Here is a 246,243-nt window from a genome sequence, read left to right on the forward strand (position 1 = left end):
CAATATCCTGCAAATCTTGTGCAGCCAGAACTCCTATTGATTCCAGAACAGGTTTATAAACTCAAGCTTCCAGGCTATTGATTGAATGAAATCTGAATTTATATGATGTAATTGTCAGGAATCTACCTTTCAAAATGTTTTTAGCCTCCTGTACATTTTAATTATACCCTCTGGCCTTGGACACCAGCAGTAGAGCATCCCTCACAGGTGATTCTTCTCCTACACCCTGTTTGCAGCCAGCTCCTTGGGGAGTTGTTGCCCCTGTCCTGTGCTGCATACAGTTCTAGTCTTCCTTAAAATGAAGCCTCAGCTTTGTTACTGTTTAATTTCTAGCTCTTTTCCTTGAATTTTTATGGAGGAGGCAATATCAGCTAGGTAAATTGCAGAGGTGTGCAGTAACATCCCTTTAACTCTTTGCAAGCTGGAACTAAACTCGCCTGAGTGTTGGGCACCTAAGATGCCCACTCAACTGAGTAAATGAGGCTTGAGTCAGCTTGATGAATGGGAAGGCTATGACTTGAAGAAGGCTAGAAAATTGGTAAAGGAGGGGTTGTTTTTACTGTTGTGAAGTTCCTCCATCTTAAGAGCAGCAAAAGCCTGCAGCTGTCATGCAAAAAGGACCTGCATAGCTACTCCTTGTGAAGGTAAGTGGAGTTACAGCTAAATGCTTTCCCCCTGTGATATACAGGACTGGGGAGATTGAAACGCAGTTGAAGGTAGGCCTGGGAAGCCAGCTGTACTTGCAGATGCAAACTTCGACTACCTGTGTAAAGTCGATATGATTCTTCACTTCTGTGACATGAGAATATACTGTCTTTGCTCCCAGTATAAGCATATAACCATCCTAGGAAGCAGAGCTAAAGTGAGTATCTACCATAGCTGTATTTGCAAGCTTTATTTTGCAACAAGTATAGTGAAGTTACTTTTGGTCTTTCTGCTCTGCATGTCTATTTCTATAAGTAGCATCATTATGAAATAAGAATGTTCTGGTAAAGTCAACAAATATTGCACCCACAAATACATTTGTGATGGCTAAAGCATTTTGCTTGAGAAGTCTTCTGATTGTGGCTTTCAAGCTACTATCAACAGCACTGAACTCTAAAGTCTTGAGGTAATTGGTCTGCTGAGGAGACATCATGTAGCATTAGTACTTTTTTGGTGGTTATTCCAGTCATTAACAAATTTCTGCTGGTGATAAAACAGATATAGATAATAGCCAGGGGCTGAAGTTACTGAAGAGTAAAAAGGACAGAGCCTCATTGGCCTGTGCAAAAAGCAAAGTGGATTGTGTTTTCTCTGGTTTATATACACCTATACAGTGTTCTTGTAACAATGAGAGTGTCATGCTTGTGTCAGTCTCCTTTAATTCTCAGGTTTGCACAGATTTCCTAGCAATCTCTCAAGTAGCTAACTCAGCTAACAGCAATGTTATAGTTATATTATGAAAGTGTTTGTGGAGTAATGCACCTGCTTCTCAGCAGGTTTAGACTGCTGTACTGTCTGCCTGTGCTGCTTGTTACCAATGCTAATTCTCTTCACTGGCACTATTATATTGTTATACTCCATCATGGATCTGTGGTGCTAATGTCATGACTGAGGCGTAAGAGCTAAAAAGTATAAGAAGCCCTAGTGGATAACTGGTGACCTGCAACCTCTAACTCTACAATGTGTTATTTACCAACAGCTACAGAAAATTAATGGAGAACAAAATAGCTAGTTGAAATAGCTTTAAAGTAATCAGAATAGATGATTTTTACTACAGAGTCATCCAAAGCGTAGTTGTGCAAAATATGTGTTTGACCTAGTGTTGCCCCTTCACTCACTTAAATGTTTATTCTCTTGACTATTTATTATTCTAAGATCAGAGTGTAAATTTGTTCAGGGTGGAATCTACTATGATTTTTCTGAGCATTTCCAAGGAGATAAGGAAGACTCAAACCCTGTTGATCTACTTAAAATGTATCAGATTCCATTTTGTTTCCAGTATTTTTCCTCACTCTTTCTTCATCTTGCACAACAATGCAATACTAAGATAATTTTTTTTAACATATATTAAACTCTCCATTTAAAGTGTATGGGGATATTCCAGGAACTAGATTGATAATGGGCATATTTATCAACAAAATTACCAGCAAATGTGGGAGAGCTAAGTATCCAATCTGTTTCTTTAGTCAACAATTCATAGCCCATTGCTTTCTAGCAGACATTTCAGCTTGGGTTTTTTGTTTTACTTTGTCATCAAAAGTATAGATAAAGAGTTTAATAGTCTTTACAGCATATGATGGTGGAAAAAAAGAAAAATTACCTACTAAAAATCTGTTGAAGACTTTGTTTTCTAAGTTTTTAGAAGGGTAGATGGAAACTAGATGAAATCTGAGGAAGAAATAAAAGATCTCCTAGACCCATATAAACTCCTACCTGATAACTAAATAGGCAGTCAGGCTATATTTTTCAAAGAATAGCTTGAATTTTTGCAAGAGTATTTTTTGAAAACGGACTGTATTTTTGCTAGATGTGGCAATTTCTATTGGTTCTCCAGCTACATGATTAAGACATCCTCAAATTTCTTCCTTCCTCTAGGGATGAGGTGTCACTGGTTCTCCTCTACCCCTGGTGGATTTTATCCATAGGCCTTTTGAATTCTCAGAGACAAGATTTCTAGTTTTAGTAGCTGTATTTCCTGAAGGAGGTACCTGATCTGATTAACCTTGCCAGTTAGCAAGGAAAGTGGAAGCAGAAGGCTGATGTTCTCCAACAGGGTAGAACCAGTTTGAGGGTATCTAGCACTGCATCAAAAATGCTGCTGCTGTTTAACTTTTTGAAATTTTACCATTGTCTGTATCCCTACTGCTCTTTGTTTGGACCTTTCACAGATGACACCTCCTTGGATACATATATAATGGTTTAGCTTAGTTCAGAGTCTTAGTGCACTTTTGCAGTGAATCCCTCACCTCCCCTTACTTATAGTGTGGGGTTTGGATCCAAAGAAGTTTTAGTACACAAGAATGAAACCAGAGATACTGATACATGTGATAAGAAGCAAAGGCTTAGAAAGTGAATATGTGATATCCCAAAGTAAGCAACCATCCTGTTTAAGACAACCACACACCCCAGCAGCTATCTGAGTGGGGTTAGCAACAGGTGCTTATGATGTCCCTCCATTTCATGTCTCTCCATGTTCCATGCATCCAGTCTTGAAGCCCATCTTCAGTCCACCTCTGCTACTGAAGACCACACTGGACAGTGCACCACTTCTGAAGCACCTCCTTGTGGAGTAATGGCAGAGCCCATGGGCATAAGATGGATGCTGATGGGAAATATAGTACATAAGTCAGCCCACTTTGGTACGCCTAACCTCCTGTTCTTCTGTTGGTTGCATTTGAAGGGAGGTCTGTATTTTACACAGTTTTTAACAAATTCTTTTTCATTTGTTTAGTAAGTTGCAATTATTGTTTCTGGAGTTCTTGGAATAAAACAGAAGCATCTGGATTGTCTGTGGCTGTAAGCCTATGCTCTGAGAGGAAGCAAGCTGCAACAGACAGTAAGAAATGCAGCTAACAGTACTTTATTGCTTTCAGTCTAACACAAGCCCTATTTTACACTACAACAAGTGGCCATTAGTGGCTATCATAAAGCAATCTGACAGGACTCACAATTTGACTCTTCTGTCTCTTGTGGATGTGTGAACAAGCCACAGCAACCACGGGTAGTAAATGAGGTTTTCTTTGGACTTCCCAAGCTCTTACCATCTGTACTGCTGCTCCTGTAAGTGTTATACAGTGCACTGTACCTAAGCAACATCCTGGAAAACAGAAAATCCAAGTCTGGGCTCTTCCTTACCTTGACAGAGAGGTGAACCCATGTTTCACGACTTAGATGCAGCTGGTCAAACAGCAGCTGAAAATTTTTTCTTGTCAGTTAAGGTTTCAGTTCAACAGATTCCTAAATCAGGAGTGTGAAATCAATGCAGTGAAGTGAAATCAGTGTAGAGGTGGCACAGGGACTCGGATTTGACATTGGCTAGGATAGCTTGCTTGCATGGCAGAGATGGAGCAAGTCTTGTGCAAGACGTGTCTCACATCTTTGCCAGGTTAGTCAAGATGATAGTATCAAAATGTCTGCAGCCTAGCGTAAAAATCCATGACTCCACTGAGAGACACCCTTGAGTGCTGAGAGCAATCTGTGTCTGGCCAAGACAGAGGCAACAGTGATTAAGGCTTAGGAGGTCCACCAGTGGAGCTAACACAAATAAGGAGGGCCACAACAGAAAAGCCCTCTGTGAGCTCTTAAGGCTCAAAACTTGTTAGAGAATAGAGGTTACTGCCAGGACGGATTGCCTTACTGAACTGCTAGTTCAGCTTTCTGAACATGAATTGCTTTCCAGAGAAAAAGAGAACGGAGAAGCACCTGTAAACACTGGCACCAACGTTTGGCTTAAATCTTGGGTTCAGGAGCACTCTCCTGTTCTGCACTTTTCTGTTGATCATCTTCTCAGTCAGTTTTGTGTTGGGTTCGCCTGTGAATGCTTTCCCTGCCCTGAAGTTCTTCCTGTATTATCAGTCCTGCCATGTTCACAGCATGACCCTCTGCCACTATTCAATGGTCTATTCACAATCTCAGATACTGTGTACAACAGCCATTTATCTTCATCAGCGCTGAGAATTTCTAAGAATATAGTCATTTTTCATCTGCTACAGCACTTTCTCCTTGTTTACTTTTCTTGCTTATGGGAGAGCTCTGTGCAAGGTGTTTTGACAATGCATGAGAGATGTACCTCCTACACAACAGTGGCCAAGCTTGGATCCATACAGCTGCTGTTACTGCCCTGAGGAAGGTGAGAGTGGTGTGTTGCCCCTGCATGCTGGGATAAAAGTACAGGAACATGATGCTTCTCAGAAGGCTTTTTCCCAGGTTGGTAGCTGACCCCATTAATAAAAGATCAAGCATAGACATCTCCTCCCTAAACACTCCCTACAGCGCAATTGCAGGTAAACAAAGTGCTGCATACAGAGCAATTTAATATAGAAGATGACACACCCGGGGTTCATGTTACCTAAAAAATACAATCTTGCACTAAATTTTCCAGTGAAAAGGCAGTAACATACCTCAACCTGCCTCCATTCTACTCTGCCAGGTGACGAGGGTGGGCACAGCATTAATGACCACAGGCTGGGCTTCTGTGGAAGTGTAAGGGTCTTTACAGAATAAATTGTCACCCCTAAACCTCACAAAATCCCTTGAGGGATAGCCAGCATTGCTTTCTCACTCTGCAGTCCCTGAGCACTCTATTTAAAACAACCTATTCATTAGCAACTGGCTACCCTCTGAGTCTGTCTGGTTTGGGTACTTGCAATAAGAGCTGATATCATTCATGGTGGACTTGCTGGGCTCGATGTGCAGCAAAGGAATACTAGTAGGAAAATAGTTCCTGCAGTAGTGCCAAACCCTGCAAATCTCAATCCCTAAGCAGGCATCAGCAAGATTCAAAATTTGTTTCACTTGGTGAAATACTCAGTGTGAAATCAGTTTAAAGGCTGTGTGTATTATTTATTCTGCCTGGGAATTGGAACAAGATCCCTAAACTAACAGCAGGACTAATCCTAATGTGAGATTGCATGATTGAAAAGTGGCCACACATGTCTGAAATGTGGAATAAGCTCCCTTTCCTTCAACTAGATCTATGCTTTGGAATCTGTATCAAAACCAAAGTGGGAGTTGGCTCAGTTTTTCCAGCCATACTTATTTTGGAAAATAAACACATGGATTTGACTGTCAAGCAAACTTGCTTATTTTGTTGTATTTATTTAGAACCATGGAAAATTACATATTCCCACTTAAATTAATGCACTGTCATCAGGGTAAAATATATCAGAATAAAGAATGTTTTGGATCCTGTGCTTCAGGGTTCATCCAGGCTTTGAATTTCTTTCATGGTTTCTTCAACTCCTATGGCAATCTTTTAATAACTCATTATATCTCTTTCTTAGCTTTTTCCACAAGTCCAATGTAGAAAACAAGAGACAATACAAATGAATCTTAGTGATTCTTACCTACTGGGATACGCAGGGTGCACATTTAAAAACTATTTAATACAACTCAGAATAAAATCTGGGTCAGCCCTGAATCCCATCAAGGCTGACAGTTCCTCTAAGAGAAGATAAGGGGAGCATTTTGTCACTCCTAGGCTCTGTCCTATACACAAGTGGGTCAGACACAAGAAATTCATTTCTTTCCAGTTCCAAGCGTGTCATGGTATCTTGTGCCATAGCATCTTAGTCAATACCTGCTGCTTATGACAAATAGATTAACATTCTCAAAAAATTTCTGTTATAACTTTCTGTTCATTGATATGAGTTCTAAAACTATTCTTTGGAGTTAATTAATTTTCTAATTCTGTATGTAATGGATGCAAATCAAAAGAATTCCATACTCAGCTGCATGTATTTTATATTTTGTCATACCTTTATCTCTGCTTTAGTGTACTTGAATTGAAAGTAGCTTTAGTCACTCTCAGAACAGTTTTTTTTGCTATCTGTGAGACCGTGCTTATAAAACAAACTTGGCTGGACTTTTAAAAATGGAGTGGTGGGTCATTATGTAGGCATGATGCTTGTTGAAAATAAAAAAATTATTGTAAGAATTGTGCAGAGATAAATGTGGGAAGTAATTATTTTTTTTTTTTAAAGTGCTTCTTTTTTGATCCGTGTATTTGAGAGGCCTCTGGGGACAAAAGTGGAAGATCTTCACTGAGGATCATTACTTTGTCGTCCATTTTGGCAAAAAAAGTAAATGATATTGAGAAAAGTAGGTACTCACGAAAATTACACACTGAGAATTTTGCCTGTTCCTTCTACGTACGATTCCACTGCTTTTTAGAGCATTCAGAGGTACCTCCCTGTTGAAAAGAGAACAGAAGCACAGGACAGTTAGAGTTCTCTCTGAATACAGATGCTCCATGACCAGCCTTGTCATTCATTCTTCCATTTTATTTTACAGCAGGGTTTTATGAACATTTGATCATTATTTTGCATTACAAAGTGATAAATTTTTATTTCTGGGTTTGCATTTTACCAACAGCAATAAAAATTTTTACTCACTTGTAATAGGCAGGTGAGAAGAAAAAGAAAAAAAAAAAGGAAAAGGAAAAGGAAAAAAGGAAAAGAAAGAAAAAAGAAAAAAAGAAAAAAAGTCCCACATTCAGCCTTTGAAGAAGCAGTCCTGACAGGACACCTGGACTACAGAAAACAGTGAAAGGTGTGTCACAAAGCTTATCATAAACTATAATGGGCCATGTTGCACTGCCCATTGCGTTATATTTTCATAGAATTATAGAATCATTTATGTTGGAAAAAACCCTAGAGATCATAAAAAAAAGATCATAGAATCCAACCATTAACCCAGCACTGCCAAGTCCACCACTAAACCATGTTCCTAAGCATCACATCTACACATCTTTTAAATACCTCCAGGATGGGGACTCAACCACTTCCCTGGGCAGCCTGTTCCAGTGCTTGGCAACCCTTTCGGTGAAGGAATTTTTCCTAATATCCAATCTAAACCTCCCCTGGCGCAACCTGAGGCCATTTCCTCTTGTCCTATCGCTTGTTACTTGGGAGAAGAGACCGACACCCAGCCCACTACAAGTACCTGAAAGGTAGTTCATCCAGATCATTGATAAAGATATTAAACAAACACACATTTTGCTATTTTAAATAATTGCATTGTACTGAGCAAAACCAAAATCAATGGGTAACAGTGGCAAAGATCTTTTTAAAAATATTTTTTTTCTAAATTCGTTACTTTTAAACACAGTATGGTTAAGGATCTTCACTAACCTAAGTGGATAAAGTCTAGTGTTTTCAGAGAGACTAGCCAGTAGATAGTTTGCAAGAAAATATGTGTGGTTAAGAAGGTGCTGCCATAGCTTTTCTTAGATGAAGTGAGATTTCAGAGTTGACAGAAATAATTTTTTTTTTTCTGGACTAAAGCAAAGAAGAGACTGGCAGTATATTAGCTCTTATGTTACATTTTAACAACTGTATAATGACTAATTGGGGGAGAGGTAGAAGGTGGTAGAGGGTATTTCTCCCTCCCCTTCAAAGTGAAAAAATAATGCAAACACTTCTTTGCTAAAAGTATTTTTGCCTGATTTAGATTATGTATGTTGCACTTTCTCATGTGTTTTTGTGGAGTAGCAAGGCTTATGGAATTGAGAGTAGTGTGAGATAAATTTTCATGGGCCTTTGCAAATACTTTCATTTAAAAGACAATCAAATAAAAAGAACTATAATGGGACTAGTTCTGTTGCCTTGCCTTTTGTATATACTTCTCCAGAATAACAGCCCTTTATGATGATATTTTAAAAGCAGCTGTTATCACGAAAAATATGACTTAGTAAAACAAGTCACTGATTGATGAAGTTATGAATGTGTATACATGTGGGTGAAGTCATGCATGTATATAAATTTTATAAATGCTAATATAAGGATTATTTACGCTTATCTATCTCCGGGCTCGCTCCTACACTCCAAAGGAGAAGGTACTTTCTTACTCTTACTGTTAATGAAACAGTAAAAATGGACAAACCCCCTCCCTGCATAGCTTATGACTATTTGAACTTTTCATAGTGCTACTTGTGTAGTCACACAATGCATATTAAATTAGATTGATTTAATTCTTGAAAAACAGAAGGATAGTCTTTAGGGGTGATGCATCCATATTACAAGTAATTTATATGCAGCCTGCATTCTCCCCGTGAATTGCTGGCACAAATTGTAGCTAAGCAGAATTTGGATGTCCTCAGCGGAAGCAGATTGGACTTTGGTTTCCTTTATTTGAAGATTATTGATGTTTTCTTCTATTCTCTGCTGCTGTTAGAAATGTGGTCTTTTATGTTAATGATGACATAGTGTATTTCCAGAGGGAAAACTTGTTAATGCCTTTGACTTTAGCCCAAAGCTAAATGTTTCCAAGCAGAAGGGTATTTGAGAGGTTTCAATTTTAGACTAAATCAGTGTTTCATTTTTCACATGCTGGAGTTTTCAAGCTGTTTACTGATGAAAAGAACACTCTGTGCACTGAACCATTCAATCCATTTTAGTTAGATGTATGATATTTTCATTTCTGTCAAAAAGACCTCTAAAATCCAAGAGAAGCCTTATATTCTTTTACCTTTAATGCAAATTACTGCCATGAATTTGCCACTTAAAAGCAAAACCAGTGAATAGAGATTGTTCATTCTTTCCTTTCCTACAAAGTGGTTATTTCTTCAATGTAGATAATGAAAGAACCCCAAATATCTGCAAATAGGATTTTTAATGGATTAAAAAAAAAAGGTGATTTCCAACTAAAACCATGAAACTGAGAGGACTACTACTGATTCTTGGATTGGTCAGTCAACAGCACACAGTTGCACAACTTCAATTTTCAATAGAATCTGAATTCCCTGCTGATACCATTACAAGTTGACAGAGAAAAATGCTGGAGAATATTTTTGCCTTTAATGTTTCTTAGTAAGATGAATGACAAGCAACAGAAAGAAAGATAATATTCCATTTGCTCAAGTTGTTATCAGAACCGATGATAGTTTTAAAAACTTCTCTTTTTTAAGTAAAATTTAGTATTCTCTAGAGAGATAGTTCTTTTATTAGCTTCTTTTGGAAAAGGAGAGGTCAGTGTGAACTCGGTTTTTACAGAAGAACAGGAGCAAACATTAGGGTAATAAAATTGTTAAGTTTGTTTCCATCTCAGTAATAACAGCATTCTTTTCTGTTTCAGTAGATACTATGGTTTGCCTGTATTTTTAATACACCTCAAGTGTATGTATACCAATGCACGCATTCTGGGGAACAAACAGGAGGAACTGGAGCTTCGCACCCAGTCATAAAGTTATGATATCACAGGAATAACTGAAACATAGTGGGACAATTCACGTGACTGGAGGATCGTGATGGATGGCTATAGGCTGTTTCGTAAAGACAGGCAGGGAAAAAGAGGAGGAGGAATCATGCTGTATGTTAAGGAGAACCTTGAATGTATAGAAGTCAACTACAGTGATTGTGGAAGCCCTATCGAATGCCTCTGGGTCAAGATCAGAGGGATTGTCTCCAAGGGGGATCTTACAGTAGGCATCTGCTACTGACCTCAAAACCAAAATGATAAGACCAATGAAGCAATATTTGGGCCACTTAAGCAACCTTCAGGTCAACAGAACCTGGTTCTTATGGGTGACTTCAACTACCCAGACATTTGTTGGAAGAACAATACATCAGCTCACACGTTGTCCATCAAGTTCCTGGAATGCGTAGAGGACTGCTTCCTCATAGGAATGTTAGATGTGCCAGCCAGGAATGAGGTATTGCTAGACTTGCTACTCACAAACAAAGAAAACCTGCATTGTAACATCTCGGTTAGTGATAGCCTTAGCTGCAGTGATCACAACGTTGTGGAGTTTGGGATCCTGCTGAGCACGCTGAAGGCTGGTACTAAGACAAAGATTTTAGATTTTAGAAGAGCAAGCTTCAGCTCGCTGAGAGTTCAGTTGGGAGGGATTCCATGGGAAGGTTCCATGGAGGATAAAGGAGGTAGTGAGTGCTTGGAGTTTTTCAAGAACACTCTCCTGGAAGCACAAAAACAGTTAATCCCCTTTAAAGGTAAGGGAAGTAGGCGGAGCAAGAGACCCCCTTGGCTTAACTGCAAGCTTCTGAGTCTGCTCAAAACCAAAAGAGAAGCGTACCAGAGATGGAAAAGCGGACAAACACCCGTTGAGAACTACAAGGGCACTGCCAGGACGTGCAGAGATGCAGTTAGAAAAGCAAAAGCTCAGCTCGAATTGAAATTGGCCAGAGATGTCAAAAACTACAAGAAAGGGTTCTCCAGGTACGTAAACAACAAGCAGAAACAGAAGGAAAATATTGCCCCACTGTTAAACAGGAGAGGTGAATTAGTCATCAACAACACTGAAAAGGCAGAGGTTCTCAGCACTTCCTTCACCTCTGTCTTTACCAGCACTGTTGGGCCCCAGGCCTTGGCAACAAAAATCCAGCTTGATGCAAACACAGAGCCACCGTCAGTGAAGGAAGAGTTGGTATGTATAACCAGAAGACTGCAATAAAGCTAATTTCACCCCCATCTACAGGAAAGGCTTAAAAGAAGATCCAGGAAATTATAGGCCCATCAGTCTTACTTCGGTCCCTGGGAAAGTCATGGAATGAATCCTCCTGAGGGCTGTCACGAATCAAATGAAGCACGTGACTGGGAAAAGCCAGCATGGATTCACCAAGGCCAAATCATGCTTGACAAACCTGATCGCCTTCTACAACAAAGTAACCTGCTCCATTGATCTGGGGTGAGCAGTGGACATTGTCTACCTGGATTTCTCCAAGGCTTTCGATATGGTTTCCCACAGCCTCCTCCTAGAGAAACTGATGCGTTACGGTCTAGACAAGTGTTCTGTGCAATGAGCGGGGAACTGGCTGACAGGCTGCACCCAGAGGGTGGTGGAAAATAGCTCCTTTTCAAACTGGCCACCTGTCACAAGTGGGGTCACCCAGGGATTGATATGGGGCCCAACACTGTTTAATGTCTTCATATGTGATCTGGATGATGGGATCAAGTGTACCCTGATGAGGTGTGCCAATGATACCAAACTGGGTTAGCAGACACTTTGGAAGGTAGGGCCATCCTGCAGGCAGATCTGGATAGGCTGGAAGAGTGGGCTAACAAGATCCTTATGAAGTTCAACAAAGACAAATGTAAGGTCTGGGAAAACCTGGGAAAACATAATGCAGGAGTGCAGCACAGGCTGGGATCTACCCGGCTGGAGAGCAGCCCTGTGGAAAGGGGCCTGGGGGTCTGGGTGGACAGCAAGCTCAATATGAGTGAACAGTGTGCTGCTGTGGCAAAGAAAGCCAACAGGATGCTGGGTTGCATCAACAAAGGCATCACCAGCAGAGATACAGAAGTCATTATCCCACTCTACTCAGCACTTGTCAGGCCACACCTGGAATACTGTGTTCAGGTTTGGTCCTCATTATTAAAAAAAATGATGTGGACAGGGTGGAGAGAGCCCAGAGAAGGGCCACCAAGATGATCAAAGGACTGCCATATGAGGAAAGGCTGACAGAACTGTGTTTGTTCAGCCTTGAGAAAAGAAAGGTTAAGGGAGACCTCATCACCAGGTTCCAGTATTTAAAGGGTGGCTACAAAGAGGTGGATACTCCCTTTTTACAAGGAGTCACATGGAAAAGGTAATGGGTACAAGTTACTCCTGGGGAGATTCTGACTGGATACAAGAGGAAAATTTTTCACAATCAGCCATTGGAATAACCTCCCCAGGGAAGTGGTGGATTCCTCAACATTGGACACTTTTAAGATTCAGCTGGACAGGGTGCTGGGCCATCTTCTCTAGACCATGCTTTTGCCAAGAAAGGTTGGACCAGATGATCCTTGAGGTCCCTTCCAACCTGGTATTCTGTGATTCTATGATTCTGTGATATCTCTGGAGCATTTATGTCATTTTTCTCCTGCAATTTTCTCCCACATATTTCAGTCTCCTTCAGAGTGTACAAAAGAGGAGCTCTTTCATTGTCCTCTAGCCATCTTGATGACACAGAGAAGACATGGGATCAAGTGGCTCTTTCACTTCAGTTTGTCTCCTTTTCTAGTCTTTGTTCATTTGTTCATAGGTTCATTTTCATCTGAGGACTACCAGAGTTTCACACTTGGTCTTGAAAATTTTCTTGTACAGCCTTTCAGGATTCTGAGCATAATTTGGAACATGGCATTAATGTTCATAAAACTTCTTGGTGATTATTCTCCCAATGCAAGTGCTATTGCATCTGACAGGAGGTATCTTACATTTCAATCTAATTTTAGAAGATAAAGATTAATGGTTCCAGTCCAGTGATTAATTAATCATTGTTCCTTAGGAACCAGCAGTGACCTATTACATCTTCTGTAGGCAAATAAAGAACAATCTGAAATGGTGAGAAACTTCAGGTGTACATAATTTGCCAAAGCTGAGAGAAATTGAGTGAAGTTGATTTGAAGGACAAATTAAAATGAAATAATGTGAGTGAGAGAGATGCATTCTTTAGGGCATCATTAGAGGAACAGCTGGCATAAATTGCACACCCTAGATAAAAGCCCATGCAAGTTCAGTGGCAAAGAAAAGGAAGAAACTGGGAGGGGGGAAAGTAGCATGTAAGAGGGCAAAGGCAATTAGTAATTGACTGTAAACTGAAAATCACTAAGCAATTAATAAGAAACTGAAGGCATCTGTTGGACGAACAACTACAGTTGACATCAATAAGGAAAACTAATGTACCCATGTATGTACCTCAGAATTCCCTTTTTTTCCCAAGGTACATAATTTTTCCTATGAATGCCAGTTGTATCTATATAGGCAAGAGGTTATCCACTAAGAAATTCTCTAATAAGAAAAGACTGAAGCCAGATTAATACATACGAGCAATATCTAATCCTGAGGATCACTCCAATGAGAGGGTGAGTAACCATAGAACAAACTGTTAAGAAAAGCAACCAATTCTTCATTCTTTTATTTTTTCAAATCAAGATATACCTGAGGCACAAAGAGAGAGATGATGGTTGAGAGATAAATCTGAAGCAAATACTATCAGGGAGGCTGTTCATGAGCAACTAGTCTGCATATGAACAAGTGGGAGAAATAAGCCAGGTGCACAAATAGAGAGAGAAAAACATTTGAAAGCATAGGAAAATTGTTGTCTTTCATGGAAGACATCAAGAATTTTACCCTTCACCTCTGCTGTTCACTGACTATCCAGGACTTTCACATTTGCCTGTGAAAGCACTCTCTTCTAGCATGTTCCTTCTTTCACTCAGTATTCACATGTATGGGAAAGCTATGAATTTTTATTTTGTTAGGGCATGTACACCACAAGTCCGGGAGAACTGGTTGAAGAGAAGAGGTAGGCTGGCTTGCTGGCTGCAGAAAGAGAACACTCTTACACAACCCTTGGGATTATAGACTGGTTTGGCCACCAGCTGGCCAGTGATTCAGGGAACTACAAATAGTCGTATCTTCCTCCCTTGGGCCTGATGATAATTTGCACCTCATTTGCAATGAGCATAAGATGTATCACCCCTACCTGCTGTGTATAAACATCCATGCTTGTGTAACATGGGGGCAAATCTATACAGGTCAGATTCTGTTTTGTGGCAGCATATGCCTAGAATAACTTCACTGCAGTTAAAGGACAAGATCCTAATTTCCAGTTGATGTTTCTCATTCTTTTGATAAGGCAAATCAGTCCCAGCATAGGTAAGTAGCTGGCATTTGACTGACATAACACTGGCATGTCCCAGCAGGTACAGATATTGTGAGTGGACAGTTTGGATAGTTTTGAAGTTGTGCTTGGTTGGCAGAGCTGAGTAGGGAAACCAGAAATACGGTGGATGACTGTTTTTCCTCTTGTAGATTTATGTATCAAATAAAGTAGGGTTTGAATTCATAGTCTTGAACTCTGGCAAACAATTTTTTTCTTTACTTTTTTTTATTATTATTAGGCTTAAAAACATTTTGTATTCACTTTGTTTCAATATTAATGATTATGGAAGATGGTGGAGAATCACAGCTAATACACATTTTCAATTATTTTGTTATTTGCTTGCAGGTTTTTGTTGTCACCAGGTGACTTTCTTTGCTAATAGCTGATGTAGAAACTGGCAGCACTTACTGCTGTCTGCTCCCTGCTGGAACTCCTACTATTGCTGTAATGGCAAAGGCAACTTCCAGAGGAAGCAATCAGATTTAGACAAAGGATTTCTAGTTTGAGACACCTGCAAATTAAAAATTAACTTAAAGCTTAATTTTTCACAGTCCTTCTATCAGGAAGAAGTGCTTGCTAAGAACACTAATGTCAGCAAATGCAATAGATCAGAAATGTGGCCAATGTGTAGGTGAATAGAGTATCATGGAGTATCAGGATGTTTTCCTGATATTCAGCCATCTCTACAGCAGGCTCTGTATCACAAGATTCAGTGTACCTTCAGCAATGGGTAGGCTGGCAAAGGAGTGTTTATCAGCCTTCTGTGAGATTTCTGTTTCTATGGTCACTACAGTCACCTTTCTGGAGCCAATGGCAGACATTTTTCTGCCTCTTGAACTACCTTTTATGTTGGTGCCAGATGGAACCTTTTTAACAAATGATATTTGATTACCTCTGGGTTTGTCTTCTGATATAAGGACATGGGACTCAAGGGTAATAGATAAGATTTCAATTTAAGTGAGTATTACCTGGAGATTTTGACAGCCCCATTTTTCATAAGCCTTGACAGGCTTTTTATAAGCCTGCATTTTGCTAGAAAACCACAGGTTTGTAATAAAGCTTACCTAGTGCCATGTTTGTTGTCTACAAAAAGCCCACTGGTGGTGTCCATAAAATTTATTTTCCTGGTAATTCCCTTTTAAAATTTGTTTATTCATTAAATATCTCATCGTGTTCTATCTCTAAGGGTATTATAGTCTAGCTCTAATTTTTTTTTTTTTACTTTTTGCTTTGCTTATTTCTTTTTTTTTTTCTCTGTCAGAGTTTTTCAACCTTATCTGATTTTAAAGTTAGTGCATTTATTTGCGAAGGAACAAAAATTAACCAGGAAATGTGTATTGCCCTATGTCTACCTCATCTGCCCCTTCAGGATTGGATCTCACCAGATAATGAGGTACCAGCTGCAGAAAAGCTCTCCAGACAAAATTTTAGAGCTGAAGTCACTAACAACATGGTGTTGTAGATATTGCATCCCTGCACAACTGGAGTTTGAGTTCAGATGTTTAAAAAGTAATTAGCCAGGAAACAACAATAAGTCTCAGGTCTCTTTTGCTATGCAAGGCTATGTTCCTGTAAGTGAACACACAGATGGATTCCCTACAACAAAAAGTGAAGAATATATCAGAAAATGAAACTTACAGCAATTCTGAGATTCTCACAGACTTGTAGCTCCAGCCCTGTGGGATGCCAGAGGAACCTTGCATCTTCCTTTGATCTTGTCCTTCACCGTTTGTGAATCCCATCAACACCTGAAATCTCCACCTAATACATTTTCTTGAACGGGAGAGGAAGAAAGGAAGATGTCTGTTTATCTTCAGAGTGATCACTAATTCCTCAGTGATAAGTGTTGTTCCAAAAATTATGCTAACATTCCCATTAAACGGAAATTATTTTTGTTGAACAGAAGCTGAAATGCCATATGGGTTAGAGAAGGAAGGTTAATCAGGTACAGTGGCATACCAAGTTTTTCTTAACATTCTTAAGGTGTCAGGAAATAAAATGTTCATTTAATATGATACTGTGACCAGCCATTTTCATAGTAGACCGTTATTCCCAGGAACATAACTCCACAACATGAAAGGTCTCAGGAGAGCAAATCCGCATGCAGGAGATGAGAATTTGTCTTACAGGATTTGATCTTCTACAACTACTACAGTTCATTTGTCCAAAATTAAATGCACAATTACCTTTAGTATTTTGAATCACTAGTGACACCTGCAATGGACTCCTGTCTCTTCAGTCATGCTAATATCATGGAGTCCTTTTCCAAAATTGCAATAATCATTAAAAAAAAAAAAGTCACAGACAAGAAAGTAAAACAGTGGTAGCAATAGCTAGCTTTTGGTTTACTTCAAGTCTTTGTTTCCTCTGGTAAAATAGTTCAGAAGTTTTGGACTGTAGTTGAGTCCACAGGCACCTATGTTTCCATGGGAATGCTTTGCTGAGCTTTTCATCAAGAGGCTGCTAAAGGTAGAGATGTCTCTCAGGCCACAGAGTGCTCCTCAGTTATTGCCAGATTCCTGGAAAATTAGGGTGATGGTCTGCTCTTCCCCAGAAAAAGAGAGGGAAGGAGGAGAGGAGGAAGGGAAGGAAGGAAGGAGAGAGGGAGGAAAGGAAGGGCTGAGATAGAGAGTGGCAGCTCCTTGTGGAGGCTGGTCCTTTCCTGCAGAAGGGATTGCTATGATTTTTCTCTCTTCTCTTCTCCCGGCTTTCCCAAATAGTCACAAGCAAACACAACACTATTTCCCCCAGCTCCAGGTCCTTCCCTGTTCCAGGCTCTCTGGCCTCAATTTCACCTGCAGCTCTGCCTCAGCTTTCTACATTCCCCATGACCTTTCCCAGCATGATGACATGATTTGGATCAACCCTGACTGGTCATGTTGTTTGCTGTGCCCCTTGTCACCCTTCTCAGTGATGTCAGTGTGATCCAAAATCCTATGCAAGTAGAGAGTAGATTGGGCTTTCTTTGATTTTTCATGGATGATCCATTCAGCTCAAATGGTAAATAGTGAACAAGACTCATCAGGTTGTTTTTTGCTATACCCTAAGCATCTTTGACTCTGTCTTCTCCAAAATCTGTGGCAACACTTGGTGGTTCTGAGGAAGGACAAATGATGATAATATTTAATAATTTCCTGAAAAAAAAATTTTAAATACTTACATTTAAAAAGGAATGGACTCAGTGTAATCATGACATTCAAGAGTGTGCTGTAGGAGCAAGGAAAAACTTTAAACTTATCTAAATGTACATTCATTGCATGCTAGTTCTGTCTCCTCTTCTCTTTTGAAGTTTTTATGAAAATTAAAGTCAGAGTCCTACTGTCAATTCTGGTTTTCTTCCTGAGAATTTATATTACAAAACTAAAAACTCAGATAATTTTTTCTTTACCACTTGCTGAGGTTTTTGTTTCCATTCCAGCAACTGCTTGTGGTTTTTATGTTTAAAATTAACAAATTTTTGACTCATTAATCATTCTCCTAACATAATCTCTAAATTTGATCCTTTGTCCCTGGATTTTTTTTCTTGTCTCTGACTTTTATGGCAAACTGATAAAATCTATGTTGTAAATTACAACAGTTGAACAGCAGTATCATATGCAACGGTGCAATACACAAAAAGCCATTGAAGTCCTCAGTTCAACATTATTTACACTTTAAGGTCACATTGTCCAAGCTGATGAAACTACCTTAGAAAACCAGAGAGTTTGCTGTGTCTGGGAAATAAAAGAAATGACTAAAAATCCCATCTGGAGTCTTTTGGAAGTTAACACAAGTTTGGTTCTTTTTGTTGTTTTTTTTTTTTTCCCTTTTCAAGTTCCATTTAAGGAACAAAAATGCAATAATTTACTTCAGGTTGTTTACATCCTTTATGTTTCTGTCTTTCCCCTTTCCCCCCCCTTTTCTTCATTATGTTCTGGCTTAAGGTTTCAGATTTATTTGCCAAAGTATTAGGTGTAATGAATTAACATCCACTAGAGCTCTAAAAAGACCATCTGGATAACAGTAAATGTGAGTCAGTAGGTCCTAGCAACTGGTACGTATATGCAAAACTCCTGCCTCTCTCCATTTATTTTTACATTGTCTTTTTTCTTTCAAAATATGCTACTGTTCCCTTAAATTAGTTACTAGTTTTTAACTCTCAAAAATGTCTCAGAAATGTCTCATAAATATTTAAATCTTAGAAATGCTTGGTTTTCTTTGTTATTTAAAGAGATTCCTTTTTTCTTAGTGCCCACTTAGAGCATATTATATCTTTAATGGGGTTTCACCATATCAGAAATCATACTGATAAGTTATTTTGATTCGCTTGCATGCACCAGTGAAATGGGTGGACTGATACAGTAGGAAATGAATTGCACCTCACAGCAGTTCATATGGTCCTACTTGTCTGTGAGTGGTTCTGGGACCTTCCTCGGAGCAAGAGACTATTTTGCCTTCAACAGTAAAAAAGTAAAAATAGCTGAACCACCACTCCCCCAGCGAAAAACTATCAGAAATTATTGGCTTTGTATCCACATGTTGTTTTCCCATTCATCCTTCTCTGGTGTCTGTGGAAATTAATTTTCCAGACTGCTTTATCATAATTAGCATTGTCTAAATTTAGGATGCTAAGGTACCCAGAAGAGGCTGTGGAGCCCGTCCGGCCCCACGTTCAGATGGCCAGAGGATGCTGCAAAAGCATAACTCTGCCATGTGTCCGAGGCTGGACTTCTCACACTGTTCTGTTCACAAACCTCAGGTTGCAAAGTCCAACTACCACCCAGCTACTAGCAGTGTTTCTCAGGGGCTGATGCTATTTAACGGCTTCATTATTAGCCTAGGCAATGGGACAGAGTGCTCTCTTGGCACGCTTGCAGATGGTAGCAAACTGGAGGGAGAAGGTATTATGGTGAAGAGCAGGACTGCTACCCAGATAGACTTTGGCATTCTGGAGAACTGGGTTGACATGAACTTCTTGAAGCTTATTATAGGCAAATGACAAGTCTTGAGTCTGGGTTGGAATAATTCCATGCAGCAGTAAACTGTACCAACCAGCTAGAAAGCAGCTTTGCAAAAAAGCACTTAAGATGTCCTGGTAAACAAGCTGAATGGTTGTGAACAATTCAGGGTGTGTCCTGGCAGGTTTGAAGCTATCTGCATCCTGCACTATACTAGCAACAGTCTACTAAATAAGTGAAAGGAAGTGGGTTTTTTTACTATTCCACACTTCTGATATTGCACGTGGAGCAGGGTCTGGTTGTACACTCCCCAGTACAAGAAGATCATTAACATAGCACTGCAAGTTCAGTGGAAGGCTACTGAGATGTTTAGGAGACTGGAGCACAAAGCATGAGGAGAAGCTAAGACAATCAGGTTTGTTCTACCTTCAGACAAGAACACTGAGGGAGGACTGGAGCTGACTTCATTCCATGCCTGATGTTAGAAAAGACAAGCTCAGACTCTTCTTGGAGGTATATGGACAAGATGACAGGAAGGGAGACAAGAGACAAGTTGTATCAATGGAAATTCCAATTGGATATTAGGAATAATATTGTCACAAAGCAGGTGGTCACACACTGGAACAGGTTGGCCAGGTAGTCTCCTTCCTTGGAGACAAGGCATTGGGAAACCTTCTTTAATTCTAGCAGGGCTAGGAACAGCTGGTCTCCAGAGATCCTTGCCAACCTGCTATTCAATGATTCTGTAATCCAGAACCAGGGCTGAGCTATGGTAATGGCCTTTCAAAGTAACTTTAGAATAACCATTAAGAAAAGCTATTCCAACTTGGTCTTAGGTGGGCAATCAGTGTCTTCTACAAAGCAGTTAAGTACATTTACGTTCTTACAGTGTTTGCAGCTTCATACCCTTCATAGAGTAGCTCTTTCCCAGGCCTCATTTTATCTTGCCAGAATTAGTTCCTCTTCTCCATCGCTTTCATGACAGGGGAAGAGCAGATGACTCAGTACATCCAAGTGGCTTGTAAGTCTCCTTAAATATATCTATGACATATAAAATATACTTCCCTTGATACATTTTCAATGAGCTAACAATGTAGAAGTCCGTGATGATACTACCTAGTTAGAATAAGGGTAAGGTTATTCTTTTAATTGCTGCTTCACTTTTTCATGTCCAAATGGTTATGTGAGTAATTACAAATACTCATACAACAATGTGGTTGTCTATGCAAATGCTGCCTGACTTTTCAACTCTTTGAAAAACAATGGTAAGGAAAATTATCCATAGATTGATGGATAATGTTTTTGGAACAAGTTACTTGTAGCTCATCAGAGATCTTATCTTTGAGGGATCTTTTTACTCTCATGGGTCATAGCCACACTTGAAGAAGCCTGCATCTAATTCTTTTTAGAAAACAAACAAACAAACAAACAAACAAACAAACAAACAAAAGAAGAAACAAAAGTCTCTTCAGTTCTTGAAGTATGGAAGGTTGTTACTCCCAGTGGAAAGAGAAAAATCACTGGCATGGAAATATATACATACAATCCTTTATTCTTTATGTACATTTGTAAATACATAGTTATTGTACAGTATGAAAAAGTTGTGTTACTATTAAAAGGTCCATACATTTTCTTGTCTGCAAAAACAAATTTTATGTCAACACCTATTAACAAATTATATTTTTTAATAGCTTACTAACTTTGTATTTCCCACTTGACAGTCCTTTATTCTCTATTCACGTCATGGATATATCTTTTTCATGACATTTTAGCAATAAAACATCTACAAAGTCATATTGTCTTGGTATTTATCCTTAAGAAATGACTGTTTTTGGAGAGTGAAGAGAAACTGAACTGTTTATAGTTCACATCCTGGTCTCCCCACCATATCTTTTAACTTGAAGCACCTGCTCACTGGACAAGCACATGGAATATTTCACAATAGACTTACAAGCTCCAGGAGAGATTCATCTCTCTTTGATCCAGCTTGTTATTCTTTTGCCAGACAGATGTACAGTGCAGAGCCAATTGCAGGAGTGAACCAGTTGAGAACCCAAACAGTGCCTCTCTTATGTTGCAGACAGGCAATATGTAAATGTACTTTGTGTTAGGTAATGAACAGCTGAGGTAGTGAGCAAAGCCAGGTGCAGAAATGGCAAGGCTGCAGAAAGCTATTTGATTCGCCTAGGCTGCCTGAAAACTGTTTTGTGTTCAGACTGAAACCATGTCAATGATTCATCAAAACATGTAGAGTTGCATAATATAACAGCAATCCCAGCTTTTTGCTTTGAAATATTTGCTTGAGTGATACCTCCACAGCCACGTGCTGCAGGCACAAAACAAGTTACTGTAATCATCAATGCTGAGCTCTTCTCGGTTGTTAGGAATTCAAGACCATGGGTGATTTCAGAAAGCCATTCCCATGATTTGCAGTTATTTGGTTGCTGTCTTGGGTATTATGATAAAATTTCTGTAGGGGCACTTAAAGCAAACACAGATTTTCTAGGCAAGCTAGAACTGGAATGTTCTACAGGGGTGAGGCAAATAAGAGGTTATCAATTTTGCACTTCTAATGAATAAGGCACGAGTGATTCTCTCTGATTTTTTGTAACAAACTCCAATATCACTGGGCAGAGCTCTGGCCCCTGTACTAACCCCTGTAATAGTAATAAATTAAGCATATATTATGGCTCTAAATTAGCCACAAGGGACTGAGGAAGAATTGAGCATCTCAGCAGCATAGACGTGATATGGCTATTAAAGCAATTGGTCTCCATTTGTTGTGAATAAGGGGTTTGCTCAAGGTAGTTTACAGACTTAATTTTGAAGAACTTAGAAAGCACGTCAGATTACTAACTCCTGAGCTAACAAATGTGGAATCTCTTTCCAGAGAAAATGCATCGAACACATCTGAATTCACTCTGTGCAGGGATTCCCATCAGATGAGTTATTTCCAGAGGCACTGTTTTCTCCGGACTCTACTCAATCACCCGAATCCTCAGTTAATTTTCACTACATGGCATGAGTACTTCATCTGTGAGTGGCCTGACTGCAATCATTGCATTCTTTGGTTTGTTTCTAGATAAAGTTAGTTGCTTGTATTCATTTACCACTATTTTAAGTACTTACTAGAGATTAATTTACTTTAAAAAACATCAAAATAATGATGTTAACAGAAGCTCTATGTTTTACAAGTCTTAAATTCTTTTGTTCTGATATTTTTTCTGGTCCTGTTTCCTTGCTCTATCCACATATACAGCATCATGCTTATGGTTATTGCCGTGTACTAATGGTTCGCGAGTCATGGGCTGAGCACTCCAAATATCACACGGTATTTCTGAAGATCTATCCTAGGAGATGTTTATCTCCACTCTTCAAGCATTTTTAAATATAAACCTCAGGGTATCATCAAAATAATAGAATATCTTAAAGCAACTGCCTGTTTCTCAAATATCATCTGAGAATATAGCATGACTTAGAAATGTACGTTGATAAGGATGGAAAATAATATCAACTTCAACTACAGTTTCTTTCTTCAGGGAAAATGCTTTTCCTTTGTTAATCAAGGCCTCTTGATTAACATGCTTCAGTATGTCATCTTACAACCTGGTTTGCCATGGATTTATGGATTAAAGTCAGCCTTCATTTAGAGTAGTGTAAACGTGTCTAATAACTGCATGGAGAGGTGAAGGCTCCCTCTGAGAGGAGTCATCTTCATTCAAGCTCTTTCACAAATGCTGAATGGCTGCCCTCCTGGGCCAGTCACTTTTTAAAATTCTGATGTATGGGGGGGTAACCCCCATAATTTAATCTTCAGGGAGCTTTTCTGCAGGTGAATGGAGACGTGGTCCACCCCAAAGGCAATGTCCAGATGGTGGTACTCAGTAGATGGAGTCATATGAAACTGCATAAAATATCACAAGCCTAATGCTTTGCATATCCCTGCCCTATCTACATACTCATCTTTGCCTGTGAACTGGCATGAGTTAGGTTAATGGGGATATAGGGCAAATGCTTTCCAAGCTAACTGTAATTAAGGAAGCAACTCAGTCTTGGACATCCTTGGGACTAATTTACAGCGAAGGTACTAATGGAGTCAGGTCAACAGGAGAGCAGGTGCTGTAATGGGGACACCCTTCTCATCCCCTGGCAAGATTAATTCGGTCTACAGTGACTTCTTACTGCAAAGTTAAAGTGTGAATAATGCGTGAAATAATATGTAAGTGTCTTCCTGTCTTGCACTGGGTAAAATTTCAGACAGAAGTATTAGCCTACTTCTAACAGCAGACCCTCTAAGGGGATAAAAGTTCCTAACACTAGAAGCTTGAAAAGAAATCTGTACTGTGAAGCAGAGGAAATGTGACTCTCTACTTCACTGTTGATCGTAAGGTCAAATGTGGCCATGCTGGGGTAAAACAGCAGATGAGTGTATTATTTTGTGAGTCACTTATTTCTTCAAGAAGGAGGAATGCTTAAAGATCCTAGCTGGGTATTAATTGACTTCAAGATTGGTGCACATACTTAGAAACTTCTAAGAATGAGAAAATGTTAATGTCAGGAGTTGGGTGTCAGTAAGACTAGTAAACTAGTACAGTTTGGTTTAGTGATCAAGAAATGTTTATGCAGTTTAGATCTTTGTGAACTTTGTGCTGCCTTGGCCTTCTGATTCCCTCTAGTCTATTTTTATCCTAGAGATCATCTATTAGATATCTTATCTAAGACATCTTAGAGGAAAGAGATCCCAGCTGTCATTATATCAGTAAGTTAAGAAGAGGTACAAGACTTGCATAGTACTGAGATGATTTAAAAGGCACAGCTTGTATTATAAGGCATGAAAAATTGTCAGTAGCTACTGATAAAATAAAATGATTGCTAGACTACCTCCAGGTTTTAAACACAGCTGGTTCTGTGATGCCAGTTATTCAGGATGTAACTGACCAGGTATTTTCTCTGAGAAAAGGGATGATGGCTCAGTGAGTGTGGCACCTTGACCTTAGCAGGCCTTGGTACAGTTTATTTCTTTGTCCTTCACTTTCAAGAAGACGTGCAGGGTACAGCGCATTTTGTGTCTGCGCCTGTTCTAAGTTTCTAGGACATGAGCCTTTGCTGTGGCAGAGCCTTCAGGTGGGCTCTGGGGCATGGCAGAAGAGAAAGCACAAGCCCGAGTCTTCCTCTTGTCCTCTGGAAGATACTGCAGTATAAATGCAAGAGCAGGGGGTGCTTCTGCCACCTCTCTCACCTATTTTCTTAAAAAGTGACTTCAGGACAGATTGTGTCTCAGTTCCCAATCTGTAAAATGGGAATAAAGTATTCTTATGGGACATTTGGAATTATAAAGATGTCACTCAAGTTTGCAACTATTTAATTCAAAAGCAGCTGTGCTCAGACATTTGTGTGAGGCTTTTAGCAGTAAAAGTCATGGAGGTACAAAGAGGGAAAACAATTAGGCTTCTTAGTGACCAAGCTGAAATTCGGTTACCTTTCATAGCCTCCATAAAAGAGTTTGTTACAGTAGAACTTACTGTCATGTTCATAAGAGTGTAATGACCTATCTTCACATAAGATATATATCCTGTCAATGAAGGAATAAGACTTTGCAGTACATTCATGCATTAGTTTTACATGTTTATAAACTGAATAATAAGGATGTTCACAGCATCATAAAAGGCTGGTAAAGTCAGGCTATGTTTTTAAGATAGTTACAAAGTTGAAGTTTGGCAATGCTATGGATGCTAACATATGAAAATGGATGCCTGACACTAACCCGTGGAAATACCTGTGTGGTGAAGCATCCAATCAATGGATATGTTTGATGTCTGAAGGTTAACAGGATATATTTAATGTTAACTTTGAGAAAGGGTTATTTCCATAGGATGAAGTGACCGAAAGCATTTATTCATTTATTAGGCTGGAAGAGTGGGCTAACAAGAACCTTATGAAGTTTAACAAAGACAAGTGTAAGGTCTTGCACCTGGGAAAACATAATCCAGGAGTGCAGCTCAGACTGGGATCCACCTGGCTGGAGAGCAGCTCTGTGGAAAGGGACCTGGGGGTCCGGGTGGACAGGAAGCTCAATATGAGTGAACAGTGTGCTGCCGTGGCCAAGAAGGCCAATAGGATGCTGGGTTGCATCAACAAGGGCATCACCAGCAGAGATAAAGAAGTCATTAACCCACTCTGTTCAGCAATTGTCAGGCCACACCTGGAATACTGTGTTCAGTTCTGGTCCCCGTTATACAAAAAAGATGTGGACAGTCTGGAGGGGTCCAGAGAAGGGCCACCAAGATGATCAAGGGTCTGAGAAGCCTGCCGTATGAGGACAGGCTAAGAGAGCCGGGCTTGTTCAGACTTGAGAAAAGAAGACTTAGAGGTAATCTCATCACCATGTACCTGTACTTAAAGCGTAGTTTCAAAGAAGATGGAGACTCCCTTTTTACAAGGAGTCACATGGTGAGGACAAGCGGTAACGGGTACAAGTTACTCCCAGGGAGATTCCGGTTGGACACGGGAGGAAAATTTTTCACAATGACAACAGTCAATCATTGGAATAATCTCCCCAGGGAAGTGGTTGACTCTGCTATGCTGGACATGTTTAAGACTCAGCTGGAAATGGTGCTGGGCCATCTCGTCTAGATTGTGCTAGAAAGGTTGGACCAGATGATCCTTGAGGTCCCTTCCAAGCTGGTATTCTATGATGATTCTTCTTGATCTTGCCTTGCTAGAGAGGCTGTGAATATGGTAACAGTTGTTTAAGTTTTCCTTTGCTGGCATGATTGCTTGAGGCTCTTAATAGTGTCCAACATATAATTGATTAATAGAAATAGAAAGACCTAATACTTCCATTTATAATGTTCATATGAGTGTTTAGAAGGACAAACTTAAGTAAGGAACAAGTCATAAGGTGATGTATCTTTATTTAAGAGTCACCAGTGTGAAACCTTCTTGGTGATGTTTGTGCAGCACTCAAAATTCAGACTTTGTGTAAGTATATATATAAATATACATAGGCATATATAGACACACACGCATACACACATAGATATTCCTAATATGTAGGTACAAGGAAAGTATTGAATACAAACCTTTTTCTCCTGTTCCTTAAAGCCCACAACTGTATAGAAGAAATAGAGCAGGGATCATGGCAAAGCTACAAAAAAGACTATTCTTCTAAGAAAGGATTGTAACAATGAGGTTCGTGTAAGACCAGTATACGTATTATTCTCTAAAAGTATTTTTAAAATAGTTTGCTTTTAATGTTTATTTTAAATGTCCATCAGGGGTGCAATGTATTCTGAACCAGGCAGGACAGGCTGAACTGGGAAGGTATTTTTCTCTGGAAGAAAGGATCTCAGACACCAGCTATTGCAGAACCTGCTGTGCATTGTCCCATGAAAACATGCTAGAAATAACTGAAAGCTGAGAAGCCCTTTTTTTGCAGTACTTCACAAATGTTTGACCGAAGTATAGCTATGCATATCCAGCTCTTGACTTCTAGCAGCTCTTAGCAGTACCTGGGAAGGTTGATCATTTATAAGCCATTTGACCTACAGCCAGAGGACCTTCATATGGAGGCAGGAACGTTTCTTTATCAGTGATATTCAGCAGTGAAGAGGTGTGTGATTATCTGCATATTTCTGGAGTAGGTTATAACAGAATCAGAACAAAAAGCTATTTTGTTTTACTCGCATGTTATAGGGAAGCTAAAGAACAGAAGTAGTTCTCTTTATTTGCTAAAGCTATGAAGCAGTATGGTGCAATCAAGTGTACTACAGAAAATGAGGATAATACTGCTGGAAAATCCAGGAACTATCTAAATTCTGTAACTGCTGTTTCAGAAGAGCAAGAAAAGCACTGAAAGACACCACAATCAGAATAAGTTTTTTGGAGAAAAGAATTTCATATAGCAAGGCAGATTGGAAACCTCCAGTTGAGGGAGAATTAGCTTACATTAACTTGATTTAACAGGGTGAAAGTACAATTCAGAGTACTGAAGGGAGGGAAATACTTGTAACTAAGCACAACAAGCCTGGGATGGCAATTGGGTATGAATGCATTAAAATTATTATTTATTCATAGCCAGCTGAGCTGTTGAAGAGCTAAATCTGAACTTTGACTTTGGAGAAACACAAAACACAATATTTCCTTGTTTGTGATCTTGATTTGAGAAAAAGTATTGGCTCACAAAAAACAGCTTCAGTGATAATGAATGATCTGTTTTTTGTGAAACCTGCTTTTTCATCCCGTTTTGGTATGATTACAGACTAACTCTGCTCTGTGATGACATGCTGCCATTAGCAGTGAGGTAGAGGAACAGAGTTAGGAAGTGGAATGTCTTTGGTAAGGAAATGAAGTTTAGTCTAAACAATTGGTCTACTGAAAGAGGAAAAGAGAAGCAGTACTTCCTCTCAGGAGAAATGGAGTCTCAGAAGATAATTTGCTAATAAATGAGATAAGGGAACTGGAGGCCAGCACTGATTAAATTAAAGGTTTGAAATCAGAAATTAACAGTAAAGCAAGCTGTCCAGGGAGAAAACTGCTACCAGTTAGGGTGTGTTGTGTAGGGGATCACTCAAACTGCCTTGAAAGGAACAGGCAGAGAGTAACCCTGTAGTAGAATTTGAATCCCAAAAGGAACTGCATTATTATGCAGGGAAATCACTAGAGAAGAAAGATGGCACTATCTAATTTAACAGAAGTGGCCTATATTTACCATTTAACCCCAAAGTAACACACTAGAATAGCTAATTTAGATTGATAAGAGTATAAAACAACAATGTTTTCCAAAAACTTTCAAGGACAGTGGAAAGCAGATGTGTGGTTTGAAGCCAGTGGGTGAAAGGAAATCCTGAGAGAGTCCCTTTAGAGCTTCTGAAAATAAAAGATACACTTGACCTTCAAACTATCAGACTCAAATCCCTAAAAAGGATGGATTGAAAATCAGTTTAAACAATAGCCAGGATGATGACATTTTGACTGCTCTTCTTCTGGAAAGTCTAGACAAATAGAAGACCTTAAGTATTAGTTGATATTTTATGTAGGTTTATTGCATACATAGAATATGCTTGGTTTTTAGCATTAGGACTTACTTTCATATACTATATAAAATATATTTCTTTGTGCTGGCCTGGAAAAAGTGGATGATCTTGTTAACTTTGTTAGACATAGTGGGTTAGACTTGTGCATTGTTGAAGACGGGTAATAGAAACTGCTTTTATAAGCTGATGAGAAATAAACGTCATGTACTTTCTGACCATATCAAACAGACTTCTTAGTACTATTCACTGAATTTTCATGTTACTCTTTGACAGCTGTTTCCCGTGTTATTTCTGCAGATCACAACATCGTACTTCAAATGTATTAATAAATAATTTCTCTACTTGCTGCCAATCAGGGCTTCACATTAGGTGGTCAACAGCTGTTTCAGAAAAGGAGCAGTAAAATAGTAGCCCCACTGGATTATGGATTTTTTGTCTTTGAATCACAATGTTGACACATCCAGAAAGCCTACATTTCAGTGAAAAGGTAGAAGAAAGGGAACTTTAGAAAAGCACCCATCTGTTTTTCAGGTAGTCTGAAATCTGTTCTGCTGAGTCCTGAAAATGAAAAAGAAAGCCCAAGGACTCTGGTAGGGAGAGGTCTCCAATATGTCCAGTAAGTGCAATATGAGAGACGATGTAGAGACTTTTCCATTAAACTAACTGGCTACACAGAATCATTAGGACTAAATGTTTCCGTTTTCCATGTTATGTTGATGTACTATTGAATCAGAAGGTTATTAAGTTGTTTGGTTCCCCCCCCCCCGCCTTGGTTTGCACTGTTTTTGCTTATCAAAACCACCAGGGTATTATAGGATGATACAGCTCATTTAAAATAACTCTGTCACTTGGTACAAATGCACTGGAAATATCACAGAGTAGAATTGTAATTTTGTGATTTGTGATGTACCCAGTAGAATAGACACCTTGAAATCAGCAGTTGCTTTCTTTCTCTTTATAATTATTTACAAGCATCAAAGCATGTTGTGACTGCCTTAAGAGTCTTATAAGGCCCTCCTTTTCTTTAGCAGTTACAGTCATGATTCTTTCTCCTTCTGTATGCTTGGGATTTTTTAGCAGTAAGTTGGCTAGCACCAACCAGTTATTACAGATATGGGCAAGTTACGCCCAGCGTGGTGATAGGTGTAATAACACCTGTATAACTCTGGTCCTTTCACCAAGTTGAGACTCTTGTTCATAATTCAATTGTTCACATAGTTACTTTCTTTCCCAATGAAAGACAGATGACAGTCTTCAGAAGTTGTTGTGTAATATAATCTAAGTTAAAGGAAGGTGAAGGAGGATTAAAGATGTATATGAAAAGAGGAAAAAGCATTTTAAGCCTTACCCTATGTATGCTCTGTTGTAGTGCCTCTTAAAAGCAGTTGCTGCAACAGCTAGACTAAGGTCCCATGGCTTGACCTAGCGGTTCCTCCCAGCCTCTGAGGTATAGCTAGCAGTTAGGACAGCAGAATTCAGTACAACAAAAATTATGCAGGAAAATAATTATTGAGAATTATTTTTTTTATACTGGGCAATAGCATTGCTTTGGAAGGACTTGCAGAATGAGAGTCCCATTTTATGTCATATCTTAAGTAGTAAAGGAATTAATTTGTTTTTGGAACTGAGTATTGGACTGGAATAATTTGTTTAGCTAATGAGGTATGGCTGCGTGATGTCATAGCTGCGTGGTGTTGTAGCATACTTAATACTGTGTGCTGTGTTCCCGGAATACAGACTTTGGGTAAAACAAAAAGACTAAACGCTCATTCTCGGATATTCAGCAAACAGGGAAATCACCACATCAAGGCTGTGTTGAAATAACTTACCTCATCAAAATGAACAAATATGTTGGCAGTTCTTCTCTAAAACTTGTTTCATTTCAGTATTGGTCCCTCTTCAGCTCCACCTAGACAAGTAAATAAAACAAAAATCATAAAACTCTCTTCCAGTTTCCTAAGGAAACAGAAAAAACAAGTATTTTATTAACATTGAGACCTTTCTTCACACTTTCCCATGGTCTAGTCTCTACACACCTGGTTTAAAAGATGGCAACACAAAAAATAGAAAAGAAAGAAAAGCTGAAGTTCTTCCACTGAAAAAAACTTACCAATGGGAAAAACCAACATCAGATTCTTCTTAGATGTCTGTCTTCTGAAGGTAATCAGTTCAGTTGTGGTTTCTGACTTTCTAAGATTTCTTTCATATTGTGCTCAGGAAAAAGAAGAAAGTTTACCCTTACTCCTTTTTGACTTCTGAGACTAAATAAACAGTGGAAGCAAATGCTTTCACAGTTATCAGTTAAAAAGATGCTATCGTGGTTTGTTGTGCTTTTTAAATCATTATTAAATTGAAAAATCTTTTTATAACACTTCTGGTTTTAATCATTTCCCTTAGGATCATGCCACTGAAAAATTATTCGTAACTGAAGTCCTTCCCTTCTGAAATGCATAGAAACAGAAGAGATACTGTTCTACAACTGCCCAGTTATGACCACAATTCTGCTGGCATAGGCTTTGCCATTATAAAGGGTAGGGGGGAAAGCATCTTTCTCATGCTTTTCACAATATTGAAACTCTCCATCCAAGCCATCACGGTATATCACTGATCATAGCTGAGTTGTTTGACTTAGAGAGGAAGGTGGATTTAATGAAATTTAGTTGCGCAGAGAGTTTTCCAGATTGCAGATTTCTGATGAAGTGCATTATATAAATGCCATTGCATCATGAACTACACAAGCTATGCAACCTGAAATCAAACAAAAAGTTCATCACAGGTTTGATATGTATACATACTACCTCGTCTGAGCCACAAATACCAAGTGTTGTGATTCCACCTGGAAATTCCTCTTTGGTGTTTTACTTCTCCATTCCTCATTCTTCTTTTCAAATGATTATATTTTTGAACATGTGGCATAAAATCTAATTAAGGTTTCAAAAGGATGCACAACCAACACCAGGCACATTCATTACTGCACATGTTAGGACACAGGACCTCAGGAAGCCCCGCTAGACTGACCAGATTACTGGGTAGGTCCAGTTATAGCATTATTAGCAACAGAATTACAATCACATCTAGAGGCTTAAGAGAGATGAAGAGACTGTTGTGTGAGGCCCTCCATCAGCTCTGATGCCAAGGAATGTTGGTTTCTATTGACGTCAGGATTTTATCTCTGGTGATACTGAAAGAATAAGCCACTTTCTAAAGGTCACACAGCATTTCAGTAGCCAAAGCTTAGCTATAACCTGGATCTTCTGAACTCCTGCTTTACTGTCTTATCTGTTGTACCATATTGCATTTCCTGTTTTAATCTGTTAGTTCAAGAATTCCCAAAAGGCAAATAAAACAGGAGGACATTTCTGCTTCTTTCTGCATAATAGCTCCTTCTTTTTCAGTGTCTGCAAGTCTATAGTGTAATAACCCTCATAGCCTTTTCTTCTCAGCTGCAGTCAAATGGCTACAGGAAGGACAGAGTTTTCTCCCCTGCACAAGAAAAATCCAGTTTCCCCTTACCTCAACGTGCATTACACATGCATGACCCAGGAGAGAATGAGGCTAAGAAAGTCCTCAGGAAAAGAACAAAAGTTTTCCTAAAAGGTATTCGTATATCATCTTACAAGCCCTCACAATGTACTGAAATGTTTTCAGATTGTTTTGTCCATGCCCCTAGTGATCACTGGATATGAAAGTGCAGATGCACTGCAGAAGAGGATTTCAGCATTGCTGGGTGATTTCATATGAAATGACTGATGCATTTTTGTGTCTATTGGTATATTCTGTAAAGCTGTTCATAACATATCAAGCATTCACAATCTATGAAAATCTGACTTAAACTTGCTATCTTATCCCAGAACAATCCAATGTAGCAAATATTACTCAATAGTAAAATTCAAAAAGTATCGTAGATAACCCTTAGCAGGATTACTATTACATGAATTAGCAACCAGACATGGTAAAAACAGCAGTTCTCTTATTTCAGCAGTAAACCAGGTTGACTCATGTGAAGCATACAGGAGTAGAGCATAACATGAAATCTACAGCTGTAAGAGCCAAGTACATAGTAACAACATGGGCCTCTGATGTACACCCTCGTGTAATCACCCATCACATAATCCATGTAGCAATTTGCCCTCTAATAAAAGGAAGAGAATACAGCCTCATAAAAATGAATTAAATTTGAACATCAAACAAGCAAGCAATGATACAAAACGAGAGTAAACGTTACCCAGGATACAATTACTTCAGAATGTGATTTCTCAGATGTCTGTTATCTATATGTTTTCTCAGTTATAATAAGGCAGGGTTTGTATCATCACCTATCATTAAGATTGCCTAACATCTCCCATTATAAGACCTAGTTTTCAATTGCTTATAACTTCGCCGAAATATAACATTAGGCTGAAGTTTTATACTGGATGTCTGCCTTGTCTAATTTTTTAAAATGTTAACCAAATATGTTCAGCTGTGTCCAAGGTCAAGAGTAGAAAGAAATGCAGTTATGGGGAAAAAAAAAAAGGAGGGGGAGGGGCTGGGGGTGCAGAGCTGGATGCAGTACACTAGGTGGGGTCTCACGAGGGCAGAGTAGAGGGGGAGAATCACCTCCCTCGCCCTGCTGGCCACGCCTTCTGATGCAGCTCAGGATAGGGTTGGCTTTCTGGGCTGCTAGTGCACATTGCTGGCTCATATCCAGCTTTTCGTCCACCAGGACACCCAAGTCCTTCTCTGCATGGCTGTTCTCTCCCAGTCTGTACTCATGTCTGGGATTGCCTCGACCCAGGTGCAGAACCTTACACTTGGACCTGTTGAACCTCATTGTCATGGTTTAACCCCAGCCAGCATCTATGCACTACACAGCCGCTCACTCACTGCCCCCCCGCCCCGGTTGGGTAGGGGAGAAAATTGGAAGGGTGAAAGTCAGAAAACTCGTGGGTTGAGATAAGAACAGTTTAATAATTGAAGTAAAATGAAATAGAATAGTAGTAGTAATAATAATAATAATAATAATAATAATAATATACAATAATAATATACAAAGCAAGTGATACATGACACAATTCCTCACCACCCACTGACGATGCCCAGCCTGTTCCCGAGCAGCGATCGCTTCCCCCCTGGCCAGCTCGCCTCAGTTTATATACTGAGCATGATGTCATATGGTATGGAATAGCCCTTTGGCCAGTCTGGGTCAGCTGTCCTGGCTGTGCCCCCTCCCAGCTTCTTGTGCACCTGGCAGAGCATGGGAAGCTGAAAAGTCCTTGACTGGTGTGAGCACTACTTAGCAACAACTAAAACATCAGTGTGTTATCAACATTATTCTCATACTAAATCCAAAACACAGCACTATACCAGCTACTAAGAAGAAAATTAACTCTATCCCAGCTGAAACCAGGACACTCATTCAGTTCATACGGGCCCACTTCTCAAGCTTGTCCAGGTCCCCCTGGATGGCATCCCGTTCTTCAGGTCTGCCAACTGCACCACTCAGCTTTGTGTCATCTGCAAACTTGCTGAGGGTGCACTCTATCCTACTGTCTATGTCATTGATAAAGATATTGAAAAGCACCGATCCCAAGACAGAGCCCTGAGGGACACCACTCGTCACCGGTATCCACCTGGACATAGAGCCATTGACTGCAACTCTCTGGATGCGTCCATCCAGCCAATTTCTTATCCATCGAATAGTCCACCCTTCAAATCCATATCTCTCTAGTTTAGAAATAAGGATGTCGTGTGGGAGTGTGTCAAAGACTTTACAGAAGTCTAGGTAGATGACATCAATCGGTCTTCCCTTGTCTACTGTTGCAGTCACTATTTCTCTGTGTTGTCCTTCCTTTCATAGAATCATAGAATGCTTTGGGATGGAAGGGACTTTTAAAGGTGTCCTCATGTCTTCTCAGTATCTCCTCAGAAAGTTAGAGCCTATCTTCATTTATGTACCTATCCATTGCCTGTTGTCATGGGACTGTGATTTTCAGATTCTGCTCTGGTATTGTTAATTCTTTATTTCTGTATTTGTTAAGAGATATATTGCCAGTTCAGAAGGTTATAATTTAACATGAAATAGTTAATAATAAAAGCCTATGGTCTGGCAAGCAGAAAACCCTGTTTTTATTTCCCTTTGAAGTTGGACTGCATGAGGAACAAGGGTAGGGATGAGCTGTTACATTACTGTCAGAAGCAGTATTTCACTAATGCTGAAAGCAGCAGACTAGACAGTAGTCTGTCTAATGTTGCAGCATTAACCTTACAGTTCAATTCAGAAATAGAATTCACAGGCTGACTGTGATTGATCTAAAATTAAAAATCAGGTAAAAGGTTCCTTACTGCTGCAGTCAGGAAAGAGGACAGGGAACCTCTGTGTTGTGTTTGTCTTCGTAGTTGTTTTATATGGATTAAAAGAGGTACAGAACAGTGAAGACAAATGTAGTGTTAAAACCGTTCAACATAGAAAGTAAAACAAAGGATAGGAAGTCAGAAAAGCTATTATCTGCTTAGGTGAAGCATTATTTTATGATTCAGTAGAATAAAAGAGAAAACACTGTTCTTTTTGACTGCAGGAATTGATACCTAGAGTAATGAGCTAATCCTGGCTATGGCTATGCAGGGACAATGGACAAACTAGCCAAAATTATTGTGCTCTGGCCAGTAGCTTTTGCACAGCCTTAGAAATTAGACTTTGTTAGTGACTGTTGCCTGGATCTCACTGAAGATTGACAGGGGACTTTTTAATAATATGTTACAAATGCTAATAGATTTAGGGTTGTTCTGTTAACTGAAGATTATGTATTTATACAACAGGAAAAAATAAAAATTCCTAACAATACAAGGAAGCTTTAACAGAAAAGTAAAGTGAGCACACATCTTTTTTTTTAGACCAGTGCTCTTTAATGTTTTTATAAATGATCTGGACACTGGAATCAAATGCTCATTAAGTAAGTTTGCTGATGATACTAAACTAGGAGAAGCTGTGGACCTCCTCAAGGGTAGAGAGGCCTTGCAGAGAGATCTGTATAGACTAGAGAGTGGGCAATCACCAACCACATGAAATTTAACATGAGCAAGAGCCAGATTCTGCACCTGGGATGGGATAATCCTGGTTATACGTACAAATTGGGGGATGAGAAGCTGGAGAGCAGACGCACAGAAAGAGATCTGGGGGTTTGGGTTGGTGGCAAGTTGAATATGAGTCAACAGTGTGCCCTGGCAGCCAAAAGGGTCAACCCTGTCCTAGGGTGCATTAAGCACAGCATCGCTAGCCAGTTGAGGGAGGTGATTGTCCCACTCTACACTGCGCTGGTGCAGACCCACCTTGACTACTGTGTGCAGTTTTGAGTGCCTCAATATAAGAAGGACATCAAACTATTAGAGTGTGTCCAGAGGAAGGAGACCAAGATGGTGAAAGGCCTCGAAGGCAAGACTTATGAGGTGAGACTGAGGTCACTTGGTTTGTTCAGCTTGGAGAAGAGAAGGCTGAGGGGTGACCTCATCCCAGCCCACAACTTCCTTGGGGCAGGGGGAGCAGAGGGGGAGGTGCTGATCTCCTCTCTCTGGTGACCAGTGATAGGACAGGAGGAAATGGAATGAAGCTGCATCAGGGGAAGTTCAGACTGGACATTAGGAAAAGGTTCTTCACTGAGAAGGTGGTTGGTCACTGGAACACGTTCCTCAGGGAAGTGGTTGTGGCATCAAGCCTGTCAGAGTTCAAGGGGCCAAAATTTCCCAAACTGCTGAACAGCTCCATGTTGTTCAACAACTCCTAAAGTTGTAGTCCTGCCTTTAGATATGTTGCCATGCAGAAAGCCTATGAAAATCATAAGTCCAGTGGGAATTCTTCCCCTAGAATAATTCTCAGAGCCTATGGACATGCAGGAGGTAAATCCAAGCATGGTTTTGTGAAGTTGCAACTCTCCTGAGCCTGTGGTGACTGATTCTGTCTCACCTCCAGTCTGTATTGCTCAGAATGGAGACCCTTCATCCCATGCCCTTATCTCAGTGATAGCCAGCCTCAAACGATTGCTGTAACACACTAGGACAACTGACTTCAGATCTACATAAAATGTGCTGTAGCAGTCTCAAGGTAGAGAGTATCCCAAGGAGAATTAACTTGATTTAGTAAATGGGTTTTGAGAGAAAATAAGCTGGAAATAATTAAAGAAGTATTGTGTAAAGAACTAATTAGTGTTGGGTGGGGAAATGGAATCCCTTCCCCATCTCCAACCACTTTGTATGACATGCAGAGCCCTATCCCCTGCTCATGACAGTAATATCTAAGTGCCTTCCAGTACTGTAGTGAGCAACAGTTTGGCCTGTTACACATCTTCCTATTTAATTTCTCTCCCTGAGGACAAATGTGTTGTGGAATGTTTCTCATTTTGAGTTTCCTTCTGGGTAACATAATACATATGTTAAGGAAAGAAGTTCAAAGAAAAGAACTGTTTGTGTAAGCTATCATCTTCTTCATCCTCCCTCCCCCCAGAAATCGTATATCTAAAAGCTACTTTGAACATGAAAATTTGAACTTCACCATCTCAGATTCCCCAATTAGCTGTCATCCAATCATTTTGTTACCTGTAGCTGCTCAGGCAAGTTTCTAGGTGACACTTTTGGGAGATATTTCTTTCTCACCAACCAAGACAACTCATTCTCACCAGGCAGCTGGTTATTGATAGTGGTGGAATAATTCCCTATGTGTTTGACTATGTATGGGATAAATAACTATTTACTAGGAAAGAGAGACTGAGAGAGACAGACTGAGATTCTACCTGCCCATTGTTAATGTTTTCTCACCAGTCCAAATCGGAGGTAAGAGAAGGAGGCAAAAGACACAAGTCCTCTAACTTGAGATTAGAGGAAATTCCAACCTTTTTCTTGCGTTTCACGGTATTCTGAATAACAGGATATTGTTTGAGAAACACCGACCCCTGCTTCTAAGATTAGCTAAGGTTCACAGCTGCAAATCTTGGCTGGGAGAGGTGTCTCCCTGCAATGACAATAATTGTTAGCATTTCAGGGAGGCTGATGAAAAGGACTTTGGATTACTATCTTTCTTGTTATCAAGGGTGCCTCTGACCCAGAAACAAGAGGAAAGAATCATCTTCAAGTTGTCTATTTAGACAGGAAATGAAATGTATGTTTTCTGAAAAAGGCAGAAGGAATTAATAATAAGACCACAACAGTGTCTTATTAATAACTTTCCAGTCTGCCTTCTCTTCAAGGTCTGGGAAGTGTCCTCTTCTTAAACCATTGGTATTTACAGCTTAATGTTTCAGAGCTTTCTGGGTGCTTATGGCCTATCCTACTTCAATAAAATCAAAGAGACATCAAAGTTATTGTTGGTAGGACACAGGTGAATTATCGCTGGCAAGAGCTGACCAATTCTTGCAAAATACTGTACCACCTAGACTCCAGCAGAAATCAAGGAGATACAGCTTTGTTAGAACACCCTTGATTTTTCAACACTTTCATTGCCAGTTGCAGGTTTCTTGGAACCATAAGCTTTAATGTGTTTCATTTTGTGGGCTTGGTTTTGTTTTGTTGAACCTCTGTGCAAAAAAAAAGAGAGCTCAATATAGATCATGGCGGCATTCCCAGAAGACATAAGGCAGTATATAAAATACTATGTAGCAGGATGGCTTTGTTAATCATTTTTCACCCCTGAGTATGGTGATTTGGTTTAGTTACAAAAGTGTTATGCAGCCAGAGGGAGAATGAAGTCTTCTGTTTGCTGAAATGTTGTGCTTCTGTGGAAGATAACCACATTCAAAAGTCTTTTTTTTTCTTTCCCTGGCTGCTCTTCCTCAAGGATGTTCAGCCTGTGACCCCCCACGCCCATGCTTGGCACTGCATGTACTTTGCAAAGCTGCAAGGCAGGCAACCCTAAGACAGAGAGACCATTATGTTTCTTTAAAACAGGTATGGAAAATTCCTTTTTCTATTTTCCAAAAAAAATCCCAATGCCACACCTATATCTTTCACTTCAAACAACAACAAAAAATCGGATCAGCTTGTTCTTTCCCAAGGCTGCCTTATAAAGAGTTTTCACTGTTATGCATGAAGGATGACGAATTTAGCTAGGGCTTGAAGAAAGACAGCTCAGCTGACAGCAAGCAGACAAAACCAGTTCCCTTGGTTATGGATACATAAAGAAGTAGGGCAAAGGGAGAGAGAAAAAAAAAATTGTAAAAAGAGGATGCATGTTAACTGATGTACAGTAAGAGCTGGATCTCAAGTTCCTCTCCCCCATGACTGGTTTGCAGGAAACGCATCCCAGGTAGACATGAATCTTGCCTGACTCTACTGGAAAGAGTTCTTTTCCTATGAGACCCAGCCCTTAGCCTCTCTCTCCAACACAAAAAGACATCTTTGGAAAAATGGCTACAGAAGAGTAGATGCCTATATCAGGCAGCTCTTGAGAAACTGTTGAACTAAACCATTTAAAAAGGAATTTTGGCTGCTTAGCCCTTCAGAGGCCAGCTTGAGACATGCACCTGCTACTAAGGCCCACTGGAGTGGATGGTGTTCCTCTCTCAGCCAGTGGTGCTGAGCACCTGGCAGAAATAGGCACTTTTTGGAAGCACCACTGATTGCTTTCTTCATAGTTATTTAATCTTCATACCAAACTGAGTTCACTGAAATCAGCAAAATTTCAGGCGCATGGAAGCAGTGCAATAGAGTGGGAAATTGAGCATGAACCTCTGAATACATTCAAGCAAACCTGTTTTTCTTCTTCCTAGCTTTCTCTCTCTCTGCCCTTCTTCTGTACATTCAAATACTGATATGAATTGCTTCTGATAATTATGTCTTTTTCCTCTTGTACTTAATTAAAATCTTTAGTAACTTTTTTATTAGTGTTCCAATTTAATTAAACATACAAACAATTGTTACAGTTTGCTGTGCTGCGTTTATGGCAGATGGTGTGAAAACTCAATTTCAATTACAGCAGATTAACTTGAGGACAAAAAGAACCGATGTATTAACATGGTTGCAGGGAATTTTTTCAGTAAGGGTATTGCTGATTATGGGTGAAGTTCTGGACAATGGCTGGGATGCAGGAGTTAGTTACACTCACTTCACAGATTAATTGCTGCAGTTTACAATCAGCAAGCAAAATCACTGATTGGATTTAGGCTCCAAATGGTAGTCTCATCAGTGTAGAGCCAAGGCATGGGTTTACAAGGAGTGCCAAGTGACTTTAGCATCCTCGTTGCTACATTGTCCAGTGCTGTACTTTTACATATCTTGCAGTGTAGTTATATGACAGTATATTTCCTTTCCTCTATTTTAGCATCAGGAGTTCACCTGCCTCTAGCTTGCATGACATCACTATTAGTAATGTACAAAATTCCACAGAACTATAGCATTAGCCTATGCACAAATGTGCTACAAAGAACGTCAGAACAATAAATTGCGGTTTAGCTACTTATGAGTAATGCACAGAAATGCAAGAGCAGCAATTACATTTTTCTTTAAATTTACTTCAAATTTAAACATTAGTTATGACAAACTCTTAAATAAGTAATTCTAGAATATGTTCAGGTCATGTGTTAGAACAAACATCTTCTTTAATTTAAGAGCATTTTGAATGAATAGCCTTTTGTCTTCTCAGCTTGACCAGCTCAGTGACTTGTTTGCCAGGAATCTAAGTGTACACACTTTAGAGAGAAAGGAATATTAAGACAGTTCTATGAAATCTCCAGGAATGACCTAAAACCATTTCCAAAACATAAAAATACCACTCAGTTAAAGTCTGATATCTTTTAGCCCTGGAGAAATGCAATATTATAACTTTCACCAAAAGGCTAGGATCCTGTCTTTGCTGAGGTTCCCATAAAGACCCCAGCAGAACTATGACATCAGATTTTAAGGACCTGACAATGTTACATATAGGAAAAACTGCTGGTCACTCTTCTCAAACACTGGCCATCAGTGCTGTGGCTGAGGCAGATTATGTTTCAGAAGGATGTTTTTTTTGTCTGTGGAAGCAAGAAGACACACTCTGGCTGGTGATTTACATGCTCAGTTAGTTGCTCTTTGAAACTGTTGAGGGTTTGCAGTGGTACCGTGATTCTCCAGGACGCTGACTACCTGATGGCAGAGCCAGACCCTGGATTACAACCCTGCCTTCAACTGTGGCATGTTCCTGTGAAAGAGAGGCAAACCCTGAGTGCCGGCTGTCTTGCTGTGGGATTTGTTAGGGCTCTAGGACGAGATTTGGCACTGCCGTATGGAATGCCAGTTAAAGGTGTGTCCCATGGAACAGAGCACCTCCTTGTCCGGCTCTGTGCAAGTGAAATCAAACCTGTTACTTTCTCTGTTCCCACAGGTGGTGAGTTCAGTTCAGCTCTGTAAGTAAGGGTTCTCAGCCCAGTGCTTGCAGATCCCCCCACCCAAGACCACCACATGTATCAGGTGGATGTGCTGGCAAACAGCAGTCTCCTACTGGCTGAAACCCTGTCCCAGGATGTCACAGGTTTTTTTTTTTTATGCATTCTCTGCATACAGAGTATTTTACAGTAAGCGCATCTTTTTTTTCTTTAAAAGCAACAGCATTTTACTCCCAACAATTCATTGTGCAGTTATAAGGGGTTAAAGCTACAAGACCACCTGCTGTAGAGATGGGTGTAACATGTAAGGTTAGCCTTGCTTGATCCCAGTCCTCAAGTTCACTCACATAAAAGTGTCTCCTTTTAGGCAGTGCAAAGGAGATGAGGAGGACAGCATGGGTAGCTGAAAAGGTACAGCATCAAAGTAGGACACACCAGACTGCTTCCTTTTAGTGGGATGCAACAGACTTGCATGTGCCACAGTTCCCCACCTGTCAAATAGGAAAAACTTTGTCAGGTAGGCTAGTGTTGTTAGGATGACGTGTATTTCTCTCAAAGGTCACGGAATGCCCAGAGCGTATGAAGAACACCGGCAAGAAACAAATGATAGATTTGCAGAATTGTGGGCATCTTCAGTTAATCATACAATATGTATCCTCAATACACATACTACAAAACCGGTGGTTTATGCTCAGCTTTTGACCATCAACAGAAGAAACTACAATGTTTACCAACTGCAACCACAGTGCCTCCTCCAGGATATGCAGGATGTTTTACTGACCAGAATTCAGAGAATGAGAGTACTCATGAATGCCTGGCAGAATTTATCAGGCAAAAGAATCATTTTAATAAGGTGTATTTAGTATTTTATACCTAATTCAGCAGAGAAGAAAATACTTGGCAGGGGTCTACTTTACATGCTGTATCCACTTAAGGAAAAAGAAAAACATGACTCCTTGGAGGAATCTTCAAAATTATAAGCAGTTCAGTAAAGCATCCCAGGGACTGCATTTTCTGTGCATTGCACAGAGAGGTTGGCACACGACTCCTGCACTCCATAAAGTCTTCACTCTGAAGCTCTATACTGACTAATAAAAAATAAATAAAACAGTGTTAACAAGTTAGTAATGCTCCAGTATTCCCCTTTTACAACTGATTCTGAACCCACTGAGTCAAAACTACTTAAAATTGTCACAAACACCTGACAAACTATGGGAAAATGGTGAGCATTTTCAAATTCGAAGGAAGTGTTTTAATCTGGATTTGCAATTAGATGAGACTCACTGCACATGGGAGATTTAGACTGTAAGGAGGCAGGCTCTCATGCTCGTAGCAGATTGGGGACAAGGGATGGACACAAAGCAAGAAGCTGAGTTTACATTGCAGAGGAATGAATTTCCCTAGGGAGAAAACATTACTTCAGTTATGACTGGCAGTCAAAAAGGGCAAGCGTACACTGAACCCTCCTTATTTTGGTATGATTTTTCTTGTATTTCTGAAGATGTAGGCCACTGCATGAGGAGTACCTTTTTATGCAGGAAATTAATTTTCCTTCTTTGTTGCCTTCACATCTTATCCATGGAATGCTCGGGAGATAGCCATGTATTTGTGGTTTATCTAATATAGCTTTACCTTTACTCCTTGGTAATGTGCTTCTGCAGCCAATTGAAATTGTTAGTTATTGTCTAAGAAGTAAGCATAAATTATGAGCAAACTCTTGTTGTCATATATTTTTGCATGAGAAAAAAAATAGGAGAATATTTTAATTTTCACAATGGAGGTGTTCTGAAAAAGTCTCTAGTATTATGGTTCAAATTCTGTTTTCAAATCCCAAACTGCTTCAGTTAAGGAAAAAGCATGAGTATTTTAAATACTTTTTTCTGTGGGTTTTGACACATTTTCATGGTATCAAAGGGAAATTTTAATTATTTTTTAAGAACTATGTGTTCAGGGGAAAAAAGTCTCAGTGAAATATAAGTGCACCAGCTCTACATGTGAAATTTGAGTCCATCTTTTTTAAAGCAATTGCTGTGGCCTGCATATAATAGATGTTCAGGCAGTGTAATCAGCTGACAGTCTGCATATGGTAGAGCCCAGATATGGTTGGTAATGGGCTAATGACTCACCAGCTGCAACTAATCAGTTAGAAGAAGCTGGTAAAACAAGTTTCAAAGAGGGCTGGGTTTGAGATTAGTGTATTTATAGAGTGATTCCTGTGCTAGAGTGTGATGAACATGGAAGACTGAAGTAGCTGGGAGAAAGGAAAGGCAAAAGGAAAGGCTTGGCTCTGGGAAGGTTAGAAGTGGCAAAAATGCCAAGCTAAGCTAAGCTGAAAGTGTTCTCTTAGTGACTGAATTGCCTAACAATTTTATGGTTTTATCTTTTATATGAATAAGAACTATGCAAAAAAACCCCCCAAAACCAAAAAAACCCCAAAACAAAAAAACCCACCCAAACCTCACTTCAGTTATGAACTTAAAAATGGAATAACATGATGATTAGGAGTTGTTTATGGGTCAAAATTGAGGTTTTAATTTGTCTTTTCTCTTCTCTAATTTGAGAGTAATGAATCCAGTGTGTCAACCTTAAACAACACAGCCTGAAGAGTTCCTCCTTCTATGTGTAATGACATAGGCAAGTACTGCCTGATTGATTTCACATAAAATCATGATGTGTCATGATTTGCTGTGATATATTCCTTTTGTGGCATCTCCATTCAGTCCATGTAGATTTCTTGCACTGTTTATTTGTACTTTTCTTTTCTTCCAAATAAAGCACTAAATATTGTATTTCAGGCCAGCAAAAAATCTGCTCAGATTGATTCTGTGCCTCTTATAGAAAAAGTTACTACATGGTCTAACGTTGTTACTAATGCCTTTATTTTTATTATACTGCCTATAATTACTACTGAAAATTGTGGCAGTTTACAATCTGATGTTCATCTTGACCACATTTGATCATTAGTGTTTCCACCATGGATAGGGGTTAATCAGCAAGTAGGTCAGTGGCACACACAGAGTTAACACAGGAGGTGTGAGATGGATGCAAAGGAAGTCATAAATCCTCGCCACAGAGCGCTTTATTCTTTGGCATGGAGCCAGCGAGGAGCATTATCTCAGAATGATAATATGTTCCAGGTCATCTAAGGATGCCGTCAATGACAGTGATGTGTTGGCCAAGACATGGATTAGATGTCCTAATAAGACTCTTTGATGTCTAGATTTACTAAACTAACAGAAACGCTAATAATAACCTAACATGGTTTAAAAATACCTTCTGATAATGGAGTTTGGAAGAAGCCTTAGCAGGTCTTGGAACTGATTCTGACTTGGACCAGTCCAGGGCAACGTTGGCCCTGAGGATGGCTCAAGGCCAGACACCAAAGATGTGTGCCGGCTTATTTCCAGCTGTTCTTCGTGCTCAATAAGAGAGGTGAATGAGGGCAAAGGCTCTGCTGTGCAAGTGCTGTGAACGTGCCGCAAGGCTAAATGCTGCTTGTGTTTGTTTGAACTTAGAGAGCTTCAGGAGGCACAAAAAAGCAAAGAAACAACCTAGCACATGCTACCAAGACTCCTCATAGGCTTGGCCAATATTCAGTGTGTTATATCCAGATTCTCAACCTAAAAAGCAATCCTGACAAGGAAAAGGGGAGAGTTGTTGTTAACATTGTCATCTCTCTCTCTCTGTAGTGGTAATATTGAAAATTGATACCAAAGACCTCCCAGCTAGGAACTGCCCATTTTCCAGTCAGTATTGTTTAACTGTGACAATTTGCAGCAGTATAGCAGGAGTATTTCTACCTGTACCAAAGGGATTGTACCATAGCAAGTCTTTTTTTGCAGAGAACAACTCCTTTTATCACTGGGGTTAGTATACATTACATGCATTTAAAGTCTGTATGGTTTCGTGGATTAAACAACAATGTAAAAATTGATTCACAGCATTAGATTTTACTGTGGAAGACTCAGGTGTAAATCCTACTGACCACCAGTTCCTCCTTGTGTCAAGGGGGTATCTGAGCCACTCCCTTGGCCAAGCTTAAAGGTGAAGAAAAAGAAATACAAAATGATTACAATCCCTTCTCAGCCAGGCCTAAGCCATGAAATTGAGAAATGACATAAAAACTCTTTTGCTAGCTTAATAGCTATGTTAGAACACTGGGAACCTATTTGCTTGTTTTGTAATAGATGTGTTTCCAAATAAAGTAAAAAAGAAGAAGCTCACATGTGTAGGGGTTGAGGTCAGGGGATTTCTTTGTAGGGGTGCTGCTCCCTAGTGTGTAATTAAAACCGTAGAAGAAATCTACCTAAACAAACAATAGCTCTGTTATGACAAGAGTTGCCAGATGGTGCTTGGTCATGCAGATTTACAAGTTGTTTTTGTTTTTTAACATATAAGTGAACTTCCTTTGAAGTAAATTCCTGTTTCTCTAAGTGGACTTATGCAGGGGAAAACAGATAGCAGGGGACTTTGATTTCTGCTTTATCCTCCCTGTATTAATGCAGTTAGGGGGATAAGACAGCTACTTTGTATGTCAGTGGAGAGTGCCTGGAATCAAGTAGAGGCAGGAATTACTCCGATAGTGTTTGACCGCCCCTCTTCCAGGGATACAGCTGCCCACAGCCCAGTAGGCTCAGTGGTACCATGTGGTGTGATATGCCATGTCATCCACTTCCCTCTCGTTCCCAGGAAGCACTGCAGGTCTTTGACATCTCGTTCTGCTCAGGAAAGAGACCTGCCAAGAGCGTCTCATGACATGTTTTGTGTTTTAAAAGGGCCTTTTTTTCAAAAAGGAAATGTGATTTGAAAAAAAAAAACCTGGAAAGATCTTGAATTCCCACTTGGGACCTATCTGTTTTCTCACTGAAGTGGTTGATGGACTCCTGTGAAGAAACGCACTTCAAGGGGGGGAGAAGGCTGCAGCAGGCTGCCAGCACCCTCGGTGCTGGCTACCAGATCAGGGTGGTGGGGTTCCCGCTGTGTGGTGCCACTGCCCCAGCAGCCCCACCAGGGACAGGGATCCTGGAGCTGGAGCTCCTCCATTCCTGTTCCAAGGGGAGCTTCTTAATCCAGAAATTGTCTCCCTCTGCACGCCCTGCCCACCCCGCCCCCAGGTTCTCTTGTTTCAACACTTATCAGAACAGAAATTCTGCATTTTTGTTAACTCTCCTTAGAAAAGGGTGTGCACTTCATGCTTTCAATAAACAGATCAGTCTGTCCCTGCTTTGCAGATGAAGAAGGTAAACCACAGATAAAGTGGCTTCTTTGAGCTTGCACAGCATATAATGGCGAAACTGAGAAGAGTGGCTCAGTCCCTCAACTTTCCCTCTGTAGCTGCTGCTCCAGGGAAAATATCCTGGTTTTATTGCAGAGACCACATAACCAGAAACTATGTCAAAGTGTTTCCCAAATCAGGAATATTAGCTTAGTTCTGCTGTGCTAAATCCTGCTTCATCTCAAACCTTCTGCTTACAGAAAAAGTCGAAAGTGCATGCTGCACATTTGGGTTGTTTCAAGGAGTTTGAGGTATCCAGATATATGGAGAAGCAAGGGCTGGAGATATAACTGGGCTGCACCGCTTTAGTTGCTAACCCATTGATAAATAACATCCTTGAAGCTTGTCATTTATATTAGACCCGGAATTGTCGCTGATCATAACTGAACTATTGTATAAACACAGCAATGGCAAAACATTTGGGAGAAATGTTTGACACGATGGTGAAGTACATGGCGATCATGTGGTATCACCTCGTTAAACTACTGTTCTGTGATCAGCTCCATCTGCCTGTCACAAAGGTGTTTCCTATCACAAGCACTTCATTTTTAAGCTGTGTTTTTCTGATGTGGCTGTACAAATTTGACCTTGGAATGAATTTAAAAATTAACCCATATAAGGTTAATGTGCAAACCTCTTCTTCACTGACTTGTCATCTGCTATGTATGCCAAGATGGTGGGTAACTTTACGAAACACTAAAAAGGAGTTTGTCCATTTCATGAGCTTATGATTTGTTCTTATCTTGTCAGGGGTCCAGAGGAACGAAGGTGTCCGGTTGCTCATGAACTTCAAAGAAGGAGAATGCTTGCTTCCTATTGCCTTTTGGGTGTGACTAAGTCGCTAGATGCTGATACACTCAGAGGACAGCCCCACATGTACTGCTTTTTAAACAATGCTGTGTCATTACAATGATAAAACAGTCACTAGCATGGTTGTATGATTAAAGATTATAGAAATTGGAATTATCTATTTCCTTCACAACAATGGATGAAAAACATGGGAGGAAATAAGAATGAAACAAAAATGTGAAAATAACACAGAATGTAAAAATATTAAGTACAATGAGAGATACACAACAGAAGCAGGCTGACAAACTTCTGCTCCCTTGATATGGAAACAAACAATTCAGGCCTACATCTCCCACATGATTTGTCACTATACATCGCTTATCTGTGGTTTCACATACTGTTTCTTCTTGTGCTATCTGCAATGTGACTGATACATAACTGATAACTGGACACAAGCGTTGTGCAAGGTTCAGAAGTTGCAGAGGGACTTTGCAGGGAATTCAAGTTCAACAAGACAGAGAGATTATCCTGTAGACCAGGAAGTTTGGAGCAGGAGCTCTCCAGAAATCCTGCTGTGCTTTGCAACTGTCTACTTCTGTGAGGCACTCAGTGATGTGCAACAGGGTTTTCCAGATTTGGGTGGAAACAAGTTTGCAGCAGAACAGAGTTGCATTACCAGTGACATATATCAGAACAGTGGGAGCTTCACAGTCTCTGGAAGGAAGGTGGCACTGAGATGGCTTTACAGCATGGACTCATCAGAGCAGCCGGAAAAGCATTACTATCCCCCACTAGCAGGGCAAGCTGTGAAGCAGGAGGGGGCTGGTAGAGGAGAGCCAGGGACCCTGCCGGGGCTGCAGGTAGGGGTCTGAGGCAGAGGGGCTTACTGCATCTATAAACACCATCTCAAGTGAATTGCAGTTACTGCCCTTTAGCACCAACTGCCAAGAGCACAAAAGGAGTGAAATGCAATCAGCACAGGGTAATAGCCATGGCTGTAGTGGCTTATCTGGGAGGAGAAAAAGGGTAAGGTACAAGTGTTTCACTCCTCCCAAGGATCCTGAGGGCTTCTGAGTGGAGAGATCCAGCAGTAAGTGATGACAGTTTGGTTATGCAGAGCTAGAAACAGGAGTCATCTCTGAGCCAGGGCTTGAGCAATAGTCTTACTTGTTTCAGAGCAGGACCCTTCAGCAGACTGAGCCCAGCCCTTGTTGTGGCCATTGGCAGCAGCCAGTGTGTTACATGGAGCTATGCCAATATAAAAGAATTGTTATAACTTCACTTCTTCAATGTATTACACTTCCAAATTTTCACTTGCTGTATAAGAGTCAGCAGAAGATAGATACGTGAAAGGAGTAATGTGTGCATGGATGTGCCTGTCTACCATAGACACGTGTCTGTTTGCTGATCATGGTACTTACAATGCTGAAAAATATTCCGTGATATTCATGAAATAAAGAAAGATTAGGCCATGTCTTTTCTGAACGTGACATGTTACTTCACTGATTGTTGGTTTTGCTTATTGGTTTACCATCATCCTGCAATTTGTGTCCCGTAATCTCTAGGGGAAACCCATTGATTTATTTGAACTGTCTCCATGCTACTACTTTGATGCTAACCTGCAAGACTTTCCTCCTTTGAATCTGCTCTGTGTCTGCCTTTGTCATGGTGTCTTTTGACATTTAGACAACAAACGGCAGGCCCCAGGAGAAGTCCCAAGGAGTTCATGCTCTTTTCAAACCAACTTTACGTTCTCATCCACAAAAAAAATTAGAACACTTTTACATATCCTGCTTTAAAGGCAAGTTGCTGTTATTTGCTTCTGCCCCTCTTCTGCCTGTCTGAGTCTCTAAGCTCTTCAGTCCAAAGATAATGCCCAGGGTTATAAAAGCTTGTATAAAACCTAACAGGTATTATCCCTATCCCAGCCTCTGGTCCTTGTGCACCATAAACAAGCACAAATTCCAGTTATTGTAGTGGCAGTGTATTGGATATTAAGGCTTCAGTACTGTTGGGTTTACAAAAGTATGCATGTCTCTGCTCTGAAGGGGATGAGGCATTTTTTTAACACCAGCAACAGGGTATGTCTTTCCAAAGCTGTTTCTGAGCACTGCAGAAAGAGGATCCATGAGCAGATTTGGGCTGGCTGCTAAAAAACAGTCTCTGGCTTTGCTGCAGAGGCAGGCTGAAGTAGATGATGTGGTGGCATGGAATAGACAGTTTCTTAAATACCACCATTGGTTTTGTAGGCTAGTAATTTTTATACTTGCAAAACTTTCATGATGAAACCACATTGTTCTAGAACAACAATGGAATTTAACATATTGTTGGGGCCACTGCAGTGCTCAGGTGGATGGCACAGTCTTTCACATGCAGTTTTGCTACCCTCCTTGCCTGCACTGAACAAGAGGGAGGCATTTTTCCCTTCTCTAGTGGTTTGAGAGGTGAGCTTGTTCATTGTTTAAGTGACACTGGCTTAAAAAAATTACTTAAAGGCATCCCTTTATGCTCAGCTGTTGCTCACTTTTATCCTCAAATTTTGCTTAAACTGAGTACTTGGTAGGATGCCTTTTCTACTACTACTATTGTTGTTATTACTGTTCTTTCAGCATCTGTGGCTCCTTTTAGCCCAGGGCCACAGAGCCAATGAGAATCCATTTCCCCTGGCACAAAATTATTGAATGCCATTGTGTTAAATCTTACTCCAATCAAATAATAAGATCTATAATTAAGAAATTATGGCGTTGCTTAAGTGTCCCCAGTTATTTGATCAAAAGGTCTAATTTAATTTGAAAACATGTGGCTGTGGTGATGTCTGGGCCAATCAGTCTAGACTTGAGCAATGTGTGTGGGCCAGATGCAGAGTTTGGCTGTTCTCTTCACTGAAGTTGCAACCCTCCTTCTAAAATTCTTGAAGTGCTGGAATTTGGGGCAGGGGATGTTTTGTTTTCATTTATTTGTTTTAAACTGAAGACAGGAGCCAGCTTACCTCTGATCATGGGACTCGATCAGCCATTGCCTGCTTTATCTGGTAGGACAAGATGACCTCTGAAAAAAAGCTTCTCGTCCCCAAAAGCAGCGAAATTTCAAAAATGAAATGTGAAGAATTAAATGCTCCTGGAAGCTGAATCCTTGGACACTCGCCACTCTGATATTAGTGCTTGGCTTTGCAGAGCCTCTGTCCAGCTTAGTGCACTGCAGGATATGTTGGGAGCATGGGACAGCAGCTTGAGGAAGCCCCTGTGCATACTCACAGCTGCCCTGTCCTGCCACAGTGCTGGTCCTTCAGCCCCATGCCTCCTGTGTCAAACCACAGGGCAGGGATGGGAAAGGTGAAGCTGTCTTATGTCCTGTTTACTTACACATCTGCTTAGTTTGGCTTCCAGCCTCCAAGAATTAACCCTAGTGTCCTGTCCAGGCGATGGTTTAATAGAATCATAGAATCATAGAATGTCCTGAGTTGGAAGGGACCCACAAGGGTCCAAACACTTCTTGAATGTTGTCAGTCTTGATGCCGTGACTACCTCCCGGGGGAGCTTGTTCCAGTGCTCCACCACCCTTTGGGTGAAGAACGTTTTCCAACCTAAACCTCCCCTGGCATATCTTCCTGCCATTCCCTTGGGTTCTATCATTGGTCATCAGGGAGAAGAGATCAGCACCTCCACCTCTTCTTCCCCTTGTGAGGAAGCTGTAGACTGTTTGTGTATTGGCAGGTGGCACCAGACCTTCTGAGGACCACAGTGTTCAGGGTTTTTCTTCACTGTAATAGTTACTGATGCAGAGAAAAAGCACTAATTCTCTGGAGCAGAAGGCAGAGGGTGACTACATTCACATGCCAATAACTAAGGTTATATATATGCACCAATAACAGTGGTTCTACCCCAACTCCACCACATGCTCTGGCCCATCTTGCTCCTGGATGTCCCTTCTCATTTCAGCTTTCTTCTTCCTCTGGGGAGGGGAAAAAAAGTGTTATAAAGAAACTCACGTGGAGGAAAAAATGTGGAGTGCTTGTCTCTGGCTTATAATTAATAACAGTAAAATTGAGTGGTGGCTGTGTTCATATGAAATATCAGAATACCAGCTTGAAATCTGCTTTATTAAATAACTTGTGTGTGGGCAGAATATATGTAATTTTTAGTGTTTTTTAATAATTCTCCTTTTATTGAATTTCTCAAGTACAACAAGATGTGTTACGATGTTATCATTTTCAAATAATGATAGCCTGTTTCCCTTGGGCACTAGTGGTTTATAAAACCCTTGAGCTAAGACTTGTTACATTTTCATAATTAAGGCCCTATCCCATCTTGTATTACCTTTAGTGGGAGTTTTAGATATACAATCTGGTATGGTGCCCACAATAACAGTGAAAAAGGTGAGCTAACTCTTTTCTTAGCTATAGCTGTGTACACTAGAGAAACGAAGTCTGCAAGATGCAATTAATTTAGTCGTGGACCATATATTTAGTGAGTGTAGAAAAAGACTGTTCACTTAAATTGAAGACAAACCAAAAAACAAAGAAGAATAAAAATACTTCATGAGTAGTTCAACAGCCTTCCAACATTGCTATCACAAATGTCACTCAATTCAACTACTGCTCTAGCATCTCTCAGAGCCTATGTCATGGATTTGTGACAAAGAGATTTTCGTTCTTGACCCCAAGCCTACTTAAATCACTCCCAAAACTGAATCATGCTGTATCTTCTGCATATAGTGCTCTGTGTCTTTTGATTTAGAGGTGGATTTAAATCTCAGTGCTTTTGTTTAAGACCTTAGTCTTTTTGAGGGAAAACCTAAATCTGCTTTGAGCTCACCCACTCTGTCACGTTTGGACATAAGGCAGTAGCTATAGACAGGCAAAGCAGGACACATTGGCCAGACCCATGGAGAGCAACACCAGGAACTCCATCCTTGCACAATCCCTGCCAAGACAGAACAAAGCAACTACTTCATGGTTTTTCTGAAATCTCTCAAGCAACTGCTGGCTCTGGAAGACCACATCTTATCTAACTAGTCACTGAGTCTTTTCCTCTTTAATCATTCTTTACTTATTTGATTTCTTTGAAACTCATTTCTGAATCTGAATTCTCTCAGTGCCAGGAGGCACACAAGGCGCGAACATCGTTCTTCCACTTCGATCGGTCTGCGGCTGCGTGCTCTGGAGTCCACAGGGCCACAGTGCAGTCTTCTGTTGGTTTTTTCCTCAAGACATGACCGATCCAGTTCCATCTCCTCCTCCTCACTTCATTACTGATTTTCTCCATCTCCGAGTTGATGCTCATCGTTTCTGCAACTTTTTATTTTTTCCGGGAGGAGGTAGTTGGCCTCCTGCCCAACCCCCATGACTTGGAGGGCCAGTGGTTTTTCTCTCAGGGTGGCCTTCCCTTAGGCTGCGTTGGTTCGTAGCACCTTCTTCAATTTTATCCGGTGCACCCTCCAGAGAGGGATCCCCTATCCACCACCCAGGGGACGCGCCTTCTAGCCGTGCAGCCCCAGCTGAAGGGAAACTCATTTAGCAGGAGGTTTTACTCTTTTGAAGTTTCCTCAAAGAAAGCCCTCCTTGGTTGTTTTGGTTCTGAGGGACCAATTTACTCCAAGTCAGATAACAAGATGCAAACACCTGCAGACTTCTCACTCTGCCTATGACAAGGCTGTGGCCTATTCCTCTTCCTAGAAATTGCACACAGAGAAACCAAGCCACACAAAGTGAATTTATTTTCACGTTTGAAATTATTTCAAATATATTCTCATGTTTTCCACAAAATAGTAATATGAGAATTTAATTCTTAATAATGTAACTTTTTTAAAGCTAAGAGTGTTTTAGCCTAGAGAAATGCTATTCTTTGTGTTATTTTTAGCTAATTCTGTAGTAGACTTGTATATCATCTTGTCCCTTTCAAAGACCTATATTTGGACTTCAGGACAGTCCAAAAGACTCAGATACATAAAACTATTGTAGCTCACAACATTCATTCTGCAGTTGCAGATCTTGTGAGGCTGAAGAATTTTGCTTTCACAAATGTCAGTACATCAAATTCTCAGCAGAAAAAACAACAGCATGAATTGCAGTTCATCAGTCACTATTATTTCAGAAAGTTGCCACCACCTTAACATTACGATGTTGCTTCGAAAGCAAGCAAAAGATTTTCTTCTGAATAGTGCATGTTCAAGAATATAAAAAATTCAGCTGAAAATAATTCCTGAGATAATAAGACAAAGAACAAAAGAAAACTAAAACCACTGCAGCCTCATTAAACAGAGCTAGACAGAGGATTTCCCTTCTTCAAACAGGAACCCATCTCTGATGGGTGCAGTTGCCTGCACTATGCCAACAAGAGAGGCTGCTTTGGTGGTCCTGGGTTCTTCTGAAGAGTGGTGGTTTTGAACAGTATCCATTGTTGGACAAGCCCTAAGGACACAGGCTTATCTAGAAAGCAGAAGACACTGATTTTAAACCTTTGTACATACTGATGTTCTGCTTCCTTCAGTAAAACCTATCTTGCTGGAGTTCTTTGATGTAGCATCGAGCACAGTGGAGCACATGGAGGGAAAGATCTACCTTCTTTCTAACAGAGCCAACCGCACTGCCTGGGCTGGATGGAGATGATGTTTCTCTGGATACCAGATTCAAAGGCCCAGGAGCTCTGCCTTTACATCAGCATTTCTCCCTTGCTCATTTTGCTGTTGAATACAGCCTTTCCCCTGCAGCCCCTCTCGTTACCTCCGGCCGCTTCTAGCCACAGCCATTTTTCCTCACTGAACTGCCCTGAGCAGAAAAGGAGAGATGAAGGAGGATGAAGATGCTGTTCAGGTGAGAGTGAAGGCTGCCAAGGAAGCGACAAGATGAGAGGAAATGGCCTCAAGTTGCTCCAGGGCAGGTTTAGGTTGGATATTAGAAAAACTTCTTCACTGAAACAGTAATCAGTCACTGGAAGAGGCTGCCCAGGGAAGTGGTTGAGTGACCATCCCTGAAGATATTTAAAAGACGGGTAGATGTGGTGCTTAGGGACATGGTTTAGTGGTGGACTTGGCAGTGCTAGGTTAACAGTTGGACTTGATGGTTGTAAAGGTCTTTTCCAACCTAAACAATTCTATGATGATTCTATGATTCTATGATTCTATGAGTTAGCAGCACGCTGTGGTGCTGGGAGTGGTTCTTGCAGTTTTGCCTGTGCCCAGTGAACATGTCTGTACACCAGGGTTTCAGAGTTATCAAGACTGACTGAAATATCTTGGTCATTAAGGCATTCACTAAAGAGCTGGGAAGTGATCCAGAGTGAGTGCCAAACCCATGGGAAACCCGTTGTGCCTGTCCTGAAAACCTGGGCTTTCATTTTGAAAGGCACTCCCAAAACTGTCCCCAAAAGAAAGCTTTTTATTTGCAGCTAAATGGAACATCTGTTTCAACACAAAATATATTTCTCATTTTTCTTTTCATTTGTTCTAGTGAAAAAGATAGAGTCCATGTGAAACAGTGGGATTGAGTGCACCCTCAGCAAGTTTGCCAATGACACCAAGCTGTGTGGTATGGTCAACACACGGGAGGGAAGGGTTGCCATCCAGAGTGACCTTGACAGGCTGGAAAGGTGGGCCCATGTGAACCTCATGAAGTTCAACAAGGCCAAGTATAAGGTCCTGCACATGGGTCAGGGCAATCCCAAGCACAAATACAGGCTGGGTGGAGAATGGATTGAGAGCAGCTCTGAGGAGAAGAACTTGGGGGTGTTGGTTGATGAGAAGCTCAACACAACCCAGCAATTTGAGCCTGCAGCCCAGAAAGCCAACTGCATCCTGGGCTGCATCAAAAGAAGCATGACCAGCAGGTCAAGGCAGGTTATTCTCCCCCTCTACTCTGCTCTCGTGAGACCCCACCTGGAGTACTGCATTCAGCTCTGGGGCCCCCAACATAAAAAGGACATGGACCTGCTGGAACAAGTCCAGAGGAGGGCCATGAAGATGATCAGAGGGATGGAGCACCTCTCCTATGAGGACAGGCTGAGAGAGCTGGGGTTGTTCATCATGGAGAAGAGAAGGCTCCAGGGAGACCTTATAGCAGCCTTCCAGTACCTGAAGGGGGCCTACAAGAAAGCTGGAGAGGGACTTTTTACAAGGGCATGTAGTGATAGGACAAGGGGTAATGGCTTTAAACTGAAAGAGGGTAGATTTAGATTAGATATAAGGAAAAAATTCTTCAGTATGAGGATGGTGAGGCACTGGAACAGGTTGCCCAAAGAAGTTGTGGATGCCCCCTCCCTGGAAGTGTTCAAGGCCAGGTTTGACAGGGCTTTGAGCAACCTGGTCTAGTGGAAGGTGTCCCTGCCCATGGCAGGGGGGTTGGAACCAGATGATCTTTAAGGTCCCTTCCAACCCAAACCATTCTATGATTCTATTATAAATGTTGAGTTTTCCTTAGTTTTCTCCCTGACTTTCTGCTCCAGCTTTTGAACAAAATTGATAGTTTATTCACACACCCCTGGTCAAATGCAGGAGCTTTCCTATGCCATACAGTTCCTTGTGGAGAGGAGAATATTTTTTTTTAATTCCCCTTATTGTTTTATTTAACAGTAATGGTACTCAAGATGCATTTTTACAACCCAAGGAGCTCAGCAGAATCCTAAAAGATAACCCGTAATGGTAGGATAAACATAATGCTGATCAGTCCCAGGATTTCATTGCTGCTGATCTGAAATAAGCAATTGCTTCTGAGCAACAGAGAAAGACAAAAGTGCGAGCAGAGGACATGAGTCTAGGAATAATGATAAACAAAGCTGCAAAAATGAACCAGTATCTTCACTGACTTGGCATGGCTCACAGGGGTCTGGGAACTTGTTAACAAGGTTGCCAGTATTCCAAAGTTTGGAAACCACTCTTTTTAAATAAAAGTAGCTAGGGGTCTATCTCACAAAGTCAGAATAGTCTCTAATGTTTGAAAAACATCCCTGATAATGCATAGCTATTGGCTTACTACAAAAAGCTGTAATTCAACCCAGAAGCATAACTGGCAAATATTGTCAACTGTAAGAGCACATTCCAGGGGGCTACAAAAATTAAATTGCAAGAAACATTCCTGAGAGTGCATTTTAGTTCTTGCTTTTCAGTTGAGAGCAAAGATCATTATTACTACTGTATTGGCATTTGTGAGGAGCTCATGCGGCAAGGATAGATTATTGCATGGGGAGATAAAGGAGACAATGGCTTGAAAAGTGTAGTGATGACAAATCCAGATTACAAGGAATGAATCGAAATTTTGGAAAGTGGTGGAAAATGAAGGTACTACAAGCATTTTCTCTGCAATTAAACCTGTCACTCTTTAATTTATCGTTTTTAGATCATGGGTCAGATTTTCTTGTCATTTATGAGCAGGTAAATCTGGACAAACTTGAACAAGGTCACTTAATGGCAAGCATTTTGGCAGCTTTGTTGTTGAAGTTAGAATTTCATCAGTGGTGCAGCAAAAGGGACACTGATACCTGATGCATACTGGGAACATAATCTGAGTCACCTATGCTAATATAGAGCCTAATTGAATCATGGGTCAATTGATGCAAAAAGCTAAGGGAGCTGTAGCATGGCCCACAAACTGCCAATACTCCATCTACTATAAAGTTCAAAAGGAATAGACCCTCAAATATGTTATGAGACAGTAAAATGTTAGGAGACCCTGTGTCTCTGACCCAAGAGCTCATCCTTTCTCTAGCTAACCTTGAGTTGCAGCTCCAATTGTATGTGTCAACATGACAGAGGGATTTAAAGTAGGTGGAATTATCTCAGTTTTTTTGAAGTTGTAGTTGTCAAGTGAAATACAAATATTGGTTGAATTTGTCCTTATGTTTGCTAACACTGCAGTTTTCATTTTCTTTTTCTTTTTTTTTTTTTTTTTTCTTTCTGATATTAGGCATGCATTCTTCAGGTCCATATGCATGGATCTCTGTGCTTAGTCATATATTCATGATGTACAAGGCAGAGATGCTTGGCATAGTAGGCTTATTGCCTGCTACTATTTGGAGATACAGCCTTAGCTCCTGGAAGCAGCATAACCAATCATTAAAACATTCCCTTAAGACTTTATTACCTGTGTATTTTGGCATGGCTAGTTATTCGTAGTCCAATGATAAGGGCCAAGCTGCTGCCTGCTGGCTGCAGGACTGGCTTGTAGGGGTCACCTCTGTGCCCCTTATTGGGATGTAAATGTGTTCACTAGGGAACCCATCCAATAACACTATCAACATCAAAATGCAACAGCAAGTTAAATGCACAAAAAAAGACTAAGGATTGTAAAAACTGATCACTGTGCAGGTATTTAGCTAGGTAACTTATACTAACCTCAGAAGAGCCATGTGCCAAAATTCCTGGCACCATCTTCAAATTTCACCCCTGGAAATCTTATTTAGAGCAATAGTGAAGATATGTAGCTGATGTTGGCAGTTTTCCCTTGCCTGCTCTGCACATGTGTTCTGGGGTGCACAAACATGCATGCACATACACACAATCCACTATATCAATGCACAAGCATATTCTGTAGATCCTTGTTCATTCCTGCAGTATAGTTGGTGAACTGGAAAATTCAGCATTTATTATACTACAATATTTTCACTCTTCTGAAAAATGTTCTATACTTCAAAGTTACTTAGAGTTTTGCTGTTGTCAGTCTGAATCTGTTCACCAGAAGTCTTGCACAAAAAGTAGTTTCACCTGTGTTAACTGATTCACAAAAATGAGTGAAACAGATACACACCACACAATAATTGTGCTCAGTGATTGAGATACAGCCACACCCTGCTACTGAAATTGCATGTAGATCCTTCAGGAGCAGACTCCCCATCAGATGCTAAGGTCTGGCATATCTGATTTGTCTATGTTTAAAGGATTTGGTCTATTTGAAAGTGACACATCATTAGCAGTGAAAAGAAAATCATTCATGTTCTTAGTGCCAAATTTTCAATTACCAGATTACATACATCTTCTGACTCATTTATGATAGGATTAAAAGATCATTTCATTGATGTGCGTGCACTATATACAAAACCCTAGATGTTGTTCTGCTGTCATTTTTAGGGAGAGATGAAAGCAAATGCAAAGATGAACTACAGCAAGGCTGTCTCTTACATATATATCTAATTTGCAATGCCAGGAATTAGTGTACAAATCACCTTGTGGCAACGCTCTACCATCAGCTTCATGCTCTGCAGCCCTTTCAATGTCAGTAGAGTTGCACAGTGTAAGCCAAGAAACAATTAAGACACTCTGGGGAGGAGATATTCTCCATGTGGCCAGATATGACACTTTTGGTCCTGATATTTTAAGACTATTGTATGTAAATTTTCTCTTTGTGCATCAGAATTACAGTGTTTGTAAGTGTAGTGGATGATTAATTAGCCCACATTTATAGAAGAGGTTTCACTTCAAAACATATCATAAACTCTTCCCAATTGTCTAACATAGTAAACTGTCATTTTACTCTGATCTTTTTATGATAGGGAGTTTACGTGTGTGTGTCTCACTACTGATTTTAAGAGATTTTCTGATCTGAGTGCAAACCAAGAAGGGCTGGATGACCAAATAATTGAAACCCTCAAACCTGGATTGCCTTCTGAACTCTAGGCTGACAGGACAGCAATGGAAAATTATTGCTACTTGGTGCTTCACACAGTTTAATAGGAAACTCTTTTAATTCTGGCACACTGCCCAGTGGGCAGATGGAGTGGTGGGTAATTTGCACAGTGATGTGAGGAAATGGAGGAGAAAGTGCCACTCCTGCTGCTCAGCACTGAGACTCAAAATTGCATTTGCTGTGCCTGTACCTTGGCAATCCTGGATGGGAGATTTTTTTTTCCTTTGAGACTTTTTCACGTGATTCTTACTCTCCCTTCTACCCCTACACAGTTTTATCACATAGCTTCTTGTGGAGCCAGGAAGCGACCTGGGCCCTGAATTAAAAATAACCAAAGGGAATGACCTATGACATGAGATGTAACAGCCAAACAGCATCTCAGTAATTGAAGGGCTTTACCAAACGAGCTGAGGTGAGATTAAGAGCTTCCTGCTACCAGCACAATTAAGCAGGTGCTTTGATACTGCAGTTATAAGTCTACTTTATGCAACTTTAAAATACCCCAACATGGCAGATTATGATCACAGTGTGTGAGCTGGGATGGTGCTGGGTTAAATAGCTAAATATCAAGGCATCTAAGAAATATAAAACCAACTGCTTTATTGAACTAGTACTTTATAAGTGTGTCAACATTTCCACATCCTGCAGAGTGATGTTATAGGTTAAGATGACTGGAGGATGCTCTTGGCTAGCTCAAAGCCATGGAGGAAGGAGCTCAAGGAAACAGTTCAAAGGAAAAGACATAAGTTTTAACTGGAACGTTTTGAAGATCAGCCACGAAACAGCATTCCAGTGCTCTCCTAGCACCAGGCCTTCACTGAGTCCTTTGTCTGAGTATTAGTACTGCTCAATGCAAAACCATCTCTGATCTTCTTGGGGCCAAATCAAGCCCTTGCTGGAATGGGGGGAATGTTACAGATAGCTTCCTGTAGGAGCAGAACAAATGAGCCACTGAGTGAGTTAAGCACCCACCTAGGCCAACAGCTATACCTTGAATTTTTTGGCATCCACAAAAATATTTTTGATTATGGAAGCAAATCATAACTGCTTTTTTAAAGACATGGTGGATTAGGGTGGGATTTCTATCTTTTCACAAGCATTCCAGCTGAAGATTGGACTTTCTACGAGGCATGCTCTGAATAGTACTACCAGACCACCAACATGTCTTGTTAAACTGAAAGCATTTTTTTTTCAGCTGAATTATACCCAGTGGTTTCATCATCCCCACCTAGTACAATCTGACTACCTGAGAGGGACAGAAAGCCAAGGAATTCTTCATTTGTCCCATGCTCTGTTGGCCTTTGGACAGTTGTAGCTACTAATCTCATTCCATAGCATCAATTCAGCTACTACGACCTATTTCAGAACCGGAACCAGAACTGGAGGTGATCAACACTTTAAAGTCCTGTAGAAATGAAGGTGAAAATGATTTACATTGCTCTTACTGACTTTTTATTACAGAAACAGATGTTGGAGTTTTACTGGCTGAAATAATCAGCCACAGAACTAGTAGGTCATCAGCCCTGCTTTCCCCACCAAGTGTCACAACTGTAAAACAAAATGTACATTCCAGAAATTACAAGTTTTATTGGATATGCCAAAACCAGCATCTAGAGAATAAATGTATAGATGGCGGGAAGGGGAAAAATCATAATAGCTTTGCATGATGTTGCTTAGAATACTACATTTTGTAAATCCACTGTGTCTCCATCCAAAACACTGAAAGTGTTTCTCCTTTGGGAGGTAAAATTAGAAAGGAAGGGTGGCATTTTATAATAGAATAACTGGGATGGCACACTGCTTAACAATACTTGCTACCTTCAAAATGTTACAAATCTTGACTCCCACGAGGTATTAATTGAGTATTCCCCCTGGTATTGCAGAAACTGAAAAGCAGAAATATGAAAGAGATGTTGAAGATGAGCTGGGGAAATGGAAGTACAAATTAGGATTTGCTAGCACTTTTATCTGTGCTTGGATTCTGTATGTTTCTACAGGGGAAATTCTTGCTTGTGAGGTACAAACAAAAGAAATACAGCCCATTGGTTCAAACTGCATGAGATTTTTTGTTTCTACATTTTGGAAAAGTTATCCAGTTTTCATGTAGTTCATAGCAAGGGAGAGTGAGGGCACCTATTGAGACGGTAGGGGAGCAGTGAATGAAGGACAAACTGCAACTGAGAAATAGAAAGGCTAAGTGAATGCACTTGCAGCTGCCTTCTTTGAAGAAGGTGACAGTAATTAAAAATCATTTTACCTAAAACACATGTGGCTTATAAATGTTGTTGAAGATATGAAATAAGTCAAATAAAAATAAGGTCAGAGCAAATTTTCTAATGTGACTACAGGCCCGATGTCTTACTGACAATTAAGGGGATTTCAATTCATAAACGCTCAAAGATCTGGGGGGTGGAGGGAGGTAGGTGTGTGTTTGAGTGAAATAATGGGAGCTGAATGTCCTGAATTCCTCTGTATGTTCAGTTCTAAGCCATTCTGAAAATTTTACCTGGAGTCTGTATGGGTCTGCAACCGGCAGTTCAGATGAAGTTGCAATGTATACATAGCATTTACAATGCAAATTGGAATGAACAGGAGGATGTATGAAACTTACTCCTAATGACTGTCTTTACTTGGAGGAAATGAGTGGTTTTTTGCAAGGGGCACTGAGCCAGAAGAAATAGCTTGGTAATGAAAGGTTATGGGTCCTCTTCAGAAAGGAGAGAGGTCAAACTATTTCCCAGTTATTGTTCTGCTAATTTCCTGGTCATGCAAGAAACTGTGTTTGTTGAGACAAAGCAGTTTGTGTGCAGGTGTACAGTACAGTTCATAACCACATTTCTCCCCCTGTGGGCATGAGCTGTGGAAGCTTTTATGCCTGTCTTGGGTAAGAAAAATCTGCACGTACTCCCTTTGGGAGTTCAAAACTCAGACTGAATAGCATTTTCCAAATCATCCCTTACAAAAGCTTCTCAGATGAAACCTCAAGAGCTTCAGTTACTCTCTTGCAATTGAAACCTTGGCCCTGGTATGCTGAGACCACTTGTTGCATGTGTGAGCAGAACCACTTCTGGAGCTGGTGGGCTGCCCCTGCCAGAGCTGAGGCTGAATGACGGTTCACGGCTACCCTGCAGATTACAATAACAAACAGCTAAAATAATGCTTGTCTCAGAAGCTAAATGCTGGGTTACAAGTTCAAGTGGCTGATGAATCTTTTGGACTTAACCAGTAACCGTAGTATGTCATTGACAGAGCAGAAATAAAGCTTTACATCAGAACATAGCATTTTTGCTTCTTGGCAGAAGATACCAATTTAGGACACTTCTGACATCTAGATTTGTTTGACTATCCCTGCTGCATTGTCAACAGAAATGCAATGGAGAAGAAACAAAGAGCTAGTATGGAAGTTAACCTGCCTTAAGCAATCACCAAAGGACCTTTAATAAAAGATCCTACAGAGTAGTGTGGTACATTGTAGGGTTTCCCTACTGCTGTTCCTCCACTGTGGGCCATAATGGCATGAAACAGCTACAACTTATGCTCAGTCAGGCTCCCCACGGGATGGGACTATCATAAGGCATTGGTGTTGCTACCTGATCAGCAGAAATATGCTTCATCCATCACCACTAATAGATGTGGCATTTCCCATAGAAACATAATGTGAGAAAACCTTTAGGGAGAAGGACAAACACAGCATTGCCTAACATCGTAGAACTAATCCACCTCACACGCAAATTTCCCAGACAGGAACATAACTTATGACCACAGTGAATCTGAAGAGGATTGACAGGTTGTTTTTTTTGAAACAAACAGTTGTTGCACACTGGGCATGACTCTTCACTGCCTTCTTGCAACTGATGTGATGCTATGCAGACAGCAGGTGGCTGTACCCTATAAAGATGATAAATGAGGGGTTTGGGTTTCTGCAGACTTGTATTTTATCTGAAGTTTGGGTTATTTCAGGGAAAGATTTAGCACTTTTACTCAACAGTTTAAGAGGCTCCTGTACAGTGTTTTGTGTGACTCATTTGTCATTATGCTAATGACTGCTTAAGTAGGATCTGGTTGTCAGTCACAAACATAATGTTAAAGTTCTCTGTACCACACTAGCAACTATTCAATGTAATTTGGACTGACTTTCCCTATCCCCACTCTCCCCAAGAAACTTTGAGCTCATTTCCAGCAGATCCTGTAAAGGGTGAAAGGGTCATGGCAAAATGGTACATGCAGGTGAGGTGTCTGCTGTGATGGAGTTCCTTAGAGCCTACAGGGAGTGAAGGGGGCTGTCAAAGCTGAGTGGGAAACAGGGCTGGCTTGCCAAAGAGATCTGTAATAGAAGTTACACGTTAGTGGCAATTTGCAGTAACTCAGCAAAGCTTAGAAAAATCTACCAAGTAAATTGCCTCCTTTATTTGCTTTTCTGTGTTCTTAAAAAAATGCCTGTTGTGAGTACTCAGCTGTCACCATTTGGGAGCTGGAAGCCCAGACATGCTGACATGAAAGCAGACTCATGTGCAATGATGTGATTTCCACACACTCTGAAGACATCACCCTGTAAACAAAATGCACAGTGCACCATAGATTACGTAGCTTACATGGCTACATTGAAGGTATCACCAGATATTTCTGAAGGCAATATCACCTGAGGTGATACTACAAAGTCCTGTCTTGCTTCCTGAATTGCATCTTATGAAGGTTGTTGTTACAGGTCTAAAACTATAGATGTTAACATTACTAAAATTGCAGCCTACAGAAATGAGAATTTGCCCTGGCAACACTGTACAGCTATGAACACAACCTGAAAGCAATACAGCTGAAAACAACCTCAGGACCACCCTGGAAACCAATCTGGCACTTATCATGCTACCAGCTTGAATGTGTGGCCTCAGGAGTGGCTAGGTTGCATCCTTTGAAGAGGGGGAGGGTGATGCATGCCGTGGCGTACCTGGCATATCTAATGCTGCAAGTGTGCCCTCTTGGTCAGAGCAGTCAGGCAGCTAGCGAGGGGGAAGAAGGAGTGGAGAGGAGCTCATGGTGATTGCAGTTTCTCTTGCATGGTGTAAGGTCTGATAAACCTTGTATCAGTGGTAGGTCCATCGATGATGTTAGAATTAAGTTTATGTAATAAAATGGAGAAATTGATCTTTAAATATGTTTCTCTGTATACCATGGAATAACACCACTGTGTTTACCTTGTAGAACAGTGCATAATGTTATGTTGTAACTAGAGAATATTATTTTAAATTGAGACCTAACTTTTAGTTTTACAGGAATGTGCATTCTTGGACAGAATTGAGGATGCTTACTGTGTTATTTACAAGTGGTAATGGGATCTAAGTGTAGAACTAACCAGTAACTTTTAACAAACTATTTTCATTAGATTTCATTAGATTTCATTAGATTTCATAATTTCTAATGATTTTCATTAGAAAGTCAATATAACCAGACCTTTTCATGAAAATGTTTCTTAGATTCAGAGTTGCCCTAAGAAGGTTTTCTGGGACTGGGATGGAATCTGGGATGAGCAGCAACCAAAGATCTGAGATCAGGGCTTTCCAAATCCCGGCTGAGTACATTACCAACCAGATATTTTACTTGTCTGAGGAACAGTCTTCTGAAAAGTCTTGTTGTCAGTACAATTCAGAGCAAAATAAATGCCAAAGCCAATTCCTGTTTTTCATTCTTTTCAGGTGGATTTCTGATAAACTTCACCTAGAATCTGAAAGCACCTAGTGGTTCTCTTGTACTGATGCCTGACTGTTATTTTTGTTATGAATGTTTGACTGTGATTTTATCATTAAGAAATGTTGCAGTTAATACTGAATATTTATTGAATGCACATAGAAAAAACTAACCTGACAAGTCTTTAAAAGAAGGCTGACCTTGTGATGGAAATACTAAGATTAATGGCTTGGTCATTGCATTTTTTTTTAAGGATCTTGCTGTCCTTTAGTTTAGACTTTGATACAGCACCATAATTTTAATCAAATGAAAGTGCATGTAGTGGCCTGTGGTTAGAGAGGTAGGAAGTGTTCGAAGGGAGAGTTTTTTAACTTTTCTCACCTGTTTCCATATGAAGCTCATTTGCAAAGTCTTTGAGAAGCTCCATGGTGTGCATGCCCTGCAAAGATGGCACTCCTTTGCCTCTAATAATTTGCAGCCTAAAGAGATCACACTAGGCCAGCTATGATCTTTTGTCTTTTTAACATTTAATCCAAGGAATCAGAAGGGGAAAATAGCTGTAAAACGACATGGCCATCTACTGATAGAAAACTGCATAGCTTCTAAAAGTTGTGCAACTGGACGGAAGAGAGCATAGATTTCCGTACTTGGTTAATACGAGTTCTCTAAAGATGCCATCCTCCACAGGGTGGAATTGCATGAAGACCCAAGAAAATTTAACGCAGAGTGGGTGTAAACAATGGATCATGGGATTACTAGTCAGAGTTTGTTCACCTAGGAAAAAAAAACACTGGTAGAATTACAGCAGCATAAATCCTCCTGTAGATAATCTGTTCTTGATATGTGTGTGCATGCGTAAGTTTCACTGCTCTAACTTTATGCAGGTAGTTATACCTTCAAGTTCCCAGTGGAAACATGGCCCTGGAGGTAAGCGTGTTGCTGCAGGAGCTCAGATGCTTAAGGAACTCCAAGGTCTCTTCTTCCCTTTTTCCTAATTTTACACCATTGGAAATGAACAAAGATTGTAGAAATCTCCTGGCTATGAAGGCAGGTACACATCATGCAACGTAAAACTTCAATCAGTCTTCTACGTGGTGTACCACTGATACTCTGCGAGAAATAAAGAACTCTATCCAAATCTAGAGCATCTCTAGTTTACATTTTACTAAAAACAGCTGAGAAAGAGATTTGATATTTAGACACTGCCTTAGGAGAAGCAATATTGAAAACACCTAAGTGAATGGATACTGACAGAAATAAAGCCACGCCAGTATTTAAGGGGTTATCTATCAGACTTGTTTGTGACTCATCCTTCCTGGTCCTTCTGAGCCCCTTCAACACTGCTGTGATACAAATGTCAGCAAAGTAATTATCTTGGGGACTTTCAGGCCAATTCTTCTCTGACAGCTCTGTGAATACACTTTTCTCTACAAGGATATGTAGAAACCAATTAATAGTTCTTCTGTGAGCTGTTCTGCAAAACAATTCTTGCACATAAGGATCAAGTTTGATATTGGCTGCAGACATTTCAGACACAGTGAAGTACCACCTCGGGGAGATTATACCAGTTAGCCCAGGGGTTTAGAGATCAACATTTTTTGCCATTAAGGGGAGGAAGCAGGTCTTCCAGAAGGAAATCACCTCTTCATTCCATACTCTGCATGAATATCAAAATTATCTGAAGAGAAGGTGAGATCACAGAAGCAGGCAAAATTTAAATGCCAAGCAGAAAGTAGAAATAGCAACATTTGACAGAGGTGAGAATAAGTTGCTACAGATTGAGACAGAGATGCAGTATCTTTCAATAAGCATTAACATGCTGCCCTAAGACTAGAAAAAGAAAGTTTAACTTTCCCTCTGTGGAATGATATGATGAGCTGGGTTTGATCTTGCATATGAACTGTGCACTAACAGGTGAGTGCTTATATGGATATACATATACTTGTACTCTCTGTGTATGTATATGTGCTCCTTGTGAATATGATGGTGCAGATACTTTCTGATGTACTAGTATACAGCAAGAGTCACCTTCCCTGTTTCATCTGCTATGTCCAGACAAGTCCTTCAAGATATTCCAATTAATTTAGACACATAACTCATTTTAGGGAGAGTGTGGACATGAGTGACATATGCATATATGTATATATGTGTATGTAGAAAATGTACTGGCAGTTAAGTCACCCTCTGTGATTAGATGGATGAGGAATGGACGAGTGGAAAGGTTCACAGGCTGGCAGCTTCTTAATGTCTACGTCACTAGGAGCCCAAATCAAGCTGCATTCATCCTCAATGTCTGAGAGGAAGATAAGAGCAAAGTAAGTCCTTTCCTGTCCTAAAAGTGCTGTCTGTATTATTTCATTTTCTGACACGACTTCTCCACAGATAGAAATATACACTGATATATATTGTATCACAGTGGCTACCTGTCAGATGGAAGTTGGAAAACACATTGGCAAAAGAGGATAACAGCATTTGGTATCTATCTCTGAGTTATGCCAGTCCTATGCTATTTGTTAGGAAATGCATGTGGCAGAATGGTCAGACAAGGAAGGAGTATATGCGGTACAAGCAGATAAAGTAATGTGACACCAAAAGGATGAAGTTCACCTTATTCTGGTTTTGGTCCCATATTCTCTTTTCTCTTTTTCTGTGTCTGAAGCCTTCCTGTTAACCAAAATCTTCCCGCGTCATTCTTTGAGAAGCACTCAACAGTTGCGTAGCCAGAGGCTGTGTTTACTGAGTTGCTTCAATCCAATATAAATGCATGCTAATTCTAGGAGAAGCGGTGCTGCTTCACCACCACTCATTGCTCCTGCTGGCGCAGGCGCTTGTGAGGACATGTGTCAGGCAGGGTAAAGGAAGTGATTTGTCTGAAAATGGTTGGTGTGTGCCAGCAGGGGCATCCATTCATGCTGGATTAAAGTGAACCAGCCATGGCCTGGGAAAGGGTGGCTTGTGGCCTAGGTGTCCGTAAAAGGCTGGGTGGGGATGTGGGAGCCAGTGGACAATCAGAATAGGCACATGAAGTCGGCCGTCTAGAGACCCTAATCAGAAACTTAGGCGTAGGAGTCAGTAGCTGCACAGCAAAGGTATGTGAGGCTTTATACATTCCCTTTTTTTTTTTGCCTTTTCTAGAAAAGTTGCTCTGAACTATGCTGAAATAAATGTAGAGCCCCCGCCTTTAAATGTGCTGTGTTTTTGTAGAAGCTGGGGCTAATGCTTAGCTCAGACTGCTGTTCATGTAAAAAATGTTGACAGTATGGACATATGAGTGCCATTCTGTGTGTAAGGGCAGGAACCTAACCATTTAGATTTAGCTGTGGGTGCTAGGTGAAAGCAAAGTGCCTCGGCCTAGAGATTACATTTTGCAACAGGCAATAGGCATGCCTGATTGTAAGTCTTGGTGCTCTCTTGGCAGTCAGAGCCTTACAGCTGGGAAGCCTGTCTTAATTTTTACCTTAATTTGTGCAATGGGATTAATTATCACTTGTTTAGAAAATAGAAAAAAATTGAAACAACAGATTCTTTTTTAAAATGGCAATATGAGGATAGCAATAGTTGCTTATTTTTTGTCAATATTTTGTGAATCATAAAAATGCTTTCATGCTTTCTCTTTTTAAAAAAGGTTAGTAGGAAAATAATCTTTTGCATCTGTTTTTAGCCTTAAATTTGTACTTTCTTTGCTCTCCTGAGGGTTTTTTCACAGTTATGAAGACTAGAAATGTCTGAACTTTTAATAAAAATTGCACTGACATTCTTATAAAAGATTTCTATTTCTGGCAGCCCAGGCTTGAAAGGAAACAGGCCAAATATCACAGAACTTGCATTAAAATTAGGATAGCTGGCAATGTAATAACCTGTGTCATCTTTAAATCTTTCTTTCTGTTTTTCTATACTTTTACCTGCAATTTTTCACAGATCATTACCTCCCATCTGCAAACTTAACTCTTTTAAAGAAGTGTACTATGTTATTAAGGTGAAAGAAATAATGGGAATTAGCAAGAAAAAAATAGGAAAAAATATGAGATATGGGATCATGATTTAACAAAGGAGTTAGTTAACAAAAAGAAACCCCTGTCATAGAAAACAGTGATTCGCAACAAGCCAGAATACACCTTTAAATCCTCTCCTAGGTTTTGATTGTTTGCTTCTTTGTTTGTTGCCTTGTTGTTTTGGTTTTTTTTGGTTGTTTTTTTTTTTTTTTTTTTTTTTTTTGTAGGGAAAGTAAGTTCCACTGCAGCTTTTAAACTCCTGACCTCTGATCATTATCAGGTAAGGACCTTATCAATTACCATAAATGTAATCACACTGCTTTTAATATTATGCAGAAAATCATGCATGGCAAAACTTGTGCTTCTTATCTACTTCTATAAATGTGTTATGCTGAGAGGAGACTTTTTTCCTTTTCTTTTTCTTTTTTGTCTGAAAAGATGAAGAACACCTAAAAGATTTTTTTTAGAAAGGAGTTAGGAATACTCAGTATTTCTCCTGATAAAAAACTTTTATTGCCCTTTCCCATTTTCTCCCAGAAGAAATGACTGCTGATTCCTTTCCTTGAAGATTAACACTTTCATCTTCTTAAATGATTGATGTTATTTCACTTGAAATAGAAATTTTGGTTATGATTCAACTCAACCCTGTTGGTGTCATCACATCCCCTAACACAAGAAGATTTTGTTGGGCTCCCCGTTGTATCATGGGAAGGGAATTAAAACACTTAACGAAATTATACTTCTTAATTTTTCAAGATTTCTCCCTTCAGTCCTGCATGGTCCCCTTGTTATATCTAGACACTGCCTTCAACCTAAGCAGCTTTTCTATTGTCCTGAACTTTATCCAGGTTTCTGACCCAGGATCTGCTTTTCTGGTCAATTATTTATTGAAAACAATGACCTGGCTAGAAATAAGAATGTGATCTGTCCTTTATAAATGATCTAGGTGTTAACTAAATGTTGAATTCAGATCATAGTTAGCTGTCAGGTGCTCACTTTTCCAATGTTTTCCATTCTGCATTGCTAGTTTCTGGTGGTAAACTCTGGTCCAGGTAGCTCTGATAGGCCTTGTATGGTGTTGCTTTTTGTTTTACAGTTGAATGCATGATTGGTGTCACATGGCTTATAGGTAACGATTTAAATCCGGTTTTGGAAATATTAAAAAAATCTTAAATTAATTGACTTGGCTGTTCTGACTAAAACGGGGGTGGTTTCCTCTGGAATTAAAAAAGGAAGGCTTTACCTGAATCTGGCTGAGGCAGAACCACTGCTAGAAACTTTTGCACGAACAGTGCCCTGCACCCCTGCTGCCCTCATGTTAAACCTCCACAAATTTCAGATCTACAGAGAAAGTATAAGTCAGTTGTCTCATAACAGTTAAGAATAAAATGTTCCCACAAAACTAAAGCTGCTAAATCTCTCAGTGCTCACATTGCCTGGGCAGTTGGCTGGCTTCCAGCAAGAATAAACCAATGCTCAGCCCATGGGGATGTGAAAGATTTGAGGGCATCATCAACAGAGAATTAGGTGTCAGCTTTTTACTGACAGTTTTCTTGTGCAGAGGCAGTAACTGCCATGACACTTCTCAAAAAAGGTCTTTTGCAATATTAAAGTAAGGTTTGTTTTTTCCTTTTTCAGGAGAGAAAAAGCATTAGAAATAGTCTTGTATGTGAATCTTTGTTAACTTTGAAAAAATACCTTTGAACAGAAAGTTTTCTGTCACTGTATTATGAAATTAAACTGCTGAATATAAGGTGGTCAGCACAGCTGTTATGCTCCCAACTTGCCACAAGTCTGAACTCACGGATACTGCCGAAATTCCCCGATTGCAAAGATGGAGAAACTATTGTTTTATCTATCCAACAAGCAATAACAGCGGACCCTGGAAAATTCTTGGTTAGTCTTACCTAAGGAACCTTACAAATGCTTATAATAAAACCAATAAAAGTAATATTGCCATCTACCCCTGACTAATCATCAGCAGTGGGTTAAAATCCTCTACACCCACGACTAGCCTCCAAGGGCTGGCTCTTGGTTGTCCCATTCAAAGTGCCTCGTTGATAGCAAGATACTGTGATGCAAGAGTGGATCAAATCTGTAGCGAATACCTGGTATTGGCAAACCCATGTTTTAATGAAACAGAAAATGCATTACAGTCAATAGTTAATTCTGGCTATGTGTTAGGGAACGACTGATAGAGAGGAGTTTGTACAGTCACAAATTCAGCTTTTGGAGGACACCATGGATGTTTCAATTGCAATGCCTTTAACATTAAACCTAACATGTGTTATTATACTACTTTATAATTAGTAAGATTATTTTTGAGCATAAAACAAACTGATCATAGTTAAGGTTTGAAAGATAGTGTAGGTTGTGCTAGTATTTTTTAAAGAAAACATAGTTCTAACCCATTGGATTTCCTCCATGCCATCTCATATAAACTTCAAACTCTTGCGGTACCAAACTTTGGATCGCTAATGTTTCTGCATCTGAAGCACCTCCATAAATTTCAATATTGTATGTATCTGCAAGGGAAGGAGAGGCACTTTGTGATGTATGGTACAATTACTACACACAGATTGGAATAGGTCTTATTACACAACGGAAATTATCTGCCAGTTCCGTAACTTGCTATTTCTCAGAATTTAGGATATTAGATTTTTTCATATAAGTGAATATCACCACTTTAACTGAACACAAAAATATTTTCTCTCCCCAAAGACTGATGTTGAATTGGCTATATTTTAAGTCAGCTTTACAATAAAATAAGGATATCTCTCACGGATTTTGATTTATATTTTCAATATTGTATTTTAGAAAATGAATATGCTCAATGGTCTTATTATTTTGCCAGATGAGCTTTTCCAATAAAATTGTGGTTTATACATGTACAATAAATGTACATCCAGTCTGTGTTGTGTTATATGTTGGAGCACGTGGTGTTCCAGCTTTTAAAGAGGATGATTATATCATACAGAACAAGAGGTACCATTCAATAGATGTTTTTTCTTTTCTGTAGGGAAAATGAAATTGGCTATGATTTTTTTTATCAGATATGAGAGATATTTAGGTGTACCTTAAGGCTAAATCTGATGTGCTAAATGCATTTGAAGACTGAGCTGTGTGAAATATGTTAGAATTAGAATAGAAACAGCAGATCAAGAAATTTGGTCCCTCCAGCACACTATTGCCGTTTTGGCAGTGTCCGATACTCTGTTTTTCATAAAATGACAAACTGGTCGCTTACCAGAACCATTGGTGCTACATTTGGTCAGTTACACAGTGTCAGAGACTACAGCTTGTGAGGGAGACCAGATTCTTCCTAATCTCCAAAATAAAGGATGTATCCCCAGATAACTGGAGTTTACACTTTACCTGAAATTTTAGATTGCTTCATACCTGAGCATTCAAAACACCCTCCATGTGGGTTTTGTTTTATTTGGCTTTTGAATACACTTTCATGTATGGGGCTGTGTAAACTGAAAGAGCATTTGTATATTTGAGTGAACTGGTCCAAATCACACAGTGAAAAGGCAAAAAGGATGGAAAAACAAGGAACAGAAGATTAGCATCAAGAAGACCTTGGTGTTTTTTTATGGTGCTGCTATAGTTGAGGGGAAAATCTAAACATAGGTGGTACAAAAGTGAATCGCTAATCTGTACACGATAAACTTCAGGTAATTCCATAAAATAGGGGATTTCCTTGTACAAAATGAATCAGGATCATGTATTAATAACAGTTTTGTGGTTTCCCACGCCAAGAGTATTGGTAGCAATGCACATCATTTGGACTGAAGAGCATTTAGTGGAGGTATTCAAAAATTGTTTACATGATCAAGGCTAATTCTATTAGCAGAAAGCTCCTTTTAATCCATGCAGCTAATCCAGAAGTCCATAGAAAGTGAATTTGTGTTTCACTCAGGAATGTGAATTTGTATAATAGGTGCAGAAAAGCAATTTATAGTAGAAATAGTTTTATAATCGTGTTTTTCATCTGATGATTTTTATTCTAAGTGAGCAAACTTTCAACTATTAATTCTGATCAACTTTGCATCATTGTTGTGTACAGTTATTATGTTCTGTGCAAAATCCCTGACTTCGAGAGCTTGCTGCTCAGTGAAGACATGTTTCTGAGACAACTTGTGATGCTTCCATGTTAGGGAAAAAAGGAGCTGTGAGAAGAGGAGGAATGAAAGTAGAAAGAATTCCCCTTCATCTCAATTCTCTATAGCTTTCATAATAATTTCAAAGCATAGTTCTTCTACTTTGAAGAAACACTTCAGATGATTGTGTCTGTGGAGCAATGCTAGAAAGGGGCTGATAGAGCAGCACAATAATTCCAGAGCAGCAGAAGAATTCTAGGCACAGTAAAATGCATCCAAATGTGACTTACTTAGTAAGCATACCTAGAGGTAAATTGAGCTATGCTTCAGCTGTTGCATAACAACACAGCTGTTTATAATTTACAGAGCTCATCTCACAGTTCATACTTGCATTTTTAGATTTTGCCAGACTTATTTGCAAAGAAAACTTAAAAATGTGGTTAAGGATTACACAGTAGAGTCCTAGCCAAGCACAGGTGAAAAATAACACCTACATCTTGGCATTGTAAGAGGAATTTGTTCTAATGAGATTTCTTGAAGCTTACTTGGTGCCTTCAGGAGGTGGGTTTTCCTTCTGGCTTTTACACTGAAACAAATCAGGCAGTTGGCAAATATCTCTGCTGCTTTCTTTTACCAATCTTTGAACAGAGATAACAGCATTTCCCTGAAATAAAATTTCAATAACAGCACTTCCCTAGCAATAAAATTTCTGATGACTAGTGAACAGGAGCATGAGGAACAGGTAGGATTAGAAATTAGTCTGTACAAAATGTCAAATGTTCAAACAGTGCATCCTTAGATTCAAAAAACAGTGTAACGAAATTATTGTTGGACGAGGCGGGGAGGAGAGGATAATGCTCAGAAAATGGCCATCAAGACTGACTTGTGGTGAAACACACTCAGATAAAGCCAATTTAAAAACGAGAACATTCTAATGCACATGAAGAAACAGGAAGACTTTGTTTCAGAGACCCTTACAGAGCATTTCTACTCCACTTAGCGTACACTCTGGTTTTCCTTCTGAGCCTGGATTTCTACTGCCCTTCACCATGCAATCAGTTATCAAGGGTTTTTTTAAATTATTATCTTCTACACTAACTGATCATAGAATCATAGAATCATAAATCATAAAAAAGGTTAGAAAAGACCTCTGAGATCATCGAGTCCAATGATACTATAAAAGCTACTTACTACACTTAAATTTTTCCTTGCTTTCTTCTTAGACTCCATATGTGACTCCATGTTACCAACAGAGACTGACTTTTATTTTGAAGCTCAGCCTCACCATAATCAGTATCTGCAGGTCTCCATGCTCTGTTCATGTCTGATTTACAGAAGAGAAATATTATTTCCTCTTCTGCAGTAAGATAAGAATGACATGATAGTTTCCACACATTTTACCTTTAAATCTTGATTTTCTCAGATTTTTAAAACACTGGGCAGTTTCCTAACATGAGTCTTGTGAAGCATTTACACACTTTAGTGAATCTTTCATACTCTGTCCTCCATCAACTTTCAACATTTCAACTGTGTTCAGTTGAAAATTCAGTGAATTTTAGAAAATTCAGTGGCAATTCTCCTGTTACTCTTCAAAGCAGCCACCTTGTGCTTTGCTGTGTTTTCAAATTTCTTTAAAAAGAAGTTTCAGGAAAGATGGTCTCAGAGATCACAGTAGAACTGTGTGTCTTTGGCAGGCTGTTTTCCATCTCACATGTCATGACAGCTTTCTGAGGAATTTCTTTTGCATTAGCTACAGCAAACTCAATAACAACTACTGCCATGTTTGCTTGTTCAAATAAAATCATCATTTTAGGAGCGTGTTTTCTGTTTGGATGGCAAATTATCTCTACAGTCAGTGTCACGGTCCTTTCCCATGCGTGGGGATGGGAGCAAAGACAGCAGACAATTACGTTCGTAGAGTCCCAGTCTTTCTGCATCGCCTTTAGCTAGACTTGAACTGTTCTAGACTTGAAATGTACTTAGTCAGACTGGATTTTTTTTTCTTTATTTCTCCTTGGTAAGAAAAAATGTTCCTGTATCTTTAAAATTTATACCTTAACAGGTATATCCTTTTCAAGATAAAGGAGCAACATAAAAATAAACTGAAATGATGAGTGATTTGGGAAAACAAGAATATATTCAGGTAAGAGAGTGACCCAAGTCAAAACCAGTAAACAGCTTTCTGCTGGCTCTGTATTTTCTCTCCAGGGGATGGGGCAAGTACAGGAGGGGTAGCTAGGAAGAAGGAAGAACTGTGCAGCCAGGAGGAGCATGAAAGGACTTTTATTTGTCCAGGCCAAGTTCCAAAATTAACCTATTTCTTTTTCCAGTGTCTTCATGTCACTCCTTTGATCTTTCTGGCACTGAGGAGATACCAGCCACCTTAGAAGAATAAAGCTATCCAATGGCCAGATGTCTCCTGGGAGCAAGGATGGAAACTTGCTTGGGAATTTTAAACCCATGTTTCAAATCGGCACCTGACAAACAGTATTCAGCACATCTTTGCAATAAAACGATACCAGTGCGCATGTTGGACCAGTCTTTGCCACACCCAGAGGCGGTGGGGTAGCCTTGTACACGAGAGAATGTTTCGATTGTCTAAAATGTAACAATGGTGATGACAGAATTGAGCGTTTATGGGTACGAGTCAGGGGGAAGGCCAACAAGGCAGATATCGTGGTGGAAGTCTGTTATAGACCACCCAACCAAGATGAAGAGGTGGATGAAGTATTCTATAAGCAGCTGGGAGAAGTCTCACAGTCTCTAGCCCTTGTTCTTGTGGGGGACTTCAACTTACCAGATGTCTGCTGGAAGTGCAATACAGCAGAGAGGAAACAGTCTAGGAGGTTCCTGGATTGTGCGAAAGATAACTTCCTGACGCAGCTGGTGAGGGAGCCAACTAGGTAGAGTGCCCCACAAGGGACCTCTTGTTTGTCAACAGGGAAGGCCTGGTGGGTGACGTAACAGTTGGAAGCCATCTTGAGCCTAGTAATCATGAAATGATAGAGTTTTTAATTCTTGTAGAAGTAAGGAGGGGGTCAGCAAAACTGCTACCTTGGACTTTCGGAGGGCAGACTTTGGCCTGTTTAGAAGCCTTGACAAGAGTCCCTTGGGAGGCAGTCCTGAAGGGCAAAGGAGTCCAGGAAGGCTGGACGTTCTTCAAGAAGGAAATCTTACAGCTGCAGGAGTGGGCCATCCCCACATACCAAAAGACAAGCCAGCAGGGTAGAAGACCAGCCTGGCTGAACAGAGAGCTTTGGCTGGAACTCAGGAATAAAACGAGAGTTTATGACCTTTGGAAGAAGGGGCAGGCGACTCAGGAGGACTACAAGGCTGTCATGAGGTTATGCAGGGAGGGGATTAGAAGGGCGAAAGTCCAACTAGAACATAATCTGGCTACTGCTGTAAAAGACAATTAAAAATGTTCCTACAAATACACTAGCAACAAAAGGAGGGCTAAGGAGGAACTCCATCCTTTATTGGATGTGGGGGGAAACACAGTGACAGAGGACAAGGAAAAGGCTGAGGTACTTAATGCCTTCTTTGCCTCAGTCCTTAGTCGGACCAGTTGTTCTTGGGGTATCCAGCCCTGTGAGCTAGAAGACAGGGATGGGGAGCAGAATGAAGCCCCCATAATCCAAGGGGAAATGATTAGCAACCTGCTACACCACATAGACACACACAAGTCTATGGGGCTGGATGGGATCCACCCAAGGGTACTGAGGGAGCTGGCAGAAGTGCTCACCAAGCCACTTTCCATCATCTATCAGCAGTCCTGGCTAACTGGGGAGGTCCCAGTTGACTGGAAGTTAGCAACTGTGATGCCCATCTACAGGAAGAGATGGAATGAGGATCCAGGGAGCTACAGACCTGTCAGCCTGACCTCGGTGCCAGGCAAGGTTATGGAGCAGATCATCCTGAGTGCCATCACGTGGCATGTACGGGACAACCAGGTGATCAGGCCCAGCCAGCATGGGTTTATGAAAGGCAGGTCCTGCTTGACTAACCTGATCTCCTTCTGTGACAAGGTGACCCGCTTAGTGGGTGAGGGGAAGGCTGTGGATGTTGTCTACCGGCATTTTAGTAAAGCCTTTGACACGGTTTCCTACCACACTCTCCTGGAGAAACTGGCTGCTCATGGCTTGGATGTGCATATGCTTCACTGGGTAAAAAACTGGCTGGATGGCTGGGCCCAAAATGTTGTGGTAAGTGGAGCTAAACCTAGTTGGCAGCCAGTCACAAGTGGTGTTCCCCAGGGCTCAGCACTGGGGCCAGTCTTGTTTAATATCTTTATCAACGATCTGGATGAGGGGATTGAGTGCACCCTCAGTAAGTCTGCAGACAACACCAAGTTGGGTGGAAGTGTTGATCTGCTGGAGGGCAGGAAGGCCCTACAGAGGGACCTGGACAGGCTGGATCAATGGGCCAGGGCCAACTGTATGAGGTTCAACAAGGCTAAGTGCTGGATCCTGCACTTGGGTCATAATAACCCCATGCAACACTACAGGCTTGGGCAGCAGTGGCTGGAGAGCTGCCTGGCAGAAAAGGACCTGGGGGTGTTGGTTGACAGCCACCTGAACATGAGCCAGCAGTGTGCCCAGGTGGCCAAGAAGGCCAATGGTATCCTGGCTCATATCAGGAATAGTGTGGCCAGCAGGACTATGGAAGTGATCATCCCCCTGTGCTGGGCACTGGTGAGGCCGCAGCTCGAGTACTGGGTTCAGTTTTGGGCCCCTCACTACAAGAAGGACATTGAAGTGCTGGAGTGTGTCCAAAGAGGGGCAATGAAGCTAGCAAAGGACCTAGAGAACAAGTCTTATGAGGAGCAGCGGAGGGAACTGGGGTTGTTTAGTTTGGAGAAGAGGAGGCTGAGGGGAGACCTTATTGCTCTCTGCAACTACCTGAAAGGAGGTTGTAGCCAGGTGGGGGTCAGTCTCTTCTTCCAGGTAACAAGTGATAGGATGAGAGGAAATGGTCTCAAGTTGTGCCAGGGTAAGTTTAGGTTGGATATTAGGAAAAACTTCTTCACGGAGAGAGTAGTCAGGCACTGGAACAGGCTGCCCAGGGAAGTGCTTGAGAGGCCATCCCTGGAAGTATTTAAAAGATGTGTAGATGTGGTGCTTAGGGACATGTTTTCATAGAATCATAGAATATCCTGAGTTGGAAGGGACACACAAGGATCGTCAAGTCCAACTCTTGTCCCTGCATAGGACAACCCCAGAAATCATACCATATGTCTGAAGGTATTGTCCAAATGCTTCTTGAATGCTGTCAGGCTTGGCGCCATGATTACCTCCCGGGGAAGCTTGTTCCAATGCTCCACTACCCTTTGGGTGAAGAATCTTTTCCTAATGTCTAACCTAAACCTCCCCTGGCATATCTTCCTGTCTTTCCCTTGGGTCTTATCATTGGTTGTCAGGGAGAAGGGATCAGCGCCTGCCCCTCCTCCTTCCCTTGTGAGGAAGCTGTAGACCCCGAGGAGGTCTCCCTTCAGTCTCCTCTTCTCCAGGCTGAACAGACCAAGTGATTTCAGCCACTTCTCGTATGACTTCCCCTCTAAACCCTTCACTGTCTTTGTGGCTCTCCTCTGGACACTCTCTAGTAGCTTTGTGTCCTTTTTGTACTGTGGCGCCCAAAACTGCACACAGTACTCAAGATGAGGCCACACCAGTGCAGAGTAGAGCGGGAGAATCACCTCCCTCGACCGGCTAGCGATGCAGTGCTTGATGCACCCCAGGACACAGTTGGCCCTCTTGGCTGCCAGAGCACACTGTTGGCTCATGTTCAACTTGCCATCAACCAGAACTCCCAGATCCCTCTCCGTTCAGCTGCTGTCCAGCCTCTTTTTCCTCAGTCTGTATGTACATCCAGGGTTGCCATGTCCCAGGTTTAGTGGTGGACTTGGCAGTATTAGGTTTACGGTTGGACTTGATGATCTTAAAGGTCTTTTCCAATCTAAATGATTGTATGATTCTATAATTCTGTGATTTGCAGTAGTATTTAAGGAAAGTTTTCAGAAGGTCATTCCTTGTAATCCAACTTCTTTACCTCAGTTGCAAGGGTAAATAACAAAGTAATTTATCTGAACAGGTGAAATTTTAAACATAAAGATGCAGTCTTGATTTTCTGGAGGGTTTTTCATTTTTATTGCAATTCTCTGCCATTTTAGGACTATAAAAAAAGGCTGAAAAAAGCACTATTACTGCTTTGTGCATGGTATTTGTTAAAACATGGGGTTTTTTTCAGGCAGGTTTTTACACCAATAGCAAGACTTAATCAAAAGTTACATTGCTTAGTGTGGCTTTGCAAAGAGTTTTTTACTTCTGCTTTCTCACTCATGTGACCAGAAGAATGTAAGACAGATGTTCTTTAACATAAGGGATGAGCGGTCACAGTAACTTCATGTCAAGTTAAAATGTCATGCATCTTTCTTAGAGCGATTTTAAGAGGAGGTAGAAAATCTGCCACCATTAAAAATGTATGATGTCTGTGATCACAAAAGAATATCCTGTCTTGCGGTACTTAAGCACTACTGAGTGCTCTTCAAGTGTTCAGAAAATAATTCTGAAGCTACTTTAAGGTGCTACAGACAATGTGCTTTAATCTTATGGAGGTATCCACTAGGCTATGTAGCTCCAAAAGGAAACTTGCTTTGGATTCCAGATTGTTCACCTTTAAGTTATCAAGTTTTCAAAAGCACAGCAGCTGTTGCAGTAAGACATGAATTGATTCTTTTTTTCCTGTAGTGTCTTTGTTTCAAATTAGTTCCTCTAACTACTTGAATATTTAAACACCTCACTGTAATGCTGGGAAGTTTATGCTTTTTATTACTAAGGCATTTTTGTTGTTTATTTTAAAAATTACTACTTCTTAAATAGCATCTCATAGAAAATGAAAATTTTATAGATGTTTGGAATTACAATACTATGGCAACTAAAAAGTCATGTAAAAAAAGGCACTGTACCTTAGATTTCAAATAAAATATTGGTAAACGTATTTCAAGTATCTTCCTGAGCAGCTCTTCTTTTTAATCACCATTGATACTGTGTAAGTAGATTGAAAGGTTAGTATCACAATGATGGCTGCTATCAAATGAGTCATACTTTTTTGTCTGTCTGTAATATGATGGAAGAAAAAGTTAGGCCTGTTCCACCATTTTTTCTAAGGAATTTAGCAATACCTGGTCACGGGATAAATTCTAGAAAATTGAGGAGAGCCCTCATGGATGTCAGCAGTTCAAAGACCATAGGCATTAACTCTAGGAAAATGGCTAAAACTGAAGTATGTTACTCCTACTCCTTTATTGCTGCTGGAATTTTGCACAAGTCTTGCCAGAAAAAGTTACTTCTAGAAGTCTGGTTTTCTCTTAACTGACTATATTTGTAAGCGTTTTCTGACCTTGTAAGGATTAATTTCCTAACACTTGAGACAGCAGTTAGCATGGGAGCCTTGAAGCACACAAAGCAACAATAAAAAAGCAAACTTACTTTGAAAATTTGTGCTGTAACATTAAATGCTGGGAAGAGGGACAACTGAAACAATAACAACAAAGGTCAAAAGTGAAAGAATTAAAATCCTTCAGTGAAGGCAGGGAACTTCTTCATTTCTGAATTGAGAAAGACAGATGTTAAATGATGGTGAGTGAAAGACGGAGACAGGAAAGAAGCCTGCCCATCACAGTTATAATGAAAGAGGCTACTTGAGCCAAACAGATTTAAGCATATGAAAAGCAGGAAGCTTCTGAAATTAATATTGCCTTTGTTGCATTTCCAGCAGGTGAAGAGAACAGAAAGACTCATTAGGAAAACAGGAGAGAAATTGCCATTTCCTTCCTCACTACGAAGTGCAGTGAGGGTGCATGGGGCAGGTTTCTTTTCTCAGTAGGTAAAGCTCAGGTTCAGTTAGAAAAGGAGAGCAAAACTGGTCACTGGTGCAAAGTAAAATTAACAAATTCTGTATGCCAGAGGCTTGTCAAACGGGCAGATCATTTGCCTGTGTTTCTTGACAGAAATTTTTCAGCATGTTGGAGCCATGAAAACCAGAAGCTCTAACAAAAGTTTTGTTGCACCTTAAACTGCCTGTTTTCTAGGAGCACGACCAGGGACGTGCAAGGTCATACTTTCCTGAAAGTGTGTTAATAATAACTACAATATAGCAGCATCCAGGTGAGCCCTCACTTAGAAAGATGAATGTGCGGACATCACACTTGCAGCATATGCTCTTAGGCAGACCAGAGAATAAAGCAGGGAAAGGCTCCCTCCAGAGCACCTGATGGATGGGTCATTAACACATGCAGCTGTCAGAATAGCAGCAGCCAAATATGCCCTCTTTACCAGAGGAAAACATACTGTTGGGTGCCGTTAATGTGCCCTGACCTAACGGCTCTGAAATTCCCAGTTGTTGAGGACTGTTATGGAACCAGAATTGTCTCGACATTGCCGTTCTACCGCCATCTTCTGGGTTCGACATCCAGCCCCCGACGAAACCACCACAGGATGGATGCCCATGCAGTGACCAGGACACGAAAGGCGGGGCCATGAACTGCACGCACGCCTGCACAGAGACCAGGGCGCGAAAAGCAGAAGCGCAAACTGCGTGTACGCAGACCTGTTCTGCGCATGTGCATCGCCCTATAAAAGGACCGCGTGCGCCTTTTGAGGTCCTCTCTTTCTCTTCTCGTCCTACACCGTGCACCTCCTTGGAAGCTGCTCCTGCGGACACAGAGACTGGACCGACTGGACCTTTGATCGACGGGACAACGCCGGACTCGGAGTGGCGGTAGCTAGTTCCCCTACGTGGCTCTTTTCTCACCCGCCTGAGCACGCTCTTTCTATTTTTCTCTCTTTTTCTCTCTCTCTCTTTTTTTCTTTTTCTTCCCCCCCCCCGCCCCCATCTCCCTACCCAGTCCTCACCCCTTCGTTCGCCAAAATAAAGTCAAAAGGTTGTACAGCATTTGACCTCGTTTGCGTCTTAATCTTGTCCTTGGGATCGTATCGAAACCTCTCCTGACATTGGATTGGGACACCAGTTTTCTGACACACTTGGTGTTCCAGACAGCAGGGTTTTCCTTTTCTTTTTTATATGTCATTTAGCCAAGTGTGCACTGTCTTCAGTACCTCATAAAGAAAACAGTTTTGACAAGTCTTCCTTCCATGCCGCAGCAGCTAACAAGATGTTGCACATGAGAGTAAAACGTGGTAAATGGAAAAATTTTAAAGCGGGGTAAAAAACGTTACCCTAGCTACCCTAGCCTTGGCAATAAATGGCAAATGCTTGCTCAGTCAATTGATTGTGTATGGATTTATCATGAGGACAAATGGATTGACACTGTCCCTGCTGTCATTCATGGTGACTTCAATGTCAGGTCAAACCATGGGCCTTTGCCTCAGCTGGCACAACTGAACTTGAAGAGTTTTTGGTTCACCGTGTCTTCTGGCTTCAGGCAATAAAGCTCATACCCAAATTTACCAGCTGGGAAATGGTATTTGCCCTGTCTCAATGGGTTGTTTTGGTCAAAAAAAGCTTCCCACAGTGGCTGCCAAATTGTCTGAAAGGCAGCAGAACAGCCCTTTCCCCCCCACTCCTCTGCGCCCCTCTCAATCAGTTCAGGTGAAAATACTACATATTAACACAATTTATCGATCTTGTGTGAAAGGGATACAGTAGTGTAACTATAAATTCATTCAGCATAGTTGACTGTGGGTAAGGTGAATTGATTTTCCATATTCTGTCTCTCAGAGCTTATTTCCTTGAAAAGACACAAGTCTGGACACAACCTTGGCAAGCAATAAATCAGAAAGGTTTTTTTCCTTGTTGTATAGCTGGATAAGTTTCAGTGACCATTGCTCTCGCTTTTCTTTATATTTTTAATATTTTTTATAAAAGAATGTAGCCTAATGTCACCCCAGGGATGTTGGGAATAGTCAGCAAGATTAAGAGCTCTGATATTCATTGAATAAGCTCATGTACTGCAGCTTAGGCTTCATGTTTGAGCAAAAGTAGCTTTTTATTACTTATAATAGTCTATAAATTCTCCTGTTTCCAAAGCCTGGAATCTTTAAGGGGTTTTTTTCAGATTTATTTTTTTTCTGCTTTCTTAAGCTATGGGCCTTTAAATTTCCAAAGTGTTTAGACATTTTAGTCAGTGCAATAAAAGCTCAATTATCACTTCCTACATGCCATTGTAACTACCCAGTCATATAAGATCAATTTCTGACTCCAGCTGTTTATGGTCTAGTTCAGATAGGGCAAAGATGGTTTACAGGAAATTGTAGAATTAAAAGAACCAAGGATGTACTAAGATATATATCAAAACATCTTTAATTAATTTTTGAGTGGGAATAGGGTTGTCTGAGTAGAAGGGCATTGCTTCAGGCAAACAGTTGTAGTAGTAATAAAGCTGAGGGTAACAATGGAGAGGATGTGGGGTTACACAGGAGAGCCAGTAGATCAACATCTGATTTGCAGAAAACCTCTAACAGCTCTGCTGTTCATTCAAACAGCTCATAAAACTGAATGCAGGCAGACAGGGGACCTGATCTAGGAAATGCATGGGGACCTCAAGACATGTCTGCTGCCCAGGGCTGCTTCTGAGTGAAGCCTAAAGATGCGTGATTTCTCAAACACCGTGACATCTTGCTCGATTCAGCTGCCAAGCACTCAAAGTCCTGTCAAAGTAAGCGGTGCCTGTCCATGTAAATGAAAAGCTACATGGTAGGGAGCATCTTCAACTTTCTTAAAGCTTCTTTTAGTTTTATTCCTCTTGAACTTTGCTCCTGCACAATGAAACCCTGTCAGCCACCTGGCTGTACAGTCACGTGCAATACTGAGAGTGGCAGGGGAGACTGCTTACATCTCCTTGCTGCTACATGAGTGGTGCTTTTGCTTTGGAGCTGGGGCACATGGTTCTCATACATTTGGCAGTATAAAGCTAGAGAGTGAAATTAAGTTTGTTGATTTGATTTCTAGTTTTCTCTCTGTCTATATTTTTCCATCCAAAAAACTGTTTCATTTCCACATGCTTTTATTCCTAGCACTTTGTTGAAGCTTGACCTCTTTCCGGTCTCACAGCAAAATGTGATATGTTCTATGGGTGATTCGATAAGAGAAATGGCAAATCAAGGGCTATGTTAAAATCCCAGTGAACCAAATCAGTTCACCATAATCAGTTCACCATAATCTCATACCTAGGATACTTGTGAGTTTGTTTCTGTGACGGGTTAGTGATTGAATCATGGCAAATAAGTATTTTTACACAATAGTGTCTGAACAATCTGGCTTATTTGATAAGACGGGGGCACTCCTGCTGATATATTAATATAAATTGGAGCTTGTAAAAAGAAATGTCACCAGAATACAATGCTATATGCAAACCAGAATATTTCTTGGAGAAAAATCAGTTTTGGGAAGTTCTTGCAGAGGAGAGGGGACTTATAAGAGTGTGTATAGCAGTCTGTACTTGGCAAAATTTCATCAGGTCATGGGAGCAACATCAGGCAGAAAGGAGAACTGAACATGAACTTTTCATACCTTATATGTTAAGTACTTTGGGATTTAAAAAAAAGCCCCAAACAAACTTTTGTTCTTCCTTAGTTAAGGAGGAAGAGATGAGTCCTGGGCCAGAGTTTTCATGCTGCAGGTCACCCACAGGCATGCTGACATGGTCCTGTTTCCTGAAAACATGAGAGAGATTTTGTTTAGGTTGTAGTTCAAGGAGAGGAAAAAGTTGAAATGTCCAAAGCTTTAATAAAATAAAGCTTCTGTTTTCCAATTAGTTTCACTGAAATCTATATGACATCCTTGCACTGAGAAGATTTTGACCACGGCTGGGTGGGTGATTGCATTTTACAAATAAACAGCCCGTGCCTTCCTCCAGTCAGTTGAGGATTTGCAGGAAGGTTGCTCAGTACATGACTGCTGTGGACCTGTACATGGCTCGTTGCAAAGCTAATAGGTGCAGTTAGTTTCAGTTTATGCTGTAGGTGATACCTGGCTACTCGAAGCACAAGATATGAGAGGCAGAAGGAGAACACCGAGGCTGGGAAACCTGGGAGATGTTTTTAGCGCTGTTACCAGTGACCTCTTGTGGCTCAGATACTGCTGTGCCAGGAGAACATTTTGCTTGGGCCAGGATGGGAGATTGCCGAGAACAGTCTGCATTGCAGGTGTCTCATCTGTTGCTCTGCATATGTTGTTGCCCACTTCCCCCACCCTGTCCTCCAGCACCAACGTATGAATTGTCAACTTATATGTACATTGAATCTCTCCTGCTAAGCCTTGTCTAAGGAAAAGGATAAGTTACATGAGAGATGGCTTTATGTGCTGCTAAAATCTCGGGTTTTCATTCTCCCAGAAACTGTTTTTACAATGGGTTTCTACCTGCTCACTTCTCAGTCATTTCCTCCTGCACGCTGGTAGTTTTTGGCTACCTTCAATTCAAACCACAGATGTTAACAGGCTTTCTCCATGAAGACTGCTGCAGTTTCTGTACAAAATTTCTGGGAAACCACAAAGTTTTGTTGAGGGGAATATCACAAAATCCATGATTTCTTGGACATGTGCCTGGAATTTGCATTCATGTGAAGTTACTTCAAGAAGCTGGCAAAGGCAGGGGTCCATGTTGTAAGATATCTAGGGTAGGGAGTGTATCATCAAGTGCATGAAATGCCTGCATGACAAAATTAAGAACAGCATTGGCAAATACGACAAGTCTACCCTGCTTTGAGGAGTCTGGGCCTTGAAGTCATACCCACTGACCTACCCTAGTCAATCACTACCCAGTGAGCAGATAAGAAATGAGAAGATTGGAGGAGGAGGCAAGGGGTGCTCCAGAAAATATCTTGAGAGACGTCCTGGGAGCTGGTCTCAGTGTCAGATGCCCATGCACTGGTAGCAGCATGACTGAGTTTATTGACTGCATTTTCTGGTCAATCCAAGGAATAGTCTGAATAGAGTGTGAGCAGCAATTGCTGTATGTAGTATCAGGAAGCTCTCAGAAACTTCTGGTAGACTGTGAGCAAAGTGGTTGCCACAGAGCCGGGGGTCTAGGATCAAATGAGGAGAAGCTGGGAATAAAAAGGAAGAAACAGCTCTTTTTCCTTGCACATTGTCAGAGGAAAAGGATGAAAACACAGGATGGTTTTTTTTAACTTATCATTCCTCTTACCTTCTAAGCAGCCAACTGTTATAGTATTGGCCTTCATAATCCATGCTGCTGAGACTGCTGCTCTGCCTGCTGGTAGCATGCCTGCAAACGAAGAGTGTCCTGGGTCCCCTCTATTTCCTCTTACCCACAGGTGTCACACAGAACATGGCTTACTGCAGTAACACACAGAGTATGAGCCATTTATATTTGTGTGGTCCCACTTTCTGCCTGGCAAATGTATGTTCCACTGGCAACCTTTGGGTATCCCAAAGCTAGCTTTTTGCAAAAATTGTATGACTTTTTACAAAAGTTGTGTGGCTGTAATACAGCTAAACAAGCTAGAACGATAGAGGGTAGTGGGCACAGAACAAGCAGTACAGAATAGCTCTCCTTGTTCACACAGAAAGTGTCACATTCTCCTGCATTGTGAATCTCTGGTGTGTCCCATACAGTGATTTATGAATTATCATCCATGATCAGTTGCCATTGTCAGTAGACAGACGTGTGCATTAAACAAACGATAAGTATGTGAGTGCTTCTGCTGATCTCAGGATGTTTAGAAAAGCAGTCATCGTAGTCCTCCTATCACTTTTGGAGTACCAGTTATGTCTACAGCATTTTGGGGCAGTCATCTTCCAGATTATAGCTATCCAGTAGAAACTGCCCTCTCTATGTTCTCCTTAACAGAAGGAGTGCATCTCTTCACACTGCTTCATAGACACAGATTTCCTCTGTTTTCTTGTTCTGCTGCAGAGACCTTGGAACAGATCCCAAGGCTTTGGGGTGGTGTAAGGAGGCATGAACAAGATATGCAAAATCTGGGCAAACCAGCACATTAAAAAGGCTATATGAGCATAATGAAGCTGAAAAACAGGCAAAACAACTGACTGAGTCAGAGATTTTATTGCTGTAACTTCCAAGACATAGTTTGATGTACTTGGAGCTTTGTCCAGGGACAGGTCCCAGACCAGGGGTCTAGAGACTCCCATGCCTGTTACAGGTATGCGATTGTAAGGAGGGAAACCATCAGACTTCCAGAAGGGAGCTCAGAGGTAAGCATACAGTAGGTATCATCTCTGACACCTGACCTGCTTTCTGGGGGCAATTCTTTTACACATGTCACTGTCAAAAGAATCACAGAAGAACTGGTTGAACTCTTTAGTACTGTTTATATCCCAAAAGACAGAGCAGCAAATCACAAACTGATTTCCAAGTACCTATGTTAGAGGGTTTTTATCAAATTTGAAGAAATTGAGGTCATTCAAATGACCTTGCATCATCCTCAGACTAGTGTAGCAGATTAACTAGTCCAACCGAGGAATGCAACAGAAGTAGTTGCAGGTAGATCCCCAGCACATGGATAAGTTGTTGCTTTATCTTCTATTAGCATTTTCTAAATCCTCAAGACTTCATTGATATATCCTCCACTTGCATATATATACACAGTAGCTTCATGACACATTAGCTATGACTAAGAAAACTCAAGAGGACCAAACTTTAGATTCTTCCAGTATCATGGATTGGTCATAAAGAGGAGGGGAAAGCCTGCAGACGTTTCTCACCTCATCACAGATAATCTAGATATCAGGTAAATTAGGTGACTCAGAGGAGAAATGAGCCTGGCAACACATCGGACAAGGCAGCGTGGTTACTGTCACCTTTTACGAAACAGTAAGTAACATTTAAAGTGGCAGGTAATTCGGGTCAGCAAGTTGTGATATTGACCTTTCAGATAAATGGGAAAATATCTTTCATGTACGGTTGTTAAAAGGCCTATTGAAAGAAAAGATTGGTAGCTAGCATTGACTATATTCCCTGAATCAAACTCAGAAGAGGAAGCATCCACCAGATTAAAACGTGCACAATGCAGCAGACTCAAAGAAGGATGCAACTGGTGTCTGAACTTCATTGAAGTATCTTACTCTGGACATTTTTGCTAAGTGAGGAAGGGCTGGTATTACCCATCATATTACTGATGCTGAGTAGCATGTGCTTTCTGCAAAGTTGCAGACAGCTGAACCCCAAAGTGGAGCAACAGATAAAACCAAAGTCGATACTGGAATTCACTGAGCCATGTAATACTCTGTGGGGTAGCCATAGGTGTCATCCCAAAATGGAATGGGGAAATTTGGCTCAAGATTCTAGGAAATTCAGTCACTTCAGAGTGTACTGTCTAAAGTCCCAAGGAGGTGTGTCCCAAACACTTATTGAATGATACAAAATATAATTTTGTATTGCTGGGTTTCACAAAAGAGCTGTTGGGGGCATCTGTGCTCAAATCCAATTACTTCAGGGATCTCCTGCTCACGTCCAAAACAGCATGCTTGGGTGACGGTATTCCCCTAGAGGGTCACTGAAGGAGTTCCTCGAGTCATTTTTAAGTTTCTACATGATGAGATATAAAAAACTATCTATCTATCTCAACTATTAACCTCCACGTGTGTGCTAGCTTGCTTGAGGATGACAGCCCTGGTGTATCTGGTGAGGGAATAGAAAAGTCGATCTGAATTTTTCCAATAATATATAAGCTTTCATTCTCTTACAGAGGAATGAGATGATCAAGAAAAAATAAAAAAGACAAAGAAAACTCCTAAAGCATACTTAAATTGCCTTTTATGCCTTAAAGAAGGTTCTTAGCTTGGAACCAGCTTTAGCTTTAAAAAAATTACTACAGTGGAAATACACACCAGAGTAGAGCTGCAAGCTGTACTAATTTAGAAGAAAGGAGAAAAACATACCCTGTTACTTAAGTATCAAGTATGACTAAGAGATACTTGGTCTTGCAGCTGTACACACCAGGAAGTGGGATATAGAAAGTTTTGGGGTGTTTTTGTTTGGCTTTTTCTTTTTTTTTTTCCCCACCAAAGACACACACTCTTTTCTCATTTCAGTTCTGATTTCTTTTATGGCAGATCAGCCAAACTCTAGCACAAAATCTAATTGCTTGTGTTGGAACAGATTCTCTACCACTTGTGGAGAAGCACTGTATAAAGTGAGCTTGTAGTGCTGGCTCGGCCTTGATATTTTTTCTGTTACAAATCAATATAAAATTTAGTAAAAACAGAATAAAATCTCTTTCACACTTGCACCAAAAAAAACCCCAAACCCCAAAAAACCAAACAAACAAAAAACCAAACCCACAACAAATTTCCCACCTTCGGTTGCTGTGTGCCAAAAGATATCTGGGATGACTGACTCCCCCATTTGAATGTGGCAAGGACTGGTAAGAACAGGGAAAAGGGCAGAGAATATTTTACTAACTCCTCCTCAGAGGAGGAAATTGATTTTAGGGAGAGATTACAGCCTGAGCAAAATCACAGTTCCCTATTCTGTAACTATAGTAACTATATTCTCTTCATTCCTGCTTCTTAGGCGCATAACTTTGCATCTGGCTTTCTTAAAAACCACTTAATTCGAATAGATCCTCATAAATAATAAACTGCATCATTTACTGTTTCACAAGTTTGTTATTGCATCCACAGATCTGGCCAATGGTGATTGTAAATTTTGATATAATTGATAAGTGTTAACATAGTTTTCAGCATTTAACATGTCTTTGCCTAAACAGACCTTTTTCTGAGATGTGAGACAGTTAGTAGACATACCTTGCATTGTAACTGTTTTTGAATGAGAAGGTAGCATTAAGTTACATATTGTATGCAAACCTATGCTGTTTCTGAAAACTGGTACTCTTCACAAATAGCACCATCAGGTTTGATGAGACATTCAGGCTAATGCTCCATTGGTTTTACACTGCTACCCTTTATTGGTAAACTCCATCGTATCAAATTTCTGCAGGCTTACTGCAGCTGTGCTGCTTTTGCTTCCTGTGTATGGATACAACATCAGTTTTCTTCTGTCTGCCTGGAATTTTCTAGTATTCAGTGTTATGCTTCAGCTTTAAATACTCATCCTTAACAATGTTAATAATAGCCTTTCATACTAAGGGACTGGAAAATATTTCTTCGTGATATATATTAATGGCTGATAATATTAATGAATTATAATATCCATATTATCATTATTCCTTTATTAACTCTCCTGGTTTTCCTGCATCTTGTGCTGGGCTTACTCTAAGCCAGCCAACCTTGATATAGTTCCTTAGAACAATTCACATTTGCCATGGTCTACTCTCTTTCTTGAAAGACCTCTGGATGAGAATACAAATATTGACATGACCTTAAGAGAAGTACAGCAGATAGGAATGTTTTTTCTAGACCTGTGGTGGAGCATAGCTGTGTATTACATCATGTGAAGGGGATGTCTGTGTGCATCGTCCTGACGGTGGGTAAGCAGAAGAGCGCATGTAGAACCTATATGGCCTGCCCTTATCAGATTTTTGATGCCTGAAAAAGAAATCAGCCAAACTCTCCTTTTCACTTAGTCCTATTACAATGTCTATTTAGCCACGCTAGCGCAGAATTGAACATGATAACTGTCTGCTGCATTAGGTCTGTGGCAAACGGTTGCATTCGCAAAAGAAAATAAAATTAAGGTAACTGAGAATGCAGTGACTTGGCTTGCCTATAAATTATATTTGTTCTGCCTTTAAAAGTGAGAATTAAGCCATCTTCCCAAGTAATTGGTAGAAGGCTCGGAAATTAAATTAACAGAAAAAACATTATTAAGGAGACAGATGCAGCATATCTTGAAGCGCAGGGGAGCAGGAAATGACTAACCACAAACCTAAGCAAGTCTTGGCTGTTCCCTCTCCTTTCTCTTTCCTTCTTCATCCCCCAGGCTAAACAGAAAGGTATTTCTATATAACATTATATACTTTAAGAAAAAATAAAGAAAGAATCATGAATGAAACTGGAGGTCAAGTCCACCAGCTGAAAACTGGTGCAAATATGCTGCAGGAATGAGAATTTTACAGTAGAATTCACACATTAATACTTAAACAGGGAAAACATCCTGAAGCCAGAGTTGTCTGCATGTATATCCATGCATCCTGCCTCTTAAAAAAAATTGTATTTTATGCTGATTCAGCTAACTTTCCTTTGGATGATCCCTCACACTCCCAGATGGCCTAATCCCAGCTTCTGGATGTAGTTCCATGACAGCCTATTTCAAGAGTCTTCCTCACTGCAAAACAGCTGAAAATAGCTGTTTCAGAAGAGTAGTAGAAACACTACGATTGACTTCAGATCACGTCTAGACTTCTGTTTTGAGCCTGGAAGTCTTGTGATTCTTAATACACTTAGTTACACATCCTGCTCTGCACCCACTACAAGTTTAGTTCACAGGAATACTACTCAACTAGGCAAAAGAAATATTTGCCTATCTGGTGAAATGAAAGTAAACTACTGAAGGATTGGGGAACAGATTTTTGCAAAGCGCCAGGATTTTTTGATCAAAATCAACAAGCTTTACTGCAATCACAGGGTAAGCATTCATGTAAACTGAGATGATTATGTTTAATAAACTGCTCAATACAGGAAAATTTTCCATGTGTTTCTATCAGGAGAACCAATCAGAATGTTCTACAAATCAGGCTTTGTTCTCTAGTACATAAATATAGCTCTCATTTTTACATAAGAGAGTTATGAAAAATTCAAGTCAAGAAATTCACTCAGTTTATAGTAAGTAGTATTTTTGTGCTATCTTATGCTGCATCCATTAACCAGAAATCAAGAGACTGGGCACAGTTCTTTAGCTTCAGTTTGCTTGACTGCAAGTGCAGCTGCATTTTGCAGTCTGTCTGTGTAGTCACCTTGTGCAGACACTAAGTTTGTTTGTACAGCATAATGACTAGGATCTGGTCAACACAGAAAACAGAATTGCATAGAGGATGTAATGAGGTCTGCAGACTTTATACTTCTGATATGGAAAGCAAAAGAATTCAGCTTTGCTCTTTAAACCTAAATGGGAGAACCACTTAGCTCATTAGCAAAGTCCACTTGATAAAGTAATGAAAGTGATGTATTTGGGTCCACCAAGCCATGTATGTGATCAGTTTTCAGAGTGCAGTATGCAGGAAATCATTAGTTTACATAACATTATTTAAAGTAAAATCAAAATGATTGATTAAATAATAAAGCTCTGATATATAGAAGCAAAAATCAGTAATACATTAACATACCAGAGTCTGGGTCAAACTGTCTTTTAACGCAAGCGGCAAGTACTTCAGAATTAGTCAATGCTTAGTGGCTCTTAATTACTTTGTAAAAAGCAGAATTTTTCAACTTGTTTCTTAATACATGAAGTATTAAACAGATTTTTTCAACTCATGTCTCAAGGCTTTAAGTCATAGGTATATAAAACCACCAAATGTGTGAAAAATATTTTTGACTTCTTTCACGTGAGATTGAAATTCCCCCTTCTGAATTAAGGCCAAAGCAAATGCTTCCTGGAAGCCAGAAACTGAGTTTTGACAAATGATCATTTGATTTTAAGAAAGCCCCAAATCAAGCCATAGCTATGTGCACACTTTAATTACACAATCAGGTAACAGTAGTTTCAGACTGCCTGCATGGATTCACATAAAAATAATGCTATTATGTTGGTGTGCAGGTACTTAGGTAGCTGGTCTTTCTACCACGTATGCAAAGAGATGCTATACCGCACTAACTCTTACCTTTTCGCATCTGACAAGACGCAGGAGTTTTCACTAACCCATAGGTCAACAAAAATACAGATATAAAGTCCATGTGCTAGGTTTAGGTTTATTTTATTTTTTTCCTATTCTTTAACTTTCAAGATACATAAAACTGTTGAAGGAAATCCAGTTACTGAGGTAAAGCAAGGGCTACAGTGCACTTTAGTTGATCAACCTGTTTGAATAACTGGAAAACTAAGACTAGCACAAGAATATCAAACTTTACTTTTAAACAGTACCTAGGCTGCAGGCAACTGGTGTCACTAGGAAAAGTGCAAAGCCAGAGCTTAGCTAATAGCCCGTAAAATGGCAACGTAACACTAAACTGGAATTTTCCTAAAATAATATGAGTAAAACTGGAATCTTTTAAGTGGTGAGAAAACTGCTGAAGCTGTGTCTGATGTAGCCTGGCTTTGAGTAAAACTCAGTGGAAATGACTCCTTGTTAAATATAAGCATCACCAGACCCTTTCAACCTATTTTCTCCTATGTAATAATGGCTTTTCATTTCAAAGTCATTTAACTTGAACGACCTTGTCACACCTACTGAAGTAATTCAAGCATTTTCAGCACTAGTTAGAAGAAGCATATGTAACCCGTTTGTCTTCAGAGATCTTCCTACTGATGAGAACCTATTTGCAGTGGTGCAGCCCCTGCAGTGGTTCATGCTTCTGAATTATTCTTGTCTGACTAGAGAGCACTTTATAGTGTTTTAACAGGATGAAATTTGGATGCATTTTGAATACTCCATGACTTTCCACTGCTGTAACTCCATGTGGAAACTATTTTTTAGAAAAGTACTTACAGCATTATAACTGAATTGGCCACCTTCTCTGATTAGATTAAGTTGTTAAAACCAAAGTAAACACTAGCTCAGGGCTTTAATCAATCTATGTAAGTTTCTCTTAAGTACAACGCTTGCTACTCAACCTGCCTCTTGCACAACTTTTTCATTAACAAAATGCTTACTGCTCTTCCTTTCAGCATAACTGCATGTAGTCCAGACACATTTTTTCTTTGTTCCTCTTCTGTTTTAAACTCATAGCTAGGCAGTAGAACGTCAGATCTCCATGGGATTTTCTAGCAAAATAGCTTGAACAGAAATCTTAGGGAAAAGCATAAATTAGCTTTTGTAGAGAAGTAAAAATTGACAGACTGAGAAAGAAATGTACTACTCTTTTATGAATTTCAGATTATGTGAAATGTGTCATAACTTTACCTACATTAGGGAAATCATATTAAAGATAAAATTAAAACCTTCAGTTAAAAAAGCCTGAGGTAAATTACTAACACTCTGGAAATACTTGTGATAGAAGTCTGCTGAACAGAAAAGAAACATTAAAATTGGATGTAAATTTTGAGGATTTAATTCTAATTTTATGTTGAACATCTCTGAAAAGGGTTAAGGACTAATTTCAGTATGTCCTTGCAGACAACAAGTCAACTGGAGGTGTGACTGCAGTAAAGCTGTGAGCAAAAATATATTATATTAAGCAACACAAACCAAGAAAACAAAAATACGTTTGTGCTGAGCTTAAAGACAGAGGTCCTCCATTTCCCATGTATCTTCACTGGTTTCCAGACACTTGCTTCAGACCTTCAAATCAGAAATATTATTATAGTATACTTTTAAATGTCCAATTTGCTTGTGGTACTTTACATCTTCACACCTGTTTTATGTTAAATCTCACTAAAGTCCTTTAAGTTAACAGCCAACCTTCAGAGAGAAGAGGAAGCATGAATATGGATTTTCATGCCAAGAAATAGCACATATTCCAAATAACCCATCTCTGTAAGAAAAGGCAATGGTGGAAAAAAAATGATGGTGGAAAGCAGATAGAGGTTCTCTGATGTGTGCTTCAGGATTTCAGTGAAAATTTTAACTTTCAAGGGAACAAGGACCCTTATGGAGCCTTTCCTGGCTGCATTAGCTCAACGCACGTGGAACAGCCGAGCACTGGTACCCTGCCGGGATCTGTGCTGTTCCACGTGCACTAAAAAAAACCCCATCTCAATTACCGTTATCTTTGCAAGAGGCTCCCTCAGCGTCTGACCTCAGGAGTTGCTCACAAACATGGGAAACTGCCCCTGCTTCTGTAACTGGGAGGGTGAACGTTGGCTGGACCACACTGACTTTTCCAGGGATGTTATTTGTGGGCCAGTTGAAGATTGTCTCACAGAAATCTCTCCTCCAGCAGAGTTCTCTGGTGTACTACAGACCTGCTGTACGGAGCCCAAAGGAAGGCCGCTAAGCTTGGTAGAAGGATAAAGTAGTGATGCAGCTTTCTAGGAAAGGCTGCAGGCTGGACACATCACCTTCAGCACCAATTATCAGCTGGGAAACAGCAGGCATGAGGTAAATCAGTACCTGGTAGTTTTTTCCCTGCCACAGACAGGCACTACCACCAGTCCAAATTCTGCCCCAGAACTTGCAATGTAAAGTTACATTTTTCTGAACTGCTTTTGTACTGTTGTCTTATTTTTAGCTTCTCCGCCTTTTTTTAATTGTGTAGCTTTTAAAAATCCCAACTGTTGCCTTTTTATATGTTTAGTAAATGAGGATACTGATTTTGCATCAAATTAATTTGGTATAAATTTCTTTTGAAGAATCCGGTTTCTAGTTCTTCAAAACCACTTCTGCTTGCTTCTGTCTCCTGATATGATCAAAGTACAGTACAACTAACGTTATCCTGAAACACTTTTTGTAACTTCAGCTTATGTCCGTCTCAAGAAGCAGACTGATGGCCCGTTACTTTTTACTCTGCTCTGTGTTCCGTTTCAATGGCTTCATTAGACGGTGTCAACGGCTGAAAACAAATCTTTAATTCAGTGATGTATGCTGCATGCTCAAACACCCGACTTGGTAGCACCTAACTGAAATGATCACAAGCTCAGGCTAACTTACTTTCAGCAATCTTTGGTCCTTGATATAAAACTCAAACACAGGAAACACGATGCCATCTTCAGAAATTAGGATTCAGAGGGCAGGGAGGGTTCTAAACTGGAGAGTGTGTTAGAAAACAGGCCACCAAGTTTAAACATTTAATGTGATTTAACAGTTATAAGCAACTTACATTTCAGGTGATGGGACATGTAAGAGCTGAATTCAGTAAGGTGGGTTTTGTCTTAGTAAAACAGCATAATAACTTGAAGATTATCCACATGGACTGCCTAAGAGCTATACTAAAGACAGTTCAAGAAATGTCAACCAGAAGCACAAAAGACAGAATATCCTTCAATGTCCAGTTAGGAGACACCATGAGCTCGACAACTTTCATTTTGCCGCTCTTCTTAAAAACCTGTTTTTCTTATTGTTACAAACCTGAATGCAGCTGTCCTTGGAAAGTATTTTAAATTTAACAAAGAGCCTGTAGTGACACATACATTGTAGAAAAGTAAGGGGATAGGCAGGTTTGCATAACTAGTAAGGTATTGTATCATCTTACACCAGCTGTAATTCCTTCTAGCTATAAGACTTTTGCTCTGTTTTTTTTATTTTGTTTGTTGTTTTTTTGTTGTTGTTGTTTGGTTTTTTTTTTTTAAAATCAAAACTTAACTGCTAGAGTTAGGCAGAAAGTATTTATTGCCTGGAAGTTTTCACGGTGATTCGTATTTCACAAGATGAGTGGACAGTTGCATGAGGAAAAACAAAGCTATGGAAAAAAAAAAAACCCAGTAATTTTGGTCCTAGAAACAAATTACAGCACTAGCTAGCTGCCTCGCGATGTAAATGTGCCTCCTTCAGGACACTCCAGTAAGGACTTCGCAGGCAATCTCTGCGCCCAACTCGTACTGCCATCATCATTCTTCCCTTGCAGCACCTAGATCTGTCTGCAGAAGAACACAGGGTCTTCTGGCAGCAGCTAATACCACAGACATGGTCATATCATTAAATTTTTAAATTTAATGCTGCAATTAACTTGTAGGATGTTGAATCCATGGCAGCAGAAGACATCACATTAAGAGTTATTTATGAATACAAACTCTGCCTCCAAAGCTTGACAGAGAAAACAGTGACTTGGGAAGAGCCACTCTCTCCACATCCTGTGATGCTGAAGAATTTTAACCTTGTGAGCTTCATTTAAGCAGGAAAAAGACTCATGTAACAAATACATGAAACTTCTTGCTTCTCTAGCCTTTTACTACAGGTCCTTTGTTGCTTGCAGTGTGAAATTGCATCATGTTAATCAACAGCATGCAGCAAAACATGTGGTTTGACTGTGGTAAAAATCTGAGCTAGTAAAAATAGCTGGCTGATACAATGTGAAGCAGGACAGTCTCTGGCTATTATGATACATGTTCAACAATTGTTCTAATGAAAGCTAGAGAGAAAAATTTGGTGGCTTTGGTTTTTATTTCTTCCCCTCTAGGATCTTCCAGTTCACACAAAATAAAACATCACTGTTCAGTTGACCACAGTATTTCATAGGGCTAAAACATTTGTTCTATGATTTTAACACTTTAGAATTAACAGTTTAGAATTATATCTGCAGATGACTATTTGTGCAATGCCTCCATCTTACACAGTCCTGGTCAACCAAGCGCTGCCTTCTTTGGTAAGTGCTCATTTAACAAGCTTTACTTGTAGCTAGTTCTTTCCAGGATAATAAAAATACAAAAATCTGGTTCAATATATTTTTAAAAGTGGGATGTTAGAGTGCTCTAGACTTCTTTTTACCTGTAAAATACTTAGTGTGATTTTCATTTATCCCCAGTCTTTTGCAAGAGCTTTTCATTTATCCCCAATCTTTCACAAGAGCTTTTCATTTATCCCCAATCTTTCACACGAGCTTTTCATTTATCCCCAGTCTTTCACACGAGCTTTTTTTTTTTTGCCTTTTTTTTTTTGCCTTTTTTTTGCCTTTTTTTTTTTTTTTTTAAGTATCACAGGCTGCTGTGTTGGACTGAATCTGTCAAAGTTGCTAATATGGAAGTTAGCAACAAAAATTGAAAATGAGATTGTATCTCAAATACTTGTAAAATTTTCTTACCATCACAATAAGGAAGTATCCCTCAGTAGGGTATAATATTTGGCTGCAGCTACTTGAGCAATCTGAAGGAAGTACTTATTTTTTAACTCTGCAGGGAAGCTTGAAAGTGGCTCAATTTATTTTTTAGTTCTCTCATTCACATGAAGAAGCAACACACTTAAAAAATGTTTATTCAGCTTCGGATACCTCTTCTAAAGATAGCTGTGGTATATTCGATATACATCTTCCCTCATTTCTTCAAACACACTTAAGCTTTGAGGTAATTCAGGACAAAATATAAGAACACTTTTAAAAAATAAAAGCAAGAGATCAGTAAAAAAATTTTAGGCAGGATAAATAGAAAAATATGCTGTCTTCCTTTCACTACAAATAGTTTCAGCATAATGCACTTCAAAAAGCAAAATAATCAAGTCACTAAGTCCAAAATTAAGTGGATTTCTCAAGCAAAACTGACTTAAGCAAGCATTTCACCTGAGTTTACATTTCAGGGATTGGGCCCATAGCAATAGAGAAGACAGAGCATCCAGAGGCAGATTGTCCCATGTCATTCTACCCCTTACTTAGAGGGGGACAGGAAGGAATGGGATGAAAAAAAAATTTCTTAAAAAAAAAAATCAAACCTTGTCTTGCTGGCTCCATGTGGGCAAAAGATGGTTACTACTCTCTATAGCAGCATCTCCACTCATGCCTGTTGGCCGGTACTGACTCTGCCAATATTATCTTATCTGCACAATGGAACCTATATCCAGGGAGATTTTGGGAAATGTCAGCAATGGTGTCCTGCTGTCTCAGAGGGACCTTTCAGTTTCAGGAGTGTATTCCAGAGATGCAAGGCACTTGCTGGGAAGGCCTGAGATGAAACCTGTGAGTTTAGAAGATGGTCCTCTGCCCATTGAATGATAAGGGTATGCCACACTTTCTCTGTGAGATAATTCCAAAGGAATTCTGATTTAAAATGTGGCATCTTCTGGCACACATGAAGATTATTCCTTTGGAAAGCATGATTTTACCCTCTCATTTATATGCTACATTGGAAGACTGGAATACTCTAAGTAAGATATTTTTACAGTTGTAAAGATATGTTTTGGGAATGACATAGGTAACGCAAGTTATAGTTCTTTAGGCTGAATGAAAAAAGCTAATCGGAGTCTTCATCATCGAGGTATTCCTCTGCATTACTTAATGTTCGGACTGTACCTGGAAAGAAACAAAACTCTCTCTTAATCCAGGATAAAACCAGAAAAAGCCTCACATTTGCAATGCTTGCAAACCAGCATCTGAGAAACGTAATTCCTCTATCATTTAGAAATGTTAGGGCTACACAGATGGGGCTGTAGGTCTGGATCTCAAGGGTAGGGGCTAAGCCACTAATCACATCTCCTACATATGGCATTTAGTCTGTTCATGACCTTCAAGAGCCATCTTCTGGCTCCTTGGAACCTGTACAGCAGAGCTGGAACTCTTTAATTCTATTTTCTGTATATATTACCTTTAAATCGCAACGAAAAGGACAGGTGAGTTGGTGGAAGAGCCTCTATGGTCTGATTCTGAGTGCCTACCCAGCTGCCATTATCTGCTTAAAATCAAACGCATTCTACCTATTCTCCTCCCTCCCTCTTTTCTCACCTACGTTTTCTCCTGAATAAATATTTCTTAGATCTACTTATGAGCTTTTGCTTTTGAAGGACAGTAAGTGGAAAACAGAAGTATTAAAGCATATTCACCAGATGTGCAGCAGTGCCTGGAGAACTACATCTACCTCTGGGACTATACAAAGAAAAATAGCATGGGCTTTTTGTGATAGATGTTTATTTGCCTACAGATTTTCAAATATATGGGAATAGGAATATGGATTATATATGATGTATATTATATTGTACTAGTGAGAGCCAGGAACCACAAGATCCTAGTCAGTCACACCTTTGCAATAACGTATTAAAACAAAGTATTAAAAATACCAGGTGCAGACATAACAAGACTGATATATCACAGAAGTGATAACCATGTTATCCTATCCTAGAAGAAGAAAAATAAGTAAATTTAAAACTGGCCTGCTCAACTGTTTTGATAAAAGAAATCTAAGAGGAATTTTTTTTTTTTTTTTTTTTTTTTACTTTTTGAGGAGAAGAAGCAGCAAAGGAAGAAAGGAAAGAAAAGAAAGAAATTGTAGAGCCCTGTGCTCAAGGGGCCATACTTCAAGAAAGGACAAATCCAATTTCTTCAGTATAACAATTGTTCCCTTGTTCAGGAGCACAAATGACACAATCTTTTTGCATTTCTATGACAGGATTTTAATAACTTCCATTTCTTAGAATATAATTCAGCAATCATGACATTTGAATATGTGTGTACACACGTAAAACACAAAACTGAACATTTAAGTGGAGGCAAAGTAAGCTTCCTTGGATAAAACAAAGTATTTTATAGACCGACTATGAGAGAAGCCACATCTAAACAGGAACAGATTTGAAACTGGGTACAGGAAGACTACTGATATAGGACTGCATCTCTGAAAAAGAACAATTGTTTCACTCACAGACATTGGAAATACTGAAATGTAGAATCAATAGACACAGAAGAATGAAATGAATAAAAGTAACCAAGAAAACACAAAATACAAGAAAAGTATGCAGTTCAGTGGTGTCACAGAGATTATAAAAGGGCAAATTAAGACAGAAAAACAAACAAGTAAGCTAATACTGAAATTGCAGTTAGACTGAGAACATCAGCTCTTGTATCAAAGTAAACAAGACAATGTAGTGTGTGAGAGTACCAGAGACTGGTGACAGATGAAGTGACTAAGGACGAAAAACTAGTCAGCTATGAAACAAAATTAATTTAGAGGGTGTGAAGCAAATGTACCAGAAATAGAAGATAAGTTACCTAGTATCAGAAAATGAAACATTAATACAATTATTAGGGACATTAGAACAGAGAATACTCCTCTGCTAGGCACCTACAATTGACAGGATAAAGATGAAATAGGTGGTCCTAACAGGGATTAACTTACAACAGAAAAAACCAAGGAAATGGAAGAAATTCTGCCCTTTGTTACAACTCTTTTCTTCAGAGTCAAAACTGATGGAAATAATTTGTCAAGGTTTTCTGCGAAATCCTGATATTACATCTATCAAAAAGCTGGACAGAATTCTGCTGCAACTACTCCTCTTGGCCTTCTAAAGCTGCAGTCAGCTATTCCACCGTTTAATTCCCATAACCACTAACCACCCACAGGTTAGCATTCCCTCTATTCTCACTAGCCCCGTGACGATACAGTTGCTATACTGCATATACCACTGATACAAGCTGTAACTCTGCCTGTGTTTTTAAGTAATTTCTCATTTCACTTGTAATTCACCTAGGGTTTCCACCCTAACTTCAGCCTCCTGAAACCTGCAGGTAACATTCTTTATGCGATACTGAACAATTCAGCCTTTGTTCAGCTTTTTAAAATAGTCTTGTATCTTAACTATTTTGTACGTGGACATTGTGCTATTAGGAGAGATGAATGCAAGTGGGAGGCAGTGAGACTATTTTGATAAATACCTGAAAGCATTCTTTCTTTGTTTCTCTATTACAGAGTAACTCAGGGAGACATAGGAATAAGAAATTTTAATAAAACGAACATTAAGAAAATAAAAGAAGAGCGTCTGTTGGGGTTTGTTTGGCTTGGTTTGTTTGGAGGAACAGACAGGCGTAAGGGGGAACATACCACATCGTTTTACTCTCATACCCTGTCTCTTGTGGTATACTTCTTTTAAAGTAGTTTCCATCCTTGCTTTTTGTCTGTCTCTCCACTCTGAAGTGCCTGTCTTCCATTTCCTTCCCTTTCCTTACTACTTCCACATCTTCTGAACTCTTTTGCCTCTTGCTGACACAAGATGGCATTCTGTGTGGAGTCAGCAACAGTGAATGTGATAAACCACAGGTCTCTATCATAGGTCTGCAGAACTAACCCTCTCAAGTGAACCCTTCCAAACACAACTCCTAGACCATGCAGCTCCCAACTGTTTTTTATGTTTATAAACATATTGATATTTGGTCAAAATATTAAGTGTCCTCTAAAAAGGAAAAACGTATCAGAATAACAAAATCAGAAATACCTGCACTCTGTTTCTTCTTAAGCAGGGAAGCACAAGCTGCATTGGTTGCCATGTCTAAAGCCAGTTTCTTCTCATTGTTCTTCAGATCTGTTCTTGCCCCTTTATAATAGAAAATTTTCATCATGAATTACCATCCCAGCTATTTCTTGAGCAATGGTATTATGATACAAGTTTCAGTAGCATGGGTAGAACAGTAAGGGAATCTCATCTATGGACTGCTCTGAAGCAGACTAAAAAGCTATGGATGCTCTTCCATAAGCTACAGTTGGCTAGGGAACTCGCTGGCTGCTCTCCCTTTCCAGGAAGCAGATGCCATTGCTGTTCTGGGGTTAAGTGCCTAATTTTGTCGGCAAAGCAGGATGAAATTTATCTCGAGCAGGTGAGATGTCTACTTTCCAAACAGCTGCCAGAATTTTCTGCAAGGCTTATAAAGTCAGGCAGGTAAGCTGGCTAAGGACTGTACCTGGGTTATAGGAAAACAGTTAAAAAAATACAGATTAATAAATGTTCAGGAATCTAGTCTGCCACACAGATTGTTGAAACCTTGGTGAAGATCTTTACCCTTTGCCAGCAGCATCTCTACAATATCTGCATAACCTTTCCATGCAGCAGCATGCAAAGCTGTGTCTCCCAATTTGTTCTGTGGAGTTAGAGGGAAAAGCAACAGGATTAAAATACAGCAAAAAAACTTCCAGCTTGTACCAAGGATGAACAACATCACACCTCTACTGTAAGGGTCTGTTGGTTTAACCTACCTGTTGGTTTAACTCTAGGTTTGCCTGGGTAAACAGAACATCCACTATATCTGCAGAAAACAGGGAGGGGGTGGTGGTGGTGTGTAGAAATAAAGAGAATAATTTAGTGGAAACAAAATAGGCTTTTTTACATTCATAGTATAAATTTTGGTTAAGATTCAATGAAAGAGCGATCCAATCAGGTAATGAAAATCCATAACAGTCAGACTGCGTTGACCAAATAACCATTAGTCACAAAGAAATGCGACTGCTTAAAATACCCAAAACAATACAACACTTCTTTTTGGTCTGTCCTTCTTCCCACTCTGCTTCTAACAGTTACACTGATTAGAATGCGTGCTTCAACAGCAACAACAAAACACACAGCATTTGATGGAGCTGAACCTCCCTTCCAGCTTTAACTTTTCTTCTAAAAAAACTAGAATGACATTAAAAAAGTCCTGGCTTTATTATTTAGTACTGCAATTTTAGCAATCAGTCTAACAAGTAAATCAAGAAAACCAGAGAACAGTCATTTCAAATTAATTCTCTGATACCTTTGTGGCCTCCATGGCATGCCCAGTATAGAGCTGTGTTTCCAGCTTTGTCTAAGCCATTGACCCCAACTCGATTATCCAAACACTCTCTCAACCAGCTTAGGTTGCCTGAAAGACACATTCAGTTTTGATGATTTATTTTTTCTTTGAAGAATTAACAGAACCATTAAAGGCATGTAGTTCTCTCTGAAGGGTGTCAGTCCTCCTATGAACTTATAAGGAGAAAAAGCGATTAGCAGCAACACTTATAATTCATAAAACAACCAGTCCAAGTCATACCAAACATCTTCTCTTCCACTCCCAGAAGACCTTTAGATCCCTATGTAGTCAAATGGATGGTACCAAACTCTTTTTCTACGTATACAATCACAGAGTGGCAATTCTACCAGGCTGTAAAGCAGCTCAGCTTCTGAAAGCTGCAAAACTTACCAGATAACTTGTTCAAGATACCAGACAACCGAAACAGACAGGACGTCTTCATTCTAAATATATTATTATTTTGGCAGAAAACAAACAAATCATTCTTTAGCATTACACAACTAAAACCCAAATCACACTTACCACGTTTGGCAGCTTCATGCAGTGGGTTATCGATAGACTCAGCTTGCTCTGCCACTGAAATGGAACAGAGAGCAAATTCTAATTACATCTGAAACGGAACAGATATTTGACACCTGTGTGGAAATAAAACTTGTATTTATTCTAGAAGAACCAGTAATACATACTTGATTCTATTGTGAAAGGGGATTTGTGAGTGATGGACTAGTTGCTCAACTACGCACTTCAACTTCCTGTGTACAGGAATGCAATTCAGAGAAGAGCTTGTGAAAACTTCAAAGAACAGCATCAAATTGATCAGCGGTTGCAAGCCATTGGGAATCTGGCAATATTTCACCTCGGTTGTTTCTTCTCTTTCTACACTTGTAAGATTGTTTTGAACAATTGCATGAGGTGAGGCTTTCAACCTACAGTTTGCTACCTGTAGTTACAAGTGAATTATTTCCGTCTGTGAAGGGTAACTAAAAAAAATCCAGTGTCAATAGGCTTCCCATTTGTTTTACGGAGATTTTTTATTTTCCCTGGAACACTTGCAGGAGGTCTGCAAATCAAAACTGCTTAAACAATGAATGTAGTGACAGGCAGATTGAAGTTCAGGCTTCTGTAGACCTTTTCTTCATCTCACAAGCTTTAGGTTTTACTAGAGGGTAAACTATAGGGTAAACTAGAGGGTAAACTAACTGCAGCAGTCAGTTCCTGGTCACTGTGTTGTTGCAACAGCAAAAAGACACTGAACAGTTAGAAGTGGGACCACGGTCTGGAAACTCTTTTTTAAAAACTTATTTTTTAGGTGGAAAACTCTGTGACTACTAAGGGTACAGGCAAGCAGGACAGTGTACAATCTGAGATGAGTAGGTTCTCTAAGCCCTTGCACTACGGCTTGTTACAGGAGGCAGGGAGAACGTGAAAGGGCGTTCCTCAGATCAAGCTGTTACTGTAATTAGATGCAACGCAGGCAAATAGGACGTATGTCAGTTACCAGAAATAAAAGTCTCAAGACTGTTGTGGCCTATCCAAATCTTTTCTTACTTTGGTGTGTAGTCTTCCCATAATGCTTGTAACTGCAAGATTTCACATGCTTATATCTCTAGCTGTGAGTAAAATAAAATGCAAATGCTAGATTCTGATATTTCAGTTTAAAAAAATTTGTGCAAACAGTGAACAGAATCCTAAAGCAGAATGGGAGAAGCCAGTCCCAGAGCAGACAGCCATTACACAAGCAGAACATGCTAGTCATACTGAGCAATGCTTGTTGTGCACAGCAGAAAGCATTAACACTAGCAATACTGTCTCAAAAATAACTTTGTCTTTAGAAATTCTTGTCAGAAGTTCAGTAATGAGTATTTTTAATGCAGATAACGCTGATTCTGTCTTCATCAGCTTTTCCATTCAGTCTTTTCAAATGTGTTCCTTCAAGCCCAGCAGATGGAGCACAAGACCCCACCAGAGACTCAGTAGTTTCAGGTCTGTCTCCACCTTTTGCAAAAAGGTTGTAGGAGAGTACAGGAGATCAGTGTTCCAATGGTTAAGACTGAACCCAGGCAGTCCTAATGGTGGTAATTAGCAGAAGCAGGCCTTCGGGGATTTTGCACAGTTTGCCTAAATCAGAAGACGTGTTCCTGGTACTCTTTGTTCTTGGGATGTGCAGAGGCTTCTGTTCTGCCTACACATCAAATTTTTGCAAATGTGCAGACAGAGACACCACCACCTCACACCCCTCTGTCCCACCTAAAATGGAAGTTAAACTGTTGCTCAGGTAACTTTTCAGTAAAGCACTCTGGAAACAACTTTTCCAAATGGTCTCAATGGGAACACAAACTGAATTAGTAAGTTGTTGCTTTTATTTTAAATATAACACACTTCAACGTTCAAAATAAATTTGAGTGTAGGTAAACGTGTAAACTATTCTTCTTGTATAGAACGGCGACCACATCTGGCAGATGGCAAGAGTAGAATCAGTCTGGAAGTCACAAACCTAAGTGAAATTTGATGCCATGGTCTCAATAACTGCACCACAGGCTTCTATTCATGTATTTCTACCAACTACACGTCAGCACAGGGAATCTTAGCATTGCTAACATAATGTCTCCTAGTGAAGAAGGGACGATATGAAGCAACCACAGTCGCCACGTATTAGCAATTTTGACACAATCTGTCATGTGACACTGCTACTCTGCCTACATTTCCTGGGAGGACTTGGAAGAGCTGTGCTGTGTTATCTGTACTCACGGCTTTTCAAAGTTATTTTAGTTTAATCTGAAAAAGCAATTTCTATTCAGTCCAAACAGGTATGGGATATTTAATGTGGTGCAATCCCCAAGAAAGCAATGTCTTCTGTGGCTGAATATATTCATTAAAATGCAACAATGGTAAACAAAACAGCCCTGTTTCTTAAGGGGGAGGGGGAACCAAAGGACGTATACAGAATTGCTCACAATCTGCTTTAGCTTCCTGTCCATATGCAGGTTTACTTAACAATTCCAGTATTGATTATCTATCTCTGTAAGAAGCCACCCCATGCTGCGTCAGACTTCTTGATCTCAAAGTTAAAGGCTGCGGCTGTCCATCCTTAGGTCTACTTAAAAAAGAGGCAATGCACAGACTGTAGGAATATAGCCAAGATACTGCTAATGAGAAGATCTTGAAAACTGCAATATGTTCACTGAGGGTAACAAGAATACAAGCCTATCAGTTTCTTGTGCTGTCTGTAAAACCATCCTTTAGATCCAAGTGTTCTTCCGCTCAAAACTGAGAACATCTATTGCTGTTACCTGCACAACCAGAAACATGAACACTTGGCAAACTCAAGCTGTCTCTAGGTTATAAAAACCTAAGACAGCCCATCCACTGCTGATGTACAGTGGTGACTAATATTGCAGATGTATTCTGAAATACTCTGGTAGAGGACTGTTAAATGCCAATACTGTCATCAGCTTTTGAAAGTAAGTGTATCAGTTATTTTTATTTAGTGATTTCTTTTGATTGTGAATGGTCTTACCAAACGAAAATATTCTAGACATTACCATAGTTGCTTGGAATTAGTCCAGTTCTCCCTTTGCAAGTTCCTTTCCACCAATTTGTATCACTCTGCAGAGAAAAGTGAAAATATTTTAGAAGGGATATGTTTCATTTCAGAAGTATTCAGTCTGTATGGGATGTCTTAGACTCACCATGTCTGAAATGTAAATGATATCTCCTTCTTCAAAGTACAGTTCATCTGGCTTTTAAAAAAAAAAAAATTAAAAAAGGAAGAGTAAATAAAAATCTGAATTTGTGTAAAACAAATACCTGAAGAAAGCAGAGCACTTTCAGCTCTTCTTTCAAAAAATCTTAACTCAAATTCTCTAGCAACTAGACAACAGCCTGACAGTCTTTCATACCATGGTTTGACTTGCCTACAGCTAACTTTTTCGATCTGTGACCTTCCTGACAACTAAAGACTGTGGCCTTTCCAACAGAGCACTGTGCAACAAAGCACTGAAATGTATCTTGTGTTTGTTAACTTCATCCCCTTTTTGGTTGGTCCCAGTTAAACAAATCCCTTAGTTCCCAATTATCTTTGCAGCCTTTGGAAGAAAAGAAAAAAAATTACTTAGATTGCTGGTCTTAGATTGCATGTAACTGACACTAGAGAGGAAAGCATGCTGCTTTTAAAAAGAGCTGGACTTAAAAAAGGAGAGTGATGATTAATCAGGCAGTTTTAGTCACATTAAGAACTGATATCCATCAATGGGCTTTTTCATTGAAAACATAGTACAGTACGTCTAATAGGCCAACCCTAGCAGAACTGAAGAAATGTTATTATAGACAAGATTAAAACAAAGCTTCTCAAAACGCTAAAACCTAGATGTACTTACCGTTCTGGGCTCAAATGTATACAGGGCCCTGAACACTTTAACCTGCCCTAAAAAAAAAACAAACAAAAAAACCCAGCATCAGTATCATGCCTTCTAAACACAGCATACACATACAGCCCTCAAATCCAAATTAATTCCTTTCCTTAACCCTTAAAGCTGCCTGCTGAATGAATTTGTGCTATGCCTCTGCCAATGAAAATCATAATGAAAATACTCAACCCAGCAGGATGGGTTCTGAAGGAAATGGGCCAACTGATCAGCTAAAGGTAATCTGCCTCTTGTGCACACCTAACATGGTCTTCATAGCTCATCATGCAAGTCAACTAAAGTGTTGCCATCGATTTCTGAGGTAAAGTGTAGTTTCAGTCATATACACCCCCACACACTCATACGTGTTGTATATATTTTTATTAATAATATCATATTGGTCAAATGATACAGAATTAAGGAAAGAAACAAAACAATGACCAACGTCTGCAACGTGTTCTCATACTTACTTGTAGTTGTTAGTAATTAGGAAAACAATGCAGTAGCACAGAATCATTGCATTTAAGAAAAATGACAAATAGTCACCAAGTCCTATTTATGGAATGTACAACTGACATGGTGTTCTGTTCAGATGCTTAAAATAAGCTATAGTGTTTACAATTCCGCTAAGTGGGCAACATTTATTTTAATATGGCAGTTTTGAAGAGACTGTCAGCAGCATCCAAGCCAAGAAAAGATAACCTTAATGCAGAGAGGTACAAACTTAATTGCATAAACTGCAAAAGAGGCATCCCTATAAATGTTTTTTGAAAAATTAAATAAAGGTACATTTCAAGAGCAGGAAGTATAAGATCAGTACAGGAGAAGAAACGTATCTTACATAATTTTATTAGCTGAACTGCTGAAGTCCACTGAATTCAATGGAAAAATATATTATGCAGACTGTTCTGTATTGTTTACTTTTAAATATCTAAAGTCTTAAATACGTAGGTTTGTTTACTTTTAAATACCTTAAGTATGTAGCTGCATTTCAGGTTCTTACACTATACTTTACATATTTATATTGGTTAACTTGTGACTGAAGCAATATTTGGTCCATCAGGACAATGCATTACTTAGACCATACCTAGCCCAGGCTATTTTGTATCTTCAGAGAAACTGATGAACTTACTACCAAAGGTTAGTACTGTACCATAAAGTTTGCATACACAAAATCTTGTGTAGTATATTATATGGAGAGAACTGAGTAATGAGAGAGTAGGCTTCCTTATGTCTCAGGAATAAGCCTTTACCTTGCTGTAAAGAAGAACGATTGCTAGAAATTTTTTGCCTGTTTTTTGCTAGATGTAGTCTTTGTTACCCCAGTATCTAAAAGCCTACCCACAATAGTGATCATTTTAGAAAGTTAATTTAAGGGCTTTAGAAATGTCAGTCTAAATGTATATATGCTGACAGGCTTGAGAAAGGAGGATGGTACCCAACTGTATAAACTGCCATTTTGCATCATACCCTTTAGTACGGTCTTGGGGTGGCTCTTAAAAGATGTTTTCAAATACCTCTGGATATTCCCTAGCAAGAGCCATGCCACAGCATATGTTTATGAAGTAGTATTTACCAAGGCAAAATGACTAAGCAAAACATTTCTGTAGTCCTCTGTCCCAGGCTTTTTTGGGGCTAAGCGTATGTAAAAGTATAACCATAAAGTTAATCCGTGTAAACTTTCTAGATTGCCAAATGCATGTAGACCCTGTATATATGATTTTTCTTCCAATTTGTAACTGTATTGCATGCTCCTCCCAGATCTTATTTTTTAATAACACCATAGAATTTCAATTTGGCTTTATTGGTTCTCTCCCTCACACAGCAGTCATTTCCTAGACATAAAAGGTCCAACACTTCTCAGACCTTTGCCTCAGAGACTAAATACCTGCACTGTGGCAACAGCTAAAAAGGATGAAACCTCTGTTCTGTTCGTTACCCATATGGAAATGATGAACAAGGACAGCAGACAGTAACGTGTCCTAGATCTAAGACCGTCAGAATGAAATGTCTGAACTGCAGCTGGGGAGAAGTCAAACAAAAAAAGAAAAGAAAACAAAAATAAAATAAGAGATGACAAAACAGGATGGGTGATCGAGTACTGTCCCTTCTCTTTGGCTTTCTTACATAGATGACAAAAATGCAAGATAGAACTGTACACAGATGACACTGGCAACTTTAACCATCACCCACCAATTTTCAAGGTTTTATGTAAGTAAAAGGAGGAAATTGACAACAAAAGGGAAGAATAGGAAATATTAAAAGGGGAAATGAGAAGATGGCAGAGGACAGGGAAAAGCGAGAAATGTAGATTTGTGTGTGTCGTATGTGTTTCCTGTAATACTGTACCGCATCTGTGTTAACAGGTTTTCTAAAGCTATCACACCCTAAGGGGAAGAAAAGAAGAATGGAAACACTGATGCTGATAAAAGTATTGCTGAAATGTTGTTTAAACAAAAGGCAATTCGTGGTTGTTTTTTTTTGTGGGTTTTTTTTGCTTGTGTTTGTTTTTTTTTTTTTTTTTAATTCTGTACAACTGAAACAAAGAGTTACTTCCCCAAATGTCAAGCTGTGGTGTCACACACAGCACAACACATTCTAAAACATTTTCCTGTGATGAAATACAAAGTAGAGATTTGCATCTATAGAACTGTAGGTCTGGTTAATGTTAATTTTACAGCACCTTGTATGGGAGTTAAACACTCACTTGTATGGGAGTTAAACATTACTGACACCAATCTCTTAAGTATTTCTTGATAAACAGACATTAAGCTGGGTTATGTTGCTGCATTTAAGAGCTAAGAACAACAGGCCTTTAACACTTGGCTTGGCAATTATTTGTGCCAAATTTTAATGCAAAAAATCAGTCTAGAAGATTTAAAATAACTAAATGTAAGGATGCAAAGAGCACATTAAACTTGCATCCCTGTTCTGCAAATACCGACAAATTGTATTTTACTAGGCAGATGAGCACCTGTCATCACTTGAAGTACTTTTATATAGCAATGGCCATCCCTAGGCATGCAGACAGACTTAGAGCTTGCATTGGTGGGTGTCCCTTGGAATAAGCAAAAAGTTAGAAAGTGCCTGAGGACCTCCCATGCTCTCCCTTTCTATCATCTCTCCACTATGGACCATGTTGTGAGATTCGTGGCAGATGGAGAACTAGTACATTAGCACTGATTTGAACGTATTAAAGTTGACTGACTGCACCTCCCCACCATGTACTTCTAGAGGACAAAATAACCAGAATATAGAAGATGCATGTACCTTTTTAAGATTTCAAGGCACCAGGCAAACATTAATGACTTTATTCTCAGCATGACTAATGAGGGGAGTATCCCTTTTGAAAACAAAGGAAATGGAGGCACAGCACAGTGATGTGTCTCACAATAAATCTTTTTCTAAGCACAGGGACAAATTTAAATGGTTCCTTCTTTTCAATCCCATACTTCAGCCACAAGGCTGTCTTTTCCCTTCTCATGGAATTTGCATTAAATATCTGCAAGACAACTACCTGACAAATAAAAAAGATAACTTATTACACATACTAAACAGACACAAATATTCTTAGCATACAAACTCCCCAAGCCACAATTTGCCAAACCCTCCCCCAGCAACACAACAGGGTAAAGGAATCGAACTAACTATTCTCTCTAACCAGCAAAATAAAACAAATGTCTTTATCAGGTTGGACTGACCTCACACCCTTCAAATTATTTTGGATAACTTCTCCTATAAACTTCTCCTGCTTTTATCAGGAAAGGAAAGAGGCTACTCAAATGTCTAATATGACCCTCTCCCAGCTAAGTGCATAAAAGTAAAGAAACTGAGGTGCTAAACAGTAACAACATCTTAAAAATGCAGCTTTTGATATGTACTGAACTGAAACAAGGCCTGTGCTGTGCTTTGTAATACAAAGTACTCAAAAAAAAGAGACCATTTTCTCAAAAGACTAGAAGCTTTATATTTCCTCCTAGCCATTTTAAGGTTTATTTTTAATTAATTGCAGTATCATTAACAGAAGATTGTTTCCAAAGAAGTGTTAAGTGTTTTCATAACAAGGAGTTACTGTTTCTCTCACAGCGATGCTTTTTTCCCCCACTTCCTTTCTGTTCTTTTACCCCAGTTTCTCTACACCACCACAGACACTAGCATTAAAATCCCCTCTTTTACTTAACTTGCCACCAAGGCATTCTCTGCTTTCCTCTTGTTTGCTTTCACCCGATAAAGAAATAAAAGAAAGGAAAAAAAAAAGGGGGGGGGGAGGGAGGGCGGGAGGGGAGAAAAAAGGAAAAAAAGACAAAAGAAGAAAAAAAGAAAAAAAAAGGGGGGGGGACACATGACATGACACACCCATCCCTGCATGGCATTACTTGTTTAGATATTTGAGTTAGGCTGAACTTCCAGCACCAAAGGGGAGGGAAAGCAATTTCATTAGCTGTCAATTTATCTTACTTCCTCAACCAAAAAAAGTACTTAGTGCAAGAGCCACTTATTTTAGTTAAGACAATAATCATGGCAGTAAGCCAATGTTCACAGGAGCTACCAAGGCTTGGCCCCAGCAGACTGCTGAGTCTTTTGTTAGCATTTCACACCCTGCTTCACCTGCCATAGACAGACACAATCAAATCTCTTTGATGCAAACAAGGTTCTACAAATCAGATATTCATCCTGATGCAGCATCTTTTCAATAGCTATATTTAGGGTGAGCAGCTCTAGACTACCATAAAAATTGGAATAGTTAACATACTTTAGATAAACAGACTCGCTGGGTATCACAAAGTACTACCAGTGCCTGTAACACAGAGAAAGGGATAATCTCTGTGCTCTAGAAAACGAGAATTGGCCATGGTCATCTACAGATAAATTAGAAAACTTCAAGTCTATCAACTCCTATAAGGGTTCAAGCTAACCCTGGGTTAATCGTCATCAGCAATCCTCCTCCTTCCTCCCATAAGGCTGCAGAGAAGCAGTTGAGAATCAGGTACTCTCTCTAGCACCAACCGGATTGAAAGCAACTGATTTGAATCCCCATCTGTAACAAACAGACCAGAAAGAAAAAATATGCATAAGATCTGGGATGTGGGGAAGAAAAAAGGCAGTTTGCGTTTTCCACGGCCTATGCTGGTTTTAGAGTGTCCTCTACATGTATAACTGGGAATACGAATTTTGATACACGTTCAAACGAATTTCTCTGAAAGAAGTGAGGGGCATCTTCTGTCTGATCTCGCAGAAAGCGCGGTGGCAAAAGGACAGTGTGTTTGTTTCCTCAACGTTGGCCTACGAACCTGAAAAGGAATTACACAACCTGGCAACAAAAGCAATTCGAAGTCACAATCTTTTAGTCAAGTGACAATATCAAAGGTAAGCTGCAGATCAGAATAATTTGTGATATGCTTGCAGTTTGCCTTAGTAAGCAAAGACATGTTCACATTATGATCTGCATGTCTCTTAGGACATGCACAATTTTATTAGAAGGACATTACGGCCAGACTGAAACATTTTTTTTTGCTTCTCAGGAACTGGAAAATAAGGTGCTTTACACACAGACCTTCAAGTAGGAATAAAAGTAGTGGAAATACATTTTACAGGAGTGCAGCTTGTATTTTGGCATTTTGCTCACAGGATCTTGCCTAGGGACACAACAGAGTACAACACAGCATTTAAGGACTGCCACGACTGAGACAGAAAAAAGCGGAGTCCCCACTGGTTAGAGAACCATCTTCCACTTCTAAGTAGTGCTTGTTAGAAAGGGGAAGTGAACACAGGGCATACAAATCAGAAGGAAGGAAGGGGGGAGGGTGTATTAAACAAACAAACAAACAAAAAAGCCTAGGAATCTGTTCAGGGACATGTTGAAAAGAATGCAAAGGGTAGACTGGTGCCAGTGTAGATGACAAACTGGGGTAGTCCGGGAACAATCATGGACCGCACCAGTCAGCACCTTGAGTGGAAGGAACAAATGGCATTTGTTTACAGAAAAGCAGTATTAAGAATATTCTCACAGAAGATGTATGTGAACACAATTTCACAAATGAATTTTGACTGGCACAGTTTGATGCTGAAATCTTCTACTTCTTACCATTTTTATTTCTGCAAATATACAGAATGCTTTCACTTGTAGGAAGCTTGTTTACGGCCCCAGCAGCTTGCAGTAAGAAGAGAGTTTGGGGTCAGAAATGAAAGTTTAAAATTCATGTTGAAATCAGACTTGGAACTGTTCAATTGTTCCTCTGATGTTTTTCCCCCCTTAGAGCTGATGACCGCAGCATAACTCCCCACATTCACATGCTCACATCTCCCTGGCTAACAGAAACCTTTCTTTGACTACAGAAGGAACCCAAACCACCACTGTCTACAACAAATTTAAGCCTCCTGCTAAGACCTTAGGCATGTGACTTAATGTAGGTCTTCTGCTCCTGTGAATGCTGTCATAGCTCCTAATTTACCTAAGAATTCAGGTGAAGAGAACCTGACTGTGATTCAAACTAAATATTTACGTTCAGAATCCTGTTTTAACTGTGACAGCTACTAGTGGCTGCAAAGTCAACAGACCTGCTCTGAGGTAGTAATCCTTTATGTTACATATGTCATGCTTCCTCCTGCCTCCCTTCCTCTAAACTGGAATTTAAAACTGTAATTTCCTTGGGACAGACTGGTCTTTCTCCATAAAATGCGAATGTTGTGTGGACTCTAGGTCAGGATCAACAAACCTTACTCTATCTGGAGAATATGAAAGTAAAGTTTCTTTAAAATATTAACATACCACTCTCATCTCCCCAAAAGCTGTTGCTGCACACTATGTAAGGCTCTAATCAAAAACGCATAATAGACAGAGAGCTTTGTTCTGGGACACAACTAGCAGAAGCCAGTATAGCTTGTCAAGTTCAAAGGACGTAACAAGTAACTTTTATAGATAGGATTAACATCGGACACAGTATTTTTAAGAGGTGTATGAACTCTGCAAAGAATAATGTAGTTTGAGACATCAATAGAATTTTTGAAAGATGGAAGGGAAACACTACCCTTGCATAATGCTGACAGAGAAGAAAGTTTCTGCTATTTTCAACTCCCACTACACTCCTTTGTATCTTCAACAGCAAGTCTAAATAGAAAATACAGCTAGAAAACAATAATACAGCTCCTCAAGAAAGCAAAGCTAGCCACTTGTATAAAAAAAAGCCTCAAAACACCAGAAATTAAAAGCCTTCTAAAGCCTCTAAAAACAATCATGACCCCTTACTCAAGGGCTAACCACAGACCCCCAAATACTAGCTCAAACATATCAGATGATTGTCTAAAATATATTGACACCAAAACAATCTCTCTGTAACTGAAATCTTAACGTGCTGTGCATGCTGCAGGATTAATAGAAGAGCCTTCTGTCAGATAAAATGCTCACACGTACTGAAGAAAATCACACTTAATACTATAGCTTAGTTAGTTTTTCTCCCTTTGCACCTTCTTTTTTTCCCCACATTTTTAAAGCACTATCTAGCCATCCAACTCTAATGTCCAACACTCCTGTGATGAACAGTGAACACTCACCATTTTAAAAAGGATGAATATTTATTTTACTAAATATTTTTCACTTCCCTGCCACCTGCTATATCTCCTTCCATCTCTATCTATCTAGCCTGCACTTTTTTTTTCCTGAACACCGAAGAAAGGACCACAGCAACCAATGTCTTGTTTTCTCTTCTATCTGTCTTGAATTGTAACAATTCAGCAGCAAGGCAAGCAGGTTTGCTGTTCCCTGACACAGGTTATAGCCCAACTGACAGACTGGACACCTGCTAATAGTCAGTGAAGAAAAATTAACACAGCTGGACCAAATGCACTAAGACATTCTGCCAGCTGCAGTCCAAAAGCCACCAAAAGAGACACCATTACGCTGCTGTAACAACTCTTTCACCACATGCAGTTCCTATATTTATCTGTCTTTAATTAGCACATTTTAACATCTATAACCCTGAGAGATTCAATGACAGTACCATAGGCATAACTGATTATAGACAGAACAAAGCCAGACTTAACAACTACAGAAATACTTTGGAGTATGCTAGAAGACAGTCCATTCTTGAAAATGCCTTGGAAAAAAATTAACGCAACAGCCTCCGTAAGACCTTCTCTCTTCAAAAATTAGGGATTTGGCAAAATTAATCTCATTACCCTTAATCCGCTCTGAAAGCCACTACCAAGAGAGTCTTACTCTCTTCCTCTTCCTTCTTCAGCCATTTATTTCTACCCGTTTCCTTTTGCTGCGTCAAGCACTCATGTGGTAAACCAGCTCAGCAAGTTCATTAGACATAAAAATAACCTAACATAAAAAGTCAGAGCACCAATCCAGCTTGTCATGTCACTAAGTGGAATGGAAAGGGGATGGGGGAGAGTAGAGGGAGTAGGGAACCTGTCCTTTTGAGGGCAGTCTGCCTTTTACCAGGTCAAGCACAGCACAAAACTGCACCCCAGCAAACTAGCGAGAAACAACTAGTATTAGACATAACACGTCTGAGTTAGTCTGGTAGTTCCTGCAGGTTAGGTAGGGCTAGAGCCTTTAACTCCTTAAGAATCTTAGGTTAAATTTAACTCACCTTTTTACAAATCAGAAAACTGAGTTATCAACTTCATTGGAAAAATCTACTCTTCTTACATATCTGGCTGTTAAGAGCAACACCACACCCTTTCAGAAGCCCACAGATTTCCTCAGTACAGGTTTTCAGTGAGAGTCCACAACAGCAAGGCTTCCATTACTGTCTTTTTCATTTCCAGTAAGCTGTTTTCAAAGAGACTTAGCAAACTGCAGGGCAGAAGAAATTCTTCCAAGGATGAAACTCTACATTCAGAGAGCTTTAACAGATTTTGCTTCTGTACGTAGGTTGAGACTGATGGTGTAAATGGTCTAAACCAGGTTTGCACTTACTTGACTTCATATTAAAAACTCGTTTTATAAGCTGCCTAGTTAAAATACTCAATTAGGTTACGCATTTAGTTATTTTTAAGAAACATCAGTATTTCAAATACTATTCTAAGTGTGAAAAATATTGAAATTCAGATGTATTTAGGGATCAGATAATCGTATTTTGGGAGACATCAACTAGTCTTATCTACTTAATTACATTCACAATGAATTTTTAACTTTAAAGTAAGAATTTAACTGGGAGATGATATGCAAACATGATAAAGAGCAATTGCATTTTCCAGATCAATTCCTTATTTAAAAAAACAAAACCCTAAAACTAATGGCTTAAATTTTGACAGAAGAATGTATGTTTACCTGAAAGATGCCATTTCTATTCAAAGATTTTAAACCGTGCAACCTCCAATGGTTTTTCAACATATTTTTAGGAAAATCTGTGACTGGTATTAATTTTTTGAAACTAAGTTTGCACTAAATTTATCTGACAAGGTTGCAGGAGCAAAAAACTATGCTTCGACGACTAAATGCACTGGAAGGGGCGACACACACACGTTTGCACCAGAATGTCAAAGGACACATTGAGAGTCTGGCCGCTGGGAGTCCTACAAGGGAAAGCAGCGGATGCCACGGACGAACAATGTAGCATGGGTCTATACTGTAAAACCGCTTCTATGCACGAATGTATCGCTAACCCACGCAACCACGGGGCAAACCCGAGAGCATTTCAACGCCTGTTTCCGAACAGGTGAAGAGGCTTCCCGCGCAGCCCAGCCTAGGCCAGCCGCCCCTCGACTGCCGCCGCTGGCTCGGGCACCGGCACCGCGCCTGTGGCCCCGGGCCGCGCCGCGCCTGGGAGGAGGGCGGCCGGGGCGAGGGGGCTCTGCGCCAGCCCGGAGTGGGGCGGGGGGGGGGGGGCTGTCCCCGCCTGATGGCTCTGCCCCGGGGGGAAACTCTCGAACCTTCTCCCGAGCCCGAGCGGGCGCGGCATCCCGCCCACACACGACGCCTGCGGGCCGAGGGCAGCTCCGCGACCGCTTCCAGCGGGGCCGCTGGCGCCAGGGCCGCGGGAGGGGCTGCCCCCGCCGCCGCCACCCAGCAAGCGGTACGGAGGTTAATGGCGGCGGGGCGGGGAAAGGAAGGGGTAGGCGGCCCTGCCCCGCTCCCCCCGGGCCGGGCTCCCGGCTCTGACAGCCCAGACCCGACTCCCAAGCCGCCCACGTGTCAGCAGGCAGCGGGCGGCTCCGCGCCCCGCACCGGCTTCGCGCGGCCGGTGAGGCGGCCGGCGGGCGGCGGGTCGGGCCGCCGGGCCCCTCCCTTACCTGGCTTGGCCGGTTTAGGTGGCGGCTTGGACATGGCTGGGGCCGGCCCAAGCGCGGACGGGGAAGCAGCGGGGCGGCGATCGGCTGCCTGCGAGCGGGCCGGCGGTGCCGGGCGGAGCGGGGCGGGGCGGGGCGGGCGGCGGCACAAGCCCTCGCCGGGCTCCCGGGGCCGGTGCGCGGCGGGCGGCGGCGACAGGAGGAGGAAGGAAGGGCGGGGGGAGGGGGGCGGGTGCCGTGGGCAGCGCCCCCCGGTGGCGGCCGCAGGCTCCTCCCCGGCCCCGGGCGGGGCCCAGCCAATCGCCGCGCGCGCCGAGGCCCCGCCCCTCCTCTCCCCTCTCTCTCCCCCTCCTCTCCGGCACCCGCGAGGGGAGGGAGGGCGGCACGAGGGGGCGGCCAATGGGGGCACGCGGCTGGGGCGGGGCAGCGGCGGGGCGCGTGAGCGGCGGAGCTCGAGGAGCGCGCGGGCGCGCGGGCGGGCTGGGGCGGCAGCGGCGGGTGTCGAGGTGCCGCGTCCCGGGCGCGTGACAGGAGCCGCCCCGCCCCGCCCCGGTAAGGCGCCTTGGACAGCTCCGTAACTGGGCGTAAGGGGTGGGGGCTCCGCCTGCGCGGGAGCCCTGCGGCCGGGAGGGTTTCTTCCCGCTGCCTTTAAGCAGCGCTTAAGGTTGCGCGTTAACCCCGGGGAGGCTGGAGCGTCGGGAGAGGCGTGGGGCTCCGCGGCGCGCCCCGCCTGTGGGTCTGGTGCCGGGCAAAGACGCCTACTGCCCCGGTGTGGTGGTGCCTGGAAGGAAGCAGGCCGCGGCTCTCGCCGCCCGCTGGCGCTCTCTCACGCCGTGCCCTTCAAAACAGGGTGATAGCCGCTCTGTGTTAGCCTTGTAATGGGTTTGTGTTCTGTTTAAAGATGCTAAACCGCGCCCAGGTAGAGCAATTTAGGATTTCTCTGTTGCAACATTGGTGACAAATTTGCCTTTGCAGTTGTGTCATACATTACTCCGTGGGGAGGAAGAGTTGGTGGTTTTTGTCATCCTGGTGTTTTTTGCCTTAAGCTGGGATTAACTTTCATGTAGACAATGACGTAAACTAGAGTCCAAAGCTCAGCATGTGTGTCCAGATGTTATTTAGTTTGTTACATAGCATTTTTTTGTGGGACAAAGGTGAATCTGCTGGAACACAAACCTTACTGATGATTTTTAGAAAAGAGCATCAGGGTTTGGGTTGTTTTTTTTTTTTTTTAATGCACTGAGTATTGCCACTTCCTGAGAACAGATTATCTGTTTGCACTCTTTGAATAGATAGCCGACACTGTAAGCGTGCGATGTGTCATTGAACTTGAGATTTATAATATTCTTAGAAAACCTTCACATGCTAACTTATAAAATTTGCCAGTGCCAACTACTGTAGGTATGTAGCACCATTGTAGAGCAATGGCTATCATACTGGTGATGTCTCTTGGACTAATCACTATGTCTTCTTTTTTTTTTCATTTTTGGTCCTAACAAAAAAAACCAACATAAAAAGCAACCATGCAAAGACCACATCACAGACCTCTGAAACAGTTGAACTTCTAGTCATTGCACCAAATGCAAAAGGATATTATTATTTCAGACTCTGTGTATCTCTAGAACTTATTTTAACAGCACTAGTGTGGGTTTATTTTCATACTGATGCCCTGTAACAGTTTTTTCTAGTATAGTACAGATACTTCTTTGTTGGGGAGGGGAGATGGTGTTACCTGCTCAGTCCTTTCAGGTCTTAGGTGTCATAGGCCTTAGCTCCCTAAGTGTTACCTAGGAGGACAGAGTAGGTGAAAAGCAGGATGTTTGTGTGTGGTTAAATAGTTATTAATTGGTGTGTGCTCTGGAAAGCAATGTTTGACAAATGTTAAACTGGTTTGACGAACTCTAGACTAGTGCTGCTGCCACGAGAAGCAGACCCATTACTACCTGTCCTTCTACTACACCATACCTTTGCGGGCACAGGTAACTGGATGGTAAACTGCAGGGAATTCTCAGCTGAAAACTAACAATCTTCCCCTTGCTCCTCCTCTTCGTTATAACCTTTAATGAAAATTTTAAAACATCTTTCTCCTCAGCACATCACTGAGTTCTTTTTTTAAGGTTTTTGTTTGTTTTGCCACCACAGCTTCTGTTTACCTCATTATTTTTATACCATTAATGCTTGAGCTAGTGATTGTGCTTTTCTTTAGGGACTTCTGTGGTATTAATAATGATAGAACTGCATCTCTCAAAGTTCTCCCTAGATGATTATAATACTGTCTAAGGTAAAACACATTGAAATCTGTGATGTGGCATGTATGTTGCAGGTTTTCTGTTAGCGTTAGAAGAAGCAGTTGAGGTTCTGACAGTAGCTTTGCAAAAAGGAGGGGAAAAAAAGGACAGAAAATAAGTCTTATCTATAATTGGTATTTCTTAATGCAATAGCTGCTTTCTGTGTTGCTGAATTAAGAGTTTTCACTGGCTACTATCTTTGACAGTGAAAAGGAAGAACTGACGAGAAAACAAACTATGAAAGTATTGGTAATTGGCCTTGGAGGGTAAGTATTAGCAAATTAAATTTCCTCTACAGCTCCAGACTGGTCTTCCTTTCAGAATGAAGTAATGCCATTTCTATTTACAAATGGATATTTTTTGAAAATAGATTACAAATGCAATGTATAATTGTCTCATTTTGTGGCATGTAACTCTTAAGAAATTGTTCTTTGTTGTAGACCTCTGGTACCACCTCTTTCTAACCTGTTTCTTGGCACTGCTAGATTTACTATCTGAAAGCTGTTGGAACCTGCCAGAAAATTTCTAGATGTAGAGAGTATTTAATGTGAATAAATTTTGGGTTTTTTTTAGATTGTTTCTTTGTGGTTTACCCTAACTATATAGAAATGTGTGTGTGAGCTTGTACATATGTTGAAAAGACTTTTGTCTTGATGCAGTTTTTACTATGTTTTCTAACTCAGTGTAACAAATGGGGGGAAGACAACACTGGCAGAAAAGCTTAAGAAAATGCTTCCCAACTGTGATATAATCTCTCAAGATGACTTCTTTAAGGTAACAGTATTGATAGAAAGACCTGATAGGTAAAAGTAGGCTTGAGTAGATTTTAATATCATTTCTTCTCTTTTCAGTTCTCTTATTGATAAACTTTTAAAATTGATGCTGCTTAAAATAATTGTAACTTCATGAGAAAGAGAAATAAAAGGAGCACTGGGGTAATTGAACTTTCAGTGGCCAAAACCACTGAGTATACTCAGCAAAAAGAAGTTTACACTCTTCTTTGATACCCTTTTCAAATAAGGAATGGGTGTATGTTGATGCATTTTCAAGATACTTTGTGCTAATGGAATTAAAGATATTGTTGTGTTAACCCTACACCCATACAGCAATAGGTAGTTCTTTGTTTCCCAAATCAAAACAGAAAAACAACTTTTGCATTGACATTGGAATTGTTTGTTAAGGAGGGTAAAGCAGTTCTTATTTCTGAAGTAAAGCTCTAGTGAACTTAAGAAGTATGATTTGGAGAATTTGTTGTTCTAGATTAAATAAAGTGTTTGTATTGTATTTTAATAGTTGTATACAGCTGTCTAATTTTGAAGATAAATTTAATCAGTTGGGATACAAAGGTGTATAAGCCTTATGTTTGTATCTGAAGAGTATATATCTGTGAAAGTAGTCATAAAAGCAGCTTTGAAAATATTAATTTTTTTTTCCACCTTCAGCCAGAGTCTGAAGTAGAAACAGATGAACGTGGATTTAAGCTATATGATGGTCAGTAACTTTGTGTTGCTTTTGAACATTGTACTCAAACTCTGTTGTGCTGAGCTTCAACACTTCTTCCCCTCCACCCTCTGCCCCTCTTCCCATCTGAACAAGGCAGTAAACAAATGGTTGTTGAAGAGCAATCCTTTGCCTGGTTTCTCTCAGGTCACTGAGATAAATAAGACGACTTGCTGAACGAGTAAATAGCTCAAGCTAGTGTGTGACCCTTCCTTTTCTCTTTTTAATCTTTTCCTCTATTTCTACAGTTGCACCTGGTGCAGTGGCAAATGGTACTGTTCAGTAGAAAGCCTTGGCTTGCAGCACTGCCATAAGCTTAACCTCATCGCTTTCTAAGTAATGATGGTTTTTTGGTTTGGGGTTTTTTTTTTTTCCATTTTGATAATGAACTCATCAGATATCACCATTGAGGCTCTTTCATTGTCATATTCCAAATCGGTCAAAACTTGGGTCTGATCCTGACACCTTTATTTCACGTCAGATCTGGCATAGAGACCAAGTGTTTTGAAGCTTATGGTTAATGCTGGCTCAATGTGCCAATTTAGTCTTACAGACTTCTAGATCCAGATCCGCTTTAGGCCAATGCTTTGGTTCAGGTCATATCAAGTTAGGAACAGTTGAATATTAGCTAATCTCTGTTGATACTCGGTGATCACAAAATGTATTACTCAGCAACATTGGCCAGAACCTTAAACCAGATCTGAAAGCTGACTGTTTATCAGCTATGCGGTCTTTGGCTCAACTTCTAGAGTTAATGAAACTGGAGTGTGAAACTGGAGGACTGTTGGACATTATGGTTCAAATATCTGGGTTTAATGCTGCTTTTAAGAGCACCTCTTATGTTATCCAAAGGCTGCCTTCTCTCTACCATTCAGTACTTACTTGATATGTTCTTACATGTCTACAGACAAGAACAGGTGCTACACTGTGCTGTTTTGCTTTGTATGCCATCCTCCTTTCAATCCAATACATCCATCCCCACCCTCCAAATAGCTGAAACCCAAGAAAAACCCAAAGCAAAAATTTTTGAGCACCCCCTCCTTTCACCTGTGTCAGTGGCAACTGACAGAAGGGTGGAAGTCTCAGGGTAAGTAAGTTTTTACAAGTTTTGTGGAATAGGAGAACGGTCTGCAGTTTCTGTTGTCAAGGGAAAGGCTGTGAAGTGAGTTCACACACTTTTTGGTGCCACAGAGTTCAGAGAGACCACACTCACCAGAAACACCCCAGTCCTGGGGAGAGCTTTAGTTTCAGGGTATCATCAGTTGCAAACATGGAACTGCTTACATGCGCGAGAGAGAATTTTTGGGGTAATCCCATTCCCTTTCATTTAGACTGGTATGTAGATTATTTGATTCTTACTGATTAACCTAGGGGTACTTAAAGGTTCTTTATTTTTCTTTATTTTTAAGAGGTGCCTAACTTTCTGTTTGCATCTAGTACTTGATGCCCTCTATATGGATGAAATGGTGAAAAGTATTCGCGAATGGATGAAAAGCCCAGCAAGTTCAGGTGTTGTTACAGAAGAGCCGCCGAATACATGTGACAATCTGAAAAATACAGAAGATGTTTATATTTTGATTGTTGAAGGCTTTCTGCTATACAATTATGAGTAAGCAGTAATATGTAACCTGGTATATTAGAAGTTGCGCTAAAAAGGAAGAGGGAACTAAATATATTATTATCTTAGGCCGCTTAATGAACTATGGAATAGAAGATATTTTTTGACCCTTCCCTATGAGGAGTGCAAAAGGAGAAGGAGGTAAGATAATTCAGTTATTGCTCACAGAGGGTCACCATAACCCCTAACCTGAAGTGGTTCTTTTGTGCTAGCTTTTCTTCAGTGCTTGCCCAATGTAAGCTATTAAGATCATCTGTCCTCTGTGATTCCCAGGGAAGACTGTGTGGGTATTTAACCAACATTAACAAAAGCATGCAGAGATGGGTGGGGGTGGGGCTTGCATTTTAGAGCACAGGGATATTAAAATGTTACGTGTTTTACAAACACTGAAAAGAGAATTTGTTGTCCAGGTAAATTATTTAGATTGACTGCATATTGGAGTTAAAACATGTTTAAAATGAGAAACAGTTAAAAAAATACTAAGCAGTCTTATCCTTGGTTGAATACAGCTACATGATGATTATTGTTAAAGTAACAATGTTCATGTGTGGTTTCAGTGTATGCTTTGTTTAGACTGTGCATTTGTTATATTGTATATCTGATTTAGATTATTGAGCCAGTGTCTGACTTGCCTCCAAATTTGGGGCAATAGTGCGTGCTTGGAGCAATACATGTGCATGAAGTCAGAATCTGCTGGCTGAGTGAAGAAATCCTGTATTCAACTGGCTTTTGTTGATTCCACTTTCTTGGGTTTTTCACTAGACTCGGTTTTAAAGGACTTTAGTGTACAGACTGGAAGTGACTAGACAAAACCGCTGGTCATTTAAAACTTGAGAAATCTGTATACCCAATAAAAAATCCAAAAAAAGTATTTTGTTCTGGTAACACTTTCAATACAGCTTAATTTATATGTAACACCTTTTTTGATTTAAAAAATAAAAATCCTTTTAGGTTGTCTTAAATGTAATTTGAATGCCAGAAATAGGTAAATTAGCAAGAGTTCATATCACAGATTTTTTTAAAACAAAGGAACCTCCTTTGCTTGAACAGTTATGCAGCCTGCCAGCCTGTTTTTATTTTGGATAGATGCTCTTATTAAACCAGCTGACACTAGGGGAAAAATGTAAAACTTGTATGGGAAAGCAAATATATTTTTGTGTAGCACCAGAGTCTATCAGCCAGCAGATACACCGGGGTACTTCGATGGACACGTGTGGCCCATGTATGTGAAATATAAAAATGAATTGGAAGAGAATGCAAGTAATGTTGGTATGGTATCCTTAATTTTAAACTTATAAAATGCTTAAGTGTGGCACTTGTGCAGTTTTTGTTGGCTTGTGGGGTTTTTTTGTATGGGACAGAGTTTTCTTCAAATATTTTTGTGGCACTTGGGCAGTAGGTTTGGACCTTTCGTTGGTTTATTTTTCAAGTCTATGGGGTTTTGTTTTATTTTTTTTAATAATGAAAATTATGAAGTTAAAAATAGAAATGTTCTGATCACTAAGTCCATTTAACAAGCTAGTTTGTGTGTGCATGTGTGCACACAGGCATATGGCTAAATAGGGAGCTTCTGAGATCACAGCTGGTGGACTGGCAGAATTCTTGAGAACAGAATTAAATTCCTGGTTGAAGTCCTATAATAAGCTGAAGATACTTCCTAGGTGCTTTTTGTACACAGTACAGTCACCAGTCTTGCATGAGCAGTGTCAAAGCTGAGCCAGTTGATGGGGCGCTGCCAAGAGCTTGTGTGATGTTCACACTTGTACGGCTCTTGGAGTGCCTGCTCCTGGGGTGGGGGCCAGAGGAAAGAGAAGTCAGGCGGCTGCTTCATCAGCACAAAGACTGGGGCACTGCTTCTTCCTGTGCGGTGAGAGCAGGAACCACAGTGCCCTTCCCTGACTTGCTCAAACCCCGGAGCTGAGGAAGAACCTGAGATCTTCCACTGCGTAGGAACCTTTCTGCTGAATTATTCCATTTCTTTACCGTCCTAGTGTTATTACAACTACCCTTATGGAGCCTTTTATACCACAACAATTTGTAAATTAATTCTCAACTAAAATATTTTTCCATTATGTTATTTTTTTAATATATAAAATGAATTTGGGAAAAACTAAAAGGGAGGTACTGTTCTTGCTTTTTATTTTTTCATCTCTTCTTATTGCACCCATAGGAATACTGAAAACTTTGCCAACTGCTATTACAGATAACTGGTGTAGAACTCATGAAAACTTTTTCTTTTGTCTTAGTTTATTTGGATGGAACAAAATCCCAAGAGGAGCTTTTATCCTGTGTGTATAGTGATATAATACAGGAATTAAAAAAGCTGAGGGAAGGAAGTAAGTAATTTTACTGGATATTGAATCTGCATATCCCATTCCAAGTTAACAAGAAGCGAATCCTTTTATATGAAAGTACTGCAAGAATTATATAGATCTGTATCTCCCCATATATATGTATTACAGTCCTTATACATGTTTGCCCCTTACTCTAAGTCATCATAAGCTATAACTTTGATGTTCTAAAAGAATTGGTGAATCCACTGTTATCTAATGACAAAATAATTAAAAAAAGGAATATGGGGCAAAACATCAATGAAAGCAGATGTGTTGGTGGTATTAGTTTCTAATATAAAATGATGTCACGTGCAAACAGAGAAATGATGCTACAGGTTAAATGTGTACTTTTTATTTTAGATCAGCAGGTAATGTAGAACGCCTGGGTTCCATTTGATACGAATTGAAAACCCCAAGACTGTCATACTTGGCAAGCCAACCAACTGAGCAGATGTGATGTGTACGCCCGTAATACTAGTTCATACACCACAAGTGGATTTGTAGCGACTATTAACTCTGTAAGCCTCAGATACTGTTGAGTAGTATCAACAGTGCATTATGCTTTAGAATTTCTTCAATCAGTAATGCTTTGGCTGATCTGTAAATATGATTGATTTTAAAGAACATAAACATTTTAAAGAATACATTTTAAAGAAGATAAACATTTTTGTGTACAAACCTATAAAGATGCAGCTCTGTTGGATTAATAAGCATATTTGAACATGGATGAATGCAATTTGAAATGTTCATATTGGAATGACAGTGATTACCTCTAACATTTTTATGAGCTTCTAATCACTGATAAACATGGTTATAGGAACTAGCTATATGCTGTGGCAATAGTAAGTTTGAGATTGTATAAGCTGTTACACCGCTTATTCAAGTAACTGAAGCTGTTACTGAACACATCATAACTGCACTTTACTTAGACTTGCTAAATACCTCTGTGGTGTTGTCAAGTAATTTGTATGTTGTGTATTGTTTGGAGCAGTTGGGAATAGATATTTAAAAAAACACAGCCTTGGCTTCAGGAAATTAATTTAATTTATTGCCAGTTAAGACCAGAGCAGGAAAATGAGAAATAAGAACAAATCTTAAACCACTTTCCCCCCACTCTTCCCTTCTTCCTGGGCTCAACTTCACTTCCGAATTCTCCCCCTCCTCCCCACCAGTGGCACAGGGGGACGGGGAATGGGGGTTGTGATCAGTTTGTCATGCATTGTCTCTGCCGCTCCTTCCTCCTCACTCTCTTCCCCTCCTCCAGTGTGGGGGTCCCTCCCATGGGAGACGGTCCTCCACAGACTTCTCTAACTTGAGTCCTTCCCACGTGCTGCAGTTCTTCATGAACTGCTCCAGTGTGGGTCCTTTCCACATGCCTTTTGCACGGGGCACAGCCCATCAGGAACAGACTGCTACAGCGTGGGTCCCCCATGGGTTGCAAGTCCTGCCAGCAGCCTGCTCCAGCGTGGGCTCTCCATGGGGTCACAGCCTCCTTCAGGGCACGTCCAACTGCTCTGGCGTGGGGTCCTCCACGGGCTGCAGGGGGACAGCCTGCTTCACCACGTGTAGGGCATGAGAAGACTTTGTTACAGTAACCCAAGACAGTTTGCCTCCCCCATCCGAATATGTAGAGTCCTGAGCACATCTTATCGCCTTGTTACGGTAAGCTGAGGTAGTTCACTCCCCCTGCAGCTGCACATACCCCTGCACGGGCGCCAACGTGACGGCCAGCTGCAGATCTCGGAATTTGTACAGCAGCACCTGCATTACGTCAGCGAGCTCGCTAATAAGCAAAACAGGACATCGCGTATGTATGGCATGTTAATCAGTGCAAGTTTTGTTATCCACCTCCGTGGTGCTTTCTCTTGAGCTTCACTCCTGAGTAGGGCTCCACTGCATCGGGTCCCCATTTGATCAGCGCCGCTGTCCTGGAGCTCCCACCGTGGTAACACTACGCTTTCCATAAAGCCAAAGCTTTCACTTGCTGAGTGTTGTGCCTCATCCCTGAGGGCTCTGCACCTTCTTTTCACTCATAACACCATGGTCTTCACCATGGGCTGCAGGGGAATCTCTGCTCTGGCACCTGGAGCACCTCCTCCCCCTCCTTCTTCACTGACCTGGGTGTCTACAGGGCTGTTGCTCTCACACATTCTCATTCCTGCCTCCCAGCTGCTGTTGTGCAGCAGTTTTTCCCCCTTCTCAAATACATTATCGCAGAGCTACTATCACTGTTGCTGATGGGCTTGGGCTCGGCCAGCGGTGGGTCCGTCTTGAAGCCGGCTGGCATTGGCTCGGTCAGACATAGGGGAAGCTTCTGGCAGCTTCTCACAGAAGCCACCCCTGTAGCCCCCCTCCCTGCTACCAAAACCTGGCCACACAAACCTAATCCAATGGTGAAGGGAAGAAATTTTTTGTTGTTGCTTTTCCCATCCCTGTATTTACTTTAGGAAACCACTTAAGGTGCCCTTGGGAACAATGATTCTTTTGTCCATCCAACTGGCAATAATGTCTGTGCTTTCTCTCTGGCACTGCCGCTGAACACCTTTGTAGTCAAAACTGTCCAGTCAGTTAATGTAGTTGCAAGAGAGTAAGAGTAGTGTGGGAGTAAAGAAAACTGCAAAAAAATTACGCGTAAAGTGAGAGAGTTTCCATTAGGAGGCTGATGCTCCTGTTTCCACAGGGAGAAGGTCGGTGTGCCAAAAAACTTATCTCTCTTGTTCCGCTGTTACATTATGTGGTTTACTAAAAGGCTACCACTTGCTGCATGTCTTTAGACAGAAGTGTGTTGTAGGACAGTACTCCTCAGGTTCTCAAACTGGGAAGGGGATGGGCGCTTACAAAGGAGGCCCTCTGGTAAGAGCTGCCTCTTCTCAAAGCCAGTTGGAAAGGAGCATGGTGACTTGGTGCAGGACACACAGAGACAGTCAGCGCCCAGTCAGACAAGTTTTGTCAGGTGGAGGAGGATGTGCTCAATTGTCGTCAGGGTGAAAGTGTGTTATTGGGGGGGGGAATCTCCTATCTAGTGACTCATGCATTGCCAGACATGGCTTAACTTGCCTCCTTGCTTTTCTCTCCGTGCAGCTGGTCCCCGTGCTTGTTTTCAGGAAGCATAATCCGGCTTCAGTCCGGTGCAGAGGTGCTTGCAGAGCTCCTTTTGTGGCTCCTGCCTCTTGTCAGCACAGCTACCTCACTGCTGGTGGCCAACTGCTGCAGGGGACTGGCGGCCTACCTTAGGGCAACTTGGAGCGGCCAGCCAGGCGGAGGCCTGCGGCCTGCAGAGTGAGAGCTGGTGTTCGTTAATTGCTTAACTTGTACTTTTAATTCTTGTGTGAGGAGTCCAGAGGAGCTGGGCAGGCACGCATCCTCTTCAGGTACACGCCAAAGGTGTTTCAGCGTCACTGCCGCCATCAGCCCCAGCCTGCCGTTTTTCACAGGCGGGGACTAGCAGCGAGTTTTTTCTCCCTCCTTGTGAGAGCTAACGGGTGGGTACGGAGTGCTGCGCAAGGGCACTGACCTAAACGATTATCCGGGCGGCTGCCTGTGCCCTACGTTGGGGGCTCTACCGCTACCCCGGCCACCTCTCCGCTACAAGAGATGAGCCGGGACCCGCCCCGCCCCGGCCCCGCCTGCCGCCGGCAGCAGCGCGCAGGCGCCGGCCGCCGCCCGCCTTCTCGCGGTACTCGCCGCCCGCCCGGACAGGCTGGGCCGCCTGGGGCCGCCGCCCGCCCCGCGCCGGAAGTGAGCCAGGGAGCCTGCGCGCCGGGCGCGACCGTTGGCGGCGGCCGCTGGGGAGATGTCAGCCACGTGCGCCGTGTCCCGTAAAGCGCAGCCGCCGCCGCTGCCGCCGCGTCCTGCGGGCGAGAGGGATCCGCCGGCCAAGGCGATGCGCAGGGGGCTGCGGCGGGGCCACGAGGAGGAGCGGGAGCAGCTGCCGTGGCCGGGAGAGAGCGCGGCCGGCGGGGTCGGCGAGCCCGAGGCGGAGCAGGCGGCCTCGCCGAGCGACGAGCGGCGGCGGCGGCAGCCGCAAGAGCCGAGGGCGCTGGCGGCGGCGGCGGCGGCGGCGGCGGCAGCCAGGGGGCAGGAGGAGGCGGAGGAGGAGCGTCTGGAGCGGGAGCATTTCCGGAGGATCATCAACGCTTTCCGATACTACGGGTAACGGGGACCTGCCGCCGTGTCTGTGGGGCCCTGCCGGGGTCCGCTCCCTGCCGCGGCGCCCTCCTCTCGCCGGGCTGCCTCCGCAGGGCTCAGGCGCTGGCCGTCCACGCTGCCAGGGCTCTTCGCTCTTCCCTGCGTGTCGTGTGGCCGCCTCCCTCGGTCAGGGCTCCGTGGGGAGCGCTGTGCCTTTAGCGGGCTGCAGAAGCCTGAGTCAGGAAGGGACCTCTGCTCCCCTTCGCTTTCTGGATACGCACGAAGTCACCTCGATGTCTTTGTCAGTTAGGAAGCATAAAAGAAAGAAAAAAAAAAAAATCTCAAAAGTACGACACACCTGAAAAGGATGTAAAAGATCTCTTTTTATAAAATAAAATGCTTTAAGGCGCTGTAAAGTACTCAAAACAATAGCAGCGCCTGCTGGCAAAGAAATGCAAACGATGTTTCGATTATTGGGGAAATTTTTGAAAGATGTGTTAATTTGCATAAGAGATAAGACCTATTGATAGGGCTAATGGATGCCATTTTGTTATAACTTTAGTTTTCTAGACGTTTGTTGAGCCAGAAAAGGGCTTGATGGCCCCATAGGAATGAGATAACGAGTGCAGGCGACCCGACTTTATATCTGAATCCATTGAACGGAAGAGGAAACAAAAGTTATTCAAATAGCGGGGTGGGGGGACTAGCTGAAAAAGTCCAGTCCTCTACGGTATTTTGGTAAACTCTTCTGTTTCGCTAGATTTAGGAAGCATATTTGGGATGCAGCAACACTACATATTTTATACTTCAGTTGACAAACCCCTGTCATGTGAATCCTTATTATGTGCTGGAACATTTTTGTCCATGTAATACAAGCATAATTTTTACATGACAGTTCTTGGAAGGAGTGGGTGATATTTAGAGTGTTTATTCTGTTTACCATTTTTATATCTTGGGTTGCTGTTTTCCAGGACTAGTATTTGAGCGGGAGGTTGGTCTAGATGACACTTCGATGTCTCTTCCAAACTGAATTCTCTAATTCGGTTTGGCCATACCAAAGACTTTATGTTAGTTATTACTATTAGCACAATAGCCAACTGTGATTTACTTATATCAGTGATGTAATTGTATCCTCAGGCCTTAGAAGCTGGGAACATCTTTCTCAGCCTCGTGCTCAACTGTGACTCTGGGTTGCTTTTGAATCCTTCAGTTTCGGTAAACACATAACAAAAGGATATGACTCAAATTTCCAGTACAGAAATTGAATCAAATTAGCTCTGCCTCAAAGAAATTGCTCTGAGTTTAAGTGAAATTACATGTCTTGGTAGTTAAAAATAATTTAATTTGAAACATCGGTACGAGTAAGGGAATAACACACTTTCAGCTGAGTCCAGATTAAAGTTCTTGTCTTCTGGAGACATACGGACTTAACTTCATTCTTTGTGTGTAGTTCTTCCGATTTCAGTGAATTATTCATTCTGCTAGGAGGTTGCAGTTCAGTATGAAAGGTTGGAGGATCGTGGTTCAAAGAATTTTTCTGACAAAACTTTCAGAAGGTGATATTAAGCTAAGCTGATGTGCTTTATATAGAGGATCAGTTTATTTTTCTTATTGTTCCTTCTCTGTTTTTTATTCTTAAATGTTATTTTAAACCAGTGTAGCTATTGCAAGGAACGTGCCCTTCTCCGTAGCACATATGTAACGTTGGAGATGTTAACTGGTCAAATTTCCAGACTGAGGTTGCAACTAAAATTGCAGCAATTGCACCTTACTCTCTCTGATGGCCAGTTTTCAACTCTGTGCTGCTGTATGCTTACACAAGAGTTTGAGAAACTGGAGTAAGACTTGACCTGATAAAATGATTTGCTGCTGCCAAAAGGGGCAATATCACTTGTCCTGGCTTTATGACCTAGAGTCCTTATAACTGTGCTCCACCAACTTGACTTGCTAAACTGAAAGAAATCAAATCTAGCAAAATCTGTACAGGTCCCTTCAGGGTTAGCAAGTTAAACGAGCTTTGTGGCAGGCCTGGTGAATGCTAGAACAAGGTGGAGGGAGGGCAGAACTGTTCTGGGTGAGGAGAAGGAAGAAAAAAACCTCAGACCTCTTTCTCTTGGCAGTAGATTCATCTTTTTTTATAGAACTTTTATTTTGGAGAAATGGAAGAGTTACTTTTAGCTTGGATGAGTTACATGGTCAAATTCACGGTACTCATACTTGAGGGGAATATGCTGTTAAAAGAAGGTAGTTTAGTATCTTAGTGTGGCTGCCAGAGCTCTGGTATGGTCCAGCTGTGACTTTTACAGTTCTTTCAGAAGCAATTGAGTTTTAGGATCCCTGTTCCCACTCCACATCTTATTACTTCTGTAGCCAAAGTTTACCACAGCATTCAGCTATTCGTTCAATTTAAATGGGATTTTTGAAACAGTCTGGCTGGTTTTGATGAGTTTGGGGGCCAGTTGTTCATTAAATTTTGTAGATCCATGTATTAAGGTAGTGATCACCTGTGCTGGAAATGAGTGGCTGATGATGAAACTGCAAGAAGAAAACAATAGCCCTCTTAAACTGCAACATGTTAAAAAGACTGGTAATGTAGAACTAGAGCTTAAAACAAACATTTTGCCTAAAAAATTCTTGAAAACTTATTCTCTAGTAAGGAATTAAAAAGTCTGATCACTTTCTGTTTCTAAAGAAATGAATAATTGTAATTGGAGTAGCTTAGAGTGAATTATTTATATTTAGTGTGTGTATTGCTTCTATAATATCTAAAGACCTTAAACTTTTTGCTTTTTAGAACGAATATGCATGAACGAGTGAACAGAACAGAAAGGCAGTTTAAATCTCTCCCAGCTAACCAACAGAGTCTTCTTCCTCAATTCCTTCCTCACCTTGACAAGATTCGGAAGTGCATTGATCATAATCAAGAGATACTACAGACCATTGTGAATGACTGCGCTCATATGTTTGAAAATAAAGAATATGGAGAAGATGTATGTTAAAATGGACTTTTTCATACTTCGAAATTAAATTCTGTACGCTTTGGGATTTTCTGCCTTTGTTTTTCACACCTTTAGGCCTCCAACTTACTTTCCTTTTGCTTTCTTCCTCTTCTCCTTTCTTACTTCCTGTTTGCTTACATTTTCTCATGCTTGGCTTTCACATCTGGTAGAGCTGGTGTTTAATAAGACTATTTGTTGTTAGTCCTTGTAGTTACACTTAGGAAAACTAATTGTGAATCTGGCAAATGACAGTAATCACTTACTGTAAAAAAGCAGTTTTTTGCTTCAGAGTTCTAGCTCTACCCTGGTTACACTTTAAAGTTACTTTTTCAGTTAACTATGTAGAACATAAATGGTATCATCTGTCTTACTGTAGGTTATTATATGTTATGGCATTCTAAATCAGTTACAATCTTAGATAGGCCAAGTATTTTTAATGTTATCATCTGTAAAAACTTTTCCACCACTTACCTGCTTTTTCAGTGTGGCATCTCTATCAAAAAAATTGCACTCAGACTTAAAAGACTGGCAGAGATGGAAACTGAAGTCCTTTTTTGGTATCTGCAGGCAAGGTACAGTAATGGGCAGCTCTAATGTGAGCTTCTCAGTGTTGCCTCATCAGTACCTAAAGGGGATCCTCTTCTCAGGGTAAGCAGTTCAGCCTCTGCACTAGCTCAGCCCTGGTCCTTTCCTGAATAAGGACTACCAGTTGTGCTCTGCTATGCCATACTATGTATGGTTTTGTGATGTGGAACCTGGTGTCTTGGGTGCCGAACTGAGACCAGCAAACTCAGTTTGTTTAGGATTCGAGGTTAGATTTGTTTAGGATTCGAGGTTAGATTTGAGCCCAGGTCCCAGGAGTGAAAGGCAAGTGCTTTGTCAGCTGAAACTCCCAACAGCCCTTATAGCATGGCTTTTGTTGGTTTATAATTCACTTTTTTTTTTTTTCTGTGAGACTAAAGATACTTGGTATACCATTTTCCACTGACTTTTTCTTTTCCTTCCACTTTAATCAGGGAAGAGGGAAGATTACACCAGCTTCAACATTTGACATGGATAAATTAAAATCAACTTTGAAACAATTTGTGAGAGACTGGAGTGAAGAGGGAAAGCCTGAGCGAGATTCCTGCTACCAGCCAATCATTAATGAAATTGTAAAGAACTTTCCAAAAGAAAGATGGTAATAGTGTTTTAAGACTTATTTTTATGTGGGCATATGCTGTTGCACAACTCTAACAGTTTTTATGGAGTAATGAAAAGCTTGGCTTTTAAAATACAGAAATTACTGTGAATGCAGTGGAATTTATTTTTTAATCAAGAAAGTTTTTGTTTCTAATACAAGGTGTTGGAAAAGAGCATAATCATAAACTTCAAAAAGGAATACCAGATAAACCAGGAATAATACTTTTTTTTTCCTGCAGCTTGATGTAACATGATATCTGTTAACTTTTCAAGTAAGAGACCTCAGGAGGTTGTGAAGTTAACTTAGTTGTGCTCAGTGAGGTAAAGTTTGCAGGTTAGCAGATTCTCAGAGTGCATGTGCTGCAGAAAAAGAGAAGGACCCTTGTGACAGCAGAAAGTGTGAGTGTTGTCCTTAATGGTGGAAGGAAGGAAGAAGACTCTTAACCTCTAGCACAGTTTTATTGCACTGAGAATTTACCCTGCAAATACTTAATTCTAGCCTTGGTTTCAGACAGATGTTATGAGGCAAGTCTTAAAAAAGCTTTCCTGCATGTGTGAGGGTAGCTTTGTAAGTGCGTTGGCTTGTTAACACCACCAAAATAGTAATCGGTGCGGATTTTTTTTAGGTGACTTTAAGTAGAAGTATACTGGTAGAATCTCAGAACATACTACTGCTGTAAGAATTCCATGTTTAATGGATCTGCCATTTAGTCAGCCCAATAAAGTACATTTCAGTGTAAACTTAACACTCTTGTAATGGGGAAATTTATGAACTTTGTGCTTGTAAATATAACAGGTCAGAACTTAGGTTTGATATAGCTGGGTGTTACTGTGGGTTTTCCTCTTTCTCAGTAACTGCTAATAATGCACTTGTACCCCTTTGAAAATACCTTCCAGTAGCCATCTGTTAATTTTCATTAGTAAAGACTGTTAGTGGTGGCAGAAAATGCAGTGGATATAGTTGGTTGGTTTCTCTTGCCTTGGGCTAACTTATCTCAAGGTGGATGCACCACTAAAGATGTTTAACCTGAAGGTGAACTTTCTGCGATGTTTTTAGTGCTTACAGTGCCCTACATAAGATAAAAATGAATTAAATGCTGTAGGTTACCTGATGTACTTCTGATGTGCAGATCTGTAGGAAAAGTCACAGCTAGTTTTGAAAGCAGTTATTCTAATCTTCAAGGTATCAGTTCACCTTTTTCTCTGTATGCTAGCTTTTAAAGCATTTTGGTTATGGGAGAGGCAACTTATGTCAAATCTTAAGACATACGTGACTGAAGTTGGAAAGTGTTGACTTTAACATTTATCATCAACTAACTCTATTTCAAATCCTTCAGTTTGGATTAGGAAGCAACATGTGGCAACAGATTGGGTGAATATGAAGTTGATAGCTTTGTGCATCTTTACCAGGAATTCTGGTGGTGGTGGTTGTTGTCAAACACAACTAATGTGACAGTGATTCTGTCCCTGTTGTGATGGCTCTGAAATACCAGTTATGTTTTTCTTTTTTTTTTTTTTTTTGTCTCTACAGAATTCTCAAAACATCACTGTATGGATCAAACATCTCTACTACAAGTTAAAGTTTGTTGAATGAAACGTTTTTTTTTTTATTTATAAAATGTGTATTTCATACATACCTATTTAAAAGTTTAATATTCATGATCATTATGGAGCTGTTGCAGCACTTGGGTAAAACCTTTTCTCTGTTCATGTATTGTTACTTAGTGCCATCAGCTCGCGCTTTTTCCTAGTACACTTGGGTGTACTTACCTTTTTGAGGCAAGAAGCAGAAGGGCCTGTTCTCTTTGTGTATTATCAGGCTTAACTGGCAGTGCCACCTCACCCTTGTGCAAAAAGTAACTTCCCTGGCAGGGCAGGCTGGCTGGTCAATCTGGTTCCTTTTTTGCAGTTTTGGAGGGGAGCAGTTATTTCAGTTTGAAGGGATGGACAAGGCCTGAACTAACCATGGTGAAGTTATTCTGGCTGTTGTGTATAGTGGGTGCAAAGTCCCTTTCCTCTGGAGAGGACTGGCTGTGGGCACTAATGCAGGAAGACGGCCTGGAGATGAAACCTCAGAGTGCAGCTTTGCATTTCTTTAGAGTTCCCTTTTGTAGCACAGAGTGCGGAAGTCTCCTGAGATGATGAAATCAAAGTGCTAGAGAAAAAGTGTATTCTTGGCACTGGGTGATGCAAACAGCTTTGTCTAGATGTATTTTGCATTGAAAAAGATGGAGAAACAAATATTTTAACACTGTCAGTACGAGTCACCTTTTACTTTTTAAAGGCTTCAGTGGAATTGTACATCCTGTTTCTAGTTAACATTATTTTTTAACGTTACTGATTCCATGCATTTGAATCATGTGAAAAGGGAGTTTAAATTTTTGAAACTATTCAAGTGTTGTTTTGCTCCATGCATACACGTTGTGTTGTTGCTGCTCTTTGCAAGATTGGCCTGTATTGGTTCAGTTGGTACGCAAAGAACAGGAAAAGAAGTGAAGTGCTCTATATGCTTGCTCTTCTGGGAAGCAGATGAGATACAAGCAGTGGTTGAAAGCAGCTGTAAATTAGAACAGTCTTGTGAGTAGGTGCTGCTGTTATCTTGTGTTTCAGTCCAGTATTCTGACAAGACTGTCCTCTAAAAATAAAGTAAATGTCAAAAGCTGTTTGTGCCTCCCATTCCTCTTCAGAAATAAGTCCTTCCTTCTGCTTAGCACCTTAGCACAGGATATGTTAGTAGGAGCAACAAAGCAGTTTTAAGTGAAGTCCAGTGCGATAAGGTCTTCCTGAGGAACTTGTAGATGTCCTGCATTATTCATGCTGGAATTTAATTGTGTTTCAGCTCACAGGGTCTCTATAGTATTGTCTACCTCTTGATGAAGCCATTTGGATTTCTTGGATTTCTTGGATCTGAATGAACCATGATCACTGCTTTCTGTAGGAGAAAAATAGTAAAACATAGATACATTTTTATTTCTTGATGGAATGTGTTTGTTAAAGCATTTTTATGGGGCAACTTTGTTGAAAATCTAAATAAGCATACCGATACTTTTTTTTTTTCAAATTCCCCTTTTCTTTTGTCATCTTTATTTTCTTTCACTTCTACTGTTGCCCTTCCTACTTATATGGAAGGATGTAAAGATCTTCAGCTTCTTGTCTAAAGGAACCAAAGAAACAGTTAACCTTTTAGTTAATTATCATTCCATGGCCAAGAACAGTAAACTTGGGTATTTTCTCCAACGTTTTCTTTTATTCATTAACTTGGCCTCTGGAACCCCCTATAACTTGAAATTTAAATCTATCATTCTGTCCAGCAATTGATTGCATTTTCCAAGATACTGGCAGGACAGCCCAAAAGAAGTCACCAGTGCTTAGTTTCCTTCTTATATTTGAAAGACATAGCTTATTAGTCCTAAGGCCGAGCTTGGCTATGCTTCTTGTATGCGCTCAGTCACATTTATGGTGATGATAAAATTTCTACTTTATACGAATTTTATTTGACTTTATATAAAATACATCTGTCCTTGCAGGGTTTTTAATCTTGTCAAAATTTTTGTTTAGCCTAAACTTTGCTTTAAACACTGGATTTCAGAGCAAACTACGTCTTCAGTGGTATTGCAGTCCACTGAAGACTTTGCAAGTCTTAACATGCAAGTATATAAACCTCAGCTGCTGAATTTGGAGAAGAATTGCTCTTCAAATGATTGTGCTTTTTAGCTACCTTCATTATTTTATTTGAAAAGTAGTTGTCTTTTAAAAAAAAAAACTCTGAAAATACTATTACAGTAAAATAATGAAAAATACTGAGAATTGGATCTGTTCAGTATCTAAACTTACAGACATTGCAGAGATAAGACATCAGGAAAGAAGGAATCCCCACAGTGTGAGTCTGTGCTGATGTTTCTACTCATCTTCTGTGTATGGGCTGTATATTTCTTATCACTTATTATCATTAGCTGACATGGAATTGCAGTGTTTAGTTTACGGAAATGAGGCTTGTGTTTGATCACACACACTAATTTTTCTTTTGCTGACCTTCAATTTACCCCTTCAGCACAATCATTTTTTTGTTAAAGCACAATAGGGATAAAAGAAGCAGCCTCTATTTTTATCATGTATATTTTTTCCCTTAAAGAAAGGACACCAAGTTAAAATCGCCATTAATGGCATTAAACTTCTAAAAGCTGAAAATATATCACGCTGTAAAATGCACTACAATAATGGCATGACAGATTTTAGTTGTTTCTGATATTTCTGCACTGTCTTTTTAAGAGACTCCTGCAGTTTCAATAGTTGAGCCAAACATTACCATGCAGCCCTCTTCCCTGCTCTTTGGCCAGCCTCCTCTCCCCACACGTGTCAGCGTAATAGGCCAATGTTTCTTCCCTATTCCCACACAGGTTTTTAATGGGTACTTGTTGGATATCCATTTATGTTCCTAACCAATGCTAGATCTTTGTCATAGAAATCCTGCTGCTGCTGGCTAGTTCAAGGCTAGTTTCACTCTGGATAGTCTTGGGTCATCAGTTATCACAGTTTGGGATTTTTTTTTATTTGTCTTTGCTACTGCTGCAATTACATATCTACCAAAGGAATACAGGTTTTTCTAGTCTCCTAAATTATCTTATGACTGTTTAGCCATTAAAAAAGCAGTTTCTGTGCAATTAAAAATTTTTAGCTGTTCTAATGATTCAAAAATTAGCATAATATAGTGCTCCCACTACCACTGGTTTTGTATCTTAATGTTTTTGAAATTCATCAACAGTTTGTCACCAACAATTCCTTTTGGGTCTTGGGAAGGAAAATGTGTTTCAGCATTTTTTTTTTTTGCTAACAGGACACTGTCAACAGTTACTACTTGTTATACGGTCAGTTTGCCACATACTTAATTTCTCTGATTATAGATTAAAAGACTGCTCTTGAACCATCTTGGAAGGCTAGCGTCAATGTTAGTGGACTCAGACTTGGTTCTATTGTATTCTATTAGCTGTGCTCTGTATGCTGAAACAAAGTTGGTGGCCAGCACCAGTCCCTAGCAACTGATACGTAGAGTATAGATAGAAATTAAATTGCTAACAAGTTTCCAGACAGATTTCAATCCCTTAATGAAGGTGCAAAGGAAAGTGCAGTTAAAATCAACTATTTCTAAGAGACAATTGGGAAAATTAGCTCAGAGACACAAAAGCTTTATATTGTGGATAAAAAGATACATGACAATTACAAGCAATTTAAAATCAACTCACTCGCCTGTTAGAGGCTTTATTGTGTTTTAGAATGAATAAAGTTGCAGATTTCAAAATGTGAATACACCTGCATAGCTCCTTGTTATTAGGTTAAGAAAAGGGTCTTTTTCCAATCAATGTATGATAATCTTGGAAGTGGCATAAGGCTTTTCTACCCACTCATTGTAGAAATGTCCACGTGAGGGTGTAAAAATCTGTGTAGAGCTAGTTTAAATATTTCATAAATAAAGTTAAATTGTAAGGAAATGAAGAAATAGATTAGGTTAGAAATACATTTGGAATAATAGTGAATAGATACACCACTACAATAAGAAAAAGTTGTAAGATTGAGGTTTTTCTAGCTTCTCCTAGAAAGTGGATTTTCTTCCTCCTCCTTCTGGGAACCTATTCTCAAAAATTTTGTTTTGAGCAAGTGGTTTTCCCCTGAATTAATCTTTCTTTTTTCAGTAAGACTTCCTGGCTAGCTTTCTTCTGGCCTTCCTTGTAGAAAAGAGGTAAGGTGAACTGTTGCTTCACAGGAGTGCTCTTAAGTAATAGCAAAGTCTTCATTTTCTGCTTCTTGTTAATCAGAAAACAAAGAATCTGAAAGTATAATGGAATGGAAATGAAAATCAGGAATGAGAAGAACTTTGGTTTTTCATTTGGGACGCTTCACTAATTACATGATTAAGCCACAAACCAAAAGGCACTGTTAAAACTGCGTTGTTAGTTTGTGTGGCCTTTAGAAAAGAATAATGCTTTCTTCTGGTTTTGGGTAGTAGTCTTTAGAAATGTACTGCTATTCAGAATTTGCATAACTCCCTCACTCATCTTCATGCTTATGCAGCATACTAACTCTTTTGAACCCTTTTTGGCATCCTGAATTTTTATGCCGTCAAAGGCTTCACATTTTGCTTTGTTTCATCATATGTTTGGAAGTGCTGATTGTGGCTTCCTTCCTTTAGTTGCATACAAATTGATACATGTATGTTTTGTCTTTGAAGGTGACATGCAAAAGGGAGGGTAGTCTGAGTGTTCACGCTTGGTTTTTTTGGTGTATGAAATTATGAAGTCTTGCTTATGACTGGAAACTGAAAAACTATTTCTTTTTAGACGAAGTATCTCTTCAGTTTGGCATGGGAGTGTTTTTTGTTTTATGAGTGAAGGACTGATTGCATTGTGATGGAAGTCTAATGGCTAGAATATGTACATATTGCCTTTTCTGCCTGAAAGAGGAGAAAATTTTGAGATTCTTAGTTCTCTTTATTAGTTGCTGAACTTGTAAGATGGCAGAGGTTTTTCTAGGTATTTCAGTAAACACACACTGCTAGATATCTTCTGGTCATCTTCAACTTGATGTCTAGTTATGGGAAGTGAAGGGTTCAAGAGCTGCACTGTACTTTGGTTTAGGAAATCTTATGTCACTTAATGTGCTTGAGTGAAGGTGGTGAACAGCGTATTTAAAACCCACAGTTGCTGAGAAGGTAACTACTATAAGGTTTTTACAGTCTGAATTGCTCATCAGCTTATGGAAGTTTTGTTTGCTTTGTGTTTCTCATGTCAAAATACTTGTTTATTTTTCATGCGATGTAACCAAGAAGATTTCTAGAATATTTACTAGTTATCAGTGCGCCTCATAGAAAAATAAATGGTGCTATATGATAATGTTCTTTCTTCAATTCACTTAAGAGATTTAAGTTTTCAGGAAAAAAAAATTGTTTTTTAATTATGATCTGTGTTCTGAATGAGGGTTGTATATGTTCTTTTGAGTCATTTTCTGTGAATTATTTTGACTGTACAATTAACCAATCTGATCAGAACTGGCTCAGTTTGCATTTAAAAAGTAAAATCATACAGGAAATACATTTTAATATCTAAGTATATGGGGGAAAAAAATGTTTGACTGGCCCTCTGTAAGTTTTGTTAAGAGGTATCAGATAAAGACTTAACTATTATTTTTGTTCTGTTGCAGGGATTTCTCCAAAGTTAATATCCTGGTACCTGGTGCTGGGCTAGGTAGATTGGCGTGGGAAATAGCTATGCTCGGTTATGCTTGCCAAGGAAATGAATGGAGCCTCTTTATGCTCTTTTCTTCTAACTTTGTACTCAACAGGTACATAGCTTATGTTTTACTTGCTGGTTGAAACCTAGGGAGGCAAAACGATAAATCATAAAAACTTGAATAAATAAAACTCACAAGAATAGATTTGTAAGTCCTAACACAGGACACTCATAACCATGTTTTAGAATGCTTTGATGAAAAAAAAAAAATCGGTGATTAGTAACAGAGGAAGCTTGTTACAGAAAGTGGTACATTCCATACCAAAATTTTAGACACTTTTTTGACGTGAAAAACAACCACTGAAGCACACTGAACCACTTCTTAAGCAAGTGCTGTTGCTGAGTAACAGCTAAAATAATGTAGTTAATGGTTCTACAATTACGCTGAGGTACTAAACCTGAATGTAGTAAATGTCACTTATTGTTTTAATTTAGAGTGACATTTCTGTATTTGGTCTTCTGTCACTTGCATTGGAAATTACTGGGTTCATAATGAACTTGTTAGAGAGGAAAGAAGGCAGCAAATGCAACTGTTCTTTTAAGAAGGAGGGTGGGAAGACTATGTATGGGTGGACAAGCATGAAAGACGTCTAGGGGGTGTTTTGCTTTTTGGGGGAGTTGGTGCCAAGTTCAGAGAGACAGAATTTGCCAGTTCGCTCATTGTTCAATCTGAAATGATACACCTTTACTGAACACACCTAAACTATTGGCTTGTATTCTATATTATCATGGTGCTTTGCACCCTATTTGTAGACTGATGGTCCACAGCAGACTGTGATGATCTTAAATCTGTTATAGCTTACTGTTCAAAACAACAAGGGAAAAACACTTTATTATGGCTGCTGCGTGTCTGCTTAAAATAGTAGTGGTCAATGTGATGAAAATAGATATTTGCTAGAGGTTTACTTGTTCTTTTTCTTACATTTAAGAATAATCACTGTCATCTGGTGGTGAAATTGCATGGTACAGTTGAGCTGATCTAATACCTTGCAGCTACTGAAAGGAGGTCACATTCTTCTCGTCCTTAGATATACAGCCCTGCTGGCTCTTATGCTCTTTGGAACTTTTGAAATTATTCAAAGCAGCATAAAAGTATCCATTTCCCATCTTTGGGAGCACAGATCAGCTGTCATAGTGGTTCAAATCTGAAAGTTAACTTCACCCCTAATTACTGCTGCTGACATGTTTTTTTATCTTCCTTAAATAATGAGTCTTTGGCCTATATGTGGAATTCTTCTGAAGATCCATGCTTAGCTTACAACAGTAATCATTCTTAGCATCTAATGCTCATGTGGTGTTTCCTATTTATATAAGATATTTAGCAAAGAGGTGTATATGCATTAGACTTGCTAACAGTATTAGATTTTAGACAGCAAAATCTAGTGTTGCTCAGCTGCTGTAATCTTCATCTTTGCTGGGCAAGTTTTCAGTTCCAAGTTTCCTTGTTAGCATGGAGAATACTGCTAACTTGAGTCTACTCTGAATTTCAGTCAGTTCAGTTGAAGTCCAAGTATTCCTTTCTGCCAGGTCTAATTGTGGGCTTGAGATGTCTGTTAGGAAGGTTTTAGGGATTTCTGGGATCTTTCATTTTAGTCTTAAGTGGCTGTTCCCAGTTAGCCTTCTGAAATGAGCATGTTTGCCTTCCCGGAACTGGAAGAAACACCAATGATCAATATGAGCTGAAGACACCAGTTAAGGAAGAGTGGTAAGAAAGAAGGATTTTGCAAATTAGTTTTTAACTACAGTCTTATTTTAATTAATTTTTGTTTTCAGTTGATAAAAGCATGAGTATTTTGCTAACGTGTGCTTACAGTTTGGATTTACCTTCTTTCTCTGACCTTGGTTTATTTTTAGGAAGACAAATTAGTATATTGAGTGTCAAGGCAACTACTGCAGTGGGCTCCTAGATGGGGTACAGTGACTTAAGTCTTCTGTATACAACGTGGTATCTGCTGATTTTTATGCGTGTAAAGAAACTTAATTCTCTTAAACTGTGAACTCCTGTTATTGTGCATAAAGTTGCATAGCGTGTTGTGTAGGGAGGGCGTCAAGGCGTAACTGTTGTCACTATAAGCATTTGAAATTAGAGTGCATTATATCATTGAAGAAGCTCTAATTTGAAAATAAAGTGACCCTGGAGTAGTTAAGCTACAGTGGCTCCAATGCTGCTGCAGTCCTTGTATGGGAAGTTGTGTTTCTTCTGGTATGGGTAACATTCTTGTTGCTGGTGTGTTTTTCTAGTGTTTAGATGAGTTCTGGATATAATGAGAGATGGCAGAGGAGATCATTGGTGATGTACAGACACACGTGTTTTGGAAGAGCAAAAACTGTGAAAAGCATAATCTGTTTTCCTGCCTCTGGAAAGCATACCAAAATTTTCAGGCAGTCTAGAGCCACAGGACACACTTGACTTCCCTTAGACATCTGACAGAAGGGGAAACAACACTGGGGTGGTATCTGTGTGGAGGAGGCAGGAGCAGCTGGTTGCCGACTTGCTGTTTCCTGCAGCTGGAGATTCAGAGCACAGCGTCGGTAGCCTCAGTCCAACAGCCCTGCAGTAGCAGTAGTCCCACTTATGAGTATTTGACAAAGTTTAGTTGATGTAATATAAAATCACTTTGTACCCAAGTCAGAGGAGAGTTAATTTAAAAAAGCTTTAATTAATACCAGTAGAATTCATGCTAATAATTGGCTAATCTTTACTTTCTGGAAAAAATGTAATTTTAATTAAATCTTGGTACTTTGAGGAGGCTGCTTAATTGTATTTGTTGCGTGTCCATGAATGCCGTAGGATGAAAACAGTTAAATGTTTTATCATTAAATCAGTGGTCAGAAGTAAGATTTGACCTACCCATCTTTTCCAGAACCGTCTGTTGGACTGAATGTTGAACAGTAAATGTCCTGCCCTTATGGAAAAAAGTGAAGTGCGTCACACTTAAAGATGTTACATTTTTATAACATAACTTACATCATACATCTTTTGTTGGAAGGATGGAATTGTAAAGGACCGCAGTATTTAGTTTTGAAGTATAAATTACTGAACCTGGAAAGGGAGGTTTTCAAGCTTGAATATGGAGAGGGATTGATCTTTTATATTAAATTGGGAATTCCTTTTGGAACTGCTCAAAAGTGCATGAATATACTTTGTGCTGGGAAAAAAAAAATACAGGGAGGTGTGTGTTACCTTATAGCTCAGAAAAAAAATCCTTTCTAATCCACTCAGATGTCTTATTTTCTTTACCTTGCTTTTGGGCAAATTTTCATTGTTAAAGAAGAATGTTCTGCGGATAATTGGGAGCATATGGAGAATGCTAGAATGGTTAACACACAACTTTTGTTGGCCAACGTGGGGTTTTTTGGTGCCTTTTTTTTTTGTTGTGGTGCGTTTTTTTTGTTGTTGCTTCATTATATTTTTCTTTTTTTAACCAAAATAGAAATGCCTTTCATGAAGAAAATGATGCCCATGTTATCAGGGCTTTTTCCTCCTTTTTTTCCTTTGACTGACTGCATATATCTGATATTTGTTCATTATATATGGAGACAGTTGATGAGTGCAGTATACTGCTGCTCTAATGCAGGTTTTTGTATTGTTTTTTTACTGATAAAATTAAATATAAATATAACATGAAGAAGGTAAAAAATGTTGTTTCAAAGACTTTGCGCAGGTGTTTTCTATCCACCAGCCAAAAGAGTGTGCTTTCTATAACCTGGTAGATTGCTTGTAGTTCATGAAGTGTTTGATGATACATGTTTTATGGGACAGATGTGTCCTCTGTTGTCTCTAAAAGAAAATGACTTCATTTTTTAATTACAAACTGATTTTACAAGACTGGGAAAGCTGCTTTTTATACTTGAATGCTATTTTTTATCACTTTTTAAAATAAGAGTTGATTTAGTTGGTCATGTCAACCCACAAATTTTATTTTACAAAGACATGTTTACTTGGCATAATTGCAACGCTCCAGATGTTACTAACTTAAAATGACATCTAGTGCAAAACTACTATGCTTTGCAAAATGGAATTTATTTGTTTTTTGAAATCTAAAAGCATCCTTTCAGTTACAGTCTGAAAAATGCTTTTGTTCTGCTGTGCTTCAGACCCCCTATGATTATGGTTCAGAAAAGACAGGAAGGTCTAGAATGAGAACAAATGTTTCCAATAAAATTCATGGATCTGATGTTACTCTTTTTTTTTTTCTTAAACAGAAAAAAAAAAAATACAATCCAGAAAGGCTTAGCTTTACTCAATATACTAAATAACAAATTTCATTGATCTTAAAAAAGAATCTTTGCATTTTCTTTTCAGTGGAGAAATAAGTCGGGGAAAATGGTAAAAAGTGGGAAAAGAAAATTTTAAAATGAAAAAAGGCAGTTATTTTGTGGTGATAATTTGTGTGTCAAATTGTTTTTTTCATCAGTTCATAAATAGATGGGCAGTCTGAAGTTTTATGAACTAGATAAAAGTCCTTTAAAAAACGTGTAGCTTTTGCAAGAGCTTTATCAACAAAACAGTGGATGTTTGTGAAAGTCTTTGACTCCTACATTTCTAAATAATAGATAAGCAATTAGTTGAAACTGACATGTGCTGATTTCCGTATTTTGCAGATGCTCTGAAATTAACTCATGTAAGCTTTATCCGTGGATTCATCAGTTTAGCAACAACAGAAGATCTGCTGATCAGATACGTCCAATTTATTTCCCTGATGTTGATCCTCACAGTCTTCCTTCTGGTTCAAACTTCTCTATGACAGCAGGGGATTTTCAAGAAATTTACTCCGAGTGCAGTGAGTAAATGTAAACTTCTAGGCTATCCATGTAACTGTATCTTCAGAGTATTTGTTACAGGACAGTTAATGATTACAAGTGGAAGGGAACTGTATCTACAAGCATTGAGCAAAAAGGACTAACTGTAGCAAGATTTTCATATTGCACATCAGCTTTTTGTTTCTTCTTAGTTATAAAAAAAATATGGACACCTCCTTGCCTAACAGATCTTTTCTGCCGTAGTCTCTTTGAGAATAAGACAGCATAGTAGTAGTATGGAAAGGTTTACTTGATTTAGAGAAGTGATGTTACAAAGGGAACGATGTAACTTAGTCACTTCTCTTCTTTAGTGTAAAAAATAGAAATACGAGTATTTTTTTGTTGATTAATTTCCTGTTGTAAAAGCAAAGCAAACTGTTTCAGTAGTAGTAAATTATAAGTGAAACAAACATATACTTATTGACTGTCAATAGTAAATATTTCAGAGGCATGTTATGGAGATGATAATTATCAAAGATTGAGACTTCTGTCAGTACAAATAACCGTATTTTTTCTTTTGATATCAGGTTAGTTGTGCTGTCCTCATTGCAGCTATGAAGTATGTTTTATGACTAACCTAAAGTTGAATTAACCTGCAGAGGACGATCTTTAGTGCCTACTCTACCAATTACACATTTAGGATTTGATTAAGGGTAGCACTTGCCCAGTTCTTTTATATGTAGTTTAATGTTCTAATATATGCCTATTTAGAAGTCACTATTTTTTCTTTACACAGCATTGGATTATCACCATTTTGTGTTCCCACCTTTCTGTCCCTATTAGACCCATAGCAATTTTTCACCAGGATTATATAGCTATTGATCTGCCCTTTATTGTGCAGCTAGACTTCCAGATATTTTCTTGTGGGAGCCTTCCTTATAGTTGCTTAATTTTCTGAAGGTTCTGTCTTAACATTAGAACATCTGATACTGACATAAATTGAGACTTTTAATTTTTTTATTTACAGAACTTAAAACTTTTGCAATTTCAAGGATACATGTTTAGAGAAAAACAGGGAGACTCATGCTTTGAAAGGTAGACTTTGAAAGATCCTGCTTGTTAAATTCACTAGTAAAAAACGGTTGGAGAAATATTCAGATACTGAATAAAACGTTTTAAAGCTATGTGATTTATGAAAGTATACTTTAGTGTACAGACTTATATTGTTCCAGATACTAACTAGAGAGGCCCAAATCACTGGGTATTTTTGCAGTTGTATTTCTAACAGTTGTGGTAATGAAGTTCATAGGGCAGGTGAGTAGTAGCACACTTGGGCCTTCATTTATATAAAATGTGTTATAATATTTACATTTTACAGTATATAATATAAATATATCTCATTTTATATAACATGTACGAACAATTTTATAAAATGCATAAATAATAAATATAATATTTTAGAGTGGGTATGTGTATATACACACATGCTTTTTTATAGATATATATTTTTATATATATATTTTTATATATATATATTAAAAAGTCACATGAACGCAAACTTAACTGTTAACATAAACCAAAATATTTTATTTACTTGTAAATGAAATGAAGAGCCTTCAGTTGTTGTTACTTGAAGGTAATGCTGAGTGTATAAATAAATACTGGGGTTAAATGATGAACTTTTACAGGGGTAGAAACATTGGAACTAATCTCTGTATAATTTGCTCTTTTTATGCAGATACATGGGACTGCATAGCAACTTGCTTTTTCATAGATACAGCACATAACGTTATTGATTACATTGATACTATATGGAAAATACTAAAGCCTGGAGGAATATGGATAAATGTAGGCAAGTGTGACCAACCTCTCTTCCCGCTAGCCCTGACTTACGTGTGATGATGTAACAGGCATCTAGTACTTCAAAAGAGTTGTGGGGATGAATGTGTCTGTGCTGAAAACTCTGTGGAGCTAGAAACATCTAGGGCTTGGAAATTACCTCAGATGTGTTCAGAATATATCCAGATATTTGCTAGTTACAATCACGTCAACACCATGTGATTTTTAAATAGAGAAGTAAATCTTCCCAGTGGTAGATTCTGCATTCATGCATCAAACATCTGTTCTTTGACAAATGTAGTGTCCTGTATTCTTTTTTTGATGTTTTTCTAAGGAAGTAGAACTTGTTCTCTGTAAATACATCCTTGCATTTTTTTTTTTATTAATCTGTTGTCTCATTTGTACTGTGCTTCTAAGCAGAAGTTTTGGGAATGAGATTTATCTATGCTTTGGCTCAAAAGAAGAGACACTTAATTTAAGTCTCCCATGGTGAAGGAATGGCAGACAAAACTCAGGAGTTAAACATTTTGTATAGGAGAAACTGGTCGGTCAGTTACTACACCAGTCCTGGGCAGTCACAGAATGCAAGCAGAGCTCCTGAGTACACCCCAGCATGTCCTGCCTTCTGTTCTATGGAGACAGCAGTGATGCTAGACTGAAGAAATTTTAAAGATAGAGAAAACACAATCTGGTAGGAAATGAGACTTCATTTTTGAATAAGCAGCTGAACTAAGTTGTTTTCATTTTGCACTGATTCTGAAACTGTTATAAAAGTCATATTCAAGTGATAGAAATATGTTTTGTCTGTATTTGGATATGTGAGTCTGGATATAAGCAATCTTTGCACTTTCAGTATGTGCTTTTGATTTTTAAAACATTTTTGTCTTTTTAATAGCCATTTCCATTGTATCTTTGTACTCCAGGTCCTCTCCTTTACCACTTTGAAAACTTGGGAAATGAACTTTCTATAGAATTAAGCTATGAGGATATAAAAAATGTTATACTGCAATATGGATTCCATATAGAGGTAAGAAGATGCTGTGGTTTGCAATGAGTAATACTGGTATAAACCAGACAAACGCCTTTGAATAAACCTTTGCCTTAAATTTAGTTCAACATAATGGCATATACTAGTAACTTCTAGGAGAATTAAATGTTTGTGTGTTGCAAATTATTTGCTTTTCTCATGTTTTAAAAAGTGTAGAGATGGACCTTGAAATCTAGTAAGTATATAGCAATTTCTTATTAAGAGAAACTTGCATAGTTCTTGTAGAGAAGGTGTTTTGAAAACTGCTGCTTTTTTTTTCAGGTAGAGAAAGAATCCGTACTGTCAACTTACACTGTGAATGAACTCTCCATGATGAAATACTACTATGAATGCGTGTTGTTTGTGGTGAGAAAACCAGAAGTGGTCTGAATAGGTCAATCAGAAAAAAATGTTGTCTTGAAAGCTAGAAATGAGACTAAAATGGACTGGGTGATGTCTGGACACAACCTCAAATCAGTGGTGCCTTCTTATTCCTAATAGGATTTAGATAGTGTCTATTTTCTTAATATCTCTCTTGCTATCCAGACATGTACTACGCCATGCATATTTGTAATATACTTGTGAAAATGGAGGAGGAAATGTAGACATACACTGTCTTTGTGCTTTGGAATGCATCAAAAATAAAAGCAAGAACGTTTTCTTGAGAATAAAATTTAATGTTTGCCATAACCAGGCTAATTATCTGCATACGCTGCCTCATTTTTCATAGACTTACAATGATTTTCTTTTTTCTACTTTCTGATGTTAGGAATGCATAGAGGTGCTTACTGTACTAGCTGTGTCATATTTAGAGAAATATTTCTGAACATATACTTAAATTATGAAGTCTGAAATCATTGGAAAGTGATAAAATTATTCTTGATAGATACAGTAGCCATCAGAACTCTTACAGTATTTTCTGTTGAACTGAAATGAAGTAGATTATTATACAAATTCTAATCTTCGACTGTACCGCTTAACAATTCAATCAAAACACAGAACCTATAGGCAATTTAAAATACTACGTGAAAGCAGAGTACCGAGTGAAGAAAAAGCAGCATGTCACAGAGAAGCAGTATGTTAACCTCAGTTCAGGAGTAACAGCAATTTTGATTAATCTCTTAGTGTTGAAACTGAAATATTAGATTTTTTGCCATCTTCAAAGATATTGATTTTGAGTCACCTACTTACTGCTTAAGCCAAAACAGTGAAGCAGTGTTGTTTGTTAATTATATGTTATGCCTTGAGCTCTTTTCTTTTTGTAAAGTTGATAATATTGCTGAGTTATACATGCAACAGAAAAATCCCTGTTTCTCAAGGCGGGGCGGGGGGGGTAGGAAGTTACATGGAAATAATATGTGCTATAACCTAATTGTCTCTACCTGAGTCAGCATACGCAGCCCAATTAGCACACAATTTCCTTGTAACTTCAGGAACCTTACCCTTGTGACTTAGTGACTTCTTGGTTCCTTATTCTAATGTTTTTTTGGTTTTTTTTTGTTTTTTGTTTTTTTTTTTTTTTTTCTGGCAGATGTGGCTTAGGTGAGTATTTAATTTACAAACCATGATACTATACAAAAGGCTGAATCTTCTGTCGCTTAGAAGTTACGTACCTGAGACAACATTAATTAATAATCACTGTGCTGAGAGGAGGTGTCATGTTAGCCATTTAGTTTTCTTAATATATTGGTTACCTTAAGTACCATTTTCATCCATTTTCAGAAATTTCTTTAAAATATAAAAACATTATGATAAGGAATCAAGGGGTCTTTCATATTTGGTCATAATAGCACTGGACAGTAGCTTGTTTGATTCCCATTATTTCTAGTCCCTTTTTTCATGGTGATGTCCTAATCAAATCTCTTTAATAGATCTGTTACTGGCTTTTGGATTTTTCCCATTAAGGCCAGAAATTTGTGCCTTTGTTCCTAAACAAAGTCTGCAAGGAGGAAAACTACACACCTATTCCCTGCCCCCCCCCCCTCCCAGTTTCAACACTGCATAAGAGAGAGCATGTGTCTGGATATGTTCAGTACTGTGCTCCTTTCTGCTCAGAATCCTTATTGAGAATAAAGGCTTCTGGTTTATAGTAGTTTTCAATTAGAACTTTGCTTTAAACTGGTCTTATTTGAACTGTCTGTTCTTCAAAGTGCACCACCAAGATTTAGCTCCGTGAATGAACACTCAAAGTTCTACCCTGCTCCAAGAAAAATGTGCTTAAAGCTGAAACACTGCCATTGCAACAAGTAGATTAAAAATAAAAGCCCTTGCAGACCTAAAAATAATTTTTAAAAGTTGCTTTAATTTCCTTCTTGTACTATTTATTTTTTGAGGGAGTTTGTGGTTCTTTGCTTTCATTCTGATTTTTTTTTCCTTAGGTGGAATGTGATTAGTATTTTTCTTCATTTTCCAGCTCCTTGAAATAAGACAACGTTAGGTGAATGTCGATTATGGTGTTGCTGAGTAGTATTTGTATCTGTAATATTGCCCAATTTCTGCCTCCTACTCAGTCTGTAGTTACATTTGAAATGTGGTGGTCGTCTTCTTCACAAATAGTTAATTGAACCCTTGCTTTCTGGTTGAATGTCAATATCCTTTATTCTTGTGGTTTTGTTCTTTGCTACCCCACGTTGCCCCAAGTGCCATTTTTTGTGTTGTTTTTGGAAAATACGTTTGTATTTACTTACGTCAAGTATATAGTGATGTGCTTCTGTTTCTAAGCTAGAAAATGCCAGTTTTCCCTAATATTTTCCTTTTAAATGATAACAGTTGCATTAAGAGGTGGAAGCAGAAAAATCTTGTTAGTAAGTTGTATGAATTAGTAGTGTTATACCTGCAGTCCTATTTATGAGTTCTTAAAATTCATCACTTGTATTTTTATGCAGAAGGATAATTGTATATTATTGGACTTTACAGTTGTATACATGGGGGGAAGAATGCTTAAGATGTTTATCAGCTGAAGCCAAGACCGTTTAGTTCAGGTCACTATTAAACTGTACGTGGTATCAGATGTAAAATAAAACGCTGCATAATCTTCACTGTAATACTTCTTTATATGGAGTGCGTTTGACAAATGTGAGGTGTCCTGTACCTTTATTTATATGTCGTACGCTTCAAAATCAGTCGTAAAGGTAAGCACGGGACGGGGCGCGTCTCCGCGTGAGCATCCCGCTGTTCTCAGTGTGTAACGGACGCGGTTTTTCGTGGATATTAAAGTCTGCGGCAGGACCTGGCGTCGCTCGTGTCTGATCTCAGCAGTACCGCCCGCTCAGAGTCGGGGTTTGACCCCTGTTTCCCTTCCTGCCGCCGCGGCGTTGCCCCTTCCCGCCCCTTCCCGCTCCCCCCCGTCGCTCACCGGTTGCCGGGGCCGAGCTCCGCCCGGCGCCCCGCCCGCCTTGAGGCCGGCGGCGGCGAAGGGGGCGCGCATGCGCCCTCCCACGCGCGGCGGCGGTGCGTGCACTTGCGGCGGACGCGCGCCCCGCGGAGCTGCCGGAGCTCGGCGCCCTCATGGCCAAACGGCGCGCGGAGCCGTTAGTGTGTCACGTGCCCATCAAACGGCTCCTGCGCGAGCCGCCGCCGCCGCCGCCGCCCCGCGCTGCCGCGCCCGAGCGGCGTCCCCGGGGCGAAGCGGCGAGCGCCGGCCCCTCCGCCCCGAAGCGGAAGCTGGAGGAGGCCGAGGCGCCGCCGAGCAGCCCCCGCGGGGAGCAGGGGGACGTGGGGGGCAGGCGGCGGCGGCGCGGCGGGCCCGCGGCGCCACAGGACGAGCGGACGGCGGAGGGACGGGCCGGCGGCCGGGGCAAAGAGCGGGCCGCCGCCGCTGAGGTAACGGAGCGGGACTGGGGCGGCGGGAGGCCTCTCGGAGAGGAGGCCGCCGCGCCGCCGTGGGCGGGCCCGGGTTGCTCGCCTCCGGGGAGAGAAAATGGTGGGCGGTGTTGGCAGCTGAGGCGGGGCCGCGAGCTCAGCCCGCCGCGGCGGGGCGCGGGCGTCAGCCGGGGGCTGCGGGCCGGCGGGCCAGCAGCGCCTGCGGGCGCAGGCACCCGGGCCTCAGCCAGGGACAGCGCAGCGCTCGGTGGCCCGCAGCCCGTTCTGTGCCTCTCTGACTTAATCGGTCGTGGGCCTCTTGACGCTTTCCCGCCCCCCCCCCCCCCCCCCCCCCCCGATGCGAAAGAAGTAAAATTTCTAGCTTCCCCTCCCTCCATAGAAAAACTGATGGGAAACAGCCTGTCTGGAGTTCACCTTAGTTAAGTCTATCTTTAGCCGCATCCCCATCCAGAAGTATAGATGGAAGCTTGAAGAGTTTATTTTGATGGCGTTCCTGTTGTTTGAGGTTGTGGGTCAGTCTTAATACAATATCTGACAACTTTCTTAACTTTTTGTTTGGGACGGGCGTTTAGTAGTGATACCAGAGCTATCTTGGAACTAAAATGTCTAGTAAAGGTGGTGGTCAGGGGAAGGGGATCAGGTATTTAATGATCAAGATGTATTGAAATGTGCAGTTGACTTGTGATGTTTCTGGTTAACTTTGAACAAGGTCCATCCTCTTTCTGGCCTTGACCACTTTTCACACAGTAGGCCAGGAAACAAAATATGCTACTAATAAAGTTTTAGTTTTGCAAAAATAAAATGCTAGGCCAAATTCCGTGCTTATGACAAGTTTGATATACATAAACTCAGCTTTCCTTCCGCCTGGACTTTTAAATAAGACTGAAGTATTTGATCCAGTGGTATGGAAGTGGCAGAAAGTCTCATGAGGTCAGGTGGACTTTGAACTCCAGTTTTAGACTCTGGTTTTGAAAAGATCAGTCCTTTGATAGTGTAACACCCATCTATGATCTGTATAGAAAATTGTGGCTTTTCTTTCTCAGACTCTCCCTTTTGGTGTTTTTATTTTTTTTTTTTTTTGGTGGGTTTTTTTTTGGTAGGTTGTTCTTTTTTTTGTGGTGGAAAGTAGCATTAAGGCACAAAGGAATTGAGGAAAAAATTCTGTGTCCTATGAAAATTATACATCCTTTTTAGGCTGTACCTTTTAAACACAAGCATATCTTTTATTTCTGAAGAGAGAACAACTGTCTTCTGAAGCAAAGCAAATTGAGCAAACCTCGACAGAAAAGTTTTACTCCATTGCAAATATGATGCTGAAGACTTTACTTATCCCTAGGGTTATTAGGCATCATTTTGCAAACGTTAGTAGTGGTAGGAAGACAACGAGTCCCCTGGACTTCCACAAAATAAAGAGTATTTCTCTATAGAAAATGTTTTTGTAGGACTGTATTTTTATCAGGTTGTTTCCCTAAGTACAGTATTATACAAAAATATTTTCACTTTAAAATAAAGCTTAGTTAACGGCAGGCAAGAGGTGTTTCTTCCATCTTCTTTGTGTCCTACCTGTATGTTTTAAATCTTCCACAAAGATACTTCTGATGATGATTTTTACACTTTTCTGAAAATACAGCTGTAGGTTGGCATTATTCTTTGCTGGTTTGTGGCTTGTGTCGTTCATTACGGTAATAAGCATCATCTGGATACTGCTAATTTCACACCGTTTACAAGAAATTCCCACGTTACAGTTGGACAGAGAATAAATATTATTTGAGTTTTTTTGTAAGCACACCTTTGCAACTGCAGTTGGAAGATTAACTCCGTAAAAATTAAACAACTTCATCCATAGAAACAGAGCTGTTGTATCTCTGAGCTTGCTGCATGTTACCTAACTTGCTAAAATTTCTTCTCCAAACCTATTTTGAAAGATATTTAGGTGAATGTGAATATTTCATACTTTATTTTGCATTTTATGTATTCATGTTTAGTGTTTGTGCCTGTCTTCTGTGCTCCTTGGGCTTGTTCGTTTTCACACTGAATCTTTCTGGGAGATACTGATAAACTGAAATACTGCTGCTCCGGACACTTGAATGCTCTTAAAATTAATCCTGTATACAGACTGAGTCCAAAATGTACAGTATGCATATTTTTGCAGTTATGATTATTGTAATCTCTTTGAAACTAGAATGCTGTCATTTACTCTGTGTATGCAAAGCATCTAGCACAGGGGTGTTCTGACTTTTAAGTACTTAGCTCTCACAGTGTGAGCAGTAACTTCTTATTAAAAGATAAGAGGAGTTTGGATTAAACATGGGGAGAATTTGTAAGGTAGCTGACAGTTTCTGAAACTCCATTCCCGGAGTTTTTTTCCAAAGAACTTGTTAGCCACCGGCCCTGCACAGTTCTGTCTGAGTGATGCTTAGGCTGGAATATGGACTGGAAAATCTTCCTTTTCTCTTTCACACTTTGTTGTTTGTTGTTAATGCTGTGCAATACAGAAATTTCAGTTTACAAGAATACTTACGCAAATCTGTGCAGCTACTTATAGTTAGGCTTTCTTCCGATTTCCATATAATTAATCCTTCTGTTCCTGTGGCACTATATCATTTAACTGGTTTTGGTCTCGATTCCAATTATTGGGAACTTTGGTTCTTTAATTTTCCCTGAAGACAATCTTTTTCTAGTGAGCAAATTCAGTTAGTAGTACTCTACAGGCATGCAGCCATCTTGCTGCTCTGAAATGTCTTTCATGCCTTTCTTAATTATTACAGGTCTTGAATAATGCAGGGTTTTTTGTCATAAAAACAGGTTACCTATTACAACAAATTGTAGTTCATGACAGGTTTGTGTGGTAACGAATAGAAAAATGTGTTCTTTAAATGGAAAGTATAGTGAATTTATATACTTCTTTCTTTTGGGGAGTTGGGGGGCGAGCATCATTTTTCCAGTATCTGAGAGGGTTTAGGGACGATACTTACTGCGATTTTTTGAACATTACATTTTTTTTATTCTGTTGCAGAGCCAACAGACAAAGCATGACATTTTTCAAGAGCCATACCAAAACAGTTATACTAGTTTATTTGTTAAAAGTAGTTCTGTTCAGCGCCTGTTACAGCTGAGAATTAAAGTAAAATATTTAAAAATTCCAACTGTATGTTAGGAAAAATACAAACCAATATTATATGGAAATGCATTATTTTAGGTCTGTGGCAGCATTCAGTGTTTTTACATACCAGAAGAAAGAACATGCTCAAGACCCAAAGAATGACTTGAGAATTCCTCTTTTTACGTGTATCATGTCCATAGAAACATGCACAGATTGGCCGCTGTTGATAACCATGACATGTGGTTATAAACAGTGTGTTTTCTAACAGAGATTTAAAAAAAAAAAAAAAAAAAAATTGTGTAATCGCAGAGTAAAGTAGTAGATAAGTACATGTTCCTGCAAGGTTTTTCTTGTGTTACTTACCAGTTCTTAAACTTTCCCCTCCCTGCCCTTAGAAGAGACCTTCATTTTTCTCGTGTATACTTGAGTACAAAATGTAGATACAGAAAAGAAGAAATGGAAAGGGGTAGAAACACTACCGAATGCTTTACTTTTCCTGCAAGTATCATTCTCTGAATTGATGTAAAATAGCTAAATACAGTCTTCTGAATCCCAGCTTCTAAATGTGCATGAAATTTGTATACCATTGTGAGAAGAAAAAGCAGTGAACAGTTTTTGTATTCGAAGTCCAATAATTGCACAAGTTTTACAGTATTGTTCTGTGCAGAGATTGCAAGTTGAAGAAAATGGGAGTTGTAGAAGTATTTCCCAGAGGTTGTACAGTACTTCTTTGCAAGAATATTTGGAAGGACAAAACTAAATCATGATTTGGTTGAGATTTCCTATGGTGTTTTCCTGAGAAATAGCTCACACTTTTCCTGTATAAAATTACAAGAACTGTTAATATGGAACAGCTAAGTAACTCTTCCTTGGTTTAGTTTCTTCTATAAATGTTTCTTTTTATTATTTTGTACTGCTGTGATACACATTAATGTTTTGTTGCCTTTTTGTTTATTTGTCTCTTTTCAAAGCAAGAAGAAGATTTCTGTCAGTATAACTCATTCCTGTATTGGAGAGCACCATTGCCTACTATTGATTTGTCTGATATTCAGAATGTAGATGGAGAGACTCGACCAGAAGCTAAAACTCCTTCAAGGACTGATACCATGGAGACTGAAATGGAGACCTGATCAGTTGTTTCATAGTTGTGCACCTACTTGCAGGAAGCTTGTTTCCATTTGGATTTAAGTTTTTCTACTGGGGATAAAAGTAAGCATGCTTCTGCCTTCTTGAAGAAACAGTGTTATGTCAATCTGCAAAAGCAAGTCTGAGATGTCTTAAGTGGATGGGATAATCACTATTAGGTACTTAATAGTAAGCTGTCTGGAGGTGTACAGTGTGGAGGAGGCTATGATGTCTAGCAAGAATGCTTGAAAACATGGAGGCAGGATAAAATAAGACTACAGAAAATTAGAACTTTGGGGTGCAGTTAAAAGAAACAAGTGGATATGTTACATGTCAATAGGAAAAGGAAAATCATTTTGCCTGTCTGAACAAAAAGATGTAACTGTGGTAGCTGAAAGTGAAGTATTTATGATGTGAATTTATCATAAAGCACACCAACTGCAGTGATTTTTAATGTGCTTTTTTCTGTGTAATAGCTAAACCAAAAAATAAGAGTCTACCAAAACCAGACAAAACATTCCCTTTCCTATGCAAACCAAGTGTGGCAGGGAAGGGGAAGGAAAAGGGGATCTTTTCTTCTGTAAGCTGCCACTGTTCTGAAAGTTTTTCACATTCTCCTTGTGAAAAGGTTTTTTCACCTTCTCCTTTTCACATTACCCAAAGCAGTGGGCAGCCAGCTTTTATGTTTTTCGTCCATTCTCAAGTTCATACTATTCTTATTTTTTTGTGATGTTAGCTCTGAACCAGTCAGTAGCATCAAAATGGCAGATGTGCACAAATGTGTCAAGAAAGATTAATGCAATATAAATTAGCACGTACACTTTTTCAAACTTAACTGACTGAGATGTAGTTTTTGCAGAGACTATGGGTCTTGCAAAAAAATTTTTACAGAAGTTCATTGAATTAGTGTTTTTTTTCTGTGAAATAACAAACTTAATGCTTGTCTTTTGTAATTTATTTACAAGTTGAAGTACAATTAGAAATACTTGGTTTTAATAATTGAAGTTGTATGGGCAGACTGTCAGACTTTCCAAATGTGATTTGTCTTTAAGGATAGCAAACACTGTATTTTTGCTGGAATCATCATGGAAGAAGGCAACTTGTGAAATTGTTTTTATTTTTTTTAAAATAATGTATTTGCTAAAGGACAATAAAGTTTTGCCTGTGTGTATTTGAAAACTTTGGGACTATTACTGTGTGAAGTTCCTGACTTTATTTTTTAAGATTGTTGCTTCTATAACTTCGTCATTTTATTAGGTCTTTTTGCTTAAAATAGTCAGCTTATCAGCCTCCTTACTAAACACTTGGAAACTTTTTTTCAGTATTTGTACTGTAAGGTATCTGTATTTGTTTATTGCTTATTTGTTTAGATTGTTAGGGTGTCTTGGTACCCATAGAAGAAAGGAGATGGCTTAGTGACTCAGGCATTTCATGGTGCTTGTTTGGATATGCTTCCACCTGCTATCAGATTAGCTGGATACATATTTAAAAGTATCTATTTTTCTCACACAATTTTAATTATATTTTTGAAGTCCAAATACATCAACTTGTCTTAGGAGGTACTTGAAAATGTTTTTAAAAACAAACTCCTTTTCTGGCAGGAATGCCAGTGCCATTACACGTTTACTATAGCCAAAATAAATTAGTGAGGAAATAGATTTATTAATCTGTTGAAGTGTTTGTTCTGGTTTTGGTTTGGTGTGGGGTTTTTTTGTTTTTTGTTTTTTTTTTTTTCCCCTAGGTAATATATGCATTCCTATATTTGTGGGTTTTATAATAATATTTCACACCATCCAGTATTCTCAGGGTCCAGTATTTTGCATTATTAGCTAGTATCTTTGCACACATACTTTAGTCACTTAAAATCTGCTTGGAACTTCATATACGGTAGGTATGCAGCAACAGACTGCATTTCAGCGTTAAAATCTGTCTCTCCCCTATATTCACAGGACAGAAGAGGTTTTATTGTTGTCTTTAAAATATATATTTGAGCTATTCCATAACTAAATAAGCCCTTTAAAACAAATCAAGCTTGCACTATGTTGTAGGCCATGTGTTTATTTTATTTGCAATTATGCTGTAGGCAAGCACTTTCCTCTTAGCTTGTTCCAGCTGTGGGCTCTGGGCTATGGACTGGAATGTTACGGCTACTTTCAGAGCATTTGCTGAGCTGATTATTTTTTTCCATTCATCTGTTTGCAAATAGAGGCTTAAAGCTCCTTGGAAAACCTTTTGAAATGAGTCTGAGAGTTTAGGTTATACAAAAGGCTGCACAAGGTAAGGGGGAGTGATGGTAGCTTACATAAACTTTGCATTAGAGCTGTGAAAAGGTGTGATCAAGACATGTCATTGCTGAATGTCTGGTGTCCCCAGATACCATGTGTCACTGTGGGGTACCAAAACACTTGTCTTGACTTCCGACTCCATTTTTCTAGAGAGTTCTTATTTAAGGGCTGTACATAAACTACAAGTAAGCTTAAGATGTTTTAATTTGCATGTGCATTCATATCCATTGAGAAGAAAATGTTCTTTTGAAATAACAAAACGTTGGCACAAATTCTAAGACAACTCAGGAGTAGCATGATACCTACCAACTGACAATCTTAATTTGATATGTCTTGAACTTTCAGGAAAAAAATGTTTACATTCTCTCTAGGTAATTGGGAGTTTGCTTTTCTCTAAAATGTTCCTCTCTAAAAGGAAGAAGCACTGTCAAAAGAGTAAGAAAACACACTGTAACCACAGAGATCGTCTAGGTATTACCCAGGTCGGTAAGGGTGTTGCATCTGGAAGGAGCATAGTAAAGGTATGGGCATTCTAGTGAAAAATTAAATACCTGAGTTAAAATATGTTTCAGAGCAGATTTAAACAGCAAAGTAGTATTACCAGCATGTCAGCCTTTGTAAATTTTCTGCTTCATTCTAAATCTAAGGCCTGTTTCATATGATCTGATTTGTGTTTACTGAAGGCCTACACCATATTTATGGTTCCCAAGATAGGTAAGCCTCCAGGAGAAGCTTAGAGCTCAGTCCAAATCAGGAAAGTGAAGAACTACTGTGAAAAACAGGCTGCATTGATGACCATGTCTTGGGTAAGTAGTCTGTTGTAGAAAGAAAGAAAAAAAAAAAAAAAAGTGGGGAATGGAAGACAGGTGATGATGAAGGAGGAGGGTAGCAGATGAGCGCAGGCATGGTTGGCCGGCAGAGCAATGACATGAAGTAGTATTTTCAGCACTGGCTCCATCTTCAGCACAGCAGCATTTACAATAATTTGAATATGGTGACCAACAGTAAATTTATTATGTTTCTCACTGCTTTGACAGTTACTGCTTGATGTTTTTTCCTGTTGGCAAGGCCAAGAATTTAATAGACATTAAAAAGGTACACACTTAGGTATATGGGTAGTTGGAAAATGCACAGGGTCCTTGGTGTAGGAAATAAAGAGATTGCATATGTATGTTTCCAGGTGGCACCGAAGAGAATTATTATCCAGCATTTGGCAGCTCATTTGGCTTCTAGCAGATTCGTTGTGGGGAATCTGTGTGTTTTTGTGAAAGCATTCCATGACAGCCGCAATAAGAGATGTTAGACTGCACAGGCTCATGGTTTGGTATAGCAAAGCTTATGTTCAAAGAAGCGTTTCAAAATAGCTGGTATGCTTGGGCTGGCTTAATTATTTCCATGCCTACAGTTATAACCTTGACTCTCTAGGTGGCAATACACATACACAGTAAACTACAGTGAATCTGGAAAATGTTTTGGGTATGCTTTTATTCTGACCTGCTACTGAAAATTCAAGCAGTGACATCATGAATGTTAATCATTTCCTTACTGAGATACATAAATAAAGGCAGACCAAGTCACAAGTTCCTGATTATAAGGTGACACGAGGTCTTCAGCATAATTGGAGTAAAAACGTTTTGTCAAGAATTTTTTGTTCATCTCTTGCTTCTGTCTCCACCCAGCCACTCCCCCCCCCCCCCCCAAAAAAAAAGCTATCAATTTAACACGGGAATTTGTTGTCACTGCTTCTTGCACCGTTTTCATTAGTTACAACTGGAAAGCAAGCTTTATCTGATTGTGTGTTGGATGGAAACCTCGGTTGGTGGCTGAAGGCTACTTGCAATGTACTCGTTAAATATGGGGAAGGAAAAGGTAAGTACTAATTCATAAGAAACTAGCTCCTGAGGTAGTGTTTAAATGTTGGTATATAGGTAACAATATATTTGAAATGCATGAGGAAATTTCAAATAGGGTGTTTCAAGCAGTCTTATTGAAAGGTTGCTTATTTAAAATTCCTATTTCAAACTTTTTGTATTAGACAATTTGATGTTGTTGCAGCAAACAGTATATTTTAATTACTGATATTTCATTTGTAAGCGAACTCATCAGTTATTAATAAGTATGTTTTAAACACTTGGTCAAAAAAGCAGCGTTCGTGACTTCTTCGTCACTTCTAAGGAATTAAAGATCATTGTTCTTTCTTCTGTTAAAGCCATACAGATCATAACTTTTCCACTACTGAAGGAAAAAATAGTTTTCTTTCTACTAATATGTTACTGTTCCCAGGGGAAAAAATTGTGACAGGAGGATGGAGGCAAAGTCAATTTTTGTTTGTAATTTTATTTGGCTTTTAAGAATTATTGTGGTGGATGGTAGTTTTCCTGGCTTTGTTTTGTCTTCTTTTATAGTAGTGAATTTTTTGAAAGAAGGGATATGGACTGGCTAAACATTACATTTTTTCCCAGTTTTCTTATATGAATACCCGGGGTTCATGTTTGGATTGGAATATGATGAAAAAAGTGGCTTACCAAGTATGAGACTGAGAAAAGTAAACAAAAATAGTATTGTACTATCTTCAATGAAGTGTAAGCCAGAGGGAAGTTTTTTCATGCAGAGCTATGAACGGAAATGAGCCACATCTATTCACTGTTCTCTTGCACAGGTGAATTTTGTAATGTCCTTCATTTGAGCAGTGCACAGTGATCTTCTAATTAAATTGGAACACACAATAATTAATTCCGTTGGATCTACCCTAAGTGTCAAATGTCTTTTCTCTGAAGCCTGATGCTGTATAGTGGATATTTCCTTTTGATACTTCAACTTGCAGAATATGAAATTTGCTTTCAGTTTCTTTTACTTCCTGGCATTTTAAAAAACTAATTTTGCTTCTGATGGCATAAAAAGCAATCATTATGTAAGAACTACTTTGGCATAACGTAAGCTACCAAAATCCAATGGTTTCATGATTGTCAGTTGTAAACCGCAATGTTTTTTGGTGAAATAAATCACAAAATGTTGCATCTGTGTATCCCTTAATAGTTAGTTTTTCTGCTTTTACCTTTTAGGAATTGGAGAAACCCATGATTGAAAAGAGGAAAATCTACTTCAGACAAAACTCTGTATTTCCAAATGTGTAATGTGCAAATACAGAGACACCAAAGACAGCTTTTCATTGTATAAATTGAAACCATAACATAAATTGAAACCATAACAATAATTCTAAAGTATGTAAGTGAAATATAGTATGATATGAGAGGGAAAGGTATGGCTAAAAAGCAAAAAATGTTTATACTCTGGATGTGAATAATAGTATCAAACCTGGAGTGTAAATATCAAAATGCCTTAATTTCTATGACAGGGCAAGGCTTCAGGGAGAAATTATGATGATTTTGATGCCCAATATATACTTTTTTTTCTTAAGAGTCCATACATAGAGTGCACATATGCCCGAAATGCTTTAAGGATACAGCTTGGTCATTGGAGTCCCTTTGAGTCAAATAGGTACTGAGAGTGCCTACTTGCCTACTTGTTTTTATGCCAGCAAATAGCATAAAAGGTAGAATAGGCTTCCCATTATCTTTCTTATTATTTTGAGCTGTGAGACATGTTCTGGTACGCTCATTTCAATGCATTCCGTTCTCCCCTGTTCATATTGTGCAGCTTCTCTGTGAATACGCTGGATTTGTTAGTGCTAACTACTCCAATCTCAAATCCTTTCGGGATTTCTGTTCTATCTTTGTTTGAGTGGCCTTGAATTATTGTGAGGCCAGAATTGCTAATGATAAAGACTAATCATTTCAGTAATGAGTTCAGCAATCAAAACACTCACAATTCCTTACACCATGTTGTATGGCAATTACCGGTGTCTATCATTGACTTAAAATTCAGTAAGGAAAATTAGAAACACTTTGCCTTTTAAAGATAGATAGGATTTTGAAGGTCTCTTTATTTCAGTAGTACTGTTTTACTGCAGGTTAGAGTAGTGGAATTTGGTTTTTTGAGGTGTACTGTTCTGACTTACAGTTCTCTAAATGCCGCATACTCATGCTGTAGAAGATCTGTGCTTTCAGGGCAGCTCACAGTAGTGAGAACTCTGTTAGCGTTTACAAGAAGAGGTTTTTTATCTTAAGTCTCAAGTAGTTAGGTTTTTTATCTTAAGTCTCAAGTAGTCAAGGAAACAACGGTATTTTTAGTGTGTTTCTTAAAAAAACAAAGGTCTATCTGATCACATAATATATTTAAAAAAAATAATCAGTCACACCACTTTGAGCCAAGGATGCAACACAACTTATTTCCTCTCCTAGGCTGCTCAGTTTTTCCTCAGAAAGAAAAAATACTTAAGGTGTTTTCATATGAGGTAAGTATTTAAGAGAATGATTTCAGTTGCCAATACTGATTTCTGTGATGATAAAAACTACCATTTAACAGCACAATAGAGCAATTAGCAAAGACATTGGTATAAAAATTAGGTAAAGGCTAAGATGCTGGGTCATAGCTGAAGAATGTTGTTTCAGAAAGAGATGATTGGCCCAGAGGAGAAATCCAAAATAAATTTCTTAATTTGCTGAATAGAAGTGAGTTTAAATTTAGTTTGCTTTCTTCTTAGAAACCTAGGTACCTAAAGGTGAAACTTAGGCAGCCAGCAACCAGCGTCCAAGTTAATCGCTTTGAAGGTTCACGATATGGCATATTTCTATCATGTAGTATGTGATAGCTCCTCAAAACAGCCCAAAAGCAATAATAATCATAACAGAGCCCTGCCTAGCTAACGCTAGCATCTCAATATTTTTACGTGGGACTTCTGCTTGCTGTTGACTGCCTGCTGATTTCAGTGGGGAGTGGTCAAAGCGATGCCCTGCAGACCAGATCCAGCTCATAGAGTGAATCCATATGGTCACTTGCCTCTTGTGCTGCAGCCTTGCCATCAGGCTGTGCCTGATGGGGAGCCCTTGCCCAAACCCTGCAATTGCTAGGATGGCCTGTGAAAGCCAACAGCCAAGTGTTTTGGACTCGCCTGCAGAGCAGTCAGCAATTACATCTTGCAGGCACAGTGTCACATGAACATGGATGTGCCTTCAGGTGCACCCAGCCTTTGGAAGACTGGCCTGGGACAATACTAATCTCCGTGAATCAATCCATCCTCTTACACTGGATAATCTGGCGTTGCTTTAAGTCTTCAGGTCTTCTGCGTATTCCACTCTGAGAGCATGCATACTCAGTATACTTGACTGACACCCTAGTTAAGGGTCTTCAGGTTTTCCTCTTGCCTCCAGCCATGGGTCACTATAGGACAGCCTTACTTTCATCGCTGTTTAACCATGAATTTTTCTGTAAATAGTTCCAGGTTAGCTCAAAATAAAGAGGTCACATGGATAAGGTTCTTTTTTTTCAGTCTCAAGCAGGAAGTTTTTTATGTCTCCTCTAAAGCTTGAAGCATTTGCTTTGGCATGTCTTTGAGTGTGAACAGTAACACAAACCTCCATCCTTCCAGTTCTACCTTCTGTATAGTCACTATGAGAAAGATGCATTTCATCTGGTATGAAAAAAGGTGGGAAAGAAAAGAACATTCTGAAAATGGTTTTAAAATGAGGATTTGAAACCTCTGGAGTCACATCTGGAGAAGGTCTCACTGGAGAATCCATATGCCTGTCATTTGACCCAGGCCAGGGAGCTGACAAGTTTATATCTTCTAGGAGTAGTCTGAAAGATGACGCGTTTGAAAAATCTGTTAACCAGTCTGAGGGATACAAGGAATGACAGAGCAAACTGAAGAGAGGCAGTGTTCCCTGAGTTTATTCTACAAAACCCTTAAGACTTCTTATTCTTAGAAGCAGGGATTGTGTTAATGCTCAAGAAAGGCTCTTTGGAAACTTAGAGAATCTTTAAGGTGTTATTGTTTAGCTACACATATCATCTGAGGAGTCGTCTAATACTGAGGTAAGAACAGCAACTGAAGTGGTTATCCTTCGATCCTGTATCTTCCTCATGCTTGTCTCCAAGATTGTTACCCTGCAAAAGTACATTGTGCTTCTCCATCACTGTTAAGGGTTTCTTTCAAGAGATGGAGACTACTACATCTTAAAGCTACTGAACATACAGAGTCCTCTAAGGCCTTCTTCACTCATTTTCCTACCTCTATTAAGAAAATTGAGTAACACAGACCAATGGCACCATCTGAAATGTTATTTCTCAATTCTGGACAGTGACGTCCTGCCTTACGAAGCAGTATGGTGGTTTCCATGGGACTATCACTAGAAGCAGAGAAACTGTTCATGATTGTAATGAGACTGAGCTGTACCGTCACATTTTGTTCTTTGGGTCTGGACTGACTTCAAAGGTATTTACAGAATGCACTTCGGGAGAATTGATGGTTGGTTATTTGTGACTGTAACCATCAAGCTGACAAAACCTACCCCACTACATTCCTGGCAACTTACAGACACTAATAAAAACGTTTTAAAAGCCAATTTTTCTCATAGAATAAATTCTGCAGCCAGGCCTGTTGACTTTGAATAGTTCTTCATGCAAATACAATGTCTGAACTATCTTGAAGGATCTTGAGCCATGTTCAGATATCGGTAACTGCTTGTTGGAACCACTGAATAGTCTGATTTAAAAAAACACCATAAGAACACATGGCATCCTGGCTGTGTATAATTCAATATTCAAGGCTGTCCTCATTCTTGCCTCCTGTTGAAGCACATCTGTCATGTGAACCAGCAGCTGATGGACATGTGTATGCCTGCCTGGGTTCTGTCATCCTTAACTTTACTCAAAAAATCAGGTTATTTGTGATGAGGGAAGTCATGTTCTCCTTCTTGGAAAAGTATTTGTTGGCAGATCAGTGTGCAGTGGGCAGCAGGAGGGAAGATTTACTACAGTCAGCCGGAATAATCATTGCATGTTCGCATACTGTGAAATAATGCATGACTTAAGCTCACTCCGGGAGTTTGCCTCTACACACTGTAAGTTGAAGGCCAAGGCAGAAGATTCTGTTCTGTTGTAGTCCAGAATCTGCATGGTAAAACAAGATTTAAGTTTTGCACTAGAAAGAAAAATAATCTTCCACAGTGCTTTTCCACAGCATGCTAAAGCAGCAGCTGAAACAGTCATCATCTGATGAGCCTGTGTTTAATGTATCTGCTCCCAGCCTTGGGTGTTGGACTCACTTAAGAGACTTATTTATTTATTTATTTTGGAAGATAAAGGTAAATAAGTTTAGTGGCAGGCTGATTTGTTGGTAATATGGGAGGGAGGAGGAATCTAAAAGCAGTCTTTATCAGTTTCATTACCAGTTTCGTTCCTTGCTCTTTGCTGCTTCATCAGTTCTTGAAGATCTGCTAGGGCACTAAGGCAAAGGTAAAAGTTTGTAGATAGTCTTATGAAACTCAGTGTCTTCAGTGTGTTTGGAGATGATGAAACAATGAAACTGGGAGTTCCCTCTCATGAAGATTAGTGCATAAGATGTAGATTAACATTGGCTTTTTCATTCAAAAATTGGGACACTCCTTTAGTAGATCCTGCCTGATTAAACATGTTCGATGGAAAAAACATTTTAATATACTTCCTGGATAAGAGGTATGATCTAACAGAACATAGTGAACAGAGCGGGTATCTGGGTGCTTATGCCTTTACAGGCACCCGATGGAAACAACAGAAACAAAGTCATTCCTGTTTTGGTAAAAGTTTCTGTTCAGTGTATTATCCTCCTTTAAAATCGTTTTTTGGCAGCAGATTTTTGGACTTTGAAAACTGTGGAAGGTTATGCATGAATTAATGCAGTCATACTTCAACGTGTCTGATTTCACTTAGGACATGAAAAGCAGGAGGTGTGAAGCATTGTTCCTAACGGGCATCCAAGAACTGAGCTGGCTGCACTGCTGTTGAAGTGACAGCGTAGACGCTGGGAGTACAGGACTTACGAAAAAAGAAGGATGGACAAGCAAGGTAGTGCTGATCTTAAGGTAAGTGTGTAGAAATAGGATTGATATTCTGTAGTAGGACTGCAGGAGAAAACATCTCGGCAGTTCTGATTTCTAGAGATAACAAGATAAAAAAGAGTACATGATAGTTATGTGGACTTTGAACTGCTAAAATGTCTGTTATAAAAAAAACCCCACATTTTCAGATCAGTGAAGTGCTGGGGAATTGGGTGTGAGAATTTGCACATGAGAATTGGTTTGTATGGCTTTACAGAACAAATTTTTAGGTCTTTGTATTAGATTACAAATGGAGAGTCTTGATTCCAGGGAAGACTGAGAATTTCTCATGTCTGAAAGAAGATGCACAACTTAGAAATAGCAGAAATTTGGAATTAAGAAAATGCTTGCAGTCAGAGGAATATGTACACCTGGCTATGTCCCAGTCAAAGTCCAGAGCATGTGCACATGCTGGTATACATGTGTTATAGCTTTCTTACAGGGTTCAGATTCATATGAAGAGTGGGCCTGGTAACAGTGATTGATATGTCCTGTTAAAAGAACATTTCTTATTTTATTTATAAACATTGGTGAAACTAGCTAATTGAGCTGAAAGCTTCTATGCTGACTCAGGATGACTTGTTTGAGAAAATTTAATTGAGAATAATATCTTAAAAAGTGTAGCTAGGAAAAGAATGAACATGCTGTTCATCACCTGCTAAAATTTCTAGCAGTGCATTCTGTTACTGGAACCTGTAATGCTTTTTTAAGGCCTACTGTGTAAGATGTGCAGTGTAAGAAGTCTTAAAGACAAAAGCAGTGTGAGAAGCAGAAACTTATGTTTGGCAGGGGGTTGGAAGCAGTTTTCTTACCCTCCTTGTTTTGGAATAATAGTTTATGTGAAACCACTGCCAAGTTTAACAGCTAATGTTTCAAAAGGCCCTGAGGCATGCCCCAGGGCTGAGCAGGCTTTTCTGCTCTGTTTTTCAGGGTGCTGCTGAGCCTGGGTGCTTGACCGGACAGTGGGGCTATCTTCTCCCTGGTGCTCTCGGTGGCTCTGCTCCCAGGCCCCTGCGCTGAGACAGTGTGGTCCAAAGGCAGGGCTCTCCTGTAGGGGAGGAGGAGGAGGGAGAGCTGGGCACCATGGGGGAAGGTGAGACTTGGGCAGGAAAATTAGAAATGGAGAGACCAGCAAATGGTAGAAACATCCAGAAAGAGTAAGTGGATGGGAAATACAGATAAAATCCAGAGGCAGGCAGACAGTGGTGCTCGCAGTCAATACAGTGGCACAACTGAAAACGACAAAAGAAACATTAGGCAAAAAGCGGATGAGAAGGCAGGGCAGAGAAACCAAAGAACTAGAGGCTGGGATTAATTATAGGAAGAGGGTAAGTTTTGGACAAAAGAAAATGGAGATTGAAAGGAAAGGGAGGTTTGAGAGATGAGTTGGAAGAAATACAGAAGACTGGAAACAAAATGAATCTCAGAATAAAGGGAGAATGGTGTATACCTGCTGTGTTAGTCCACGCTAGGTACAACTGGCTACAATTGCTGCAGGTGCTTGTTTTGGTCCGATGGCTGTGGTCCACAGCGTGTTCAAGGGCTCCAGCCCTGCAGGAGACAGTGGTAACTGCTGAAGGGGTGTCGAGGTGTGGAAGAAGTGATACAAAAGGTACGTGGAGAAGAACAGGCAGATCAAGAACCTGAGTATTCAACAGTTTGGGTTTATATCCAAATTTCATGAAGATTTCATTAATACACTGGTCACATACTGGTTTTCTTGTACACAGGTTGAGCTATTCATCATCATGAGCTGTAATCCAGTTACTGTTTCATTTTCACTGTTTGCTTTTCAATAATGTGTTGATTACATAGGATTCAAGTCTTCGTAATTCAAGAGAGAACTGTTGGTTTCCTCTTGGACCTTCCCATTAGGTTTATCATGAGTGCTATAGCCTTAACTTGTATCATGAATTTATTCCCACAATACCCTAAAAAATGACCAGGGAAAAACCTCCGGCTTTAGGGGCGGGAGCTGAGATGCAGACAAACTCGAGCCAAAAACCGTATGCCGAGTTTGGGATACTTGTGATCCGTTTTCTCGACGTGATGACGAACTCGGCGGGGTCGAAGCGAAGCGCCGCTGGGCGCGGGGGGAGCGCGTCGGCGGGGGGCCGCGGAGCGGGCGCTCAGCCCGGCCTCCGGGGCTCCCCGGCGCAGCGGCAGCCAAGGCAGAGCCGGCACTCGGCGGTCCCAGGTAGGAAAACCTGGCCCGCTGCCTCGGCGCAGCGCGCACCTTCCCATGGGGGGGGGAACAAACAAGAACGCGAATAAATAACCGAGAAGCCGGGGGTAAAGGACGGCGCCCGGGAGCTGCCGCGCCCCGCCGAGGCGCCGCCCGCCGCCCCGCCGCCGCGGGACAAGGATCGCCGGCGCCGGCGGGCATGGCGGCGCGGCGGGACCAGCTCTTCTCGCAGCTGGGCGCCGTCTGCCGCGGCGGCCGGGACTGGCGGGGGGGCGGCTGGCGGCACCCGCCCCGCGAACGCTGCCCGGCGGCGGAGGAGCGGCGGCCGCGGGCACCCCCGCGCCGAGCGCGCCGGGGCGGCCGCGAACCCGCGGCCCGGCAGGTGAGGGCGGCGCGGGCGGGGACGGGAGGCGGGCGGCGGCGCCGGCGGGGGTCTCGCTGCTCTCCGCCCGGGTTCGGGCTGCCAGATCCCCGCAGGGGGCGGCTGCCGGGGGAGCGGGAGTCGTGAGGGCTGATCCTCCTCGCCCTCGTCCCGGCCGAAGTCCCCTCGGCCTGGGAGGGGGAGGCATCTCCTTGCGGAGCGGGCGATGGGGCGGCCAGCTCAGCGGAGCGCGGCGGCTAGACAGGCTCTCCGCTCTCCGGTGGTACGCGTTGCACTCGCCGTGTCACGAGTGGCATTTGAGCACAGCTGTAAATGGCATCAGACTTCATCTGAAAGTGCAGGCGACTTGGGGAGGGAACAGGTCTGTTGGGACTGACTGCAAAGAGAAAACCTCAGGCTACAGGGGGCTGTTTGGCCAAGGATGTCACGTTCTGGTGTCCGTGCCCGTTACCCCACTGTGCTTCTGCAGATGTGGACTTAAGTGATTTTATACACACACATCGGCTTGTATTCTACTAGCCATGAAAGGCTTCCAGCAAAAAGGATTGCCCACGCTACGAGCAGGACACAGAGGGTGATTTTGTGGTAGTGCCATTTGAGTGCCATGAGGTTGACAACGGTTATATGTAGTATGTCAGAAAAGTGCCTCTGGCTCCAGTAAATTTTCACTTCCTTTTACTATGATGCTGACTGAAGCATTTTTTTTTAAATTTAACGATGAAATGTGTGATTCAGTTGGGGTTTTAAGAACAGAGCTCTGCTACTACAGATAAAATTGTGAGACTGGATGGTGTTTCACACATCATGCTGTAGCAACATATCTAATGTATCCATTTCTGATATACTTGCTGATATAAGAAACATGTTTACAGTGCAATATTCTTTGTGAGTGTTTCTGTCGATTAATATAATTTTCAAAATACAGAGTATCTGGTCGTACACTAAGAAAAAATGAGTTAGTGTTTTAACTTGTGAATACCTGAAGTTAAACCACAAACTGCTTTTCTTGGTACCAAAATGGAGTGGCCAGTTTTTAGACATTTAGTATATTTTGGACCTTCCAGGGGAATTGCAGTGTTACCTGTAAGAATAAGCTCATACTGGTATGAGGCTAGAATGAGTTCAAGGAAGCATCATCATTGTTTGTTTTTTTTTTTTTTTTTAATTAAAAATATGCTCTGAAGTTGTGAAATCAGTTTACAGACTTTTCTTTGGTAAGTTTATATTATACCATAATAACCTTACTTAAAGTAGTAATAGGCTTATATAGTATTATTAAAAAACATGATAAGCAGCAAATAGGTTAGGTTATATTTGAACCAAAGTTTCCTTAATTGTTTTGTGGCTTGATAAGGGACAAATGCTGAAGCTTTCTTGGCTGTTACAAGGTCCAGGCACAGAAATTACCCAATAGTAAATGCACTGAAGTATGTTTCCCCTGGAAGTAACCAGTATCAGGAAGAAACCATAGGAATCGTACAGAACTGTACCAGAGAAAGACATTTCTCTCTGAGCTCCACCTTCACTTTTTTTTTTTTTTTTAATGTTGTAGGAACAGGGGGAAGATAATTGTTACCTTTTTTTCCCCCCCATTTGTGACCACCAAAGTAGAAGGCAAAAAGTCATGTAGTAGTTTTAAAAGGGCAGAAGGTAGGAGAGTTTAAAATTTCTACAGCTTGTAAAGAAAAATGAGGTCTCAGTAAACGTCTGTCTGTCCATGCATGCACCCAGTTGTGCAGTGCACACAGTACTCCACTCTGGGCTGCAGGTAGTGTTTTCAAAAACATTTATGTGCCTAGGTCCCAGTTTTAAAAAATGTTATTGGCACATAAGAGCATAGGTCCCTCTGGGACCAGTCAAACTTTGTCTACCTCCTGGCCGCTTTGTTTGTGGAGAACCTCAGGGGCTGAGCAGCCGCAGCACGTCACTTCTCTGTCATCCCAAGGAGTTCTTGTTCGCCTCTGCATAACCACAGTGGCAGGTGCCCAGAGATAATAGAAAACAGGTTTTAATTGTCATGGGGCCAGAATCATCCTCAATTTATAGTATTGCCTTTAAAGTGGGGTTGTGGTACAGGATAGCATGTCAGGGGAAGGCTGCAGCAGTAAGAAGAGGTTGTCAATCCCTTCACGTTGCTATTAGCATCACTCTGAACATGACTGGTGTTACAAATAGGATGGCAGAGACCATGCTGGACTGCTGTATCCCATCTCCAGTGTTTATCAGCATGGATCTAATTTGGTTACATCTGCCAAAGCTGAACGAAACCTTCCCAGGAGGAAAATTCATGTGAACTATGTGCAATACTCTTCCTACTTCTTTCCCTAAATAAGTCACTCCCTCATCCTGCCTTTTCATGGCTCGGTTAATCTTAACTTTGTTTTTCACTCAGTAGCACCATGTCAGCTGAAGAGGTGGGTCCCCCACATGTGACCGCCAACAAGCCAATCTAGGCTTTTGGATGCTATCTGGGGAGGTGGTAGGTCCAAGCTGGGTAATCCAGTTTTTTGAGAGTTGCACTAATGAGTTTGAGACTTCAGGCAGTTCACAGCATAACGGGAAGCTGAAGTGGCTTTGATTTAGCAAGTTTTGATCTTCCCTCTGTGTTGTTTTCAGACTGTCTCTATCAATCGTCGTGTAAAGCTTCCCTGATTCTTGTAATACATAAACATATTTCTGTGTAACATGCATATTAGGTGAACCATTGTAATTCACTCTGTATGCTTTGATTTACGAGTTCTTTTGCCTTATGTTCTCATCAACATTTTACCTCAGTTTTTGAGAGCTGGTTGTACCTTCTCCTGACAGTCCTGAAAGAAAAGAGACCCCTTTCAGGGGCCATAGCTCTAAGTAAACTGCTTAAGCCTCAAGAAAGGCAGGCTTTATTAAGCACTTGTCTTCGTCCTTTCCTTGAGGCTGGCGTTGCTTTGTGCCTCTGCCGTAGTACAGTTGCTGGTACACATTGTTCTGAGTTGTCCGGTTCCCTCTGTCCATTGTACAGGAAGAGAAGGAGACATCTAAAAAGTTTCTGGGGTTTCTTGCTGTTCTTTTCACTGGGACTGAAGCTGGGTGCTGTCGTGCTGCACATTGATAAATGCAAGTCAGAAAAAGGAGTTTTTAAAACCCACTGGTGGTGTGACATCTTGTTCTCACTGTTACCAAATCAGATGTCCTTGAGTTGCTAATGAAATGAATAGTTCTGTTTTTTGCTGGTTATTAAGTCTCAGTGATGAGAACTGAGGTCAGCCCTCTTCAGCACTGTCAGTAATGATAAAGCTCTGCACAGGAACTGTGATGGGGCAGACACTCGCCTCCCAGCCTTCAGTGGTTTCAGGGGTAATGGTCTGGAACTTGGTAAACAGCCATGGCTGTGCTTTGGTGCCAGCCCTGCGGTGTCAAAAAATAAAATGTTTTCATTATAAAAGTGGTTACCTAGCTGCCGTGTAGTGCTAGGGATTATGCAGAGGTGATGAGGGACGCGGTCACATCTGTAAAGGGTTGGTAGCCTGTTGTGACCGTAGTGTTAGTTGGGTTAGGCTGCATTGCTGAGGTTGGATTGCGGATATAAATTTTTTACCAGCCTAGCTGGGGTGGGACGATCCCAGGTTTGATCACAGCCCTACTGCTATAAACTATTGCATTTGTTTACATTTTATTGGCACAATTTAACCCCCAAAGAGGGGTAGAGGAGCTTCTACTAGTACATCCCAAGTGCTTATGAAATACATCCGTCCCTCTGCCCTCCGGCTTACCAGCATTTTGGAAAGGCTGGGTGGCAGTGCTGTGCAACCTCACCCCTCTCTGCAAGCTCACCCTGTCCCTGCTCCTTGCAGTGCACTCCTTGCCCCGGCTCCAGCCCTTCCCTCACCCCTGGTGCCGGTGCAGCTCACGAGACCGTCCGACCACGAATGCAGCCAGGCAGCTTGGTAAGCAGGGAGTGCTCCCAGGAGGCTGGGCGGGCTTTGGGGCTGCCACCCCGGGGAGAGGAGTTGGCAGCAGGATGGAGCAGAGACCTTTTAGGTTGCAGGGGAGTGCACCTGCGAGCGCAGCCTGGCGTGGTGGGGGCCAGGAGTCGCAGCCCAGCTCAGTGCCAGGAGCGCAATGGCAATGGCTGCCGGGTCGTCTCGTCCAGCCCAGCATAAACAGCAACCACAGCTGCTCCTCGCTGCCCGGCCCCGGGGAAACCCAAGCCTTTGTGGGTCCCTTTGGCTGCTGTTGCAACCTCCAGTGCAACAAACCAGGTGATGAGGCTGGCGTCGCAGAATATGTCTTGGCGCGTAGGGCCAAAGGTGCAGAAAGACCCAGTGGTGAGCCCGGGGGTGTGTTCAGATGGCCTCGGTGGCAAAGGGGCAGGAGGACATTTTTGTCCCCACAGTCCCCGGTGGCTGCTCCCAGGCTGTGACTGGCCCTTCCTTCAGCTGGGTCAAGGCAGCTCTCTGTGGGTATGCGGCATTTGGTGGATTAACGGTGTGACTTACATTTAAAAGCAAGACAGTACCACAAAGGAAAGCTTTTTTTTTTTTGCAAGGTGGTGGGGGAGCAGACCTAAGGAGAGTGGTGAGCCACGGTCGGGTGGGAAACGCAGAAGTGGGACTATGCCTTAAGCCTCCTCAGAAATCATCCGAGCTGTGCTCCCTCTCTCTTTGGAAAATGGGATTTCAGTCCTATGACAGTCTGCCTGTCTCGCAGTGTGTGCAAGGGCTGCTGTATGTGGCTGTTAAGCCCATGAAGATTTTATTACCGTTTGAGACAAGCAATGGAGCAAAAAGAGCAATGCTGATAGGAGTGACAGTGAACAGTCATGTGGCTCCAGAGGTGAGCTGTGTGGGTCACTCACATTTTTATTACAGTTTTATTACAGTTTAATACAGATTGCTACTAAGCTATGACTTACTGGGGCCCTTCATGCTTCCTCCAGCTGAATTTTGCAAACTGCATTCATTTTCCACTTTAGATACATCCTGTCTTCAGAGAGTCACCTCTCTAGTCAATATTAATCCCCCTGTTGCGAAAATATAAAACAAACAAAAGAAAGCTCTGAAATTTACCAGCAAGTAATTTTCTTCTCTTTCTCCTCCTGGTTTAAACTGGGAAGAGCTTTGTGCTGTATAATTTTGAATCCCTTGATGGAGGAATGCATTTGTAACAGCAGTGGGTGGTTGACCTCTGCTCCGTGCCAGGTATGTGAGACCCAGTTTCAAAAATAGCAAGTTGATTAGCTCTTTGCTAACATGAAGTGCTGAACAAAGAAGCAGCACTGGCTTCCACTGATCCCAAAGTGGAAATCTGAGCAAGACTTGAAGCGTTGTATTGACCATCTGAGTAATATTCCTGAAGCATCATTTTCTTACAGCTGCCTGGATTTTCACTTCTTTAAAATGACTTGCAACAAGATCATTTCAAAGGGGATATGTAACTTGCCTTGAATTTGTGGGATTTTCTGATTATATTGCATTAGTTAATAAAAGAAGACGAAATGCTTGGTTTTCTTTGGGATATGAACGGTATTACTGACTTCCAAAATATTGTCAGTGAGACAGGCAGGAGTGTTCATTAAGGAAACCCTGCAACCTTTGTCTCCGAAAGAGACATAGTAAAATAAGTCCATTCTTATATTTAAGGATTTATAATAATTTGCAAATATAGTTTGGATTAATTTGCCATTTCTTGCTCTATTACTGGTGCCTGCTCTTACTTGCCAAAAGTTTTGTGTGTCTTTTATAATTTATTCTGCAATTTGAACTGTTTTCGATCAATTAAAATCTTTAGAAGATGTCTTTCTATATCTTTATGACTAGCTTTTAAAATAATCCGCATTTTATGCTTATCGTTGAATTGGCTTTATAAGAGGAGATTATACACAGTATTATATTGTATTCTAATGCTGGTGATGTAAGACAAATGCCAGCTTTGAGCAAGGTAGCTGCCATCAGCTTTGAGCACAGATTTTTTCATTGCCTGTATGGGACACAGTTATGAAACAGTCAGATCCAAACTTTCTCAATGATCACTGTGCTTCTAGACCAGTGGGTTTTGGAGTGGCCTATTTTAGGTGGAAGGCCGAATTATGTTTCATGTCATAGAGACTTTTTGCCATTTTCAGTCTGCGAATGGACCAGGAAACCTGTTTTTAAGTAATTTGCAGCTATCTAATGCCAATATATGATTTTTAGCAATGCTTTGGGGCCTGTTCCAAGGATAAGGCTGAGGAAAATAAATCGTGATTTGAGATTTCTTGTGTTTAGCTCATTTGCAAAAGCCTGGGCTGTTGGCAGAACTGTTAAGGTGAGAGGCTCTGTGGTCTTCCCCCTCTAGTCCAGTGCCGTGGGCTGTGCAGGGGGATGGGAGAGTCTGCTTGGACGCTCCAGCTGCAAACCAGGGGTCCCTCCATGAGCACCTGCACCCTGAGCTGGGCATGCTCTTAGGGCAGTGCTGTTTGTTGTGTTTTTCCAAAACATTACATGTTCAGGGGTAGCAGAAAGGCGTAACTGATTAGTTAATAAACTTAAAAAATAAAAAGTAATAAATCAGTTAAAGGCCTTGTCTTTCAGACTGGGCTAAGCTTTCTGTCAGTTGGCTAGCTCTGTGCTCTGGGTGTCAAGCTGGAGCTTCTTTGACAAGGAGAGAATTTTGTGCTTAGTATTTCCTGCGTGTTGTTGTCATGACCCCAGTGCTATTTGTGTTCAGAAATATTCTTCCAATTGTGTTGTGTGGTCTACTCTGAGCTCAGAAGAAACATGTTAGAAAGCCCATTACAGTCAAAGCATTTTTCTTTTATTGTCTAAGTTTGGGATCAAAATAGTGGAAACATTTTTATGAGCCTTTGATGTAAGGCCCCAATCCAGAAAAGCACTTAGGCATACATACTTAGCTTTTAAGTGCAGTTGAATAAACATGAAAGAAAATGCCATAGCATGCTGTTGGTTGAAGACTGAATTTATAGATTTCTGAGAAGCTGACATGCTCCATTTGTGCTAAGGAAAATAATCTAAAATCTCTCTTCAGTATGACTGAAGATTTTTAACAAGCTCTGTTATCCCTCTCTGACTTGGGTCTTCATTTCCCCCTGCTAGCACAGGTGACTTCTCTTCTGTTAGTGTAGGTAGCGTATCCGTGCAGATCTGAGAATATGTTTACAGTGGATGTGTTTGAATTAATTACTAGGAAATAATCACAGAAATTCTGCTGTGATGTGAAATGAGGTGTTATCTTTAAAAGGGGAAAATAGAGTAACTTTTCAGTACTGTTGAATCTGCAGTCTGCCTGCAAAGGCAGTTTGGGATTAACTGATAGTTGTCTTATAATTGGGCATGGTGAACAACAGTGGAAGCATTCAAATTAAATTATTTGCACAATATTTTTGTAAGTCTTTTTGAAATGTAGTGATGAAAATTTTCTTGCAAATTCTGTTACTTACAATGCAGTATTTCCACAGATGTGTAGAGTCCTGAACACTTGGGCAAAGGAGTAGATAAGAAATATTGGAAAAGTAAAGATGCTAGTTAGTTACAGATGTACTGATGTACTGTAGTGATGGAGGTGAGGGGAACCACGGCATGTCAGTGTTACAAAGCCAGGCAGTTGTCCTCTGACAGCATAGGCTGAACACAAGGAAGTTCTAGAAGACCTGAGAGTTTGTTGAAAACCTCACACTGGGTTAATATTTTATTGCACATGACCCTGGTGCTTTACAATGCACTTCTACCCTTCATGGATCCAAAGTGGTGTTCTTTGTTACAATCAGTTGTTATATTACTTCATACCATCAGCATGCATGTAGTGGATGCTGAACCAGAAAGTTCCTGCCCTGAAAACCTTATCCAAGACAGCCTGTTAAGTTGGAAATCTCTTAAGCGCTGGCAGTAGTTTACCAGTTGCCATGGGATGCAGAAATACTGCTGAAGTCTGTTTTTCACTTAAGAATTATTATGCATAAAATGATGATACCTGCAAGTCCACCTTCGCTTTTAGAGAACAGGAAGAGTTTCCAGGGGTAAGAGTTCAAGAGATACCAATGTGCTTACAAGCTGAGCTCTTGTGAAATAGTCTTGAGTGTTAGCTTACAAGAACTCTGGCTGCATTTCAGGTATCTGATGTTCTTGCAAGTGACTTACTCTATGTGTAGTTAATTTTTAAAAGGGTTTAAGATATTTTAGGACACTGTGCTGAACATAGAGGCTGGATTTTTTCAGTGGCTGTAATAAGGGTAAGTTCTTTTTTCCCTCCCCTCACTGTGTATTTGAATAAGGGTTGGTCACGCACTGCCCTACACTGACTTCTTACAGGTATGCTTTCACCTGAAAATTATGTCTTCCTCCTTCCCAGGCACTGAAAGTTAGTTTTGGATCTTTTGGGTATTTCTAATTCTTACCATCAGCAGTAAAGGTTCTTTACAGGTACTGTATAAGTATACTGGAGTCCTGAGGCAAATCTATTACCCCCAGGATTATCTCTTGCTATGTAATGAGTATTCGTTTTCATCTAATCATTTTGAGGGTAACACTTTCTTAACCGGAAGAAGAGTTATATGATGTGTAACTATACTTTTTATTTTTTTTCTGAGATTCTGCCAAACCTGCTCAGCAATGAAAAAATCTTGGCTGTAATAGTTAAGATCTTTAGGAAAACCCAAAGTCTTGAGAAGTTACATAGGAAAGTGGTTGTGTGTAGCGGATTCCCTACACACACAGTGTGTACAGACCTGAGTCAGGTAAGGTGCTTGGCAGCACTTTTTAGCTCTTGAAGTAGTGTTTTGGCTAAGACACAAGATAGAAATGATTGCTCTCTGTTATCAGGACAAATTTGTTGCAGTTTCAGTAAGCAACTTGTAACTTGATTGTTCTGGCTAGTTTCCAGCACGACTGTACTTTGCCTAAATGAACTAGCCTGTTATTTAAACTGGCTAGTCATTATATGATTTCTTATTATCTGCCCCTGTCTGGATCTGCGATGTGTCATTAAAGGCAGTTGCTGCTGTTTTGTCCAATAAATGGTTGTATTTCAATAATGGAACACATTATTCTGACACAGAGATGTGTGCCTTTTGATTTCCTTTTGCAGGGAATTGAACAGTCTCTGGAGCAGCATGCTGTTTCATTAGAAAATGTGTGCCTTTGACACCAAAGGGGACATAAGTACAGCTAATGTTACTGAAAATTTGTTGTTTAGTATTGACAGCGTAACCTAGTTTTCCTGAGTTTGGTACTCAACCAATGAACAGTGCTTATTGTCTGGTCTTGAAGGGGCTGAATGTTTCTTGCAGATCTTGGTTTAGTGAAGCTAATTCCAGAGCAGGACAAATGCACATTAGCCTCTACTTATCAGTGTTTAATTGGTGCAGTGCATCTAATGGCTTTGACTCTGGCAAGTCCTTTACAAGGGAGTGGGGTGGGCTGGGGCAGAAGAAAGCAGCAGCAGAAGTGGAAGCATTCACCCGTTTCCGCTGGATGGGTGGGTGATGAAAGCAATGCGGGCACCAGCAGCAGGCGATGCGGGGCTGTGTTGCTCTGTGACCTGAGGCAGGTGAGCCAAGCACTGTGTAGCTGCTTGGTGACCCTGGCGGGACGATGGCATGGTCACTCGCCTCGCTGATGGCACCCCTGGATTTTGGAGGACAGATTACCTCAGTGCTAGGCTGCGTTTTTACGTTTTGTCTGCTCTCACTCCCCATCAGCAAGGATTCAAAAGAAATGAGCGGAGCAGGTATTTCTCTAAATTTTATGCTCTGATCTCTTCCTTTACATCTGGAAAGCTTAATTTTTGGACATTACTAATGTTTAACCAAGTTTGACCGACAGTGTCCCTTTAATACCATATTATGCAAGGATCTCAGACATTAAAGATATTGGAGAAGTGATTAAAAGCAATTTTCTAAAAACTACTCATGTGGCTTAAATTTCAGAGCCAAACTCTTGCCACTCCATTGACTAAATCAGTCTAGAAATCTCCAAAGCCTCTTCTGTGGCAGGGAAGTATAAGCAGCAATCCTAATCCTCAGACTGGCGAGAAATGAGAAGGCAAAACTCCCAAACAAAGGTCTCAGGACTTTCTGGAAGGAAAATCAGAAGGAAAATTGCAATATAAACTTGGCTTCAGGTCTTCTGTGTATCAGAACAGAAATTTGCCAGTCAGATGGAATGTATAGGTGTGTTTTTGTCTCCTTTAGGGTTTGGTGGTAGAAAGGATACGGGTTGATGCTGGTTGAGGTATATGTACGTCACTGTAGTGACAGGAGAAATTTTAATTTGTTGTTGAAGTTTAATTAAATGACGACAGTTTTGAAATGTTAGCCAGAGTTTTATGAAAGGAGATATAAATATTACAGAGGTCTTTTACAAAGCTAGGAACCAAGAGCAAACAAACAGCTGTTCAGAAGTCCCCTCTTTTCATTTTACTTGCCCAGCCCTCAAGTCATGGATCACTGTAAAAAGCACGAAGGTTTAAAACCCTTTTCCTGATTATACAATTAGCTCAGAAACCTAAGTAAAGCCTTAGATTAAGAAATGAACGTTATTGTTATGGTGTAAATTGTACACACTAAGTGAAGATTTCACCTTATATAAAATTAAGAATAATGGTAAATGTGTTGCATGTCACAGTGTTTCAGTTTTGAAATTTGTGCTTCACAAGATGAAATACAGTGGTGCGGTCTTGTCTTTTATTTTTTCCTATGGTTGACTGGAATTTCAATATATATATTTCTAAGTAGTACCATCTGTTCAGGAACTTCATTAAAGAAAAAAAATGGAGGACTTCGCAAGTGATGTTTTTTGCTATATTCACATGTTTATCATTTGAGGTGACAATAAATGTTAAAGTTACAGGCTTCATCAGGATCATATACAGATGATATGCTGTCTAAGTACTGCTTTTTTAAATGTAAAAATTACGGGAAGCAAGGAGGTGAAAGAGCACAGCATAAGCAACACTGGCAAACTGTTTATGTAAATAAGCAAAGATTAATGTTGAAGTATCTGTATGGGAACATATTATGTTTCTCTGCAGGGCATGGTGAAAACTCCCAGTATTCTGTCAATTGCACTATGAAATGTTGTTTTCAGTCCTGTTTACTGAGAATCCTGCAGTGGAGTTAACTGAGATGAGTGTTGTGCTAGGGGAGTCTCTGTGCCACTGGGTGAGGTGCATCCTTGGTGCTTTGAGATTCAAAGGTCAAATAAATTTCATAGTGATCTTGTTCATCTGAAATAAATGGAAATTTTGTCAATGACCTCTATAGTAGCAAGATTAGATTCATGGCATGTGACCTGAAGCTACAGGCTTTTTATTCCATTGGCTTTGTTGTACCTTGAGCCCGACCCATTGTGACTGGAGTGGCCTGATCAGCTGTGGCTTGTGTTGGTTGCTGTCCTTGCTGCCTCAGTTGCAGAAAAACACAGATGCTTTTGGACCAAATTGAAAAAGGATACACCAAATATCCAGAATTTTACACATTCATATTTTTATCTTAACCCCCAGCTGCCCTCCAAAATCTAAAAAAAGAGAATTTTTTAAAACAAGGTATGTTCTTTAGGAGACAGCTTAGATGTTCAAAAAGCTGAGAGTAGAGAAGAAGCCTTTTCATCTCCCACATTAGATGTAACTTCAACTCACACAGTGTATTGCCATTCCTGAGGATTGTAAGTTATATTTTGGTTTGAAATAACTACACCAAACAGCTGTTGGGTACCAGATGACCTCTCCCGCCTTTAAAATTATTGATTTGTGTTTTATCTTGTATTGTGTAACTTTGTGATGAGGCACACTGAGCTTTGGAGATAAAATCTTCTTTGACACCCCTTTTCAAATGTATTCACATATGAATTAGCGGAGTGCCAGTGCCTTGCTCAGCTGGCAGCATGTTTTGCTGTTGGTGCCTAGGCTGGTGCAATGCTGCCCTGTTACACTGGCCTCTCCAGTGTATCTCCAATGCCGGCCTTCACACCTGGAAAGATACCCACATAACGTTTTGATTACCAGAATATGTCATGCTGGAGGTCAGGTAGCTCAAGGGAAGTTACCTGAGACTGTGCAATGCCAACAGCTTGCTCAAAATTACTTTGAACGACTAGTGCTCTTACTAAATTAAAGTGATGGCAGATGGATGTTGTTCTTCTCTCATAAGGCTGAGCATGTTGCCTCAGCAAATGCATTGAGGCTTGTCAGCCTCTTGGTCATTCTGTCACACCCTTTCCTGTTCATGAAAAGTTCAGTAAAGTTCACTCTTATTCAAGGCATCCCATAACATAAAAAGATTTTCTGTTCCCTAGTTCTGATTGAAAACCAATTACCAGAAATAGTAATGGGTTTCAGAAAAATCAGAGTCCCAGAGTGTTGTAATATTAGAAACATTTCACTGTTTTGCTTGCTAGCTCAAACAACTAGAATAAAGTGGTTTAGGAAGCATGAAACAATACTGATTGCTAATGTGAGTACTACCAAAAGGTTTTCGAGAGCAGTGTGTACCTGCCCTCAGGTAATGAAATTTGCTTCACTGTTTCCAAGGTTTTTCTCTGGATTTAATTTTTGCACCTTGTCTTCGGTAGGTCTCTTTCTAAGATAATTAATTTTCTTGCGTGCCTGTGCTCTGTCCAGCCCTGAGGATCTTCCACGCTGTTACTCCTTCATTTGAAGCTCAACCAGACACAATTCAATTAGTTGCTCCCAGAAGAATACACATGCACACCAATAGCAGCAAACTGCTTTTTAATGATCCCTTTCATCTTTGTCAGTGGGGGCCTGTTTTAGAGTACTTTGAAGCCAAAGGCAGGACTCCCATTAGTCTTGGTGGAAGCTGGGTCCCCACCTGCAGACAAGCCGATAGTTCACTCAGGTAGCTCATGGCCCCCCATAACTGCGTGACTGGCAGGAAGATTATGAAGGCGTATTTAAGGTTGTAAAGCTGAAGTAAAAAAACCTCAAACAGGCCTGCTTTATTAAAGATCATAATTGCATTCAGGAGATAAAAGAGAGCTATTTTCTTTTATAAGAATTATTGCTGAACTCCATCCATAAAGTGCTCCCAGCAGTACTCTTAGTAAGTTGAATTACTGGCATTCTCATGAATTTAATTCTTTTCTAACTCATTGTATCAAAGATGCATTTTACAACCAAGTATGGAGACAAGTACTTACGATAAGTATTTTTACAGGGTAGACATTTTGCAGAGGAACCATTGTTTTTAAACATGACGAGTGAATAAGGAGTCAATGTTTATTATTTGATTACTGTTTGTCTTGTATGCCTAATCATAAACCAGGACCCTACTGTGCCCTGTCCTAGAGAGCTTGCTGTCTATGCATAAGGCAGACAACAGATAGACAGAGAGTGAGATGAACATGAGAAACAATGAGACAATAATAGTTGGTCTAATTGTATTTACGTTTTACGATAAAATATCTGTCCATTGCCCATTTCATTGTGGAGGGAGTTCACTTTGATGACAAGAAAAAATCCTTTGCTTCCAGTGTTTACTAAATTCAGTCCCAGAGATTTCAAAGTTCAGCATCCACAAACTATCATTCCTTTCAGGGAATTTGGTCATGATAGACCTAAAGAGAAAGAGGTTCAAAGACTCCCAGCAAGATTCTTTTAAAAAAATCTGTGTACCACAGTGACTGTTCGGTTTACTTAGGCTTCACTGAAACAGTTTCCACAGTGTCCCAGGAGGCCAGTGGAAAACACCCACCTGACATACAGTCTAAGTGCTAGGTCTAGTCTTTGGTTCCTGCTTTTGCATTTCACTGTAGTCTTAGTTCAGCAAACATATAACCAAGATGAATCTATTCTTAATTCTGTTAAGAATAATAAAAGAAGGAATCAACCATCTCTTTCAGGTAAAAAGAAAATCTTGCCTTTTTTGACACTACAGCTTTAGTAAAATTGCCATTTGCTAGTCTTCTGCCAGAAGGGAAGTGCAGTCCTTTAAGCAGTTCTGAGTCATCCTTGCCACATCCTCCATTGTACATGTGTTGGACAGATCCTCTAAATAATTTTCATGTTTATTAGTGAGGGGTGGGAATAAATTTTAATATTGATCTTTCTGTGGAGCTGTGTAAAGCTTGGGGGTGAAGGGCTAGGACTGTTCAGAGCTGTAGCTTCAACTTACAGTGTTTGGTTTCAGCTCATATCGTGATGGGAATCATTCTGAGTTATGTGTTATGTGCATAGAGCCATGTAGGCATTACAGTGCAATTTCTGGCATTATGTTCTTAAGTTCAGGAATACAATTACATTTGAAATGTCTTTTCAGTCCCCCAAATCTTGGATTGAAGAGGTCTTCAGTAAAAGAGAATGTGCACACATCATTCCCAGTTCAAAAGATCCTCACAGGTAAAACAATGAATTTCACTTTCTTTCTGTTACATTTACAAAGAATCAGAGTAATTTTTTATGGGCGTTGTGTGTAGCTTGGATGAAGTTCTTTGCAGTTTTGCAATGCCCCAGTTGGTCATTGCTGGTGTTTAAGGGTTTTCATAAATACCGTCACCAGTACATTTTAAATGAGGCTGTTTGTTTGAACTAGAAATTGGCAACAATTGACCTTCCTAGGCTTCTTAGGTGTGTTGCTCTCAGTCCAATAACCAAAATTGTGGTATGGCATCCAGTTGAAAGATTGAGTTTCATGGACTTACTGCTGCACAGGAATTCTTAATCCAGTACCACCATTTTCTCCCTTCCTCAGAATAATGCCTGCTGCTGATCACAGTCTTGTGAGATAGAGGTTTCTGCTCAGGCTGGTGTAGAGTATGAAAAGAGCAAGGAAAAGATCAACCTGTGTTTTAGGACCTGAGAAAGCAAACATAATTTGGCATCCCAGATTGTGTATCTAGTGGATGGCGTTGCGTAGATAAACTCAGTGAGATCACATTCTGGGGATGTAAACTTGTAATTTTGCTCATATTGTTCTGATCACATGGATAGTGTAGAGCAGATAAGATAGAGAACTCATCTGTGAAACGCAGATTTGACGTGCAGTCTGAGATGTAAAACACCAAACAAATCACTGAAGTTACCCAGTACATCTTCCAGGGGTGAGTGCAGAAGAACACAGCCTTTAATGCTGTGGATAAGCATTTTTTCACAGGTGAATTGATATTTTATGAATACCATTACAGATGGTTTCTTTTATACAAGCATGTATTAATTATCCATCTATTATCACAGGTGTCCTGCAGGATGCCAGGTGTGCCAGAATTTGATCAGGTAAGAGTGCATAAATATGTATCTATGATTTGTATAATGACCTAAAGTTAGTGATGGGCATTCCTAGTCAAGGAAGTAATGACAACAAAAATAACCTTCCTCTTTTATTGTCAGAGTAGCATTTCTGGGAGTGTGCTGGAGAATGTTTAGCATGGATCTGGGTAAAATAAATTGTATGATAACCTTTAAATTATTTGCAATAGAAAATTTTATCCAAATACTTTGTGTGGATGAGTTTGTCTTAATCTTTTCCTGAGAAATGAAAGGCAGAAATATGCCTTTAAATGGGAGACAATTCCAGCTGTATCCTGGGTGATATGAAGAAGAGTGAAACGAAACTAATGGAGAACAGTAAGAATTACAGAAAGAGGAAGAACAAAATAAAGGGAGAAGAAACAGGGTAACAGAAACATCCCTGATGATAGGTTTTCTGAAGATTTTATCATCTTCTCTACAGTGAGCATTCTCAGTCCCTGCTTTTGGGAAGGCGAGCAACAAAAATTACATTATTTTGGTGCTTTTAACTCATGTGTGGGTTTTTCAGACAGCTAGTATTTTGTGGCTTCTACTAATTAGTTGTTTTCAATCCAACATTTGTTGTCCAGCTGGTGTTCCTAAACAAGTTTTGATACTGTATGTTTATGATAATAAATTATCATTTCTTGGGAACAAAAATTTTAACTTTCCTTGACATTTGTTTTGTGTTAAAGGCCTCTGAAGGCTGAAGCAACAGAAAATGAGTTTCCGATAACTAGTGACTAGCAAGCTGATGCTAACTAATCCTGTCATCTGCATGAGCATGATTATTTGCTTTTTCATTATGTTTCATTTCACATTTTATTTTGCTTCTGAGATTTATGTGAAACAAGAGTCACATTTTCCAAAAAGCAAGTAAGTTACTCCTTGAAATCAGACCACTGTAAAGGGCCGATATACAGAATGATGTTGGCCTTGTAAGTAAGGCAAATGATCTGTGTGGCATTTGTTCGGAAAGGGACAACTCCCTCTGAGGGAATGGTCGCATGTTTATTTTGCTTTAGGGCAGAAGAATAGAGATTCAAAGATTTTTGCAGGTGTTCTCGAAGTAGAAATGCAAGGAGGATTTTAATGCTTCCTGCTAACCTGCAGATAGCCAAGTGGATATCTAAGCTGAAGTTAACTTGTGCTTCAAAATGTGGTGGTTTAATCCCATCTACATAGAGACTACAGCAGTTCTGCAGTTGTCTCCCTTCCCCCTGCAGAGTGACCACATTGTTATTTGGTCTGGGAAGCTCATTGGCATGAAAATTAACCCGTTGGGGTGGAAAACCAAGCCAAGATTAGCTTTCCACCAGATCAGCCTCCTAATCAAACACAATTTAGCTGCATGAATGTGAATACTACAGTGGGAGAGGGAGGAAGAGAAACTGGAAATGTGCACCCCACAGGGTGGGTTTGTTTTTTAAGACATTAAGACATTTAAGACATAAAAAACCTTTGTGGGTTTTTTTATCTTGTAGTTGTTTCTTTCACTTTTTGTTGAGCATTTTCATGCTGTTTAAATTCCTGTGAATCCTATTTGTTGGTCTGTCTATATATGCAGAATGTGTGTGTGTCTGATGTTCATTTCAGTCAGCTGTTATCTTGCGAGTACATTTTCCCAAATGTTAATGAATGTTCTTGTATATCTTAAGGTGTACACAGAGCTTTGTTCTAGGAGAATTCTGTTCTAGCATGGAGAAATAATTTTCACACAAGTGTTATAACTGGTTATATTGTATTTATTAGATCAGCAATGAAACACGTTTTGGGTCTCCTGAGCTCTGTAATTTTCCACAGGAGTCCAAAAGTGATGTGAATGTACTTGATGCCTACTATAATTTGATCTAATATTGTAGGCAAATGAAATCTGTTAATGATTTCTTACTTGCAGAGAACTTCTAAGGTTTGCAAACAGTTTATGAGTAGGTTATGCAACTATTTGCTAATACTAAGTAGAATAACTCCATTTAGTATTTGCTAATCAAATTTGAGTAACTTACTGGCACCTTTGTCCATACTTCCCTGGTGTGTTGAAATGGCCTCTATCTGCTCTTCAGTGCAGTACTCACAAGCACATCCCAGACAGCACCTAGATGAATCTCACTGCATGACTATTCAGGAATGTGGTGTCGAACTTCTGCATCTTTACACATCTGAGATGTTCTCATAAATTGTCTCTATGTCTGACTTTTGGGGCATATTTTTGGACACAGTCTCTAAAGTGCTGCCTGCTAGGGCACCAGATTTTGTAATCTGGCTACTGCAGTTACTTTTACCTCAGTGTCAACCCTCCAGGTTTCTTCTTGTTGCTCAAAGTGTGACTTTTCCAAGAGTCTGTTTTTGTGTTGCTGACATTGCTCCGTCCTTCACTAGTAACTTAGTGAGCCTTTGAGTCAAAGAAGGTAAAGTCATTGCAAAGACGCTTTGAATCAATGGATATAATACATTCATAGGATCACAGGATAACTCAGGCTGGCAAGGACCTGGGGAGGTCTCCAGTCCCAGCCCCTGCCCAGAGCAGGCTCAGCTGGGGGGTCAGACTGGGCTGCTCAGGGCTTCACCCAGTTGGAGTGTGAAACCCCCAAGGCTGGAGAGAGTCCACCTTCCCCAGGTCCTGGCTCCACCACTGGGCTGTCCTTCTGGGGAACAGGCTTCTCCTTATCTCCAGCCTGAGTCTCCCATGTTTCAGCTCGTGTCACTGCCTCTCACCTTCCTACCACGCATCACTGTGATGAGCCTGGCTGCATCTCCTCTATCCCCTTCTGTCAGTACTGAGGGTGCTGTTGGATGCCCCCAAAACCATCCCTCCTCCCAGCTGAACCATTCCTGGTACTGCAGCCTTGTCTTGGAGGGCAAGGGCTCCAGCCCCACCATCCGTCACCGGGATGGGCACTCTTCCCGGAAGTCCCTTCAGTTTGCTGCAGTCTCTTCTGTGTTGGGGACCCAAACTGGAGGCAGTACCCAGACAGGGTCTGACAAGCACCAAGCAGTCCCTGCCCTTCCCTGGCCTTTGGGCCATGTCCTGCTTGCACCACCACAGGCACCACTGGCCCTTATTGCTGCCCGGGCACATGGGTGGCCCTGGCTCATCTCGCTGCCCACCAGCACCTAGGGCCATGCCCCACAGCTGCCCCCTCACCAGGGCTGCACGTGCCCTCCATCCCCTCCTCCGGGTCACTGATGGAGATGCTGAACAGGACAGGCCTCGCACAGACCCTGGGGGATCCCACTTGATACCAGCCTCCAGGCAGTGTCTGACCCATAACCGCCACCCTGTAAGCCCACCACCCAACCAGGTCCTCACTTGCCAATGTGTCCTCCCTCCTAGACTGTAATTTCACAGCCCAGGTACAAGAATATTGGAGGAGACGGTACTGAAAGCCTGGCTAGAGTGGAGGTAGATGGCATCCACTGCGTTCCTCTTGTCCCCAGGATTTTGTCGCAGAAGGCAGTCAGGTGGGTCAGGCATGATTTACCCTTGGTAGATCCTTGCCAACTGCTCCCTGTCACTGTCTTCTCCCTGCTGTGCCCAGACATGGGATCCAGGAGGTCTCACTCCTTGATTTTACCTGGGACTGATGGCAGGTCGGCTGGCCTGCAATTCCTCAGAGTGGCTTTTGCCCTTTTATGAAGGCAGGAGTGACATTTGCCTTTCTCCAGTTGTTGGGGACCTCCATGATCTCTATGACCTTTGAGAGCTGATGGACAGCAGCTGCACAAGGGCATCAGCCACCTTCCTCAGCACCTTGGGGTGCAGCCTGACAGGTCCCAGGGACATGTGCGCGTCAGGTGCTCCCAAGCGATCCTGACTCCACCATCATCTCTGACTGGTAGCTCCTCTCCTCCTTGAACCCTGTCACTATGCACACAGCACAAAACTTTACAGAAAAAAAACAAACATCTGTATGTAATTTTCTGCTTTGGTTTCCTCAGCCTTCCTGAGAGCCTCTTAGTCTTGGCTTTTGACCTCCCAGGTGCCTCAGGAGTCCTTAACACCGTGTCCCTTCCTGTGAGACGTCTAGAGAGAGCGAGTGTGCCAGCTTGCAGCAGAGCATGAGCAATTTGGGAAATATCAGTCCTTTTGAGTTCATACCTCTTGCTGTGGTAATCTCTGAGGTAAAAGCAGTTGCAGGTACCCTGCACACCTGTGTGTTAGGTCTATGTGCAGTTCCTCCACTGCCTGCTCAGCATAACTGAGCTGTTCTGAGTGCGGTTTACTTCTGCGTGCATTTACATGTAAACATTAAGTATGTAGTGCAAATTATGTTAATTACTAAAATAGTTCAGTGTTCACTTGGCCTCTCAGTTTCAAGGTTACTGCACTGATTTGTCTTGTCAGATGGTTAGTTCCGTTCTGTAGGATCTCAGCTTTGAAAAGGCAGGTTGCTCTGGCTCTTGCTGCTCTAGCAGGGGCTGCTGATGTGACCCTGTATGGAACAGTAACGTATGAGATAGATAGTCATTCTGTGCTCATATTTTGATGATGGGCTGAAATTAATTGAGATTTTTAGAAAATGTAATCCATTGATGATGAGTCTGATTGATTGATTGCTTTTCAGTGCTGTCCTTCCAAGCACTGGTATTTGCTGAATCAGATGGAGTAATGTGGTATCTAATTGAGTAATGTAAGGTAATGTATTTAGTTGGGACAGCTATTGGCTCTCTTGTCTTTCAGAATGACTCCTGGATGAAAGGTCTTGTTAATTGTGAGACCACTCTAGGAGCAGTACAGTGACCACAAGGTATTTTTGGGACCAAAGAACAACAGGATATCTATGTTTTTCTCATCTTTCATCTAAAGATCAATTTTTTCCTGACATTTGCTGTCTCTTGCCTTGGAGTCCCCCCAAAAAGCAAGCAGAAAAAACTGGACCAAGGAAGCTAATAGCTCAGCTGTAAAGAAATTTGTCTTCTGAAGACCAGTAATAAAATCAAAACTATCTCTTCTGGTCCTTACTTTGACGTATGCAGGGAGAGTTTTGAACAAGTATAGTCATTGGTCTCGTGCTCTTTGTGGGCAGATTTTATCCAAATATGTTTCCCTTGTGCTGTCTGCTTTGCAGCTACATTGCTCTGAAACACTTAGTTTAGGTGTGTCTCTGTAGTGACTCTGAGTGTGGATTCTGAGTCCACGTGTCATTTGACAACATGATGTCAGCAATGATCTTCCATCTGTGTCGATCGCTCACGCTCTTCTGAAATAGTAATTTAATTGTATATCTGTAAGTGACTTGGTGTGACTGGCTTATTCTCCAAGTTCCTGCATGGATACTTTTTGTTCAGTTCATGAGCCTTGACCCGCTTGTCTTGGTTTGCTTATAAGGAGGCAAAATTACAACGGGTTTTACTTTTGGGCTCAACAATAGTTTGTTTCAGCAGCTCCTGTGCCCCCTCTCCTAATCTCTGGGTTTTTTTTTTCTGCCACCACCACAGTGGAAATGGTTGTGGAAGGACGCAGTGAGCCAGAATGGGCAATACTTCTGGATAGAGTAACTTAGTGATAAAAACCCCTCTGTGAGGCTTCCCCCCCAGCTAGATCATTTCCTCTTCATTTTTCCAGGATCCAGTTGTGAGCACACTCTGACTTCCTTCTGGCAAGTCCCTGGATTTCTGTGATATCCTACTGTCTGTCTCAGCTAGGGAAAAGGTGTAGGTGTCTAGGTTAGCTAATCTATATTGAATTAACTTGAGAAAAATTTGGGCATTTTCGGTAGTCCCTGTTGCCTTCTGACTTCTAGCTAACTGTCGTCATACATGTGACAATAGAGCTCAAGTCCTTTCTGCAGTGCTAGGCTTGTACAACTCTTTAATCCTCCACTGAATAAAATTGTTTAATTGAGTTATTAATTCCCCAAGAGTGTGGGAGGCTTCCTTCACCAGTCTGCTTTTGCAGAGCATTGAATCAATCAAATGTTAATTTGCCTGTGTTGAAAAACTGGAGTGCAAACATAATTTCATGGTTTCTGGGTATCAAAAAGTGCCTTTCTAAAACAGTTCACTTCCTTAATTTGCTTAGGGTTGTTTTGGGGGTTGTTTTTGTTTGTTTGTTTGTTTGTTTGTTTGTTTGTTATTTTTAATCTATTTCTCTTTCACCAGTTAGTTCTCACTCATCTCCACAGAAAACTCTCTCTCTTTCTGAATGTACCTCCTCAGGGTTTTGCAGATGTTGTTTACATCTAACCTGCCCCTAGATCCACAAGTAATACATCTGAGTCCCAAGGCAGCCATTGAGTTTGGGTTGGAAGATGTTTGGTATCTTAGAAGACTAAAAGTGAAGAATTTATCTCCATTTCCCAGGGTATATTAACTTCTGAAATGTCTAAAGGAAAACTGGACTGTCAGATGTCACTATAAATTACATTGAAGTTAATCCTGTAGAAGAGACTGGAGCCTGTCGAAGCCTGTATGACAGTAATACTGATTGAATTTGGAATCTGAGTTATTCATCCAGTTGCAAACTTTTAATGCTAACTGAGCTTCTGCTAAATTTCTCTTAACATTACACTTCAATCCATTTATTTTGTATATTCACTTTGTTGGCGTCCAAGGGTTGGCATAAAGGTCACCCTGAAGTTCTCTCTAGACTGAGGGTTGCTCCTCTCCTCCTGATTAATGACAGTAACTCCTAGATCTTTCTTCAGTACCTAGAATAACCTGTGGTAATAACCATAGCAAACCTTGGTCTCCTAAGATACTCCTCTGAAATCTCACATATGAGACCAGTGAATCTGACCTGCATTGCTTGGGTCAGAATTGCTATACGGGACTCTCAAACTGTTACAGAGTCACAGCATGGTTTGGGTTGGAAGGGACCTTTGAAGATCATCTAGTCCAACCCCCCAACTGTTATTAGCGTTCCTCAGATAGAGAACAAATTCTGTATCCCACAAAACATATTTATGATTTAATTAAATGTCATTTTGCCATTGTTGAGATTTTTTTTTTCAGCTGTGTTAATTTTTGTTATATTCTATGTCAGCAAGCTACAATATCCTTCTTTGTAAAAAAACTATTTGGGCTATTCTGATGAAGATCCTAGAGTTGCATGCAGGTGTGTTTGATATAAAATAGTTTCTTTCTTTTTAATGTGAGATGTTGCTGTGGACGGCTGATTGGAGATCACCCAGGAGTAGACTGTAGCTGGCCTGTGTATCAGGCTGCCCTACAGAGAAATGATGGAGAATGGTCTGTGCAAAAACACACAAAGACGAGTCCAACGGATGCATTTGGTACAATCAATTTTCAAGATGGAGATCACACTTACCATGCCAAGGTAATAGAAGCTGTGTTTATATGTCTGACTTCTTTTTATATTTTCAGCATAAGAAAGACAAAAAGTGATTTTGGGTGAATATCAGATTTTTTGTCTTAAGAGAGCGGGAGAATGTAAAAGTCAGTCAGGTTAGAGTGTGTGTTTGATTTTTTTACATTGAACTTCATCGCAGTTAATTATAGCCTGTTTTGCTCTCTGTATTGCTCACTGATGTATTTTTGTGCTATCATGTTAGCGGTACTGTGAAAGTTCTAATCCTGCACAAAATCTTTAAGACATTAATGCTGAGAACTTTGTAAGGTGTTGCAGTTTCTTCTTTTGGAGTATGTAAAGGAAGTTTATTTTACCCATTATTTCTTCCAGTATATTAGACTCTCTTATGATAGCAATTTGGATCAGCTGTTGCACCTGATGGTTAAAGAATGGCAGATGGAATTGCCAAAGCTAGTGATCTCTGTTCATGGAGGCATTCAAAATTTCAAGCTTCCCTCAAAGGTCAAGCAGGTTTTCAGCAAAGGATTGGTGAAGGCTGCTGAGACTACAGGAGCATGGATAATTACAGAAGGCATCAACAGCGGTAGTGTAATTATTTTTCTTTGTTTCAGCCTTCCTCTGGTGTTCTTTCTCTGCATATGAGCATATACATTTAGAGCAAATATAATGAAATTGTTTGATAATTTGTGATATTTTAGCACAAAATGAAGCTTTTTTTTAAGGTACAATGCATAATTCAAAAGAGTGACATCACATTCCTCTGCTGTTGACAGGCATTCTGAATATTTTTAATAATTTTTTTTTATTAAAGAGCAGAGTATTCTGCATGCAATAAGAAACACTGATAGTAGATAACCAGAACTTATTTGCAGTCAATTTTATTTGCTCCATTAAAATGTTTAGGTTCTCAGGACTGTGATTGGTGTTTCTGAAACAGTTTTCAAATATAAATTTAACTTGTGTTTTATAATTAAGAAAGTTTTGAATTATGATAATCCATTAATTAGCCCATTAGTGTCTGAAACTCCCTGTAGACTACTCTTAAAAACTGAGGGGGTCAGTAAGCCATGGAACTGAAACAGTTTTACTTCTTTAGCTTTTATTCAGTCTGGTAACCTTACAGGAGAACTCTTCTGTGCATTTATGTAAATAATAAAGTTTCTATGGAGGTAATAAAACGCCATTTGCAACATATATGAGTATTATTAATTACAAATATGTCCTCAGTTTGAAGGATTGATGCATTGTGTCTGAGCTTTACAATGCCTGCAGTGCACGTCAAATATACAAGTGGGGTGGGATGGTTTGTTTCTGGTTAAAACTTAGCCATAGAATAAATTAAATGATGGGAAACCATTTCATTGGTGTCCTGTAGCATGTCTCCGAGTGTAGAAGAAAAATGATTATTTAATTATCTGTCTAGGAGTGTCCAGGCATGTGGGGGATGCACTGAAAGGCTGTGCCTCACCGCATCTGAGAAAGATCTGTGCTGTTGGGATTCCTCCATGGGGTATCATTGAGAACCAGAGGGATCTCATTGGAAAAGATGTGAGTTGGACACATTTTGATAGTAAAAACCTTCATGTTCAGGGGATGTTATAGCTTTCTTGCATACTTTATTTGCTGCTTGCTTCATTTCACTCGTTTGATATTTTTTCTCAGTAATAGAGGCTTAGATTTTGTTTAGGAGTAGAATTCTGTGGCATTTTGAGGCACTGTATTTTTTTTTTTTGTAAGTAAATGAATAGTTTTAAAATATTTCTCTTCTTACAGGAAATTGCCATTGCTTTTTGAAATTTTGTGATTAATTAGGCATTTCTCTTGTGGTTGCAAATGATGTATTTCTGTATTCATGTGATTCAGGATTAATCTGTATTATGTACATGTATCATTCTGTACATGAATACATGTATTTCTGTATTCATGTGAATCAGGTTAATCATATACACAAATAGGCTATTAATATGCATGATTTTTATTCATAAACTGGAACTTTATGGGAGTGCCAATGTGAGGGCACAATCTACATAACTGTCTAAAAACACTTGACAAGTAAGGTGAAATCATTCTTGATAAATGACAGCTCACATACATGTTTTTAATGGGAATACACCCAGGAAACATATGCCACTGTGTTTCAACTGTTGCAAAGAAAGGCAGGCAGTGACTCTGTCTAAGGACTGCAAGCCGACTCAGAAATGCTTTCTGTGGTATTAATTGTGGTTTTGTTGCTGTTAAGAATGAAATGAGAACCCATGTTTGAGTAGAGCAGCAAAAAGCATGATGGAGGCTTTCAGATCACAATATGATGAAGAAATACATACAAGCGAGGCAACATAAATGGTGATATTTGGTTGGTTTCTTTGAAGATCTTTTTATTTTGGTTTTCTTAGGTAGTTTGCCTGTACCAGACTCTTGGTAATCCACTCAGCAAGCTAAGTACCCTCAACAGCATGCATTCTCATTTTCTAATGGCAGATGATGGGACAGTAGGCAAGTATGGGAATGAAATGATGCTCAGGAGGAATTTGGAGAAGTACATATCACTTCAAAAAATACACACAAGTGAGTAGTGCTGTGATCAGCTTTATGACAGAAAAACCTGTCCTAAAAGTTGTGGAGGTACTTGACATTTCCTGTTACATCTTGTACATTTTCATTTGCCATGGATTTCACTGCGGTTGAAAGTTATTAATTGCACGTGTCTTGAACTCTGAATATCAGGAAAATGAAAAACACAGCATTTTTATAAAACATTGTGCATGTGGGCTAACTCACATTTTGGTTTCTCAGTTGTAGAGACGTCTAAATTACTCAGATTATTCAGTAAGTATTGAGGATTTGCTCACTTTGCGGTTTTGTGTGGTCTCCGTATTAGCACTAGATAGTTTCCCAGCATTTTGCTAGGTGGAAAAATTGTCACATTCAGTGGAATTTGAATCCTTCTTCCCCTCTTCATTACTTTTATCCTCATCACTCTTCTGTATTGCAAGCCTGTGACCTCCTCAGGTACAGAAACAAAGGCTAGTTGCAAAAGGAATACCTTCAGCCAATGTTTGCTTGTCAGATTTCATAACTTCCATTGTTTGCCTTTACAGTAACTGAGTTATGGTATAGAAATAATGAATGAAATATTTATTACATAGACAAGTATTTATTTTTATGCAGTAGATTGTATAAATTATTTGTGGAAGTTCACTCTTACCTAGTGATTTAAATCTTGAGGTATGTTAAAAAGACATTAGCAGAGTTATGATGTTGAATTGTCCTTTCCTTTATCTGCTCACATTATAGTATTTACAAACTTAGAAACTTAACCAGTTTTTAATATAATCATATTTAGAGCTTCTTACTCAGCCTTTTACACCTTTTCTTACTATGAGTTTTTGCAAATCAGACTTTCTGTTGGTTTTCCATTTCTGTTGGATCTTATTTGAAATTTATTTCTGATTGTTAAAAAAAAACACCCTGCTGATGTAAAACTTGAGAAAGTCTGTAAAGAAGTGCCTGATTACTTTTCTATGTGTGTAGGTAAACAAATGGATATTGACAACATTTCAAACGCCATCAACATCCTTGTGTGTGAGAGCTATCATAAAGGGCAGAGAGATATTCTGACGAATATTCCTTCTTTCCAATGCTAGGGCCGCATACAATTTTATCAGGAGGTTTTCATGGTCTTTTTGATCTGGTTGCAGAAGTTCTGTGAAAGTCTTAAAAAGTGTAAGTCAAATTAGAGATGGTGAAGGCATGATTTCCTCTCAGTTGAACCATGTATGAGACTCCTTCATGAGTATTTATTTACCAGATGTTCTGATTTTTTTGTGTGACTGAGACCTGTTTGTAACTGGTTAGATGTGTTTTGAAACAGGAATGGGCCAAGGTGTACCTGTAGTTGGGTTGGTGGTGGAAGGAGGCCCCAATGTGATCCTAATGGTGTGGGAGTACGTGAGGGCCAGCCCAGCTGTCCCTGTGGTGGTCTATGAGGGCACTGGCAGAGCTGCAGATATCCTGGCTTTTACCCACAAACACACGGGTGATACAGGGTGAGTAGTGGCATAATGCTCCTCCTGCTTGGTCTGTCGTGTTGGGAGGGACCTGAAAATGCCTGTCTCAAAGCCACTGAGAGAATTTCTAATGCTTCTAGTAATGACCCCGCCATGGTCTTTCGCTGACTCTTACTTCTGTGAAGTGGGAGCAGTTTCTTCCTTCTTTGCCTCAAACCAGAGCTGAAAGAATTATTCTGCCAAATTTACTAAGGCTTTTTTGAAGTGGAAAAAGAAACTGCATCTAGCTATGTTGAGTTATTGCAATGTTTCTCACCTTTGGCGAGGGATGCTGCTGGGTGACCCCAGAGTGCCTGCTTGGGTTTTGACTCAGTCCTTTCTCCTGCCATCAGTATTCTGTAAGTGGGCTTGGATTTGGGTTGCACAAAGCTTTTGAGACTAGGGCTGGGGTTAGTTACTGTAGGAGCCTTAGGCTAGGGTAGGAGGAGGACTAAGGTTCCTTGGCTTTGGCTTTGGTTTACCCAGTGGTAACCCAGAATTCTCATCCTCGTCTAGCTGTAACTCTTTATGTCACCTCCAGTGCAGCCTCAGCTGCATACTCTATTAAACCTACTTTGATGAAAATTTTACATCCAAAATGGAAATAAATATATATATATATATTTGTATAGCCAATTGCTATTTTTGTGAAAGTTTTTCAAAGTCAAAAGGGCTTTTTAAATAAAAAATCAAATTTTAAAAAGGTGGCCTGGGTTCGTTCCAATTTAAAAAAAAAGAACAATTTAATAAACTTTATATCCTAATTGTTCATTTATTATCTTTTCTAAATATTCTTTTAGGGGGCTGGTATTTCTCCCTAGTGTGTTGTACTGAGATTTTTTTTCTTCACTTGCTTTTCCTTCCATATTTTGATCTTTAAAAAAAAAAAGCCCTGCCATTTCAAAAGAAAAGGAAAATATGGACGGAAAGGTTAACAGAAAGATAAGTGAGGGAAAAAAAGATGGGAGGGGTATGAAGCCTAATGAACAAATAATGAGGAATTTAATTTTATCCCTATATGATTATTGAAAGAAAGAAAAAGCTTTCTAAACTTTTAGTGATTTTTAGCTCTGTATTCAAAGACAATCTTCTGAAAATTGTTAACTTTTTTATTTGTCCTGTTTCCAGTAGTATATATGTATGGTCAGAACTAATGCCTGTGTGAATAATAATTTACGTTATGGGATGCCTTTGCTTTGTTCTGTCAAAAGAATGCAGGAATAAGTCAACAGAGAAGTAGAAATAAAAGAGGTTTCTCATATGTCTCTGCTTAGCCCAAGTTTTGTCTTTTGCTGAGGTGTCATTTGGGCTGGTAAGAAGAAGCTAAAAATATACTTACTCTTGCTTGTATGTCTGTTCTTCAGGGAGCTGCGCCCTCAAGTGAAGGAGGAGGTCTTAGTGATGATTCAAAACACATTTAGCTTGGGACAGAAACAGTCCAGTCATCTATTTCACATTTTGACGGAATGCATGGAGCACAGAGAGTCCGTGAGTGGGGTTCACTCTCTGACTTTAGGATGTCTTCATTTGCTTTTATCCTTTTTGCTCTTTCCGTGTTGGGTTGGCGTGGGTACAGCAGTTGAAGAAATAATGGTGTTATCTCTAATATAAAGATAACACAAAGGTGTCTGTGCTGATTTATATATTGGGAAGCTCCACAGAGCCTGTTTAGTTAACTTCTCAAGTCTCAGTTGTTGCTTATGAAATAACAGCCTTTCTGATTTTAGTAAAACGCCAGACATCTTTGTTTTCACAGGAAAGATCGAGTAATTCCTATTTTTTTTCTTTTCTAGTAGTGTCTTACTTGTAATTTAGATATATTTCCAACCATTCTTCTACTCTGGGAGGAGCTGTTGATACTCTTGAGGGCAGAGAGGTCCAGCAGAGAGATCTAGACAAATTAGAGAGCTGGGCAATCGCCAACCATATGAAGTTTAACAAGGGCAAGTGCCAGATTTTGCACCTGGGACATGGCAACCCTGGATGTACATACAGGCTGGGGAAAAATAGGCTGGACAGCAGCCCTGTGAAGAAGGATCTGGGGGTTCTGGTCGATGGCAAGTTGAACATGAGCCAACAGTGTGTGCTGGCAGCCAAGAGGGCCAACCGCGTCCTGCAGTGCATTAAGCACTGCATTGCTAGCTGGTCGAGAGAGGTGATTTTCCCGCTCTACTCTGCACTGGTGCGGCCTCATCTTGAGTACTGTGTGCAGTTTTGGGCGCCACAGTATAAAAAAGGATACGAAGCTACTAGAGAGTGTCCAGAGGACAGCCATGAAGATGGTGAAGGGTTTGGAGGGGAAGCCGTATGAGGAGCAGCTGAAGTCACTTGGTCTGTTCAGCCTGGAGAAGAGGAGACTGAGGGGAGACCTCATCGCAGTCTATAGCTTCTTCACAAGGCGAAGAAGAGGGGCAGGTGCTGATCTCTTCTCCCTGGCGATCAATGATAGAACCCGAGGGAACGGCAGGAAGATATGCCAAGGAAGATTTAGGTTGGACATTAGGAAAAGGTTCTTCAGCCAGAGGGTGGTGGAGCACTGGAACAGGCTTCCCTTGTGAGGCAGTCATGGCACCAAGCCTGACAATATTCAAGAAGCATTTGGACAATGCCCTCAGACATATGGTGTGAATTTTGGGGTTGTCCTATGCAGGAACAGGAGTTGGACTTGATGATCCTTGTGTGTCCCTTCCAACTCAGGACATTCTGTGATTCTATGATACTCACAGAACTGTGCTAGAATGTGTCTCTGAGTATTGAAATGTACTTCAAAAATGTGCTGCTGTGTTTAGTGGCTCAGGTGCTCATCTGAGAGTAGAATCACAGAATCATAAAATGGTTTGGGTTCGAAGAGACGTTAAAGATCATGTAGTTCCAACTCCCCTGCCATGGGCCGGAATACCTTCCACTAGATCAGGTTGCTCAAAGCCTTATCCGGTCTGGCCTTGAACGCTTCCAGGAAGGGGGCATCCACAGCTTCTCTGGGCAACCTGTTCCGGTGCCTCGCCACCCTCACAGTAAAGAATTTCTTCCTTATGTCTAATCTAAATCTACTCTCTTTCTGTTTAAACCATTACCCCTTGTGCCATCACTACACTCCCTGATAAAGAGTCCCTTCTCATCTTTTCTGTAGGCCTTCTTTAAGTACTGGAAGGTTGCTATAAGATCTCCCCAAAGCCTTCTCTTCTCCATGATGAACAACCCCAGCTCTCTCAGCCTGTCCTCACAGGGGAGATGCTCCAGCCCACTGATCATCTTCGTGGCCCTCCTCTGGACCCGCTCAAGCAGGTCCATGTCTTTCTTATGTTGGGGGTCCCAGAGCTAGATGCAGTACTCCAGGTGGAGTCTCACAAGAGCAGAGTAGAGGGGGAGAATAACCTGCGTTGACCTGCTGGCCATGCTTCTTTTGATGCAGCCCAGGATGCAATTTGCTTTCTGGGCTGCGAGCGCACATTGCTGGCTTGTGTCCCATTTCTTGTCCACCAGTATCCCCAAGTCCTTCTCTGCAGGGCTGCTCTCAATCCGCTTATTGCCCAGCCTGTATCCCTGTTTGTGATTGCCCTGACCCAGGGGTAGGACCTTACACTTGGCCTTGCTGGTTTTCATGCAGTTCCCACAGGCCCACCTCTCTAGCCTGTCAAGGTCCCTCCAGATGGCATCCTTTCCCTCTGGAGTACCAACCATGCCACTCGTCTTGGTGTCATCCGCAAACTTGCTGAGAGTGCACTCAATCCCACTGTCCATGTCCCTGACAAAGATGTTAAATAATCCTGGTTTCAATATGGAGCCCTGAGAGACACCACTCATTGCTGGTCTCCACCTGGACATTGAGCCATTGACCACAACTCTTCGAGTGTGACTGTCCAGCCAATTCCTTATCCCCCAAGTGGTCCGTCCATCAAATCCATGTCTCTCCATTTTAGAGACAAGGATGTTGTGTGGGACAGTATGAAATGCTTTGCACGAGTCCAGGTAGATGACATCAGTCTCTCTTCCATTACCTATCCATGCTGTAACCCTGTCATAGAAGGCCACCAAATTTTTCAGGCATGATTTTCCCTTAGTGAAGCCATGTTGTCTGTTACCAATCACCTCTCTGTTTTCCATGTACCTTAGCATAGTTTCCAGGAGGATCTGCTCCATGATCTTGCTGGGCACAGAAGTGAGACTGACCCACCAGTAGTTCCCCGGGACTTCCTTTTTAGCCTTTTTAAAAATGGGGGCTGTGTTTCCCCTTTTCCAGTCACTGGGAACTTCACCAGTCTGCCATGACTTTTCAAATATGATGGAGTACCAAGTCTGTGTTGTGGGAGTAATGACAATTGTAACAATGATCACTAAAATGGAAACTACTCAATAGGTTTTTATTATTTTTTGTTTTACTTTATTTGAGTGTCTGTGTTCTAGTTGAAAACTGAGTAGATATCAACCGTGTTGCATTTTTATGTTTCTCAGCTTCAAAGGCTAATCAAAAGAAAATAGACGCATGTTATTATGCAATAGGTTGTGCCAGTTTGCCTGGGATGCCATTGCATTAAAAAGCAAAATGGTACATTTTCTGTCTGAAACAAAGGGAAATCATGTCTGGGCCTTTGCCATTGTTTGTATTGAAATGTGTATGATTTAATCTACCACAGCCCTTACCAAGAAGAAATAACTACAGACTTCTCTGCCTCACCTCAAATAGTATACTTATGCAATTCTAACAGATAACCATATTTGATGCGGAGTCAGAAGATCAGCAGGACATTGATTTGGCAATTCTGACTGCACTCTTGAAAGGTACCTGTCTAAAAATATGACCTGTTTTCATCTGGCATACAGTCCCATTGGCTTATCTTTTCAAAGCAAAGGCATAACATCAATGTGTGAAAACTGCTAGGTCCTTTGCTTTTTTCCTAGGTACAAATATGTCTGCTTCAGATCAGTTAGATCTGGCGTTGGCCTGGAACCGGCTAGATATTGCCAAGAAACACATATTGGTTTATGGACAACACTGGAAGGTACTATTGTCTTTTAATTTTCACAGTGGCTTTACACTTTATTATGATGACTAATTTTCCATGATTTGCATTTGTCAGGCTTTAACTAAGGAATAGTTTGATGCTTGGAGTCAGTCTTCTGGAGTAATCATCTTTGATTTTGGTGAGGCATTACTCTTAAAATTTTGAAGTATTCAACTGCAGAGTGCATCAGATGACAAATCAAACACATTTATTTCCCCAGAGAAGAGCTGATATCTAAAATTCCTGTAATTTTTGCTGCTAGCTTTTCCAAATAGTTTCAGTGGTCTTTCTGGATATGTATTCGTCAAGCTGTGTTGACAATCATTGGTGGTCAAGGATATTTCATTGTAGCCCAGAGTACTCTTTTTCTCCAAAGGAGTAAACTCCAAAGGAATGTTGCCTCTATTTTCCTAGCTCTAGACAGAAATACAGAAATCACAGTCCTTTGTGGTGTTACCAGGTAAAAAAAAGGTAGAGTTAACTATGGTAACATGGCATCGTGGCATTATTTCAGATATTGTTTCTTAGGAATAGCTGTAATCAAGGCAAGCCATGATTTAGACTTACATTAACTATATGCCTGTGAAAGAACATACAGTAGCAATTGAATCAGTCCTATAAATTGTGTTTTTCAAGTTTTCAGATGTAATCCAGTATTTAAGTATAACTCTCCCTAAGTGAGTTTTTACGTACATAATATGATTTTTATAGATGATAAGTATAAAACTCTATGTGCCTCAACATGTGCTATTCCCATTTGTTATAAGATTAAATATTTTCTTCAAGAAATTATATCTGATGCTCCCAGAAGTACTTTTTAAGTTTTCCCTTCCAAGAATTGCAAGGTTATTTTTCCAGTCCCGAGTGCCTTTTCTTCTTTACAATGTAAATTTTGGAAAATCGACAGTGAGTATATTTTTTCTGAGTGACCGTAGCTGGTTGTTTGGCACAACAAGGGAGCTGAATTTGTTGATCACCAGTCCGTACTTTCCTGTGGTGTATAAGGCTGAATACATGGAGGACTATGCCTGAGATGTCTACAATTGGGCATCCATGAATTAAAGGAATTTTTTTTGTTGTTAACCTCTTTGGGCTCAGTTCACTGTCTGTGAAGTGGAGATGATCATGTTGTGTTCTTGCACAAAACCTGGTAAAAATAAATGATGTTGAGTGCCCACTGAAAGGCAAAGAAGGAAATTGCCAGTTTCATTTTCAGAATTTGAATGGTGTGTGAATAATAAGGGATGTGCCAAGCCTGGAACAATAAAGTTAGAACAAAATGTTGAATAGCTCCCTGCTAGGAGAGCATCATTCACTCTGTGAACTGAATAAGACTAAGCCCTCTGGGGAAACATAGCATATGATTGAGCAATGAATAATTGTACCATTATTCATAGCGATGAATTATCTAGATAACTTTTGAGTGTTTGACTGCATAACTTTAAGAGTGTTTCTGTCCAACAGACTTTTGTTTTTATGGAATATGGAAAAGATTTGTGTATACACGATGACGTGTGCATATTTTTGCCCTTTTGATTTTTTTTAACAATATCCTGTTGTGTTTTAAGTCTATGAATAAAATGTATTTTTCCCAATGTCTTCTTTCATTGTTTTATAACTCGTATATTTTTTATTTGTTTATTTAATTTTTTGCCTTCAACAGCTCTGCTGTGAACTGTTGATAAGCTTTACTGAAGCACATCTGTGTAAGATATTAAAGAAAGGGGAAAACCATCTAACTGCTTGAAATTCTATACTATGGGAGTAAGAGAGAAGCATTATGCTTTTGCCATTTTTATCATTGAAGATATATGTTGGCAAGGCCTGTGAGTCTGCATCATTCCTTTGTGTTTACATGAGAAGTGTAGCAGGTGAAACTTGCTTTAACTGGTGAATTAGTATAAATGATACAGTAATAGAATCGTAGAACTATAGAGTAGAATCGTAGAATCATGTAGGTGGAAAAGAGCTTTAAGATCATCGAGTGCAACCATAAACATAACACTGCCAAGTCCACCACTAAACCATGTCCCTAAGTGCCACATCTACACATCTTTTAAATACCTCCAGGATGGGGACTCAACCACTTCCCTGGGCAGCCTGTTCCAGTGCTTGATAATGCTTTCAGTGAAGAAATTTTTCCTAATATCCAATCTAAACCTGCCCTGGCGCAACTTGAGGCCATTTCCTCACATCCTACCACTTGCTACTTGGGAAAAGAGATTGGCACCCACCTCGCTACAACCTCCTTTCAGGTAATTGCAGAGAGCGATAAGGTCTCCCCTCAGCCTCCTCTTCTCCAGGCTAAACAACCCCAGTTCCCTCAGCCACTCCTCACAGAACTTGTATTCTAGACCCTTCACCAGCTTCATTGCCCCTCTTTGGTCACACTCCAGCACTTCGATGTCCTTCTTGTAGTGAGGGGCCCAAAACTGAATGCAGTATTCATGGTGTGATCTCACCAGTTACCAGTACAGGGGGACGATCACTTCTGTAGTCCTGCTGGCCACACTATTTCTGATACAAGCCAGGATACCATTGGCCTTCTTGGCTACTGGGGCACACCGCCAGGTCATATTCAGCCGGCTGTTGACCAATACCTCCAGGTCCTTTTCTGCCAGGTATTTCCAGCCACTCTTCCCTAAGCGTGTAGCATTGCATGGGGTTGTTGAGACCCAAGTGCAGGACACAGCACTTAGCTTTGTTGAACCTCATACAGCTGGCCTCGGCCCATTGATCCAGCCTGTCCAGATCCCTCTGTAGGGCCTTCCTGCCCTCCAGCAGATCAACACTCCTGCCCAACTTGATCTCATCTGCAAACTTAATGAGGGTGCACTCGATCCCCTCACCCAGATCATTGATAAAGATTAAACAGAACTGGCTGGGGAACAGCACTTGTGGCTGGTCACCAACTGGATTTAACTCCATTCACCACAACTCTTTAGGCCCGGCCATCCAGCCAGTTTTTTACCCAGCAAAGGGTATGTCCGTCCAAGCCATGAGCAGCCAGTTTCACCAGGAGAATGCTGTGGGAAACGGAGTCAAAGGCTGTACTAAATAAAGAGATCTTAAACAGAATGTTAAATTTCAGTGGCTGTTTGCTTTCTGACATTTTTGTATGATGCCTTCTGTTCCTTTGTAAAAAGGAGGCTGAGGGGAGACCTTATCGCTCTCTGCAACTACCTGAAAGGAGGTTGTAGCGAGGTGGGTGCCAATCTCTTTTCCCAAGTAGCAAGTGGTAGGATGTGAGGAAATGGCCTCAAGTTGCGCCAGGGCAGGTTTAGATTGGATATTAGGAAAAATTTCTTCACTGAAAGCATTATCAAGCACTGGAACAGGCTGCCCAGGGAAGTGGTTGAGTCCCCATCCTGGAGGTATTTAAAAGATGTGTAGATGTGGCACTTAGGGACATGGTTTAGTGGTGGACTTGGCAGTGTTATGTTTATGATTGCACTCGATGATCTTAAACCTCTTTTCCAAAATGATTCTATGATTCTATGTGTATGGGAAGTAATGAATAACATTTTCCTAGTCCCCACTGCTTTGACACAGAATATTTTCAAGTACTGTTGCATAGTCCCCAGTCTTCACTCCTGGCTTTCCCAAGGTGATTATCTGCTCAGTTTTTCCATATTTCTGACAGTCTTTTCTACTCTTCTGTGTACTTTTTTCAGGTCTTAAAGTTATCTTTTGGGATAGGCAGACCAGCACTTTACCCAGTATTCAGGATATGGAGGTTGTTCATTGAGATATTTAGTGAAATATTAATATTTTATACATTTTTGTGTATTCATCTAAGTATAAATCCTAATAGTCTGTATGCCTTTTTTACTTGTTTTCAACTTATATTTGGCTTATATTCATGCTTTCGAAAGATACGTCCACTAACATTTTTTCTGAGTTAATTTCAAGACTGACATGCAGGTAGGGTTGTTACCGAAATGCACATTATTTCACTTTTACCAATATTGAATTCCACCTGCTTTTTTGCTGGTTAGCCCATATTATGGGATTTTTCTGCACCTTTTCCCAATTGCTTTTATTATGGTGAGTATTTTTGTATCATCAGCAAGTATTGTCAAGTCAGTATTCAGTATGTGGGATTTTCTTGGTCTCTCATCACTATTAATAATCTTTTTCCCTACCACTTTATCAGTTCTTAAACAATTGGAGGACCTTTTGGCTTGTGACAGCTTAATTTGCTGAGAAGTCTTTCAAGAAAGCCATCATCAAAAGCTTTTATGGGGATACAGATGTACTGTATCAATCAGGACAGCCTTATCCTCATTGTCCCTGCCAAAATTCTGGTAGAGTTATGATTTTGTTCTACAAAATAACTGCCTTGCTTCTTCTTACTCTACTGTATTTACCCATGTTGCTATTATTGCTATTTCTTATTGTAGTTTCGTTATATTTGTCCTTACGAAGTTCTAATTGTATTGATATGCCATACTTTGACAACTTGTACACTCCTTTGTCTTTTTTAACAATTGGCATATTTTCTACCGTTTTCCATTCTGCTGTGAGAGGGGCTGATTTCAGCTATATTTCAGTTCCCTGGGAACTCTTAGGTGAATACCACCTGGTCCTGACAACTTGCTGCCACTTTACGGATGACTTCAATAATATTTTCTACTGACACTTCAGTTTGACACAGTTCCTCAGATTTGTCTGCCATAAAGACCAGCTTTGATGTAGGACCTTTCCTAACATGTTCTGTAGTGAGCAGTGAGGCAATGAATTAATTTACCATTTCTGCAATAGCCTTATCTCCTTGCATGTTTCTTTTATACCTTGATCATCCTATGGCCTTACAAATTCACTGGCAGTCCCCCTACTCCCGCTCCTCTGCTTCTTATATGTTTGAAAAAGATCTATGTACCTGTTCACATCTATTTCAGTGCAATTGTTCACCACCATTTTGAATCATTGTCAAATAATGAGTATGTTCACCCCTTCAAGTAAGATGTAAAGAGCTCATAATAAACAAGCCTTACATCTCTTGCTGCTTCTTCAAGCAAAAAATAGAATGACATATATTCCTGAAAGTTTTTCTTTTGAATAAGCAGGAAAAAAATCTTAAATAACTATTTTCTTCGTGCATTGTAAAGAAGGAAAAAAAAAAGAAAAAAAAAAGAAAATGCACAAGCACAGTTTTAAAGTTTGCTTTTGACTTAATTGCTTTCTTAATTAAAGAGGAGTACGCCTCTGACTGTCAGGGTCTGCCAGACCTGTAATTGTCAGGGTCTACAGTTTGTGCATGGCTATTGGGTTCTGTGTTCAAATTTTGAATTAGATATTTAAGCAGAAGTTTTTAGGTGATTGTCCATGCAGTCTTAGTATTTTTCTGTCTATTTAAGTGTTTTAAGGAAACATGCACAATTATGCACAGATTCTGGCCATTTCTTTTTAGAACTCTGGTCCTAAAAGTTCAGAAGGTAAAGATTGTAACCAGCTGTAACTATGTTTCTACTTAAATGTCAGCTCAGTCTCAAATGGCCTTTACAACAAAGAAGGTCATTCTACTAGTTACCAGACGGCTGTCTAAACCTCTTTTGACACACTGCCAGCACAAGGAATGACTGCTCAAGGAAATTTAATACAAGAATGGTCACTTTGAGATATTTCTGGAAGAAACACCGATAATTCAGGAACAGTGCACAAGTTTTCTTTTCACATGTGACAATTCTGTGACAGTTATTGGTTATGTTTTAATATCACTTCTGCCAAACATAGACATGTACATGGAAAGGACTAACTTCATGTGCCAAGTTAGCACTAGCACCTGCACCATTTGTGTGCCAGCATCCTCATGCTGCTCACCCCACTGTATTTTCTGTGCATACATGTTCTGCAGAAATTCTTTATATGGATTTATATGAACCTCTTATGTCCAACTCCTTTGCTATTTTGCATGTAGAAATCCTGCTGAGCTCTGTGGAAGTGCCATGAGTAGAGTGCTTTCACCGTTTGGACACTGTTGTAGGTAGAGCTCTGCTTCGTGGTGTCTTTGAGGGAGTTTATCCTAATGCAGATTCTCTCTCATATTTGAAAAGAAGTCTGCTTTAAAGAACCTCAAGTTCTATAGAGAGATCTTGAAATACAGTAGCTTAAAATGGCTTTTGTCATATGTCAAAAAAGAAAGGCTTCCCTCCGCCCCCTGCATTATCATACATTAGCTTCTGAAGTGAATTAAAGAGTAAGGAATGTATTATGAGAGTCTGGTTGTAAAGCTAGATTTGTAGGAGTCTCTACAGACGATGGGTTTATGGACACTCAGTTTTACTTCCCCTCTCTATTGGGTTTTTTACACAGATTCTTCCTCCAGCATATTTTTATTTTGTTCTGTGCACTTTAAATATACATAAAGACAAACTGTTGTGATAAAGAGATCCCTAGCTGTTCAGGAATGTTTTATTTATTTCCAGAAGAAGATAATAATTTTCTAAGCTTTTCCTTCATCTTTGTCCTTCTGGAGGTTGGTGCCTTGGAACAGGCAATGCTGGATGCTTTAGTGATGGACCGTGTGGATTTTGTGAAGCTATTAATAGAGCATGGAGTGAACATGCACCGTTTTCTTACCATATCTCGTTTAGAAGAACTCTACAATACAGTGAGTATTTGAAATCCCAGTGTAGAACTTTAGATAAAAATGCCTAGAAAAAATACTGTTTGGCTTAAGAGATTTGATAATTAGGCCACATTATTCTGAAGTATTTTTTAAAAAATTTAAAAATAATGGCTTTTGATAATTTTTGATTGTAAAGTTGGATTTTTGGATTAGTGCTTTTTATTTTTGATTCATTGACATGAACCAGACTGAATACTCACCTGAAGCTCATGAGAAATATGCTCTGATTTTAATCTGGTATGTGATACATGCTTATCTTGCTGAAAATTATATGTTGTTTAACCAAAGTGATACCAACTTCTTTCTACAATATGTCAAGATTTAAGATAGTAGAGGTGTGGCAGATTGGTGCTGAAATGTTTTTGAAGAGGTTTATGGGGAGAGTTTGCATGGGGAGAGTTTCAATCACAGTAGTTTATCCTGAAGATTTTTTAGCTGCTTTCTTTTATTGTGTTGATTTTCTAATGTAGAGTGGCATGTTTGTTTACTGTCTTGTCTTTTCACACCACAGAAACAAGGACCATCAAATCTACTTTTGCATCACCTAGTTCGAGATGTGAAACAGGTAATAGACATAGGAAAGGCTGGGGAATTTTAGGAATAGAAGTGATGGGTTCATTACTATACTCCTATATCTGCTAAATGGTTTTATCTTGATCCCACTGATCTCCCTAAGCAATTAACTAGCATACTACTACTGAATGCTCCCAAGGGCCCTGTACCTTAATTTCAAAGCCAAGGCTTTGAAAGTTTGTGTAGATCAGACTCTTTCTCAAGTTACTAAAGTGACATTATGAAGTGATTGTACAAAAGACGTAGTGAATTAGTGCAGTAATTATGCTCGTTGCTTTAAGGTTTTCTTTTTTTCCCCAAAGCTAAGAAAGTCTTTCCTTGTTGAGCAGTAACAAGAAGATACTGTGACAAGATGTAATGTTATTTTAATGTGCTGCATTGCCTAGCCCAACAGAAGGTGGCAGTGGATGACTACTGCATAGAGCACCAGCTCCATGTTGTGGTTTAACCCCAGTCGGCAACTAAGCCCCACACAGCTGCTTGCTCACTCCCCCGCTCGGTGGGATGGCGGGGAGGGTTGGAAGGGTGAAAGTCAGAAAAACCGCGGGTTGAGAACAGTTTAATAATTGAAGTAAAATAAAATAGAATAGTAGTAATAGTAGTAGTAGTAATAATAATGATAATAGTAATAATATAATAATAATACAGTAATAATATACAAAGCAAGTGATACACGATACAATTGCTCACCACCCATGGACTGATGCCCAGCCCATCCTCGAGCAGCAATTGCTGCCCCCCAGCCAACTCCCCCAGTTTCTATACTGAGCATGACATCATACGGTATGGAATAGCCCTTTGGCCAGTCTGGGTCAGCTGTCCTGGCTGTGCTCCCTCTCAGCTTTTTGCTGGCAGGGCAGGGGAAGCTGAGAAGTCCTTGACTAGTGTAAGCACTAGTTAGCAGCAACTAAAACATCACTGTGTTGTCAACATTATCCTCATCCTAAATCCAAACCACAGCACTATACCAGCTACTAGGAAGAAAATTAACTCCATTCCAGCTCAAATGCGGACACTCCATTAGTAGTTTAATGGCAGCCTTGTTATTTAGCTACACAGTTAGTTTTTTTCATGTTTCTATTACCTGTTGCACCTCACAGCACTGCTTAGCCAGGAAGGGATGAGCTGTTCTTTCTGCATCTAGTCTACACTGCAGGAGATGCCTAGATCCAAAACTAGATTAATTGGCTAATTCTTTCCAGGGTATGAATGCTAAGATAAAATAAAATGGTAAGTCTGACTGTTTGCAGAGTTCTGTGGTCTCAAGTAGTGGGATTTCTGGTATGATTTTCTTATTGTGGGTTACTTTCATGTCAATCCCATTAATGGTTCTATAGATAGGTGTAGGGCATTTTGGTCTCTGTAGCAAGCTATTTTCTGTGTTTTCCCATACTGATGGACATATCTGAGGTCTAATTTATGTGATAGACCTGGCAGATCTCAGTGTTGAAAATACACTGAACTTTTCCAGGCTGAGAAATCTGTCTTTCTCACTGATACTGAAGTGATCTGCTCCTTGATATGACCCCTCTCCCAAAACCCATGGCCTGGTTACATCTCAGAACACTCTGGGAAAACTTAGGGTGTGATCTAAAGGGAAGCTTTTGGCTCTTGAAAGGGAATAGTGGAAATTACATAGAAAATGGGTGCACAATTTCAAAACTTTCTACGCTGTTGGGTAAACTAAACTCACTTGGGACCTGTAAACAGGTCTAAATGCTGAAAAGCCTTTTTCACTTGAGCTTCTGTAAGTATGCATAAGTACTCTGTGAATGGATTGTGCAGTTGCAGTCTTATTAAATATAGTAACACAGTAGCTAGGACAGTCACCAGAGTGATAAGACCATGGATTTCAGAATGTTTTCTCCATAAGTGTGGCCAGCTTTGGTGCTGCTACATTTGAATGGAGATACATTGCAGTTTGCCCTGATAGCATAAAATATGCTTTTTAGTGCAGAGAAGTATCTACAAGTATAGGTAGTCAGAAATACTTGCTGAACTGTCAATAACAGAGCTGGCAAGCTGTGTCCTGTAAGATGAGCTTTTGCCCCAGAGTGCTCAGCGTGTTGGTGCCTTCGGTTCCCCAGGGCTGGGTGGCCTTAGCTGGCCGTACTGAGTCTTGCACTAAAGCCTATTGAAGAAAAGCTTAGTCAATAGTGTGAGTGCAGTGGACTGTAGACATCACACTTTTCAGGCTGAAAATGTGGATGTGCCTGTGTTCTCCCTCCTAGGGGAGCTTCATATACCTAATGAATGTGTACACTTTCCTGACAGATGCAGGAGCTCTCAGTTGCAACTTCTTCCAGGCTCCCCTCATAGTAGTAGGGCTCTGACTTGGTTGAATGTTGCATATAATAGCGTCATGAAATGCTTGTGACATCTGGTGTTTCAGAATACCCTTTCCTTGGATTACAAGATATCACTGATTGATATTGGGCTGGTGATAGAGTACCTCCTTGGTGGAGCTTATCGGAGCAGCTACACAAGGAAGCATTTCCGAATTCTCTACAATGATCTCTACAGAAAACACAAGGTAACTTCTGTGAAATGGCTACTACTGGTCAGCAAGAAAAGCCAAAATGTGACAGCTGAAAATAGCTCAGGTTGTCATTGTGGTTTGCCCGAAGAGCATCAGTTAAATGTATGCCATACTTGTCTGTTTTATGAATCTCTTTGCCAGCTGTGGAGCCGTTGCAAATAAAACAGGCAAATCCCTCCCCAAACTACTCCTTGCCCCCGAAGACCACTGGTGATTGTTAAAATAACTATTAGTTCAGTAAGTTTACCTTTGTGTCCGGTAGGCAGGTTGTGTTCTTTGTCATCCATCAATAAAGATCGGCAAGGCTGTACCAGCCACCCTTTTGCAAAGCAGTTGCATGTTTCTGTTCTTGCAACTTGAACCTCATCACAGAAATACTGAATTCAACAGGCATTGAACTAGACTAAGAGCATGTCAGCGTGGTGTAGTGAAGAGCAACATGGAGATCCCTGACCCAAGTTTTGAGCAAATGTCTTACATTTTAGAAGCAGCTCAGTGCTAGTGGTGCATCTTCCGGCCTCGGCTAGTGAGCTGTGTTTGCCTGGCAGAGCTTTTTCCATGACGTACTGGTCATCACAGGGGAATTCTCATACTGGATGTGCCAGGTTCTGCACCTTCTAGGTGCTTAAGGTGTTTCACTGTACAGCATAACATTGTGCCATGTCTGCCTATCAGTAGCACCACCTCTACAAACAAATAAACTGCCTCAGAACAATAGTGTGCAAACATACTAGTACTTTCATTTTCCCCATTGACTTTACAAAACCAGTAACTTGAAAATAGCCTAAACTTCTCAATAAATCAGCCGAATATCATTTCTAACATCACAGAAGGAGCAGATTTGCCACATAAGAATTCTCCCCTGTTTTTGGAGTAGAACTGGACTTTGATTAAAGTAGTTCCATATGTTAAAAAACAAACAACAAAAACCTCTCATGCCCATGTACTGCTTTCATGACTAATAGAAGAACCTCAGGGTGATCAGAGAAAATGAGAAGAAATAATGAAAACTATTACTTGGAGTGAATAGGAACACAGAGACAGCTTCCTGTGTGTCACTGGCTTAATACAATGCTTAAAAAGAGATATTTGAGCAGTTGTAACACTCTACACTCATGAAATATGACCTTAACAGGGATGGGTGAAACCACAAGATCATATAACTAGGAACTGCAGGGAAGAGCATTAGTGATTCAGTTGGTAGCATTCTTCCCTCTCGGTCAACACTGAACAAAATGCCCGGGGATGCTAGACATGCCATCCTTTGGAGGAAATGGTCAGCAAAAAGTTCAGAAAACTTCTGTCTTTTAAAGGGCTTATGGCACTTTTTATAAGGGTAGGCACCTGGAAGAGCTTTCAGTTTGGGTGATTCCAATCTGGTGCAAGCCCTGTTATTGTTGTAGTTGGTGGATGCTATTGGGGAAATCAGTATTTTGAATTTAGAGATTCAGAAAAATATATATTTTTTAAATTAGGTGTGAAACAGGGTATTTTTTCCTTGATGGCATAACCTCCAGTGGTAGTTATAGTGATTGCTGACTCACTAGTCTTTGAATAGCATCGGTTTCTACAGGCACCATTGCAATCAGAGATAAGTACAGGCAAACTTAATCTCTAATTTGCATTTCTCTCCTTGTGTTTTATGGTATGCCTTTGGATCTAGAGAGTGCTCTCCAGCTTTTCTCCGAGCCCATCTCATTCCCTTCATCAGAGTAATCAGATAGGTAGCAGAATGGGATCTGCTGAAAATACTTTGCATTCTCAGTTCTTCAGAACAGCACAGCCTTACAAATACAAGGTAAGATAATTGCTTGTTCCAGACTTTGCTTAGGACATATTAGGCTGCTGATCATTTTATTGAGAGATTTTAGACATATGTTGGTCATGCTGTTAGTTATCATAATTCGACTTAAATTCCAGTGGAAGCAATGTTTTACCGCTCACTGTTCATGAAGTACAGGTCTTGCAATGTTAATGTTGAAATCAAGCTCAGACTCCTCCTGTGACACTGTTTAACTTCCATCCATTTGTTGCTAAGGGCTTTCGTTCACTGAAATGTAGTATCACCACATTTCTGAACATCAGGCATGGGTGAAAACTCTCCTTATTTGAAAGCAGGAGTAGGAATTCTCTGATTTCCCCAATGTTTTCTTATGATAATTATTCTCATGATTAAAGTAGCTACAGTAAGCCTGCTAAGAAAAGATACAGTTCTGATATCTGGAAAATAATGACAGAGTATTTTCTTTCAAAGAAGGAATGATAGAAGACCAAAGATTGCCACATACATATATCTGACAGACAAAACATAAAGTACAATGAATTTAAATGGCTTTATTGGAATTAGTCTGAGCCAAAATGAACTCATTATAGAACTGAGACAACCTCACTTATACCAGTAAGACTTTTTCTTTGCCTTTAATGGAGAAATATCCAGACATGAATGTATAGCAAGTTTACATTATAAGTATGGCAGACAGTGAAAATCATCTTTAAGTATCACAAGTCCATGGTGTATTTTTCAGTCTACCGTTTGCTTTTTCTCCTGTCATGACACAAGTATAAGAGAAGAGTGAAAATAGGATCTTGGTAGCATGGCGTTTGGAGACTGCCCAACAGTATGGAAGGGGAGGCTATAAATGGCATGGGTACAGATCAAGGAGTGTTTTTCCTCCACTAATGTTGCCATTGGTAATCTGAATGTGATCCTAGCTGTGGTTTATGACTTAAATGTATATAATGATCATATAGTTTGCTACTTGCAATTCAGATTTGTGTGCAGTTTTATTTACATGAATCTGAACCTCATCATTCATTGAGATTTTCTTTTTTTTGAAAAACAAATTTATAGGAAAGATCCACTGCTTTCCATAAGTGTAAGAAGAAATCAAAAGAGGATATAAACTTTGCAGAGAACTATGAGTCGTCTGGATTTATCTATCCCTATAATGACCTCCTGGTTTGGGCAGTATTAATGAAGAGGCAGAAGATGGCAATGTTCTTCTGGCAGCACGGAGAGGAAGCCATGGTCAAAGCCGTTGTGGCTTGTAAACTCTACAGGGCAATGGCACATGAAGCTAAACAGAGCAACATGGTGGATGACACTTCAGAAGAACTCAAGAAGTACTCAAAGTATGAGTTCTCTCTTCACTTCAGTTAATAAAGTTCTGCAGTGCTTAGAATGGTTAGATATTCTCCTAATCCATTAAGAGTTTTTAAGGTTAGTGGTGCCACGGACTACGGAGTGTAAAATAAATACTTTCAGCTGCCCACTGTTCGTATTATATAACAGAGTTATGTATTGGTGTGCAGTCTGGTTGAGGGTTAAAGGAAAGCTATTAGCGTGTTACCTAGTTGCGTATTTGCAAATTAAAATATAGGTGACTAATGTGTGGCTCACTGTCTGCTAAATGGTCAAGTGGAAGACTGAAATTTCCCTTACAGCTTCCCTTCCAGTTCAGCTTGGTAAAAAGCCATATGGCACATAAGTGTTGGACTTTTCAGATCTGTAACATGTGGTAGTGTGCAAACTAAAATCAGTGCTTAAATCCTGCTCTGTGTAAGACCTAAAGAAAAATGTATGCTGAAATAACCAAGTGAATAACAAATGAAGTAGACTAAGAATTTTCTGCAAGTTTGTAGTTTCATGTTAATGTTTTCTGGTAGTTTTTCTTCTTAATGACATACTGTATGCTTTGTAGACTTCATGCCTCAGATTCAGAGTACAGTAAGATGTGCTGTCTTGTTTTGCATGCAGCTCCAAAGCTTAATTTAAAGGAAGGTATACCTTCCTTGAGCAGTCTCCCCTACAGAGATGTTTAAGAGCCAGTGTAAATGTAGCAGCTTTTGCAACTGCCTGCAATGCTTGCCCACAGTGGTGGTGAATCTGTTGTTGAAGGAAATAAAAAGAACTTCATAGGGTCCATTTTGATTGCTGAGTGAGATTAAGAACAAAACAAACAAAAAAAATAGAAAACAGGATGACCCTGAACCTTGTGATTAGAACTAAATAGTTAGATTTACTCCCCAAATTATTTTTGACTAGATAAAGCAACAGGGAAAATGTAAGAAGGCATACTTACTGAGATTGTTAGCTGAACTGTAGTTAATGGAGTTTTCCAACCAACCTCTTTGCAGCAGTAATTCTGAGTTTTGGCTGATGCTTGTTATATGAACTGTTAATTCCTTTCTGCTCTAGGGAATTTGGGCAGCTTGCTTTAGATGTGCTGGAGAAAGCATTCAAACAAAATGAGCAGATGGCCATGAAGCTGCTGACCTATGAACTGAAAAACTGGAGCAACTCAACTTGCTTAAAATTAGCAGTTTCTGTGGGGCTGCGGCCTTTTGTATCCCATACTTGCACACAGATGCTGCTGACTGATATGTGGATGGGACGCCTGAAGATGCGGAAGAACTCCTGGTTTAAGGTAACGTCACTCTGGTTTTTTTTGAGCATTTAGATGCTGTTTAGATGCTTTATACATGCCTTTGTGGTTATGAACGTGTCTAATGCATTTTCAGACACATGTGCTTAAGCATGAATTGGAATGTGCACATCTGGGAGAAAAAAGAAAGTGGGAGGGAAGACAGTCCTTGCTTCTGTTTTACTTCTTTCCAAAAGCAGCTGTGGGATGACATTAGGAGAATGCATTTTGTGAGGGTTTTTTTGCTGCTCCCGTTCTCTCAGCACCCTTCAGTCTCTCCCCACCTGCGCTCTCTGCCCTGCATTGCTGGTTCTCTGACAGAGCTGCTGATGGGAGGAATGTCCTCTGGACATAGGGAGCAGTAGCTGAAGTATCCCCAGATACCATGACACTCTTCAAACTCACAAAACAGTCAAGACCAACACACTTCTTCAGAGGCTGTAGGAGCGTGATACAGAGATACTCTGCACTAGTGGCTCCCTCCCAGGCCAGTGGAATTGCACTGGGTTTGTGGTGGCACCGTGCATGGCTGACTATGGCCTCAGGTCTATGCTATCACTGCTGAATTAATTTTCTGAATCTTGTGTCTCTCTTTTAGGTCATTATGAGTATTCTTCTGCCTCCCACCATCTTGATGCTGGAGTTTAAAAGCAAGGCAGAAATGTCTCATGTGCCTCAGTCTCAAGACTTCCACCAGTTCACATGGTATCATGGGGATCAGAGCACAGTCAGCTCTAAAGATGCCTTGTCTCTGGTTAGTCTGCAGTGGTCCGTCATTTGTGTGTCAGGGTCTGTCTGTTTACCACGGTATAATCCTGAGGAGTGAGGAGAAGGTGATCAGCTGTAAATGTCAGGGCCCGGTTCTCAAGAAGTAGGGGTTTGATCCCTGGTTTGGATACAGACTGAAGTCACTTCATCTGTCCTGGGTGTCACTTCTGTACTGGTCATAATGAGAAAATCCTACCTAACCTCACAGAAGTATAATGAGATTATAATTATCTGTCAGTTACACAGGTATTTTAGGGCACAAAGTCTATTCAAGCTACAGGTAAATACCTATGTGATCTTATATATTAAATAATATAAGAATGGTTTCATATCATACACAAGATCACATCCATGAAACTCAATTCAGGTTGCCCAGTCAAGCTGTCCAAAGCAGGGAAACAGCAGAACTGAGACAGTCCATGTCCCATCCTCTCCAACTCACTCCTTCCTCCTGCTAAGCCTGGCCAGCAGCCTCTGCCCCGCATCTCAGCTGCAGCCTCTCCCCTTCTCCATGGCCATCCTTCTCTCTTAGTCTCTCCTTGAGATTCTGTTTCCTGAATTACAATCATAGCCCTTCCAGAGGTCTAGGTCCTGCCCTCCTTGTTGAAAAACAGGGTATCTCTACTTCTGCATCACTTGAGCCTAGGAGAGATGCCATTTAAAGCACAAGAGAAGCACTGTGCTTTTGGTTTAGTCACCTGAACTGAGTCCTGAAACACTCTGCAGGGACCTGTGGTTGCGCAAAAATCCTTCTTAGGTCTGTCTGTGGAGAGTCTCCAGCATAAGTGAAGTCTTTGCCTTTTAAGATCTGAATTCCTCCAGACTTCTGCTAAGCAGAATTGACGGTCCTTTCTTTTTCTCAGTCTCCACAAAGCATTCCTTAAACTGAAAATTTCGAAAAGGTTTTAGTCTGAGTTAGACAGCAGACAGAGAATTTCCATCCAAAAGGGTAAATGTTGGTGAGTTGCTAACCAATGACAACAGGATTGGCAAGTGAGAGCTGTCAGGCAATCTTTTTTGCTCTGCTCTGCTTATCTTGCAGCAGATAAGCACTGTAGGTTGCTTGGGACCTTCTCAGTTAACTTTCAATTTGTGTAAAGTAAAAGAGAGTGGATTGTTGTTGAGGGCTTTTGCAGCAGCATGGTAGGCCTGTCAATGCCACACTTGGGTTTTCTCTCTCTGATGCAGAAAAATGCTCAAAGCCATTATTTCCTGCAGTGTCTGTCTAATATAGTCAGTTCACAAATGCTTTTTATGGGGTTAGGTAACAGCTATGATACAGAGGACAGGCCAATAGTAATATTTGCAGCAAGACCACCCCTGCAGTTTGTTAGAAGGCAACACAGCAATGAGTGTAAGCACTTTTCTGACCTGCCTGAGACAGGGCTGCTTCTTTCCTGTGCTAGCAATAAGCTTAACTTCTGAATTTATCTAATATAGAGTGTTGTTTGAAACAAAAGGCCAAGGTACTACTTTTTCTTAAATACTCTGATATGAAATATTATAGAAAAATGTACAGAAAATTTCAATAGTGTACATGTACCTTATAGAACATCTTTCACACACAGTCATAAATTCCAGTGACCTGCTGCAGCTGGAAGTTGCACTCTTTCATGGGACAAATTCCCTCCTTCACATTGGAGGATCTGATGTTAACACATTGGGATGATTCTGTGTATCAAGTTCTCTGATTTAGCACTTTCCTGAGTCTAATGTGATGAAAAAAAAATCAGTTTTCCCCAGATACCCCAAGGAAATGTTGTGTAGTAGGGATAAATATGTCACAAAAAGTGCTATGCTGCAGATGTCTAGTAGCAGTAAGTTTTAGCATTGACATTAGCCAAGGCAATTGGCCAGCAATGAAGCAAAACTGAACAAGGTAGTTTGGTTCCCTCAGTCTTGCCCAGCCATTAGCTATTTATAGTCACCCCAGGCCTCTCTCCTTCATCTCTGAAAACTCCTTTCAGCACCTTCTGGTTTTGTCAATTACCTGCTGCTGTGTGTCTGCAGCTTTTCTTAGGCTTCAGCAACAATCAGATATTTGTACTTTAAGAGGGGTACTCGGACAAGTGTCAAACTCTGGATACAGAATCAAGTGTGTTTGCTTTTTTTATTTTTTTTTTTTATTTTTTTTTAAATTTTTAAAAATGTTTGATTTTTTTTTTTAATTTTTCTGAAGATAATGAAGAAGTTACCTGTATTTTTTGTAGGCAGATCTTCGTAAGAGAATACTTATTTCATCCTCATCTTCTAATCAGGCATCAAATACATCAAAAATAGCAATTAGGTTCTGTATTTAGAATTTCACTGTCTTGACATTTTCTGTGCAACTGTATACATGAGCAGAAATGTGATGTTCATTCCCTTACTCCAGAATGTGCCACAGGTGTCAGTGGAGTTCTAGCTAAGATAGTTATGTCATATTGGGAGTTGTTATTTATCTGTATTTCACAGATGGGGAAAGTGGGACACAAAGAGATTAAATGACTTTGCTTAAAGACTTAAAGAAGTTTGTGGCAGAAACAGAGTGGATTCAGGTCTGCTGACACCCAGTCCAGTAGTTGCAGTCATAAGAGCAAACTCTAAATGAGTATTTATAGTGGAAAAGTGTGCATGTTAGTTATTGCAAATGAGATGGTTGTAACCAGACGAAATCAAGGTACAGTAATGGTTTGTATATTCAGAACAGAGCTTAAACATCTGTGCCTGTCTTCCCTCTAACATGACAGAACCTTTGCAATCATAGACCATGGTTTCATACTTATAAAATGCTGTTTCCTTTTAAAGAAGGATTATGATGTGGAGAAGATTGCTCAGAAGTCTGATGAAAGCCAAGTGGACAGTGGACAAGGAAACCTGCCTGGCACTAGAAAAATCTATGAGTTCTACAACGCACCAATTGTCAAGTTCTGGTTTCACACGGTTGGTCATCATGCTAGAACTTGGATTACCAAAGCCCTCCTTTGATCCTTCAGATACCACTTGATGCTGCTTTTACTTTGCCTAGGATGGCTTTGCAGCCGTTAAGTGGTGGGGGTGGATGGGAAGACATTTGAATATTTCTCTCACAATTAAATGAAAAGTTTTTCTTCTAAAATCATGCAGCTGCATTAGAAAAAAAAAGAACAAAAAAACAGTTATAAGGAACTAAAGAAAAACCCAAGCACAGCTTTTTACAGTGGTTAATTGCACGTGTAGAGATAGATGCGAAGCTGGCCTTAAGTACTTTAAATATCTCACAGATATTTGTGTCCCTTTCTTCAGGAACTGTTTCTGAAGGAGTGAATATTAATTGTAGGAGATCATTTCTATAGAGAAATATGCATTTATTAAATCAATTCGAGTAACTAACCTTGTGTCAGTAGAGCTTAGGATGTTTAAGATGAGGCTGCCTGTTGGGTCGGTCCACCATGTACATAAATTGTTATGCCTTTAACAGGGTGTCGTTAACTGTTTTATAGGTTGTTAATCTATTATCTCAGATATGTTTATAGCATGTTCTTGTACCTTTAAAATATGTGCTTTCCACCTGATATTGTTCTTCCTTTGTTATGGAAGGCACTGATTAACCAGCAGTGATTCACGTAGCTTTGAGAATGGTTACTTGCTCCTACAGAAGATTAGGATAAAAGCATAGCACTGCCTTTACATTCAAGTAATGGTGTGCAGATAAAATAGTCTGTCTCATATATGGGTTTGGGGCCTAGGTGAGCATGCCCTGCAATAGTTCATCTTCTGCTCCCATTTTTTCAGCGCTAAAGCACCAATTTCCAAATGATGTTTAAGGATATTCCCATAAAAAATACCTTGGAGAACTGAAGAAAGGATTTTGGCCTCAAAAATCTGACAGTGCCCCAATAGTTTGAATACATATAGTCAGGCTAATCACTTGTTGATATGTTTGCAGAATTTTTTTGGAGTTTTTTGTGCATACGGATTATGTACTGTGTGTTTTGTAGATGGCGTACATGGCGTTTCTCATGCTCTTCACTTACACTGTGTTGGTGAAGATGGAACCAAGACCGAGTGTGCAAGAGTGGCTCGTTATCGTTTATATTTTCAGCACTGCTATTGAAAAAGTCAGGGAGGTAAGCTTTTCTGTTCACACTTCCCATCTATAGAGGATATATTATAAACCAGAGAATACCATAAACAGAAGAATGCCAAATCCTGCATTCTTTTTGTAGAGAATTTAGCAGAGGAAAGAATTACACAGGGCATTTATTTCTGAGAAGTCTTATTTGAAGACCAGTACTTGGGCTTTGAAAGTGCATCTTAAAGTTTGTCCTTAAATCTCTATTTTTCTGTGTAAAGCCAGTGGTAAAGTACAGGTCACTTGAGAGTGGTTGTGCTGCATTGAGATTTCGAACCCCAATGTAGGCACCTGTTTCTTAATTTTTTTGAGTGGACCATTAGATTTCTTATAATGAATATGGAATTTGTCTTTAGATATTTACTTTGAATGTGGACATTGTTATCAATCAATAGGTGTTATGCACAGAATAATCTATGGCTCTCCCTCAAGTCTAACTGACACTCAGTAAATGAAACTGGGAAAAAAACACCATCAACTTGTAATGCTGGATTTACTGAGCATCGAAAAATGATACTCCAATCAAAATTAATCGCAATTATTTGCAGTTGATTAGATCCAAGCTTCTGAACACAACTTGCACTCCAAACCTGAGGCTTGGAGACAAATGCAGCCATGTATTTCTCAAATTATGGTACCTGATTGGACATATTCACTGTAGAATCAACACATAGTAAACAATAGTAGTGTGAATTGTCTTTTATATGGCCTTTGAAGTGCTGTATTTTTAGAGGAATAAAACTGAAAAAAAGTAGTCACAGTTCTGAGTGAAGGACGCTGTTACAACAGATCACCCAGAAGACTACAACATCAGACCGAGAGAGGTGAAGGATTTCAAGGGGCAGCATAAATGCTGGGAATATATTGAAGCTTGCATAAACATGCAAGTTCTGTGGCTGCATGAGATAAAATTGAAAAAATCTACACAAGGATTGTCTAGTTGAGAAAAAATTTAATGTGAAATCTCAAGCATTTTGGAAATCACTGTTATGCTGTTGCATGGTGTTGATGGTGGGACAGTAGAAACATCAGCCCGTCTTTCTAGCATTAACATTCATTGGAGACTGTGAAATTCATGTCTTCTACTTGATTTTCTTTGTCCATGTATAGTTCTGTTCTGCTGGCAAAGACTTTGTAGGACACTGTGTCTTACACGTGCAGCTAATTAACTGCTGAGGGCCTTGTTATATATAACTGCTAACCTCTATTTCTCTAGATTTTATCAACTAATTGTTAAAGCCTTAGGCCCTGATCCTGTAACACGTTCCTTATGTGAGTTAGTCCAACTGAATTGAGTAGGATCACTTGTTTACATTAGTGTATTCATATGCGTAAATTCTTACAGGATCAGGGCGTAACATTTTAAAATCGCTCCTTTGCTTGGTACTTATCAGTGTGATCTTACATAGCACTGCATAATTGGCCTCACTTGCACAATGTGCAAAGGTTTTATTTATGGCCTCCCAAAGATTCCATTTCACACATTTGCTCAGTGAAGCTTAAAATCCCTTTGGGGCACCTCACAGTTCAAGGAGTGAACATTTCATTCTTTACCTTGCTAGTTGCCAGCACTCCTTTTTTTAGTATGTCCTTGGTGAAATACAAGGATCTTTCTTTATATTTTAAGTCTGAAATAAAAGGCATTAGTTATTTTCCCATCAGCAAGGTTAGGTTGGTATTTTCCATGACTTCGGGGCTTTTGAAAGGGCTGTTGCAGGTTGTGACCATTCCTCTAGAAAATGCTTGTTAATTTATGATTATATGTATGCATAACAGTTCTATATTGGCTGCTCTTTCCTGCTGAGGAACGTGCTCTTTAGTGAATGGGTTCAGGCTCAGAATCCGTTTTTCCTTAGCAAGAGCTATCCTATTTGGTGTGGCATACTTGAGCAATAAGATGCTATAGATTAAGTACAAACCTCAGTTAATGGTGAATGGCAATATGTAGTACACGGGCCTGCAAAAAAAAAAAAAAAAGGAAAAAAACTGATACATTCCCAAATATCATGAAACCGTTCAGACAGAAAAGGTTAAAAAATGTATCTGTGATTTTAATGGAGTTTCGCTGGAATTTTTTTTTCCGCATTCTACTCAGGTATTTATCTCAGAACCTGGAAAATTCCGCCAAAAAGTGAAGGTGTGGATTTATGAATACTGGAATTTTACTGATTCTGTAGCTATCATCCTATTTATGATTGGTTTTGGTTTGCGCTGGTCCGACCCCCCTGTTCAAACTGCGGGGAGGCTACTTTACTGCTTGGATATAATATTTTGGTATGTTCGGCTCCTTGATCTTTTTGCTGTGAATCAGCATGCTGGCCCATACCTGACAATGATTGGGAAAATGGTAAGTATTATGCTTTGGAGCAATATTTTTGTAGTTAAGGCATCTGTTGAGGAACATGTAAAGATCAGAAGAGACAGAAAAGAATGATGGTCAAAGGAGAGGTCACCTGATAATTCATAGTGAATGTATTATGTGAAAATACTGTATCTTTTTCTGTTTGTGAGTTGACCATAACCAGATTTCAGTTCTCTCTAATTTATTCATTATTTGAATTTATTCACAAAAGCCATTTTTTCTTCATTCCTTAGAGAAGAGTTGCATTTGAGTTGGGTTTCTGATCCAGCTTGATAATAGGAGAAAGAAAAATCACTGTCTCTTGCAGACAGGCTCACTACTATAGATAATTCCCCTAGCTCTTGGAAACTGTCTCATTATTATTTTACATTTTGATTCAAATAATTGTATCCCATTTTAGCAGGGAAAATTTCTCTGAGATCAAAGTTAATTTTTTTTCTCTTTTGGTATAAGAACTGCTGCTGAACTGCTGCCTAGTCTTGAGGGACATCTGCAGATTCCCACTGTAATTTCCCTCCGTTATTGGGAACTATCTTATTAATACTTTTATATTCTGTTTTGCATAGTAATTCTGATTCAATGTTAGAAGGCAAAATCATTTTCACTGCTATTTCTTGCTCTCAGTTTGGAAGAAATAGCACTGAAGAAAAGCAGCATCATAAGGTCTCTGCATTTTTCAGATCTTGCTTAAAATCATAAGAGGGACCTGAGAGGCAAGTAGGACTTGTGACCTTTTTGGTCCAGAATGACTTTAACCCCTATGAAATACTTGGGTAATCCAGGTCATAGAAATAAAATATTTTTATTTCCTCCAGCATATTAGATTATTAGCCCTGTTTTTATATTCTGATTTGTAAAAGGAGTGATTGATACTCTTCCCTAAAATGTATGTCTCCTTTACATATAATTAACACAGCTAATTCTTTCATGCATACATGTCTTCCAGACAGCAAACATGTTCTATATTGTGATCATGATGGCCATAGTCCTGTTGAGTTTTGGAGTGTCGCGAAAGGCAATCCTTTCACCAGAGGAGCCTCCTTCTTGGTCTCTGGCACGAGATATTGTATTTCAGCCTTACTGGATGATGTTTGGTGAGGTCTATGCTGGAGAAATAGATGGTAGGTAATTTTCACAGTACAGGTCAACAGCTTAAATTTAATATGTGCAGAAACATGTCCATTTCGGGCTACTAGAATTTTGACCACATATTGAGTCTATTCTTTCTCAAACAATTTTGATTCAAGTATATATGTGTCTTTAATGAGTAATACTGCATGAATAAAGGTGAGAATATTAGTTTATTTGTTAAAAATAAAAATTAAGCTTTAAAACCTTCAAGTTTAGCTTTTCAAATGAAGTGTATTGCAAAGTTCAGAGCAAAGCACATAGGAACTGATACTAAGCTAGTTCATGGTCAGGGGATCTGGCAGTGAAATGAATTTCCAATTAGGTGAATCCAAAGCTGCTGATCTCTTGGAGAAAAGACTACAAAGTTGCATTAAAGGAAGAAAAAATAAAGGGAAAACAAAAAGGAAAAATAAGAAAGAAAAATTATTTTTCACCATAGTAGGAGTTAACTGGCATCATTCTTAAACAGATAAACCAGTTGAACATAGGAAAAATAGAACCAATCAATGTAAATAGGAAAAATGTTATATCTTGATTATTACTTTGACCTTGTCTCAGTAAGAGAGAAGAACCAGGCCCTCCAGGAGGTATTTCAGGATTACAGATGGAAGGCACTCTCATGCTACTAAGTGATGGGTACAAGTAAAACAGTCCCTAAAGTAGAAAAGTAGGTATGCAAATAGATACAGATATTTAAGATATGTAGTTCTTAGCATAGACCTGATTCATTAAAATAATTTAAGATGTTGCATCCATTATTATTACTGAAACAGTCACATGATGGCTATGTATTTTCTTTAATGAAAGCACACTGTGAAGTTTCACAGTTTAATCCATTTAATCACTTATTAATGCTGAACCTTTAGAAATTTGATACTTCCCAAATAAAGCTACGATTTCTCTAATGACTATGCTGCAGACTATGTCGTGAATTTAGGGCTGCTGACTTATAAATGTGCTTTCATATTTCCTCAAAGGTGTAAAATTTGATTAAAAATCACAAAGACTGAAAAGTATTTATTTTGACAATGTAAAAACATTAAGAGGGATCCCTTAATTTCTATGATTTGTTGCTTCATGTCACAAATATTCATAGCCATATATCCTTTTGCACATGAATTAATATGATCTTACTGAAGCTCTAAAGGCATAACACTCCAGTAATGATAAAGCAGCCTTTGTGCTGTATCCTTTCTACAGTGGAGTCAGTGAAAGCTTTGCTTTAAGGATCAAAGATTTGGATTTCAGTTTACTTGAGTGTGTGCCACCTCCCAAATACATTTCAGCTGCATCATTTTTCCCTGTAACAAAAAGTCAGGGTGACTGACATAAGAACTGATATGCATGAAAAGGTGTCTACAGCTTCTGAATTGCAGTGGAAACTATGGGGCAGTAGTATCATGAAGGGCTCTCAGATCTCCCTTACATGGAGGCAGACCTTCTAGTTGGAAAATTAGTTATGTATCATCTCCGTGAAAGTAATGAAGACTATTCTGTTTCTTGCTGGGGCAAACGAGGAGCACATGCCATTGAAGTGCTCTGCTCTGATTTCCATGCTAACCATGTTCTGTATGTCCTTCACTTTCAGTCTGTGAAACCAATGAAGACTGTCCTCCTGGCTCCTTCCTCACACCGTTCCTCCAAGCTGTCTACCTCTTTGTGCAGTACATCATCATGGTCAACTTGCTTATTGCTTTCTTTAAGTAGGTACCATGGTATATTGCTGCAAAAGCAAGAGCAACTAATAGGTGTTCTGCCAACACTTCCGCAAAAGCCTTTCACCAAAAATGCCCCAGCAGGGGCATGTTGATGGTGGCTGTTACCCCATCTTTGATGGGGGTCCAGAAAGAAATAAAAAAAAATAATGATCGAAGCAAGAGGGTGGGAGGAAGGGGATGGTGAGCAGACACCTGAACTGTTTTGCCATTTAAACTGAGTCTGACTCTGTGAAAGTGGACAACTCCAGTTGGCAAACAAGCAACATTAATTCAGATCTGAAGTAATTTGTCCTTTGTTCCTAAGAGTTGTATTTGTTATGCTAAGAGCCTATATAATGTTCATCATAGGGTAGCCCAAGATTTAAATTGGTAGATAAGTGGAGAAGGTATTCCAGGGAAGAGGATAATGACTTTGTAGGAGCATGCTCTTCCTTTAGGAAATAATCTGAAAATTCCTGTTGTTTAGTGCAATTCAATATGTTCTAGACCGAAATCTAAGTGTAGTATTTTTACCTATCTGCTTCTTAATGTCTGCCGCCAGAGTAGGAAGGGTCTTTATAGTAATTCTATAGTAATTCATAGTAATTCTATAATAATTAATCAGTGTCTTTATAGTAACTGTAACCTTTTGAGTTTTAACAGGGAAACCCTTGTAATGGATAAAGTTCTGTAAATTATTAGTAAAGAGCAATCTAACCCAAGTAGTTAATTATTTTTTCCTAGAGTACTGTATTTCTGGGGAAGAAAAAGTCAGCTGTAGGTTAAAAAAATTTCAAATGAAGAAATATAGTTATTAATATTCAAGAAAACTGAACGATTAAAACTTATTCTATTCCCACTTCCAATTAGAAATCCCCTTCCTGAAATTGTGGCAAGGCATAATTTTTTTTTTTTTTTAAAATACACAGCTGTGAAATTGTAATTTGAATTATTTCTAGATTTAAACCTTCAGCAATGATGATATGTTAAATCTTCTGCCTAGTGATTTGATTGTTCCAGAAGTGGGACCAAAAATGAGTATGAGCAATCTATTTAATTATGCTCCCAGAAGCAAAGCTGATGTTTGTGTGATTATATGCTGGGTGTGTAGTATAATGGTGCAACTGAAATTGCAGTGCCAGAAACCACAAAGTTGCTTTCCTGTACTTGGTTCTGTGATAACAGACATGGGAAATTATTCAGTGCAACAACAGTCACATTCAGTAACACCATGGTTCCAAAGAGTACCCTGCAAAAGAATTGCTCATGTAGCTGCCTCGTGCAGCAAGTATTTTGTTTAGGGGGAGTGCACTGAAAAGCAGCAGAACTGTTTTGTTAACACTCTTTCCTCAGCCTGACTCTTATATTTAATCCAGTCCAAAGAGGCAGACAACGTTGAATTCTCAGTTAGGCTATGTATTAAAGTTTAAATAATCTGGCTGAGATTTCAAAGCCACTTCAGGGATATTTTTTGCCCAGTTCCCATTAATGTGAATGGGAATTGGATCTCCAAATCCGTTAGGCAGCTTTGAAGATCTCATTCTCAGTGCACTAGCTGCAGGCACATGCTGCTGCTTTGTTAAATGAAAGTTGCTGAGCTGATTTACCTCACTGGAGGGATGGGACTTTTCTTCAGTGTCAAATTAGATCTGTAGACAAGCATCTTGTGCTGTATGGGAAATATTCCTCACAGGAGTGTTTTACCCTCCTTACCGATCTATCTCTCTTCTCAGTAATGTTTATTTTGATTTGAAATCCATATCAAACAAGCTCTGGAAGTACAACCGGTACCGCTACATTATGACCTACCATGAGAAGCCATGGCTGCCTCCACCTTTCATCCTCCTGAGCCACATTGGACTTCTCATAAACCGCATCTTTCACCATCGGCCCCCAAATGAGCTGGATCAAGAGGAAGGTGACGTTGGACTAAGTAAGCAGAGCTAAGCTGGGGACCAAAAGAAATAGCTGATGAGGAATGTTTTGCCAGCCTCCCATCACTTTGTAGCTCAGTTCCTAGGAAAAAAAAAAAAAAAAAAAGAGAATCTCTGGGTAGGAGGCTGTTTATTTGGAAAACTGAATTTAACCTGCCTGTCTGAGGACTCTTGTAGGGAAAAAATGACTAGGGGAATGCTTTGCTTTGTGTTTGGCTTTTGCTCTACTACATACTGTGCATCAGTCAAGTTACATCACAACACTGAGCTGAAATAAAGTGACAGCAGCTTTTTCTGTAGGATAGAATAGCCTTATTTTGAAAGAAAGTAAACAATACTGGAAGTATACATTTCTGCACATTTGTCCTGAAAAGATCAACAATTCCTTTTTAATTTCCCAGAGAAAGTAGCCACAGAGCCTGAGGACAGAGGAGATCCAGTGATGGTAGATGCAGAGGGAGAGCATAGGGGCCTCCCACCTCCTCACTGCATGCTTCCCTTTGTGCACTGGCTCATCACTGCACCTTAGCCCCACCTCCTTCACCCTTTGCAACTTGGACTTCTCCACCCCAGGGTCCTTCCTAAAGCCTCATACCTCTTTAAGGTGATGCCAGTTCCCTGTCCCACTGTTGCCAGCTCCTGCAGCTCTGCTAGGAGCTGCCCTAGCCATTGCGAGGAGGGGACCACAAGATGCTGGGATGGGAATGAATACTCAGTAATGGCACTTGGTGGTTGCTGGGGTGAGGCAGGGGAATGGGAAGGAGGAGAGGCTGGTGGCTGTAACCTTATCTAAAAAAACACTGGGAAACATTGGCGCATAGTATTATGCAGCCTCATCCTTTTTGATGCAGCGTACATCCTTGATGCCTAATAACAGAGGTGAGCAGACCCTGACTAGGTTACGCTTCACTTAGGATTTTCTCTGCTGAACATGAATCCCTGAATGTATCTGGCATGCTTACAGATGATTACAGAGTTAAAAAACAGGCTTAATTAATCAATGCTGAGCTGCTTTACTGCTGCTCCCAGGCTCAGCTCCTCTATCATGACTGGATACATCAGCCTGCCTTTGAAGTACCACTGCTTATTTTATATGCATGCATAGTATGTCACTGACGTAGCATAGAGGGTGTCTTACTTGTAAGGTGCATTAGGTGCAAGGAAAAGAGAAACACTGCGTAGCACATCTAAAAATCCTTGGGTAGAAGAGGGCTCATGCCTTGCCTACACTTCTGTCAGAAAGAGACTTTTGTCCTGTATATGTACCTTTGTGTCCCTTTCCTATATGCCTGTGCATTGCTTGGTAAGATTCTTCTACTTAAATTTTGGTGTGGTTATAATTAACTGGTTTTAGCAATGAGGATGCAGTGCCACCCTGTGGAAAATCAATGAAAATACCAAGATACAGAGAGTAAAATCTTGGAGGAAGCAACACAGATGGGTTGGGGGGAAAAGAGCCTAGGAGGTGATCAAGTCTTATTCGGAGTGAGAGGGAGACCCCAGAACACTGCGGGGGGCTTCCCTGCTGAGCTGTGTGTTGCAGCCGAGTACTACATGCTTGTAACAAACATTGCTGTGTTTGTTGGCACAGATAAGCTCCTAGCAAATACAGTGAAGGCTCTGGTATGTAAAAAAGGAAAGAAAAAAGGAGCTTGGAAGATGTGGAGTTTGAATCAGAGAAGCAGCTTTCCACTGTATGCATTTCTTCATACTGACTTACAATCAAATCAGTTCTCTCAGAAGTCTTGGTGTGCTAGAACAGCATCATGAGCAGCCCAAGCTGTGGATTTTTAAACTTTTGAATGTATTCCTTTTCACCCAGTAATCATAGAATTGTAGAATCATAAAACCGTTAAGATTGGAAAAGACCCTTAAGAGCATTGAGTCCAACCGTTAACCTAGCACTGCCAAGTCCACCACTAAACCATGTCCTCAAGCACCACGTCTACCCGTCTTTTAAATACCTCCAGGGATGCAGACTCGACCACTTCCCTGGGCAGCCGGTTCCAATGCCTGACTACCCTTTCAGTGAAGAAGTTTTTCCTAATATCCAACCTAAACTTACCCTCACGCAGCTTGAGGCCATTTCCTCTCATCCTATTGCTTGTTACTAGGGAGAAGAGACTGACCCCACCTCGCTACAACCTCCTTTCAAGTAGTTGTAGAGACCAAAAAGATCTTCCCTCAGCCTTCTCTTCTCCAAACTAAACAACCCCAGCTCCCTCAGCTGCTCCTCGTAAGACTTGTTCTCCAGATGCTTCACCAATTCCGTTGCCCTTCTTTGGACACTCTCCAGCACCTCCATGTCCTTCTTGTAGTGAGGGGCCCAAAACTGAACCCAGTACTCGAGGTGCAGCCTCACCAGTGCCGAGTACAGGGGCACTATCACCTCCCTGGTCCTGCGAGCCACACTATTCCTGATACAAGCCAGGATGCCATTGGCCCTCTTGGCCACCTGAGCACACTGCTGGCTCATGTTCAGGTGGCTGTCAACCAACACCCCCAGGTCCTTTTCCACCAGGCAGCTCTCCAGCGACTCCTCCCCAAGCCTGTAGCATTGCATGGGGTTGTTGTGACCCAATTGCAGGACCCGGCACTTAGCCTTGTTGAATCTCATACAGTTGGCCCCGGCCCAATGATCCAGCCTGTCCAGGTCCCTCTGTAGGGCCTTCCTACCCTCTAGCAGATCGACACTTGCACCCAACTTGGTGTCATCTTTGAAATCTTTGTAAGTCTTACATATCTTTAGCTAAGTCTTGTGAGTCACACATGTATAACAAAATACAGGAAAAACTTTGGGAGAAAATACATCTCTCTGAGGAGCCATTTGGGTATGTACTTTTGAGGCTTTAAAAGGGAGTCTACTGGAATTTTTGTCAGTGTTGTTTTGCTTCCTGTCTAAGGAAAAATAAAAACCACGTTTACATGTGTTTGGCATGTTGAGTCTCTATGCATAAGCTGAAATTTATGGAGTTAGGTCTGATTAATTCTTTTCAAGGGAGGGGGAGGAAACCTGTTCTGACAGTTTGCTTTTTTTCTCATGGATGCTTCATACCAAGTCCTATCTCCTTTGTTCAGAGCTGTACCTGAGTGATGAGGAGTTAAAAAAACTACATGACTTTGAGGAACAGTGTGTGGAAAAATATTTTCATGAGAAGAACGAAAGCCTGAGTTCCAGTGACAGTGAAAGGATCCGTGTGACAACAGAAAGGTGTGTTTTGCTGCAGATTTGTGCTCTTTGTATACATTTGTCATATAAAAAGACTTTGATAAGCTAATGCTTTCAGAACAGGTTATGGCCACTGTGAACATGAAGAGCAATAACGTGCATAGGCCTTGCTAATGTGATGGAAATGTAATATATCTGTTTGAACTGCATGGCAGGCCTGGCTGGGAAGCCTTGCGGGCAGAATTGTATCCCCAGATGTGTGCAGTGTGCAGGTGGTTAAAGGGGTAGAGTATGGTATTGCTCAGTTTCACTTCTGCAGACCAGGTAGCACCATGAAAACATGCCAGAGTATGGCATAAAATACATATTTTTATTTAAAGGCTTAGCAGTGTAGGAACGCTGTGAGAGAATTGCTTGTGATTGAGTATAACTGCTGTTTACAGAAATAACCATATAACCATTGCAGCATTATCTGCAATATAGTGTCTTGGTTTGCAAAATGTCAATACACAACTGTCAAGGGGGTTTCAAAACTCTCAGTATTGGTCTAATTTAGCTTTCTATTGAAATCAATGGCAAAGCTGCCATTAAGTTTAATGGGAAGAGTTGAAGAAAGTGAGCACTATAAAAAGTCTTACTGAATGCCAATACTGATCTCATCTAATAAATTTGTTCTGGCTAGAGAAAGATACCCTCTTAATCTTTGCCTGTTCATAATCTTATTTTCTGCATACTAAAAGAAAACACACAAGCAAAATGAATGTCCCCTGTAAAAGAAATAAAATAAGTAGCTTTGTTCAAAAGCTGCAGAATCGATTACAGCAAGAAGATTTCATTTAGTGCATAAATATAGACCTGGAAAGGAATTTTTTTTCTGAGTGCAAAGGTGAAACACACTTCATAGCATTGCATAACATTAAAACAAGAAATTAATTTAGGTGAATAAAGTATTTTGTAACACTGGTCTTTGATTTTATTCAGCTATTGGTTAAATACTACATCTTTTAGTTTCTCAGTGACAAAGGAAAGGAGCAACTTTTGCATATTGCCTGCAGCTAGTTTATCATTGTCTAGTGATAGAGAACCAGAGTGAGTATCTTTAGGAGATGTGAAGATAATAATTTGGTTAAAATTGTACCATTCCAGGCCAAGAAGTTCTTGCACTGTTCACTGGGGATTTGAAGAACGTAAAAAAAGGCTTTGGTTTTTGGGCAGTTGAATTTTACCTGAAGATAACTGATGGCATCAGACATACAGAATCTGTTCCCAGAGGCCAAATAGGTTGTTGGGAAGACCCTCTTCCCAGCAGTCTCCAGTATTTGAAAAATGCAAGAGTATCTGTAGGTTTGTGTGAGCCTTGTCCTTCTCGTGCTTGCACAAGAAATGTAGAAATGCAGGATGACTGGCTGACAAGTATACTTTACAGCATTTTACATTTGCAGCAATAGCCAATGCAGCATTTCCAAAGCTGTGTCCTGCTATCCATTGTTTAGTAGTTCTATGGCAAGGAATGGACATTAGTAGGAAAATAGCAGTTTTTAAAATAGATACCCCTTGAGCAAAAAACCTGTTCCCTTAACAGTCACTGGCTGTTGGCCCAGTAATCTGAATGACATATATTGTAAGTTTGGATGGGTTTTGTCAAATATAGGTATTCATGGGAATGGAAGTCACCATTAAAAAAAAATTAAGGGCTGTTTAAACACTGACTTTTTGAAATGTGTTAATGGCTTCCTTCATCACCTGGCAAACAGAAGTAAGGATCTGTGTTTGGTATTTTAATTATCTTTTCTTTTTCCACCTAGAGTGGAGGAGATGTTTCTGCAGCTTAAAGAAGTGCATGAGAAGGTATTTTACATCAAGGAGTCTTTACTCTCCCTGGACAGCCAGCTAGGACATTTACAAGACCTGTCTGCCTTGACAGTGGACATCCTGAAAGTGCTTTCAGCTGTAGACACCTTGCAGGTGGAAGAAGCCTTACTGGCTGACACAGAACATCGAACCTGTAGGAAGTTGCCCCATAGCTGGAGCAATGTGCTCTATTCCAAGACTTTGAGCAGCCTAGAGTGTTTGTATGACAAGAAGTACCACTACTACAGCATGCCACCCTCCCTCTTACGGAGCTTGGTAAGGAGTCAGTGGCCATCAGAGTGCAAAGACCACATATTGAGGACTGAGACTAACAAGGTGGTAGAAGACAGCTCTCAAAAGATAGAAATAGAAAGTGACACACTCACTTCGGGAGTATCCTCTGAGACTAAGTCAACCCCTAGGTATGGACAATTTTTGTTGGTGCCCCCTGACCATCAGGGAGGGTCTTTCTCTGAGGATGTCACCTTAAATTTGTCCTTTTTGAGCACTCCTGCCAAGTACAGGGACAATGTATTCAGAGATGAACTGCAAAGTAGCATTGTGGTGCAGCAAAACTTGCAGAGTGTCAGCCTCATTGGAAAAGAGCCAGAAGATTGTCAATGGAGCCAGAGAGATTTTGTTACTCATTTGCCGTCAGAAAACACCAATGCCATAGAGGCTGATCATCCTCTTGGTCTCCAGCCATCGCTGGGTATTGAAGAGAGTGCGGCACCCTCCTGCGATGACAGGGAAGAAACTGAAGGTGGTTATGTGAACTGGGGATTCTCTGAAGGTGATGAAAAAGGGGTTTTCAGCTCAGGGAAGAAACGAAAGAAGGCCCTGTGTATACATTCCACCTATAACAGTGACTGCAATTGCACCGGTAGTCCTCCCAGGCATGTCCAGATAAGAGAATCAAAGTCCTTTTCCTACAACTCTGACAGGTCACGTCACAGCAGCATCATCTCTCAGAACAAGCTAAAACGCAGCACCTCCTTCTGGATCAGCCCACTCTGGAGGGACTGGAGTTTCTGCAGGAGCAACAGCTTACAGTCTGCTAAGAAAGAGAAAAGAGGGAAAACCTGCAAAGCCATAGGTGGTAACTATAAAACACTACACCTGTACAGTATCTTCTACTGGGGAGCCGAAGGTGTTCTAAAAATGTTTCCTTTGCAGCCAGGAGGTATTAGCTGCAGTTGAGGGTAGTAGCAGAGAGTTACTCCCTCACTTTCTCTGTGCTGGGTCTGACTGCTGTAGGGAATTTCTGAAGTGTGCCTGGTATCCAACTGCACCAGATCTGTGTGTCAGCTGCCCTGATTCCTATGGCTGTGGCTACACAGCCAGGGTGACAGAGGGACTGTGCTCACTCTGGGGAGGTCTCCTGCTCTGTGGGTGCAATGCAAGAGTTGCAGGAGCCAAAATAAATTACACAGTCCCTAAGAGATATATTAGCAGTATCATAGGTCAGATGGATGCATGGAGAATGAAGAGGTATACATTTTTATAGCCAGTTTAAAACCCTCCCTTGTCTACCACCAAGTTTGCTTACCAACAGCTAAAATATAGCAGATTCCAGTTCTAAGTATGAATAGTATGAAATGATAGATAACATTTGTTGTTTTATATCTTGTGATGGTGCACATTTTTGCACTGAACTGCGGGAGTATTAGCTTTGGGTGTCACAAGTCTTTCTCAGCTTGCTTTGGAGATCTGCCAACTCTCAGTCTTATCAGATCTTCTCTTAGTAAACAAAAGCTCTGTAGCTTAATGGTGTTTTTTGACTCTTTCCCACAGAGTCTTTACCATCCAGTGAGCTACACCACAGTGAGGCAACAAAAGCAAAACAACAAAACAGAGACAGAAAGTCTGGGAGAATAAAGAAGAATCAAAAACCCCTTCAGGTGCCGGTATGTGCAAATGCAAGAGAATCACATATCCCATAGCTGTCTTTTTCATTCATTAAGAGCAGTTCTGCAGTGTGGCTTAGTTGAAAATGTATGCATTTAAAATGCTGCACACAAATTGGGGCGTCTTTTTTGTGTGTCTGGCTTTGGTTTAATTTCACTTTTGTTTGAATGTGTGGGATTTCAGTTGTGAACATGTTGAAGTCTATGGACTTTGCTAGATAGTATACAAGGAGTGTTATTGATTTTACACAGAAAGGAATTAATCCTTGCACTTTGGCTGGCAGGAGGACTTGGGAAGGCTTCATATGCTCTAGGATAGACTGAAGGAGTGGTAAGCCACATACAGGCAGTGTGCAACTGTAAACAAGCAAGCCAGGCCTCATAATGTTGTCTTCTGCCTACAAGAGTCCCGCAATGTTTTCTCTGAATCCGTCAGAGAAATTTAGCACATTGCAGACAGCATATTGATTGTGTCATATATGTGGGGCAACTTTTATAACTGTATGTATGTGTACATGTATAAAAATCTATTTATAAAGTTATAAAGACATTTCCCAGATCTTTGTCAGCTGGAAAGAGTTATCTCTGTTTAATGAGGTGAAAGCTGAAGATTGCCTTGTTTACATAAGATGCTCAGGTCAGCAACAGATCTTAGACTTGAACTTTGAGACTTAATACCGCTGAAGGTATTCTGAGGGACTTGGAACTTTGTTTTAAAAAGCTGTAGTGCTAGATCTTTCATCAGTAGTATTTACTAGACAAAAGTAATGTGTCTTCTACAACTTGTAACAAAAATGAGAAAATCTGTTTCTCAGTTGGGAGCGAGTTCAGTCATTGGCATTTCAGTGACGCTCTGAAAGGCCACATCATCGGCTGTGAGAGGAACTGCAGAGGTGCTAGTCTTCCTATAAATCGCATGTTATTTTGTCTGTGTCTTGCCAGGTGATTAGAGTGGATGATTGTCCCCAGAACACCCAAGTGAGCTCAGAGCCCGCAGAGATCAATGTCTGGGATGAGCAAGAGAAACACAGCAAGAACTGGCTCACTGTGTCTAATTTCAGTCAGCTAAGTATGTGATATTTTGCAGACAGTGAAATTCAGAACAGCTTTTAAAAAGAAGCAGTAAATAAAAAGTCACAAATTCAAAGCGTCATCAACTGCTTTCACCTCATGGCATAATTTTTACAGAATTAGAATTAGGCTGCAGTCACACACAACTTGGTTATTTGCTGTGTCACTGCAGAGGCAAAAGGGGCATAGGTTGGATGGAAGGTCAGTTAAATCTTTCGAGGAGTGCTGCTGGTCTCACATAGGAGATGGTAAAGTACTGATCCTCAGAAATAAGTGGGAAGCAAGGAGGATGATATCCTTGTCTTCTCTCCTGAGGTGTCTTCTAAAGCAGCATCCTGGCTAATTGCAAAAATAAACTCTCTCGTGAATTTCTCAGGGCATTTACACTCACAGGCGGTGCTGCTATACTGTATCTGCTGGCAGATCCTCTGCATGCATTATTCATTACTCATTGCTCAGAAACACATCCTCCAAAGGGAATAAATGAATTCTGTATCGTCTCTGTTGGAATGAAAAGGGAATGGCATTCTTACTCTTCTTTTAGTAATTCTCCAGCTCTTTCATTCTCAGAAATCCTTTGCATAGTTCATCTTATCTTTCAGCTTTGCTGTGATGTGGCTCACTGGCTTCATCCTGTGAGCTGCTGGGAGACACACCAGGGAATGCTGTGACTCAGCACAGCATGGTCTGAGAAGGGCTGTGCCCCTCCAAAATCTGCTGACAGAGAATGGAAACAGTCCATTTTAACCCTATGATATTCTGTTATTGCTCTTATAGCCCATTACATGTTTGCTGGGGCAATATGGTATATAGGTGTTTAGTTTGTAGCACTGCATAGGTGTTTAGTTTGTAGCACTAGGGCTGTTCATTTACACTCTGGAAATAGCTGACACCTGCTCTTTTTGCTAGGTTTGGAACATCTCAGTTACATGCACCAGAAAATGAAAAATCAAGACATCGGTAGGCATACCATACCATTCTGTGATTACCTGAGGCATTGTCGAGAGGTAAGACCTAAGATTACACATCCTAGTCCATAGTTTTGGCTGGGATGAGCCCAGGGTAGCTTTACTGACGTCCCTGGACTTGCCGCTATAGGTTCTTTGTCATGAAATACCTCTTGAGAGATGAGGAACTTTGTTGTCTGCCGGCACAGCGTATGTGTGCGAGTAAATGAATAATTTAACCGCTGTTAACACTCTATTAAGATTATTGAAGTAGGATGTTAAATTATTGAGTCACGGAGTGGTTCTGAGTATGAAGAAGTTGATCAGAAATGATGCATGTGTTGATGTTTCATTAGGCAATGAGTGAGCACACAGCTTGGTCTTGAACCTGTGGGCAGAATTGGTTAGCAGGGTGAAGTAAATTTTGGAAAGTTGGCTAGATAGCCCTTAATCTGTCACACAGAGATAGTTATTTCTTGCAAAGTGAGAGTTAAATATTGATAACAATTGCAGAGCTTAGATTTCTTAGCCACTGGCTTATCGACACCATATCTTATTATTTATCAGAATTAATTTGCAGCTCCATAATGTAAAGGTCCTATGCCTGTGTAAATCAACATAGGCTCATTGACTTTGATGGAGCTAGACCAGTCTATTTTTTTTCCTGAAGACTGAGGGCAGGAATCTGGATTATAGAAACTTCTCTCTGTTTTAAAATGGTGTAGCTAATGGAAGAAAATGTATCTTTCACTACATTGCATAGGGGTATCTCAGACGTATGAAAGGAAATTAACAAAGAATAAATTAAGAAAAGGAACTGTGAAATAATCCTTTCCTTTTCCTTTTTCAATGGCACCCTTTTTGCCTGTTTTACTTCTAGCGCTCTTGATTACTAAAATGGTGATCTTTAAAAGCCTAGCCTATTTTTCACTATAAATGCTATGAGTTGCCTTTTTTTTTTTTTTTTAAAGGAATAAAAATAAACCAGATATAGTTTCAGGTCTACTGTTCTGAGTGCTGTAGAATTTGAATACCAAATACCAGGGAAGAGAGCTTGAATCTAAATTTTATGAATGGCAGGTTTTTGTATGAAAGAGGAGAGAGAGAAATAATAGAAATAAATTTACTGATTTTGTATTCTGTAAAACCTGAGCTTGGAATCTAAATCCATAAATCTTTGAAATGTAAAACACGAGGTCAGACAAGCAAAATAAAGATACAGTCAGGGTAACTGTGTGAAGGGACCAAATAATCTGGTGCTTCAAAACTCATATTAAGATGTCTTGGGTAAAACTCGAGGGTGGAATTTTTGAAGTTCTCAGAAGAATTCCACTGATTACAGCAGGATTGGAGTTAGGCTGAAACTAGTAACTTCCAGAACACTAGCTTCAAATTATTTATTCTTTCAAGACACAGCCTCCAGTACCTACTGGGTTGCTCGCCTCTCCTTATGTCCTGTCTGGGTTATGAGAGTTTATATGTATTGCTAAGATGTAACAATGTTGCTGCATCCAACTGTTCCGCTTGGAGTACAATGTATTTTAAAGAAATGTATTTTTCCTAAAGTGGTGCTTCTCACATTTAGCCATTGAACACCGGTGTTTCAGAAATCCCTCCTGATGGGTAGCAGGGAGCAAAGCAAGGGTGTGTGTAGGAAGGTTTTGATTTTGGTTTTGGTTTTGTTGAAGATTTTTTTCATCTGCAAGGCAAGCTACAAGGTGAAAATATGAGTGAAATACAAATATTGTGAGTTAAGTTTCAGATAATATTAAAAAATGAATTTTAGTTAATTTATCTTTAAACTTTGTTGTCTTTGAACTTTTTTGGGAGGCTCTGTTTCTTTTGAGGATTGAAATCTTCCTGACTACTATTCAGAAGAATAATTCCATTTCTGACTAGCACATTAGGAGGACCCGGCTGGCCCAATTTTCCCTAATACGGCTGGAAGTTTAAAAGACTATTTGAGTACTTCTTTAACTATAAGACCTGGAAAATATGTGATCTAAATATCACTGAAAAGCTGCTCAGTCTGTTACCTTCTTCTGTTACAGAGGTTTATGGTGCATTTTATTTTCAACAACTGTAAAACCTATCCCTAAATTGGAATTTTCCAAAATAAAGAGAGTTCTCTAATACTGTCTGTATTAGAAGACCTTTAGTACTCTTTTGTGAGTGTGTTGAGATATAGGTGGGTACCTGAGTATTTTATTCAAAGGTATGGAGACAGCATGGAAAACTGTAATGTGAGCAAATTAGTTCCATTTTTGTGTAGGTATGGCAATGCTGTGATTCTTGTGCCAGTCAGTGTCATTATTCATGCTGACAATAAGTATAACAATAAGTGTTTTCAAGAGTTTACCTTTTTGAGTTGTGCAGTGTGTATATGAAAGTGATGTGCAGATTTTACTAGTAAAAGTATCTCTCTTCTTTACAGGATTTGAGTAATACCATATTTGGAACCACCAAGAAAAGTAATCTGAACAGGAACTTCTCGTATGTATTATTAGTATATTAAGATATTCCTCGCGTGCTTTTAGAAAAAGAGTTCTATACATTCTGCAGGTTTCCACTTCAGTTCTGCAATATACTTAAGATATATAAGATAGATGTATATAAGATATATGAGGTATATATATGTAAGATATATATACGATGAGAAATTTATGTGAAATGAGGAGTTAAGGCAATTTGGTCTATTTAAGTTTTTTTAAATGAAACCCTTATTAATGGAGATAAAGGAGATCCATTTAAACAAAGTGTATAGTTTTAGGTGGAATAAACACTCCTTTTTATTCCAACAATAATCCAGTTTTCTAATTCAATCACTAAGATCACCATAGCATCTTTAACTAGCCATTATTCCAATCTAGTGAGCATGAAAAGTTGCATTTGCTTTTGCTGTGCAAATTGCATCGTTCGAATTTTAATAATTAAAACGCTAGCTGCTCCTGAAAGCTTCTCGCATTCTCAGATTAATCTCTTTTGTACTGAGTGTGCACATTTACAAAATACTTAGCTTGGTTTTCTGAATAGGTTTTCAATAGGTATTAAGCTTTGATTATATTTAGTGAAAATATACTTATTTCAAAAGTATTTTCAATTTTATCGTGTGTTTTTTGATTTTTTTTTCCAGCTCAATTGATCATTATCTTAATATTGTGGGTATTTTTTCCACATGCAGTGCTGTCTCTATGTTGCTTTTCCTCTTCTTTCCTATTTTGATAAAATTCTTTTATATCTCTTATCTCTCTTACTTAGTAACACTGTGGATGTCATAAATAAAAGACACTAGAAAGCTGTCACATGCCATGTGATTTCACCATGGGAAGAGGAAAAAAGATACTGTGTTTTTTACCCATCCTGTTGTGGTTTTTTGTTGGTTTTTTTTTTGTTTGTTTGTTTGTTTGTTTGTTTTACCCAGTCATTTATAGGCAGTAGGCAAACTGCATACTTACCAGCAGGACTTACAGGCCTATGAATGGCCTGATTCTGTCACTTAGTCTGTTGTCTTCAGTGGGATCTCTCCAGTCTGTGAGGTGAATCATATCCGCTGTCTTCTGTAACAAAGACTGCTTTAATGTTAATGCTGATGCTGTAGTCTCTGCAGCCTTGCTAGTCCAAAGGACCATCAGTTTAAGAGGTCTGTTTTTGTGCAAGCAATGGGAATGGCATATGTAGCTCTGAATACATCTCAGCATTGTTTGAAAAATGAACAATTGGGTATGTGATTGAAGTGGTCTTTAACTGATACTGTTATTACAGTGTAAACGATATGAACAGCAGTGCAGAACTGAGCAGCTCAACATAAAGCAGGGAAAGAAACATGCAGAAAACTGTGGCTGTTCTTCAGTAACTGAAGATTATTTGCTGATTGTTGCAATGAGCAAAGTTGCACTGAGGGTTATTTTGTTTTATGATTGCCGATCAAACCTTTGTGAGTTTTGCCTTCACATAGAAGACATCTCTTTATAGGTACCAGTGCTAGCTTAATGACAGAAATTTGGGAGTAAAATATCAAATGTTTGCTTTTAAACAGGTTGAGAACTTCAGAGGAAACTGACAGTAAGTTTTTGGTTGCTTGTCACTCATTTTGATTCCTCTCTGCAAATCTTACTCTGACAATTCTGAAGTACAAAATCCAAAAGGAAGTTAATTTACTATAGTTGGAGGGTTATAGGAAAATGTTCAACTGTTATATCATATGTTAGTTACTAAATTGTACTTGAAAGTGAAAGATTTTTTTATGAGGGCATATTTTTCTTGGGGTAACTTCAAAATCTTGAAAGAAAAGAATTTATTTTTACTCTAGTCTGCCCAGTAATGTTGTCCTTTTCAGCAGGAAGAAACTCTTTAAGATGATGGTGCTGCTTTCATCCCTGGCAGTCTGAGAGACCTCCTGAGTTAAAGCAGGGTTTATACCTGAGGATAGGTTGTGATATAGAATTTTTAATGTAGGCTTGATTTTTCAAGTTGCAGTTTGGTGTGATTCCTGTTTGTGTGGTTTCCCTGAAATTATGCAATCAGTGAAGGACTGAATTTATTATGAAATGGCCAATGAAGAAATTCAAGGTTATAGCGAGGAATGACTGTTCCACCAAAGTAGAGTGCTAGTTAACTTCACTTGTATTTGTTGCCTTTTAGTCTATCTTCCAGTTTTCCTGACATGCCACTTAGCTGTAAGAAGCTGAGCAGCTGCGCATCTATCTCTTTTTAAGACTAGCTGTGATGCAGAAACAATTCGCTCTTAAGACTTATCTCCCCTTCAAGGGCTGCTCTTTCTGGGTCTGGCTGTGCACAAAACGCTGCAGTGCTGAAGCACACTGCTGCAAGCGTAGTGCGTTCTGGGGCTGCTCTCTAGAGCTCACCATTGCTTTGATTAAAATCCAGTTTTCTGATCCTCAAAAGGAATGACTTAGCCCCCATTCCACTTTTCATGTTTGTTGTTTTACAACATATGAAAAACAACAAAACTAGTTGGGTCCAGCAAGAAAGAGAGCAAAAGGGACCTTCAGTCACCAAGGGCACTCAGTGGAAATGCTGGCCCTTCCTCCAACATGTATTTATGTTTTTTATTTAAGATCTCTTTCACTAGAAAAGGGAATATATGCAAGTAAAATACACCAAGAAGAAAAGTGTAATGTTCAAATATTTTGATGAAGATTCAGCTTTGATTATCTAATTTTTCAGAAGTAAAAGTAGAACAGTGTGCATATTTTCTGAAATCTGTCATTTTGAAGGATTGTTTTCCAATAGAACAAAGTGATTTCATCTAATTAATGGAAACATGCTTGTTAATCTTCGTTTTATTAAAAAGACTTTTTATAAAACAAAGATTTTTGGACCAAATTTGATCTGGCTGTGCCTGTTAAATATGTAACCACAGAAACTGTTTGTCTGTTTGTATTTTAACAGCATTCTAGATGTTGCGGGTTAATGGGACAGTATTATTATAACTTTGGTGTAATAGAATAGTTAATGGAATGCTTAATGACTGAGGATGGAGTTGGAAAAATCATGCCTTTGGGAGGCTGTGGAGCATGATGGACAGCAAAGTGCTTTTAATATCCCAGAGGTGTAATTGGCTTAGAGAAGCTACATGTCCTTGAGGTTAATATCACAAGTTTCCCACCATTTCCCTGAATAAATAAATCATCTGGCTATATTACGTTGATGACTAAAATCTGCCAATATACTGTACATTATAACGCAGTTAAAGCCTATTAGTAATTCTCCTGTTTAGAATGCCGAGGCAGTAATTCTGATTAATCTGTTTCATGACAAATTCTGGGATGGAAGGAATTCAAAAATCATGCATTTATCTCTGCTATAATAATTAATCTAATGATCCTTTAAACATTATTTCAGATATCTTTGCCTGCTTGAAAACATCTCAAGATCTGCATCATCACTACTCAGGTAAGCAGGAGGCACCAGAATGATAGCTGAGTAATTTAACAAATTAAAAAGAACATTAGTTCTTCTCTTGTCATCCTCTGTGATTTTCACTTTGAAGAGTTGCACAGTTGCCCACTGCTAAGAAGGTTCTGTATTAATTCATGCCTAACACTCCAGTGAGGAAATTATGAATTATTTTCTTGCTGCTAATTGCTCCATTCCGGGTATTTCTGGCACATCCAGAGCAGAATGTAGATAATCGCTTTCAAAATATCAGTGGAAACAGTGAATAGAGCTCTGATTCTGGGGGGGGGTACGGTGGGATGGGGGGAGGGCACTCATTTGTTTATAGCTGTCACTTCCCCTCACACCTCCCACATCCTCCTTTGTACTGTGTGGAATTGGTTTCTTCAGTTAATTGGTCCTGTACTACTTAATCTGTGTTTATATACCTATGAACTCCTGGAAATCTGGCAGGGAATAAATCATTTGGATGCTAATTGCCTGCAGTCCTGTCTTTTCCTGAACTGAATATGCACAGATTTTCCCATAAGGCTTGGATTTCAGTTTTTCCTGGAGGAGAGCTGTGGAGAGCTTGCCAGTAGATGTCTCTGTTGCCTGCAGGACTTGGCCTCCTTTAAAGGGAAGCCTAGGGTAAACCAGAAGCATTAGCAGCCTGCTGAAGTTCAAAAAACTATGCGATTTTCACTGGGAGTAACACTTCCTGGTTTGTAATCAGTGTACAGGAGGAATTTCTCTGACATCGTGGCGTTGTTGCAGTGATTAATTTGGCTCTTGTCAGGCATGCTGTTTGAGATTAGGTAGGACTTTTTAGAACAAATGAGGGTGGTTTCCATTATGAGTTGACAAATGTCTCGAGAGGTTTCCAGTGTAGGTTTTTTTTCCTCAGGAAGACCGGGGTGGAATTCAGCCAACTAAGCCCAAAAGTTTGATACTAAAATCCTGCAGCATATACTGCTTATGCATTATTTTTGCTATCACGTTGTGCAGGCAAATACAGTTCTGACTCTCTGCGCACCCAAAAGAACTTGAGTTTTGACTCAAGTTCAGCAGCTGGTGCAAGTCCACATTGCTTCTGGAGGCTCTAGAGTGAGTACTGGCAGGGTCTGACAGATGGCACAGGTCTGGCAGCTCAGAGGAGCTTATAAGTTCATATCCTTGTCCCTGCTATGCACTAATTTGGTGACTAGAGCATGTTCCTAGTGAGGCATCAAGGGAGGACCTTGTTTTTCAGTCCATGCTCCAAAACTATTCAGGCATGTTAACCAATGCCTGTTGAATTCAGAATATGTAAACAAGCCTTGAAGTGGAGCCTGAAATGCAGAGCTTCTCCAATGAGGACCCTAATTCATACGTTGGCATGTCATGGGTCCCCTTTGCTCTCTCCTTCTGGGCTAAATAATGTCTAATTAATTTCTGCTCAGACAAGTAATCTTAAAAAGAAGGACAGATGGTGTCCAAGGTCTGGAAGAGTCTGCCATCAGGGCTTTTTGGTTACTCTGCAGAGAAGCACAGCTCTGCTGTGGTTCACTCTCTGCTTTGCATGCTAGTTTTGTCTTCAGCCCTTGAATAGGGATATTAGGCAGTCAGCCCTGTAGCATCTGAGTTGCCTCCTTGTTGTAGTCTTACCCTCTTTGTGGTTAACTTCACACCTCTCTTCCCCTTCGTGATAACTGAGTCATTGTGAGGACAAATCCATAAATGTTTAGTTGACACTGAAGTTTTGAAGGTGTTTGCCTGAGAAATAAGCTTCCAATTAGGGAGATATAATAATGTTACTGATGTTGTTTGGCGAGAAGCCCAGATGAAGAAACAGTGCTCCGTGCAGGGCAAGCTTGGGTTTTCCTGTGATGGCTTGCTAAATTCCCGGGTGCTTCTGAGCCTGACAGAGACAGGCAGTGAGGGCAGCTGGGGCCAATGTATCTCATTGGCACAGTGTGAATGTTGCTGCACTCAAGCCAGCAAGAGGAGGAAATAGTGGCAGCTCTCAGTGGAAGGAGGAGGACAGAGTTAGCAGAAGCAGTCCTTCTAGCCAAGGTGCAAGGGTCTTATCCCAGAGAGCCTGTTTCCTTCGAAGAAGAGAATCAATGAGTGGGAGAAAGAGTGGCAGCTGATGCTTGTGAGGTAGCATGGGCGTGCAAAGGGGAGTTACTAGCTGGGTAGAATGGTGATCAGATCTGATACAGGATCATGCTGCAGCCTCCTTGGCTTTGTACACTACAGTAAAGCACTACCAGAAGTTCTTGAAACTCAGTCAGCTTGTTGTTTATTTGGTATAGTGGTGAATTCTATGTTGTTTGCAGCTGTTGAAAGAAACAACTTGATGAGACTTGCTCAGACCATACCATTTACACCAGTCCAGCTCTTTGGTGAGTACCAACTTCCTGGTTATGTTTTTTGCTTTATAAATAGTCAGTGCATTATCTTTTTAAAGACTGTGTTTGAGAAATTTTCTTGGATTAATTTCAGCAGTTCTTCTTTTTTAAAAGAGGTGAACTGGGATAGAATTGTAGTCATGCAGTAATTCAGGGACTTTTGGAGGTCATCTGGTCCAACTCCCTTTGCGGCCAATTCAGATAAGGTTGCTGAGGGCCTGTCCAGCTGCATTTTGAATGTGTCTATAAATGGAGATTCCTTAGCTTTTCTGGACAACCTCTTCCAGTGTTTGACTGACTTCATTGTGAACCTAGTATTTTTACAGTATTTCTGGGGTTTCCCTTGCTGTAACTTGTATCTGTTAGCATTCATGTGATTACTGTCAACCTCAGTGATGACTCTAACTCTATCTTTTTTATACCTATCATTATGATAGCTGAAGACAGCAAAAAGGTTCCCCTTAACCATAATACCTTCATTCTGTCTTTGTTTCTCTCTCTCTTTCACACAAACATGTGCATGTAGATATAGGTATAAAATATCCTATCAAGAAGAAAACCAGGTATTGGTTGAAAGGGCACTACTCCTGTACTATGTACAGAAGACTTGTAGTGTACCAAGGAAAAAAGAACTGTGCTGTAACTGGAGAGAGGTAGAGACAATACATAAATTGTTTGGAAGAGTTCTGAAATTAGTGTGCAGTATTGGCTTACAGCAGCAGAAGCTCTGCCTCTAGACACTTGAGATCTAGGTGCCTTCTTTTCAATGGGTAGAATATTTTGTCTCACAGCAACTTTCTGCTGATATTTGCAGCATTATGGGATTTCTTGGGACCAGATTGCTGCAGATAATTAATATAGCTATAAGCATATTGAACATTCTAATCTTTGAAGTTCTCGGGAGACACCTTTCTAGGTATTAAATTGTCAAAAGATAATAAAATGAAGAATTAATGTAAGATTAAAAAATGTGTCTAGTTATAGTATCTTTATTCAAGTGTCTGTCTTATCTAAGACAGTAGCTTTTCTATTGCTTTATTTTAAATCAAAATGTGTGCAAATTGTGGCATTTGACAGCATCTACATTTGTGCTAACTGGTGATGGTAGGCTCCGGAGTGGTAAAGAAATCTACTAATCTGAATCTAGTTTGTCTTTCCTTACGCCATTCTTTGCCATTTTACAGATGTAGTCACCTCATCACACTTGCCGGTGAAAACCTATTTCTTATGAATTAACACTGCAAATAATATGAGTTGCAAGAAGGAAAGCCAGGTTTAAAGAATCAGTCCACTTTTCTGTTGGTTTACAAATGATGGCAACAGAAAGGCGTCTCACACTGAAAGAGAGGAATGCTATTACAACTATATAGAGAAACAGAGTGTGACTGTGTTAAAGCTCACTGGGTTTGTTCTGCTTACAGAAAAATGTTATTAGCAGGAGCAGAACATACTTTGTGCAGTACAAATAACATTGGAATTTCTAGGAAAAAGACAAATCTTAGTTTAAAACATCAAAACTGTAAACTTCCTGTTAATTTGCTTTAGCTTGTTCTCCTACGATTCCTTTCTCCAAGGAAAGTCATGTCCTTTTCATTCTAATTTCCCTGGCTCATCGTGGCCAAGTCACCACTTTTGAAACAACTCAGCTGTCTGTTTGCATCAAGAGGTGGCGTTTTCCAGCCCTTTAATTTTGTAGTTGATAATTATTACAATCTCTGTGTGTTTGTTTGCCTTGTTTATCTGGGTTTTTTTATTAAGCACAATTATAAGGAAAATACTGTGCGTGTTCAATGGATCTTGATTAACTTAAAACAAGCCTTACTAAAAATTCCCCTTCCACATAAGTGCATAAACAGAGGGAGCGACGCTCAGGTTATTTAAAGTTCATACACTGGAGATAAAATGATAACCGTTTAAAAATACGTACATTTAAAGCTCAACCATCTTTAAGTACTTAAAAAGCTATGGCAAATGACATTGATTTATATAGACCAGAATATCAATGATCTTTGTGTGGAAGTGTGCAGGAGGTCTTAAATTCACCTCTGCTTAGAGGCTTAATACAAGCTCTTTGGACCACTTATGTTATCACAGTAGATCTTAAGAGGAATGTATGTAGTTAGCAGTGTAAATTTAGGCTAGGGGAAGTTTTCACACAGATGAACAGTAATGATAAAAAAAGCTCTCTTTTAAAGTGTGGCTTACAAAGGTATGTAAAGTGGTACGTTATTTTAAGATACCAAGTCAAAATGCAGTTCTGTGCTGTTTCTGCAATATGTGACTTCTGCTAACAAAAATTACTTTTATTTAAGCTGGAGAGGAAGTGACAGTCTATCGGCTAGAAGAAAGTTCACCTATGAACCTTGATAAAAGCATGTCTTCCTGGTCCCAGCGTGGTATGGCTGCAATGATCCAAGTCTTGTCACGGGAGGAGATGGATGGGGGTCTGCGGAGGGCCATGAAGGTCATTTGTACTTGGTCTGAGAATGATGTATTGAAGTTGGGACAAGTATTTATTGTGAAGTCTTTTCTGCCAGAGGTGGTTCAGACTTGGCAAAAGATCTTTCATGATGGCACAGTGTTACATCTCTGCCTGAGGGTGAGTTCAGACCTGAAGGCACACTGACTGGTCTAGCCTGATG

The 246,243-nt window shown here is 40.2% G+C and overlaps 5 protein-coding genes across 9 annotated transcripts; 4 read left to right on the top strand and 1 right to left on the bottom strand.

Annotated features, from left to right (window-relative positions):
* Positions 1-96,491: 96,491 nt before the first annotated feature.
* Positions 96,492-116,990, bottom strand: OSTF1 (osteoclast stimulating factor 1). Its single transcript, XM_082335746.1, has 10 exons — positions 116,864-116,990; positions 106,595-106,641; positions 105,908-105,958; positions 105,761-105,824; positions 102,741-102,794; positions 102,180-102,287; positions 101,644-101,693; positions 101,450-101,528; positions 100,889-100,987; positions 96,492-97,982 (listed from the first exon to the last, which is right to left on the bottom strand). The coding sequence occupies exons 1-10, from the start codon at positions 116,895-116,897 to the stop codon at positions 97,924-97,926; spliced, it is 645 nt and encodes a 214-aa protein (XP_082191872.1). The 5' UTR covers positions 116,898-116,990; the 3' UTR covers positions 96,492-97,923.
* Positions 116,991-117,336: 346 nt separating this feature from the next.
* Positions 117,337-125,359, top strand: NMRK1 (nicotinamide riboside kinase 1). 2 transcript variants are annotated; one of them, XM_082337160.1, is made up of 9 exons: positions 117,337-117,412; positions 119,355-119,414; positions 119,832-119,922; positions 120,591-120,639; positions 122,086-122,257; positions 122,336-122,407; positions 123,429-123,535; positions 124,513-124,602; positions 124,960-125,359. In XM_082337160.1, the coding sequence occupies exons 2-9, from the start codon at positions 119,386-119,388 to the stop codon at positions 124,974-124,976; spliced, it is 627 nt and encodes a 208-aa protein (XP_082193286.1). In that variant the 5' UTR covers positions 117,337-117,412; positions 119,355-119,385; the 3' UTR covers positions 124,977-125,359. The 2 variants fall into 2 exon arrangements, with proteins under 2 accessions (XP_082193286.1, XP_082193287.1); XM_082337161.1 differs by lacking the exon at positions 117,337-117,412 and adding an exon at positions 118,770-118,839.
* Positions 125,360-128,379: 3,020 nt separating this feature from the next.
* Positions 128,380-149,734, top strand: CARNMT1 (carnosine N-methyltransferase 1). 4 transcript variants are annotated; one of them, XR_014230752.1, is made up of 8 exons: positions 128,380-128,751; positions 131,522-131,717; positions 132,743-132,906; positions 140,100-140,240; positions 144,794-144,972; positions 146,670-146,779; positions 147,694-147,797; positions 148,080-148,215. XR_014230752.1 is itself a non-coding variant. In XM_082337159.1 (8 exons), exons 1-8 carry the CDS (start codon positions 128,393-128,395, stop codon positions 148,185-148,187), a joined length of 1,389 nt encoding a protein of 462 aa, XP_082193285.1. In that variant the 5' UTR covers positions 128,380-128,392; the 3' UTR covers positions 148,188-149,734. The 4 variants fall into 4 exon arrangements, 2 of the variants coding, with proteins under 2 accessions (XP_082193285.1, XP_082193284.1); XM_082337159.1 differs by having other exon boundaries at positions 147,666-147,797; positions 148,080-149,734; XR_014230753.1 differs by lacking the exon at positions 148,080-148,215 and having other exon boundaries at positions 146,670-147,461; positions 147,694-147,766.
* Positions 149,735-151,274: 1,540 nt separating this feature from the next.
* Positions 151,275-157,026, top strand: LOC309602974 (uncharacterized protein C9orf40 homolog). The gene is made up of 2 exons (XM_082337164.1): positions 151,275-151,619; positions 155,694-157,026. Exons 1-2 carry the CDS (start codon positions 151,305-151,307, stop codon positions 155,850-155,852), a joined length of 474 nt encoding a protein of 157 aa, XP_082193290.1. The 5' UTR covers positions 151,275-151,304; the 3' UTR covers positions 155,853-157,026.
* Positions 157,027-165,947: 8,921 nt separating this feature from the next.
* Positions 165,948-243,556, top strand: TRPM6 (transient receptor potential cation channel subfamily M member 6). Its single transcript, XM_082337157.1, has 32 exons — positions 165,948-166,093; positions 182,924-183,003; positions 183,838-183,876; positions 190,990-191,170; positions 191,534-191,747; positions 192,588-192,712; positions 193,558-193,729; positions 195,036-195,210; positions 196,575-196,698; positions 199,917-199,989; positions 200,110-200,210; positions 206,692-206,826; positions 207,356-207,409; positions 209,810-209,950; positions 211,620-211,754; positions 212,808-213,088; positions 214,155-214,383; positions 214,979-215,134; positions 217,936-218,070; positions 219,108-219,236; positions 221,337-221,588; positions 222,550-222,724; positions 224,323-224,437; positions 226,165-226,364; positions 229,444-229,576; positions 231,340-232,484; positions 233,180-233,292; positions 234,235-234,361; positions 235,273-235,370; positions 237,745-237,803; positions 241,176-241,226; positions 243,530-243,556. Exons 1-32 carry the CDS (start codon positions 166,064-166,066, stop codon positions 243,534-243,536), a joined length of 5,184 nt encoding a protein of 1,727 aa, XP_082193283.1. The 5' UTR covers positions 165,948-166,063; the 3' UTR covers positions 243,537-243,556.
* Positions 243,557-246,243: the final 2,687 nt, after the last annotated feature.

This window comes from Platalea leucorodia (assembly GCF_965183815.1).
Source record: "Platalea leucorodia genome assembly, chromosome: Z".
In the NCBI taxonomy this organism is placed as follows: domain Eukaryota; kingdom Metazoa; phylum Chordata; class Aves; order Pelecaniformes; family Threskiornithidae; genus Platalea; species Platalea leucorodia.

Bases quoted from the DNA above. Each gene is read 5' to 3' on its own strand.
- OSTF1 (XM_082335746.1), bottom strand. From the start codon at position 116,897: ATGTCCAAGCCGCCACCTAAACCGGCCAAGCCAG. The intron at 101,694-102,179 runs GTATCAGAGAAT...TGTTTTCTGCAG, and splicing joins ATGCCATGGAGGCCACAAAG to ATATAGTGGATGTTCTGTTT. The intron at 101,529-101,643 runs GTAGGTTAAACC...CTAACTCCACAG, and splicing joins ACCTAGAGTTAAACCAACAG to AACAAATTGGGAGACACAGC.
- NMRK1 (XM_082337160.1), top strand. From the start codon at position 119,386: ATGAAAGTATTGGTAATTGGCCTTGGAGG. The intron at 119,415-119,831 runs GTAAGTATTAGC...TTTCTAACTCAG, and splicing joins TTGGTAATTGGCCTTGGAGG to TGTAACAAATGGGGGGAAGA. The intron at 122,408-123,428 runs GTAAGATAATTC...ATTTTTGTGTAG, and splicing joins GAGTGCAAAAGGAGAAGGAG to CACCAGAGTCTATCAGCCAG.
- CARNMT1 (XM_082337159.1), top strand. From the start codon at position 128,393: ATGTCAGCCACGTGCGCCGTGTCCCGTAAAGCGCAGCCGCCGCCGCTG. The intron at 128,752-131,521 runs GTAACGGGGACC...TTTGCTTTTTAG, and splicing joins AACGCTTTCCGATACTACGG to AACGAATATGCATGAACGAG. The intron at 131,718-132,742 runs GTATGTTAAAAT...CACTTTAATCAG, and splicing joins ATAAAGAATATGGAGAAGAT to GGAAGAGGGAAGATTACACC.
- LOC309602974 (XM_082337164.1), top strand. From the start codon at position 151,305: ATGGCCAAACGGCGCGCGGAGCCGTTAGTGTGTCACGTGCCCATCAAA. The intron at 151,620-155,693 runs GTAACGGAGCGG...CTCTTTTCAAAG, and splicing joins AGCGGGCCGCCGCCGCTGAG to CAAGAAGAAGATTTCTGTCA.
- TRPM6 (XM_082337157.1), top strand. From the start codon at position 166,064: ATGGACAAGCAAGGTAGTGCTGATCTTAAG. The intron at 211,755-212,807 runs GTAAGATAATTG...ACAAATTTATAG, and splicing joins CACAGCCTTACAAATACAAG to GAAAGATCCACTGCTTTCCA. The intron at 214,384-214,978 runs GTAACGTCACTC...TCTCTCTTTTAG, and splicing joins GGAAGAACTCCTGGTTTAAG to GTCATTATGAGTATTCTTCT.